This window comes from Equus przewalskii, chromosome 7, assembly GCF_037783145.1.
Source record: "Equus przewalskii isolate Varuska chromosome 7, EquPr2, whole genome shotgun sequence".
NCBI lineage: Eukaryota > Metazoa > Chordata > Mammalia > Perissodactyla > Equidae > Equus > Equus przewalskii.
In genome coordinates, this window is record NC_091837.1 from 54,765,588 (window position 1) to 55,030,938 (window position 265,351).

Sequence of the window (265,351 nt, forward strand, 5' to 3'; positions counted from 1 at the left end):
ACCCATAGACCAATGGAACACAATCAAGAGACCAGAAATAAACTTTTGCATGTACAGTCAACTAACTAATGTTTAACAAGGGAGCCAAGAACACTCAATGGGGAAAAGGATAGTCTCCTCAATAAACAGTGTTAGTAAAACTGGATAATCACATGCAAAAGAATGAAACTGGACTCTATCTTATACCACTCACAAAAAACAACTAGAAATGGATCAAAGACTTAAACATAAGACCTGAAATCATAAAACTCCTAGAAGAAATATAGGGAAAAGGCTCCTTGACACTGGTCTTGGCAATAACTTTTTTGTGTATGACACCAAAAGTACAACCAACAAAAGAAAAAAATAAACAAGTGGGATTACATCAAACTAAAAAGCTTCACAGCAAAAGAGACAATCACCAAAATGAAAAGGCAACCTATGAAATGGAAGAAAATATTTGCAAACCATCTATCTGCTAAGGGGTTGATATCCAAAATATATAAGGAACTCATACAACATAACAGCAAAAAAAATAAATAAATAAAAATCAGATTAAAAAATGGACAGAAAACCTAAATAGACATTTTCCCAAAGAAGACATACAAATGGCCAACAAGTACATGAAAAGGTGCTCAACATCACTAATCATTAGGGAAATGCAGATCAATACCACAATAACTCACACTTGTTAGAATGGCTATTATCAAAAAGACAACAGATAAAAAGCGTTGGTGAGGATGTGGAGAAAAGGGAACACCTGTACACTGTTGATGGGAATGTAAATTGGTGTAGCCACTATGGAAAACAGTATGGAGGTTCCCTCCAAAATTAAAAATAGAGCTACCGTATGATCCAGCAATCCCACTTCTGGTTATATATCCAAAGGAAATGAAAATAGGAACTCGAAGAGATATCTGCACACCCATGTTCATTGCAGCATTATTCACAATAGCCAAGATATGGAAACAACCTAAGTGCCCATCAATGGATGAACGGATTAAGAAGATGTGGTATAAGTATACAACAGATTATTCAGCATGAGAAGGAAGGAAATTCTGCCATTTGCAACAACATGGATGGATCTTGAGGGCATTATGTGAAGTGAAATATGTCAGACAGAGACAGACAAATATTGTATGATCTCACTTGTATGTAGAATCTAAAAAACTGAACTCATAGAAACGGAGTAGAATGGTGGTTGCCAGGGGTGAGGGGTGGAGGAAATGAGGAGATGCTGGTCGAAAGTTACAGACTTACAGTTATAAGATGAATAAGTTCTGGAGATCCAATGTTCAGCATGATGACTATAGCTAACAATACCATATTATATAGTTGAAAGTTGTTAAGAGAGTAGATCTTAAATGCTCTCACCACATGAAAAAATGGTAATTATGTGAGATGATGAAGGTGTTAACTAACTCTATTGTGATAATGATTTCCCAATATATATGTGTATCAATTCTTTACGTTGTACATTTCAAACTTATTTTATGAGTTACATGTCAATTATATCTCAATAAAACTGTGGAAAAACCGGGAAAAAGTAATAAATAGTATTTTTCCGTCTTTTTCTCCCTCTGCTTCTGTGGGGCCTCCCACCACTTACAGGGCTTTTTCTCACTTAAGCTCAGCTGCATATGGCATCAACTGTCATTTCTTTACTGCTCCCAGAGTTTCTCCTGCTGTTAGGGATTGGATTGTGTCTCCCAAATTTCATATGTTCAAGTCCTAGCCCCCAGTACCTCAGAATGTGACTTTCTTTGGATACAGGTTCCCTGTAGATGTAATTAGTTGAAAGGAGATCATAATGGAGTAGGATGAGCCCCTAATTCCGTTTTATGACATCCTTATAAAAGGGGAAATTTGAACACACGCACACAGGGAGGACGTCATGTCAAGATGAAGGCAGAGATCAGGGCGCTACTTCTACAAGCCAAGAAAACCGAAGATAGCAGTAAACCACCTAGGGGAGAAGCTTGGAACATTCTCTCTCACAGCTCTCAGAAGGAGCCAATCCTGCTGACACCTTGATCTTGGACTTCCAGCCTCCAGAACTGTGAGACGATATATTTCTGTTGTTTAAGCCCCCCAGTTTGAGGTACTTTATACAGCAGCCCTAGGAAACTAACTGCCAAGGACACCTACCAAGTCCTTTCCGGAATGTAAGCACCATGAAGGCAGAGATTGATGGTGTGTTTGTCATTGTGCCACCAGGGCTTATCCCAGAATCTCCCACACTTTGCTCAGTCAGTCTTTATTGAGCAATGGCCTAAATCCCAATAGACTCTGGCAGCGCAGCTGTGTCATGGTGCTTAAGTCATGATGCTGTGCCAAGCTGGGAGGCGGCTGTCGTGAAGGTGTCTTTTAATGGAGGGTCGCTAGAGCTGAGCTGTCAGGGCAAGGGTCTGCTTCCTCCCACACGCATCAGCTTGCTGCTGCTCATAAGGCTGGAGCTGTGCTGTGCTCTCTGAAACACTGCTAGATTGTGTGGCCGTGTTACCAGTGTTGCATAACGATCTTATATAAGGATATTTCTTTTGTTGTTTCCTTTGCATTTCACTGTTTCCCTAAGACTTTGATGTGAGTCCCTGAGCTTCCTAGAGGAAAAATACCGGACTCGTTAACGATGTGCAGAACTCAAAATTCCACTTCACCTCCAAGAAACCTAGTACTGTTTTTTAAACCAATTTTGGGGGCTGATCCCTTACCGCTTAGGGTGCTCTCTCAGTAGGAGCCTCAGTGGCTGTCAATGACAGTCTCTTCGTTGGCCGATCCCACTTGCCCTCTGGACTTGCTCCATCATGTCTGATTCCACAAGTGCAGACTGCCTAAGTGAAGCTGCAGTCCCAACTCACATTTCAGCTCCCAAGCTGTCCTTGTAGGACAGTACTGCAGTGTAACCGATGTTTACAATTCCACCAAGAAATTGTTTCAGTGTCTATTACTGAATGCAATCCCATAATCCGTTTCATCCATCCATTCATTCATTTGTACATGCATTCAACAAATAGTTTCAAACTGAAAAGTTTTGGTTCTTAAAATGGCAAGGTTTCTCACCTAAATGATTCATTTCCAAATGGCAGTAAAGGAGTAGTTCTTTTGTATCTCAACGTACTACCAATAGGCTATGTTAAGTGATTGACTAATTTCATTGGCCTGTATCTAGGTTTACAGTCTTATAAAATGCCTATGTATGTAACTCAACATATGAAGTGACACAATGCTTCCTGAGATTTATGGAAAACATCCAATATTCTTATCCATGGAATTCTGATCTGTATCATTTTACCAGCAGCCCCTATCCCTTCTTTTTTTGACAACAAACTGAAAGAGAAGGACTTAGCAATCTTTCAGAAAGAAAAGGAATACATCTGTAGAAATACGGGTTATTGCTATTTTTTAAAAAACTCAACCCAAAAATTCCATTTTTCTCCCTTTGTTCAAATCCAATTGTCCATCTGCTCTGCATTCCTTGATTCCCTGGGGCTTCCTTTGCACCTTTCCCCAGATTTATTAACACTTGTCATTCAGTCTTCTGTCCTCTCAAATCAGCCGCAGCCACAGTCTAATTTAACGGCTAAATAACTGGCTGTTCCTCTGGCTCTAATGGACGCTAATTTGAACAATCTGCAGTCCTCTGTTTGTTTGATTTTAATTTTCAGCCTTCTGTGGATGTTATCTCCGAGAGCAGCAGAGGACGTGGTTGTTTTGGAGCTCAGTGCAACAGATGCTCTGCTAATTTTCCCACAGAGGAGGTAACCAGGAAAACCAGACCCGCGACAGTCCTGGGGACTGGGTGAGCCGGCACTGATAGGCTGTGCTCTGTGACAGCAGGGCAGCTTTCGCTGACCTCATTTCCATGTTGAACACTGAAAACACAAAGTGCAGAGAGGCACACTCTTTTAAAATATGGGATGTTTTGTGAAGATAAACACATGCATAAGGAGAACAGATTAGTGGTTACCAGAGGGGACGAGGGTGGGGGGATGGGCAAAAGGGGTAAAGGGGCACACATGTATGGTGATGGATAAAAACTAGACTATTGGTGGTGAGCACAATGCAGACTATACAGAAACTGATATGTAATAATTTATACCTGAAATTTCACAATGTTATAAACCAATAGGACCTCAATAAAATAATTTTAAAAATAAAATAAAATATGGGGTGTTTGCATAAAATGACCTGGAACACATGGCTAGATACTAGGTTTCAGGATTCTTGAGGTTCCTATTCATCTTTACAGCATTCTTAGCCCTCTGCCTCCCCCAAATGCTTGGGAGTACCCAGTAAATATTTGTTGAGTTGAATTGAATAGATCAGCATAATCAAAGGCATGGTAAAAAACTACACATTTCAAAGAAATATGATTTAGAAAGAAGCTTTAAAGCAGAGACAGTATCTTGTTTGAATCATTATTATTAGCTAGTTAGGCCTAAATATATTCAGGGTACATTTTTCACTTGCCTATCAAATATAATTGCGCCATTTTTCCTCTTCTCAGAATGACAGTCCTTCTGTTTGACATAAAATGTGAGGAAATGAGCAAAATACATCACCCCAAATTCTAAATCCTCATGAAATTTGAACTAAAAGACCATAAGTTTATAGCAAAAAGACTTCCCTAGAATCCAGAATTCATTTTCTTACATAGTTTATATTATGTATCTTTAAAAAATTACTATAATTTGATATTTGTACAGACTTGACTCGAGTTTCACGACTGTCATAGGTCTTGGTTCCATGACCTTGTCTAAGGCATCAGGGCATGTTGAGATGGTGCTAGTGCAGGTGTAAAGAGCATTTTGTAAAACTCACTTCCCTGTGGAAGAACGCTGGATATCAATCCAGGGTTAATATGGGTGGAGGAAAAGTGGGTGCGACACGAAGATTCGAGAAAGGGAAAGTGGTCTGGCCAGAAGGCTGATTTGAGACAATCCTGTGAATTTACTATTTTTCATTCAAAACTATTATCGAGCACCTTCTACTCTACATGCACATCCTAGGCACTGCGACTTGAGCAGGCAACAAAACAAGGTCCTGGCTTTCTTTGAACTTATAGGCAATAAATAAAACCATAAGAAAAATAGTAGATTTTGACAAATGTTAGGCAAAGGATTACCAATAAGTTTACGTAAAAGAGAATGACTAGGTGGCTACTCTATTTTGGGAAGACTGGTTAAGTCTCTTGAAGGTAACAATTAAGTGGAAGTCCAAATAAGTTACAGCATTGAATGAGGGAGATACTGAGAAATACCTTGGAAGCAGGTATTGTGTAGGAAAATTTTCTAGTGAGTTCTTGAAATGACCATTCAAGGGAAGTGTTGAAAGCTAAAATCCTACTCTTGGAAACTTCTCCACCATTCTCACTTGTGTGAGATCTTCCTTCTTTGAATCTCCTTTCTGGTACTTTCTGTAGGTGCCCTCTCAACATTCTGCTTGTACTTCCATCATTGAGCCTATGGCACTTTGTTGCACTAATTTCTTTACATGTTTCTCCTCTAATTTTCTCCTGTAAGCCCCTTGAGGACAAGCTTTGTGTCTTCCAGTTTTTGTTTTATCTGTGGCTGGCAATTCTTAGCATGGAGTAAGTATTTAATTAATGCATATTCAATGATTATATTTGTCTCACCTGCACAACTCGCCAGGAAGGCAGATATTGTACCACATGCATTATCGGATCCCCCTGAGAGCCTGGTGCCGAGAGGGTTGCTGTAAGCGGCGGGTGAAGATTTGCCAATTGCCGAGTTCTCAGCTAGACGAAAGCCCCCGAAGTCTTTGCTCAAACTCCGCTTGGCCGTTCAGCCTTTCCTCAAAGGGTCAAATGGAAAGATGGGCCATAGCCTAGGTTAGAGGGAGCTTTAGACAGTAGTCGGGTTTTTCAGGATGTTTGTTGTATTTTTGAGTAGATCAAAGTTAGAACTCAGGGCTACATTTTAGGGGAGGAGTAAGGAGATGAGTGGGGAATTTTGGGTAAGGGGCTGATGTATTGGACACAGGATATTTGTGAAAAAGGTCAAATGATGTTCTCAAGGATAAAAAATGTTTCCAATAAAAGGCAAGCACATTTTTATACAAGAAAATGATGACACAGTAATTGTGCTAGTTTGGCTTTTTGTTTTCTTGCTAATATTACATGACTGAGTCACACAAGCGTGGTGAGGAGGGGACAATAAAAATAAGTTATCAATGCACTATTAACTCGGCGTGTTCTTACCTATTAATAAGACATTGATGTCTCCTCTTATGCGTGTCCCATCGAGAAGCACTTTCTCATTACCTCCAAGCAGCATACACAAAATGGCTTTTTTAATATACTCACGCCTGTGGATGCTTGGTGCTAAAGACTTGTTTAAATGGTCAAAGATATCCTATTTAAGAAACAGGAAACACTTACATTGCACATTATCAACATTAGAATAGGATCTCATTATCCATTAGCTGGTATTTGTGCGATTTATAACTCACTTTAGATTGAGTTTTGCAGAATTTCATGATCTTTGCCTCATCATCAGCTGAAAACATAGGTGCTGTCTTTGCTCATCAGTTTGGTATTATTAGCCGGGATTATGGCCTTGTGTTTTCTAGGCTGCAGAAATCTTTTAAGAGATGCTGCTAATTAACTATTAAATAAATGCTTGGATGAAGTTATCTTCATAACAGATAAGCTACTTGGAAATTGCTTTCAATAAAATGGAATGAGTTAAATTTCTCTTTCTATTTTTGTTAACCTTTGCCTGTCTTCTCTACATCTCAGACAGAACACTATACTGTGTATTTTTTAGACTCGTGCTCTCTTAAAACTTTTGAAAGAAGGAACTGGTAAAGAGAGCCTCTCTGAAACGGCCTGTGGGAAATAGAGATGCTTCAAATGACTACTGATGTTCTCCCTGCTTTGAGACAAATCGGGCACAATGCATCTGGTTGTTCGCATAGGGAGGGAAAGAAACCTAATAGAGGCAAATGTTTCAAAGCATAAAAAGTAAATCACATTATAATTCAGAGAGACTTATATATTCATTAAGTCACAGACTTTATTTTTTACCATTTCAATGAGAAAAGAAAAACTAAAACACTAAGAAAATTGGGTGCCTTGTACATTCTTAAAGCTATGACAGATTATTTCCTTGGACTGAAAACTAAATGTAGGCTTCAATTTTAAGTACAAAAAGATTTCTTTAATAGTTAGGTAAATATAGGTATTTCAAGACATTTAATACTTTTGGCAAATATTTATCTTCCTTTTTATAAAAATTACTTAAAGAAGAGTTTGTTTTCAAGCAGAATTTAAACAGTTAATTTATTTACTTTCACCAATTCAACAACGTAAAGATTTATTGAACCTGACCAGGGAGAGAGAGGCTGAGGGGCAGGTGGGACAGTCTTGGGGGACCAGGACTGAGATAAACAAGACATGAGAGCTTATAATTCAGTGACAAAATGAGAAGCTCAGACCCAAATTCAGCTTCTGGAGGAGCATGACCCCTCTGGTGTTCATATGCAGACATGCATGCTGGGTCAAAAGACACTGAGGCCAGGGCTGGGGTAAGGCATCATGGCGCAGAGACCAAGAGAAGGAGAAAAAGGCAGCTATAACCTTGGGGAAGAAAAGAGAGGAATTTGCTGAATTTAAATCCACCAACCATCCCATGAACTCACCTACCACTCACCCATCAAATAACCAAGAGATAATCACAAACACCCACTACTGACATATCGACAAATTGCTGTGATGGTTGCTGTGGGGTAGACATAAAGACGAATAAGACCCAATTCCTGGTTCAGAAAAGAAATCTAAATGCCGACTCTTTCCTGCCAGGGAAAAGGTCAATCCCTGTTGGTTCATTATCTTGTCCTTTTATATGACAAATAATGACAAAGAATCTCCTCCCCTCTTTCTGCTAATATCTAAGCCTTGTTGCTTTTTTTGTTTTTCCTGTGGGCTTAACTTTCCTCTTTCAAAGAAATGAAAGCCTGGCTGTTGCTTCCTAAAGGCAATTTTATTCCTTCAATACTGCTCCCAAGACTCTGTTTAAACTTTTCAAAGTCAAAGAAAGTTAGGCATGGATTATCCCAGATGGAGAGATATACTGACTCATAAATACCCTTCGTGGAAGACACCACTTTTTTTCCTGCAATGCCTGTTGCATTCCATTCATGGGAGTTGTAGCAATAGGGATTGTAGGTATAAATACATTTTGGGCTGGAAGTGGTTGAATAGGGAAAAAATAAATGAAAAACCCTGCATATTTGCCTGGAGCTAAGCATAAAGAAATCAGCTTCTTTATTATCATTTTTTTCTTGGTTAGACTTGTGGGTAAGTCTGTTTACACCATCCCATCATTTTTGCCCACTTCCGTAGATTTCAAAATAAATTCCTAATTGAGGGGAACGCCAACGTAGCTTCAATTATGCAAGTTTTGTTCCCATTATTAGATATTTCCTTCAACGTGGAGGACTAGTGAGATTTGTCATTGCTGCTGTTAAGTGCTGGGGGAAGTATGTCCTTTGTGGTCACGAGACTGGCTCCAGCTCTGGCATAAGTTTAAGTTCCAGAAGCGCAAATAAACTTGACAAAGGATTGATTCGCAGCAGAAAAGCAGATCCTGGGCTCCCCCAGAGTCTGAAGTGGGCGCCTGGGTCTTGGCTCTGACTGAGTAGGGAGTGTCTCTAATCTCTGGATGGACCTTGTCAAATTCATTCACTCATCAAGCAACATTTCAATCAATCAGCCAAGTGGGCACTTACCATAGGCCATGTACTGTGCTTTCCTTTGAACATACATAAAGAAAACACGATTCCCTTCCCCAAGGCATTCAAAGACCAGTGCCTTTGTTCGACTGTTAAAAAAACAAAAGTGGTTGGTTTTAATTCTTCTTTATATCCATTTACGATAACAAAGTGAGGCTAATTTCTTTTTGCACTACATTTGATACAAACTTGACATAACACCCTCGCTCTCCCCTCCCCCCAAAAAAAGAGGTTGGGAAGGGTGTGAACAGGAATGAGAGAACATTTCTATGTTTTAGCATTTTCATATGTTTATGTATGTTAGCAAGAAGGGCAAATTTATTTACACTAGCAGGCAACTGCTTCTTCTGAAATAGGAAAAAGCTAAAACTATGAATCATATATATCTGATCTTTATCCTGTTTGCCTGATACTGTCTACATACTTTGCTGGGCTCAGTGCAAAAGGAAAATGTGGAGCCCCTTGTTCGAAATTAATTTCAAGACGGCAACAACAGTGTTAAGTGTGGGGTATTTTTTTTTTTTTTTGACATTCCCACTCACATTTTGCTATGTAGGGAGGACTGGTTACAACACGGGCAGAGGTGGTGAGGAAGGCCTAGCCCCCAATCTCACGTTTACTGGCACACAATAATGAATAAATAAATAGGTGGGGGTAGTGGCAGAGGTGGCACAACAAACGCTGATAGCACGGGGAGGGACACAAAAGCCCCCCTCCCAAGCTGCGGCCACCATCAACACTGGACTGGGACCATGATCAAGGAAGAGCGGGGCTCTTGCCTACAGAGGCCCCCAGAGCCACGGAGTGGCTGACTGGATTGCAGTCTTTGTGGAGGAAGGGTGTCTTCCATACTTGGATGCCTATTTATTGACAGAAATCTGGACCCCTGGCAAGTCCAGTCAGATCCACGTTATCAAGAGGCAGCTGTCTCTCAGACTTCTGGATTGTTCTATTAAGAATTTAACTGACCCATGGGTTATTATTACCTGGTTCCCTGATTGGTCTACCCAGGACATAGCACATGAAAGGGTTATTGCCACTTAGCTTTCTGACTGGTCTATTCAGAGCTCAGAACAATAATGGTTTGTGGTAACCCAGACCTCTGATTGGTCAACAGGAACACAAGGTCAGGACCCAAGGGGCACCAGAGCCCTAGAGGCCCTAGGGAGTGGGTAAGGGATTAAGTGCTTAGGGTTGTGTAACTGCAGATGTTGCCTACTCAGAAAACTGGCCTTGTGCTTAATATTATATGGAGTGCAGCCCCCTTATTTCTTACACCCTGCCAACAGCTTAACTCTTAGTGAACCACATGGCCATAAAGAACTAAACTAGATGATCCCAAGGTACTGGCCTAGACCAGTATGTCCAAAGCAAGTGCTGGGGAATGTTGGAGAAATATTAGGTTAAAGAGGGTCAAATAGATTTTCATTGAAAATTTCTCAGAGCCTTTACTATATGAATAAGCATTATGCATTTCCAGGTGGTAAAATATAATACACAGCCATTTCTCCAAAAATTTGCATGGGTTTGAGGCAACTGAAAATACAGGCAAAAATAAGGATGTGATCCCAGAGAGTTAATGACCTAACTTGTTCTAGAGCTGAGTTCTGTCCTCAACTTCTGACTCATGTATCAAAAATATCTCCAGCAGGAGAGTTCTCGTCAAGAGGGCGCTGTGAGCAGACATTGAACTCACCTCCTCCCACAAAAACAAGCAGGTTACAACAATTTTAGGAAGAATCACCCTGGATTGAAAACTGAAAACTGGATAAAAAGAACCCCCAGAACAAGGGATAATCCTGACGAAAGCAGAAGAGGCAGTAACTCCGGCCGGAGAGGAAAAAAGCCACCTTTGGGGCAGTGGAGCTTCTCAGCTGGCCAGGCGGGAGCCAACCTAAGGCCTATCACAACTGTATGCCCCTGAGCCTAGCAACCAGCTACACTGGGTACCAACCCAATTAAGACGACAATTGCAATAAGAGTGTGCTAATAGGCGGGACCAAGATGGCGGAGTGAGTGGTCTTCTTTGTCTCTCCCCCGTTGAATCTACAACTAATTGGACATTCACCGATTAACAAAGGATATCCAGATAGCATCTCAAGACGCCTAAGAGTCTTGTACTACTATACATCAGAAGGCGGACGGACTTCCCCTCGGGAGGAGGTGGAAATAGGTGAAAACTCTCCGACCCCTGACCCCCGGAAAGCCTAGTTCCTACAGGAGGTTCTCTTCCAGCGGACTCCCCCATAGCATCGCCATACACCAAGGGCGGGAGTGTGCACTCACCAGCGGAACGACAGTGGAAACAGGTGACAACAGCCCTACTCAAGCCCCCCGCGATTACACCTAAGCCCAGGGGGAATCCCTAGGGTCCCGCACCCACCAGCAGGGAAGGTCTCCACTCGCCATTAGCAGGGAGGCCCCGCCCAGAATCCAGAACAAAGGGAAGCTCCCGGTGGGCGGATTCCCTGGCATGGCACCACACCGCAAGCTGCTGCTGGGCCCACGGTCTCCGGCGCACGGGTCGGTGCATAGGGCACCCGGACTTCCCGTAGATGTGCTTGGGGACACGGTTGGAGCTCCAACACTGCAAGCTGCTGCTGGGCCCACGGTCTCCGGCGCACGGGTCGGTGCATAGGGCACCCAGACTTCCCATAGACGTGCTTGGGGACACAGTTGGAGCTCCAGCGCCCGGCTCTGCAACATGGATAGACCTTGAGGGTATTATGTTGAGTGAAATAAGCCAGACAGAGAAAGACAAACTCTGTATGACTCCACTCATAGGTGGTAGTTAACATATGGACAAAGAGAACTGATGGGTGGTTCCCAGGGGAAAGGGGGGTGGGGGGAGGGCACTAGGGGTGAAGTGGTGTACCTACAACATGACTAATAATGATGTACAACTGTAATTTCACAAGGATGTTAACTTTCATAACCTTAATAAAAAAAAATTAAAAAAAAATATCTCCAGCAAGATGGCCTGCATTCCCACAGTCGATGTGGGGGCAATGAATATATATTGCATAAGTACCCGTATAGACACTGCTGGTTGCTTATCCAACGTCTGATCTCTTCCTCCTAGCCCATAGAGCCCTGATTTGTTCAGGGTTAGAAATACTCGCTTGTGTGACATTTGCAGCTGGGCTGGTCATGTGACCTCATTTTGGCCAAGTAGAGATCTATGGGGTAGAGCCTCTGGGAAATGCGTTTCCTGATTAAAAAGGGACAGAACCAGTTGGCATGTGTCCTTTACTCTTCGCACTTCCAAGCTTTCTTTCTGCTTGGAAGTCAGGAAAAATGCTTGCACGTACAGGATCCAAGTTAAAGGCACAGATGAGGGCAGTGGAGCAGGAGACCTGAAGGAGCCTGGTTTCTGGATGACCTCTTTGAGTGGCTGCACACGTCCTAAATTGCCTTCTTTGGGCTTCTCGTTACTTTAGAAATACAACCCCCCACTAGTCTAGCCACTGTAGTTGGGTTTTACTTCCGGGCAGCCAAACACAACCCCAACTGTTAGACTGGCTGAAATGCAACACACCCAAAGCCGAAGTAGCATCTTCTTCCCACCCCGCTCCTCAGTTTCTTTTCTATCCAGATGCCCAGGTGGACAGTCTCATGCCATTCTCAAGCCCTCCTCTCCTTCACTCCTGTGAGCCATGACACTGTTCCACTGGTGCTGCCGAAGGTGCTCTGGGCACAACCTTCTGCTCCACAGGCCCCGTCCAGCTGAAGTGAAGCCTCTAATGCCCCTGGGGAGCCAGTTGCTGCAGCTGATTTCAGAGAAATCCCAGGCTCACTGTGGTTGCAGAGGCCAACGTGGCTGGTGATGGGCAGGGGGATACCCCCAGTCAGGGATAGATAGCCTCTTGGTAGGTCCCTGCCCAGCTCTGCTGAGGGATGCTTCATGACTGAACTGCTGTTTCATCCTCCGAAGCACCAGAGGGTCTAGTGGAGATTCTGGCTTGAGCACCATCATTTATCATAAAATTCAGAGGCCCCCAGAATACTATCCTACTATTAATCTTTTACTTCCCCTTCCCATATTGTGTTAGGAGGCAGATTGGTGGGAGTTTGAAAGACTCATAGGCATGTGGGGCTATGGGACACTTTAGGCACATGCCTTAAAGATAAACACTAGCTGCCACATTTGATCAATTACCAAGTCCTTTCATTTTCGCTCCTAAACTCTGCTCCAGTTGGTCCATTTCTCTATGTCCCCTTTGGCGCTACTCCATCCAGGCCCCCTCAGCCCTTGCGTGAACAATCTACTAATTGCTCTCCTCACACCCAGGTTTGCTTCCTTTCAATCCATTTTGCACCCTGCATTCCGAGTGATCCTACCTGCTCATGTCACTCCCCTACTTCCAATGACGAAGTTCCTTGCTTTCAGGATGAAGACCAGACTTCCTTGCCTGCCTCGCAGTGACCTTCACAGAAAGGCCTCTTTCAACCACTTCATTTCTCACCGACATTCTTTACTCACTACACTCCAGTTCTACTGAACAGTTTATGGAAGCGATGTTATGCTTTCTCACGTCTCCAGGACTTCAAAAATACTGATTTTTCCCTCGAATATCCTTCACCTTCTCCCTCCTGTCCTTCATCTTTCTAATTCCTACTTATTCTCCAGGTTCCTGTTTAGATGCCACTTCACTCAGGAGTCCGACTCTGACTTTCAAGACACAGTGACGTTCTGTCCTATGAGCTCCCAGAGCACCTTGTATGATCCCTTCATAAGAGCCTAGACAGTGGGTTAGAAAGACTTGGGTTTGAATCCAGGGCTGGCCACTTACTTGCTATGTGATCTTGGATAAGTTGCCCTTTTTAGACTCAGTTTCCTCATCTACAAAAATGGGAATAACAGTAGTAGTTACCTCTTTTTACTTCCGTGTAAATTAAATGAGATAATGCATGTGATTTCCTATGTTCCAATGAATGGCACACAGTAAGTACTCAAGAAATGATTTTATTACTGTGCTGACTGTCTATAAACCATCAGCTTGTAAACAGAGAATGTGTCTTATTCACTAGAGCAGCTTTAGCACCCAGGTCTGTGCTGAAAACTTCATGCGTGCTCAAAAAGCACTTGCTGAATGAATGGGATGGATAGAAGGAATATGTAAGTTATTCCCACCATTACCTTCTCCCTCGTTTCTCAAGGTCTTCAATTCTATTTCAAAGCAGAATTGTCTTACTTTGAACTCAGTGGTGTGTTAAGAGCTTCACATATACCAACTCATTTAATTTTCATAACCACTCTAAGAGGTGGTTGTCATTATTCCCATTTTATGGGTAAGAAAATAAGGCCGTAATCACACCGATAATAAGGAGTGGAGCTCTGATCCAAATTCAGGCCTGGCTGACTCCAAAGGTGTTAAATTATTGTCACTAGAACAGTAAATCCTCCTTCCGGACATATCCTGATGAGGAGGATGGAAGCCCATCTGAGAGTCTAGTCCTGCCTCTACGGGTGGTATTGCAAAGCTTCCTCTGGGCATTGGTGTAGCTGAGGGTGCAGTTATGAAGAGGTCTGTGGTTCATTATTGGGCCTATTTCCTCATGGGTTGGACTGGGAGTCTTTGAGAGAACATTTGTCTGTAGCATATATGTGTGTGTATGTGTTTGTGTATGTGTATGTTTCTTTGGGTCAATGTGTATGTGTATATACCTGCTGGACACCTGGGATTTTAAGAAAGCACATCTGTAATTCTCATTGATGGAACAGCTGTACACAGAACCTATATTGTGGTGCTGAGGAGAGGAAGGGACAGAGGAGGACAGGAAATGCCTACGTGCACATCTCCGGTGGCGCCTGTTTGCAGGAGCACCTGTCTAACCAGACGCCATGCTCAGGAGCTCCAGGTGGAGATGAGTAGCAGGAAGTGACCCTGAGGCCATGGCAGGACTGGGCACAGTGGCCAGGATTGAGAGTCAGAGAATAACTGAGTGTTGCTCAACCAAGGAGCAAATGAGACACATTCTCCCCTAAACATACTGGGAATGTCTTCGGGGCATGCCAGAGAGTTGGGAGCTGGCTAATAAATATTTTATTGACGCTAAAAGTAATTTCAAATCTGTCTTTAGCACTCATGCATCTGGTATTGAAAGGTAAGTTTTTACTGTTTGGGAATGATGGTGGATACTTTCCTCAAATTACTTCAATTAATGAACCCATCCAACCGCACACAGCTGCCCTTCCTTCTTCCATCTGCCTGTGAGATCCATCCAGTCTCTCCAATGTCATTTGCCTGGTGGGAGTAAGAACGTGTTTATGAAAATCAGGTTAGAGAATGTTTTAAAGCATCATAATGAGCTAACCAGAGATAGAATGAGAGAGCAAAAAAGGAATTCAGGGAAATGTGAAATTTGGGCTCAGTCTGGGTAAAGATCTAAGAAGTTCCAGGGCAAGAGGTGTGAGAAGAAACCCAGAATGGAGATAGACAGAGTAGATGGGGTCCTTTATTTCAGTAACAGTAAGACCGCAGGGGTCAGGGAGGAGAGAAACGGAGCTAGGTCTGCAGATAAACTTAAACCAGTCTGGAAGTGGGATAATCCACAGCCTGGAACACGGGTGCTGGAATTGCTGAGGGCATGCTGGGTATCAAACCCCCACCTCTAGTAACCACTGCTGACTTCTCCTTTATAATCCGCCCACACCAAAATCACACCCTGACACTGAGTGACAGTCAGGAGGGGACAAAGCCAACGGATGGAAGATGAATGCTCTAAAAATGGCCAATACTGGCAACATGGAAAGGTGAAAAAATAAACATGTCTCTCAAAGAAGCTGGCAAAGGTTAAATAATAGCATTTTCCCCCTTGCACATTAATTCTGGTGAGATACACTTAATAGTTAGCTGAACGAGAAGAACGTGTACTTCATTTCCCCATTCCACGCTTCAAACTGCTCTTCTGCATAGTCATCTGTGAAAGATAAGTTAGTTATCTCAACCTTCCGATAACAAACTATCAATGATTAACTGATTCCTGGATCCCAGTACGTGATCAGTTGCTGTAACATGCTATCTCCACAGGCTGCCCTTTCCTTCTGCCAGCACAAATAACCTCCGCATCTTTCTATCATCTGGGATGATTAATATAGAGAAATTTGAGTTCTCCAAAATGTGCCAGATAACTGGTGTACACAGTGCTGAGCCCTTGGTGACAACTTAAGAGCTATTCTCATCAGAGGAAAACTAAAAAGAAAATGATCAGTTTCTAGGCCTGAGAAAGAATATGATAGAAAATGACCTGATTCGCAATTTATCCCTATGGAGGAATAGGTGAACTTTTAAACAAATTGTGATATAACTCACACACCACCAAATTAAGTGGACAATTTAATTTGTAAAATGAGGCAGAGAAGGAAGAACCGAGAACTGTTCAATGTAGGAATGGAATCTTCTGCTCTGGAGATCGCTGCATGCAGGAACAGATCCTCACAGTATGCGAAGGCCTTTGAAGTCCTGTCCAGGACTCAGATTTTGAGACCAAGTGGGCTCATGAGTGATCCTGGCTCAAGGAGAGGAGGTCAGTCAGATAACCTATTAAGATGGCATTTGGTTCAATGGTAAATGATAATTTACATTGCGAGACTTTTTCAACTTTAGATGGGGACAAATAGGATGCATATGGAGAGCTGGCATAATTCTACAGTCTTCACATAGACAAGAAGCCAAAAGTGAGGACCTTCGTGTGTAGGACAGAGGTAACATAAAAAGAAGCATGAAACCAGGATCTCAAACTATTTTGAAACGTGAAGAGCAGTGTTTCTGTGACTTGTGGTCCCCTCTCAGAACAGTCTCATTTTTCCATGATCCTTATTCACCAATCACTGAAATGTGATAAAAAACAGGTGAGAAGGGTCTTATGAAAACTTTCATTGGCAATTATACTGTTTCAAGATGGCAACCTAAACTAAAACTGAAACTATTGGCAGTTCACTAGATTTGTCGAATCAAGCATCTCCTTAAAAGTTGAAGTGAAAAAGAGACTTCTTTTACTTTGTTAATAACTGCACTACCAAGAGGAGTAAGAAGCATGGAAAATGAAGCCAAAACATATTTATCCAAAAACTGAAGCTTAACATTCTCTTTGTTAGTTAGGATTTATCTTTATTCTTCCTTCCAGGATCCATTAGGTAGGTTTACGCTTTGAGCGTCAAGGTGAAGGAGGATTGGAGATGTACTGTCTCTACCCTAATTTGAAAGTCAGCTTTAGTGTGAATATACTTGATAGTTTTTGTTTCCGGTTGATAGTTTCGTTGCTCAAAACCAACCAGTGGAATAAAAAAACCTGATATACAACTTTCTTTACTCAAGAGCTTCTGATTTGCATTATTCACTTTCAAAATTCCAGAGACACAGAACCAAGAAGGGGCAAGCCATCTGACAGGTCAATTTTGCGCATTGAAAATCCCTCTACCCTCTTCCCCAGTGGACATCTGGCTTGAAAAACTATACAGTGCCCCACTTTCAAATTCCTTAGCTTTTTTGAGCCACTTCTGTTTATTCCTTTCCATGACTTCAGGAGTCTAATGCCTTTGGCTAACGAAGGAATTGGAAAAGTGACTCATGGGAAGATAGAGACCTCTGATATGGCTGGACTTAAAATTTTACTCTTTACTGACTTGACTCACCATTTTCCTCCATCAGAGCGTTGATTGGACTAATCCTTGGTTGTCATTAGCTGGATGGAAAAGCCCGACACCCTGTGGCCACATTTAGTACCGCAGCTCCTTCTTCACCTAGGTGGCCCAGTTTGTACCCTGCATACAGCGGGATGAAAGACGCGTGTGCTCTATGGATATTTCAGTTTTTCATCTTATACCTGTCTGACTTAGTCTCTCTGCTTAGTGAGTCATCTCTTATAATCAAAAAGTAGGAGACATGCTCAGAGCCTCCATTTTATAAGCGGGAGAGGTTTCTCTTGATTTCCAGCTAGCACTGACTGGGGAGCATCAGTTGAAGATTGTCTCCCAGTTTTTAGCCTTAGAAGAAGGAGAAGTGGGAGAACCAGAGTAGGGATTAAACATGCTGAAAAAATCATGAAATGCTATTTTAAGAAGTCAATTGAGGAAATTGGGAGACAATGTTGTAACAGAGTAAGTATAAAATGGGGAACCAGGAGATTTTATTTCTAGCTCTTGTCCTGGCACAAACTGTAGGTGGCCTGGCGGAAGTCATTTACCCTCCATGGGTTTCATGCCTATAAAGTTAAGAGGTTGGCCCAGATCATTTCCAAGGTTTCCTCTGGCTCTAAACTTCAGCGATGTGCCCACTGACAGAATTTCCTATGCTCTGCGACAAGGTCTCCTGGTAAGTTGTGCTTCTGAGCACCCAGTTTCTTATCTTCACCCATCACTGCTTCTGGTCCTCAGATCACTCCTAGCTTAGGTCATGCAACCATATCTACTACTCTTCAGTTGTCTGTATCTTTTAGAGCCAATATTTGAGTCAACCTATGGGAACGCACTGATGTATTTTTAGTTCATTTTATATCATTAAAAAATTGAAGTCATTGGCTTAATCAAACTGTGAGAAGAAAAAGTTATTCATTGGCAGGTCATATAAACTCAGTCCAGGATCTCTAAACAAGTTCATATTTTGCTCTCTTTTATTCTCAGAAATTTTATGATGAATACAAGTTTCATTTATGTCATTTGTTTGACTTCATTCTGTTGTTATGAGGCGTCTTGATCTTGACGGCACAAAGACTGGTCACCATCAGAGATGTGATGGCATTCATGCTGTCATTCAATAGAAACTCAAGTAGCATCTACTTTTGAAGATATAACAATTAAGACGTAAGTCCTGATATCTTACAAGGGGTCAGAGAGATGCATAGGAAGCTGTCAGCACAGAGGAGTGAAACCTAATCAACTTGGGGGATGATATTTAGTAAATCCTGAAGGGGTTGTACGAGTTAGCTAAGCAAGGAGAGGCAGAAGTAGAGAAGAGGGTGTCTTAAGGGAAAAGTCATTTCAGTGAGATAAGAATTTACCCCTCACCTACTCATTGTTTTCAATGATTTGGTGTTTTCTAATCTCAGACACGTGGGATTCGGAGGATATTTGATTCTAACCCAACTTATTTCTAAACTCAGATTTCCTTTGCAATATACAGTTTGAGGGAGTCAAATGTCCTGGCGTATTTCCGATGTAAGTGCTCCTAGGAACTTGAGGTAGATCCTTGGGCATTTTTGCCAACCCATATCACTCTTCTAGGTTCTTCCAGGGCACATCCCTGAAATCCAGGAAAGTGGCTGCCTATGGGTTTAGTCACGTTTTATCCCCGTGAAATAGGACAGAATGGTTGAAGGCTTATGTATAAGATGGACTGAACGATTTAGGGATGCTCTGTCTAGTAAACTAAGACAGGAAGACTTTTCGGTGACTGTGAACCTGGGGAGATCTTGGCGGGGATGTGGCCGAAGACATCTGATCTCATTGTTCTGCCAGACCTTTGACCCTCCTCCCCCGAATTCCCTCAATAAAATGGTTTGATTCCCTCCTCCTCCCAAAAAGACAGGAAGATTTAGGGCACAAAATGTTGGGAAACTACTTCACGCTATTTGGAGTACTTTAAATAAAAGCTCCCTTAACCAACCTCCACTTGCTATTTGCCAACTTCTCTGTAGACCATACTGGTGGATGTCACAGATGTTGAATGTTCATGACTTCCTCTAGTACCCCCAGCCATTTCTGCTCACTGTTTATGCTGGTTGTAATTATATAAGTTAAACTGTATATAAGCCAAAGAGATATGAATTTGTATCATCTTTCTTTTCCCTGTATGAACATAAACTTTTTTTTTAAAGATCACCACTTCATCTATACTTGTCTTTTGTTCTAACTCCTGACCACACAGCTACTGGATTCTTTTCGAATGCCATGAGGTTGCCGGGTTTCTGGCTTCTTCCATGTGCAATAGCCATAGTCCTCAATCTCTTAACATGGAACGGGCTTGCAGCATTAAGAAGTCCTTCAGACAAGCTCCCTTCTCCTAAATGAGGGTGGGGAAGAGAGGTTCTAGAAAACTATACACTAGATTTGACTCACTGAGGAACAACTGCAAGAGGGTCAATTTTAAAATTTCTTTATTTATAGACATTTCAGAACCATTTAAATCAACAATGAATTTTTTAGACATAACATACCATGTTTATCTTGAGGTACACATTGGGCCCATTAGATAAAATGCTCTGGAAAGTAATACAATTGTTATTAACAATCCAACTTTCCCAAGCAAAGAAACTGCAAAGACGGTTACAAAATTCTTTGAAAAGACTATACCATTTCCACATAAGTCAAGGAAAACTTCCCAAATTTTCAACTGAGTTCAATTTTTAGGCTTAGCTTAAACAATATTTTAAATGGAACTTAACACGAAAATGGGAGAAGAGGTTTATAGCTAAGAAATTATCTGAGCCCCACTACATGAGATTGTAAACAAAGGAAATCCATAATCTGACAAGCTCATTACAAAATTCATAGCCTAAAAATTAGACAGAGCAGCAAAATTACAGAAGATATTTGTATATATTTTTAACTGAAACCATGTTTACCCCCAGTTTCTGGCCTTCACAATGAGACAAATTTTAAAACACCAAGTTTTGAAGACTACACAATGTGATTTGACAAGAAGTGATAAGAATTCCACAGTATTATAACCCCACACTATGAAAGTCCTACTTCCCATCTTTTGTGCTCCGGGCATTTTAAATTTCTTGTCCTAGCAGCCTGGTGCCTTATATTACTAGAAAAATAGTCAGAATTGACATAATGGACAGTTTCTGAAAGTCTCGTGTGTCCAATCTCACATGTAACTTTTCTGGTGGACTGAAGTTGGAATTTTCTTTGAACAGTTCACAAGGTTCTTTGGAGAATTGTTTTGTTTTCCAGTTTGTTATTCAAAATGTTAATCTTATACTCTGTAGTCATGATGAGTGGTGACTTGTTATACAACGTGTTTGGAAAACGAAGGACCCTCTATCCATCCACGCTCGTCCCCTGAACTTCTCGAGCAGCCGTATGGATGATGTGCAGGTGGTTCTGGAATGTGAGCACAGGGTGTTTATGTACGTGACTGAAAATGCTTGGAATGGATGGTCACAACATTTTTCCATGAGATTGCTGTTTTATTTCTACATGAAACAAGAATAAACATTGCAATTTAGTCGAATGGGCAGCTCGCAGCTTGCCGTCTATGTGGGTTGAAAGAGCATAAATGTAAATTTCACAGTTCATAAAGCTGAGCAGCTCAACTTAAAGAAGAGAGAATTTGCAGGCATTTTACAAGATTCTGAGAAGGAATTGATCTGTGAGTGTTTGAGTTCTCCAGCCCAACATGAGTCAGGTCCACATTTTACATTTAGTTGCTTGGTTTGGTTTATTGCTGATTTTCTTTTCTGATGGGAGCCATGATGATTTTAGCCAAGAATTTAAAGACAAAAGAGTCCTGTATGGACAGACACCTTCCCCCAAGCACCGTGGTCACTGCACAGACTGCAGGAAACCTGCCAGATGTACTCAGACTTGATTTGGTTGGTTAGAAAAGGTTCTGCTTGTGGGGATCTCCATACATTACTTTTCACTACAAAACCCAGCTCTCAGAAGGAAAGAGCTGTTTCCTTCCTACCCCTGCTCGGTGTTTCTTGTCAGGATTCTCTCCAGCCATGCGTGCCTTGTCTAGTCAGGGTGCCAAGGTCCTCAACAGACAGGTGCTCAGTTCAGGAATGGCAATTACATTTATCTGTGGCTTTAGAGATGCCAGAAGATACTTATTATAATTAAAAAAAATTCCAAATCAGTAAATGAGACCAGCTAGTGGGAGTTAGAGATACTTTCTGCCTCCAACGTATTCCAAATTTTAACGGTCTTGTGGTGTTTATTTTGTATCTCTTTAATAGAGGCTGCCATTTCTTCAATCTATGGTTTCTTTAAAGACAGGACACGCTTAATTCTCCATGCATCTAACTGCCAGAGGATTTCATGCTCCTCTTACCCACACATGTGCAGTCTCAACAATTGTGACTTTAAATATAAATATTAGGAGTTCCAAGAGGGTAGAAGCCATGTCTTTTTTTCAGCTTTGTCGAGTCATGACAGCGTAGGGCCTGGCTCACACAAGGCGCTCAATGAACGTGAATACACGAAACAAAAGGCCATAATCCCTGCTCTCAAGGAGTCTCCCTAGTGCCATTGCCATCCATACAAACTCAACATAAATATGCCAAGACAAAACCCAGAAGCTACTTTGTGTAGAGTGTTTGCAAAAGGAAAAACAGAATGAAAAGAAAAAAAGATTTATTTGGGGCAACCTTCATAGAAGACCCAGACCCACCCGGTTCCTCCCCGCTGAATTTGAGAATTGTGTCTGACGGCTAAGTGTTTTAAAACAGATGCTGAAAGGGTTTGCCAAAGAAAACTCGCAGCCTTTCAATAGCATCCCGTTTTCATTTTAAAGGAAAGTTCTGAGAGGTTAACTTTACTAAGGGCATTGCCTCTCACACAGAAGGAAGTTTTCTAAACATGAAAGTAATTGAGGGGTCTTGTCACGTGACTGCAGCACTGGAACTGCTACATAGATTTGTCAGTTACTTTAGAAGAGGTACTCCAGCGTGACAAATTGTACAGAGTACTCTCTTTGTGGGGTCCTTTTTACCTAGAGAATAGTATTTACATTTTGGGAGATGTGTTAGGGGGAAAAAATGCTGTGTTTTTTGTTTTTTAAAGGAGATTTAAGATGGGAAATGAGAAGAGGTATCAATTCACCTCAACTCTAAACCGTAAGACAGATTAAAAACATCTTTTTTAATCCCAAGAAAAATCCCACACTGGACAGGTCTTGTCTTTACCTTTATTTATTTATTTTGGTGAGCAGGAAGAGCAGATAATAAAATAGAAGCCAATCCTGCAAGTCACGCGGACCTCTGGCTGGCCAACCTCACTCAGACTGCCTGCACATCCAGAGTCAGACCCTGACGGGATGCAGGGCTATAGATGTGATGGCTTCCTTAGAGAACCAAAACTTGTCTAAGACTGTATTCCTTCAAAAAGCCAATAATGATGATGAGGTCATTATATTTTGGATTATTTAATCACATTTGGCAAAAATTGTCAGAATAATGTCCTGGAATTCTTGGAATGAAAATGTGGTAATAATGTATTTTCTTTGGAAGAGAGGAAAGGAGAAATTATGACCTAACGTACACTTATTGACGCTTTTAAGAATTACTCAACAGCTGTAGCACATACAACAACATAAGAGGGTACGTCTGATTTCTGAGCTCTCCTAAAGCATGAAGCATGTTGAGAACATTCTACACACTCTCAGAAATGCCCTTCACAGCTCTCACTATCACACGCCAAGAGAATAAAACTCTCAAACAGGAGAATTATCATTTGACAGAAATTGTCATTTCCCCAGACATCAGCACAGGAATATTCTATGCAAAACCCAGTCCCACGATGGGCTTAAAATCAAATTTAATTCTTCAATACAGACTCTCTATTGATTTGTTCCAAGTTTTCAGTGACGAAGCCTAATAAAGACTAAACTTTGAGTGACAGGCTTCTGAGAATCTTTGGAATCATTCTGTCCACTATTCCTAAGAGAGCCAGGCCCCAAACCTCAATGGATATCTGAAAGTGAACAGATGTTATCTCAAATATCAGACTCATAATGATGTTTAAAACATATACATTTATATTGCATATACATATATATATACACATATATGTATATATTCTGGGTTTTTTTCCTCTGCTTAATAAAATTAGCAGCAGTTATAGATAAATTATTGTGGTCATGATTTGTATTATTTCTAAAGATGTCTTATATCCTCTATCTACACGACTTTTGGAAAACGTCTTTTGATGAAAAGATCCCCACCAAGCATATAACATTAAAATGTCATTTCATATCACTAACATTTTCAGGCACAAGAGTAAAACAATTAGCATTAAGCAATCCAAACAACAGAGCACAGAATAGAGTTAATTGTCTAAAGTCAATTCCTCCCAAAGGAGGGAACTGTTGTTCAATGTGTGTTTTTTTCTTTCTTTTTTTTTTTAAGATTCTTATGTTTTTCAGCTTTGGCTATTTTGTAATAAATATCATACCTCCTCGCAGACATCTACTTGGGCAAGAAGTACTTCTCTGAGCACGCCTTTTGTCTTTTAGCAGCTGTTGAGTGTTGAGGGATGTACAAGGCACACCTCTAAGTGTTCTGTACAGCATTTTTATTGATGTACAAAATAGCCTGTTCACCATTCAAAAAACGGAATCTGCATAGTAAGAGTTTCTCTTATCCCTACTTACAGAGAAGATTTTTAGTGCAAAAAAAACCCATGAACTTGTGTCCCAGCCCAACCCTTCTAGCACACACATGTATCAGTTTCGTTCAATACTAGCTGGGGTCATTTGGCTATATTTTGGGCCTCCAGCCATTAATGAATTGCATGATTTTCTTCACCTGCAGTTTGCTCAATTTGAAATCCTCTGAGAGGATTTCTTCCGTTAGTTGAACAAGCAAATTCCCATCAATCTTTTCGGTAACAAAGAATGATATGACATCTTCAGACAAACCAATAAACCGTAACGACTTGGACACTTCTTCTATGGAGAGTCCTGACAGGTCGGCGGGGGGCTGCCACGGGGAGCCATCACCGCAGGACCTGGGGGCCAGCTGGAGGTGGAGTGGAGATGAGAAAGGGTAGGAGCCGGAGAAGAGGTCCTGCATGCCCTTTTTAACAAAGTACTGGTCCTCAGACAGGCCCAGTGACCCCGCCTTGGGGTCCTCCTCAGCACCATCGATTTTCAGAGGCAAAGGAGAAGTTTCAGAGGCCACTTTCTCTTCCACTTGTTTTGGGGCCCTGGGGGGTAAGGCAGGGCATGAAACGCTCTGCTTTGTCGTGCCAGCTGCAAGAGTTTTCTCGTCCGTGCTCTCCAGAGAGTAGCTGGCTGACTTAGGACAACCAGAGATGCTGCTACTGAATTCTGCAGTGACGGGGCCGGGGGGGCTGGCCGAGAGCTCACAGCCATCAACATCAAAAGGTGCTGGGCAGTTTCTCTTTGGTGTGCCTGGCGTCTTTTGTCTGGGATAACTGAAACTCCTGCTTGGATCCAGCAGGAAGTCACTCCTGGTCTGGCTCTCCGACGCTCCCGAGTAATGGTTGGGCCACGAGAGCCTGGAGGAGAGAGTTTCAGCAGAGGGACTTCCAAACGGGGACTTCAGGTCCACAGAATCAGTTTTCCCCCGGTTACACGGATAGCAGGAAACAGGAGCACTTTCAGAAGGACTTGGGTCACTTTTAGTAACGCTGCTTAAAACCAAACACAGAAAGAGAGATTAGTAAAAAAAACAAAAGCCAAATCCCAGGTTTTTCCTTACCCCACAGATGTTACTTCTGAGCAGAAACATGTAGGAAAAATTGAGGAAAAAAAAATATATTTCTTATCATGAATTCAATAAAATACCTGCTAACCTCCTTGGGTTTTTAAAAAAAGAATCTTTAAATTACTAAAATACATTGGTAATTATGGATATGAACATGATGATTTAAAATGCTACAGTGGCAATGGCAAATATACAATTTAAAAAAAAATATAAACTATGAGGTAGGAAGAAAGGCTTCAAATAAAATGCTTATGCTTGCCTTGGTTTCTGTACAATCGAGTAACATAAGGATTTAAATGTCCAGAGAACAAAAACAGACCTGCAAAAAAGAGCTCCTTTACACTATAAAGATCACACATGGTGCATTCAGCTCTGGGGCCGTATTTTAAGAGTGACAGTGAAACCAGAGTGTGCTCAGGGCTGGGTGACCAGGCTGATGAGGGATCAGTGATGTCAGGGGAAACAGCTGATGGAACTGAGGCTGTCTCTTTTGGAGAAGAGAAGACTTAGATCATAACTGACTTGACGTTTTTCACAGGCTAACAAAGAGAAGCAGGGGGGACCTAGACTGGTTTTTCTAGACACAAGAAATAGCTGGAAGTTACATGGAGATAGATTTCAACTCAATATAATGAAAGATTTCTAAAAAACGTTATTGGCATTTGCCAACAATGGAATGAGCAAAAGAACGGCTCCAGGCACTGGAAGAATCCAGACAGTGGTGATGACAACCCAACAGTGATGATCAAGAGGGAGTCCTGCCCTGAGCAGAAGTGCAGAGTAGAGAGCCAACAGGACCCTTTCAATTCTAGGGCCTAGGTGAAGGTGCTGTCTGCTTGTGTTGAAGCCAAAGTGGAAAGAACTAGATGCTAGCCTTTATCACTGAATTTCTCACAGACTCTGTGTCTTCTGAGGTCACTGGCTCTTCCATCCTAGCTCAAAACCAACAGGGCCCCATCATGCTCTTCCAGTAGAATTTTTTTTTCTTTTTAATGTTTAAAAAGAACATTTCCTCTCCCACCACCTGCCTAGGTTGTGGCTACCTTGAAACTGTTCTCAAGAACCCGGAACCTGGCTGATGAGAGGAATCGTGTTGAAGTGGGCCCTGGCGTCAAGACTTACATGTCGTGCAGCCCTGAAGAATAGTAGGACAAGGTGGGGCTGGGAGAGCGAGTCTGCTGCCGCGCTGGCTTGACTGTGCGAGGAGGGATGGAGGGACTTGTGGACAAAGGCTTTGCACTTCGGGGTGGAACAGGTGGGGCGTTCAGGAGCCGGCATTCTTCCCTGACCTGGCGCAGAAAAGAACACTCTGGGTTAGCAAAAGACCAACAATGCCACTGGGGGCCAGCTCGATCTTGTAGGGTCAAGTCACTACTCTTAAAATGCTAACAGGAGGGATGTAAGGAAGGGAGAGAGAAGACTGGAGCAGACAAGAGTGATGGGAAACACAGAGGCTGCCAGAGACAAAAACGACGCCTGTCGTGTCCTTGCTGGGACAGACTTATTTTGAAAGAAACTCCTTGGCAAATGCCAGTTGCTGCTGAACGATAGCAAGTAAGGTGAAATGCAGCAAGTTAAAGAGCCAGTGATATGTGAGGATGCATAAAGCAGGAATATTAAGAAAATAAGGGCAATCACATAAGAAGATTAAAGTCTCCTACTGAGTTGTGTTTATTCACTGTTCAAATTGAGTTCAATTTGACCCAAACCTCAAGGAACAGTGGGCCTTCTCCACTGTTAAAGGTCCTTCTGAGTTATCTTCAGGGCTTCTCACATGTAAATGTGCACGTGAATCTCCTGGGGATCTTGTTGAAATGCAGATTCTGATTCAGCCGACCTAGGGGGGCCCTGAGGGTTTGCATTTCTAACAAGCTCTCGGCTTATACTGAAGCTGCTGGACGGAGCAAGAGGGCAGCTGCCCAAATCCAAAGAGTGCTTTTATAAGAGCTGCGTCCACCTCTCTCATCCTCCCTTCATCTTTGTGTTGGAGAGGAGCTGGGGGACCTGTGACACTGCAGCTTCCTCAAATCAGCCTGCCATCACCCCAGTTTGTTTTCCATTCACTGCAGGCCTCAGAATGATTGTTTTTAATGAAGTGGACATTTTTTTATGCACTTCTCTGTGTCAGGCAGCAGGGGGCAGTTTCTACTTGGTTCTGCTACCTAGGTAAAAACGAGCCAATTCTGACTTCATCAAATTTGCCCTCGCCTGATTTTAGGCCGTGTCCCCACCAATTTTTTCACCTTTGCCTTCAATTCTTTTCTGTCCCAGCAGCTCTGGGTGAATAAAGAATGAAACAGTAAGCTCCCATTAGCTTTGGTAATGAGCTTGCTTAACACCAAATGAAATGGGTTCCCGTTACGTAGCGTCTTCCACCACCTACACTGCACACCAGGCCTTTAACTGGCTTCCCAGGCCTGACTCAGTGCCAGAGAAAGCTAGACGGTAGGAAAAGTCATGTGACCATGCGTGACCCTGCAAACCTTAATTCTAAGTGAAATGGAAGCAATTTAAAAAGTCTCACCCCTTGCATTTCTTCCTGGGGCTGGGGATCATCGCTCCCACCTGGAGCATCCACAGCCCTGGTTACTGGGGCCCACTGGATGCAGTGTTTCATCTGGAGCTCTTTAGGCTAAAACAAAATATTCAGAGCAGCAGGTTTTCTTCTCCAACAGCTGCAGGCTTTTCCCTTTTGAGTTCTTTAAAAGGTGGTGGATGACAGCAGAAAGAAAATCTGGGAGGAAATGAGGTTTGGACAAGCAAGACAGAGGATCGTCCAGCTGGCCCAGGGGAACTCTTAGCCACTTTGGGGTCTTTTTTCCTTAAGAAGCTGAGAACTAACTATGGACACTGAAGCTCTGGTAGGGTCACTCATTTCCTGGCTTTTGGGGGTATATTCTGGTTACAAAATAAATAACCAATATACTGTATCATCTTCCTTCTGTCTTGTTAGTGAATTGTATAGTGGCCAATTACGGTTTTTTTTCCCTTCTCAGGGAATATCTAGAATCTAGGGTGGATGGATATAACTTTATTATACATGTGCTTGATTCTATTTATGTTTATAGTAATAGGAATCATGGACAATCTAAGAAGATAAGGAGTCTGTCAGTTAACTTTTTAATTTTCAAAATAAACAGTCACTTCTCAACATCGAGTTAGAAAGGAACAAGAGGAAAACATGGTTGGTGCTGAATTTGATTTAGAATTTTCTAAATTTTGGTATTAGTCACTAAACATGACATTTCATTAGGGACTGCTTACCTAGATGTCAATTATAATACGCATTTTAACTTCAAGTAACCAGCCGACCTGGGTCTCAGAACACAGAAAAGAAGCCACTTGTAGTTGAATTTGACCTATTGGAAGTCTTCTCTTCCTGTTTTTATAACCAAACCCAGGCACTCAACGTCACTCAGAGGTGGTTCTGCCACTTCCTTCCATAATTGGGCTATTCCAAAGAGCTTTCCAATAGGTCTCCCACAGGGGAAGGCAGGCGAGTAGTGAGAAGAAGTATTTGTAGGTCACAGGGCTTGTGAGGTGAGCCATGGCTAACCGGGAGCGTTTAAAATGGAACTCCCCAGCGTTTGAGATATAGAAAACTTTTGGGGTGGCCACATGATTCCTGAAAGAAGTTAAAGAACTAATGTGTGTGTGTGAGAGTGTGTATGCATGTGTGCCAGTGTGTCCATGTGTGTGATCTTACTCTTAGGAGATGGGATGTGGTCAGCAAAGATATAAACACAGGACTGAGCGTGTGAGTTCAGAGGGAAAGAACTAGGCTTATTTGAAACCTGTTTAGGAGAAAAGGTAGTTAGAAAACAAAACAAAAAATGACTTTACAGGGACCCTGTCCATGACAAGAATTGAGCTGTAATTTTTTCAAGGCACAAATGAGTGGCTTGTGCCACACCAGGCAGGTGCACGAGGGTGGCCCTCAGTGGGCGAGAGCAGCTGAGGACCCTAGTACACATCTCCACATGTCATTGTCAACTTGTAGCTACCAGATGTGGTTCCTCAAATGAAATCATATTTCACTGCACTTTATGGGGAACTTAGACGCTTGGGTGGAACGTACACGTTTGGGGATTTGGAAGTTACAAATAGTGAGGGTTTCCTGTACCCTCTTACTTCCTATCTCTTGTAACAGTCATCATTCTACTTTTCTTTGCTTCTTGATTTGATTCAACACGGGACATTTTTATCCAAGAAGAAAGTAGCTGTGCTTGAAATGAACTTTATCTGACGATAAAAGGCACTTTACAAGACTAGATGGCCAATCACCCTTTTTCCAGTTTCCCCTCATATTCAATTTCACTGTTAAGTGCAACATTTTCAGCACATTCCTTCTACAGGTCTCAGCATGTGGCTTTCATCATGTTACTTCCCATCTCCAGTGGCCTCCTCTGATTACTGGATAGAGTCCAGCCTCTCCTGCCTCCCACTGAGGCCCTCTGTAGTCTTTCTAGCTAGAAGAAATTATTCCATCTTATGCTATCTTTCCAGTTATTTCTCCCACTCCTCCTCTATATGAACACACAGGTTCATGCAACATTTTGGATTCAGTGTCGCCTAAACATACCTTGTGCTTTCCTGTCCTTTTCTCTGCTCTGGTTCTCAGTGCCATCCCACCTAAATGCCAGTTCCTAAGGCCCAGCCCCTAATGTTATATGCTGGTCTGGGACCATGGTAAGTAGCCACCAGAACTGGTCACTGCTTCTGAACTGTGCTAACACACTGTTTATATTTATTTACTTCCCATGTACATTCAATTAGCCTGAAAATGAAAATGGTAGGGACTGTCATCATTGTTATTACTGCCCTGTGGATGGCAGAGTGTGGGGATTTGTCACCTCTGGCACAAATATGTCACACAGAATGCCACGTGGAAGTTAACAGACATCACACAAAATACAAGAAAAAGGCACTTTTATTTTTAAGCCTATACCATCAGAATGCCTTTTACATTTTTATGTGGAAATTGTTCTTAATAAGTCTATTTGGGCTGGATGTGAATTTTTTTGTGTCTTCATATCAGTGCCAATCTAGGGAAAAAAGGTATCAGCAGACCTGGCACATATGACTACCGTCAAGTCCACTGTCACCGCACTTGACATTTATCAGAGTGAAAAGGACAATGACAGTATTTCTAAACTGGGAAATGTTGTGGCTTTCATTTTCAGCACCTCCCAGAATAATTACTATTCTAAAATGAGGATAAAATAGAATACACCATGCCTGGTGGACTAGCATCCTTCTCTTTCTTGCCAATGCAGCACTTCAGACTGAACTTCAACTGGCAGCACAAGGAGGGAGAGAGATCTGGAGTATCAGGAATAAACCTCCAACTCTGGTCCTAGGCAAGGGGTGGGTGTGCTGTTTTGAGGCAGGTGTTACGATCCACCACAGTTTATGAGTTACCTGTGCCTACTGGTAGGTAATTTCTGGTTATGAGTAGCTTGGGTGTTCACAGAGAACTCCTGGCACCTACTGTTTACAACAATGAGCGCAACATGGATTCGAGTGGCACCAGGGAGAGCTGACTCCCATCTGTACCCAGAGCCTTGGGACACAGTTCTGGTCTACAGCTTTTCTTTCCAGCAGTTACACTTCCAACACAATTCTCTCATCCTTGCTCCTTCACAAGTCTTTTCCCTTTTCTAAATGCTCAATGGTTCAGTTCTTATCAAATATAAGATACTACTACCCAGGATTAACACAACTGTCCTTGGTATTAATGCAGCAGATTGCTAACCCAGGGCTATACACAGAGTTAATTTATTGAAAGGTGGAAGTGGTGAGTTCTGCTCTTTCTAGAACTGTCACTTTTTTTAGTCTAAGAGGCATATTCTTAGGAAGGCATATTCAAGTGACTGCCATCTAACACACTGAAATAATCTAACAGTGGGGGTTTGACGTAAACTGTAAAAAGGGTCTGTCCTGGGGGCTAACAGCCAGGATCATAGGCACCATTACTTCCATTGTCCTTAAAAGTCTGATGGACATGGCCATCCCTTTCCCTTTTCCTACATGACAATTCCATTTTGCTATTTATTTGTTCAAATAGATGCTGAGTGCCTATCATACACTTGTTGAGTATACAAAAATGACTAACTCATGGAATTAGTTGTGAGGGAGGAAGACAAACACATAACTGAGAATTGACAGTATAATAACAGAAGTATGAGCATGGGTTAGCATGAGCACCACGAATTTGTTCAAGGTGGCAGGAGAAGAACAAAGTCATAGGAAATTTATCTGAGAGAGTCTTGAGGAAGAAGGAATTATGAGTGCACAAAAGGTACAGAGGCATGACAAAACCACCAGAATGAGGCTCTGGTCGGGGGGCTTGGATGACGAGACAAATACTGGTGCCATTTATCAGACAGAAACTTAGAAGGAAGAACAGAGCTTTGGAGAAACCAAAGAGTTCAGTTTTGAAAATACTGAGTTTGAGCTTGATGTTCTACTGATGGATAGTGTGAAGTCACGGTGGCTGCACTGAGATCTCAGATGAGAAGTGAAGAAGGCTGAACTCCCAAGGGATGGGCAGAAGAGCAGACAAAGAAGGAGAGAAACAAGTGGCTGCATTTTACTGCTCCCAGAACAGAACCATGTCCAAACGGTGTCAAAGAAGCCAAGGGTGGTGGGGAGAATAACAGGAGAACGACAGTGGAAAGATGGAAGGATGTCAGGAAGTCAGGAAAGGTCTGGAAGATATGTGATAGTTCGCAGGTTACTGGGGATCTTAGCAAATGAAGCTTGAGTCAAGGGAAGGGAGCAGAAGCCAGATTCTAGTGAGTCAAAGGTACACTCACTCGAGGAGGTGAGGCTGGAGTTAGTGAAGGCAGACCACTCTTTGCAAGAACACCGGCTGGAAAGGAAGGGGGAAGCAGTTATTAGAAAGGGATACTGGATTGAAGGAGGCATGGCTTTTTTTCCCTAAGTTTAAAAGAAACTTGAAAAATGTGCCTGGGTATGTCCATGCACTGAGTCCTCGGACCTGTGCTCTCCTTTCATTTAAGAAGATGGAAAGGAGGACACACAGCTTTCCATTGCTCTCTGCCTTCACCATCCACGGCCATGTAAAGCTAGAAAAAAGTCATCAGTGGTAGCTTATTATCTAACAGCTACAGCAAAGACGGAACATACCCAACAGAATAAATGACTTCATGTTTCTAAGTGAAGGTCGTCAACAAAGTCAAAACCCAACTTCAATCTGTGGTCAAAATCATAGAATGGGGCTATTTTCCTTATTTTCAGAATACTGTCCAAAAAGTTTAACTTGATTTCCTGACTCCTGGAACAGGCGGTTAAGCGGCTTTTCACCTCTCCACTTCCTAGAGCTCTCTCTAACTCTGTTTAGCCAGGAGGGAACAGAGCACAGGATAAAGGACCAATAATTTGTGATAAATGGAAAACAAGGTCTTCTCCCTAAATAGCCACATGTTAAAAACAATGCATGAGAAGCTGTTAAAACTACAAAGCTCATTATTGCATGGCTGGAAAACAAAGTTACATGTAGATGTTTAGAGGACAAATTGAAACATAAAACAATTTTATACACATTACCTATGAACTACTTTCTTTCTCCCATGACATTATCTTTCTCTGACTCTTCCTCCCTAGGGATTAAAATAATACAAGAAACAAAAGCCCCACCAAGTGTTTATGAAACAGCCTAGTGTGGGAATGGGGGCTTTTGGTACGATAATGTTTCCTGGAAAGTCTCTGTTTCTTGGAACTCCCTACTAGTCTTTTATGGAAGAAATGACACCTTCACACCCCTTCACTAACTGGACCAAAGAGACAGCTTAAAAAAAGTAAATGGAACATTTACTATGACATTTCTTTGCTTAACTGTCTTTTTTGGAAGAAACATTCTATTTCATAGCAGTAGTTACTCAGCTTTTATAGACAAGGCAGTGGGTCTGGACTTACCCACTGACAAGGCCACATACTTCCTTGTCTATAGTCTAAAATCTACCGTCACACGCCTGTGGGTGAAAATCTCCTGTCTCAGAGATCATGCTGCTTGGATTTGTGGGCCGTCATTAAAGAGATTTTGGCATACTGAGGTGGGGTAATGACCATTTTGTCAATATGTTGACCACGATTCAGAAAATATATATACTGTAGGTGAGCTTGATCTAAGATTGGACTCACCTTCACTATGAGTTTTCTTCTCCAGAAAGCCGACTTCAGGATAATGTCAGCAATCCAAAGAAAGGAGTTTTGTAAGCAGGCTTCCTTGAACTTTGTAACTTTGCCTTCACTGCACGCCCTCTGCCCTGTATTTTACATTTCTTCCCACACTCCCTCTCCCAGATAACAAAATCATTACAGCCTTAAGAAATCGTATTTATAAAGAGGCTTTTATACAAAGAGTTCACAACCCTGTCACATATCCATCAGGGATATTTTCAGCCAAACAGAAATTAAAGTTTTATAATGACAAAATGGCCATAAATGAACCTCTATTTGATTAATTACACAGGGCAGATGTGATTTACAGTCAAAATCCTGATTCTCAGATGCATACATTTCTTTTTCCAGTGTTATACACTGATGATAAGGACCCAACACAGACCTGGGTCTGACATGGCCTCCAATCTCCAAGCCTCGGGCGAGGGAGGCAAGGCGGAGGGCGCAGGAGGCCGCTCATTCGGAGGCAAGAAGGGCAAGTGGTTCTGAAAAGAATACTTGTTTAAATTCTAGGGTGCTTCCATGGACTCAGAAGAAAGAATATGCCATTGGGGCAGAGAATAAAGACCTTTTCTGAGCAGGGAGTATAATACATGACAGACATTTAAATAGTATATAACCTTCCTATTAACGTGATTTTGTGCAAATGGTACCTAAGAGTGCAGATCTGAAACAAGATCTATCCCATAGATGATAATTACTCTATTACATACATTCTAATCATTGAGACTTTCAACGGACTCAGGAGAAAAAAAGTTCCTGGCCTAGAAGATTTCATTTAAAAACAAATAACCTACATGAAACTGAAGGCAATTAGTTTCAAAATTACCAAAACGCAATAGTAATAATTTAGTCCTTATTTCAATTAACAAATAGGAATGTAGGTATGGCTTGCTTACAGAGTAGTCCTCAAAAGCTGTAATTAAAACTAATTAAATGTCAAATGCCTTAGGAGGCCTCATTAATTAGAGGAATCCTGAGTGAATCTTTTTGTAGAGCAATTATTTTTGAAAAGTAAATAATCACTTCCAGATCAATCTTTTTAGTACCTCAACTTGAATATTAATACATCAGGTTTATTTAAGAAAATCTGTCCTTTAATACCTTTTCTAAATGAACATTTGATAGAAGGAAAAAGCCGAAAGATAAAATAAAAAATCAGCGTAGAATCAATTCTCATGGCCACTTCCCTCGGTTTCTATATGAACATATTTTTACAGCTTTTTATTAACTTCGGTAGAAGCGTGAGGCCCCTAATTCTGTAGGGTGGACTCATTCAGGGTTGTGACATCTAGTGGCACCATGATCTGGCCACACTCGAGGAATCAACCAAGGCAACCTCTCAGCTTTAATATTTCTATGTAGAGTTGGGAATTTCAGGTTCTTGACATGTGTTTGCAGACTTAGAGCCACACGCAACTTTTTCACAGGCATTATAGTTCTTCAAAACCCCTGAGTCCCCCATTAAAGGTTTATATGTTATTGGGATCCACAGGAAGCCGAGCATTTCCGTAGCTATTTTTTTGGTCTATGATGATTACAAATTTGGCTCCACAGCTGGGTGATGATAATATAACACCTAGCTTATCAAGTAGACATTTTCCAAGTCAGATGAAAAGAATGTTTTGTTATTTTTAAACCCAATTACGTTTTTGTAATATCTTAGAGACCTAGCAAAATGAAACTATCACACACGCTTCTGGAATGTGGAGACGACTGGCACCCACCTGGGTGCCAGAGTTCTCTGCTGGTCTGGCGGTGGAGGTAGATGCGCTGTCCCCATCGGCCTCCACGACTCTTTGAAGACGCCTATACTTTAGCTAAGGAAGGATGGAGGAAAAAACCCTCCCCTAAAAGTCACTTTCTATCTGACCCTAACTCAGAATCCCTCCATCTCTATTCAGTTACTGCTATTATTTATTGAATGCTTACTCAGTGCCAGGAAAAAGTCCCAAGTGCTTTGTACAATACAATAATGTGATGAAGAAGTTGTTATCCCCACAGGAACTGACTCAGGGAGGTTAAATATCTTGCCGAAGGTACGAAGCTACTAAGTGGAAGAGCGAGGATTCAAACCCATGTGTGGCTCTTAGAGGCGATGCTATGTGCCTCTAATTATTTATCTCTCAGTGTGGTAGACCATCTCTCTCCCTCCAGTTAAATTCCCCTGAGAGGGGAAATGAAGAGTCCTAGGATGCCTGGGATTTCCTTGCATTTTCTCATCAACTGTTCAGTCTGTCTGAGGCAGACTCAGACACTCCAACTCACTTCTGTAGAACCAAGTCTGTTTTTTCAAGCACCTACTGGACTAGGTCCAGTCAATCTGGCATTAAAGTCACACTTTTGTTATGAGAGAACAGCTATTTTGAGTTGCTGCTTAGGCATTTTACAGTATGACAACCCTGTCACACCCAGAATCTGGACATTTTGATAAGGACCTGAGCTTACGATTCCTGCCACAAGCTCCTGCTTTGCTTTTTCTGGGGTATCCTGATGCTCAGAGGTGAGCCCAAGAAAAGTTAGTGACATTGGCCCCAACCACCTGATAAGTCCTGGGTGCTTGCTACCCTGCTCTCTACCTCCTGCTTGCTCGGGACCTGGGACAGAGGACTGCCCTTCCCCTGGCTCACTGCCCGTCCCCCCTACCTCGTTTCTGGATCTGTAAGTAACAAACCTTGTGATTTTACTTCCTTTGTGTGAGAGTATTGAAAGTGCGCCTTTAACTGAAATGACCCTGGGGTTTTCACTTCCCCAAAGTGAGAGGCTGGATGCTGACGGAGGTACCTGACAACCCCATGTGGGTGGCTTGTGCCTCCTCATTCAGCAGATCATAATCTGCATATTCTTAATTTAACACACTAGCTACAGGTCCACAACACAGCTTTAAATCTTATTTTTCTCAAATACCAACAACACAGTGTGCTCCATTACAGGGACTTTATTTATGATGGACTTCCAGCCTTCTGACAATGAATATATGCTACCCATCCATCTTAGAACTCAGTCCCGACAGCTTGTTTCTCATAGGCTATGAGGCATTCCTGTCTATCACAAAGGGTTAACAAATTCTTCAGCAATGTTGCAGTAGAATTTGGTTTAAACTAGTAGTTCACAACCTAGAGGTTCTTTTATGATTTTCCTTTCATGAATCTCAGAAACTGCTGTAATGTTAACAACCAACCAAGAGTGAGAAGACTTTTTCTGTTACTAAAGAAGATGGAGGATATTAATCCCTGGGTTCTAGGGCCCCCAAGTTGGATACTACTGCATACATGGTTTTAGAAGAGTGGTGATCCTGTAGTTTTGACAGTGATTTGTAATTTACTGCACAGACCAGAGCAGTCTGGGAGTCAAACATCCTATTTATAGATTTTATGCAATATAAAGTCTTCCCATCATTGCTCTCCAAAATGGCATCTTCTAAAGAGGAAAAAAAGAGAGAGAGATAGCTCTTAAAGACTGTCACCTGTAAAATGTATCTGACTCAATATTTTAGATATAGTAGCCGATATCTAGAAAATTAAAATCACGGATAGAGGCCCACAATGTTATGAAAGAGAGGACGTGTTTAGAACAAATATATGAACCAATAAGGATAATCCACTTAAAGGGGGACTGTCAAGTCATTCTAATTTGAGGACACTTTGCACTACTTTAAAAAGTGAAAACGTCGGGGCCAGCCTGCTGGCATAGTACTGAAGTTCCTGTGCTCTGCAGGTTTGGATCCTGAGTGCGGACCTAGGCAGGGCTCATCAAGCCATGCTGCAGCAGGCGTCCCACATAGAAAATTGAGGAAAATGGGCACAGAGCTTAGCTCAGGGCCAATCTTCCTCAGCAAAAAGATGAGGATTGGCAGCGGATGTTAGCTCAGGGCTAATCTTTCTCACCAAAAAAAAAAAAGTGAAAATGTCACCATTCAGTGAGTTGGGCATGCATGTTCCCTTAGCCTGGGCCCATCTGCAACCAGAAATTGTTTGTTTTTCCCTGGAACATTCCCATTAGGAAAGGAATAGACTCTCATCCTTGGGAGACGTTAAGTGGTGAGTTTTGTGTTGAAAAAAAAAACTGTATTAAACAATTTTTACAAAGATATATGAGGACTAGAGCAAATTTTAAATAGCCACATCAAGTACAAAGTACGTTAACAGGGCTAAACCGATTACTCCTCCACTGACAATTTTCTGTTTGGCCCCACAACCTAGTTTTGCACCTTAGTATACGGATAGGAAAACGCTGACAAGCATAAGCCAGATGACGTCAGAACGGCGGCACAACACGGAAAACACAGTCAGCATCAGTGTTGAAGGAGGAAGATTTGCTCTCACTTTTGCAGAAAGAAACAAAGACCATCAAAATCTGCTGGAGAGAGAGCGCAACTATGTGTTACAACTTAGGACACTGAAGCAGGAAGTGAAGAAGAGAAGAACTAGAAGAAAATGAACAGGCTGACATAGACAGCAATGGAGCCTCTATACCTCTAGACCTTAATGGGAGCGGGTCACGGACTGTGGCGAAATTGAGTTCACTCACCAACTACCAGCTTTGCTTCCCTTACCATGAAAGTCATGCTTTCTTTGACTCTGTTCCATTGCTCCAGCACCTTCCATCCCTAAAGATCTAGTGGGAGCTGTCACTCTTGCAGATAATGTCTCACTTGAAAGCTTATGACCATCTTTAATTACTGGGTGGGATAGCTATTAGATATATGGCATGCCTCCCTCCCAGGGCTCAGTCTACAGTAACTATCCAAAAAAGTTTTATTTAATTCTGTGGGAGCACTTAAATTTATGCTCCATTAAAGTTCCCTTTTGAAAATTACAAGCTGAAGCCACATCTAACAACGATGACGTTCTCTGGATCCCACGCACATCCTAAAAATGGAAAATTCATTTCATGGTCACAGAACCAATAAAAAATATGACCTCATTCAAAATGCCTAATTTTTTTTTTTTTAAGTAAATTAAATGATTTCAGGTGTTCATAAAAAAAATCTTTATGATCATAGCATTTTGTAAATATTGGAAATGCTCTAAAAGGATTTTCTTATGTCATAAGAAACTATGGCTTAGACCGGAGGCCAAAATCTTTTCTTTTCCTGTGAGATTTGCTTTTAGTTTCAAATTTAACTCTAGCATTTTTCTTTTAGTACTGAGGTCAAGATAGGGCCTTTTAGTATTTATGTTCTTACTCATCTTTCATTAAGCACAGAAAAAACAAGCAGCGCTAGTTTTCTCTAGACTTGGTTTCGTGAATGACTCTGGGTGTGACCACGTTGGATGAGTCAATCAGCCAGCCAACAAACGTGAGTCCCTACTAGGTTGCCAGGTAGGACCAAAATTCTATAGGAAAAGCTCGTGTGGGCACGTTCCTATTGAAGATCAGGCTTCGACCTTCAAGTATCATGAAACATACAGCTGAGTTGAGACATCCCTAAAATTGCCTAGAGGACTTGCCAGGAGGAGTGTTCTCTTACTTGTTACCTGTTTTTTTGGGAACACCCTCTGACATGAGTAAAAGGACCAAGGACTCTGACTCTACCAAGACTTCCCCCAAATATTCCAAGACCCTTACTGGGTACAGGGATCTCTGGGCTGGTGCCTTAAGGGCCCTGGAAGATCCTGTAAGGAGCAGGGCAAAGTCCACATGTGCAGTTTCTGGGGAGTTCTTATGTCCCAGAACAAACAGCTGGAGGTGGGCCCTCTCAGGAAAGCTTTGCAGCAACGAGGGCTCTGCATGGACAGCAAGGCACGATGACTGGCACTGAGTGCTTCCTGATGTTCAGGGCAGTCCACGACCTGGCTCCAGCCTTTCGGCCACCACTGCTCCTCACACACCCTATTCAACTCTACTCCACTGGCCCAACAAGATTTCTTGTTTCTCCTCACCTGTCCCAGCTTCCATACATTTGCTCACACTATTCTGCCTGGAGTGCCCTTCTTTCTCATCTCTCTGCTCTTCCAATTCATATATATCCTCTCAGTTCATTAAAAATGTCATAAGCTCCTTGGAGGATTCTCTCACTCATCACCCGACTAGAAGCTTCTATCTCCTCTGAATTCCTACACACATGATCTATGTATATCTCTCTTCTATTGCTTGTCACATTTTAACTTGTACGATAGTCCTCTCTTTTCATCTGTTACCTTCCCTATCAAACTGAAAGGTACTAGAGTCCAGAGTCCAGGTCTTACACGTGGTCATATTTCTAGCATCTCACCCAGTAATTCCATGGTTTTAAAACTGGCTTCTGCACAGCCTCAGGGGTCCAGAGAGGCATCTGGAGACCACCTGGTGGGGGCAGAGAGTGGACAGGGGCACGTGGAGACCCCCTGCTCCTCTAATCTGTGCTTCAGTCAGATGGGTTTTGATTTTAATTCTATTTATTGTGATTCATGTAAGTTTTTTTAAGGATTCTACAAGAGATAGAAAAAAAGAAAACCACTGCAAGAGAAATTGTCAAATAAATGAATAGAATTACACTCAATGCCTCTGGTATTTTCTCCTGTCAGATATAATAAAACCAAATGATCAAAAATGGGTAGCAAATGTTCAGAGTGTCTGTCAATCAAAGAGCATGGTCAAAATGGAGGGCCCTTCCTCTTGTCCCGTACTGACCTTTTTGCATTAAAATTTGATAGAAGCCCCCTGAAACTCTGAAAGAGTTGTTTAAGGTGTTAAACAGAACCACCCTGACACCTGGTTCTGCTCTGAGGGGTGTGTGTGTGTGTGTGTGTGTGTGTGTACATGAGCACATCAGTATTCTTTGATCTCAATGCAACTTCAGGGATATAGGAAAGAGTTACAAATGATGCTCATGATGCTTAATCCCCCACTCCCCCCAAACAAATCTACTCCTCCTTTGGTCTTCCCCGTCACAGTAAATGGCATTAATATCCGCTCTGTTGCTCAGGCTAAAAACCTAGGAGTTTTCCTTGATTTCTCTCTTTCCTTCACTACCCACATCCAATTTATCAGTAAATACTGTTGGATCTACCTCTAAAACACACTGCAAAGCAGCCCATTTCTCCCTGTCATCCACCGCTACCAACTGCTGTGGTCCAGGGCATCAACATTTCATACCTCTGCTACTGTAATCGCCTCTTCTCTGGTCTCCTGGCTTCTGCTCTCTCCTCCCTAGTATCCACTCTCCAGACAGCAAAGTCATGTTTAAACCTTTCCTATTGAAAACTCTCAAAGAGTTTCTCCTCAAACATCCAGTAAAACTCTACATCCTAACTGTTAAAAACAACCTGGCAAGCATTTACATTTCACTCCTAATTAAGCAAATTTGTTGATTCTGATAATCTTCTGTTGGAGAGTTTTCCTTTCTTGATGAAAGAAAATAAATTAGTGGATGACTTAGCAGAGAGATGGAAGGACGGGCACATCACTCAAGAATAGAAATGACTTACAGCTTCAGATTTCGGAGGCACTGGAGGTGGAGGTAGGGCAATTTCTGAAGACTTCATTGCTGCTCCCAGAGTTCCGGGGACAGGAAGAGGAGAAGTTGCACATTTGGACCGGACAGAACCTCTATACTGATCACATCTGTTCTTCTCACTCAGGGAACGAGTCAGAGGCTGATGGCTGGGCTTGCCGTCCTCCAGCCACAGCTCTTCATAAGGAAGTTCTGACTTTCCTGGGATGCCTGCCAATTCTTCACTAGCTTCTGGGAAAAGGTAGTCGCTCCCACTATCACCCGAGTCCTGATAGGGCAGGATGTCATGAGGAAAGGGCGCCCACTCTCCCCCAAGGTCCCTGCAGCCATGGAGGTTCACCTCGCTGTTGCCATGGAGATTGTTGCCATACACACAGACCGAGAGCCGGTGGAAGGACTGGGTGAGCTCATCGCGAGCGTAGCTAAGGGAATTGGGCACATGGTTGTGGCCAGAGCACCGGCCCTTCTTGGGGCTCTTGCAGTCCTCATTCCAGTCAGTTTTCACATCGCGGACAGCCCGTGAATACTCATCAATGTCGAACTGTTCTTGGCAGATACCCAGCCAGTGATGGACCAGGGTTTCTGGCCATACTTCCCCCTTCACCAGGTGTTCTGGGAGGCTAAACTTGGGGACTGTCAAGTGCAAAGGGAAGTGCATGGGGAGGATCTTGTTGTTCCGGAGCACACAGCACACCACCACTGTCTTGGTCTGGATGTTCACAAACTTGTAGCGGTGCCCCTCGCGGATGAAGTGGAGGTCGTAGGGGTTCCTCGGTGGAGGGCTGGGCACAGTCACGTTCACAGGAAGCCTGGTTTTCTCCACAATGTTGCGGATGGTGTGTTCGCCCTCCTGCATCTGAAGTTCCAGGGGACTTCGGGTGCTAAATCTGCCCTTGCACTGGAAAGGAAGGCTAATGCTTTCATTGGTCCGGTGATTCATGCAGATGAGGCACGGCATTTTGCCTTTTCCCAGCTTGCTGATGGAATTGAGCTTCCCAATCTTTTTGAAGATTGTGTTGAGTCGTGACTTCTCCTTGAAAGTCTTTGCGTAAAGGATTTCTGCCTGTCCCATTAGAGTGAGTTCATCCCCAGTACACAGGGTGATGTTGTAAACTTCCGTGTCTTCATTGCATTCACCTGAAGCAACCTACAACAGGATAAATCAAACTTCAGGTTAGCTTCCTTTAGTCTATTTGCATAAAGAAGCAGAGGACTTTCTATTATGACACATGTGCACACACAAAGGAAAACGTTATGTTTTAATACTAAATTTAGCTACCCCGTTTATTTTATAATATTTATGTGGCTAAAAATAACAAGATGATATTGGTTTACACTTTTAAAAACACAATTTTTTCTCAAGAAAAAAGTAAGCTACACATTAGTGTAAAAATCTGGGAAATATAGAGGGAAAATACATACAAAAAAATAACACTCATGAGCCTGATTCAGAGATAGCCACGATATTTGATAAATATCCTTCCAGTTTCTTTTCCTATGGAGAGCAGCCTATCATATGGATAATAATTATGGGACATCACCATTATTATCATCATATCTCTTTCAGTTATAAAAAATGCTTTTATGAAGACTATTGAAGAAAATTTCTTGTTTTTTTAACTAATAAAATTTTGCAAAATTGGAAGTGAGATAAAGGATTTAAAAATGTTTTACTTCTCCCTATTCTATTATTATACAAACTATTCATGTTCATTGGGAAAAAATTAGAAAATACAGATATAAAAATGAACAAATTCTACATAATCTTACCGCTAAAGATAATCTACGTTACCAATTTCATATATAAAGAAAAAAGGTACGTCACCTAAAAAAAAAATCTATAAATGCATACACATGCATGCACAATTTTGTTGCTGAGTTTCTCACCATAATTTATCCATTTTCCCAAGTATATACTCTATCAATTGTAACACTGACCTAACACGTTCCATTACATATGCATATGCCTTAATTTATTTGACCAGTTCTTTACTGTTAGATGATGCATTTTCCTAATGTTTAGCAATAATAAATAGAACTTTTTTACGGTTCTATTAGCTCCTTAGGATAAAGGCCCAGAAGCAGAATTGCAAGGATAAAGCTATGCGGGTGTCTGAAAGGTCTACTACATACTGCCCATGTGCTTCATCAACATTATCCTTATTTATACTTCTTCCCCTTTATGAAATGATCTGTCTTTTCATATTCATGAGTAAGTTTAATGTTTACCAATATTAAAAGCAAAGTATGCATCCTGCATTTATTTATTCATGTTTTATTTTGAATATCTTTGATTATTAGTATAGTGAATATTTTTTGGTGTTTATACATCCGGATGTTCAGATCTCTTCCTTTGTGAACTGTCCATTTGTGTCCTTCACTCACTTTTCTATTGAGATGGTCATCTTACTGATTACTTTTTATGTAATGTGAATGTCATTTACGCTATATTTTTTTGACTTTGTTGCTTGAATTTCAACTTTATAGCTTCTTTAAGTAGTAAAGTATTTTTTTCTATGTAGCAAAACATTTTCAAAATTTTCCTTTTGATTTCATTCTTGGTTGTTACACTTCTACTAGTTGAGAAGATAGAGATGAGTGGTTCTGAACTGGAGGTAATTTTACCCCCACCCCTGAACTCCTGGGGACATTTGACAATGTCTGGGGACATTTTCGATTGCCACAACTGGGGGGAGCTACTTATATCTAGTGGGTAGAGGCCAGGGAGGCTGCTAAACATTCTAGGATGCACAGGACAGCCCCCACAGCAAAGAACGATCTGGTCCAAATTTCAACAGTGCTGAGGTTGAGAAATGCTAGTATAATTAACTAATATTTTCTTCTAATCTTTCGCTAGTTTCATTTATTAACTACTTTACTTATTTAACTAAAATTTCTTTGGTGAATTATTTAAGGTATGGATCTAACTTTAGTTTTTAAACAGTTAATGGAGAGCCCAGTGTACTTCCTAAATAACCATCCCTTTCATCAGTAATTTGAAGGGCCACTTTTATCATATACTAAATTTATAAAACACATACACTCATGTGTATACATATATTTGTATCTAAAAAGGTCATTTTATCCTGATGGCCTTTCTGCCTATTTTCCCATCGAAACTATGCTGTTTTAATTTCTGTATCTTTATCGTAGATTTTTAGATCTGGTAACAAAAGCCTTCACTTGTGGTTATTCTGACTCAAAGTTTTCAGATGGCAAGAAACAAAAGCAGCAAAGTCAAAAGTCATGTAACAGACTGAGTGAAAATATTTGCAATGTATATCACAGGTGAAGAGCTAATGTCCCTAATACAGAAGCAGTTTTAAAAATGACCAAAAATCCTTCAGAAAAAAGGGCAAAAGTCATCAAAAACCAATTCACTAAAAAGATGCACCATGGCCTTCAGAAGAGTCTATGAAAACATGTTCACCTTCTCTTATAATAAGAGAAATGTAAATTAATACACTGATTAAAACTCAAAAGCTTGACCTTACACTTGGTGAGGCTATGCGGAAACAGGCGTTGTTGTTCATAGCTGGTGGAAATGCCAAATGATATGAGACCCATGGTGGGAAATTTGCCAATACCTAACCAAACTATGCATGCATTTATGCGTCCACCCAGGATTCTTACATCTGAGAATTTACCTTGAAGACTATCCTCCAATAGTATGAAAATACACATGTATGAGATTATTCATTGTAGCGTTATTTGTATTCTCAAAATACTGGAACCGATTTAAATGCCCAAACATAGGAGATTGATTGACTATCATCAATTTTTTAACGTAAACTATGAGAAATTTGTTGGCTTGAGATGACTTTTCAAATCTTATTAGTACTGTGTCTTTCCAATTCTAGCTTTCTAAAAGCTTCTAAAAAGAAATTTAAAAATTTTTTATTAAATGCTGTTTCTGTATCCAATAAGATAGTCATGTTTATTTTAAATTTTGATATATTGGTTTTATACAATAAAATAGTAGATTCCCAAATATTAAAACAGCCTACGGGCCTGAAATAATCTCTACGGGATCAGAGTGCCGTTAAAACTACGTTGCATGATTCTCTGTGCTAGTGTATGCTCTATGATTTATTTATCTCAGTCACAGGTGAGATTAGTCTACAGTTCTACCATGTTATCTTTATCAGGTTTTGTTATCAGGCTTACATTAAGCCTGAGATTGATTTTTTTTTCTTTTCTGTTAACAAAAAGCGTCTAGGTAAAGTGACTGACAGTGTTCATAGTGCTTATCAAATAGTAATCATCAGTATGTTTTTAGAAAACTAGAGTAACAATCTTTGTAAATAATTTCTTATCCACTATTCTAGGTCATCTCTATAATTTTAACCTTTGGAACAAGCAACATGTCAATCAACATAAATGCTGTAAAACACAAGCAGCTGTGTTGTCTCTACAGCGAAGTAAATTTCTCTGTAGGAGGCATCATCAGTACATAAATGGCAGCACAATACTGTTATAAAGGTAGTTCAGGCTCCTAAGGTGTAAAATCCATTTTAGGTGACTCAGATAAGTATTGCTATTACTTTTTAACGGGACCTCAACTTAACTATGTTTACTGCCAGACTCAGTATTCATTTGGGCTTCTACTTTGGGGTAAGTTTAGGAATTCAAATAAATAATACTAAATAAAATAAATTTTAACTGCTTATTTGGAATAATTTCAGATTTGCAGAAAAGTTGCAAAGATAGTATAGAAAGTTCCTGTATCCCCTTCACCTAGCTTCTCCTGTTAACATTTTACACAACCATGGCACATTATCAAAACTAAGACATTAACATCAGTAACACAATGAACTGAACTACAAGCTTTACTTGGATTTCACTTATTTTTTTTTTCCACTAATGTCCTTTTTCTGTTCCGGGATCAAATCAGGGTACCACATTGCATCCAGTCCTTTGATCTGTGAGTTTCTTGATCTTGCCTTGTTTTTTATGACCTTGATAGTTTTGAAGAATATAGATTAGGGTTTTTTTCTTTTTTAAAGCTAATCTATCATTTATAAATGACAGTACTTGGCACATACGATGGCTGACTTTCTTTTCCTACAGGACCTGTAGCTTCAAGGTTCCAGGTATTCTATTCTTTTGACTTTGGTCATCAAGAGTCCTTATAAAGATTCATTTGCTATTAATTCTAACTTTTGGGTTATCCCTATATATCAGAGGTCAGTCCACTACTGCCCATAGTCTAAATCCGGCCTACTACCTGACTCTGTAAATAAAGTTTTATTAGGACTGCTATGCCCACTCATTTATGCAACGTCTATGACTGTTTTCACTGTGCAACGGCAGTGTTGAGTCACTGCAACAGTGACTAGGTGGCCTGCAAACTCTAAAATATTTACTCTTTGTCCCTTTACAGAAAAAGTTCGCTGACCCCTGGTACAGATGAATGAAAAGAACACTGGTCTTTGGAAATAAACTGGTACAATACTCTTAACGGTACAATAATGTTAACTAAACCACAAGCTGAGTTTCAATCCTGCCTGTATTGTTAGGTGACCTCATACGAAGTGCTTTACTTTTTTGAGCCTCAGTTTCCTCATCTATAAAATGGGAACACCAGCATCTATTTTGCAGGCTAAATCAAAGTACACAAACAACTTCACGCAGTGCCTGGCATACGGCAGGCTCTCAATAAATAGAGACCATTATTATTATTGCTTTTATTAACAATAAAAACATATTAATTCTTTTGTTTCACATTGCCTTTCACATCTGTATTTACACATTCAATTTATTTCTCTCCACTAGTGTGCAAGCCCAAACCACTACTTCTAAGCATTACCCTTCCTTCTGTACTGAAGAATTGCTGAAGTTTTTCTTGAATGTTTTATCCCAGAACAAAACTTAACGTCAGACTAGAGCCTGAAATATCATTACAGTTATATCCCAAAGGAAGTGAACATATTGAAATAATTCAAAATCTATCTTTTTAGGCTAGACTAGTCTCCAAAATGCTCAGCTGCATTGCTAACTTCCTTTTTATTGGAACTTTGTAAAAAACTTGGCAGTTGATCCATTTGGATCAGGATGGAGACAGGGATGTTGAGAGAAAAGGTTCTCATGAGATCTGAGAAACACACACGTTCATCCGTACGACAAAGTACTTCCCATCAACCTACAGGGAGGCAACAGTACTTCTAAAATGTGAAGGAACAACACAGCGTATGTTTCTTTCTAGCCCTTTAAATTGGTGTTTACTATATTCCTTCCTAATTTACCTTTATAAACACACACGTTCCAGAATAAAGAAATTATAGGTCTAGTGAGTACTGCACACCAAACAAAATGAAAGGGAATGTTCATGCAGCTTGTGAGACATGAATCAGACAGTACATGCACAGATTAAACAGATCAAAATTACCCGTACTAAATGTCACTCCCTGGGCACATTCAGCAGTTTTGCCTACATTTTCATGTATGTGTTTACTTCTAAAAAAAGCTACTCCTACTCCCATACATAAAAATGCGTAACATATGTGAGTACAATCTGTAATTCCATGCTCCCAAGTCTGACGTCATCATTAATGCCAGCAATTAGCTCGGCATAAATTATGAGACTAACGTACGGACCAATCTGTGGTCACTGTCAGGGAAAGATGAAGAATCTCATAAATAAATACTCTTCCTTTGGCAGCTGAGCCAAACAGTCTACTCTGGTGTCTACAGATGTGATTTATTTGCATAATTTCTTTCCTTTTTTCTTTTTTTTAATAGCAAAAGAAACAATGCGTTCTGTCTAAGTGCTTCGGTATGCGTGCCTGGTTAACATTTCCAGTTTCAATGTTTCCTGAGAGGAAGTAATTCAAAGTGTGTTATCTAAACAACTGTAATAGGTCTAATCCAGGAAACGATCAGGGTTTTACTGCTCATAATACCATTCAGAATTAATACCCCATGGTGAAGCAATATTTTAAAACACCGATGTAAAATTTTACACACGCACACATGGACTCTCTCACACACACACACTCCGATGGCTCTGGCAACAGGCAATCCATTCTCTGAGAACAATTGTTCCAAAGATCAAATATGCAACAGAGGTTAAAGTGTCAACTCTTGAAAATCATGATTGATCTGATTGATATATACATAGACAATATTTGATTGATATTGGATCATTTCCCCCAAAACTTCAAATTTTACAACACTTTCCTTTGGGAAAATGGCAGAAAATGAGAAAGTAAGGGCATGAAGAGTTAACATAAACGTCAATCCTAAGGGTCCTTTTTTTTTTTTAACCAGGAAACAGGTCAAGGATGACAAGTACCACATCGATGATTTAATTTGTGACAGTGCAGTAGAGGGCTTGCCAGCTAGTAGTTTTTCAGAGGAGGTCTCAGAACCTCAGATGACAAAAACCGTCATCACCACTGCCACCAAAAAAACACTGGCTGTCTTCAAACAACAATAATAACCTTGCGTTCGTATCCAATTCATCATTCTGAATGAATCTTGAAAATAAATGATATCTGACTCATTGTAAGGAAAACATGCAATTTTTTAAAACTGGAAAGTAAAATAAAAATTGGCTACGTCTAAATTCATTCACCCTTCACTTTTAAAATTCATTCTTACACCTAACAAAATTCAGGTTGCATAGTAATTGATGATTTCTGATGTCTCTGGAATATAGGCAAGAACAAGGTAGTGAGCTAAAGGCCTCTGAGCAGCCAAAAAGATGTGATGTTGCTGATGTTGGGCTTCGAGAAAAGCCTTTAAGGACCTTAACTTAGCACACTTACTCCTATCTAATCAAAACTCTTCCAACTTGGTTACCCGTTTCTAGCCCGCAGCAGAATAGAAGTGGAAATTAAAACTAGAAATATGGACTGTTAAGGCAGCTATTCTAACAAATCTAAGAGGCAACAAACAAAAATTTAAACGAGACCATAAAACACCAAATTCTCAGGGTTGTGGGACTCCCCATATAAAGGCAAAAGTCCTCCGCAACTCAGGGGATGAGGATAAGTTTAAGTTTTGTTCAAGCACTTCTCTTTAAGATGGCAGAAAAGTGCAATATATTTTAAGAAAGTGAAAGGAAATTACAGTCATTTTGGGCAGAATTTTTGTTAGAAGGCACACTACTCCAAAAGCTGGCTACCTAGAACTACTCATGTCCTAAAGGCTCCAGAGGAAAATGCCAGAGCACACGATCTCTCTCCATTTTGAAAAAAAATCACAGGAAAAAACTGTCTCTGATATTATTATGGACTTACAACGTGAGGAGGAGATTCCTTTTCTGAATTGTCAAGACAAAAACTAGGAATGGTATTTTAAACTAGGAATGTTGGTTATGACCGAACAACAGTCTTAAAATAAAACAAAACAACAAAAAACCTCCCCAAAGAACACAAATGTTTCAGCACCACTGCTCTGTGTTACTTTACAGGACCAACCACAGGATGGCCGATGCACGGAGAACAAAGTCCACCAGGTAAGCTCTTTCTGTCTTTTAAAAGACACAACCAGAGAGTAAAATAATTATGACAAGAGTAGAATCATGGGCAGCCCCAAACCTCTTCATTAATGGATTTTCAACCCTGTTTGTAGTTTGTTCTGTTAAGATGAGTAAAGAAAGTAACATGACATATGTTTAATATGTTAACTATGTATGGAAATAAGATACAGTGTAACTAGTTGGCAGAATGGGAAGATCTTTATTTCTCCAGCACTTTTTCAGATGGCAACTTTAAAAAGCGTAACTAATATGTTAAGATAAAAGGCACATGGATTGCTTCAAATCTATGACTTCACGAAAAAACCGGCTGATTCTCAGTAACTTGGAAGCCTTGAAAAAAATCCAAAGTTCAGCCTCAAGTTACACAAACCACATTAAACTTTAGAACTCTTGCTTATTTATTCAGTGATGCATTTTAGCCACTTCAGTGTATCTTTAACACTGCTTCAAGTAACAATGCAAGAACTCAACGCTAGTCTTATTTCTCTGTTAATACCTGTTAATACCCTACAGTGGCATTTTTGAAGGGGTTCATTTTGACACATGCTATCTAATTAGACACTGTACTGATGCTGATGGAGAGAAAATACCAACTTAACTTGTAGGATTTTATTTTTAAAATATTGGCATCATAGTCTGGTATGAAAGAAGATCTAAAAATCTGCACGTATAACATTCATAAAAACTGCCAAATCCTTTGTGTCAGACCATAAGCATTTCAGAAATACGAAAGACAGAATGATGGCTAGGTAATAATATTGAACACGTTTATTTAGATTTTTAAAAACGAAAATGAATTAACCGTGCAAGCTATTGTGTCAATGTGAAAGGATATTCTGATCACAATTGTGAGCCTTATCTCAAATCCACAAATAGAACTGGAGGGAGCAGAAGGATGACTGGATTGAATTAGGAGACCTCGCTTTGCTGCTAAGTCATTTTGTGGCTTCATGTGAATCAATGAAGCCAGCTAACATGTTTCTTAGTTTTCCTATTTGTTAAAAGAAGTAGGACTAGGCAACGTGTAAGGGCCTTTTCAGATAAAATTTGATGATTATAAAACCTCAAAGTCTGTAAACTTCCTAGTGTCACTGGATTCTTTATATTTTATTATTTTAATCTTGGTCATGTTTCTCAGTATTGAGAAGCTCAGCTATTGCTTAAGTTCTCTGAATCTTATATGATGTTTTTCCTCTTAAAAAAAGACAACTCTGAAATCCTTTGCCCTACACTACATCAGCTTGGCCACTAGTCACTGATACCCCTGCCAAAAACAGGTGCCAAACCTAGTAATCTGGAGCTGATATGCAGGTGACAGGACTGTCAGCTCAGCTCCTGCGTCGGACCACACGGTAATGGTTCTTAAGAGGTCTGTGCAGGTCTGGCCCCAGGGTGGAGTGGTTAAGTTCAAAAGCTCTGCTTTGGTGGCCCAGGGTTCACCGGTTTGGATGCTGGGCGTGGATCTACACACCACTCATCAAGCCGTGCTGTGGTGGCATCCCACACAGAAGAACTACAATAACCTACAACTAGGATATACAACTATGTACTGGGGCTTTGGAGAGGTAAAAAAAAAAGCAAGAAAAGAGGATGATTGGCAACAGATGTTAGCTCAGGGCCAATCTTCCTCACCAAAAAAAAAAAAAAAAAAAAGAGGTCTGTGCAAGCCAAAGTGGTGAGTATGTTCCCCATCTGAGTGAAATCTCACAATTCCTGAGTAGGGCACTTTCCCCAGCTGAGACAATGCAAACTTGTTATGTCGCCTCTGGGGAAATCTGGGCTGGAACAGCTGACAGCTTGAACCTCACTAGCTGGAATGAAAATAGCAACATTATAGCAACCAGATTAGGGTATTTGGGCTCTCCGATTTGAGAGCAGAAATTTGAACGTAGAGAGCTTTAGGGCAACAGCGCTGCAGTCAGGCTGCCTCTACCCACTTAAAGAGAGCTGCCTGACACCCACTGTCAAATCGGAGGCTGCGCTGCCTTCCCTCTCTCCCCACAAAGGTCACAATCAAGACAGAACTTAAATTAAGACTTAATTTGTTAGTCATTATTTTGATGGCAGAAAACAAATGTGTGGGAAAATTTCTCATCATTACTGGGCTGGGTTTGAAAGGCTGGGAGACATTTGAAATAATTCACTAAGTACTGGTGTGATGAGTTTCCAGAAAAGGATCTGAAATGAAGAGGTATTCTGAAACAACAACAAACAGCTACTACGTACTGAGTTCTTCATATTAAGACATTGGGTATAAAGTACTAAATAAAAAGTAAGTGAAATAAGCTGTGGTGGGAAATTTTTTAAAAATGTGAAACTTAGTATGATTTTATGTTCTGAATCAGGGGTTGGCAAACTTCTTCTTTCAGGGCCAGACAGTAGTAATGGGCTTTGTGGGCCATATGGTCTCTTGCAATCACTCAGCTCTGCTGTTGTATCACGGAAGTAGCCACAGACGCCACTAAATGTATGTGGGTGGCTATGGGCTGATAAAACTTTATTTGCAAAAACAGGTGGCTTGCCCCAAGACTGTAGATGGCCAACCCCTATACTTATGTTCATTCTCATGACAAATCTATGAGGTGGGTAGTATCATTCCCATTTTACTGGTGAAGCCATCTGGGCTCAAGTGGTCATGTGACCTGCCCGTGGTCACAGTCAATGCTTGGAGCTGGGGTCTGAACTCAGCTCTGAATTCAGGGCCTGAACTACACTACACAGTCCAATGTGCTCTTTAGATCATGGTGGCTTATTTAAAAATGTATGTCTGAAAATTGTTGGTGTGGCTATTTTTCTTACTAAAGGTCGTTGGGATGGCCAAATCAGAAATAGCACCTCTTTTGACTTTGGAAGTAAACATGAGAATAGAGAAGGTTGATGAAAAAACTAAAAGAGGTAGTTAAGAAAATGCCTATTACCTGGAGACATGAACAGACATTTCTCCAAAGAAGATATACGGATGGCCAATAGGCACATGAAAAGATGCTCATCATCGCTGATCATCAGGGAAATGCAAATCAAAACTACACTAAGATATCACCTTACACCCGTTAGAATGATAAAAATATCTAAAACTAATAGCAACAAATGTTGGAGAGGTTGTGAAGAAAAAGGAACCCTCGTACACTGCTGGTAGGAATGCAAACTGGTGCAGCCACTATGGAAAACAGTATGGAGATTCCTCAAAAAATTAAAAATAGAACTACCATACGATCCAGCCATCTCACTACTGGGTATTTATCCAAAGAGCTTGAAGTCAGCAATCCCAAAAGTCCTATGCACCCCAATGTTCATTGCAGCATTATTTACAATAGCCAAGACATGGAAGCAACCTAAGTGCCCAGCAACAGACGAATGGATAAAGAAGATGTGGTACATATATACAATGGAATACTACTCAGCTGCAAAACAGAACAAAATCATTCCATTTGCAATGACATGGATGGACCTTGAGGGAATTATGTTAAGTGAAATAAGCCAGCTAGAGAAGGATAATCTGTGTATGACTCCACTCATATGAGGAATTTAAAATTATGGACTAAGAACAGTTTAGTGGATACCAGGGGAAAGGTGGGGTGGGGGGTGGGCACAAAGGGTGAAGTGGTGCACCTACAACACGACTGACAAACATTAATGTACAACTGAAATTTGACAAGATTGTAACCTATCACTGACTCAATAAAAAAAAAAAGAAAAAAGAAAATGCCTATTACAGTTAAAAACAAATATGCAGGAAAGCAGTAAACAAAAGTGAAAATCTCACCATGGAAAACAAAAACTGGACAAAGAAACAAAATGTGAAAGAGGCAGTGATTGCTGTTCTAAAAATATGGAATGCCATTAGCTTTGAAGGGAATGGAGGAAATGTACACAAATGATCAGCGAGAGGCTACCTGCACCATATTCTTTCATTTTCTTCACCTCATCTCCCATCTTCTGTTTCTATCACCTCAGTTGCCCATTCAAATGGACATACTTAGATCCGAAAAAACAGCTACTCCTGTCATTTCCTATATTACTGCCTAAAGTTCAGTTTCAAGCATCTCATACTCTACCACAACTGCTATTGTGCACCCCACTTTCCTAAACATTTGCACTTCAGAAGTTCCCTAACTCCACCAGGATCTCCAGTTTTCAGTGACATTATTCTTCTTGGAGTCACACTTTCTTACCCAGTGAGGAGTCTGTGGTCCATCACTGCCTGTCACTCTAGGGCACACTTTTATCCGAACCTTTGCTGATCTCTGTCACACTCACCTGGTGGAACCCCGACTTGGATTAAACCCAACCCTGTCTATGCTGTACCTGCATCCAGGCAGCTGAAGAAGGCTGAAGAAAAAAGGGTTGGTGCTGAGTAATCCCACTTGAAATTTACCTTGACAAAACTCTGGGAACATCCTTCTGTACTTTCCTGGCTAACTTACTTTCTGGGTCCCTGAGCTGATTATTTCCTTACTGTCAAGGCTACCAAAGGCTTCTGTTTTGCTAAATTGAACGGTTAGTTCCTAGTCTTCATCTAATTCAATCACTAAGTAGCATCGGACACAGCTGCATACTCCTCTTTGAAACACTTTTGTCAGTTGGCTTCTGGGACACCACATGCTCCACTGTCTTTCTATCTCACTGCTACTCCTTTCAATCTCTTCTTGACCCCAGTGCTGGGGGGTTTCAGGGCTCAGCCCTTAGATCTCCTCTCTTCTTTATCTGGTCTCTAGGTTAGAGTTTCCCAACCTCGGCACTACTGACATTATGGGCCAAATCATTCTTTGATGTGGGGGCTGTCCTGTGCTGTAGGATCTCCAGCAGCATCCCTGTCCCCTTCTCATAAGATGCCAGCAGCAGCCGCCTGTACATCAAATTGTGGCAATCAAAATTGTATCCAGACATTGTCAAATGTCCCCTGAGGGAAAAAAAATCGCCTCTACTTGAGAACCACTGATATAGGTAAACTCAACTAGCCCAGGGGCTTCAAATGCCATCTAGGAGCTAATGAACCCCGACATATAGTCCAAGCCCAGACCTTGCCCCAAGCTCCAGACCTGTCTATCAACTGTCTCCTCATTAGCTTTATTTGGAGGTAGTCTTTGTGCTTGTTTATTTATTGTCTGCTTCCCCAATAGACTGTAATCAAGCAGGCAGAGGTTTGCACATTCACTCTTTACCTCCCGTGCCTAGACCAGTGCAGGACACACAGTAGGTGCTCAAAATATATTTGCTGCTTAAAGAATTAAACACTTAACAGATGCTCCTATCATGATGCTTCATTTCAATTTGTACTTGTAAGTATATACGTGAATACATATATACAGACATATATTTCTTTATTTCAAATTATGTCTTTTGACTCTCATAATTCTAGTTAGCTGCCAATTGTCAATGACAAGTCATTCCTTCAAACGTTTATTGTCTTGGTCTCATTTATAGTGTATCTGATGTGGAGATTAGAGGATGAAGTTTTCCAAGAAGGTTTGACTTCTGCTATCTTTTAAAAAATTGCCTCCTGGATAATAGCTATATTATATTTAATATTATATAATATTTAATAACATTTATAATAGCTCTATTTATGAGTAAGTTGTACCGTTTTTCATATTTTTCCTCCCTCTCCAGGGGCAGTAGTAACCAAGCATACCATTTCCTTATACCACTTAGCTCTCACATTAACCACTGCATTTAAGTACATGCACACTATCATCAATTTTTAAAGAACACCATGACTTTCAGCGTTGTTTTTTTGGGCCCAGGTAGTTTCCAGACATCTTTTCTACAGATCTCCTCAGTTTATTTATTTACTTGGGTATTTATTCACTAAGCACATTGACTTTTGTGTACTTCTTCATGCAAATTTTCTGAGGTTCCTTCATCAATTCTTCTTTGATAGAATTGAATGATATCTTAAGGATTAGTGCAAGCTTAAAGTGACAGCATCTTAAAATTTTATTAATAGAGTAGAGCCAGCCCTGGTGGTCTAGTGGCTAAGATTCAGTACCCTCACCGCTGTGGCCCAGGTTTCTTTCAGGTCAGGGAACCACACACTCGTCTGACGGTTATCATACTGTGGCAGCTGCATGCTGCTCTGATGTTGAAAGCTGTGCCACCAGTATATCAAATACCAGCAGGGTCACCCATGGTGGACAGGTTTCAGCAGAGCTTCCAGACTAAGATAGACTAGGGAGAAGAAACTGGCCACTCACTTTCAAAAAAACTGGCCATGAAAACCCTCTGAATAGCAGCAGAGCATTGTCTGACAGAGCACTGGAAGGTGAGAAGATGGCACAAAAAGACCAGGCAGGGTTCTGCTCTGCTCTACACAGGGTCACTAGGAGTCAGAATTGACTGGACAGCACTAACCACAAAACAGACCAGAGAGATTAAATATTTATGTATGCATAGTACAGGAACTCAACCCAAACCTAGTCAGCTCTATGGTTGCTATAAGCCTGTACTCCATAGACTTATCTGTGCCTTTGAACTCTTCTTCGATTTAAAAAACTGTGGTAAACTGCATATAATATAAAATTTGCCATCTTAACCATTACGTTTTTTCTTTTTTTGAGGAAGATCAGGCCTGAGCTAACTACTGCCAATCCTCCTCTTTTTGCTGAGGAAGCCTGGCCCTGAGCTAACATCTGTGCCCATCTTCCTCTACTTTATATGTGGGACGCTTACCACAGCATGGCGTGTCAAGAGGTGCCATGTCTGCACCTGGGATCCGAACTGGCGAACCCCGGGCCACCCAAGCGGAACGTGTGCACTTAACCGCTGCGCCACCAGGCCAGCCCTATCTTAACCATTTTTAAGTGTACAGGTCAGTAGTAGTAAGTATCTTCACATTGTTGTGCTGAACTTTTGAATGATGTCACTAGTATATACATTTTAATCAATACAGTCAATCATGGTATTCTGTTAAAAAAAAACCTATCAAAATGTATTGTTTATCAGTTATCGCTGATTTAACACAAATTCACAAAAATAGCTGCTACAGGCATTTAAAAAAAATCTCTTACAGGAACAATATGCCGTAAAAGACTGAATATAAAATTTTAGTACTTGAGGAAATCTTAAAAATCATAAAAAAAATTTTTATGCTTGATTTCTCATCATTTATCAGTAAACGAAATGTTTTCAGAAAAGAGTTTAACAGCATTAATTTTCCTATCTACACAATATACTCTTTTCATTTAGGTAATTCTAAATATAAGTTTTAAGGAGAGATTTAAATCATATCAATACACTAATGGAATAGGATTTGACTAGCTCCTGGCGAATGAATCTTGGTAAGTTTAAAAATGAACATGTTCTCACAAATCTTCAATGTGAAGGAGTAAAAGTTGTCTTGGTGACTCATAGACTAGACCAGTGAGGAGTTAGAAATTATAAATATTTTTGAATATAAGCATAATTTGGTTAGTAAAGAATCTGACAAAACACAAAATCTCACCCATTTTAATTAAAAAAAACAAAGAAAGAGACAATGGCAGCTGTGAATATTTTAGAACTGGAAGAAAGAATGATTTAGCTTAGCCAATCAAATGGCAGAACCACTTCCCCAATCAGGAGGCTGTCGTGGGCCCTCCCCCCTTTCCTGAGGCGTGTGGGTGGAGTGATTCATCCACAAAGACACTGTTGCATTCTTGGGCTAAGATACCACACAGTCTGTTTTTCACACAGAGTGGATTTCTAAGAAACAGGCATTCTGCCCCCCTAAATCTTGACCTGTCCAGAGAACGTGACTTAGTGGGACTTCCTGCCGACTGGAGGTTAAGCAGAAAATCCTTTCAACGTGAACACTTGCTAAAATGTTTTAGTGTAATTGCAAGTATTGCTGAAGAAAACGCAGTGGATTTGCAGTGTGGGGACCTGGAGTTGGCCACCCCAAGATATGTCTCTTTGGCATCAGGATTATTTGAGGCTGATTGCTTTTGATAAACTGGGACAGGCAAGGAGGCTCTGAGGAATGGAACTTGCCCCTTATTAGGACACATTTACATTTGTAAGGTAATCTCTATCTGTAAAAGGTGCCTCCCTCTCTGTACCAGGAAGAAGAAAGGAGATGACCTTCTCTCTAAAAACTCTTAATCAATACTAAAGGCAAGGACTTAAATCTGCATTTTATTGTGCTAGTCTGGTAACCTCCTCTAACTGACTTCCCTCCCCCTCCCAACTTTGGCATTTCTTTAAGGATTAAGCATCTTTCCTTAGGCTAGGAACTGATTGCTGCGCTCACCTGTGACGCCCAGCTCCAGACAATCGACTTGCCTCCGGCTATGCCGTCTGAGACAACAGACCCACTACCTGCTGTGTCCATCAAGCAATGTGCTGACAGGGCAATCTTGTGACTATTGTGGGAGGGACATTTCAATCACATGTGAAACACCCTGTTTGGGGGTATATAACCACTCTGTGCACCCCACTTCTTCGGTGCCCTTTCTTCCTTCGGGAAGAAAGGCCTCGGGCCATGGTTCCTCATAAAGCTTTGTTTAATTTTCTCTTGCTATTCTGTCTCATGTGAATTTAATTCGTTCTCCGGCCAGACGAACCCCCATTTGGGAAGAGGAAATGTCTTCCTCCCCTACAGCAGGCAATAAGGCTGGGCCAGCTTAAGGCTGGAGCTAGCTAGTGGCACTGATTCTCTGGTTAGTCTCTCTTCAAGAGCAAGTCTAGGCAAAGGAACTCACTTAACATGCAGAAGGGGATGAACTGTCCCTTTAAGAATGCAAAACAAACAGTACAGTAAATGCTACTTAGCATTTCTCTGATAAACAAGGATGGATAAATATCTATTAGGCAACCTTCTATACACCAATTTTCCCTATGTATACGGATAAAGATAGTCCACAAAGAATGGAATGAATACACGCTGATCTCAGGGCATGCTCTGGAAGTCTCTTTCTCTAAATAAGTGTTCAGTATTAGATTCATCATAGCCCTTTTGCTTGCTCCTATAAGAGGAGCATCTAGCCTCACAGAAGATCTGGCCAAACAACTGTTACATATTAGGCAATAAAGTCTGAATTAAAAAAACATCTTTTGGGGCCGGCCTGGTGGCACAGTCGTTATGTTTGCGCACTTTGCTTTGGGGGCCTGGGGTTCGCTGGTTTGCATCCCAGGCGCGGACACACACACCACTCATCAAGCCATGCTATGGCAGCATTCCACATACAAAATAGAGGAAGACGGGCAACAGATGTTCGCTCAGGGCCAACCATCCTCAGCAAAAAAAAAAAAACCCAAAACCCAAAACATCTTTTATCTGTCTTAACAGCTATTCAAGCAAAAGATAATGCTCATTAAGTAAGGTAACCTGTTGGGGAGTCAGGTCAGCTACGGCATAGGCACTTCTTAGAAGAACAGTTTGGGTCACCGACACTAACCATTAGGAGGAGGGAATGCTCCTATGAGGCACAGATGGGCACTTACTGTGTACACAATGACCTGAAAGTTCAACTATTTGAGTAAGGATAAATATTTGGTTCTTCCAGGGCTACCTTCACGTTGAATGTTATTTCCTCCATGACGTACACGCGTTCAGGAAATGCTTTAGCCACCTCCTCCACACTGTTGAAATATTGCACTGGCTCCTTTATATCTCGGTCTTGTTCCAGCAGCTTGAATTGCCCTAAAATACATGATAAAGGGAAGAGATGTGAGATGTTGACGCTGGACTGCTGTCACCGTGGCGACCGCATCCCTTTCCTCTCGCCCACTCTTCTATGTCAAAGGCTTCTGATTATTATCATTTTTAAAACAAGTTACCATGGAAGAGGGTTTCCTTAAACTGGAATACATATTTAAAAATCACTTAGAAATGAAAACAAATGTATATTTTTTCTTTTTTTTTTGCTTACATTAACGTTTATTCACAGAGGACCAAAATCAAACTCAATGGATGCTTACTTATAATTTGATCTCAAAGTGAAAACTTACTCTGTTCTAAGTGGTTGCTCGTTTGTTTTTAAATGGTCAGTCACCTTGTCATTTAGTTGTAATAAGGCCCACACATATTATATTCTAAAACCAAGCCCAAGTGGCCTGGGCAACTAATTTTTTTAAAGTTAGAATTTTAAAAATTTGCAAAGAAAACAGAATAACCTAGTAGATCCTTGGCTTTCACAGATATCCTCGGTTTCAACAATATGTGGGCGAGGCTGAGGGCTCAGGAGCTGCTATCATTTGCATGTTGCTGCAGCACCAGAGTGAAGCGTAAGCAGCGAGTGAGGCTGGGCCGGGGGCGGGGTGTGGGGGTGGTGAGGCTCCTTCCAGTGAATGAGCTGCTTGGTATCTGGGGCAACATGTGGCTTCCTTCCTTCCTTTTTATTGCTGTGTATGAAATTCAGGAGGGTCGAATACACTGTTATGGTATCCACAATTTGGGAGACTGTTGAAGAACTTTGAACATATTCCCAAAAACGTCAAGGATCTATTATGTTGTTTATACATTTTCAATATTTATGATACTACTGCTATATTCTAGAGGAGTTGTTTTCTGTTTAGAATAAAAGATCATATATAATGAAATCAATGACATAGTGTTTCTTAGCAGTCATTTTCTGAATGATGTTTACAATATAACACTTGAGAAACCTGAAAAGGAATTAAAGCTATTATGAGGCACATTTCTCAGCATGTGTTCATGGGGCATCACGCAGAAAGAGGGAATCTTTCATTCATACTCTCATTTTTTTTTTAAGCATCTATTAGGCGGAGACATTACTCTAGATGTTGGAGGTAAATCAATAAATAGACCAGGTAAAAACCTCTGTCCTCCTGAAGTTTACATTATAGTGGGAGACAGATGGTAACACAATAAATGAGCAGAGTATATAATATGTTAGAATGTGAAAAGTACTGTTAAAAATAGGGCACGGTGAGGGGGTGGAGAACACAGGGTGTCCAGAGTAGGTATGGCTAAGGCAGTGACCTTTGATGTAGGGGAGAGAGTGGCGTGCTTGGTACCTGGGAGTTGAGTTGTCAGGAATCTAAACACAGGCAACAGCCTATGCAAAGACCCTCAGATGAATGGGTGGGTGCCTGCCTGGTATGTTGCCAGCGTGGCTCGAATGGGATGAGTAAAAGTTAAGAGGAAGAGAAAGAAAGTCAGAGAAATAACAGGTGGTCAGCTTGTGTACAGCTTTGAAGAATTAGAGCTTTTCATCTGAATGGGATGGGGAGCCACCGGGGCTGTGAGTGGGGAAGAGGTGGTCCAGCCAATGCTATAGAAGGATGACTCTGGCTGCTGTGTTGAGAAGAGACTGTAAAGGTGCGAGCTGAAGAGGCAGAGACACCAGTTAGGAGGGTCCTGCAATAATCCAGGTACGAGAGGGCAGGGATTTGGAAGAGGTGAAAAGGTGGTAGGAATCTGGGCTGAGCAGCTGAAAAAATGGAGTTGCCATTAACTGAGATGGGCAGGTTTGAAGGGATGGGGGTAGGACCAGGCATTCAGTTTGGACAGGCTAAGTCTGAGATGTCTATTTGACATGCAAATGGAGATATCCCAAAATCTCTCAGATGGACATGTAAGGATGGAGGTCAGGAGAAAGGTCTGACTGGAAATAGTAAACCTGGGAGTCATCAGCACATAGATGACATTTAAAGCCATGACACTTTAATGATCCTGACCATGGGCTTAAGTGTAGACAAAGAGGTCTAAGGTTTGAGTCCTGGGAGACTGAGAAGGACTGGCCAGAGGAGTAAGAGAAAAATCCAGAAGGGATGCATTCTAGAAGCCAGGTGATTTGAGTGCTTCAAGGAGGAGTGAGAGTGATGTCAAATGCTGCTGAGGGGACTGTGAAACGAGGACTGAGAGGTGTTGGATTTAGCAGCTTGTATTTATTTGGTTTGATACGAGCAGTGAAATAGTTGGGCCAAAAGCCTGACTGAACTGGATTTAAGAGAGAACGAGAAAGGAGAACTGGGAATAACAAGAATGGGTAACAGATGGGTTTGGGGGAGTTTTGCTATGACGGGAAGAGAGATGGAGTGGTAGCTAAAGAGTGGAAATGGAATGGGATCTAGGGAATGTTTTTGTTGTCCTTAATGTGATGGGAGAAGTAACAGCATGTTTGGATGCTGATGGGAATAACCAACAGATGATGAGAGGAATTACTGGAGCATATCCTTGAGTAGGCGAGGGGACCTCGGAGCAAAGGGGCTGGACTTCAAGAGAAGTTCATCTGTGATGAGTTCAGTGGACGCTCCCTTTATTGTTCCAATTTTTCCAGCAAAAGTTGGAAGAAAGGCATCCAGCTGAGAATAAGGTTCAGAGAGGAGGTGTTGGAGGGTTAAGAAAAGATAAGAAGATTGTAAAAAGCCCAGTGAAAGTGAATAACATTATATGATTGCTAGGCAGCCATAAGTTCCCACTTGAGGTTCATGGTGATGAATTAAAAGGGAAACCAAACAGTATGGTTGTGTGTTTTTCTCTAGCCAATGTCTGATGCACAGGGGCAGGCACAAAGTGGGGAGAGATTTGGATTCAACCAGGGGTGTGAAATTGCCCAGTGGATATGAGATGTGAAAGAGGGGCAGAGGAGTCAGGATGTACGCAAGGGAGTGACTATGACAACTGTCCATGGAACGTGAGCTGGATTCAACATCTTGGGAGGGAGAGAAGAGGATGAAAAGAGTAATGAGATCATTAGATGGAAGATTTGCATGGAATTGATTTCTGTACCCTGGAGGGAGTAAGCTCAAGAGCCAGGCAGACGAGAGTAGTCAGAGTGGCATAAACGCAACTGAGATAATGGAGGGATGCAGTTATGATGATGACACAGTCTAGGGGGTGACCCTGGGAGGTAAAGGTTGAGGTGGCGAGAAGCTAAAGGAACTGAGAAGCCAGGAGTAATAGAAGGATCGTATACGTATGCATTGAAATCCCCAAGAAGGAGGAGCGAGCATTGCTGGAGAGAATGGCAGTGAGCCAGGAGTGAGAATTATGGAGAAATGAGGGAAGAATCCTAGGCTTGGTAGATAATTGCAACAACAATGGGGTAGCAGGTGATACAGTCTGATGACAAGAGATTTAAAGGGGAGAGTTTTTAGGGAGGAGTGGAATAGAAGGGTCAAGTTAGCAAGAAAGAGCATAGAGACAACTTGATCTCAACTTTGGGGCAAAAAATAGAGCGGCCACCCGAGAGGGCTTCAGGTGAGCAGTGTTTTCAGGGCCTCTCCAGGTTTGAGTTTAATAAGATAAAAGTAATTTCAGAGAAGAGTTTAAGGCTAAAGGGATTTTGCTGGTGATGGACCTTGATGGGAGAGTTTTCAGGAGTTAAGGGGTAGGTGACAAGGACAAAATAGAGGATGGACCTCGACATGATGTAACAGCTCGTATACCTTTTAGAAGTGTGCAGTAGTATAAATAACACATCCAAAAATACAGTCAAAGTATGTTAGATTATATCCTTTTCACACAAAAAAAGAATTTTTAAAAAATCAAGATTATGGCAATTTCAATACCACTTAAACAAATTCTGCCACCACAACAAATTAAACTTTTCATTTGTCTTTATTCTACTTTGCCCAGGTACAAATTCTTCATAATTATAGTGAATCTACAGTTTCATACTCTGTTCCTACATTTTCCCACACTACTACACTTGTAATGTTTGCGTAGCATTTCATAATGGATTTAACTATTTTTCTATTCTTACACAATTAGTCTGAGTTAGGCAGATGCCTAACTGAAGTTCAAACTCTGCCACTTGCAAGTTTTATGATACTGGCAAATTACTAATCCGTCTGAGCCTGTCTCCTTGCCTGTGAAGTGGGGACACTTCAAAAGGCTGCTGTGAGGATTAACTGAGATGATGAATTTAAAGAACTGAGCACAAGTAACCATGTAGCAACTCTCAGCTCCCTTTCCTCTTTTCCAGATGCACAGAGATTTTCTTTTCTTTTTTTGGTTTGCATGTTTCGGATACATTTTCTAGAGTGGGCTTATTAAAATCAAAGGAAATCACACAATTCTTTGTGTTTAACATTCATGGCTATATTGCTTTCCAAAATACCTAAACCAATCTCTACTTCTACCAGTAGCGTATGTGCATCCTAGCTGGACCACAATCTTGCCAACACTGAGTATTGTTTTCCAATTATTTAATTGAAACCATAAAGGTTATAACATTGTATAATTTCAGGTGTACATTATTATTTATCAATTTCTGTATAGACTGCATTGTGCTCACCATCAGTAGTCTAATTTTTAACTGTCACCATGCACATGCGCCCCTTTATCCTTTTCACCCACCCCCAACCCCCTTCCCCTCTAGTAACCACTAATCTGTTCTCTTTCACTGAGTATTTTTTAAATTAGGTAGTTAAATGGGTATTACAAAGCATCACTTTCTTGTATTAATCTGCATTTCTTTGAAGATCAGTGAAGTTAAACATTTGAATAACTGCATAAATGTATAATAAATATATTTGATATACTCTAAATTTCTCTTAACTTCTAGAGAAAGATATCTAAAAGTCTATTGGATATTTATACTTGTAAATCCTATTAGCACCAAATTCAACATGTCTAAACTCGGGAACCACAAAGCCTCACACACAATAGGCGCTTAATAAATGTTTACTGAATCAAAGACAGAAAATTACTTTAGTCCTGGGATTGGCAAACAATGAAGTGATGTGTTAGTAACCGCAGGTTTTCAAGGTTATAAATAAAAGGTGAACTACATTATTTTATACAAGGTTTGTCTGTTTCTGAAGATTAGATGAATGTTTTCACCCATCAGAGAAAGAAAGCAATCGTGTATTATCTATCCACTTAAAAATCATTATTTGAATACTGTAAAGAACCTCAAGAAATACCTTTTGGACAAACCCAAAGAATAGATCAGACAAGCAGTTAAAATGATCTTCCAGATGAAATAGACAATCTTTCAGCATCAGGATGTGACATACACGGGGACAAAAGTAGTCACTGCTGAGAGCTCACATTTACAGATCCATTTGGTTGGAATATCCAGAACCATCTGACAGAGACACCAGATATTTGCCAACATTTCCAATTATCTGTAATTATGATATATATTTCCTAATTTGTTAAAAAGAGTAAGAAAAGAAATTGTAGATTTGGAACCTGAATATAATTCAAGCTATTGTTAAACTAGGTATAGTTCGTGAAAACTTACAAAGGATATCATCTTTCTATGATTATGAAATAGTTTAAGTTTGTGATCAATATTTTAGAAAATTTTCCTAAGAGGGGGGATCTGTATAGATGCCAAACACTCATTAAGTGGTCTGCAGATGTTCAGTCTCTGAGCTAAGAGATTAGCTGAAAGCTACATGCCTAAATTCCATTCTGTCCCTTCAGAAATAGGGCCAAGGATGTGTCACTGCCCCCTAACACTTCTGTATCAAATGAGAAATTACACAATAGGGCTGCCTAAGAGAAATACACCATAAGCCACACATGCAATTATATATTTTCTGGTGGCCATAGTAAAAAAGTACAAAGAGGTGAAATTAATTTTAATAATGTTTTAGGTAAATAAATGTTTTTTTTATTTAAAGCATCTAAATTCAATGTAAGAATCATTTATGAGATATTTTACATTCTCTTTTTTCCACATTAAGCCTTTTAATTCCTGTGCACATTTCACACTTGTGGCACACCTCAGTCCACACTAGTCACACCGCCAGCACTCAATAGCTGCACGTGGCTAGTAGCTGCCGAACTAGACAGCGCAGGTCTAGAATCTCTGGGTTCCCTTAAAACTGTGATAGCAGATACTGTTCAAGCCCTTAAATAAAGATCATGTGATGCAGTCCTCTTAGGGGAAAAAAATGTATCTCCTGACAAAATAAGATGTTTCTTCTCAAGTAACAAGAGCTTTAGAACACTCCTACTTTCTTTTTCTTGACCTGGTTGTCACGATGCTGATATTTTGGTTCATATAACAAAGTCTGGGTTTCTTGACAGAACTACCTCTATCTCTTTAACACCTTTCTTCTTCTCTTCCAGCTTCGGGGCTTGTTTTTTAAGCATTCTTTAGTTATTTTCTATTGTATTTATACCCTTATACTATTAGCCTCCAATATATTTTGGCTTATGGACCAAATGAATAAAACCATATTTGGTTTGGCTGTGGTCAGTACTAAGCTGTATAAATTCTAAACTTCTAGCCTCATCTATGTTTGTCACTGGCCAGTAAGACTTCAGTATCACTTACACATAGGAGCACTTACAAGAAGCTGTTCTGAGAACAATTAACATACACAGATGAAAGAATACCCAATAAAGAATAAAAATAAAGTTAACAGCTAAACATGACCAAATGTTACAAATTGTAACATGTGAACATATTGTACATCAGAAAAATAGACTTCTTACATTCATTCTTTTACCTCTTTATTGAATATCCAGTATAGTTAGTTAACTTCTCTCTCCTCTTTTCCATAGTTTCTTCAGACTGGCCATGGAAAATTTTAGTTTATATGTTTCTTTGTGTACATATATTATTATTTTAAACATTTTTCTGTCATGTGTTTAATTATCTAAAACCAAATAATTACTTTACATTTCTTACATCCCACAAATGCCTTTAAAATCTAAATATATCAAGTATCTTAATGCAACGTTTTAAACACTGGGTCACAGTACATATGCAGCTTCCTATTGCAGGGGTTGGCAAAGTTGTTCTGTAAATATTTTAGTCTTCATGGGCTAAATGGTTTCTATTGCAACTACTCAACTCTGGCAATCTATCTTGAAAGCAGCCATAGACAACATGTAAACGAATTGGAGCAGCTGCGTTCCAATCAAATTTTATTTACAAAAACCAGCAGCAGGTCTGATTTGGCCCTCAGGCCACACTGTTTGCTGACCTCGGTCCTGCTGGAAGGAATGGAAAGTAGAGATCGGCGTAGTGGCAAGAAGACAAGACATTAGAAGTAAAATGGTCAGTCCTTATATTCCAACAGTCCTAAATAGTTAGACCGAGGTCTCTTCTAAGGTACTTGAAACAAGATCGTAAGCTGACCCATGTTCATCTTAGAATGGCAGTTTTTTGTTTAAATAGGAGTCTAAAATAGAGATGTGTAAGCTATAGAGGTGGACTGTATTAGAAGAACAATGCACATAACCAGCAAACGTGAATGCCCACATTCTCTCACTGTATTTTATCAGACCAAATTCCTGTGAACTTCTAACTTAGCTTCTATTCTATTCTTTTATAAAACAATATGACACTTTCAGATGCGTCAACTTAAAGTACTCTTCTACAGTGTCTGCCATAGCTTGGAAGTCGGAACTTGTCAGAGTCAGACCTTGCAGACAATCTAAAGAGTTAAGAGCTAGTTCCCTGCCAAAATGTGAAATCAATTTACATAACACATATTCCCACAACCCCCACATGGAGGAACTAATTTTTTAACAGACCATTTCATGAATAACAGAGGCTCTGTGCCACCAAATAAAAACATTTGGAAATTGTCAAAACATCTGTTCTGAGATGTTACTGTCAAACTCCGCTCTTGGAGAGGGAGGAAACTGCATTGTCTTTCAACAGCTTTGACGATTTCATAAAAACGTCTCCATTGCGAGAGCTGTTCCATCTGCAGGACCCTGAAACTCCCAGGAACTAAATCAACACCACCGACATGCTCATCGATTACAGTTTAAATAAATTTAAGGTAATAGATACAAAGCAAAGATTGGGACTATATTGCACCGCTTTCGTGATATGTTTCTGAAACTGTATTACATAATTAGTATGTTGATGAGAAATAACATCATTCAGAAAATATCCATTTTTGTGTATGTGTCTCTCACAATAATCACAGTGATTTACCTCAAAATGGATGACACATTAAGCACAGCTAAGAGGCCCGAAGTCTTCCCCGAGGCATCTAAGTTTCCAGCACCTGTACAATGCTGAAAGGGCTACACTTTCTCCTTTCCTTAGAGGGAAAAAGTCACTTGTCAGAAATGAAAAATGGAAACAAACTTTGCTAATTAAGAAGAGAGAGCAACGATGCAGAAAAGCATAGAAATACCAGGGAGAGTTAGAGGTGGTCAAATTCAGGTCTGTTATGTTTGTTATTGGCTGGGAAGTTACGGTCGATGGTCAGTGGGAAATAAGTTCCGTGCCACTGGTGAACATGGGACTCCCCGTACTTTGTGCTTCCCTGATCCCCGTGATTGCCGGTAATGAGAACGGTCTGTGGTAAATCTTTTACAGCTATGATTTTACTATTTTCCCTCCCTTCAGCACAGTGGTCGACTTCATGTGTGTAAATAAAAAGAAATGGAATGAGAGCTGAGGCCTCTAGTATCCATCTGTGGGCCCATAACTCAAGTGAACAACAACATTCCACGGTGTTTCCCTCATTGCTGGGAGCAGAAAAACGCTGCATAAACCAGGATAGAAGAGAAAGCAACAGCAACAAAAATGGCACCAGAACACCACAGCAACTTAAGAATGGCTAAAATGAGCAAAAATGGTTAAGAAAAAGGAACCCTGGAATGTTGAAAATGCCACGACTATGTCTGTGTCATTCACTGTGGTACCACCAACATTGCACCAAACATGGCATAAAGCAGCTGCTTATTAAATAGTGAATGAATGAATAAAATCTTCTCATACCTCTTTCAGAGACAGGCCACCAACACTAAATTAGGTGGATTCGAGTCAGTTGTGCAAATGAAATATATTTTACATGCTTCAAATAACCAGACCTTAAAACCACAGGGCCATTTCCAAATGTGAAGAAATGAGCAATTCTCAAGTAACGGAAACAACAAACCAGTTGTCATTTTTCAAGAAGGAAATAATCCTGGGCAGGAATCTGCACTACACTCAAGATTTAATCTAAAAACTACTCTTGTATTTCATCTTTTTCATGCATACACGCTGGAGTTTCTACAGGATCGAAATGTAAAAGTAGGATTGCCAAGTAAAAGATAGGCATCTTGTTATTTTGAACTGTACCAACCAATATGTTGCCTTTTAAAAAGTTTACGTAAATATTCACTTCCACCAACAATTTATGAAAACTCATTTACCTAAATTTACCAATACAGTTGGTGAGCCACTCAGCTTCCCTTTTCTTGAGTAATGGGAAGAGTTTTAAAGATTACTTAACATATGTAATTGCCAAAAAACTCAAATAGTTCCAGGGGGTATAGGGTGAAAAGTAAGCCTCTTTCCCAATCTTACCCTCAGCTCTCCTCCCAGAGGCAGCATTATCATTCTCTTCCACATCTGTCCAGAGATGGGATCTGATACAGTCTATCTGCACATATAATGCCACTCTTTTCGAAACAAATGGTAGTATTCTGTACAGTTCTTTCATCATTCCATAAAAATCTCTCATTCTTTTTAAGAGCTGCATGGTATTCCACCCCGTGCAAATTCCCTAACTAATTTAACCAGTCCCCTATTGATGAGCATTCAGATTTATTCCAATCTTTTTCAGCCACAGTGATGCTGAAGTTAATACCCTTGTAGTGAGGGCTTTGCGTATTTAATGCAAGTACATTGGTGGAAAAATGCGTAAATGTGGCATTGCTGGTCCAAAGGGTAAGCACATTTTTATCTTTGATAGATATTGCCAAACTAACCTTCACAGAGTTTATGCCCACTTATACTCCCACCACCAATGTATTTCCTCATACCTTTCCTAACAGTTTATTGCCAAACTTTTTTATTATCTTGCCAATCTGGGTGAAAAATAGTATCTCATTGAGATTTTAATTGCATTTTTCTTACTATAAAGGTGGATTCAATTATTTTTATGATAATTAAGCAATTTCTATTCCATATTGTGTGACTTTTCTTATTACCAATGCAGGGGATAGTGAAAGAGGAATCAGGAGAAAAGAGGTAAAGAAAGAATCTCTGCACAAAGGCTCAAGACATAGAACCACAGAGATTAGAAATTAAAGCCAAAGAACAGAAAGAAATCATCAACCCCAAAATGATGAATTTCATCATAAATATCTGTGGGTATTTCTATTTATTTCTCCATCTGAGATTATGTAAAACAAGTGGTCAGACTATTACTTTTAATTCTGAAACTCCCATCCTTGAACTTAAAGACATGGATTCAAAACTGAATCATTCTGGGACACATGTTTTACCCAGTCAAGCTATTTTACACCATGCAAATGGTTTCCCTATTTTTTGAAAATGGGAACATTACATCTAATTGGTCACTTGCTTCTTCAGAATTATCAGAAATTTTCTGAGGCACAATGATTGTAAACACAATGGAATCTAAAAACGTCTTAGATTTGAACATCGTCACTAACAGGTGATGGTGGGGATCTCAGGTTCACCTTCATCTTTCTTCTCCTATACTTATTTTTCCCTCTCCTTGAAATCTCTTTGTCCTCAGCACTCACTGCTGCTATTCTGGTTTTGATCCGCATTACTTCATAGCGGTTTTGCTGCTTCAGATTTTAAGCCCATCCCCATCTCTGCCCTGTATTATCACTTCATTCATCTTCAAACACAACCTGAGTACATTTCACCTCACTCAAGAACCTAAGCGTTCAATACACACCTATAGAATAAATGAATAAATGAGTGTATAATAGCTACCTAACTTTCAACCCAAGCACAGGCCCCTCTGCCTTAGCTTTCCAGTCCCTCCATGATCTGGTTGCACTCAGCTTCTGCAGATGTTTCCTTGCCACCTGAGCAATCGATACTCATTCTCTGCTCTGTCTTTGCTCATGCTCTTTTTTCAGTCTGTACACAACTCTGGATCCTTTTAGAGCCATTCTAAGTTCTGTGCATGACCATCTTTCTTCTCCCACTTTCTCAGCTCTCCTGGGGGACCTCCTCTATCATTTTGGCTTCAAGGACCACCTGTAAGCTGACAACACACCAGCCTTCCCTCCAGCCAGATCTCCTGAATTCCACATGGTCTATCCAATAAATACCTGGTGCATATCTCTACTGGCTCTCCCAAAAAGATCTCAAAATCAACATATGCAAAACTGAACTCATCTTTTTACTTTTTCAATAAAGCAGCCACCCAAATCAGAAACCTGGGTGGTCATCCTTGACTCCTCCCTTTCCCTAATCTCTCACATCCAGTGGTGTCAGTTCAACTCCATCCCTTTCCCATAACAATCAACTCCTTTCTATCTCCACTACTACTGCATATTCCACCACATCACCTCTCACTTTGGCCAGTTTTCCTAGTTGAATGCTTTGCCCCTTGACTTCCTTTCCAGGAAACCATCCTTTACACTACTGCTTAAAATTAAAATCTAATCATATTTTGAACATGGATAATTTACAAAGGATTTATTTACAACAGGGGACTATTGATAACAATGTGGGTGGGCTGCAAGGGAAGTAGAATGATAACCTGGTGACAGTAAAGAGATGTCACCACCAAAGGCCTGAAGGGAAAATGGGAGGGACTAGTGACTGGAAGGAGAAAGTTATGTAAATAAGGTCACCTTGAGAAGGGGAGATGCAGCTGTTTCCAGGTGGTCTTTCAAGGGAGGAAGCCAGGAGAATAAAGACCTTGACCTCGCTTTCTTTCTGCCTATCTCCTGCTGGGGCTATTTACCCATTGGCTGACCCTAAGTGAAATTCAAAGGGCATGAGAGTCTGCTGACATAGCCCTACAGGTCAGCCTCTGGGGTGGAGCAGGGTAGAGGCAGTAGAGAATGGAATGGGGATGGTGAGCAACATAGGAGACGTGTACCCCCCATCTTCTGATTAAAAGACTTTGGGGGTACAAATACACCTCTAAGATCTGACTCTCACTTTCCTCTCATCATGATAAAACCCATCTAGATCCATCCACAGTGAATTATGCCTCTTCTCACACTGAACTCGATCTGGAATGCCTTTCCTTTGTTCCCAGGTTTGGTCAATCTACTTATCCAAAACCAATTCACTCATCACTGACTCTATATAAAAATCTTCTTATCTCAGGTACATAATTGAACACACTCTTTTGTGATCTTATTATCTATCTCCAGATTTTTACCCAAGCATGTATAATATTTTATTTTCTTCGTTTACACGTCTATCTTTGTAAACTAAATAGTAAACTCCCTAAAGAAAGCAGGGGATGTATCTTTTTATTCCCAGTGCCCAATACTGTACAGGACACACAGTAGGTACTTAGTAAACAACGGCTGAATGAGGGAATGAATTTAAGCATCAGCTCAAGTCCAAAGTCATCCATGAAGCTTTCCCTGACAATCTCAGCCTATGCTGATCTTTATTCATATTTATTACCAGAGTTTAATGTTTAATTATTCCCTACTTACTTCACCTGTTTTTCTATTGTTCTCTCAGACCACAGGCCCCTGACAGCAGGAATTGTGTCTTCTGCTTCTCTGACAGCACAGTTTGAGTCCATACTAGAAACTTAATAAATGCTTATTTTGAAGAGTAAGTATTCAGAGCAGGAGAAATATATATTTTTTTTGGAGTCTCAAAACCAAACACTTACGTGACCAGAAAAGTCTTATAAATTGGTAAAATTGATAAAAAGGTAGAGATGGCAACCTCATAGCTCTAGCATCTGCTGATTTCCAGAGGCAAGAAATCTAGGTTTTTATGTAAACATGTCCAATTTTTAATGGTTGGCTCAAATAAAACATCTCATTTAATCCAGGGACCAGTATGCACTTCTAAGACAGACGAGGACATAGCTGTGGTTTTGATGCGGGGTCGGTGAGCCGAGGAGTCAAAAGAAAGATTTCTTAGACTCTCAAGATCTGGCAGTAGTGCTCTTTTATTTAGAGAATAGTGTGGAATAGCATGGGGACAGGCAGGACCCAAGGGCAGTCAGAGCTTCTGCTGCCGCCGCTTCTGCTGCCCCCGCTGGCATGGGGACAGGACCCATGGGCAGGCAGAGCTGGTGCGTGGGGACAGGACCCACGGGCAGTCAGAGCTCCTGCTGCTGCCCCGAGTTGAGTGTTAGGGCTAAATTTAAGGCATAGGTATATGATTCATCTCTTTACAAGACAAAGGAAAGAACATGAAAAAAAGTTAAAATGGTATCAGTGCAGGTGGGGTCTGGTCATTGGGTGATCCCAAGACTTTTAGACAAGAATCAAATCGGATTAAGTAAAGGTTAGAAAGGTTAGATGCCACCACCCTAAACCAGTTACATGAGATTGCCAGACAGCAACCAACTGAAGTTCTTGCCTTCCCCATTAAGAATTTCTAGGGATAAGGTCATCTCTCTTCTTCTTCCTGGTACAGAGAGGGAGGCACCTTTTACAGATAGAGATTTACCTTACAAATGTAAATGTGTCCCAACAAGGGCAAGTTCCATTCCCCAGAGCCTCCTTCCCTGTCCCAGTTTATTGAAAGCAATCAGCCCAAAACAATCCCGATGCCAAAGAGACATATCCTGGGGTGGCCAATTTCAGGTCCCTACAAGGTCATCCCCCCTTCCTTCACAAGTGCAAATGTCTCTCAAAAGGGCAAGCAAAATTCCAGTCCTCGGAGCCTGCTTCTCATCTGTAGTTTTAAAAGTAACCAGCCTAAAAATCCTCATCATAAACCGTTTTAAAATTAAGCAGCCTAAAAGTCCTCATCAGTTTGACCAAGGGCTTACAACATCACTGATCTAGATGATGCTGTATGTAAGTGGTTGAATATTGGTCAGGAAACGTTCAAGAAATTTGGGTGGGAAGTCTAGGCTCTTGGAGTGCTTCATTCTTTCTTAAACTGAAACAAGGACCTCAAGTAGGAGGCCTCTGTTTACAGATTTGAGCATAAGCCTTATGACCAAGCTCATTGAAGACCTATATTGTTGACAGCTCTCTGTCTAGACATATCTCGAGGTCCTCCTTCTTCTGGCCTGCCAAATATATTCAATCTAAAAAATGGTAATAAAGGATGGTAGGTCCTGCCTGACTCTGAATGTCAGAATATGTTAAATGCCAGCACTAACTGACAAAGAATTAAAACAGAGAATCACGTAATAATCAACTTCTTAAGAAAGAGATTTGATTGGATGCATAAAGACAAAATAGAAAAGAAAGAGGAGTCTGAGCCTCTGGACCAGAGTCATCTCAGGAAGATTCTTTACAGCCAGCCTACTCTCACTCGAAAGGCGTTCAGACACAGGACCTCACTCAACAATCCAAGGCGGTGGGTGGTGATGATTAGAGACTTTACCTATGAGGAAACTGAAGCTAGCAGAGATTAAGGAATGTGCCTTTGGTCACAGTGAGCCAGTAGCAAATCCAGGATTGTAACTCACGTGTTCTGACCCCAAGTATACCTTTATTATGCTGCTTCCCCATACCACAAGAACCTCTTTTCACATGATAAGGTCAACAGGGTGAGGGGCTGGCTATGCCTTGTCTGTTACTGAAGAAATATCCAAAATCTAGTAGGAAGAAGGGTCATTTACTATGTATACATGCAATGAATTCTTCTTTGATAGTTTGAAGGGCTATTCAAATAGACTGTTTCATTTAATCCCCCAAATGACCCTAGCAATTGGTTAAATGATAAAAAATACCTTCATTAAAGTGTAACTTAGGATGACTAAAGCATGGAAGATACATGGTGTCACCGATAATTTACCCATTCTGTGGAATCAGAAACCAGCTATTTTTTTAAATGTCTGGTATTGTAGCTAATCACCAGGACAAAGCAGCTGCTTCTATTAAGGATCAAAACCCTATTTGAGGTAGGATCCTTTTGGAGAAATATAAAATGATCTATTTATCTACATAAAAAATTAAGACCTGCAAAAATAAAACAAAGTTTTATTTGTAGAATTTTAAATCATATATTTTGAAAAGGGAAGAGGAAAGCAAAGGTAAACAGAACATGGGAAGCAGGGAAGAGAAAAATGAGGAGTAAAGGAAATATGGAAACAGATTAAAAAAGAAAATGGGACATAAAAATCTGCAAAGAAAAAAATGTTACGCACAGATAAACACAATTTCAACCCAGACAAAGGAAAGGGAGACTATGCCAACGCAGATGGACAAAATATGGATGTACACCACAGACAGACTTGAAAGCTATGTTGTCATTTTACAACTTCAGGCAAAAATGAAGGCAAACTGTACAGAACTAACGTTGAGGTCTAGGAGTTTTCAATACTATGGTTCTTATGATACATATTTCTCTTCCATGGCTTATGGAAGTATTTAAAAAGGAAAAAGAGAGCCAAACTGCATGTCCAAAGTGTGGGGAGGGTGAGGAAAACACTCAAGGATTTTAACATTCCACCATTACTTCTCTATTGAAACATGACCCCATTCTTGGCTTCTTATTTGCTCCCTTTTCCACAGCCCAACAGTAAACTCCCACACACCAGAGGGACCACAGAGGAGAGACAATAATATAAGCAGCTGCTCAAGCTGTGGTTTTCATTAGGAAAAAAAGTGCCTTGATTATAAGGGATTTAGATTTTAACCTTTCAGCCAAGACTGAAGTGATTAAAACTCCATGTAGAGAAACATGAATGGTTTCTTAAAAGTATGATGCAGAACATACTAAGCATTATCAAAGAGGGATGGGGAGGACAGTCCAAATTTTAATGCCCAGCTTGGCTTAGTGCATGGCCTTGGATATGGGAAAGCCAGCAAAGACCCAAAATAAAAACATACTATAAAAGTCCTAAATTGCATTTCTGTAAAGGTTAGGGATACATTTCACCAAATTCTTTAGTTACAAAAAGCAAGGCAATCAAGTCATAAAAGATATGGAGGAAACCTGAATGCATATTACTAAGTGAAGGAAGTCAATCTGAAAAGGCTATATACTGTGTGATTCCAAATATATGACATCCCGGAAAAGGCAAAATGATAGAGACAGAAAAAAAGATCAGTGGTTTCCAGGGATTAGTGGAGAGGGAGGGATGAATAGAGGAGAGGATTTTTAGGGCAGTGAAAATACTCTGTATAATATTACAATGGTGGATACATGTCATTAGACTTTTGTCCAAATCCATAGAATGTACAACACTCAAAGTGAATCCTAATGTAAACTATGGATTTTGGGTGATGATGATGTGTCAATGTAGGTTCATCGATTGTATTAAATGGACCACTCTGGTGGGGGATGTTGAAAATGGGGAGGCATGTGTGGGGGCAGGGGTTATATGGGGAAATGTCTGTACTCTCCCCCTTAATTTTGCTGTGGATCTAAAACTGTTCTAAAAAAATAAAGCAAAGCAACTCCCTAAGGTTTGCATTTGATACAAGAGCAGAGCCAAGGTATGACATACCCAGAGCCAAGCATGTTCTGTTCTCATGGCTCAGCACAAGGGTTGTGACTTCCGATTCGACATGCACTCTGTGGTTATCATTTTGTCTCCACATCTTCGCACAGCAGTTAAGTGCATGAACTTCTGGAATTGAAATGCTGGCTTTCCCTCCTACTGTGCCACCGTGGTTAAGTCATAACCTCCTACACCTCCACCCGTCTCCTAGTTCTATAATACAAGGGCAATAACACCAACATCAGTTATTGGGATGATTAAACATAATATAAAGGGCTTAACACAATAAGTGGCACATAAGGGCTCCATAAACATATATATCAGAGAGAAGTCAAATGTGACACAGGTGTATACCTGTCATGAATGAAAAGCAGTGTAATCATGCATTTATTCTGATTGTCTTACTGTTTAGGAGAAAGACATTAGCTCCTTCTTATATTAATCCTGGAAAAACTCATCCAGAAGCTGAGACATCAGAAAGTACACCAAATTTGACACTGATAAGGAAGTGGCACAACTAGTAGCTGGGTAGATGGGAAGAAAGAGAGGAGAGAGAAACGCAGAAGATGGGAATGCGGGCAGATGCACTGCCACCTGGTTGGAGACTGGTTCTGGGAAAGATAGGGAACGGAGATAACAAATGTTATCTTTTCTATGACAGGCTGCCTACAGAACCCTCTGCTTAATGAAGAGAAATTCCAACTAAAATGTCTCATGCTTAAAACATAATTACTCTAATATAGTTGTGACCACAATGACTGTGGATGAGAGTCCTATGCTTGTTAGCAACCAGTCAAAATTGCAGTAAAACCCGGAAACTCCAGTAAAATGAAAAGGCCCTACATGACAGAGAACCCCTCGTTCTTGTCAAATCTTTTTTTTTTTTAATTAAAAAATGGAGCAGCAATAGCCTTGCTGTTGTTCTGAGACTTGGGGCTCCATTTTTGTTAAAGTGTTTAATGAATGAGCATGCTTTCAAACAGTAAGTGCGTACCTTTGCCCTACACTCCCGAACCAGGGAATGGTTTTCCCCTCCACCCCCTCACAAAAGAACTACTCTCTCTTCCTTTGTTTTCTTTAGTCTTTGCTGACAAATACTTCCTCCCTTCTTCCAATACTTCATTTTCATCCAAATGCCTCCACTTTGATTCACCACAGATCCAGCTCATTGAGCGTTCTCTCCTGCCTTTCAGGTTTTGTCCCTATTCCATGTTAAACACGCTGCGGTGTAAGTGCAGGACTGTGCTCAGAAAAATATTCCATCCAACAAGGGCGGTTATGTAAACCCAGCTGCTTCTGGCAGGAACCTCTGATGGGATAAACAAGGCTGGAGAGAAAACGTACTCGGAGAGGAGTGACTTTGTCAGGGCACAGAGATACATTTCAAATAAAAATACTCTTGTTTCTAATGTAAAAGCAGGCTTTTAATAAACCTAAGTCACTGGGGAAATTTAAAAGAACAATTAGGACTGAGTCAGCAGCTATGATTTCTGAAACTGCACTAAGGGGACTGTTTCATTTTCTGGTTTTAGAATTTGATTTCTTTAAAAATAAAAACCAAAAACATTTAAAGTGCCAAGGATATTAGAAGGCTTCTTGACGAACTGATAAACATTTAAGAATCTATATGGATGCTGAATGGAAATTATAGCTAATAATCTATCAATTAAATAAAACACGTAATCATGAGAAAATTGGTAGATTGTACTTATGTTGATGTTTAGTGTTGACAAAGAGGATTAACACTGTCTTCAGTAATATTTGGTCCATAGGAAGAGTGATGAGAACGCAGTATTTTACTTGCAAACAAGAGTATATGTAGAAAATTCACTATACAAAGGTGATGATAGCTCCTAACGAAGACAACAGGTATCATTAAATCCAACAGATATTGCAATACCTGAAACTGGACACAGCTAATATGTGTGACAAGGAAAGAATGACTAGAAAGTTAATGCAGGTTTTTTTCCCATTTTACTAGAAGACATATGAACAGTGTATACCTGATTTAGTAAGATGATTACTATTTTTTTGTTATCAAGATTCGATAACAGAATTACCAAAAGCCCAAATTAATTTTTCCTCCCTATTTTAACTATTAGTCAAAATAATATAAAGATTCAAAGAAAATTTACTTATCTACTTACTACTCTGTTCAAGGTAGTGTGCAAAGTACTACGGATATTTCTGGTACACAGACATTACTAGGCAGACAAATACTTTAGAAATCTGTATTTCTTTCTCCTTTATCTACATACAAGTTTGAATTTTTTCAATGCCTACTCAATTTTTAAGACATGAATGACTTAGGGTAGCATGTTTATTTTGCATGTCCTGTAAATAATTCATAAATCCAAAATAATTAGATACTTGATAAATCGAACCACTATAGGATATAATCGGATGGGAACTGAATTTATGCTGGCTGTTGTGGTTGACACCCTGTAGGTAGAATAGACAATGTCAACAAATAATAGTTTCTTTCAGCAATTACACTGAATTTCCACCTAGCATCCAGCTGAAATTTTCCAAGGCTGGGCCAGGAGAAGGGTGTGTTGACATTGTTTTCATGAGTGTTATTCTTACTAGTCATCGAGAGGCAGCTTATTCTTCTCTCTTCTGAGTCATTTCAACTTATACAAATATCTTTATGGAATTAACAGGTTAGAGAGGTTGGGGAAATGAAAAAAAGCTTTATACTACATGATGAAGACAACTGGAAAAGACTATTTAATCTTTGGTGTTGGTAAAACTGGTTCAGCATATTGAGAAAAACTAAAAATGAATCCTTACCTGACACCACCTATGGGCAGCGAAGGGCTTCAGAAGGAGAAATTAAAAGGCAAAACCAGGATTACGTTAAAATTAAGGATTTCTGTTCAATGAAGGATATTACGGAAAAAGTTGACAGACAGGTGACAGAACAGATGATGCTTGCAAAGCCTAAAACTGAAAAGAGATTGATACCTAAATAGTCAATGAAATCCTACAAATCACCTAAAAAGACACCACTACCAATACAAAGATGGGCAAACAGTAGGAACAGACAATTTACTAAGGAGGCTATCCCTAAAGACTAGCAAGCACATGAGGCAAAGCTGACTTTTCAAATGAATGTAAATTAAGAGCTATTACTTCACATCTATTAGACTGCAAAACTGTACATTCCTCATGTGGCTAAGGAATCTCATGGGACTGTGGTGGGCGTGAGGCTGGGGCAGCCATTCTGGAGAGCGACCTGGCACCATTTAGTCAAATAACTTTACATATTTCTCAGACCCAGCAGTTCCACTCCCATGTATATATCCCAAAGAAATGTTCACATAAGACCACCAGGGGAATGCATGAAGATGCTCACTACAGCATGATTTTTGCTGCCCACTTTGGGAGACCATGTGAACACACAGAAACAAGAGTGGATTTTAAAAACATAGTGGATCTCCAAAATATGAGATTTAAAACACAATAAAAATTAGATAAGTTAAAAATATCGGCACACAAACCATTGCACTTTCATAAAAACACATCCAAAGGAAAAAGGAAGCAATCCATTTAAGTGGTTGCATACGGGAGGGTGGGAAGATAATGTACTGTCAGGATGAAACAGAATAAAATAAAGTCTTCCCCCATACTTTTATTTCCAGTGAGAAACTCTATGACTAGCATTTTTAACACTTAGGCCTTTTCACATTCTCTGCAAAACTCCATATAGGCCCCCACCAGAGGTGTCTTCTGACATAACTACACTGGAGCCTTTGAAGTGAATGGGAAATACAGCCCAACCAAATCAAACACTTCAGCTCACAAGAAATCTGTTCCTCCTTTCATCATCTCCACCAAATTGATGTCACACAGAAAATCATCTTTTTTCCCCTCTTTAATTCTATTACTATTCATTTTGGAGGTAGCAAAAATTTAATTATCGCAAGAACATTTCTCCCCAGCATTTAAAAAACCCACAAAGAATGGCTCTGGAGTTATAACCCTTCCTTTGTTATAATGCACCCTGTACCAATAAGGACTTCTCAACAACTTTCAAAAGTTGTGAAGAATTTAACTTTGCCCTACATATACCACGGATTCCTCAGCAGATCAAGATGAAATTAATAGTCATGTGAAAGTAGGTGAAAACTCATTGGAACAGCTTTCAGCAATGTATCCAAATGTATATTAAACTGTTACATACAAATATGTATAAATATAAATGGCAAAAATAATGGGCTTATAACCTCGTTGTGGAAGCAAAATGTTAATATATGAAATAAGAAAATAAGGGAACAAAATTAAATTCTAAAGGAGTCACATAAACTAATGGTTCTCAAACTAGTGTGCATCGAAATCACCTGGCAGGCTTGTTAAACCAGATTGCCGGGCCCCACCCCAGCCTCTGATTCAGTAGGCATGAGGTGGGGACTGAGACTGCATTTCTAACAAGTTTCCACGTGACACTGCTCCTGCCGGTGCCCACTTTGAGAACTCCTTACAAACTCCTAACAGAATGGGCATAAACTATTAGGGGAGGGAGAGATCATAGTGATGCTGTTGGGACAAAGGAGAAACTGGGGCACTAGGGAGACCCGAAAGATGCACTGGGTTTTGGGTAATGAGAGAATATGGAGGTGGAAGAGTGAAAAGAAAAAATGGAGGTGGTAAGAACACCTGAGCACAGGTAGAGCTATGGGTGGGAATGACAAACAGCAGGGACAGCCTGATGGGCTTGGTGACAGATGGGAAGACAGGTGGGTGGACTCAATCTACTGCAATGTTGTGAGTAGAGGACTGACATAAACAAACTGCTGCCCTGGACAGCCGTCCTGTCCACTGGGTATGCACCTTGTCCAGCTGCCACCCTGCACTTACACTCCTTGGATATAATGCTGGGCGATAGCACAGTTAAGAGCCCTCACCAATGAAGGCTTTGGCCTGCTTGCCACACTTTGGTAGCACTTATCATAATTCCAATTAAATAATAATGACAAAATGAAGTGCATAAAATGTATTTCTTTATACATATGTGAGAGCTGGGGCTGTATTTCTAGCATGTTGCCCAGCTCGCCTCTGCACAATAAATATACACTATGTGAACGAGTGCCAGCGGACAGGACTGCTGACCTAAGCTGGTCAGTTGGTCAGAGCACAGTGAACTCCTGGCTCCCTCCATCGCTCTTCCAGAACCTAGTGCCAAAGCCTACACTAAGCATGTATTTCTCACTCCTCCCCTGGGCAGAGCCAAAGGTGTAGCACACAGGGAAGGCACACAGAACCAAGTCTTACCACTCTAAAAAGGAGGAGAAAAAAGGGAGGGAAGGTATTCAAGTCCCCAGCCATGAAGTCCCCAAGGGAACTGCCCTCACATGGCAACCTAGACTGAGAATCTATTCACTCTGATGATTCTAAAGTAGGCAGTTGGTTCTGTGATGTCTGCAGAGGAGGAGGGGAAAGAGCAATGCCTGTCCCCTCTCTGGGTAGAATACAGTCCCTCCTATTCACCATCCCACGGGAAGCTGTGAGGACTAAACGGAGTAAGCCTAGAAAAGTGTTTTGTACAGTGCTTGGCACTTAGAGCTTCATACATGTTTCTAAGCCCTGAATGCTGGTCCCTCCTATGTGTGCCCTGGAACTGTGCTTGAGCCCTTTCTGGGAAGACAGGCACAAAGCAGAAAGAGTATGGAGGACCAACATGGTGGTCTAGGACATAGATTGAAATGACAATGACAGAAATACACACAGGAGGAGGAGGGTCCAGTGTAGAGAGTAAAAAAAATTTTTTTCTCTAGACATATTGAGGCTGAGATGATAATAAAGTAAGGAAGTGGAAGTGTATTCAATAGGCAGCTGAACTTTGGAATGAAAGAAGTCAAAGTCAAAGAGTCAAATCTATAGGAGGTGACAGTGGAAGCTGTGAAGGTTAGGTTTTCTGCGGAGCTAGAGAGAGGGAGACATGAAGAGGGGAGAGAGAGAGAAAAAAAACAGGCACTGAGTCTTAAGGTCAACATAGGAGGGATGAACCAAGGAAGACAAAGAAGGAATTGAGAAGATGGAGGAAGTCAGGAGAGTGCACCATCACAGAGAGAGGGAAGAAGAGTTTCAAGGACAGTTCCCAGTAATGTCTGGTGTTACAGAGTCAAGGAGCAGAAAGCAACAACCATGGCTCTGACTATGAGAAGTCATTATGACTTCAAGCCAAGTTTCAAGGGAGGAGTGACCGCTGAGAAGACCAAGGCCTCTACAGGAATTGCTGGGATCCAGTTCTCCAAGTGAGAACTTCAAGAGTTCTTGAGAAACTTACTTCTTCAGAGCTAGGTATACAAACTCCAGTACAGTGAAAACCTAGCCTACTCTTGTTCATTCAAAAGAGACCCAAATACTGCAAATCTGTGTGATTTCCTGTGAAGAGGCAGCTGGCTCATGGCAACAGAGCTCATCCTCTGCACATTAGCTGTTCCAGATACTCTTCCTGAGCTGACAGTGATGCTTAACCCGGTGCTGATTTTTTTTTGGAACTTTCCTCTAGGTGCTCATCATTGGTGTAAATAATAGGGGTGGGGGAGCAGCTCTGAAAAGTTTGGAGAAAAGACTCAGGTCTCTATGCAGGCTGGTGTGCGATCTGCAGAGAGAAGAGCAAAGTCTATTTCTGTTCCTCCTAAGCATGAAAGCCATAACCACACAGGCCAACCCCTGCCATGTTGGGGAGGATGATTCAGGGCAAGATTTATCAGGGATGCTAAGGACTATATTGTGCACTGAGCAGTTAAGAACACTGTGTAATTACAGTCAGAAAGAAGCAGGTGTCTGGAGAGGAAGAAAAAGCAAAACCCCACACAAACTGTAACCAAGACAAATACTTCAATTCCCAACTTAACTTAGCCACTTCCCCACTAGAAAAATCTATAAGATAAGACGGAGTTTTATAGGAGGCTCAATCAGACCCTGAGGGGTGCAAATTTCTGATGAGTGATGAGAAAGCCCAGTGGTATATTTAGACTCCGCTGGGAACAGCTTTGAGACGGATGACACCCTGAGATGTCAGAATTGTTATTTTCGTGGAAATAAAACCTGCTGCCAAGTTTGTATTTACCAAAACTTCTCACCGTAAAAGAAAAATAAATAGAAAAGCAAAAATACTCTAAAACAGTTACATACTGGGAGGAGGACAGAAAAGGAGGAGGACGGTCTCAATACTCTTCAAGCCCAATTAACATATACCAAAGAAAGCACCAACTTTCTGTGGCAGAAGACAGTTTCCTGAGTGGGGTTCCACTTCGGAGAAGGGAGACCAAGGAGGTAGGAGATGGTAAAAGATGGAGTCATTTTCAAGGGCACACGTTGTTCTGACACGGTATAACTTAGTACTCATATTTTTGCTGGTTTCTTGGTCTCTTTTCAATGTAACTTTGACAAAGACTAAGGATATCCCAATCTTGTCTTCCTCCCCTATAACATCTCTCTTGAGATAAACAGGGAAAGACGACCCCCATTAGATTATCAATTCTCTGCCCTTTCTCAGTGAAAATCTATAATTTTATTTCCCTCTTCTTGGTAGAAGTGGGAAACAGTTTTTGGGGAGGACGATCAGGACAGCTGACAAATATCAGAGACACCTGCAACAGAAGGGAGTGTCTGATATCACCCTGTCTTTGCTGGCTAATGCCCACTCAGACTGGGGAGCTTTTAGGAATGCTCTTTCCGCCCACACCTTCCTTCCTCCTCAAATATAGCCACCTTCCCCCACTGCCAATTTTCAAATCGGCACAATGATTAATGACCCACGCAAGAACTTAATTTCCTGTCCAGTAGTACAAGGCTGATTTCCAATAAAAGAACTCACTCAAGACAACTATTTCCTCTCCACAGCTTCTAATCTTTTATTCAATTGTGGGCATTCTTCCCTCTCAGTGTGAAAGCAGAATCAATTTTTGAACTTCCATTTGTTGAATATTCCAAAGAATCACAGAATGCTAAAGCTGGAAGGGACCTTAAAGGGAATGTAATTCGACCTCCTCTTTTCTCGAAATTCAAGCAGGACTTAAGATGAAGGCTTTGACTCACAACTCTGTGCCCATGGTCAAGCGGCAAGCGAAGAGGGAATTACTGTCATTAAAGCACACAGCTTGGGTCTTTACTGGTCTCATTATGGAGTTACCTTTAATGAAACAGTCTATTTTAAATTAGGAACTAATCACCATGAGAGAATATTTCTGCAATTATGGGCTCACGCAAAACAAGTGTCAGTGAAATCCCTCAGATACAGCAACACAATTACCATGTTCAATTACCTCAGGACTCCTTAAATACCCATTGCAGATGTAATGAGTTGTCCTGGTTTGAACTACATGTATCCATCTCTTGTCTTCATTTCTCAGAAATGCTTGATAGATAACTCCACTGCTTTCTGTGAAATTAATTCTGAAAAGCAGAGGTTCCTAAACAAGATGCTAATGACTGCATAATATAGTACCTTCTTTAGATGCATGATTTCGCATAGACAATTCTAGTTACAATTCAGGAAATGCTTTCTGGGTTGATGCCTAAATTATCAGAAATTCACAAGTGAGGGTATGCAAATGGCACGGAATGGGTTGGGCTGATGGTGGGTTGAGGGACAGCAGAGAGACCACAGTAGCAACAGAGCGTGTGAGCAGTGAACGTGGACCTTGGAGAAAGGGTAATGGACATGAAGCTAAAAGACGCCACTGCATATCCAGCTCTACTTATTAGCTGTGTGCCCTTCCTCACATATTTTATTCTTTCTGAGGCTCAGTTTCCTTATCTGTAAGCAAACAATAATTAAGGCCTGCTGGAATGTTGTAAAAATCGTGTTAAAGAGTATGTATGAAAGCACCCACCACAGCACCTAGCAAATACGGTGCTCTATAAATACTGGGTGAATTTGAATATTGTAATTCCCTCGTGTTATGCTTTCTTCTTAGTTGAAACATCTTGATTGGCATAAAAAATGCAAATATAGGGCTTTATAGCATTTCATTATTAAAGTTAGCAAGTGGCAAAGATAGGATCCAACAAGTCTATTTGCATTGGCTCTGACCTATTTCTCACTCAAATGCTGATGAAGTAAAACTCAAATAGAGGTCATAAATGGCCACAGAACTTAATGATATCAATCTGAACACTGTAATGAAGGAAAACTTGAAGAAAAAGCATGGTCTTCAGACCAGATGAGCGCCACTGACCAGCAGCAAGACCTTGGACTGAGTATTTAACTTTCCTCCTCATCTATAAAGTGAGAACCCTACCAGTGACTTCACAGGCTGTTATGAGGATTAAATATTAGCAGATGTATGTAACACAGCTAGCTAGAATCCGTTCCATGATTCAAAGTGGGTGACTGAAAATGGTAATTGCTAAAAATATGAAGTCCAGGGGTCTTTAGGTGAATGCTATTCCTCTGTTTCCACTTATTTTATAAAACAGTAATGACACCAGCTGTTCTACCTACTGCACAGATTTCTTATGAAAATCCAGTGATATAATCTAGGATAATTGTCTGTATATTTAAGGCAAAAGTATATTATATTTTGGTACTGTTTTTGGGAAATTAGACCCTGGAAAACATATGTTTTATTTTTAATGGTCTGCTTTTAAAGCCAAAAAGGTCAAAAAGGTGCTAGAATTGGGACTAACAAAACCATATGTAATTTTGTTGTGCAAGATCAAATGGAGCTTTGGTTATAAACTTAAACTTCATCCACACAAACCAAGGCAGATGATGTACGCATGAAATTTTTTTGCATAGTTACAATATGTATGTAAGCCAGGCCAATTAATACCCACTGTGCTCTACAACTCAGCGTCTGGTACACGAGCTTGAAAGTGGCAGCTCAGGAGAATCCTGCAGCCCTGTGTGCCAACACTCAGTTTATCCACTTACAAGTGAGACTGCTGCCTGGGGCTCACCGCTTCCTATCTACATTAGTCATAGGAAAGAGGGGCAACTTTTCCCTTTCATGACCTTTGAGAGCTGGATGGTCTAAGGTAGAAAGTCACATTTTCAAAACTAAAGACTTGACCACACTTAACAGGATAATGAGGGGGATCTGAACCTTCAAAATGGCAAAGAGCTAGAGAGCCAGGAGATACTTCCAAGGGCTATAGAATGTCTTCGTGGGATGTTATGTTCTACTGAAAACTCAATGTGCGCTCCAAGCTTTCCCAGCCTAAAATTAGTGGGTGGTTTGCTCCATCATCACCCAGAGAACTCAGCCCGTCTGCCACTCGTAAGTTGGACAGCACTTCTACCCTAGCTGGCTCTCTCAGAGAGAGTATTTGGAACTTCCTTGGTTGAAGGCAAAACACATTAGCTAACTAACCAAACAAACTAGAAGGAGGCATATAATGCAAGTCCCAAACCTGGTGGACTCGATGACTGTGAAAACACTCCTAAATGCTATGGGCAGTGGGGAGGGTGACCCAGAGAGCGAAGGAGGAGGTTTCTTTAAGGTTTCAATCCTTATTTGTCGACAAATATAGTCACCAAAACTGCAGAACTAGAAAGGAATGGACTTCAAACCCAAATTCCTCTAATACCCACAACTCCAGAGGGATCAAGTAAGGCATATAATCTGGAAAAATTTTTTATTTCTTCTATCTTGAATTCAGGTGGGAGTTCTGTAAATATTCATTCTCATATTCTCTCCCTCTTCCCTTCCTCCTCCTTGAGAATTAAGGTGTTTCAGGGGGGCGGGTAGAAGGAGAGAGGGGAAAAGCTCAGTTTAAGGTGAGGAGACCTAGGTTCAATCCAGTCACTTAATGGCCAACAATTTGGCATGAAACCTAATGTTGCCAGTCTCACTTTCCTTATCTGTAAAATGGAAAAGAACCTCGAAATGCTGATTTCTATGTGTGAGTGTGTGTATGTTGCTTTTCAAAGGCAATGTAAACTGCAAAACAAAACAAGGAAATAACGATGCTTAAACGCCTCTAAAGCAAGAGCAAAGCTCCTGAACTAGCATAAGTAAGTAACAAAGGCCTCTGGCTCGTTAAGGCTCTCAAAACTTTGGATGTTTTGGGAACCTTACATTTAAGGTCTAGATGATCAGACTAAAATCTGAACCTCACACACAGCCCATCTTTTAGAGACCCGCAGCATTCCAGAGCTTTCCTGGAGCAGGCCATGGTATAGGCAAGGGCAGCTAGGGTGTGATGGTTCATTTTCTGTCAACTTGACTCAGCCACGGTTCCCAGATATTTGGTCAAACACTATTCTAGATATTTCTGTGAAGTATTTTTTTTTTTGGAATGGAATTAACATCTAAATCAGCAGACTTTGAGTAAAGCAGATTGCCCTCCATAATGTGGGTGGCAATCAGTTGAAGGACTTAAGAAAAAGACTGAGGTTCCCTGAGGAAGGGAGGAGTCTGCCAACAGATGGCCTTTGGACTCGAACTGCAGCTCTTCCCTGTATCTTCAGTCTGCTGGTCTATCCTGCAGCCTTTGAACTTGCCAGCCTCCGCAAATGCATGAGCCAATTCCTTAAAATCAATCAACCAACCAACCAATCTCTCTCTCTCTACGTATGTATGTTTGTCTACACACAGACATACATACACACACACATTCTATTGCTGGTTCTCTTCAGAAGCCCAACACACTGGGTTTCACATTTCTTAATTTTCTTTAAGAGTAAACCATGAAAATTTATTTCATATTGTTTGATTCTACTCCAACTGCAGATGTGAATGCTAGTCCTGTGGCCCATGATGAATGGCTGAAGAAGACACCTACTATGATTCCTGCAGACCTACTACGTGAAAACATTGTTCTAGTGCTGCAGGGAGATCTCTGAGGGCAGAAACAACATTTCTGCATATAATAGCTTCTCTGCAGACCTCTAAGAAAAGCTTCTGAAATAAAAAAGTGCTTGAGGAGCTATCTTTTGGGGCAAATAAAACTTACAGAATATCCATAGCCCAAGTTAGTATTTTCTAAGCTACAGAACTGTGCAGCCTAGGCAAAACAGGCAGAAGAACTGGAATCCCTGTGGATTGAAATTTTCTTTACAGAAGACAGTGGGCTTGGGCTGGGTCTATGGGAGGCGTTGCTGCCTGGACCACCCACCCACACCGTCAGCACCCACCTGGTGCAGACCGCATCTCCTAAATCTCTCTCTTGAGCCTAGTTTGCCTTAAGCCTCCACTGGACAACTCCTCCAGGATGCCACACAGGCATTTGTCATATACAAATCTCACCTCATAGTATTTCTCTCTAAATATGATTTTTACCCTCTGTTTCTTAACTTCCTAAATCAAAGTCACAATCCATAAAGCAAAATAAACCAGAAACCCGGAAGTCATCTTCATCATCACCGCATGGCTCCACATCCACTCCATCACGTACTATTATTAGTTGTTCCATCTGGATATTTCTCGAAGCTACTCCCTCTGCTCCATCCCTGCTATCTGAGTCCTGGCCCTCGACAATTTCCAGCTCTGCAGTGAACTATACACTGTGGCTCCGAACTCCACCCATCCATCCACCACACTGATGTTGGGGTGACTGCTCTAAGATGCAACCTAACCCTACAATCATGGCCCTGGCTGAAATCCTTCACCAGCTTCTCAAAGTTATTTGGATACAACTCAAAGTCCTTGGCAGAAATGACAATATCCTTCAAAGTGCAGCAGCTCCTCTGCTCTCCAGTGTCACTTCCGCCAGGTCCTCACAGAGCCTGTGGTCTCTCTTCCACACCAACCTGCACTCTCGGTTCAGTGGAACACCCCTTTGCTTCTCAGTGTGGCAAACTGCTGTGCTAGGCACTGGGGAGAGAATGGTGAGTGATACAGACAGTCTTGGCCTTTTAGAGGTTCTAGTCAAGTGATGAGGGGGGAAGGGATGTCAGTTATTAAACAGTCAGTCAAAGAAATATGTAATTACCACTGGGATAAATGCTGTAAAGAAGAAGAGCTCCGAGTCAGGGGGATGTGATCTTGTCTCAGAGACCCAGGAAAGGCTTTCCTGAGGAAGTCACTCTGACCTGAGACCTGAAAACTGAGCAGAGGTCAGGCTGCAGGAAATGAGAAGACTCGGGTGATTGGAGTTCAGAAGAGCAAAGAGAAGAAAAGCATCACAAGGACGAAGTTACGAATAGGCAGGAGCTTGTCAAAGGAGGCCTTGTAGGCAGTAATAAGAATTTCCCCCAGGTATCCTTGAGCCTCTTTGTTCTCCATTTTAAAAAAAATTTTTGAATGTTATAAAAGTAAAGTATATTTATTGTAACAACTCAACAATAGAGAGGGAAATAAATAACAGCAGTAAACACATAGTACTTACTAAGTGCCAGGCACTAAGTGGTTTCACGCTATTAATATCCCTATAAAGGAACAAACAGGTTAAGTTTAACTTGCCCAAGGCTATATGGTTAGCAAATCAGCGCTGGATGTGGACCCAAGCAGTCTAATCTTAGAGCTGGGCTCTTAGCCACCATGCTAAGGCCATCAATTGGCCCTTCCTCCAATCTCACCCCCTTAGGACTGATAAAAAGTGTTTCACATATCTTTGTATAGGTTTCTCTGGGCTCAATTACATGAAATCAACCAGACAAAAGAGAAGTGGCATATAATGGGCTTTTTTTCCTACAAAAGGGAAATTTTGATATTTATCTTAAGAGCAATGGGAAGCCACTTGAATTTATTTTGTTAACATGGCAGTAAAGCAATCAGATTTCTGTTTTAAAAAGATCCTCACACTCTGGTTCCTAAATGGGGAATGGGGTGGGGCTGAGAGAGGTGGAGGCGAGAATCAATGTTTTTGGAGCCTATTGCAATCCCTTGGGCATATTGTTCACACTGCAGAGTTTCCTTCTTTTTAAAGGTTGAATAATATTTCGTTTGTATACATGTATCTCACATTTTCTTTATCCATTCATCTGTCGATGGACCTTTAGGTTGTTTCCACATGGTGCCTACTGTGAATAATATTCAATGAACACTGTAGTGCTAGTATCTCTTCGAGATCCTGATTTCAATTCTTTTGGATAAATACCCAGAAGTGAGATTGCTGGATCAAATGGTAATCCTATTTTCAATTTTTTGAGGAACTTCTATACTGTTTTCCACAGTGGCTGCACCATTTTGCATTCCTATCAACAATATACAAGGGTTCCAATTTCTCCACATCCTCACTAACACCTGTTGCCCATTGTTTTTTTGATAACACCACCCTAACAGGTGTGAGGTGATTTCTCACTGTGTTTTCGGTTTTGCATTTCTCTGATGATAAATGACACTAAGTATCTGTTCAGATACCTGTAGGACATTTGTATGTTTTCTTTGGAGAAATGCCTATTCAAGTCTCTTGCCCACTTTTTCATCGGGTTTTTTGCTATTGAGCTATAGGAGTTCCTTATATATTCCTTATATATTTTGGAAATTAACCCCTTATCTGATATACGGTTTGCAAATACTTTCTCCCGTTCTGTAGGTTGCCTTCTCATTCTATTGATGGTTTCCTTTGCTGTGCAAAAGCTTTTTAATTTGATGTAGTCCCAAATGTCTCTTTTTGCGTTGTGTCTGGCTTTTGGTGTCATATCCAGGAAACCATTGCCAAGACCAACATCCAGAATCTTTTCCTCTATGTTTTTTTCTAGAAGTTTTATAGTTTCAGGTCTTATATGTTAAGTCTTTAATCCATTTCGAGTTGAGTTTTGTGTATGGTGTAATCTAACGGTCCAATTCCATTCTTTTGCATGTGGATATCTAGCTTTCCCAGCATGGTTTATTGAAGAGCCTGTCCTTTCCCCATTGTGTATTCTTGGCACTCTTGTCAAAGATCAATTGATTGTATATTTGTGTGGCTTTATCTCGGGGCTCTCTATTCTGTTCCATTGGTCTGTATGTCTGTCTTTATGCCAGTATCTTACTGTTTTAATTACTATAGCTTTGCAATATATTTTGAAATCAGGATGTATGATGTCTCCAGCTTTGCTATTCCTTCTCAAGACTGATTTGGCTTTTCATGGTCCTTTGTGGTTCCATGTGAATTTTAGAGTTTTTCACAACAGCACTTTAAACCAAGCTAGTTAAAACCAAACAAAACCAAATTTGTACTTCAAATAACTAGCCTCATGCGTTGCAGATTATAAATATTTTAGTATAACATATAACTATTTGCCTGTAATGCATTTACATCATCTTCATAGGAAACGGTGGCTGCCATCTTTACAGCTCTCTAGATTCATCTCAGCAGTTAGAATGCACATCCAAGTGTCAGCAAGTCACCCACTCCCCAGCAGGATGCCTAGGGCAGCAGCCCAGGATATCCACATGCACCTCCCACTCCCAGCTCTTCGGCCCAATGCCTCAATACAGAGGGCTGCTGCCTGGTTCTCTTCCATCCCAAGCACTGGAGCAGGGGGCGTTTCTCCACTCCCTTCCTGGGCACACTGGCAGTCTCTGGATCATTTCCTGCTCTGTTTCTGCCAAGGCTCAGATCTCCAGGGGCCTGTGCGCATCCTGCTCTGGTCTTCTCACATCCTACCCTGGAGGAAGTTTTGAAACACACAGCTTGGTAACTGGTATTAATATCACCTCTGCATTGTATTCACACAACTGTGCTGCCTCCCCCATCCCACCTCCAGACCCCATCTGTCAGACTGTTTCTGTTGGATTTGATCTCTTTTTGGATCCAGATATCCAAGTGGACTTAGATGTAATAGGCTACATTCTTTTTGAAACCTAGTCCTGCACTGCTGACTTCTTCAGAGAAATTATTAATAATTATGTCCAATCCTGTTAAATGGGAAAAAAGGTAACTACTCACTATGCTGAGTAAACAGCAATTTACTATATCCAGAAATGCCTAATTACTTGGACAATTTTTTTGGAAATTAAATGGGTAAAAGATTATGCTTAAGGATTTCTGATGCAAAAACCATTTTCAAAGTAAAACACTACCAAATGATAAAACACATGCATATACCTATAAATTTATAACAACGAAGCGACAGGTCAGAGAGCTGGTGAGTAGTCTATAGTCTATAAGCTAACCACACAAGTAAAATTTGCATGAGCAAATCAAATATTTGCATAGAGTACAGTTAACTTTTGATTATCCAGGGACAGATTAATTACAAAGTCACGGCATTTGTGAAAAGGTTAAAATGCCTACACATTAGTGAAATGTCTATGTACTACAAGACCATTGTTAGGAATCCAGTATTACTACCCAGCACAAAAAGTCCCAGTAGTCACAGTTCACTTAATCAAATTGTTGAAATCTAAATCAACACTAAGATTTGGCAAAAATTTTTAGTTGATAATTAGAAATATCATTAAATGGTAAACTAGTAGAACAAAAAAATTATATGAAAAAAGATAAAGGGCAAGTTTATTCCATTTTAGTCTATACTGACTTCTTCAAGTAGACTAAAAAATAGGAAAACGTTGAGGAAGTCTTCTCACTACAACCTTGATAAGGCAATGCTAATTCGGTTAAATTGTCGATGAGCACAGGAAATGGTAGCTTCTGGTTAAATTTGCTCAAATAAGCAAACACTTATTTGACTCTCAGGATGAAAAGGAACTGATGATTCACACTGCCAACTTGAAAATGACACCGTGGGCAACTTGACCTGGGTCTCAGAATCAGGCGATGATGACACCACTGACACAGGTAGTCAGAGGGAAGGGTCCAGCCAACCAAAGCAGATCATGTATGATGGAGCGGTTAATCATCTCAATGGCCTAAACACTGGATGTGGTTTCCACTAAGATTATACTAAGCCTACTTTATACTATACTTTGGGCTAGTTTTATTTTAACTTTGACTTGCGTTAAAGTCTGGGAGTCCCCACATAAAATGCCATGTGTATCAAATGTTGACAAGAATATCAACATCAACATATTGCTTCACTTTACCTAAGTGAAAAAGAAGCAAAGTCAAGCAAGTATAGAATTTTAAATGTAACAATTAGATACAAACATTTAAGGGTACCATCACACAAAACAAAATTATTGACCTTAATTGGCTTCCTGCTACCAATACAAACTCCAAATATAATTGGATCAACCTTTTATGAGAATTCCTTCAAGTATTCTGCAACTGTTTCATCAATATAAAGCAAATCCTCTTAGAAAGTGACAGATATTGTGAGAGGTAACTTGCTATGTGAAAAACGCGTCCAAGCCCTGGTTGATGGTTCTTTTGTTTCAGACCATATATAAAAATAAAATTCTAATACAACCAAAGGATTTGGGCACTCCTTTGGTGACTGGAGAACAAACAGTTTATTGTTCTGCTTATTTTTTTAGTGCATTAATGTTATGAGAATCATAAAATTGATCAACTTATTACTCCTGGTTGTGTTTCAGACACTGAAAAGTGAAAGGAAGTAGAATCATTGGATTTTGGAGAACTTAACATCATCTGATTCAAGAGCTTTTAAGAAGGTTCCCAAAACACAACATCAGAAGAATGTTTATAAAGCAGAGTTGAACTGCAGGGGACAAAAAGCCTTGCAGAAGGCAGCAGATCTGAAAAGAACTTCCCACCAAAGAGAAGGAGGTCATCACGAGGGTTAAAGAGAAGGGAGGAGACACGGTGTTGGCACCATCTCAGTTCAATTCAATCTTCAGTCTTGGCTTTGTTCACACTCCATTTCTGCTTGGAAACAGAATTTGGAGAAGTCTGAATACAAACCCACCCTAAGCCAGGTTTGAGGCCTTTCATTTACGGGAATGTGCATACGTTGTGTCTCCAACTACCAGCCATGTGCACACGACAACAAAAAGAAGAACTTATTTTAAGACAGGGATAAAATGAAATACTTGAGAGAATAAAAGATTAAAGTTTAGTAACAAGATAAAAACAAACACAGTTACAACTCTGGTCTATAGAAAGCACGGCTCTGCAGCCAAGGGCATTAGCTTCCTGTGCTTGATGAGCAAGGATCCTCGCAGTCTTCTAGTTGGCTGCTTGTAAACCAAAAAACAAAAGGGAGCTCGAGCTGGGAACAGGGAGACAAGAGAAACATCAAACAGAACCAAATTTGGAAAAACAACCTTTTCAAAGGTGAGCTGAGGGAACTGTACTAATGAGATAATAGAGAATGACTTTACTCAATTTGGGAAGACTTCTTGAGGAAGAAAGGGAATCTTCTTTAGGAAATGCCATAGGATGCACAAAACAAAAACGACAACTACTTTAACTCAAAATCACAGAAAGCCCAAACCACTGTTAATTAAAAAATATTTACGTATTTTGTACAACGTATAAAAGTAGAAAAAAGGGAGTATAATGGTGTATAAGGCAGTTTCTGTCCATAGAGAGACAATAGTAAGACCTAAAACAATAGAACAAAATGTGTAGCTTAACAGACACTTACCTTGGCTCTCCTTTCACGCCAGGTAACTGTCTCGTTTGTTTGAAGACCGCTATAGTATTCCATTGTATAAATATACCTTAAGCAATTCACTAATTTTGATCTGTCACTGTCATGAATTGATTTCAGGGAAGGTAGGATCTGGAAGCAGGACATGGTTGGACTTCCAGTCCCTTTCTAGCCCTGCAAATTCACTCTTGAAATTTCAGAGAACGTGGTGAGGAGTTCTAAGACAGGAATGAAACCTTGGTCCAGGCCTCCTTGCTAATTTGAAAACTACTTTTGGAATCTGCAATTATTTCTTAAAATAGAGATTTAAAAATCTCTGTATTCAAACTAGATTTTAATTTGCCTAGCTTAAACTTGTTTTGAAACTTTTGTAAAAAGCCACAAGGGAACACTCTAGAAATTATCAAGAGGATACATTATGCCGCTCAATGAGAACAAAGGGCAGAAGGCCAGAGTTTTGCCTATGATTAACAATACATGCTTTGGCCAGTGTAGCTGTAACAAGTCTCGTTATTCCGAATGAATCAAAACTTGGTAATTAAAAGAAAACTATTTTTACCTCCCATTATCATAAGAGAAATGCAAAGTAGGCAATATCCAACATCAGCCTAGAAAGTCAAGCAGAGCTCAATTTACACATTAATATCAAAGAAAATCCCCCTTTCCCAGAGTGTAAATACATAATTTACCAGCTCAAGTGAGAGGACATAAAAAAAATCAAATATATCTACAATATAAATATTAACTGGTATTTTATTTTTTTAGGTTAATTAGGTCATTAATGTACAACAACTGAGAGAAATCCATGAAAAACACACTCATCTGTTTGGTATTTACAAAGAATTTATAGATCACAGAATTTAGCCTATTTAGTCTAATTTTCCTAACATGTAGTGAAGCTGTCCAGAATCATTCGGTAATCAAAGCTTTACCTGTAAAATTTTAGTCAGACTATTGGTTCTTCAAAGATCATTGCAGAACTAAAATTGTATACATTGCTTTGGATCACATAGGATAACTAGATAAAATGTAGCAGATATAAAACAGAACGGGTTTATTTTAAAACTCTGTTCCCTCAAAGTCCATAAAATTGAACTTATACACATTTGAAACATTGGAAGGACTGAATTCTTCATGGTCCTCATAATTTCTCCATAAACAATTGAAGTCCATTAAGTTTAACAGGACAGGTAAATACAAAATTAAACATTAGGTCATTAATGTACAATAACTAGCCATTTTTCTAAACAATCTTCGAAAACTTTTGGGTTTTTCTAATGTTTATGGTTTACAGGTCAAAATCAGTTATTAAATAGTTAGAAATAATTATCTACAGCACAGTAGTTTCCAATTAGCTAGCCAAGAACTAAGTATTGCAAGACACCTGAGAATTCTGTTCATCAAGTAACATCTCCTACATACAAGTATTTCTTTCCAAAAATATAGATGCCAACGTTATTTGTAAAAATTTTTAATCAATAAAATATTATAAATAAATATACAAAATAAATATTCACCAGATGAGGGAATACTAAATTAATAAAATTTCAATTTATTACACTAGGAAATCTTACTTCTCTCACCACCTGATAAATTTTTGGTCATTCTGCATTTCCTTTATCAACAGATATAGAATGTATCATGTGGGCTTGTAAACTGTCATACTGTTAAAAATGGATCCTTGATTTTGAAAAGGTAGCATAAAATACTGAAAACAAGGCTTGCTTTTTTAATCCAGCCCTAAAACTTCAATGAGCTCTGAAAGGCTATGTGCCCGAGTCCAGGGAATGTGGAACACAGCATGAGAAATGTGAACATTCTTGGTAAACTGACATCATCATGACAAGTTTTGGCTGCGCTCCAAGCGTCTGAAGCAGAACCGAGTCTTGTTTGTGAAGTGGGGGAAAGAAACTTGGGCTTTCTGATTTACACCTTGGCAACAACGAGAGATAGTTAAAAGGAAGGGAACACTTTTCATGTACAGTCACCGGCAAGTTTCAGTGAAGAAATGAGAAGAGGAGAAAAGAAAGTTATTTGAAAAGTTAAATACTGGCCCCCCACCCCTTTCAGAATGAGTCATTCAGAGTCTCTCTCCTCTCTAAATATATATACCCATGGAGACATAAAAAGGTCCATTTATGAAGTAATATAACCACTTTACAGTTTGGAAAGTAAGAAATAAAATAACCCTTAACAGCTTAACCTCAATAGAACTACCCTGATTAGGATTTTTGGCTAATATTAGTACATTCTGGCCCCAACTCCTTTAAACATAGAGCCAGGCCTTTAAAGATATTAAATACAGACCCAAAGACATTTAAATTAGATATAAAGAAGGATTAAACATTTCTACTCAAACTTCTGGATGTCACTATTTCTGACTCTACGTGTGGTCCAGCTGATACTGCCTCAAACTAAGACAAGACCCCTTCTTGCTAGGAAATTTGAAAACAGCTTTTAAATGTAGTTTAAAAATAGCTTTACATGTCTTATCAACTCGTGTAGGTTGTGAATTGCTTTTTAAAGTTCTTATTTGGATGTTTGTCCTTCTTTATTTAGCAACTATAAATTCAAGACTTTTCACTTCTACCTTATAGAATAAAAGGATAATGTGAGTTATAAAAACACCAAAGTTCACACTGTAGAAACAAACCAAGTTACATCCTTCTGGTTTCAAAATACACATGAAGCGGGGCTGGGCTGGTGGCGTAGTGGTTAAGTTTGTGTGCTCTGCTTCAGCATCTTGGGGTTTGTCGATTCGGATCCTGGGCGCCAACCTAAGCATTGCTCATTAAGCCATGCTGTAGTGGCATCCCACAAAGACGACCTAGAAGGACTTACAACTAGGATATACAACTATGTACTGGGACTTTGGGGAGAGAAAAAAAATAGAAAGATTGGCAACAGTTGTTAGCTCAGGGCCACTCTTCCTCACCAAAAATGAAAAAAAAAAAACCACACACATGAAACCCAACTGGTCAAAGTTTTACATTTCTGTTTCATATTAAGTTTTATGGCCTATCAGGAATGTAAAGTATGGTGTTTTAATAAAACTGCAATTTATTAGACAAGTTCCTACTTTTTAATAAATGTACTATTTTTTGAGTGGTATGTCTATTTTTAACTGGAAGGAGAGCAAACATTAGCAAAATAGTTTGTGAGAAAGTTGACAAAACATTTATCTAGGAACCTGTATTTTAAATTAATTTCTTAGTCCTTTGGTTAAACTTCTGATGCTTCTGTCTTCTCAACCGTTAATTTTTAATGGTGCAATGTTGTATTTCCTCACAGCATTAAAAAAGTTTAAAGTAATCAATGATGCTATATTAACATAACTAGGAAGTAATTTTCATTCCATTGCGTTAATAGGAAGGAGCACCGATGCACCACTTGAATGCATTGAGTGCCTTAGTCACATATGCTTCTTAATCACAATTACACATTCACTTTCTCGGCTCTCCAACGGTTTTAAAAGGTTATCTTTAGATTGCTTGCTCATTAATCTGATTCAAATTTATTAGTAGAGAAGACTTAGGTAAAACTATTGATGCAAGCAGGAGATGTAACTGTTAACAACAATTACAGTCCTTGGCCTCAATTTAACTCAGATATAAATAACATATTAATAAAGGTTCAGACACTTTCCATGAGAAGCTTTACAGTGTGGATTAAAGGGCCTGCGTGACACAAGTTTCACACAATTCAACAAAGTTCATGAATACATACTCCACTTACCCGAGTTTAACCAAGAAAAGTGTGGAGACAGTTCAAGGACAATCTTAAACATTCAATGTCCTGGAAACCTGGTTAATACACATTCCAAATCATATCTTGAAAGAGGAAAATGTAAGTATTTCTAAAGCACTACCTTGTCTTTTTTTCATGCTTCTCACTTGAACAGAAAGTATTAATAACACAAAAAAACCCAAATTTTGCTCAGCAGGACTGGATACCACAGTTTAAATCTGACCAGCTACCCTACATTAAAATTCTCAGCACATTCCTTGAAAAGATGGATTAAAATATTAGTTTCCATGCCATAAAGAAACGTCTGTGAAAAGGAATCTTTTCTTCAGTGTAGGTACACAGCTGTTGATATGTAGATTTATGGAATTATATGTATCAGAAATACATGTTTTTCTGTGCAAATGCATTATGTCTAAGATGCTCAAATTGAAATGCAAAAATAATATAAAGTGATTAAAAAGTGCTTTCAGAGCTAAAAATCCTCAATGTTAAAACAAAATGAACAACCCCCATTCCCTCTCAACCCCAACCCCCAACAAAGCCCTTTTGAGCAGCTGCAGGATCCACTCTTATCAGAAAACAGGCAGCCACCAATTTACAAATGTATGGTATTCCAGAAGTTCAGTTATTAGTCAGTTCTTCAAAACTTTAACATTTTCCCAGGGAAACAAGATTACAATTGGGGATTAAGTTGCTAGATCAGCACACCAAACCTGATTTAAAACATACTAATACTAAGACAGGGCCAAGAGCTCTGCAGAGCACTGGGAAAATGCATCCCAGGCGACCCCACATGGGGTGGCAGGGACCCATCTTCTTGCGCTGCCAGGCTGTCCTGAGACTCTGTGGGGAATCTGGTCCTCCTCACTGCTAACCCAGAACCCTTTCACTGCCAGTCACTGCAGGAGGATCTGGGGCTGTGTGCTCCATAAGGCATGGCTGGGGAGTGGCCACTAAGAGGTCCACCGTTTCGGGAGATGAGGAGCAGAACCAGGAGTTTTGAGAGGACAAGTTGAACAGGAATGTGGCAGGAGGCAGAGAGGGGTAAGGAGGTGAGATGGAGTGGAAAGTGGAACAGAAAGAAGAGAGGAGGCAGGCTCTAGGGGTTGGCCAGTAAGAATTGATGAGAGCCAAAGTTGACCTCCTCCTGCTTTCTGTGGATCACCTGTCTTTCCCCAGGATCAGATTAAAAAAACCCGACCTGTGAACATCTGTGACTATGAGGGAAAGCAAGACTCTCCTGGAAGAAGGGTTTGGAAGGACGGAGGAGGAGGAGAGAGAATTCCAGGCAGATCTGGGGTCTTGTAGAAGAACCTCCCCAGCTGTGCCCACGGGATAGAGGAGCTCCCACTAGCTCCCTTCTGGAGCCGCTCCTAATATGTAAGTGCTATAAATTGAGAATACAAAGGGAATTAGAATACAAACAACATAGGAGTTCAATTAATTTTTTATCAGTAGAGGCCAACTCACACTAAATCTTTCAACTATAATTTTCCATATGCCAACTAGATCATGGGTTGCTTTCGATAGAGTACTGAGTTTTTAGAACAGTCAGATGTTAATATGAAAATAAAAGTTACACTGATTTTCTATTTAGAATGAGGGCCTATATGTATATCTTTTTTAACTGACTTTTATTTCATTTATGTTAAACTAATATTTTTAAATGTCCTCACATACAGATATGTACAAAGTTCTAATCGGATGCTAATGAAGTCAGAAGCACTTATTTTATTTCAACAAATACCTTTGTTTTTTTGAGGAAGATTAGCTCTGAGCTAACATCTGTTGCCAATCCTCCTCTTTTTGCTGAGGAAGACTGGCCCTGACCTAACATCTGTGCCCATCTTCCTCTACTTTATATGTGGGATGCCACCACAGCATGGCTTGACAAGCGGTGTCACCCCCAGGATCCAAACCAGCAAACCCGGGGCCACCAAAGCACAATATGCAAACTCAACTGCTGCACCACCAGATCTGCCCTGTCAACAAACACCTTTTGAGGGCCTCTTGTGTGACAGATATTTTCTCAGTGTAGAGGATACACCAGTATTGAGTCAGAGAAGTGCTAAATGCTACTTTTATTTCTTAGTAACAATACTGCCACATAAAGGAGGTATTGCCTCAACTTTTAGCTGGCCTTTGAGCACTACCATTTATTTATATAATAGCTATTTCATTAGTGTACGGCCAACATCTTTTGACCTTGGCCCAACTATAAGGGTTAAGAGAATCTGTCACACTTTGATAAGTGCTCAAGTAACTGGCATAATTTATTGAATTTCTTGCTTTGATTGTATCAAGATCTTCTTAAACTATAGGCTAACTGGCATAATTTATTGAATTTCTTGCTTTGATTGTATCAAGATCTTCTTAAACTATAGGCTTTAACCTATGAGGTACATTTGGTAAAAGTACCTTAGAAATAACATAAAGTTTACCAATAAATTAAGAACAAGAAGACAAAGATGAGTCGTGGAAGGAGGAAATGCCTATTTAATCAATTTGACTACAATGAAATCACACCACCTTTGGCAAGTGGCTTCTAAGGTGCCTTCTGATTGTGACACGATTCTCTGCTGTCCTGAGCGTGTAAACATATGGGCCAATGGAACCTGAACCTTTATGATTTAGAACTGTTAGACGGCTGGGGAGAAGTTACCATGGAAGAAGGGGAAGCAGTGGAACTCATGAATGGAAGGAGACGGGAAGGGAGAGGAAGGAGGGAGGACTAACTCTTGAAAGTCAAGAAAACTAAGTTTTGTACTTAGAAAGATTATAAAATCTTTTATTAATAAATTGATTAGGTAGAAATGAATGATTACAAATAAAAGATGTCCTATATGGGTCTATGTTATGAAATTGATGAATATTAGTGAAGCCAAAGGAACTACAGATAACATATATGTGAGGTGTAAATCATGTTGATAATCTAAACCAACAAATTCATTAGCAGTATAAAGTTGCAGTAAAAATGAAAAAGTAATTTAGTACCAGAGGTTGTGCCTTTCCTGCTCCATGTTTATGTTTTGTGTCCTCTACATTGAAATTCCTATTAGTGGTGAAAATATTACTTAAGAATATAAGCAAAACAACATTAGCAAAGGATTATGTGAAAGAGTTTCACATATTTTGTGTGCACTTCCAAATATTAATAGCTTAGTCTTAAAGTATGAAAAAAGTCATTAAAATACATAGATTTGCCAAATTTAAGACATCTGTATTATATAATACATTGTATTTCAGTGCCTAAAAGAGTGCCTGGTACCCGGCACATTAGGTCAATAACTATTTGTTATATGACTGAACGAATGTTACGACAAAGGAGAGAGAGCTCTGGCTGGAAGAATTGCAGTTTCAACCTGAGAGTCCAAAATTAACTCTAACTGCCACCAGCACTCCCTCTCCATGAAATCTGGTTTCTTTTCTACGTACAATGCAAATTTAAAACTTTAATAACACATTGTAGCTAAGAGAGAAACAAACTATAATACTCTCTAAACCTCCACAAAAGCAGGATTGACATTTTGATCATTCCAGAATGGGCTAGAAGAGACCTCAGAGATAGCAAAGTCCATTCCCTCAAATCACTGGTTAAACTTGGCCCAGAGAGGTTAAATGATTTGCTTGAGGTCACACAGCAATGTAGCAATTAGAATTCTAGTCCTATGACTTCCCTCCAATGTTTTACTCTTCATTGTGTCTAAATAAATGTTTTGTGAGAAACCAGAAGTCATGGGCAAGATATGCGAAGAGGGAGTGACAGTTTAAGAGAAGAGTCTCAGGATCACTATGCATATTGATGAGCTCACTTGTAATTATGGTATTGTTTTTTCCCGAAACTCTCTAGTTGTACAGTTTTACATATTTACATGTAATTCCTTTTTAAAAAAACCTCACAAAACAAGAAGCCTATGATGAAGAAAAAAATAATGCCACCTAGAATTGTATTTTTTCATAAATAAACAAAAATGTTTATTTTGCATCTTCGGAATAGACAAATTTTAGAGACGGCTGTTTTATCTGGATTTCTGTTTACGATAATTATTCATAAATTTTACTTGAAGAAATCAAGAATAGAGAGGAAAGTGGTCAAAATTGCTAGCTGTACATTCAAGTTTCAGTAACTAACAACAGGGGGAAAAATTCAACAAACACACAAACATATTAGAAATTTCTTACTTCATTTTTATCTTTTTAAATAATCACAACTAAAAATTACTGGTTTCATACTGGTATTTATGAATATGGGGGAACTAAGGAGTTCTTTCATAGTATCCTGACACCCTGAAATTTGATTTAAATTCACAGAGAGAACAAAGAAAAGTGTTTTAACAGGTTAAAAAAAAAAAAAATTATGAAGGAAATGGAGGATTTTTAAGGAAATAGACGCAACCAATAGGTTATAAACCTCCCAAACTGAATATGATTAAGGTCTACACAATTCTTGAAAAAAAGAACAAACACCTAGTAGAGTGAACAGGAAAATTCCACACACACTTACTATTAGAGAAGGCTTATTTTAGAATATGAATATATCTATAAGGGCTCTTGGTTGCTATGAGCAACATTCTTACAACCACATTCTATTGCCTGAATCAGGTCATGATTACCCCAGACAGACCTCATCATTTGAGAGAAGCACTTTTTCTTTCATTCAGGATTTCTAAGGGAACGGCTTTCATCTTAGGCAACCAAACATCTGGCTCCTGGGTTTGTTTTAAGGAGCAAAATGGGAAAAGAATGAATCACCATGAAGCAGGTCAGGTTAGCAATTTTTTCCTATTTCAAAAAAAAAGTTATAGTCTCCAAACCTTTTTCTTGAGAAAATGAGTAATTCAAAATGTACTGATAATTATATATCAGGGATTTTCATCCTGTGTCAAATGACCATTCACACTTATCTTCTGTGTTTGCTTTCTCAACTCTTACATACAAGCCATTTAACTACACAATTCCAGAAAGCAAAAACATCCAAGAGGAAAAGGAGTGAAATTACACAAGTTTTACTGCTAGGTTTTTTCAGTTTTCCCATCACAAAGACAATTAAATAAATGTAATTTTTGGGCTCCTCTCTTTGATTCTTGGAACAAGCTCTTCTATTTACCCCTTTCCTATTTAATGACCAGATAGTTTAATTATTTATTACTCTGCTCCTCTGCCCACTTCTACTTGTTTAAATTTTCCAAATACATAATAATAATAACAACAAAGATGACCACTACTATGCTCACCACCACCAGATATTAAGAACTTTCGAGATGTCAGATACTGTACCAGTGCCTTATTTATGTCCTTCAATCTCCTCTACATACATGGTATTATCATGACAATTTTACAAATAAGAAAGAGACTCACAGCGTTAAGCCATTTGCCCTGGCCTAGCAAGGAGCAAAACCAGGATCTGAACCCAGGTTTATCTGACTAACCCAAAAATCTCCAAGAAGGTGTGAAAACTACCTCCTCAGAGAACCATTATGATGCTATTGAAAGGTCCAAGACTTTTAGTTTTGCTGTTTAAATTGTGTCGTGCTCACCCTGCCCCCCAACCAATGGCTTCCCATTGTACGTTATCATTTTAAAATGAATACCTTAACGGAGTTCTCAGTCCTGGCTGTGTGGCCCCTGCCTGCCTCCGCAGTTCAATCCTGTGCCACTCCACTCCTCCCTTTCTGAGCTCTGGAGACAGGGACGCTCTTCGGCTCCCTTTCACAGAAAGAGTTTATTCTTGCTTCAAGTCCTTTGCACACTCTGTTCCCTGTGCTGGCAGTACTCTTTCTACTAACTCATCATTCACGTTTCAGTTTACAAGTCATTTCCTGAAAAAGGTTTTTCCTGAACCCAATCTAAATTAGCTCTTCCTTTTCAACTCTCAAGATACCCTGAGCTTCTTATTTACAGCTTCCATCTCAATGTGTAACTGACGAGTGTCTCTCCCTCCCTGGACTGTGAGCTCCCCAGTGACGGAGACTGACTTGATCTTGTTCCACCTTCCATCTCCAGCGTCCAGCACAGTGTCAGGCATGTGACCTGAATGGATATCAAGAGTCACTACAGGCTGGGAAAAAGGCAGGCCTCCACTTGTTTCATCAGCTTCACCTAGCACTCAGCATTAAGTCATGCCAGAATTAATGTTACCTGTGTGGGAACTCTCACCCTTTACCAAACTGTTTATCCAAAATGTAAAGAAAAAAAATTTCATCTAAGCCGCGAATCACATATATTTCCTTATACTAAACACAGCTATCTCTAGAACCTTGTAATTTTAGGTCATGAGTAAGATATAACTATAAATAGCTTCTTTGATGAAATACAGCAGAACATGAATATCCAAATTAGTTGCGTCTTTCAAATGTATCATTCTGGGAGCTATGCAATGATTACTGTGACACTGTTATTGCTCTAGACATTTTTAATGCTCCTTTTTGGTAACTGCTTTTAAAATCAATTGACTAACCAAACAAGAAAACCTGTCTCCTCACTTTATGGTGACAAGCCATTACCCCTTGGCACCATGTGTCCCTTCCCTCTGTAGACATGTGACACACTCAGCCCAGCCCCCACACAGAGCTTGAATGACACCCTAGTCCCACCCATGGGCCTCTGGCTGGCTGGCAGCACAAAGACTTGCAGCAGGAAGGCCACAGGTTCACTCAGCCCATGGAGGAAGGGGACAGAGGAGACCCTCTCAGAGAGCACACCAGACTTGTGTGCTTCCCAGGAACACAGGTGTGTGCCCAGCCAGGAAATGAGGACTGTCTGCAGAGGGCGTTGCTCACTACAAGAAGTCAAGCGAGGCCTTCCAGTTGGCCATAAAGGGCCTGATTTTTGTCCTCTTTGCGTCCTCCTTGCTTGGGGGTAGGGGGGAGGGGACGACTTTCACACCTCATGGTCACCATAAACTTCCTCCTCTCAAAATGGGGCTGCAAGCTGAGTGTACCACTTCTCTGTTGTGGAGCACTGATATTCTTTCCTACAAAAACTAACTCAGCATGTAGTTCAGAATTAAAAATAACCAGGGGCTGGGGGCAGAGAGGGAGGAATAGGCAGAGCACAGAGGATTCTTAGGGCAGTGAAACTACTCTTGATGACGTTATAATGATGGATACATGCCATTACAAAGTTGTCCAAACCCAAAGTATGTACAACACTGCTAGAGACTGAATGTTCGTGTCCCGTCCCAAATTTATATGTTGGAACTTAATCTCCAGTGTGATGGTATTTGGAAGTGGGGCCTCTGGGAGGTGACTAGTTGATAAGGGTGGAACCCTCAGGAAGGGGATTGGTGGCCATATAAAAGAAACCCTAGCGAGCTCCCTCACCCCTTCAGACATGTGAGGGCACAAGCCAGCGCCTTGATCTTGGACTTCCCAGCTTCCAGAACTATGAGAAATAAATTTCTGTTGTACCATAGACCACCCAGTCTATGTTATTTGGTGATAGCAGCCAGAATGGACTAAGATAAACACCAAGAGTATACCCTAATGTAAACTATTGGCTCTGGGTGATAATGATGTGGCTGTGTAGGTTCAGCAATTGTAACAAATGTACCGCTCTGGCGGAGGAGGTTGATAATGGCGGAGGCTATGCATACGTGTTGGGGAATCGAGTATACAGGAAATCTCCCTATCTTCCCCTCAATTTTGCCGTGAACCTAAAACTGCTCTAAAAAATAAAGTCAATTAAAAAAAAATTACGTCTTTTTGTGTCAAATGTCTTCTTTAAAAGGACAAAGAATCTATTAACTAATAAAAGATGCTAGAACGGTTTTCTGGGACATCATATAATACAAGACTTCTAAAGTCTCTTGTGAAGAACATCAGTTTACTCCAACCCTTGTGGCTATAGCATGGTAAGAACAGGCCACTAGAAGGTCAGGGTCAAAGGAAGTAGTATCAACCTCAGTCAGGCCAGGATCCAAACAATGTATCTATTAGAAGCAGGTCTGGTTACATAATTTGCAGGGCCCAGTGCAAAAGGACAGTGTGGGGCCTCTTGTTCCCAAATAATTAAGAATTTCAAAAGAGCAATGGCAGAGCATTAAACCAAGCGTGGGGCCTGTGTGACTGCACAGGATGCAAGCCCATCAAGCCACATCTGAGGAAAGGAACCACATAGCCAACTCCAAACTGCCCAGCTGTGCGTTCAGCTCACATCCCTCTCACTGTGACATTCATATGTTGTTTCAAAACTGTATGTGGCAGGCTTTGTAAAAAAACCTTGCCTCCTGCTTTAACTTTTTAACCAAAGTAACACATGCCCGTAGTTTTAATAGTCAGAAAGTACTGTGTCTTATAATGAAAAAAAAAAAAAACAGCGGCCCCTGCCTCACACCTCCCAACCTGATGCCTGCTCCCCGGAGGTGTACATTTCTGGCTCTTGGAGCAGTTTCTTCTGATATTTGTCTCCACGTTTCTAAATATATATGATTTGTATGGATCCTCCATGGATTTCCTATTATGCAGAAGGCTTCTTGCCCCACCTACATTCACTCAACACACTCCCGCCTCAATCTCCCCAATTTGGTTCCATGACAATTTAATTTTGGGATTAAAATCAATATTCAATGTTTATATTATACAGTTCACAGTGGAACCAAAGGGATTACATATCCTTTCCTGTGCAACATTCAATCTTTTTCCCCTGGGGTAAATAACTGCCTTACAGTAGCTTTTTTTTTTAAGTAACCAGGACTAACTCTTGTTAATCTAAAACATAAAAACCCTCTCAATTGGGTCAAACACATCAGGTAATCTACTGGCTCTTTCCTTGGAAAAAAAAATGGTGTTGATGATCACCTCCATCCGTTCCTTTCCTGCAATATCTGTTATTCAAATATTGAGCCTCGTGCAGACATTCTCTAACTTGTTTCTTTTCTTTCCTATCTTATCTCCTCTCCTGTAGAAAACTTTACTTTCTGAGAAAGTTCCTCATCTTTAGCAATCTAATCATTCCAATGAATTTCTTTACTTCTGCAATATTTTTAATTTCCAACAGAAGAGCTTGCTTATTTTGACTGCTTCTGTAAAAAAAAAAAAAAAATGCTGTTTTTGTTTAATAAATATCCTCTGATCCCTTTCAGGCAATTAAGGAACTTTTCTTCTGATTCCTGGATGGCATTTCTGCCAAGGCCCTTTTTTCTGGTGTGTGGTTTGCTCTTGACAGTGACGTTGCAGACATTCCCCGTAGTCTGACGCTCCTTTTGCCAGTTCTTATTTAAGAGGGAGGCACTGAAACTCAGATGGGAAGTTTTGTGTGTATGAATAGGGCTGGCTGACTGGTTAATTTCACTGAAGGGTGATCAGCTGGGGAGCCTACTATTTCCTTAGGGGACCCGTACATGTTAACATCTTTAGACCTTTTAGGGGGGGTCACTTTTCCCAAAAAGAATCCTCCCGCATGGAGGAGTCACAGCTGGCCAGAAAACACCCCAAAGCCCAGTAGGGCAGGGTTCTGGGGGTTAATATTGGGTGTTTTGACTTCCACAGAACTCCTGTTCTTAGTACTGGTATCTCATCGTGACCATGGCTCCATTCTTCTGAAAATTTGATAGATGCTGGGTGAAATTTCCATAATTTATTCTAGAGATTTGTTAATATCTTTCACTCTGTCATCTCCTCTCTCATGTTTGTTCTTAAGGATCTACCCCTATTTGTTCCCTTACTTCACATTCCTGGGTTTTGGGACAGAGCAAATCCTAAACACCTGTGCTGAATCTGCACATTTCACCAAAGTTCTCCCTTTGCTTTAGACTTTAAATAGAAGTATTGTTATAATGGCAGCATTCCCATTAGGTGGAAATATATTTCTACTTAATATTCTATTTAAAATACTAAGATTCTCACAGATAGACAGACTTCTGATTTTTTATCTAACTGTTAGGTCCTGCTATGTCCCCCTAAGAGAACAAAGTACAGTCCTGTCAGGGCTTCTTAGGCAGACATCATTACTACCACCTTCATTACCCCACACAGGAACACCTCCACACTTCGATGATCTACTTCACAGATCACCTACAGATAATTCTGAAATCTCAGCCTGGCTCCTTACCTCCCGCACCGCCATACCCACAGACACCTGAGCTAGTTCCTCATCCACATTTTGTTGGCATGAGCCTAAGGATTCTGGCTATTTTTAATGTTTGAACCAGTCAAGCATGGTGAGAAAGGCAAATCTGCTGTGAAAATGAATCAAAAATAAAATAATATCTCCAAATTAAATTACAATATTTTTGGATATTTGTTTCCCCTAAATGAATTTAAGAAGGAAGAATCAACTAAAATATTACTTCTGAACAACTAGGTCTTCTTAACTTTAATAGTATGATTAACCATAAATTCTTTTTGGTGCACAGGCCAACTCTCTTTAAGTTTTGATTTTAGAAAGAAAATTATTTTCAAACAAAAGTGTTTGAAAACTTGATGTCCCACCCCCCATAAAACTAACAGGAAACGGAATTAAGATGTGCTATGAAAGATTTTACATCAGTATTTCATAATTTTCCAATATCCTGTTTAAGCCAATTATTTTAGGAAAATTTGTAAACTGGTTGTATTTCCTAGTAGAGTTTACAAAACGTACTATGATTCTCTCACATAAAATCAACATCAAGAATCAATAGATAGAAACTGGTATGGAATCCATTCATTCAATCATCTTTTGAAGACATGTGCCAGGTTAATAATGAAAATGTTGAATACAGTGCATATCTTTACATCAGTGTACATCTCCATTTTAAGCATAATCATCTATATGTGTTGCTTAACAATGATTACTTTCAAGCAATGATATAAAAATAAAAGTTTATAAACCATTTCTGCCAACTTCAATAGCTACTAGGAACTACCACAGTTGGCCTGGCAAAGAGAGTGGGAATTCAGAAGACAGAGATACAATAATTAGACATGCAAATCCTTAATATTTGGACTAAGTAGCTATGATCTTCATTATTTCCCATAGCAGATGTTCTAGCTCCAAGAACTCATATTCCAAGAATACAGTCTCTTGTTCACTCATCTTTGCATCAGTCTTCATTATCCACACTTCCTTTCCATTCTGGTACATTTACCCTTAGGGTACCCAAAGGATCTCTCTGGAACATGTCATTTTCTAGGATAAGACCTTTGCATGTCCTTGGTCAAAACCGTTTTAAGAATTTTAGTAGGTTAATCATCTAACTCCTGCTGTATTCCTAAATTAAATGGACTTTAAATGGCAAATAATATTTAAAATTATAATAGTCCTTCAGTTGCTAAATATGTATAACTAATCAGTAATGGACAAATGGAATGTGCGATTTTCTCAGTTTTTCACATACCAGTTGTAAAGGCAAACTACAGAAAAGAGAGAGAATTTGCTGGGAAGCATGAAAACCTCAACCATAAAATGACTGAAAGAGACAAATTTATATGGTTTAACCAAATGATGACTAAGCTAGTATTTACTGGGATAAAACTTCTAATGCCATGCACAGCATCAAAGAGAACCCTACCCGTCTATTTACACTGCAATCCAGCCTGCCAGTTTCAGTTTCCAAAGAGCAAAATCCAAGATATTTTAACTATCAAAACAAGAGTATATACTAATGAGGAAGGAAGAGATGTTTATCGGCAGAGTTTGCATTTTTAAAACTGTAATATCCCACTAATTATATACTTACCATTTTTACCATTATATACTTACTATTGTACCTGTTCACAAAACCATAAATTTACATCTATATTGAATCATTTTATATTGACTAGCTAAGATTGCTCTTCCAAGAAATCCTATGGCAAATACGTCAAGCATTAATAATTTATATACCTTTCTACCTGGATTCATATATCAAATTTGCTTAAATTGGGGTAAATTGGAATTGTAGCTTATACACATTCAGCTTTGTCAATAAAATACATGAGAGGTTTGGTTTTGAGTCCAAATTGATAGGCTTGGCTTAAAAACAGAAATATTCCTGAAAAACTGGATATACCACAATTTTCCTCATGATCATTATAAAAGTATATACATGTTTCTTAAGGGAAAAAATATTTTCCTGTCTCAAGGCCAAAAAAAAAAATCTTACTTAAGAACACAGTAAATCTTTAAAAGACCAATGATTTTAAAGAAATTAAAAACAACTGCCTAGCCATTAACTTTAGTCCATGGCTCCATTCCTTTGCAAAGGTAAATGTTACTTTTTGGACATTATCTTGCCATTGTTTCTTTATAAAATGAACATGGTGTCATAATTGTCTGGTTAACCATTCTGGTTAGAAGTATGAGTGATCACTTATATATTATTTGTAGTAGGTAAAACTGAAATAAATAAAACTTCTTTAGAATTTTCCTGATTCAATAAGATTCCCAACTCTTGGTGGGAGATCCTTTTTAATCCAGGTACTGAAAACCTGGGTCTCAGTCTTCAGTCATAACAAATCAGGATTCAACTGAGGATCTGAAAATTTTGCAAATTCTCAAATGCAAATGTCAGAAAAGATTTAATGGGTTAATTCAATCCCTCGTACCCCACTCTAGTGTCTAGGAACACTTGGAGCATTTCGAATTTTCAAAAGAGACAAAACCTTACAGTTCGTGGATTTTCAGTCATCAACACGTAGAAGGGAGGCTTGCTGACCTTTGAAGAGGCTCAGGTGATCTTCCTGGAACTTTCTGAAATACCACAGGAGAAGCCCTTGCCAAATCCACTTTAAGGCTTACCCTTATCAAGGTTATCCTTCTGGTACCATGAAAAGAATAATTTCAATATCTCACTTTTATAAGTATTCATCCCTGCCCTCCCCTCCCCCACACAGAGCAGGCAACACAGAAACCGTAAGTGTGGTAGAAAAGCAGGATCCAAGCGCAAGAACTATATTTACTGATTCTATACAAGTCTGGTGTGGTAGTGTTAACAAAACACTTTATATCTCATGAATACATTTATGTTAGTAAAGTATATTTATAAAATTCTCTAATGTAGCTCATAAGACTGATGTATAGAAAATTACTTTATAAACATAAGGCAAACGTTAACAGCCGTAGAAAAATGTGGAAAAAATACAAGATGAGATAATCAGATCAAAGTTTTTAAGTATAAGAATATACCATGTGCCAGGCACATATAAGAGCACAAGAAAACATCAAACCCTTTAGATAGATTAATTTCTGAAGACTTCTCGATATATTGTTTTTGAAATAAACTGAGGAGGAAACTGATCTCCAGAATGTAAACGTAATGAAATCACAGAGTAGTGAGTGGCAAAGCAAACACTCAAACCCAAGACTGCTTAAAATCTGTGCCCTTCGCCATCTGTAGGAATTTTAAAAAATAGACCAAGGGCAGTGAGATGGAATTGTTTTCGCTGCCAGTCTTCAGGAAGAATGGTGGTTCAGAACAATTAATTTTAAATATAATCAGAACCTTTATACATAGAATTAATTTTTATTTTTATTGGGAAACAGTAAACATCATTCCAATTGTTTTTAACTCTGATGTTTTACTATTCTGGCAATGACAGATATTTTAGCTTATTCAACAGGAAAAAAAATCTAGCCATTCACATCCTCAGGAAATACTGTCATTGCACACCCACAGCTTACACTAAGGCAACAGAAAACAATCTTGATTTCAAATATTCTGTTCACTATACAAACATATGGAAATTTCCTGTAAATCCAATATTTAAGGGTCCAAATATTTCACAGGAAGTGGTACAAAAATCTTTTATGGGATCATGGTTTCAATTTTTGGTTAAAAAAATAGGGACGATACAGGTGAATGTTACAGAGGTAAATGTCCTTTATATATTACGATAGGGGAATGGGAAGTGGAAATGAGGAGGTAGGTTGACCAAAACTCTAAGGATGGTGACAACGTACTTCCCAATTTGTTCCCACTCCCACTGGCCTGCCTCACCCCACCCAAGTCTCACTTCAGGATCTCCCCTGCTTCACATTCCAGTTACTTTTTGGTTATCTACCACCTCGGTCACTGGTACCTCATCAAAAGGCCTTCCTCTGAGCACCAATCCTCACTCCCTCAGGCTCATCTTCGAAGGAAAGCAACATCATTAAAACAATGCAAAATAAGTGTGATTGTTTTCAGCATGAGTTAAACCTCTGAAGGTATTTGATAAGTAAATGCTAAATGAGGACTTCCAGAACCCCTTTAAATAATATTCCTTAGATGTTGCCTAAAGTGCTTAGAAATCACATATGGTCTTCCAGATCTGGCTCCTGTTTACCAATTCAGCTCAACTCTCCATTTTCCCTTCTTCAAGTTGTTGGTTCCAGTAGTTTCAAATGTATAATTTTTTCACTGAAATAGACTGCTCTCTCTCCCTGCCTGTAACACTTCTCTCCTCGCCCCACCCCACCTTACTCACCCCATGACCCAGCAGAAGCACCTCGTGTAGTTCTACCAGCTGTCCTCTAGTCTAGTTAGGAGCCTCTCCTAGACGGTCCTGCAGCACCTGTGTTTCCCTCTACAGCACTGCTTATTCCCCTACATTGTAACAGTAACTAAGCCCTTTTCAGGCAGCCTTACGATTCCCTTGTGCTTCGGTGACTAGTACAGTGCTTGGCATAAGAGAGTCCTCAACAAATATTTGCTGCACGAATTTATAACTAAAGTCACCCCAGGCAAGGTGAGAAAGAAAAGTCTTTACAGCGTACTAAATTTATATATATTTATAGGAAGAGATCTGTATATAATACAGAAACATTCTTGTTCAGAGATCTATCCATTCAAAAGCCTAAAAGATTAGTAGACTAGAAAGCTGTGACAATGCAGTTTTTAATCATCTTCCTCATCCATTTTTACAAGACAAGCTAACCACCACATTGTAATATGAGATAAACTTCGGTTAAAACCATTAACTAAAACTAAGTACCACACTCAATGGGCAGTTATGCAACAAAGAAGAATGATTTAAATTATATTTTGCTTCCGGCTAGCTGGGAGGTCTACATACCAAAATTGGGTTGGCAGCTCTTAGCTACTGAGAAAGTCCTACAAATATTCTGGAAAAACCAGTGGGTGGAATTTAGGTCCTCAGTCATAAGCTTCTACCGTCACAGGTGAAATGCAAGGTTGAGAAACCAAGAATGTATCATCATATCACAGTCATGTACTCCACACTGAACACCCCACATACCAAAAAAACACTCTGAATGCTAATAGCTCTTTTTACTTAAAATTTTTTTTAAAAGAGAGAGGAGTTATTGATGCTAGGCTACACGGACATGGGCAAATTGGGGAATCTATTTAAACAACATCTTAATCTCCTGTAAGCCCTTTCCTGCTCCTGGAGCCATCCAGCAGTGCTAATGTTCTTAACTTATAAACTTGAGTTTCAGATTTTCCTATTGATTCATGTCAAACAAAACCAACAACAATAACAACAACAAAAAAAGCCCACAGAAAATAAAAACAGTAAACACTTAAAATTTATCTATGTAAATATCTTTATTTTCTACAAAATCCAACAAAGCAGTTTCTATTTAAATAAAACTGATCAACTACTATTTTCAAACAGTATTTTAAAAAAACAAAACATTTAACTAATAGCAGTAATGCTTAGGGTTTACACCAGATACTGATTTTTGACTGGTGGTCCAAGACTTTACACTCTGAGTCTGAAAGTCAGACTAAGCCTTTTTCTTCTCCTAAGATATTTAGTTTTATAACATGTAGGGATAATCCAAATTCCACTGATTTACAGAAAACATATTCCTTTGAGAAATTTCTTAACACTTCATCTAGTTTTGAGATTACCTCCCTGATAAAACAAACCCAAGAAAAACAATCTCTCGATAAGTTATTCATTGCCAAAGTCCAAATTTTATTTTATTTTGTTTTATTTTATTTACTGAGCATTTCCACACTGGGTACTCTCCCAGGGTTTAGGGATACAAGGATGGCTAAGAGGGTCCAGTCCCAATTCTGAGCAAGCCAAGAAGACAGACATGAAACGTAAGAACCATATGAAGCGAAAGGCTACATGGAAGTAAGAAGAGCGAGCTCCTTTACGTGTGGGATGACTAACTGCCTGAGGGAGCCAGGTGAGGTTTTCCATGGGAGGTGACATTAATCTGGGGCTTGAGGGATGGACAGGGAGAAAGGTATTCCTGGCAGACAAGGCAGAGCCATAAGGACTATGACATGTTGGATATGTTCACTCTGAAGCTAATCTTCTATTCCAGGCAAATCCATCTATTTACTTTTTGTAAAGACTTAATTTTTTTAGAGTAGTTTTAGTTTCACAGCAAAACTGAGAAGAGGGTACAGAGATTTCCCATAAACATCCTGCCCCCACCCAAGACTAGCCTCCCCAATTATCAACCTTCCCTTCCAGAGTTACATCTGTTACAGTTGACTGACAACACTGACACATCATTATCACCCAAAGCCCACAGTTTACATGAGGGTTCACTCTAGGTATTGTACATTCTATGGGTTTGGGCAAACGTACAGTGACCTGTATCCACCATTCCAGTGTCATACACAGTAGTTTCACTGCCTGCCACCCTCTTCCTTGTATCTCTAGTGCTTGGCCCTCCACAGGGAAAAACACTTAACAAATGTCTGCTGCCAATGAGACCAGTGATTAAAAATCAGCTATTTATGGGGCTGGCCCGGTGGCGCAGCAGTTAAGTGTGCATGTTCCACTTCAGTGGCCCGGGGTTCGATGGTTCAGATCCCAGGTGTGGACATGGCACCGCTTGGCACGCTATGCTGTGGTAGGCGTCCCACATATAAAGTGGAGGAAGATGGGCACCGATGTTAGCTCAGGGCCAATCTTCCTCAGTAAAAAGAGGAGGATTGGCAGCAGTTAGCTCAGGGCTAATTTTCCTCAAAAAAAAAAAAAAAAAAAAGAGCTATCTATTATTCCAAAACTTGACCAAACTTCTACAAACCTGTGGATCTTCACATCTCTTAGGAATGTGTCACAATTGGTGACAGTCAAGAAATTTTCATGGAATATTAGGCAAAAATGTTGCCTAGTAGAAAGAGAGGTCTCAATATTTCTTCAGTTGGTAAAAACACCATTCTCCTTTTCTACTTTGAGTCACTGTTCCCACTGATTTATTGATAACCTCTAGATTGTAGGAACTCTACCTTTTACATACTAAGGTCATGAAGTCTCCACAGAGCCTGGTGCTAACTACCAAGTGGTTAAATTACTAATTTTAATGAATGGAAGTGATTTGTAAAGACCCTTCACAAGTTAGCCCTAGTTACTTCTCTAGTTCATTCCTGGCCACTCTTTCTCCTTCTTTCACATACTTCTCTTCTCTTCCCCTTCTGCTTCTTTCTCCCCACCTCCCGCTCACGCGCACACACAATATGAATGTGGCTTTTCAAAAGTAGGCTCTGCATTTTGATCAGAAATGTGAGAAGCCCAGCTCCCTGGCAATAACAAATAACAGTGAAATTAAACAAACAAAAGGCAGTGCCCAGTACTTTTGTTTAAATCTAGCTAACAAGAAAAATCCGCTTTGGGAATTTAACATAAAATGTAATAACTGTCCTTTTAGAAGATGGACAATTAGTCTGTATTTGACCTGAATGGTACATCTACACCCTCAATCCTAGTGAAGACAGATCAGGACAGTTTGGCATCCCAATGTTACTTTGAGAGTACTGCCTTTCCCGCAATAAGCTCTAAGGATGACTATATTCTGGCACAACTGAACGTTATCAGACATTCCGAGAATGAGCGAGTGAAAGGCAAAGCTAATTCCGAACGTATATTCACATTTCAGGGCCCATATGCTTCTTTAAAAGATGTAGAAATGACTTTCACATCATGAATTTGGACAATGATCCAAATTACTTAAAGTCTGCATATGTTAAATTTTTTTGTATGCTTTAGAAAAGATATAGTTAGAAATTAGACTTGTAGAGAGTTTCTTTTAAAGTCTACCGGTTTATCAATCTGAAACTCTTTCTACTTTTAGCACTAACAGAGACACTTTGTTGATAATGTTATTTGTTGCAGGTAAAATATACACACACACACACACACACATATCTCAAGCCCCCCAGAGTCCTTTTAAATGAGAGAATGATAATTTTATGATTGCTAATAAACAATTAGTTGAAAACATCAAGCATTTTTTTTTTGGTAGGGGTTGGGTCACATTATCATTCAAAGTAAAGACTTTCATTTAATTTCTTCTTGATCAACTAAACCACATCACCAGGCAATGTGTACATAAAGAAGAAACCAAATAAAACATCAGTGAATTCTTCCAACATAATTCTGACACAATCATTGTTTTGGGGTCTTTCTCTCTGAGTATGGATCTGTCCATATCACATAGAAAATGCTGAGCAGAAGTCTCCGTAGACAGTGGCCTGGCTGCTCGTCCTGGGTCTACCACTAACTGCATATGTGTCTTTTATTTCCTTCAACTGTGAAATCTGGGCGATGAACTTCTCTTTGAGCTGTGGGTTGCTATAAGCATCACTAGAAAGTACTCAAGATAAAATTTTATTTATATAGGTTCTAGATGAAGAAAATTATAAGTTTCCATTGCCTGAGAATTTACACACTACTTCAGGACAATTTTAAAGTGAATGTGACCACACAGTTTATACTGACATGCTTATAAAAGTATAAAATTAATTTTTACCATAGGCATAACTCCCAACATTTAGAATCATGTTTCAAGAATTTTTTTAGGTCAATGTTCCTCAATTTATAAGCCAAAATCTTTTGATTCTTAAATTTCTATTTCCTTTACATTTAAAATTTCAAGGTAGGGCTGGCCCAGTGGCATAGTGGTTAAGTTTGTGCGCTCTGCTTCAGCGGTCTGGGGTTCGCTGGTTTGGATCCCGGGCGCAGAGCTACACACTGCTCATCAAGCCATGCTGTGGTGGTGTCCCACATACAAAACAGATGAAGAGTGGCATAGAGGTTAGCTGAGGGACAATCAAGAAGTCAAGGTAAGTCAAGGTAACACTAGGATCATGCTCAAACCACCTACTGTTTACAATCTTTATATATTCTAGTTCTTATCAGCAATTCAAACTACATAAACATCATTAATCCAAAGATTTCTTGTCTTATTAATGCCAGATCCTCTGTTAGGTACTACAGATACAAAGGAAAATCTGTACTTGCCCTCAAAGAACTAAGGATCTACTGGGGAAAAACACAATCACAAACGTGGACATGCAACATCAGAGACAGAGAGAGTAGGAATAGCAAGGAAGCTTCAGAAGAGCCCTCCTAGATGATAGATGACCATTCTAGGTGGAGAGGAGAGCATGGCCAAAGGAAGGGCACAGCTTTGTAGGGAACTACACCAAATGTGGCAGAAATGTACAGGCAAGACCTAGATTAGAGTGTCTTGCTCTGTCATACTGACTTTCTCTTGTTGGCCTGGGGATCCATGAAAGGATTTAAGGCAAAGGTATAAGGTGGGTAACTTACAAACACCATGTGCTTTGAATACCGAGTACCTTTCTGGCTACCATGTGGGTAGCATACTTTAGGGGAACAAAACTGGAGGCGGTTCAAAGGCCAGTGTAAGTGAAAAATGAAGAGGGTTTGAATTAGGGCAGCAGAAATATGTATTTTTTTTTTTAAAGACACATTTGATATGCAGAGAAGATAGAATCTGCGGGACTTTTAATCACAGGATGTGGCGGATGAAGTCGTGGGAAGACTCCCAGATTTCTGACTTGGGTGGTGATGCCACCAAACAGGACACAGGAAGAAAAGCAGGTTTAAGGTGGGTGGGAAGTTTAGGGTAACTGAATTGAGTAGGACACTCCTAATGACATATCTCAGGGAGGGAGAGGAGTGGGCCAAGGATGGCACTCTGGATGACACCCAGTACCAAGGGGTAGGTGACACTGAGAATGAGAGCTCCGAGAGGAACCAGGAGAATGTGGTGATGTCCTGGCAGCCTAGAGGTCCAGAATGTCAAGGAGAAAAACATAAACAGTTGTTTCAAATGTGGTAGAAAGGTCCAGCAAGAAAAGGACTGGAAAATTTCCATTATGTAGAAAGTAGGATGCACTAATGACCTTAGTAAAAGCTATTTCAGTAAAGTTATGCGAACAAAAGTTACGAAGTAAATGAGAGATAAGGAGCGAAGATGTTTGGCTGAAGAGCTGTTAGATGTAGAAATAGGGTTAAAGACAGGGTTTGGGTGGTTTGTCTTTTAAGTCAGTTGAAATCTCACCATCTAGAGATGGCCAACATTAATACTTTGGTGCCCATCCTTTCACACATCCTTCTGTGCATATATATATACACATATAATAATGCACAGGCACAAAGAGCAAAATTTATGGTCAACAAGATTATTATGTACTAATAAAGTGAATTCTATCTTTACACCTAAATCACCCTTTAAGTTATCAGAATCACAATCACACATAAAAGGAAGTATAGTCCCTCTTCTAAATCAAAACCCAAGACCACCATGTGATATACACTACCCTCTGACAAAACAAACCTGTTTCTTCTGAGAAACATAACATAGAACAGTCAGCCTAGGAAATGGACACACCCAATCCTATTGATTTTCAGAAGGTAGAGAGCAATTACCCACTTGGAATGTTTCCACAGGTTTAAACACACAATCTTATGAGTAGGGCCCTAGGAGCTATATACCTCTGAGGGCAAACAACCTCCCAGCAAGGGGGTACTGACAATATACACCCAAAGAGTGGCACCCAGTGAATCATCAGAGAGTAGCAAGTTCCACCCTGTGAAGATTCCACACCTGCCTTCTGTCTCACCACTGCGAAGAAGAACAGCACACAAAGCTCTCCAGCGTGCTGTTGCAATGTCAACAAAGCTGGGAATACTGGTTAAACTGGCCTAGTCAGCTGAATGGCCACTGATTTGGCTTGGGTTCACTCTATCAGGAAATGGGGCAAAAGGTCAGAATTTTAACATAGAAATGGCAGCCCCCAAGGACTTCCGGAGAAGAGAGCATTTCACAATCATGACCGTAGTAAATTGGGTGTTGCGTCATTTTTAGGGGGAGAGGGACACAGTTTCCAAGCAGCTTCATTTTGGTTACAGCTCTCTCTCCACTCACTCGGAATGTTCTTATGCCAATTTTCCTTCCACAGAAGTTCTCCTAGCAGTTATCAGAAGAAAGCTGTTTCATAAAACTTTTCTGTATTAATCACTCTCCCTAGACTGTATACAGTAGCAAGTTTTAAAGCACTAATGCTATATCTATATATACGCTAGATAAATATCTGAAAATTTATTTATTTTTTGTGTGTGCATGTGTGCGGAAGATTGGCCCTGCTAATATGTTGCCAACCTTCCTCTTTTTGCTTGAGGAGGATTGTTGCTGCACTAACATCTGTGCCATCTTCTTCTATTTTATGTAAGATGCCACCACAGTGTGGCTTGACGAGCAGTGCTAGGTCTGCACTCAGGATCTGAACCTGCGACCCGTGAACCCCAGGCCACTGAAGCAGAGCACATGAACTTAACCATTACATCACCAGGTCGGCCCCGTTAAAATTTATTTTTAACTAGAGAATGAAAAACTAAACAATCAAACAGCCAAGCTGGAGGGGACACACAAAATTGCTATATCAACTTGGAAGATAATCCTGTTTCTTGTTTATAACATCAAAACCCTAATCTTTCTGGACATGTTTTAATAAAAGGAAATAGTATCTACTTGGTAAAAACTAGGTTCCATTTAGGGGGAGGGGATGTCTTTCTATCACCACGGGACAAACACAGTTATAAAGTCAATGGGACCCTAGGATACAGTAAACAAGACTGTGTGGAACTCAAAGTCCAAAGCAACACGTTCTTCAGGGCGACGAATCAAAGGGGACGATAAGGGGCACTTCCTGCTGCACACATTGCTTCCTATTCTCCTTGGCTGAGTTCTCCAGGGAAGGACAAAACACACATAGAAACAAGCAGAAAATGGTGTAGAGCATAAAAAGGGCTTTCTCTTTTTGGCTGACGACCTACTTAATATCATCTTCTGGTTTGGTCAAATTATAAAAAAAGAAAAGAAAAAGACCTATATTTTTTCTTCCTTCACATTTTCCCAAGAAGACTCTGACATGAAACAGTGAAAACAAATGAATTTTTCAGGTCTTCAAGGGTGTAACTTTATAAGCAAAGGCACCTGAAAATAAGGCCTCTGGAAGATGATGCCAAAATGGGACAGCTGTCACACAATATGCTCTCGCTGCCCACAAGGATTTCTCCAGAGGAAGAGCACTAGGTTGGTCACTATGTGTTGTCCTGATTGTTTTTTCAACCTTCAGAGAACCTGGTAATTTTCCATCATCTGCTTTAAAATGGACCAGATTTACTGTCAGTGGAGTCCATTTACAGGAATCTTTTATAATTATTTTTGTAAATTAGTCTTCAAAGCCTTATAAAGCTACAGATAAGAATTTCTAGCAAAATGAACACATTGCTATCCACCCTAAATGAATTATGCAAACATAGAGTTCATTATTGATGTAGAATATGCTTAGAGATTTCATTTGCTAATACACTGACTTGAAGTTTTGATGCTTAAAACCTAGTATGCGATTTCAGCAGCTTTCATAAACAAGAGTGATAAGACTGGGTTGAGTTCTCAGATGTGAAATGCTTCAGCTTCCACTGAAGAATATGAACCCAGTGTTCACACCACACTCTTCCTATCAGATGTTTCATGCATGGTCTTCAAAGACGTGAGGAACATTCAAGTAGATGTTAGAAAGGTGACACTATGCTGAAGGGAAAATGAGATCACATAGTCATAAATTTCTTTTCTGGGCAGTTAGCCAATTTTGTACATTGTATTCAGTCATTGCATACCACCCCACTTCTTGCTCTGCACAATAATTAAAGTGCTTCCTTCAATTTCAAGGTTGGTTTTCTAGATGTTAGTTTCTGTATTCTTGGATCAATGACTTAATTCCCTACCTGCCTGCAAGTGACATTCTCCTTGTTGGCATGCGCCCATATGATAATGTTCTACCTCTAACTTAAACCAAACTGATACTAATAATCACTTACTCACCTTATGCTAGACCCTTTCTTACATTCAAGCAAAACAATATAGCTCCAACGAAAGTAAACTCTGCATTAGCTTTAAGCAGTAGCTCTGGGGAAATATATATATATACATAAATTGTCTATCAAGATGTTAAGGGAAGATAGAAAAGTAGAGAATGTAAGGCGAAAGGAAAATGTCTGGATGATTCTAAAATTAAAAACTGTTGTGTATAATGTGTGCCTTTGAGAATACCTCTAAATGGTAAATAAGATGTATAGTAATCTAGTGTTTGTTCATGTATTCATTTGTTCAACCATATCAGCATCTACTATGTACCTGGCACACTGCAAGGTATTGTTGCAAAGATAAACGAATTACTATATTCAAGAGCTTACAATAAAGTAGCAGATACAGGTAAAGGGCACTTTATACACTGAAGTGCCAGACATGGTTTTCATAAAGTGCTATGAGACTTACAAGAAGAAAAGTCCTTCCAACAGCTGGATTTAAGGTGAGGGCATTTAGAATGGCTTGAAGATCAGGTACCATTTATTCTAAGCACAAAAGACACCTACTTGTTCCTAAAGAAGGTGCTAAGTATATGAAGGACCAGGAAAACCTAGATCTACTACAAGTAATGCTTTGCAAAAGGAGAGTTCCTTAAGGTCAAGCTATGTGGGTTTTTTCACAGGTTTGAGTTTGAGGGACCTCTGTATTTTACTCATTCAGAACAACTAAACTGAGTCAAGAATCATTTGAGAAACCCAATCCACTCAAAAGCTGCCAACTGGAGCGATCTTTTCCCTGAATTGGGTCTCATGTAGATACAGCATTGTCATGCTAGATATCCCGCTCACCCTTCAGGCAGTCAAACTGGAAATCATTTCTTTAAAGGCAATAGTTGGAAGCTAGATCCAGTGATTTGGAACTGATTCCAATATTGAATAGATTTACAAAAGACAATGATATATGCCTGGTTCTTCAATCCAATTTACATCTACTTTGTTTGGAAAGTGATCAAACAGATTTTGTTGAGATTCAGTACTGATTTCATAGCCATCCTAGAGCAAGAACTGCCACACTCACTGCTGTGCAGCCACAGATGGATTGCCAGGTACCCTAATTTCTAACAGGGGGTCTGCATGTACTTAGCTGAATCTTTAAAAAAGCTGGACAGTGACCTTCAGAAAACTGTCTCAACATACCTCCCATCATGTTCTGACAAATGACTGAATTAAAGGTATGGTACAAACTAATCAGGATCTTTCAAAATAGATTTTTGGAGGATATGTGTAAATAAGGTCCTCCATGAAAAGATGGGAGGAACATTTTAAATATTAAAACAAATCTATACACAACATTTAACATGTTTTCACATGCCAACAAAGAATCACTTGTCTTAGTGAATAATGGATGTGTTGACACTTCAAGGCTTAACTGTCTTTATTTAGATCAAGTGAAGATCTGTGCAAGGGAAGCAAGAATATGTTCTGGATGCTACTCTGTACTACTTTGTAAAAATTACTTTTTCCATCTGGTTATTTCTCGTATATTAGAAACATTATTGATTTTTATAACCTAGTTTTACGTCTGACCACTAAATTCTGATACTAATTATAGTCTTTGGTTCAGTTGATTTACTCAGATTTTCTAGTGAGACAATTATATATTTGTCTCTTCCTTTCTAATGTTTGAAATCTCATTTCCTTTTTTGTCTTACTACATCAATTACAAAATAACAGCGACAGCAGCAGAGAGCACTTACATAGTACGCAGTATTTACCAGATGGTCTTCTAAGCATATTAATTATAAGCTCATTTCCGCCTCATGACAAGTATATGAGGTAGGCATTATTATTCCCATTTTATCAATAGTGAAATTGAGGCACAGAAAGGTTAGGCAACAGGTATAAAAGATTACATAGTCTCTAAGGGGTTGAGCCAGGTCAATGAACCTCCTCTCTACATTGTCACTTTGGTATAGTATATATTCTATTTGGGAAGAAAAATTCCAGTTGCTAGGCCACTGCAATGGACTGAATATGTCTGTCCCCTCACCCCTCCCCCGCAAAACTCAAATGTTGAAACCCTAAAGCCCAATGTAATACTATTAGGAGGTAGGGCCTTTGGGAGGTGGAAAAAGTAATTTTTACAAAGTAGTACAGAGCAGCATCCAGAACACATTCTTGTTCCCTTGCAAAGCCCTTCACTTGATCTAAATGAATACAGTTAAGCCTTGAGATGTCAACACATCCATTATGCTCTGTGGTCATGAGAGTGGAGCCCTCATGAATGGGATTAGTGCTCTTATAAGTGAGACCCCACGGAGCTCCCTAGCCCCTTCCACCATGTGAGGGCACAGCAAGAAATCAGCCATTTACAAACAGGAAGAGAGCCTTCACCAGAATGCAACTGTGCTGGCACCTTAACCTCGGACTTCCAGCTTCCAGAACTGTGAGAAACAAATTTCTGTTGTTAATAAGCCACCCAGGTGGGGTATTCTGTTATAGTGGCCCAAGTGGAATAAGACAGCCATAGAAGAATAGAGGTGAAAGTAGAAACCCTCATCTTGTTTCTGACTCTACACTGTTGTTGCTGGTTTTTGCCATAAGGAAGGAGGCAAGGAACTTGAGTCTGCCGGGAATCACAGAGCTCACCCAAGGTGGTTCCTGACACCTAAACATCTTGGAGCCCGTGTCATTCAAGGTCTAGTATTACTACTGGGCCAGTGTGGCACTGCCCGGCTGGTCAAGCGTGAAGACAGTGGTTCAGGAATGACTGCACACCAGCAACACTAGTGGACATCATCCCTCTACAAAGCAACATGCTCAATGGCTGCCACAAGGAAACTCACCAGAACCACAATATCACAGAGAAGATAATTTCTTAATGGCGCCTGCAACAGGTAAAATGTGTCATCTGATGTTTCTTCTACCACCTCACAAGAAGGACTACTGATTCGCTATATATACCATGTGTGTGTATGCATGCGTGAGTGTGTGAGCTCAGGAGGAGAGCAGGGCTGAGGTACGGTGAAGTTATAAATGCCAGGAATTCTGTAGCTCAGTTTAAACGTCTTTATTCTATAAGTTTCCAGTTTTCTGCCCTGCTAATCCAGACCTGGGTTTTTTGCACAAATAAAAGGACTGTGCTTTCCCCAGCCCATTTAAACCTTGGAAACACATAGAAGACCTTTCTGCATGGTGCTCCAATGGGAGAGAGGAGGAACACAAAGCCCTCAAATTTGTGAGCTTTTCCTCCTAGATGAGCAGGAGGATGAGAGCTGGATGAGTAGAAGGACATTATGTATGTCTATTGGTTGGCAAGAAGGTTAAAGGTAAAGGAAAGATGGACAAACAGAAAGAACAATTACAGCCTCAGTCACAATGCTTTCTCATACCTGAGATTATATCCTTCTCTTCATGATTCACCAGCCCGTCCCTGAGAGTCTCGGAAGCAGTCTCAAGGAACAATGGAATGTACTCTTTGCTACTTCACCTTACGCAACTTGCTAGTCACAAAGGGCTATCCCCACCTGTTGCCAAAGGTTTATCTCTAAAACACAAATACAATATCATGGGAGTGAGCTCACTGCTGACAGGCTACAGCGCAAACCCAGGAGATCTGTAAGACCTTTGTGATCTGGCCACCGTGGCAGGCTGCAGGCCCAGTGCTCAGGCTTCAGAGTTGGACGGCTCTGGGTTTGAATGTCGACTTCACCACCTATTGACTGTAGGACCTTGGCTGAGGTCCCAAAGCCTTGGTTTCCTCATCTAGAATAGGATAGTTTCTATGATTAAATGAGATCACAGCTCTGTGCCATTCTTGCTATTGTGAGCCGTATGTGCTACCACTTCCTCCTCTTCAGTTGTCCCCCCACCTCTGCGTCACTGCCCAGCGTCTAATAGGCATTCAGTTATTCAAGCAATATCTGAATATATCCACAGACCTGCAGCAGCCCTGCTTCAGTGTATTCTCTCCTTCTAGGCTTTAGATTCTCTATGCAGTTGCCCAAAGTAAAGAAAAAAACCAAAAAGGTGTTGTTAAAATGTTGGGAAGGAAGAATTAGCAACAGAAGAGATACGTGATACATTTTTATTCTAGGGGGAGAGGCTGAACAGGGGAGATCCCAGATCTTGACCCCACACAGAAAAACATGTTAAATTTTTAATTTCAATAGCATTTTAAGAACCACGTTATGTAGATGTATACTGGAATCTGAAGTAGGTAAACCAGGTTTTACAATGTCGTTTTAATTCTTTTAAAATCTGTTTATGCTAGGCATTTTCAGATACATTCTTTTTTTAATATAAAGGGAGAAGGAAAGAGCCAGGATAGTTCTGGAAGATAAACAAAGCTTTGCAACTAAAGGGATTGCTCCTCTGCTGCCCTCTGAATTTTTCTGCCATGACACACATAGTTGCTGTGAGTCTCATGCAGTGTGTGCAGAAAGTAATATCTATTCATAAACTGTTTAACCTTTTTTTTTTTTTTTCCAGTCTGGGCAACTGCTTATTATGTTTTAGAAATCAACTCCGACATGGGTTTTCTAGACAATGTCTGGCAGCCTCTGCCCAAAAAGTGAGAATTTTTGATAATGCAGCCTAAGATAAAACTCAATACCAACAATAAAGGTAACAACAAAAATAATAATAAACATCTGGGTTTCTTCCTCTCGGCACCACTGACATATTGGGGTGGATAACTCTTTGCTGTGGTGGCCGTCCTGCGTTTTGTAGGATGTTCAGCAGCATCCTTGGTTTCTAGCCATCACATTACAGCGGCTCCTTCCTCTTGTGACAACCAAAAATGTCTCTAGACATTGTCAAATTGGGACGTGGGAAGATGGGTGCAAACTCTCAACTTGGTTGAGCAACTTGCTTGCTCAAACTTGGTTGAGAACCACTAGTCTATGCTAAAGAAAGAAAATAATCATTCTTTTTCTTAAATAAGGAAGTAACAGAATTATAAAGTATTGTGACAAATTCTGTAAAAGATGTTTTGATCATAGCAAGTCAACTTACAATACACATATTCTCCTTCACAGAGGGATTTCTTTATCACAGTATTGAAAATATATGACCAGACTATTTCATTCAATTCACCAAACTTTCCTAGACTTTGACACATAGAAAGAGAATTCCTATTGGATTTAAGAAATAAGTAATTGCCAAATACAGGCAAACTTATTAAATCTTTATGGTATTAAATTTTAGAGCTTGAGACTTTTGTACCTTTTTTTTCATTATTTGATCCCTTACTCCAAACACACTTTTCTGTGGCACTCCTATCTCTGACATACCCGGCAGGCCCAAGAACTGAAAGGATAAAAGCATTCTTGCTAATCTAAAAGTCTGGTACCTGAGATAATGAGAAACTTCTAGGAGGACCTGAGTGTCCCAAAAGATCACAGAGGGCTTTTAAAAGAAATCTGAATGTTTACTTTCTCACTCATTTTTTTAGGAAGAACCTGAAAGATTTTATTTTGTTGACAAAATTTATTTTAAGGTTAAAGAGGTTTAGCAAAAAAGAAAATGGCAGAAATAAATTAAAGTCATTAGGAAAAGTGTGCACAAGCAAATGCCTATGCCTGGGAGGGTAAAAAAAAAAAATCTGTTTCTATACAAACTGGAAAAAAAAATCTCAGAATTATGTTTCTCTCCTTTTTCCCCATTCCTTGCATCTGGATATCAACTTTTACCTCATCAGCATTTCTCCCAGCCTAGTTCAGGTCTTCATTACCTTTCATCAGGTCTATTTCAACAGCTTCCTATCTAGCTTCTCTCACCCTCTTCTCATCCTCCATTCCAGACCAGTGGGGGAGGTGATGGGCTGGGGGTGGGGTGGTGGCCTCATGTAATCTTTTTAAAACACAGGTGAGGCAAGGGACCGCCCTCCCCCACCACCACCACCACAAGGCCCAGAGATTCCAGTTCCCATTATTCATCCTAGAATTCAAATCCCTTCATCTTTTGGTCCAGGCTAGGTTTCTAACCTTATTTCCTAAATACTCCTTCCCCCTCTACCCCACAAACCATTTAACTTATCGTGACTACCACCCACAATCCAAATCTTTATGTCAGCTGGTACCATGTTCACTTGAGGACCCTCACCTCCCACTCCCAGACAGAATGGCTCCCTCCTTATTCAGCAGTTCCTCAGCATTTGTTTGCGCCTTTATCAGAGCACTCATGTATTAGCTTCTCCTACTATCCACGAAGGGGTTTAGAGCAGTATCTGCCTGCTCCGAGGGAATAGGAGACCAGACTTGTTCTCCAGGCAGTTCTCAGGCATCCTTGTAAACCTACTAAAAAAGTTTGTCTTTTAACAGTGAATCAAATTTCAGTTAAGTCAAAAATATTTAGCGAGCCCTTAAAGCATCAAGCCTGTGCTGTGAGAGCTAGGACTGGCCTCAATAAGCCTTCAGGAGAGAGAAGAGTAAGAGCAAGACATAAACACTCTTGGGCACAAATTGTTATAGAGATTCCAAAGCGGAAGGATGGGGAAGGATCTTGTCTATATACACGGTATGTCTATAGGAAGGTGATATTTCAGGTAGGATTTCACAACTGGGTGGTGACTCTGATGTGCGAGCCCTAAGAGTACTAGAAACAGCAAGGAGTAGGGCAGGGTGTGTGGGGCCTGAGGAGCAACAAACAGCCCAGTGGAGCTGGCCCCCAGTGGGGTGTCTACTGGACGCCAGGCCTCAGAAAGGCCCTAAGTTAGACAAGAATCCGCACTCACATGGCAGGCGTCTCTGAAAAGTCCTGGCCAGTAGTCAAACAGCAGAGCTGCAGTTGAGAAAAAAGAACCTGATAACAGCATAGAAGACTGAGTGGAGGAGGAAAGGAGACCCTGGTCTTTGGAGCAGGTGAGACCCAGTGAGGGTAGCTGGAGACAGGGGGCAGCTTTGATAAAAATTGTGGAGGCAGCATCAACAAGACTTGGTACACAATTACTTTAGGGGCAAAGAGGAAAGGAGACAAGGTAGACAGAGCACTAAAAACTTCCACCCAAGGTGACTGGATTCATTACTGGAAGGAAGAAAGCCGAGATGATGAAATGGTGTGAATGGTGTCAGTGAAAACACAACTGCCACTGAATATGAAACTCATGGAATGCAAAGACACGAGCAGAGAAATGGAATATTTCAAGTGTCTATCTGCCCACTGCATTTCATTTACCTACAGTGATTTTTAACGTCTAGAAAATAAAAGCTCTGTGTTTATTTTGCTTGTCTCACCCTCTCTCATTAGGGACAAACCTCATAATGTTCTGTAAACCAGTTCTAACAAGCTGGAGGCTCTGGGAATGTATACCTTACTAAAAATGCACATGGAAGTTTCTGAATTCTCTCTCCTCCTGCTCTAAATGTCAGAGAAGTTCACACGATACACATGGTTCCTTGTTTTCCTGTGTACAGAGACACCTGACAACTACCCAGATGAGTAAGCGGTTTAACAGACGGCCAGCACTGGAGAGTGAGTCATAAAGGTAAGGGATTCCAATTCTAAGACATGGAATGGACTGGCTTCAGGGAGTTTCACCAGCATTGCAATCAGTTTTGGAACACATTAAGTCTGTTTTCCGGAAAGAAAAAAAATAATTCCTAGAGGCTGAAAGGGAGCCTTTTAATACGTCACACTACTTCTTAGAGGTACAAATCCAACACGGAAATCAAATTATGAAGTGACACAAGCCCATCCCCACCCAGGCTATAAACATCCCATTAACAGTGTGGTTACAGGCAGCTTGTTCAAACTTTCCAGCTGATGTTCATCATATTATCTCATAGGTTACATTATACTCAAACTGGTCCCTTTCAAGTTGCAACTTTCCATTCAGTACCACAGACAAGGAGAAAAGAAACAGAAAAAAGCACCTTAGGAGTTTTGAACCTCAAATGCCACCTCTGTTTTGTGCCAGAGTTTTTGCTTTACTTTTTTGATCCTAGATTTTCTGTTTGTAGATTCAGTATATGATTTGCAAGCATTCTGAGGGTAAACAGGCTGAAATGTGAAAACAGCAACAGAGGGAGTCTCAAATTTTTATTAAAGTTATTTTACTAGTGTTTATAGATCAAGAAAAGCCACACAGTGTGACACCAAATAACTTATTTTAACAAGAAACTAATAAAAAAATTTCCTCTCTTCCCAACTCTTATATACACACACACACACACACCTCTTTCTCCCTTTTTACTTAAGTCGCTACCACCAACTGGGTCAGCCCCTGGAAATCAGCCAAAGCTGAGAGCAATCAAGTCTCTAGAGGAAGCCACTAACTGGGATGGTTCCACCATGCTGTGAATTGTGAAAAGAGAATCATTTCTTCCTGAGTTCACCTTTCATTGGGCTGTTTCCATACACACTTGACACCAGAACAAAACAACCCAGTGAAAGGTGAACTTTCACCCCTACAGAAATTACTTCAGACTATAAACAGGACTCAAGGATGGAGGCAGAGTGGTTTTGGTAAGAATACCACTTAAGAGTTCTACAATACAATTAACTTTGCCGCTGGCTGCTATGTCAGAGTCAATTTTTTCCTTTTTATGACAAAAATTTAAAAACATATAGAAATTAGGGTAATGAAAACTCGTCCATCCTCCATCTAGATTTAACAGCTTGTTGTGTATTCATCAATTTTTATCTGATCATTTTTACAGAAGTATTTAAAAAATTAGAATCACATTTCTCCCTTAAATAATTCAGTATGTGTCTCTAAAAAAAAGGGATATTTTCCTTCATAACTGTAATACTAGTATCATACCTAACAAAATCAAAATAATTCCCTAACGTCACCTCATCAACATCACTGAAACGCAAATTTCATTGGGTAATTTTTCTCCCTTTCCTTTCCTTTAGTAATTGTAATTTCCTCACTTTTATTCATTGAGATTGCCCTTTTGAAGATCACCAGTTTCCTTAGTCACACTTAAAAGGCCCTTTCCCCAGGCCCCCCTGCACCCACATGCTACCCTCATCATCGCCCCAGAAGGCTCTCCTGGAAGCTCTCCTGTCTTTGCTTCTTCCTGGGAAATTATTCAGGGTTGGGAATGTCACCTATATGCGGATGCCTTGTGAATCTGGAAAAGGTCAAGAGAAATATATATTTTACTTTCCTCTAAACTCAGAATATAAGTGCGTGTGTGAAAGGAGAGAAAAGTGCAAGATTTACTCAACTTACTGGCTAATGCTAATGGATCTCTCTTCTCTAAGGTGGTTAGAAGGCCTTCCATGTGGAAAACGCCTTCTAGCACTTTCCAGGGGATAGTGATGAGAGAAGCAGACTCTGGAACCACATATCCTTGGTTCAAATCACACTTATTAGCTGAGTAACATTACAAGATACTTAACATCTCTAAATCTCAGTTTGTACTTGTGAAAAATGCAGAAAATAATAGAACTCACCTTGTGAGTTTGTTGTGAAAATTACATGAAGAAATGAAAGTAAAATGTTGAGTAAACAAAGTGTCTAGAAAATAGTAAGCACTAAATAAATTTTAGTTATTGTTAACTGTGACCTAATATTAGATATCTAATATTTATTACTGGCAGAACTGGCTGGGATAAAGTTCCTTGGCATGCTATAATTGTTTCTAGGACTTTGTAAAAGAAAGTTTGGTTACTTTCCATTTTATCACATAAGCTTCATCCCATGTAATACAGACAGTCCACAAAGCGTCGTTCAACACTAGTAGTTACTTCTGTAAATGGATGATTCATGCTGATTAAAGTTGCAACCCAGGAGAATAAAATTAGCTTGTTTCCACATTTCCTTTCGTTCAGTAATTACAATTCAAGGTTATGTTAGATGCCACGCTACTATAATTTGGCCCAAGAGACAGACACTGCACATCCCACATTTTCAAAAACAGGCACTGCTGATATAAATCTAGGTGCTTGCTGAATAAAGGTCTTGAAGACTTCACAAGCAATTCTTACCAACCTTGTGCTTACGTGTCACTCATTTCTGTGCATATTGTAGCCAGGAGGGAAGTACTGAGATCATGTTAGCTTGTCATAGATTCACCGGATTTGCAGGAGGATGCGAATTTAAAAATAGAAGCCAAATGTGGCTGGAGTTTATCTCAGATGCTTATGTTCAAGCAGCAATCTGTTCACCCATGATGACAGCAAGCATTCCATCGGATGTATTTCAATTTTCATAAACTCAGTTAGAATCCTACTACCTCTCAAATTGGTGGACCACAGATATAGAGACACCTCACATTTTGATTCATTTGGTTTCTCAAAGCTCGGTGTGGGAGAGAGATTTTTTTGGCTGGTTTTCATGAGAGGTGACAACGAGGAGGTAACATTTATTTTGTACTCATCGTGTGCCAGGCACAGTGGTGAGCCATTTACACAAGTTAGATCTCAGAGAATCTCCACATTTTTCTAAGGTTAATCTCTATTTTATAGCTTGGAAACTTGGAGCTTAGAAGGGCAAATAAAATTCCAGAGGCAATGGCATATCCAGATTTTTGTGGAGCCTGAACTTTATATTAGTTTTCAAGGAAAGAATGTCAAATTGTGAATGCTAAATTAGGTTCAAGGCCCTAGAAGGAGTAAGAATAAATAAGGGGCCCTGAGACACGAGCTTCAGTGGTAACCAACTTGTGTCTGCTTGACTGACCACTCAGAGCTACAGAGACAAAGGAATTTGATGAATAGAAACCTGAACTGTAAAGTGAAAATCTTTCATTTTTAGAAACTCTGGGCTATAATTAAGTTGCACTAGGGTTTTTCCCCCCTAGGAAAAAAAAAATCTGTTGCCATTCTTCCTCTTTTTGCTTGAGGAAGATTCACCCTGAGCTAACATCTATGCCAATCTTCCTCTATTTTGCATGCTGGTCGCTGCCACAGCATGGTGGCATAGGTCTGCGCTCAGGGAATTGAACCCAGGCCGCCAAAGCAGAGTGTGCTTAACTTAACCACTAGGCAATGGGGCCAGCCCCCTCTAGATTTTTTTAAATTTTATTTTTTAAATTTACTTATTTTCCTTAAGATTGGCCCTGAGCTAACATCTATTGCCAGTCTTTTTTCTTTTCTTCTCCTCCTTCTTCTCCCCAAAGCCCCCCAGTACATAGTTGTATATTCTAGTTGTAGGTCCTTCTAGTTCTGCTATGTAGGATGCCACCTCAGTGTGGTCTGATGAGCAGTGCTAGGACTGTGCCCAGGATCGGAACCAGGGAAACCCTGGCCCACCGACACGGAGCATGCAAACCTAACCACTCGGCCATGGGGCCGGCCTCTTTAATTATTAAAAATAGATTTTGTTGCTGTTGTTTAATATGTCAGGATAAATGGGGAGGAGGGGTGCAGGGTGAGTCATCAGTCTCTGATGAAGTGCCAGGCAGTAATTTAGATGGTCTAAGTGCACAGAAGGCAGAAAAATTCTGACTTCTTTATTGTACATACCTTAGGAATTCTTTGCCCTTTTGTGAGCAATGAGTAGTTAGAAAGTTTAGATAAAATTTATCTTTGATGCCTTTTGAATAAAACTTGTATAATTGCTTTTCTAAACACTATGCCAATTTTTCTTGAGTGGTTTCTCCGCTGTTAGCAAAATACACGATGCTGACTGAACACATTCTTTCTCTTGGAATCAATTGTTTGTTATACCAAGAAAACCCCTTCTATCCAAAATGAAAAACTTATTTTGCCAGAATGAGGGAAGCCTTTATTTTTTTCTGAAGTCTAATAATTTCAGAATTCATAATAAGGTGCTTCTTATTACCACCATATCAGAGTGCACTTCTAGTAAGAACTTCAAATCATATTTATCTTTGCTCAAAGTTTTATGAAATTATTTCTTCTCATACAAGGAATTTCATGAAAATCTCTGATAAAGAATATGGGAAAGGCACTCCGAATTGTGATTTCCTAAAAATGCTGAGTTTTACTAGTTCCCAGAATATATGTGAATAAAGCTACATGGGGTTAACCAGGCTGTGCACTGCACAACCCCAAGGGACACCATTTACAGAGACTACAGAGTGAGAAGCATTGCCCAGAACAGGACAGTGCAGTAGACCTGACTGAAACGAACGGTTGCTACTTATGCCTGAAAATAAGGACAGGCTTGAAAAAATGAAGGGGGCACGTCATAGAGGAACATCACCCAGCTTGAGCCCAAAGGGCTAAATCTGGGACAATTTGACAATCAAAATAAATACGGACAGGAGTATATTACAACCCAGTGAATGAAGTAAAAATCCATATTTCATACTGATAATAGGTAAGTAAATAACTAAATGAGAAACAAAAGCTCTTCTTTACAGCAGAATGACAACTAACAAATGTAAGAAGGGCTGATGGAGTTAAGTTAGACATGCACCATTTTTCTTCTTTCACAGGAAAAACTGAATCAGACAGAAATCATCAATAGCTGCTCAATAAGGGAGGGAAAGAGTTAGGGAAGGAAGAAGATACTTACAGAATCTCAAAGCATCTCCTTGCAGATTTCCCAGTAATCACAAAGTAAATGGTAATTATACAGCAGAGAAATCAGACAACACCCTAACCAAGTGATCAAAATTAACGCCACCAATAAGGGGGAAGGGAACATCTCATGCCTCCAGATTGATTCCCTGAGAAGGACACATCAGTACATAGCAATCCAGCCAAAAATGTACAATCTGATCTATCACAGGGAGACCGGGAAACCAGGATTGAGGGCTATTCTAGAAACAACTCGCTTATAGTCCTCATAAATGTCATGAAACACAAGGAAGGCTGAGGAACTGTTTCAAATTCAAGGAGACTAAAGAGACATGACAGTGAAAGACATGACAATAAGAGGTCCTAGACTGGATGCTGTCCTGGAGGGAAAAAATGCAACAAAGTGCATCATTGGGACAACTGACACAACTGGAACATGGACGGTAGATTAGATAAAAGAATCAAACGGCCTGAATTTGCTAATAGTACTGCGGTTACATGAGAGGATATCCTTGTTCTTAGGAAACATATAATGAGGTATTAGGGGGTATATGTTGTCTACTCTCAAACGATTCAGAACAAATAAATAATAAAATTGTGTATATCTGTGTGTGTGTAGAGGGAAGGAGAGAAACAATGATAAAACAAATATGGCAGATGATGTTAGAAATGCGTAAAATGGGGTAAATGGCAGAAAGGAATAGATTATACTATTGCAGTCTCAAATAAAATGTCAGAAACAAAAACAAAAAACAGCAGCCAAAACAATTTTGAGGAGTAGCAGAGTTCAGACTGCTTTAACGAGCAGAAAAGTAATTCAACGTGTAATCAACCATGCAAAATAAGAGGTAAACCTTTAGGAATCACTCATGTCATCATTATCACATTTACCACCATTCCCATTTACGGAGCACTTACTAAGTGGTAAGCACTCTGAAGGATGTTTCACTTGCACTACCTCTTAATCTTTACAACCACCCTAAGAGAAGGCACTGTAGTCATCCCCATTTGATAGAGGACGAAACTAAGGTCTGGGGAGGTTCAGTACTTGCCCAAAGTAATACAGATGAGAAACAGCAGAACCAGGTATCCAATGAGGTTGATTACAAAGCTGCTTTTATTACTAGGTTAAATTTAATTAATTATTAATTATTTATTAATTTTCCTCAAAGAACAAGAGCTGAATCTCAACCTACATTAAATTCTGACAAGTCAGTAAAATATGCATGAATAAGGACTACGTCTACTAATTAAAATTAGAGCACTAATAAACCAGAGAGACATAAATGATATTTTTGGTCTCTGCAATTTACTTTAAGCTCTCTTTCTTCCAAGGGCTGACCATGGTAATAAATAAATTCTTTGAAATAAAATATACCCCAGTATGTCCTTTGAAACGATCTTATCAAATATCTCATAAACCGTTTGGTCCTAGCTATGGACTAAATGTTTGTGTCCTTCTAAAATCAGATGTTGAAGCCGAAATCCCCGAGGTGGATGGTATTTGAAGGGGGGCCCTTTGGGAGGTGATCAGGTCGTGAGGGTGGGGTCCTCATGAATGGGATTTGTGTGCTTATAAGAAGAGACACAAGAGAGATGATTGCTCTCTCCACCATGTGAGGACTTAGTGAAAAAAACGACCACCTGCAAACCATGAAGTGAGCCCTCACCAGGTACCAGATCAGCTGATGCCTTCATCCTGGACTTCCCAGCCTCCAGAAATGTGGGAAATAAATTTCTGTTGTTTATAATCCAAAAAGTCTATGGTATTTTGTTAGAGCAGCCTGAACTGACTCAGGCAGTTATATTTCAAGTTTTTCTTCCTTTAATATATTTTCTCTCCTTTCAAGTAAAGTGGTGTGATCTTAGCGCTCACATTTCCTTTTAGTCCTGCCACCTCAATTTTACTTTTAAAAAAAAGTATCATCTGCAATGTGCTGCCTGGTTTCCCAATTAAGTGTACTATCATCTTCCTTGCAGACAAAGAGTAAGCTGCTAAATATGCCGTATCTTTCTTCCTAGTGGAAGGTAAATGGCTATTAATAAAAATAAATATGCTCAAAAATGATAAAACATTTGCAAATACTTGCTGATGTTTGGGGAAATCTTATCATCTGACACTGTGAACACCCACTCCAGAACAAAGGATTTCCAACCTTGGCTGCATAATTTAACCACAAGAAGAGCTTTCAAAACCCTAATGCCCAGCCCACACTCAAGACCAATTAAACCAGAAACTCTGGAGATGGGGCCTGGGCATCAGACATTTTTAAAGCTTCCCAAGTGATTCTAATCTGTAGCCAACTTTGAGATTCCTAGATCAAGCATCTACCACTATATGGAATTTTACGTTTCGTGTACAGATCCAGAGGACTCACAAAAGTGTTTAGAATTGTTAAAGAGTGTATAATCCAACTGGAAGTGAAGATATGTGTGTTCACAGGAAAAGGTAACTGAACAAAGACTGAGGACGTGAGCTAAATGAATGTGATACACAATAAGTACACGGGAGACCACATTGGGACAGTAATGGATGCCTGCACCCTTCTGATGCAGTGACAGGCTCTGATAAAAGCATGGCTGAGGAAGGCAGCTCCAGCCAGGGAAGGGTGTGAAAGGAAAAGTATTCAATATGTCCAGGAAACAGTGAGGTGACCATCCTAGATAGAGGGGAAGGTTCACTCTTCAGAGTAGAAAAGTCAAGTCTGGAGAAGTAGACTAGAACCATCCCTGGAGGGCTTTGAGCAACAAGTCAAAGAGTCTGGTGGCAGTATGGCGTCTCTTAAGAGATTTGAGGAGACGATCAAATGAAAGCATTCCTTTGGAAGACTGATTTGACAGAGCTATTTACAACAGCTTTGGGGGGAAGACTAAAACTCAATCTACTAACAGATGAACACAGAAGATTTGGTAAAATTGTAAACGTGATGAAGCACAATCTTATACCTTCCTTGTCAATTTTCCACAAAAAACAGGAACCAGAACTTTGGGCCTGCTAAAAATAGTGTGGCTCTCACCTGTTCTGGGAGAGACTGGACAGGCTGGGGGGCCTGTGTCATTCTCTGCCCCTTTAGCCTGGCTCCCAATCTCACAGTGATGATACATTTTGTAGCTACACCTTCCTCCTTTTTCTATGAAGACCCTCCTACAGCTAGGAAATACATTCCAAAGACAAAGTTTCAAGCTGGAGAAATGCTTTCTTTCTTTTAATTTTTTTGGAATAAGAAGGATTTTTGAGAAGCTGAATGATCCTTAGGTCATATTAGCAATTGAAGACTCCTAGGAATAAAAAGGGGACCAAACCATTCATTCATCCAATAAATATTTACTGAACACATACCATTTGCTGCTGTTCTGCACAGTGGGAATACAGCAAGCTCCCTTTTCCAAATAGACAACTCTCTGGGCAGTGTAGAGGTTTCACTCAAGACCATAATAGCATTCTAGGGTTACACAATTTACAGCTAATTGATTAAAGCTACAGACTTCTGAAAAATTAACAGTAGTAGAGAAAAAGTCAAGATCCTTCCTATAATGAACTATAAGCACCAGAAGAAAGTAAAGAAAGTATAATTTTTTGTAAAGAACTGTGTTTACAAGCCACCACTACTGAAAATTTTTCAAGCCACTAGATAAATCCTAAACTCCTAGAACAGAACTGGCACACAGGATACATTCTAAGAAATAATGCATCATTATGTTGTTGTGTGAACATCACAGAGTGTACTTACACAAACCTAGACGGTATAGCCTACTACACACCTAGACTATATGGTACAAATCTTATGGGACCACCATTGTATATGCAGTCAGTTGTTGACCGAAATGTCGCTATGTGGCTCACGATTGTACTTTTGAAACCAGACCACAATGCTCATTTGTGAAATGGCATCTTGTGAAATCATGACATCAAAGTCATTCACAAAAGCAACATTCAAGCTGTGCCCAGGGTTATTCACAGACATTGGAGCTCAGAGGTTGGCTACACATATTGACTGTCATCCCAAGACTACAGAGACATTCTTTGTATTTGCAAAATTTTCATTTTATAAATATCTAATAAGAATCTGCGTCCAACTACATGCATTAATCAGAAATAACTATGACAAAACGAATCTGAGCTTTCACTGATAGATAAAATTACCACACAAAAGTGTCTGATTCGTCTTTTTCTAAGTCATTATATTCTCTAGCTTATACACAATTCCTATTTTCTCACTGTGGAGGAAAAAATATCTTCAAGTCCCCTTCCACTGCCTTTTCTTGCCCCTTGAGAGGAGTCTTACCTGCATAATGTACCGGAATCTCTATCTTTGGCCCAATGACGTAGTGCCCCTCCTCCAAGCTATGGGCAGTGATGGTGGTCCACTGACGGCAAGAATGGATCAGAAGGTAGTCATTCTCCCGCAGCCCTTCTATGCATTCTCCTAGAAAACACAATTTTACACAAAAAACTTAGAATACCACCTGCTCACTCTATACTCTGTAATCAAATTTCATTAGTGAAGACTTCACTAATGCAGAAGTGATAGTTCACCCCAAGATGAGATAAAATCTACTTTTGAATTAACAATAAAAAAGGCATTCCAAACCAAGTTGACAATTGTACACAGGATTCTATAAAAATGTCTCCTACTTATTTGCAAATAGATTTTCAAATAGGTCATTTTAGCTAAATGATATTTCAATGAGAATATTTATGAAGGGCCAAGAATACATCAGGCACTACTTACACGCTTCCCATATATTATTTCATGCAATAGAGTAACATTACGAGGTAGGTAATGTTCCTTCTTCACAGGAGAGAAATATGAAGGTTCAGAATGTTAAGTAACACATCTAAGCTCACAGATTAACGAGTAGAAAAGTGGGGATTCAGGCCTAGGCCAGACTGATTCCAAAGCTGACACTCTTAACCACGACAATGTAATTACCAAAAATAATAATAAACTTCTCCCGCTGTTGAAACAGTACTTGAAATTAAATGCTTCTATCTCCTTTTAAATTTTATATGTTCTGCCAGTTCTCTCTGGCCTCCTATCAAATTTCACAATCAATTAAAAATAGTGAAGCTTTATAACATACAAATGAAATTATTTCTTATTTTGTTATTTACTTTATTATTAGTAAATAAATTAGTAAATTAGTAAACATTAGTAAATAACATTACGTTAGTTAATGTTATTACTCACGTTAACGTTATTTCTCTGAAGTAGCTTTTCAGCATCTAAACTGATGACAAACTATTTCAAAAGAGAAATCCATTCCCTGAAACTTAAAAGATGTCTTTTTAGATGTTGAAATGTTCTATCCCATTAATCCTAGTTTAGTAATTTTAAATGCTCAAAGGAAATACCTGAAAAGGCTAATTCCTTTAGAAAACAATTAGCCTTCCTTATTTTTGACATTTATTATATCGCAATAATTAAAAGAGTTATTGGTGATTTAACTGTTTTGAAATGTCATTTATAAATCCCTTAAAAATTCTTAAAAGTGCCCATACTTTTTAAATAAATAAAGTAGAGGAGGCCATAATGATCAACTTAATTGTATAACCATAAATCATTTAATTTGTTTCCAAAGCAATATGGCAACGGTCTTTAAAACAGTCTTTATGCAAGAATACTTTATCTTTGTTGAAGGAAATACAAAGAGTTAAGAGACTTATTTTGTGGGGAGGGAGTGGGATGGGAGAAAAAGAAACAGGCCTGGAAGTGGAGGCACCCTAGTAGGAGGGAGGGTCCAATTCCCCAGGAGGAATTTTTCAAACCAGACTCCCCTGCCCCTCAGGCTTTCGGAGGCCCAGGTTCATAAAGACACCCTCCCTAGGAGGCCACTGGTATCCACCAGCCCTTTGCATCCCTCAAGCATATTAGTGCAGGAAGCAAAGATCTAGAACCGCCGCCCCAAAGGAGAACTCACAGGACCTTTGGCCCCCTTGGAGCTCCCACCCAGGAGGCAGGAGGGTGGGAAGGGCACATACACAGCGGGGAGGATTACAAGCACCTCAAGTCCAGCAGACCTGGTCTAGTCAAAGCTCTGCACCCGCCCACTGTGTATGGTCCTGGGCAGGAACCTTCTCTTCACTTGTGAGATGGGGCACCAACAGTCCCTGCTTCACAGAGTGGTTGTGAAGATACACGGTGACAGCGATGGAAACTGTGTAGCACCAAGTCTGTCATGTTATGTTGGGAGTGATCGGCTATTAACTCTATTTATAGTATGCTTTTTCTCCCTAAAGTTTAACCTTTAAATAAACATTATAATTTAGGTCACATTATCCGTTTACAGGTGAGGAAATCACCTTCAGAGCAGTCACGAAACTTGCCCAAAGCTATACAGCTAGTAAGTGGCAGAAACTGACTTCAGAGATTCTCTCGGTCTCTCTTCTGCTCTTCCAACACCACACTGCCCATCGCCTTGAAAACCAACAATCCAAGAAACAGGGAGAAGCTGACCTCTGGCTTCAAGTCTCACTCATTTACTCAACCAATATGACGAGCACTGTTCCCAGAACTTGGGATACATCACTGAACAAAAAAAGATCCCTGCCCTAGGGTGCTTACTACAACAGGAAGGAGACAGAGGGTACTGTTAACAAGAATGAATAATTAAGTCATGAATTCACTAGAAAGTGAAGGGCCGGCCCTGTGGCCTAGTGGTTAAGTTTGGCACACTCCACTTCAGCCACCCGGGTTCATGGGTTCGATCCCAGGCACAGACCCATGCCACTGGTCAGCCATGCTGTGGCGGTGACCCACATATAAAGCAGAACAAGACTGGCACAGATGTTAGCTCATGGCTAATCTTCCTCAGCAAATAAATAAATAAAAGCTTCATTGAGATATAATTGATATACAAAGACATGCACATATTTAATGTGCACAATCAGAAGACCAACAAACACTTATTGAGTATCTTTTCTGCACAAAGCAATGGGGGAGTGGGCAAAACTATAAAGACAACTTGATCCCTGCATTCAAGATGTGGACATTCTCCTGGATGAGATGAGTTCGTATGTAATTTTATGTCAGGTAGGACATGATGAGTACTATGCAAGAGGCAGAAGAAACCCAGAGTAGAGATCGAGACTTAGCAGAGCACATTAAGAAAATGTGAACAGGAATATATAGCATTTGGGCTGGTGCTGCTTTGATGGAAGAATTGAGCTTAGCTAAGATGGAGGCAATGGGGAGCCACTGAAGAGTTCTGGGGAAGAGAATGCCCAAAATTCTGCTTTAGGAAAATTAATCTGGCGGTACTATAAAAGATGGATGGGATAAAGGAGAAACTACAGCCACGGGGCGTTTGCAGGAAACTCAGAGGGAAAAAACTGTGCCATTCAGGGAAAAAAGAAAAATGTCATTTTCTGCAACTAAATTGTTATAACATAAAAACTGTTTTAATTTTATTCCACAGTGGGCTCTAAAAAGGCAGCCAAGAAACAATTGCAGTCAAGTTAATCAAAATAAAAATTTAATGTTAAATCCTACTGCTAGCTAATGGAGTAAATTCTCTATCAAGAGGATTCAGATAATTTTCAAAGCCATAAAGTAGTAAGAAACCAATGCCTATTTTTGAGCTTATGTCTTTTTTATTTTTTTAAACAAGTGAAACATGTGCCTGCTTTAGGCAAAATAAGTTTCACAAAAATTGTCTAGAAATAAAACTTAATATAATCACTTAAAATATCCTAGGGTAGGCCACTAAATAGAGACACTACATTAAATGACTTCGTAAAGTAAACAATTTTTTTGTGATATAATTATCCTGTTGTTTAACTACCATGTATAACATACTAAAACTTACATATTTAGCTCAATGATGTAGTAACAAGAAGTCTAAAATAACTGTGTGTTAAATTCCAAAATATGGTAATGCCATCCAGAAATTTCCTCACATCTGGCATGCTTCTGGGATATACTTTACTTGCCTGGTTTCGCCTTGACCCCTCCTCAACATTAAGTCTTACATACCTGTTGAAATTGTTTTTAATGCTAGGAGAACTAGACACCCTCAATCCTTCAAAGTAAGTCTGCTTAAAAAAAGTATCAGTCTGAAACCTTAAAATGAATATTTATAACCTGTACATATACAAATTCTGCTCCTTTGGCTGGTGGGCCAATCTAATTTTCTGATTCACCTTTCTGATCTCTCCTTGTTACTGTCTCAAGTTGTTCCCCTTTTACATTGGCTGTAACTGTAGGAGTTAACCAAGGTTCCCCCTTTAGCCTGTTCATCTTTTCTCTCTCCTTTACAATCTTATATACCTCTCAAGGATTCAGTTAGTTATGGACAGCTCTCAAATCCATGCTACCAGTTACTAACTTCTATTCTGAGTTCATAGTCCAGACTTTATCTTCTGCACATTTCTACCTGCATGACCCCTCGACATTTAACCATGCATCATACATTCATTTGACAAACACTTACTGAGAACCACCTATGTTCTAGACCTGGTAATATAGTAGTGAACCAAGTACCTGCTCTCATGGATCTGTCCTCTTGGTTGGGTATTCAATCTCCTGTTCTTTACTCTTTCAATTTATTTAAATATGGCTTCAATTTATTTAAATATTGCTACAGATAAAGTTTTTAAGAATATAGCACTTCTCATCTTATTCTTCTGCTCACAGCTGTCTTCAGTGGTTCTCACTCATATGGAATGGGGCCTAAATTCCTTGGCCCAATATTCAAGAGTCCCATGATCTAGTTCCAAAGGCTCTATGACCTTGTGTCCCCCACACCACTCTGTAGAGCCCAAAGAACATGTTCTCTGTTCCACACACATCTGGGCTGTCCTCTCTCTTTCTCTCATTTGCCCGAGACTTATTTCCCAATCCCTAATAACCCTCTACTCATCCTACTCACCCTTGAAGGATCAGCTCAAAGGCCGCCTTCATGAATGCCTTCCTGATACGAATCCTCCTATTTTTCATTTAAACTGCATTTATCTTGCAGGTTTGCTTATATTCTATGCTGAATTTATAAATTTCTCTTAGAGCTATCAGCACAAGGACATCAGACTGACTTTTTAATGTTTATATATATTTAAAAATGTTATAATAAAAATAACTTAATACTGTGAGAATCACAAGCATTTTTTTTCCCTTTTAAAACCAGTCTGTTGGGGCCGGCCCCGTGGCCGAGTGATTAAGTTCGCACGCCCCGCTTTGGTGGCCCAGAGTTTCGCTGGTTCAGATCCTGGGTGCAGACATGGCACCGCTCATCAGGCCATGCTGAGGTGGCGTCCCACATAGCACAACTAGAGGCACTCACAACTAGAATATACAACTAGGTACTGGGGGGCTTTGGGGAGAAGAAGAAGGAAAAAAGAAAATGATTGGCAACAGATGTTAGCCTAGGTGCCAATCTTTACAATAAAAAACCCCAAAAAACTGGTCTATATATTCGTCAAGTTCGAGAAACATGCTTATAGAGGTTAAGGAACAAAGATATCCAGGACCACAAATGCTGCAAGATGAGATCTTCTCTAAGCCATCACATCTTACCAGCAACCACAGAAGTGCAAAGGAACACCCAGACTCATTGTCTCATGGTTTTGCTTTTTCAATATTCTAACAATAGGTTTAGAATATTTTCCCTGGATAAATCTTATGTTCTTTATGCTGTTTGTAACTATTTTAGCTTTGTCTGAACTGTAATTAAATTCAATTGACTGTATCTGAGTTAGTGCATAACTGTAGTGCCTTTATGTATGAATTACTTAGGATGTGTCTGAATTAGTTCACGTAGTTATAAAAGTCTGCCATAGTAGGGGCCGGCCTGGTTAAGTTCTCAGATTCCGCTTCGTTGGCCCGGGGTTCGCCAGTTCAGATCCCAGGTTAGGACATGGCACTGCTTGGCAAGCCATGCTGTGGTAGGCGTCCCACATATAAAGTAGGGGAAGATGGGCACAGACGTTGGTTCAGGGCCAGTCTTCCTCAAAAAAGAGGAGGATTGGCGGCAGTTAGCTCAGGGCTAATCTTCCTCAAAAAAAAAAAAAAAGTCTGCCATAGTAGAATCCAAATCTCTATTTGTTTGTTTTTTTAAATTTTTAATCATGAAGACAAAGTATGAGTGCACTCAGATGACAATTCACAATGTTTTGATGGTAAGCCTGTTAACTCTCTGCTGATGAGCTTTCCACTAAAGTTGGGCTGAATCCAAAGAACCAAACAGACACAGACCCATGCTGGGGTTTTGTTTGCCATTCTCATGTCACATAGAACAAATGCATGATTTTACACATTTCTCAAAGTTGGGATGTGATTTTGGCAGCTAGTAAATTAAAATGTTTTTGATTTTCCACATTTGTGTCTCTTTGTTCCTGGTGTTATATTTCACACCCAAGTAACAGGCTCAGTCAACAATTTGGGGCGATGTCTCTACAGAAGGCATGCCCTTTTAGTCTTTTCAACTCCTAGAATACCTGACTTTCTACTTTGCATAGCAAATATATAATCTTACCATGTTCATTTATTTTTCTTTTTAAAGTATGCTTTTATCTACAGTTAGCTTGGTTTCTTCTCAGCACATTGGTAGAACCCTGTCTATGGTGGATACTTATTATTTGTTGACTGACTATTAAGGCCCCATTGAAATCCTCCAATTTGTTAATACATGAGTAATGAGAATCAGACTTACTGAACTTGGTATTATTTTTATCTGTTATAGACATAAACTGTTCCTTATGTCATAGCTAGATCTATCAACAATGGGTAAATTAATAGGTTCTATGATATCTGTGTTGCTACTTACTACAAATCTAATTTAACAGTTGTGCACTGTTTTATTTTACTAATGTTAAAAGGAAAGCTGGTCAAGTGATAACATTGTACTTGTACTTCCTCATTGTTAATAAATACTGTTGCTTAATTTTAATTATGTCTTTACTTGACCTCACAATCCTTTTCATGGAGACAGGAATCTTCCTGAGTAGGTTAAATACTCAAACCAATGCATTTCTCTCACAACTTGAACATTTTTTACAATACATTCAAAGGCAGGGGCTGATTACCGGACAGGAGTCCTCTTCTTTCTGACTCCTTGCAGTTAAGCGGTGCCATGCCACTGAGTTCTAGCCAAAGGTGTGTGAGCAGAAATGACATTTCCTACTTCCTGTCCTGGCCGTACATATGGAAACTGCCCACAAGCCATCCTCTATGCTCTTTCCTCAGCCAAGGGCTGAATATTGATTCCCAGGAAGACCTTGGAACAAGCTGAAGATAGCACAGCTGACAGCAGTCTGGGTTCCTTAATTAATACACAGTGGAACAAACCACCAGCCGGTGCCCTGACCACACATTGAGCAGTGATGTGAGAAACACACTTCAACTGTAATATTATACTAGTGATGTGTTGCAGTTCTCCTTTCTTGTTTCAGTAGTTAGACTACCTTAACTAAAACATCTATATGCACAACCTTCACCACCAGCCATCTCCTTATTATAATAATTACAAAGACTTTGTTACAGAGGCTATTCTTTCTAGGTACTCTTTATAAATACAAACTTACCTTGAATCTGCAAAGGGTTAGTCTAAGTTTAGCTTAGACTAAAAATTCCTTCCTCATTCTTTTAGTTACATTTCATCCCATACACTGAAGGATATAATTAAATGTTATTTAATTAGCATCCTCAAACATTTTCAACGTATGAGGTCCTAGTTGTTTTAATGCCTCCCAAACAAACAAGAAATATTTACTGGGAGAATAGAACACGGCACTATGATAATATTTCTTTGTCCCCAAAGACTACAATCCAAATGACATGGTGACTAAAGAAAGGGTATGTGGAGGGGAGGAGATGAAGGAGCTAAAGAGATGATGTCATAGCAAATTGCTCTAAGACAGTGAAAGAGCATCCTGAAATTAAAACGTTGTCTGCAATGAAAAAGCAGTAAGGTGTTTCAAAAAAGTAGTATTAGAAGGGGAGGAAAATCCTGAAAGAAATAACTAATTAGCTACTAATTAATTAAGAGAGAGAAATTATAAAGGGATCAGGGAGGATATGGTTACAGGAAGTCATTAAAGTACAGGTAATAATTTTGAAATCAGTGGAAACTGAAAAACCAAAATTTCTTCAGTGGAAAATAAAAGTCTAGGAATAAGAGAAGAAACTGCTTTTAGCCTAATGGTTGAGGTATTATAAGAAAGTGTAGGACTGAAGAGGAAGGATCAGAAACAAGTACCAACCAAATGAAGGTATCTGAAGCCACTTGGTGACAACAGCATCTCAAAAAGTATAATAAGGGGTAAAAAAAGATAAAGCTTCTGGCACAGATACCACGAATGCAAAGGGAAATGAGTGTCCTAAATCTGGGCAGATACAATGAATAATTTTGGAATCCAGAAGTCACCTATAACATTCCCCTATTCCAAATGTCAAACAATAGAATGACCCTCCAATGATGTGCATGCCCCTGCATTTCTACATTCATCTACTTCAAGAGGACAGTCCATTTCTAGGCACTGTTGTTTTGTGAACACTAAGACATGTCTTACGGTAGAGAGAAAGGGCTCTGGGGAGAAAAAAACAACTACCAACAACAGTAGCACTAAGGTAGCTGCTGTCCAGTTCTAAAAATGAAAACCTGCTGTCTAAAGTCCTGCCCTTCCTTCAAGGGCTGACAATCCCTCATGTGTGAGGGGAGGAACCTTCAGCCCTAAAGAAAACGGTGGTTCTGACCCCAGGCTGCACAGTCACTGTCATCATCTGGGGACTTGTAAAAACTCCAATTGGGGTTGGAGGGAGTAAGGTAAGGTCCCACGCCAGATCAATGAAACGCCAGATCAATGAAATCAGAACCTTCAGGGGTGGAGCCCAGGAATCTGCATGCTGGGAAATCTCCTCAGACGTCCCAATGTGCAGTCAGCATTCAGAGAACAACTGAGGCAGTGAGCACAGGCCCCCGAGAGACTTCACCCCCCCCAGGTGACTCAGTTCTTGCATCTGTTGTGAGAAGGGAGCAAGGTAATACTCAAGCAGGCACTTAGAAAGTATTAGCCACATATTAAGCCTTCCAAAAGTATTATTACTAGTACTGTCCTCAAATACTCACGTCACAGATTCTCTCAGGCTCTTAAACTTGCATAGCACTTTTTGTCTTTTTTTTTTCATTTTGTAGTAATTATAAATTATCCTGTGTTATTTAAGATTTTATGCATATACATTATATTTCTCTAATTGGACTGTAACATTCTTGGGAGCCAGGGACCCTTCTTGTCCTTTTTCCAGACCAGAGTCAATCACCCAGCTATTATCAATGAACCATCAATGATAATTGAACACGGGCATTTTTTACTACTTAGCTCCCATAAATTGACACATTTAACTATCAGATGAAATTAAAGATATTTTCCTCCTTTTTGTTCTTCTATTTTGCCATAGAAAATAAGAGCAATTCTATTTTCTCAGACTCTCTTCATATTTAAACCTTTTGTTTTTTTAAAAACAGGTTATTATTTCAGGCTAATAGGAAGATTTTCATCAAGAACAACTGTTGACTTAACCACAATAACTTGTACCAGTTTTTTTGTTATGAGTCACTTTTAACTAGAAAGTGGCAGAGATTACTAGATGTCACCAATATTCTCACTCTCTCCTTGTCCTCAGTAATAGTCCCCTTACATTAGCTGGGCACATGGCTGCCCAGAATACAGAGTACTGTTCCCAGCCCCACAGCAATCAGGTATAACAACGTAACTAAGTTACAGCCAATGAGATGTCATGGAAATAGTATGTGCAACTTTCAAGATGTTTTTAAAATATATATCTTTATTATACTAGAAAATTCAGTGTTTGAAGTTCAGAATTCAATGGTTTTAGCATATTCACGAAACTGCACAATCATCACTATAATCTAATTCTAGAACATTTCTATCACCCCAAAAGAAACTCATACCCATTAACAATAATTCCCTACTTCCCACCCCAGCCTTAAGCAACCACTAATCTACTTTCTCTATCTATAAATTTGCCTATTATGGACATTTCATATAAATGGACTTATAAAATATGTGATTTTTTGTGCCTGGCTTCTTTTACTTAGCATAATCTTTTCAAGGTTCATCTATGTTGTAGCATGTATCATTACTTCATCCCTTTTTATGGCCAAATAACATTCAACTGTATGAATATACCACTTTTATCTATCCATTCATCAGACAATGGACAGTTGAACTGTTTACAGCTTGGGCAGTTACTGAATACTGGTGATGTGAACATGTGTGTACAAGGTTTTGCGTGGACATGTTTTCCATTCTCTTGGATATATACCTAGGAGTGGAACTGCTGGGTCATTTGGTAATGCTATATTTAACTTTTTGAGAATTCCCAGACTGTCTTCCAAACTGGCTGCACCATTTTATATTCCCACCAGCAATGAATGAGGGTTCCAATTTCTCCACATACTCTCCAATACTTGTTGTTATCCATCCTTTTTAATTATAGCCATCTTAGTAGGTGTGAAGTGTCTCATCGTGGTTTTGATTTGTATTTGCCTAAAGATTAGTGATGTTGAGCATCTTTTCATGTGCTTACTAGCCATTCATATATCTTTTTCAAAGAAATGTTTATTCAAATCTTTTGCCCAATTTTAAATTTGGTTATTTGTCTTCATTGTTGATTTGTAAGGGGTTTTTATATATTCTGGATACAAGCTCCTCATCAGATATATGATTTGCAAATATTTTCTCTCATTATGTGAAATCTTCTCTCCCTTTCTTGAGAGATTCCTTTGAACCACCATTTTTTTTTTTTTAAAAGAGCTAACATCTGTTGCCAATCTTGTTTTTTTTTCCCTTCTTCTCCCCAAAGCCCCCCAGGACATAAGTTGTGTATTCTACTTGCAGGTCCTTCTAGTTCTGCTATGTGAGACACCACCTCAGCATGGCTTGATGAACAGTGCTAGGTCCATGCCCAGGATCCAAACTGGCGAAACCCTGGGCCACCGAAGCACAGCATGTGAACTTAACCACTCAGCCACGGGGCCAGCCCCTGAACCACAAAAACTTTTAATTTTGATGAAGTCAAATTTATTTTTTCTTTTGTTGTTTGTGCTTTTAGTGTCATGTAAAAAACTGTTTCCTAACCCAAGATCATGAAGATTTGTGCCTATATCTTACAGTTTTTAGCTCTTACATTTAGGTTGTGACCCATTTTAGGTTAAGTTTTGTGCATGTTGTTAGTAGGGTTCCAACTTCATTCTTTTGCACGTGAATATCCAATTGTCTAAGTACCAGTTGAAAAGACTACTCTTTCTTCATTGAATTGTCTTGCCTCCCTATAGAAAATAACTGACCATAAACGTAAGAGTTTATTCCTGGTCTCTCACTACTATTCCATTGTTCTCTATATCTATCCTTATGCCAGTATCACACTGTCTTAATTACTGTAGCTTTATAATAAGTTTTGAAATTGGGAAATGCGAGTCTTCCAACTTTGTTCTTTAAGATTGTTGTGTTTATTCTGGGTCCCTTGTATTTCCATATGAATTTTAGGATCAGCTTGTCAATTTCTGCCCCCAAAAAAGCAAGCTGCGATTTTGATAGTGATTGTGTTCAGTATACAGATCAATTTGCGCAGGAGTGTCATTTTAACAATATTAACTCTCCTGATCCATGAACATGGGATGTTTTTCCATTTATTTAGATCTTTATTTCAACAACATTTTGTAGATTTCAGTGTGCAAGTCTTGTACTTTTTTTGTTAAATTTATTCCTAAGTATTTTATTCTTTTTGATGGAATTGCAAATAAATTGTTTTTTAAATTTCATTTTTGGAGTGTTCACTGCTAGTGTAGGGAAGCACAACTGATTTTTGTATATTGATCTTTTTGTGTGTGTGTGTGTGTGAGGAAGATTGGCCCTGAGGTAAGAGCTGTTGCCAATTTTCCTCTTTTTGCTTGAGGAAGATTGTTGCTGTGCCAGTCTTCCTCTGTTTTATGTGGGATATCGCCACAGCATGGCTTGACAAGCAGTGCTCAGTCTGCACCTGGGATGCGAACCTACGAGCACCAGGCCACCAAAGCAGAGTGTACAAACTTAACCCCTACGCAACTGGGCCAGTCCCCTGTATACTGATCTTATGATCTTATATCCTGAAATCTTGCTGAACTTATTTCTTAGTTCTAACAGTTTTGGGGTTTTTTTGTAGATTCCTTAGGGTTTTCTATATACAAGTTCATGTCATCTGCAAAGAGAAATAGTTTTACTTCTTCCTTTCTAATCTGGACACTTTATTTTTTTCTTTTTCTTACCTAATACCCTGGCTAGAATCTCCACTACAACACTGAACATAAGTAGCAACCAAGATCTATCTTTGAGGAGGATGTGCCCTTCTTTTCTCTCTTTATTCTTCCTGATAAACAGAACCACACGTGATTATTGGAACCGAAATGGCAGTGACCATCTCAGACCTGAGTGGAACTTTGGACTGGAATTGAGTCCATAACGCAGCACCAACTGAGAAGAAGTCTGGGTCACTGTCACCTTGGGCAACATACTAACCTGGACTTTTTGTCTTTGAGTCTCTGTGACTTGCACCCAAACTCTAGCCTAAATTGATACAGGAGTATTGGAATATGATAAGAATTGTGGTGCCTGTATTACTCAATTGAAGTATATGAATTAGTTTCAAAACAGAGAAGAATTTTTATTTTTTATTCTTTGAAAAACCAATTTTATGAAAGGTGCTCATCTAAGGAAGCACTGTCTAAGCCTAGCTGCTGACTGTAAAATCTGAGCAGTGTCTGATATCTAATGTTTTTTACTTCAAAATGATTCCACAGGGTTTACAGGAAACAGCATTCATCAATATTACGCTTCTGATAATTTCTTTCAAGCTTCCTAACTAGGTTGTGATTATAAGAGGCTGTATTACTTTTACTAACTCAAGTTTACTTCAAAGGACCAGAATATTACTCAAAAATTTCTAAAAACATTCTGTCATACATTTAATAAGACGCTTTACTTCCACCTAATTACAGATAAATTATATGCTAACTCACATTTGGATGGTTAAATTCACATATATTCTGATCTTTGGCTCTAAGTTATTTACAAAATCCAGTTAGGGGCATGGCTCTAAATGGGGTGATATCAAGTATCCCTAATACAGAGAGAAAAATAAGTGTTTTTATATTAATGGCAAAAAAAAATCATGAGGAATGTAGATGAAACAACTTTCCTACAATTTACTGTCAACAGCAGAATTTAACGTCAGCGTTAAGTACCTCAGTGATATTACACGGTGAGTACCATAGAAAGGAAAAGTCACTTTACAGCCCATGGGTTATGCACCCATTTGAATGTTGCTAAGAATAAAGACCCAGTGACTAACTCTCAACTCCTCCACTTGTATCTCACTTTTGCCATGAACCTGGAGCACAGAAATTCTCGTGTAACCCATGATTAGGAGCTCCTTGTTTTCTGAAAATGTGTAAGATCGTAAAAGAAAGCAACTTAATTCTTTAGAGCAGAATCTATAATAATATGCAGACCTAATTGGGAAGGTTTTTCCTTTGTAGCCTCCAGGATACTTATATTCTCGGAAAATCTTCAGTTAAGTCAGACAGGTATCTGCTGCCATAGCATGCTGACTAATCTAAAAGTGATTTCCAGTTCCTTTACTGACTAAAAGTATCAAAAGTTTGAAATGTAAAACAAATGCTAATGAAGTATTTAAATCCCCAGAGTGCCTATCTTTACTTTGAGTACATACACATGAAACAACTAGGAACCCTCCTCTCCCCAGCTAGACCATCAGCTCTTTCGGCTCAAGTTTATGGCTCTTCTCTGCGTACATTCCACAAGACTGTTGGGCACAGCACAGGTGTGTAATAAATGCTTTCTGAATGAACAATCTTGGGTAGAAATTGGTGAGCAATTACATCAAATAAGTCTTAAGTACAAATTAAGCACTCAGGTCTTATTTAACATTTAAGCCCCTCAAGGAAAGCACAATATTTAGAAAAGGCTGTTTTTTCCAAGTATCTTCTATTGATCTCTACCTAACCTAAACAAACACCCACACATCTACACTGTCGAAGATCCCTTCTTTGGATGAATACTCTATTCAAAGGTCCAAAGACTTTAATCTTAGGTTCTAAGCAAGTAAAAGAGTTGCTGTGTTTTTACGTTTTATAGTTTACTGTGAAACCCCAGCAAGAAAAGAAGGAAATAGAGATTAATTTAGACAAAGCACTAAGTGGTAATAAAGTCAAAGAACTTCATGGTGAAATCTAAGCAAAAAGGAATGCATGAAACAAAAGAGAAAGATGTGTAAAAGAGAGAGAGAGATTAGGGATATATTATTACCTCTTTTCAAATGAACCCTTGGACAAAGGAGTCCTTTTTCAACAGTAGATTTACCAGGAATAATAGATTCCTGCACTATGAAACAGAAGTATGACTACTTAAGTCAAATCTGAAATTTTATGCTCTGAAATACTGAACTGTACCTAACGTTTAAAAGATAAGAATTCTGTGCCAAGTGATTTTTAGAAAAGCAGGTGAGCAACTGTAGTATCAGTGTTTCTACAAACATTCAAAATACACTAAACCTCCTAGCACAGTGCCTGGCACATACCGTGGAATCACATTTCTGGCAGGTGGGGGTGAGGGGGGCAGATTTATACAGGAAAATTTCTCTTTGGCAGCCATCACAACACAGTATATGGACATTCCTCTCTCAACTGTCTGATACATCCTGTGTGTCCTCCATTGTTGGACACTGAACGCAAGATGATGCATTTGCTTGGTGTGATGTGAGCATTTATCACACTGTGTGAAATGTTCACACGATTAAAGGCATGCAGAGACCGAGAGCAACTGAGAAGACCACAGAAACAGGCAGCCATCCTCTCTGGCTCCTCCAGACATCAAGCTCTGAGAAAAGACAGCAGGCAAAGGCCAGGTCACCAGGGACATTTCTAGGATCTTCCCCTCCCTGCCCCCAGCTCTCCGCTTCCTCTAAGTTAAAGGACTATATGATGACTCCACATGTTAGGTGGGAGGCAGTGTAGGATCTCAGAAATAGATTAGGATTTGGAGTCAGATTTAGGTTTGAACTGAGAGTCTAGTATTTATTAACTATATGACCACAGGCAAACTACTTAACTTCTCTGAGCCTCAGTGTTCTCACATTTAAAATGATAGTAATAATATTTTAAGGGAGTTGCGATCATTGATGAGAATAAATAAGGAGGAGTCAGGAGAGTACTGTGGAGATAGAAGGCTCGTGAAAATGATTTCAGTTTTATTTTCTTTCTCAATTATTTCCCTCTCCCTTATTAGCCTGGCTCAGGTACACAATACAGCTCCTTTGTCTGAGGAGAAAATGCTCTTCTAACACGCAACGATTTGCACTTCATGCTTCACTTCAACTAATAAAATAAAGAGGTGATTTTCCCAGGTATGAATGCCACATTAAATCTAACAATTTTTTTTTCAAGAGGATAAACTGAGCAACAAGTCAAACTTAAGGGATTTTCACTGTCATTTTTAGTTGCAAATGTGATTTAGATTCTCTCGAACTTTTTTGTGACAAATAAAGCAAACATAAAATATTAAAGAACCAAACTAAAAAATATGATTGCCACAGAAGCTACACCAGAAGATATACTTTTAAGAAAAATATCTGAATTACACATTTGACGGTTTTTAGAATTTTCTCACCCTAAGCGGATTCCCAAAAATCCTGTCTAACCTTAAAAAATGAAACCAAACAAAATTTTGATAAAGGAAGACTCACACATATGCCAATGTTGAAGATCTAACGATGTTTCTAGTAGCAACACACAAAAATCACTGATTTTTAATATTCTCTGTACAAATAAAAGGGGGTTAATAAGAAAAGTGCAGATGCCAAATAATACCTGAAGTTTTTATTTTTCCAGGTGCGTTGCCCTGAAGAGAGAAGTCAGACAATGCTTTACCTCTATGACTTCAAAATAGATTCAATAAAAAAGCTCAACATGAAAGAACACTATATTAAAATATTGAAAATAGTCAAAAACTTTTAAAAAATTAGATCATCAAATTTTACAGATAGGTCTATAAAGATATGGTAGGCCTAAAAGAAAGAAGTATGTCTCTGATAAGTACAGTGTAACTTAAGATTGGAAAACAAAATAAAAACCGTCTCTTCTTTCTAAAAATCTAAAAACAAAACCCAAAAAACCAGGAGTTTACAGATATTGACTGAAAGACATAATCACTTAAATTGATACGGTGGTTAGTTACATCCCCTAACCAACTCTATTGCTTACAGATAAATTAGTACAATTTTCCAAGGCAAAATTTAACAAGAAAAAAAAATCACTCTGACATTTAATCCTCTGTACACAAGGCTACTTCCTAAACGCGGAATCTGAGACATGGAACATTTAACTGGTTTGAGGAAAGAGATAAGATATAGTTGCAAGAGTCCTCAAGTATATTATGTGTACATATAAGTTTTTAAATAAAAAGATCTATTTTAATGAATCAAAATTATGTTGTCAATTATAGATAAAAGGTTACTATTTGCAAAGTTTAAATTATGTTAAATTTAAATAACATTTTACAGGTTTTCCCAGACATTGACAAATAAGGGATAGCACAGCCTGACTCAATATTTGGGGGCTCCCCCTGCCAAGATGCATCAGTGAGTCACTATGTGAACATGATCAAATGACTCAGGGTGTTCTAAGCTTGCCCAGAAAGATAGACAGACAGATAGCTGGAACCTAGTTAAGCATATATATTCAATTTTTTTCAGACAAGGGAAAACCTAATTAAACAAGTTTTCCTGAATAATATGGATACATTCATAATGAATATGGAAAACTTTCCAACCCATTCCATCTCCCTTCCAGGTCTAAGAAATACAGAAATCATTTTACAAACTATCCAGTGGACCAGAGTCCAGAATGTTACCCATTAACCTAATAAAAGGAGAGAAAGAATATTTTCTCCCATTTCAGTATTTTTTTCTAGATGCAAGAAAAACTTTAAATAGAGGGTCCAAATAAAACCAAGAAGACTAAGCTAGAACAATCACAGACATATAACAGAACTAACAACCTGCATTCTTTTCCCCCAACTGAGACTTGGCAGGCTTACAGATTTTACTGGTGGGACTCTGATATCCATGTCAGGTCAACTGCTGCCTGTTGCTGTGTACTATAAACACCTGCCAGCCCAGCCCACACATCTCGTCTGTTCTAGGTCCCAATCCCATCTCTGCTATGGGATAGCCATACACTGCTCTTTTGCTTGTTTTTTTGCATGAGAAATGGGAATAACAGACCACTCCAGTGGATAACATGAGAAACATCTTCTTTCATATGATATAACATTACCAAGAATTAAGTCAGGAAAGTGAAAAGGAAAGAAACCTACATTTTCAAATCACTTTAAGCATGATGATACTTTAACAATATAAACATGGAGAGGTTAAGGCCATCCCTACCTGCCCCGAGAGGTTGGAACCTATACCAACCATCACAAGAAGACAGAACCAATAAGAATGGGCTCAGGGTTTGAAAAGAGAAAAGGGGAAAAGAAGAGTCTCCTTAACTCAATGCGATAGTGGCAATTAAGGCAACAGATAGAAACACACTGTAAGCTTGGGAGATGCCAACACTGGAACTCTGAAGACCAATAATCAGCATTAGTAGGGAGAATGGAGTGAGGGACAGTGTACTAGTTTTCTATCGCTGCATAACAAATTACCACAAATTTAACAGTTTATACGTAGGTCAGAAATCTGGCATAGCATGGCTGGGTTCTCTGCTCAGGCTGAAGTCAAGCTGTCGGCCAGCTGGGTTCTCATCTGAAACTCAGAGTCTTCTTCTAAACTCATTCTCGTTGCTAGCAAAATTCAGCTGCAGTTGTAAAACCGAAGTCCTTGTTTTCTTGCTGGCTACTGATCAGACTGCTCTTGACCCCTAAAGGCTGCTCTCAGGTCCTTGCCCTATGGCCTCTGGCTTATCTCAGCAACAGAGAACCTCTCATGAAGAATCTCTCTTACATTTTGAATAACTGACTTCCTCTTCCATGACCAGCCATGGAAACTCTCAATTTCGAAGGGCTTCCCTGACTAGGTTGGGCCCACCCAGGATAATCTCCCTATCTTCAAGTCAATTGATCAGAGAGATCTTAGTTATATCTGCAAAATCCCCTTTGCCATATAAGGTAACATAATCTAGTATAACACCTGGGGATGGGGGTCAAGGGGGTCATCTTAGAGTTCTGCCTATTACAGACGGTAATACAGGAAGGAAGCCAGTTATTCCAGTAGAGAGCAGATACAGAATTTAAGTCCAGAGTACTATGGGCAAACTTTGTGTTTATACAGAAACTTTCATAGGTAAAAGCGATCAAAATCAATTTATACTTTGAGACATTAGGATATGAAAAACAGTTGTTACCTTGCCCAAGGCGAGTGGTACAGCCAAACAAGAGTGCAACTCTGCTTTATTTTTAACATCTCAAGTCAGCCAAAAGAACAGAGCTCACTGAGACTCTGGAGAAAAATAGAATCTTACGATCAGATCAATTTAATTGGGAAATGAATGTAGCCAAAAATTATTAGTCTATATTTAAGGATAAAGTTTTAAGTAATTTCCAACAATTTCACTTGGCTTTCTAAAGTTACTTGAATATAATTATCATACTTTAAATGGTTTCAAAATTATTACTCTATACATGATACTTAGGTCTCAAAACTTCTTTGCTATGCTCCTTTGACTGTACTTTTTAACCCTAGATTAGAGGGAGAAAAAAGAGAGAGGAGTCCCTTTTTCTAAAAAAGAAAGTGGTAGCCACTGATATGGGGGGAAAGGTGCATGTATCTCTACCTCCTAGATGCATCCTACTAGTGCTAGGCAGTGGCTCCCACTGACTCCTCTGCTCTTGGGATTCCATGTTCCTGAACTGCCACCCAGGCTGGGATTAAACCCACCAACTCGCTCATCCATTCAAAGGACCACTAGGAAACCATATACCTTTTGGGAGGTTTATAAACAACATTTCCATTTAAACTGTAAAGAATGGAATCCAAATTTGGATGCAAGAGAGCTACACAGTACTCAACACATTGGTTTCATAAACACGAACGTTACATGCTGCGGAGCTGTCTTCATTAAAAAGAATCCATTAATCTTGGGGTTCCTCAGACTATTCCCACTTATGCTGACATTGGCGTTCTCTCCCCAGTATTTATGCTTCACGTACCTATGTAGAGAAAGGTTTATAAATACTTCTGGAGACATACAGAAAGGGCATAAAGCAAACTCCACCCAGCGTCCTTTGGATACAGGGCAATTATGAAAGAGTGACTAAAACTATACTCAGCTTTGCCAATTCATTAGTGTCCTGATATCAGTTGTACTTAGCGTTATACCTAAGTGTCAAGTACAGGCCCATCTGAGCTCCAGGTCTATATATCCAATGTCTCTTGATTTCACCAGCTGAATGTCCTACAAGAAACTGAAAAATTGATATATACCTGAATTACTATCTTTCGTCCAAAAGCCCCTGTTCCTCCTATCTCAGTGAGTGGTAGCTCCACCCTCCCAGTCAACCAAGCAGTCATCATCAATGGCTCCCCTATCCCCATCACCTATATCCAACTCCTCACCAAGTCTCACAGATGCCTATTGATTCAATAGAATGCAGTAAAGGCATTCAACAGAATGTTACAAAATTAAGAGTGTGGACTTTAGAAACAGATTTCCTCAGTTCACATCCCCAAACTGCCACTTACTGGCTGTGTAACTCAGTAAGTTATTTAATGTCTCTGTGCCTCAGTTCTCTCATCTATAAAATGTAGATAATAAGAATGATAGTGTTTACTTCATAGGGTTGTTGTGAGAATTAAATGAGTAAATATAAAGCACTTACAGCAGGCACTCAATAAATCTTAGCTAGTATTACTGTTGTCATTATTCTAACTCACTAACTCTTGGCTCCATTCGCTTCTCTACACCCCCTCTGCTCTTGGTTTAATACAGGCCCCAACAGCTTAGTGGGAATATGTGAGGGTGTCCTTGTCCAGCCTCTGGCCTCCCTCTAACCCAGCTCCCATGTTGCTGCAATTAGAGTCTTCTAAATGCAATCTGCTCTCATTATTACCCTGCTGGGAAACCTTCAATGGCTCTTCACTGCTAAGAAAATAAAGTCCAAACTCTATGGAGAGCAGTAGGAAACCCTTCCTGACCTGACCACAGCAATTACACTGGGAAAGTCTGAGGGATGGGAGGGCCAAAGAACAGCCTACAGATGGAGACAGCACCGCCCCTCGTGCTGCCTATTTCGGGTCTCCATGATTTTTTTCAAGCTTATTCGGTTGCCTAGAATGCCCTTGTCCCTGTAGTTGTTCAAGCTAGAAGTTTCAGAGTCTAACACTGCCTCTTCTGTCATCTTTGCACGAGTTCTGTTCCTACTTACTTTCTTTAAGTCTCCTCAATGCCTAGGATAGTCTCAAGTCCATACAAGACTTTCCCAACCTAGATGCAGGTTAACTTTCCAACATGTCATCCTTCATGATGTGACACAAACAGAACTACCTGAGGTTCTGTGAAGCAGTCTCCTTAAGGTCTCTGCTGCTCTGTACATGATTCTTTCTGCCTAGAATCCTTTCTCCATCTGATAAAACCCCATTTTTGGTGAAGCGTTTTGCTCGTACATCTCTTCTATTTTCCATCCCACAGATGGAACTGTTTCCTCTCTTATTGTCTCAGCACTCTGTACACATCTCCCAGGATCCTTTTAATCATAGATACATTTCATATTTGTGTGTCTGCCTTCCACACTGGGCTGGGAGCTCAAGGTCTTGGCAGCCCAAGTATTAATACTGATGCTCAATTTACATTTGCTGAATGAACTCCTGTGTAATTGGCATGCTGCTGTCATTTTCCACTCTTCAAATTCAGGATGAGAGTCTCACCATGTGACACTATTTCTTACATAACAGAATTTAGTATAAGAAAAGTTTTCTCAGAATCACCACAAAGGGATTTTGTTACTACACTACCCCAAACTCAAAGCTTATCAATTCCTGGCATAGACTGTTAGGGGAAACAATGTAAAACTTAGGCTACTCATATGAGGCAAACAATGTTTTTATAGCAACAACTCCGAATGGAACAGTAATTAAATTTGGAATCACAGAATTTTAGAATGAGAAGGAAGCTCTGAGAGCCAACTGATTTCACTTTATAACTGAGTAAATTTATACAAGGTCCCCAATCAGTTCGTGACAACAGAAAACTAGAATCCACTTTCTTGCTTCTTAGTCTTAAACCACTCTATCCCATTATGCTGGATGGAAACGAAAACTAAATTACCTATTCTGTAAATGAGATACCCAGATTTCACACAAACACCTACGCAGTTCACCTAAATTGTATATCTCAATGTAGTTTCAAAGCAAACCCAGTCTAGGTGAATACTATGAAGAACAGAAAGACAGCTGGTTTGAACCCTGAGTGCAGAGTTTGAATCCAGGCTTGACACTAGCTCTGGAATCCTCGTTAAGTCACAAGAATCTTGGACACAGTTTTTATACTGAAATATGAAGAATGGTACGTCTTTCATAAATTGTTGTGAGGATTAAATGAGAACATTGATGAGTATATTCTGTGAATCATAAATGCTACACAATTGCCAGATATTAATAAAATAAAAGGTAAGCTATTAGTTTACATTGTAATTTTTTTAGCATTGAAAACTAGTCCCTAGTTAATTGTTCTGTTTATCTTTCTCTCTCTTTTTATTTTCACTCTGGTATTTGTTCTGCTCTTCAGAATTGCACTAGCTCCTAAGATAGGAAAAGAAAGGAAAGGTAGGTATTATTTACCCAAATAGGCAAAAATTTAGGTTTTCCTTAGACTCCATCGCCAGTGACAAAATATAAATATCTCTCTAAGATAAGGTCACGAGTATACTATCAGCCCACAACTATATAACACATATTGCTACTTACCCATATATTCAGACAGACTACAGGTCTTACACAAGCTCAACATCAGTGAAACACAGAATCTTCAAGTTGCAAGAGGCATTAGGATTAAAATCCGATCATATTTAAGTGAAGAGCCTAGCCAGAAAAAAATGCGTCAAACTATACTATTTTATACTTCAACATACAAGTTAATTATCTCATAAGCTGTATCTGACCATAGATTATAGATGTCTATTAATAAATAGAACTACGTTTGAATGTCCCATGGAAGTACTTTCAGATGTTAAAATCTATGATAAATGAAACCTGAGATAAATACTTAGCTTGTGATATTGAAGTATAAATAGAAGTATTATAAAAATTTTTGACAGTTATTCCTCCCTTTGGACATTTAATCTCACTGACCTTTATTATACTACTATATACTTAGATCCATAAACATATGAAAACACAGTATAATTTCCCCTTGGAATTCCATTTTTAGGAAGGAACCATAGTTACTTATGATTATAAACTAAGATAAGATACTAGGATAAGATCAAAGTTGAGAAAAAGGGAACAATCACGGATGTGTCGCATGTTACAAATCAATATTGCATGAATTTTGGTTAACATAAATCAATTTACCAGGGCATAATACATTTCAAACCACCAAAGCAAAAAACTGGACCCTGAAATAGTATTAACCATATAAAGATTTGGTATATATTTGGAACCAGATAAAATCATTTTCTCTCAGCATACATATTCATATGTATTGAATAAAATTTAAAAAATAAAGCTTTTAGCATGGCTTTATACTGCTATCAACTGACATATAAACAGAACTTGTAAACATCAGACGTTTTACCCCCTTTCCTTTGTGAAACATCCTTATAACATTCTCTCAATTCAGCATGTTGTCAAATAGTACTTATTAAGCACTATTCTCAGTAAATGAAACAGAACAGTCCCTTGTTTTGTGTTGTGATTTGGCACAGACAACGTCCACACAGGCCAGGCTTCTGAAGGGTATATCAGAACTGTTCTAAAGAAAGATCGCAACAGTAAGGCCCAAGAAAAAGGCACTTAAAATTCTGTCCCAGTCCCAATTTAGTGTTTGTGATTGAGTAAAGTGTCAACCAAATGATCACTCGGCTCCTCCCTGCCACTATTTTCACCCCAACGGGTTGGCATACATTAACTAGTTACCACTCACTTACATGTTCCACCATAAATGTGCTTATGATTTTCTATATATTTTGCTTTTAAACTCTATTAACTCAGCAGCTCCCACTTAAAAAAAAAAAAAGGAACCCTCTCCATATTTAGTGATAGGGAATACAGTTACTTAACCAATTTACTAAACTATCATTATGGCACAAAATTTTATTTTGGAAACTTTTCCCATTAACAACTGTGAAAATTTCCTTAGAAAAAGAGTTTCTATTTTTTTTTTTTTTTTAAGATTTTATTATTTCCTTTTTCTCCCCAAAGCCCCCCGGTACATAGTTGTATATTCTTCGTTGTGGGTTCTTCTAGTTGTGGTATGTGGGACGCTGCCTCAGCGTGGTCTGATGAGCAGTGCCATGTCCGCGCCCAGGATTCGAACCAACGAAACACTGGGCCGCCTGTAGTGGAGCGCGCGAACTTAACCACTCGGCCACGGGGCCAGCCCCAAAAGAGTTTCTGTTTTTAAATGTCATTTACTACTATTTGAGGTCAACAGTGATTCCAAGCACACTGATAAACATCATGGGGGTAAGTCTGCCCCAGTAGTCTGCTAACTGATCAAGCACAAGAACATCTCCTAGTGGCCGCAAGAATTCATTTTGTGCTCTGTACTAACTTATAATTTGGAGCCGAGAAAGAAGGGAGTTAGAGAAGGAAAAGAGAGAAACTAATATGCATGAAAGAACCAAGGAATACAAGATAATACAAGATAAAGTGCTACTTAAGGGGCAGAAATTTTAACTCAATAGATGTCCGGTGAAGGCATGCAGCCAAACTCCTAAGAACACAGCTAAACGGTTAAGGACCCAGGGCTGTCCAGTCCAGTCAAAAGATATGTGGAACAGCAAGTCTGACTACACACTCCATGCCTTGCTCTCTTTTGCAAGAAGTCCTTCTTTTTATCTAACCTAAATCTCTCTTGAACCATTTCCCTTTCTTCAGTTCTTAGTAAAAAAGGAAACAATTGCTCAGCATCTTTCTTGTGACAATCTTTCACATATGCAAAAACAGTTATTAAGTGGCCTCTTGAACTTCTCTTCAAATGAAAGAATCACAACTCCTTTACCCCTTCCACATGGGCCTTATTTTTAATAATCCTTTCAGTTCCTTCTATTGCTCTTCTCTGGATCCTTCCCAGCTTTCTTTAATTCTAGGGCCCAGAAGAGAAAATAAAATGTTCTACTAATGGCCTGGCCAACAATGGGCAAAGCAGGATTATTGTACTGTTCTTAAAAACTGTATTCTTTTGTTGATATTAAAATGTGAAGCCCAGGATCTAAGGAAAAATACCCACATGACAGCAATTCTTGCTTCAACCGTACTTCACTTTATTGTATACAGGTTTGTTCGTTCAGTTTCCATCTTCTACTTCGTGTATGTGAGTTTGAGTCTTCAAAAGCATTACTACTATTTTCTTCATTCTATTGAAATTCCTCTTTTAATTCTACCTAGAGCTTTCACAATTTAATTAGCTCAATCAATTTAACATTACCTGAATAGCTAATGACCTTGCCACTTATTTCATCAGTTCACTCCTAAGTCTGTACTACCCTCATTGCCCCAACATCCCATGACAGCTTCTGGGAGCTCCAAGTTTTGGAGGGCCATATACAGTTGCAGTTGCAAAGCAACAAAATAGATGTCAGAATAACCAGCCAGAATAGGCGCTTTTCATTGGTGACGTTACATTTTACAAGAAACACATCATTTACTGAAAATTAATAGTTGCTATCATTTAGTGAACAGCAATTTCTTTCCAGGAACATGTTAAATATTGTTTTTAACCGTTAATAGCACAACAAAGCTCTTGCCCTCAAATGTATAGATGAGAAAAACTGAATCTCAAGGAGGTGAAATAATTCGCTCCAAGTCACGCAGTTAGTAAATAAAAGAGCTGGAGAGAAGACCAGGAGTGTCTACCTCCCTTAGGTGGATGTGGAAATCGAGAGCTCTGTTTTCAAGTGGTGATACGTAAGGCAGGGATGGTCTGAATATAACAGCAGTGCCATCAGAGGCATGAACAGAAAAATGGATAGAAACAACATGCTTACCACCCACAATGGCCCGTGAAAATTTCCACTCCAAAGGACTGTATTACTATATTCTGTCATGTCACAAAAATTAAAATCAGGCATATGGAGATAACTGATACTCTGCGTTTAAATTAAGCATCTAACCTTGGAGAGAAAAACTGACATTAAACTCACTCAGACAACTAAAATGACTCACAAATATTTCCCATTTTCCTTCCAACCATAAAAAATGTGACCTTTCAAAAATGCCACATCATTTACTGATATAGTAAAGCTATATTTTCTAAATTTGAAGGTTAAATTTCTTAGGTCTCAAAAAAGTTCCAACACACAACAGCATGAGGAAAGGGAAGGAAAAGGGTCCAGTGCAATCTAAAGTAAAACTGCGCGCAAGAGGATGACTATATATGGAGGAAAAGTGTATTATAGAGAGTTCTAAAAATGATGATGGATTATGTAAGAGGAAAGGGAAGTCACTTCTTTCAAAAAATATAATACTATTAGAAATGCAGTGATCTTTGCGATATAGAGCAGCCACCTAGAGGAAAACTGTTAGAATGGTATAACAGCTTGTGCATGAAAATGGTTGAAAAACTTATTATATTTGCAAGTTTGATTAATTTTGTAACTTTCCTAAAGGCCACACACCATTAGATGCTTTAATTATAATAAGCTGGCAAATTTAAACATGGTATTGTAATAGATAACTTTTGGAGGTTCTGTCTAATTTAACCCTTCACCATTAAATGTCACTCTCTCCCCAAAAAGAGGAACCCCAGATACAACCTTAAAACCACATGCCCAACTTCCTGGACATAGCTGATTGGCTCAAGGGTGGATACACGACCCAAGATGAGCCAAAAAGACCACCCTCCACCTTTCCAGTTCCTTGTTTTAGTTCTTCACTGCATTCTTGCCCTTGGATTCCATGACACTCCTGTATTCTCTTTTTCTGATCAAGCAGCTGAAGTTTGTTTTCATTTGCAAAACCCTAGCAAAAGGTTACATTTTCAAAAGCATTTATAGGATGAATTTTATGTTTCTTTGTGTACTGCCCCTTCCCCTGAAAAAAATAACTCTCTAAAACTGAAGACTGCAATGATGATTTCCTTTGATTAGTTAGAGAAAAAAAGGACAAGGTCAATTTTGGACATCTCTGATCTACTGTCCATATTACCATTTACTATCTCCATCAAAGGACAAAGGGAAATGCCCCATTTCAAATTTGTATTCACTGTTTGGCTTTTCGTACACCACTAACAATCAAGTTAATTAAAACTATATATCATTCTACACTAGCAATTAGAAATGTGTTCCTCTTAGATGTCCCCAGTGATATTCTAAATCATTTATAGTGACTTTGGCGCCAATGAGCCACCACTTGGGATTATTTCTATCATGAGAATCAAATATAAATAGTTCATAAAACAACTTTAGCTTTCTGGATAATAATATCCACCTCCCAGAATCACTGTCGTCAGCACTCAGTAACCATGCCTAAACCGTTTCCCCTAACAAAACAAATCCTTTCTTCGAAGGTAACCATAGTCACCTCAGAAGGAGAGGCTGCATGCCATTCTGAATTCTGGTGCTGCCATGACATTTTTGAACCTCACAGCACAGTACTGTCAAATTCTAAAAGCAAATTCAAGCTGTGAAGATATGAGTTGAGAGAAGCCAGAGAGTGCTTCAGTTTGCCGGCTATGCTTCGGGTCTGGTTTCTTGAAAACATTTTAATCTATGCTGATAAAGGACACTTTACTTCTTTAATGAAAAGCACTGATCCAACCACAGGTGAACTTTAATTCTAAACAAACAGCCCTTCCAGCTCACTCCTTCCTCGTGCAGGGGAGGAATGACATTCTTTCATTTTTATTGCCATTGGCCTAGAGTACGCGTGTAAAAAAGCAAAAGACAGACAAATACTTGGTCACTTTCGGCACTACAAAGATCAGTTAACACATTCTAAGAAGACTAGAAATCATGGTTTGTCATGGACAATCCAGTAACATGAAACGGAAGGACGTGATAACAAATTGGTTTCAAACACCACGTCACAGTATTACATCTTCATTTGAATTCTGAAAACACAACGGACGTCACATGAATTTTTTAAAAGCCTTGTCCTTTTCTGTTAGCAAACACATTATCGGTCAAATGTCATGGCAAAATCACCAATCACGTCCTAGACTACTGTTTACATACCAGTACTACAGCTCCAGGATGAGAATAGACAATAGCTGTTGCTGAGTGAGATCAAAGGGAGGGTGGTAAGTGGAAGAAACAATTAACATTGAATCACAAGCTTTCAGACCCAGGAAAGAGACCAAAGACAGTCATGTTAAAGCAGGCTGGTGTTTCAGGGTATCTTAAAAACGTGAAATCCAACCTTTAAAATGCTGTCTTACCAAATGAATCTAACTATATTACAAATGAATGGACTACATAAATACACTGAAAAGGATGGAAGGAGTTGACCCTGGTAGCTTTGGAAACTGTTTTTGACTTGATACTGTAATGTTAAAGAAAAAAAGGCCTGTTCACAAATACTGTACTCCAGTTACTAAATTTGTTTCTCACAGGGGTGTGGGTTCAGGATCAGAATCAAACTCTCTCTCTCTCTATTTCTGCACACACACAGATACACACACAAAAAGGTTAAACAAATAAGCAAATATACCGAAAGCAAGGGAGCCTCAGCCTGGGTAGGACTCTCAGGAGAGCCCTAGCCTTTCTAGATTCTTTGGAGATTCCAGCTAAGATAGAGTAAGAAATGCCACTTTTGTCTCTCCACTGAATGCAATGACAAACCCTGGACAGAATGCCTGGAGAACTGTGAGGACTTTGAAAAGTCAGTGGGAGCAGGCAGATTGAGGAAATGAATAAAAGTCTGGCATAGCAAAAAACACCAGAGTCTTCAAGTAGTGCGGTGGCGGTGGCAGTGGCAGCAGGAGCTGGGTAGGTCCCTACTGAGAGGGGAATCATCTCTGAACAGAGAAGTGGTGGTTCCAGAGAGGATGGACAAACCGTTGTTGCTTTTTTGTCTCTCTGTCCTCTTGCAACGAGGTCCTGGACACAGATGCAATTGAGGGGAGGAGAGAGCAGAGAAAAAAAGCTAAAGTTTTGGCTTTTTGGCCAGAGGACTGGGAAGGGGGCCCCAAGGAGCCAGAAAATGCCAGGCAGTTTACAGAGAGGAGACACCTCAAGAGAGCAATTCCATAAAGTTGTGAATGAACTCCTGGGCTCACTTCTGAGCTGCACATGTGTAGATCTGACCTTCAACATCTACCAAATGCCTTGAGAACTGAACTACAGTGTAGACCGCTGCCCGGACCCAGACTGGACTCCTGGGTGGGGCACATAGAGGTCAGATCCAATTAGCACTGGGAAGGCTGTGAAAACTAAATTGACATTGGAACCACACCCCGATAAAGCAGGTTGAAACTTGTAACCTGAAGCTAACCTGTTGAATGCCTGCTAACACAAAAGAAAGCAAAACAGAAATCAATTTTCTGCTTAAAATTTAAACAAGACTCCGAGTTTCATACTAAAACATTCCAAGAGTCCAGATTAAAAGCCAAAATTACTCGACATAAAAAAAAAAACCAGCAGGGGGCCGGCCCCGTGACCGAGTGGTTAAGTTTGTGTGCTCCACTTCAGCAGCCCAGGGTTTTGCTGGTTTGGATCCTGGGAGTGGACATGGCACTGCTTGTCAGGTCACATTGAGGTGGCGTCCCATACGCCACAACTAAAATATACAACAATGTACTGGGGGGGATTTGGGGAGAAAATGCAGGGAAAAAAACAAAAGGAAGATTGGTAACAGTTGTCAGCTCAGGTGTCAATCTCAAAAAAAAAAAAAATCAAAACAAGAAAATCTCAACTTGAAAGGGAAAAGACAGTCAACAGACATCAACCCCAATGGTGGAGTTATGAGAACGAGTTTAAAGCAGCTGTTAAAACCATGGTTTAAGAAGTAACAGTGAAAACTGATGAAATAAACAGATAGAAAGTCTCCGCAAAGAAACAGAAAGTATAGAGGAGGAGCAAATAGCAGCTTTAAAACTAAAAAATGCAATAACTGAAATAAAATATGAACTGATGGATTCTATAGCGGAATGGAAACAATAAAGGGAAAAGTCAATAAATTTGAAGATAAATGAGTAGAAATTATCCAACAGAAAGAAAGAAAAGATCGTGGTGGGGGGGGGGGATGAACTGGTCCTAAGGTTCCTGTGGGACAACACCAAAAGGTCTAATATTTGTGTCATTTAAGTCCCAGAAGGAGAGATGTGTGATGCTAAAGAAATGTTTGAAGAAATAATGGCTGAAACTTTTGAAATCTGGTCGATATAAACTTACAGATTCAAAAATGTCAGCAAATGTCACAAAGAATAAGCTCAAAGAAATCTATGCCCTGACACACACAAATAAACTGCTAGACATTGAAGACAAAGACAAAAATCCTGAAAGTAGCTCCATGAGCATGACATACCGCCTAGGACAGTAATGGTTCAAAGGACTGCTGACTTGCCATCAGAAATCATGGAGGCCAGAGAGAAGCTTCACATCTTTCAAGTCCTGAAAGAAAAGAACTGTCATCCAGTGAATTCTACATCCAACGAAAATATCATTGACAAAGGAAGGTGAAAGAAAGACATTCTCAGATGAAGAAAAACTGAGAAAATTCCTTACCAGCAGAGCTACTCTAAAAAAATGCTAAGAAAGTTCTTCAAAAAGAAGGGAGATTGTACCAGAAGGAAACCTAGAACAGCAGGAAGGAAGGACAACAGAAATGGTGAACACGTGAGCAAACAGAATACACTGTTTTTCTCTTAAATTCTGTAAAATACGTATGATGGTTAAAAACAAAAATTATAACTCTGTCTTTTTGGATTTTCAATGTATGTAGGATGCTACTAAAGCAGTGATTAGAAGGATATTTATGACATTAAACTGCTTGTATTATAAAAGTAGAAAGGTCTCAAATCAATCTAAGCTTCCACCTTAACAAACTAGGAAAAGCACACCAAGATAAACCCAAAGTTATCATAAGGAAGGAAATGAGAGCAGAAATCAATGAAATAAAAAACAGAGAACAATAGAAAAAATCAGTCAAACCTAAAGCTGGTTCTTTGAAAAGATCAGTAAAATTGATAAACCTCTAGCCTGACTGACAAAGAACAAAAGAGAGAAGGCAAAAATTATCAATATCAGAAAAGTGGGGATATCAATACAGATCCAGCAGGCATGAAGGTAAGAAAGTAATGCTTAAGAACAATTCTACACATGTAAATTCAACAACTGAGAGCAAATGGACCAATTCTTGAAAAATCATAAACTACCAAAAGTCACTGAAGAAAAAACAGATAACCTAATTAGCCTTCTAATAAAGAAATTAAATTTGTAGTTAGAAAACCTTCCCAAAAAAGCAATGCCAAAGTCCTGATAATTTCATTGGCAAAGTCCATCAAAGATTTAAAGAAGAAATAACACCAACTCTACAACCCTTTTTAGAAAGTAGAAGAGAATACTTCCTAACTCATTCTATGGGGCCAAAATAACTGTGATACCAGAACCAGACAAAACTAGTACAGGAAAAGAAACTTACATCAATATCCTTCATAAACCTGGAGGTAAAAATCTTCAACAAAATATTAACAGTAACATATCACTTCCTCCTGGAGTTTACCCTGGGAATTCACGGCTAGATTAATATTTGAAGCCAATTAATGTAAGTTACCACAGTAACAAACTAAGACAAAAGCCCCCCAAAACCCACACATGATCATTTCAATTGATAAATAAAGTATTTCACAAAATTCAATACTCATTCGTGACAAAACTTTCAGCAAACTAGGAAGAGAAGAGAATCTTTCCAACCTGATAAAAGATATCTAAAAAAAGACCTCCATAGCTAACATCATACTTCATGGTGAAAGAATGAATGTTTGCTCCCCTAAGATCAAGAACAAGGTAAGGATATCCATCCCCACGACTTTTATTCAACATAATACTGGAAGTCAAGTCAATTAAGTCAAGAAAAGAAATAAAAAAGCATACAGATTGGAAACACAGAAATAAAATTGTGCTTATTGGCAGAGAACACGAATACCTACATAGAAAGTCCTAAACAATCTACAAAAGTTCTTAGAGCTAATAAGTAAGGTTAAAGAATATCAAGTTAACTCACAAAAGTCAATCACCTCTCTGCATTATAGCAATGAACAACTGGTAACAGAATTTTAAAATATAATACTACATACAATAGTTCCCACGAAAGAAATACTTAAGTATAAACCTAAAAAACATGTACAGGATCTGTATGCTAAAAACTACAAAGCCTTTGAAGGACATCAAAAGAAGACAGAAATAAACGGAGAGAGACAGCATATTCATGGATTGGAAGACTCATTATAGTTAAGAATGTCAATTCTCTCCAAAATGATTTATAGATTTAATACAATTGCAGTTAAAATCCTGGCAGGAGTTTTTTCTTTTTTTTGGTAAATATTGACAAGCAGATTCTAATATTTATAGGGAAAGGCAAAGGAACCAGAGTAGTCAAAACTATTTTGAGTAAGAAGAATAAAATCGGAAGACTCACGCTACCCAATTTTGAGACTTACTATAATCAAGACTGTGTGGTGTTAGTGAACAAATAGACGGAAAGATCAATGAAACAGAGCCGAGAATCCAAAAATAGATCCACACAAATATGGTCAATTGGTGTTTTTTTTTTTTTTTTTTTTTTTTTTAAAGATTTTTTATTTTTTTCCTTTTTCTCCCCAAAGCCCCCCAGTACATAGTTGTATATTCTTCGTTGTGGGTCCTTCTAGTTGTGGCATATGGGACGCTGCCTCAGCGTGGTTTGATGAGCAGTGCCATGTCCGCGCCCAGGATTCGAACCAACGAAACACTGGGCCGCCTGCAGCGGAGCGCGCGAACTTAACCACTCGGCCACGGGGCCAGCCCCTGGTCAATTGGTTTTTGATAATGAAAGCCGGGTTCTCACTGTTGGAAAAAGAAGTTACAAATAAGCAAAAGAGAAATGTTAAAATGAGTCTTGTACTAGGTATGAATCAGAGGTTATAGAGTATGAACCCCTGAGTTCACATACAGATAGATGGATATAGAAATACATATAGCTATGTGTGTGTATACATTTGTTAGTTTACATACAAATATATTCTAACCCTGCCTGCTGGGAGGCCTAGAAGCAGTGACACTTCAGTAGCAATAAATATACCTTCATTAAAAGGAATCAGGGCTCCTTGAAGAAGTGGTTGCTTCTTAGGCTGAGGCAGGGAAAACAGGAAATGAGGCTGGAGCATCTTGTGGTATTGGAAAGTAAGAAAGCACTTAAAAAAAAAAAAAAAAAGATGGAGGCATACCAAGGGACACAGAAGCCAACATGAGAACTCCCTATGGCCAAAGCTGGACCAACTTGAGCAACAAAGTAAATAGTGATAATACTGGATTATAACCCCAAGAATGAAATAAATATCCATGAGTCCATGCCGACATAAATTAATGACAGTAAAAAATGTGAGAGAAGACAAATGTTCCTTATAGAAGAATTCCAATCCATAAATGTAGAAAGGATGAGGGAAATAGAAAATCACCATTAGAATAGCGTAACATTGCTGGGGGCAGGATCCACAGATGAATGCTAAAATGAGTGGGTAAAAGTTTAAGGAGAAACAGGAGAAATGCCCAGTCTCAAAGTGTCTTCCCCCCAAATATTTATTAATTACAAAGGAAACAACAGTAACTTTACAGTGAATGGAGAAACCTGGCTTCGACCACCTTACCCAAGAGATCAAGGTTAGCACCACCTGTAATAAGCTATACTGACATCACACATTGAGAAGAGAACGTGGTATCACCTCTGTGGTATCCTTCCCAGTAACGCACAACCTCAATCTAATCAAGAGGAAACACCAGACAAACCAAAATTGAGGCGCATTCTACAAAATAAATGACCCATATTCTTAAAAAAAGTGTCAAGATCATGAAAGACAAGGAGACCAAGGAACTGTCACAAATTGGAGAAGCCAAGGGAGATGGACAACTGAATGCAATGTGGGGTTCTGGATTAAACCCTGGAACAGGAAAAGGACAGTAGTGAAAAAACTGGTGACATCCGAATAAAGTCTATGGTTTAATTAACACGACTGAACCAATGTTAATTTTGTAGTACTGATAATTGTACTATGGTTACTAGGGGAAGACGTGTTAAGGTGTATTGGAACTCACCGTACTATTTTTGTAATTCTTGTAAGTCAAATTATTTCAAAATACAAAGTTAAAAAACAAAGCAAAAGTTTTCTTTCTTACATTTACTATTAAATCGGTTGTCTGAATACTGGATCATGTCTGTCTGCAGAAACATTCTACATGATGGTAAGTTTCCAGGATATCTCACAAAAGTCTATTTAACCAATAATGGGATTTTTTTTTCTATTATAGGAGAAATAAATGCAATTATAATGGTAGTAATTAAACAAAAATAATTATGACATAGGAGAAAAATTAGGTCTAAAAATCTTGTTATATAACTAAAAGCAGTACATTAGGAGAAAGATGCTGCTGTATATATAAAATTTCACAATGTTGCGGAAGAGCTCCTATGCCTAATTTCACAATGGATCCTGGAAGGAGTGAATCAGTGGTGTAGTAGTACTCATGTTTCAATTTCTAGAATGTGCCGGGCACAGGTTTAGGTGTTTTTCATGTATGATCTTAGCTAATCTTTCTTATTACCTTGTGAGGGAGATATTACTAGCCTTGTTTTACAAGGAAAAAAAAATTGTCACTGATGTCTCATGGCTAGATAAGCGGTAGAACTGAGTTTCAATCTCAGAGCTGCCTAATTTCAGTATCTCTTCCTCTGTATTTACTGCATCTAAGGAAAACTGAGCATAGTTCTCCTTAAAGGCCACAACTTCAGAGGCTGAGAGGAAGAGTGAAGCCACCAAAGGGGCTGAGTACAATAGAGAATAAAGAAGGTAGAACTAATTAAGTTAACAAAGGATAAAGGAAGGATGCTGGTGGACGAGGTTTTCGATTAGCGTTTTCCACATAAGAACTTCAGGGTTGGGAGGGATGGGAAGGTATGTAAAAGATGCAGCAGCTCAGAACCAGCCTATAAGAGCTGTTTTCTAGAGAACCTCTGAAGGTTAAGTAGGCTAAGGAGAACACCATAGAACATGAAGCCATTATAGCTCTACACTCTTGTCATTACTGTAGCTCTACACTCTTGTAATTACTGTAGCTCTGCTTTACTGCTCGTTTAGATGCGTGTGTGTAAAACTTCCAATGTTTTAAATCTAGTGATTTGTAAGAAAAATAATTATTACAATAAGAACAGGACATATATTTATCTACATCTTTCTAACCTAAAAAAAAATACTTCAAATTAATAGCTGGAACATAAATTTTGAGTAAAAGGTTTACAAAATTAAAAGTAAGGCCATTTTCTTTCCTTTTTTTTTTTTTTTTTGAGGAAGACTAGCCTTAAGCTAAGATCCACTGCCAATCCTCCTCTTTTTTCGCTGAGGAAGATTGGCCCTGAGCTAAGATCTGGGCCCACCTTCCTCTATTTTAGATATAGGATGCCTGCTACTGCATGGCTTGATAAGCAGTGCACAGGTCTGCACCCTAGATCCAAACTGGTGAACTCCAAGCTGCCGAAGCAGACCGTGTGAACTTAACTGCCATGCCACTGGGCAGACCCCAAAAACATGGCCACTTTTTATAGCCAAATATCAATGTCCTTTCTTATCCAACTAATTAACCTGATGAAGCAGCTCAAGTTAGATGTCATTTCTGTAACTTCAAACAGCTTCACTATTAGGATTATTCAAATGCATCACCCCATTCATTCCAACAGTTCCCCTTGAATTTTGTTTGTAAGTTAAAGCATGATAATAGTTTAAGAAAAATACTGTATTCTGATTTAAAATTGATAAAATCTCAAGTGTGACAGGTTTATTTATTCTGAACATGTAACTGTGAGGTGGCGAGAGGGCAGAGCTTTAGAAAACAGACAGTTTCAATCCTAGCTCCCTCAGTTACTAGCTGTGGGCCCTTAAACAAGCCATCTTTTGAGCCAATGGATTTGAAAACCTACTTTAAAGGTGACGATGGAATTAACGGAGAAATGCCACGTGCATCTCCCAAGCCTGCACACACACGCTGAACCTTTAATACATGGGTTGAGAGAAAGTCACGCTATCACATGGTTCTTCATTTCACACACAGACTTTAAACCATTATCATGAATATAATCATTAAAATGACAAAAGTGACAGCTGGGCAACAAACAAGTTTAAGCAACAAAGCAATGTCTTACAGTTAAAATAGCTCCAGACAAAGGCGGAGACATGGGCTTCAGCTATATTTCGACTGTTACTCAGCCGTGACCTCGAGCAGGGTACATAAGCTCTTGCACTTACTTCCTCTTCCATCACATGAAGGGGACAAGGTAGGATTATCTTGGTGCGTCCTTCTAGCTCCAACGTTCTGACAGCCCAGAATGCTATACTGTACGGGGGGGCTTGAGAAACAGCTGAATGAGAAAAACTGTGAAGCGGTAAAAACTGACTGACAATAAGTTCTATATAGAAAGGAAGAAGAAGGCAACTTGCCAGGCTGCAAGCATCTGACAGGTTATCCCAAGGGCTTTGGTGCCTAAAACTCCACAACCAGAGACGCTGCTGGAAACTGACTTTCTAGAGCGATTAGAGGTAGGGAAGAAAGTGAGCACTAGGGACGATGAACGTCAAGGATGACGATACCTTCAAACAGGGTGCCAAGATGAATGCCCCTGAAAAGTCAAGGCCATCCCACCTTCCGAGGTGGGAACAGATTCACCTACAGACACACAGCAAACTGGGGGGCTTTCAAACACAAGAAAATAGGAGAAAGAATGATACTTTAGTCACTGTATCTACTTCCTTCTTCAACATCCAATACGAATAATTTAAACAGACGTTTTAAAGAATGTTTGTTTTAAAATATTTGGAAATGTGCTTTTATTCAGTTCCTGTGCTCTTCACATTCTTAAACTAGGCAAACTGAGCTTACCTTTATGCAGTGTTTATTTCCTTCACAATATTTCATCTAAAAACAAGTGGAATGGTCTCTCTAAGAGAGTAAACTAATGTCTATTAGATCAAAATACCCAAAATCCAGCACTATTAAAGCAGAGGATAAAAACAATTTATCAAACAAACTACTGCTCCCACCCAAAGTATGAGGAACTAAACATGTACAGCCCCCCCCCCCCAATTTCTATATTCTTTCTTTCTTACTTGGAAAGGAATGAACTTCAGCTGCCATTTCAGCTCTCAGCAAAAAATAAGGAACTGAGAAGGCCTATAATATACAAGAAAATAAGAGACAAAAATAAACACGCTTTATCTGGCAGAGAAAGTCTGTTTGCTCTGGTCTAAACGCAGGTTCACATGCAAGCTAGCAGTCTTGGGATGGCCACCAGCCCTTGAATTTATGGCTTCAATCCACGAACTTCCTTCCACAAGGTCTTGCTAAGCCCTCACACTTTCCTCACCTTGGCCGACTGCCTGGCTCCCATGATGACATCTAGCGCTCCTCCATGTGGGCCCTCTGCCCTGGAGGCAGCTCTACCCCTTATCAGGCTGACTCTTCCCCTCAGGGAGCTGTGAATCATACAAACTGTACTGAGAAAGGGGGGTCAGAAACAATGACAGCCCTCCATCCGCTCCTGACCCCGAAACAAAAGTGTGTCAAGAACAAAAGCATGTCAAACCCTCTCCCTGATAAATTACACTGAAACTCCAAAACAAGGAACTGACTTTGGCTGATTTATAAGTTTCTGATGGAACTTATCTTTTACTTTTATCTTTGGACAATTACCTAAATGCTGAATCTCAGTTTTCTTATCTGTAAAACTGAAAACTATAACAATACTACCCTCCAAATTTGCCTTCAAGATATATGTGGCTGCCGATAAAGGTTTTAAAGTAATTATCACTGAAATAAGTGTTAAGCTTCTCAAGGTGACTAATTTGGAGGCATGGTGCCCCTCTAGCAAGAGCATCAGGGTCGGAGGATGGAAAGAAGCAGTATGGCTTTGACGTCTTCCTCCCCTCCACCACCCACTCCCGTAAATAGGCCCAAGAATCACAGTGGTTCATTTCAGTAAGGACTCTTGCTTGGGGTGGGGGTGGGGAGTATATATTGTTTGGAAAAGGCCCGCCAGCTGATCCCTAGTCCCACCCTGCCCCGTGCTTTAGACAAAAGTGGGATGTCTAACTGTGACCAAGTTTTACTGACTTTTGAGCTGGCACTATTATTTGCAAGACTTAAGAGCTTAAGGTAGAAGATTGCAGAGGATTCTCATAATAGCTCTCTGGAGGAAACACCAGCGTCCCTGTTTGAAAGACAACAAAACTGAGGCCTGAAGGCTTGCCAGGCACCAGAAGGCAGGTCTACAGAATTCTGACGCCCATCTTCTTCACCCTATAGTTACAACTTCTGTTATTTAACATGAGGAGTTGTAGAAAACTGAAAGTTGAGTTCTTTCCCCAAAAGAACCAGGAGGAAGAAGGTTGAATTAAGTGAGAAGAGAGCCTTGGTTCGGCCCTAGGGTGATCCTCAGATAAGCATGGAATTGGTTCACAGATCCAGAACCCAAAGCAGAAAAACTGTAAAAGGAGAAACTGCCGTGATTACTTAGGCAAACAGACCTCTGATAGGGTGATGCTTCAGCAGCTTTCCCCAGTCCTATAAAACCTCTCCCACTGAAGAGGGCTCAGTAGATTTACAACTCTGTGGGTTGGGCTTCATCCCAGGTCATTTCTGGACCAAAAGATATTGAGGAAGCAGTTTAAATGCTTTGGCTGCAAAGTCACAGAATGACCAAGCTATCCTTAATTTGGAAAAAAGAAAAAAAATGGAAAAGATAGGGTTATTTTTGGTAAGAAGACTCCAGGTCAGTGGTGGAGACAGTTGACACAGCGGGGAGAACTTTAGCACCCATTGTTTCCAGTCGCCCCCTATTGTCTTCATCAACCACCAACCTCCCCTCTGACACACACGTAAAGACCTTTATATACACTCAGGGAAAGTACTGTGTCAATTCAGGTGTAAGCCCTGCCTCCCACTGCCAGCCCCACCCTGGGATTCTGATTGTTAGGCTCCTCCAGAAGGGAAGGAGGCCCTCAAGGCCAGCACGGGCTGTCTCCTGCAGCTTCTGCACATCTGCCCCATTCTCCTCTCTGTTGGCTGGCCTCTGCTTACACCTCCTTCCCTTCTTTCTGAACACAAACAGCACTTACCAGTATACATGGCAATGTTTTAAAGGCGCTACAGAAATTAACTCATTAAATCAAAAAACTCTGAGGTGGAAACTATCATCCTTATTTTTTTTTTTTTAGATGAAGAAAATGACGCACAGAGAAGTTACGTAATTCACTTCAGATCACACAGCTTCCACATGGCAAGAAGGGGCTCTGGCACCTTTCTACATCATATTTTAGGACTGTTGATATTTCCTAGCTCAAATTCTCAAGAGTGATTTAATACTGTAAATAGCACATTGCCTGTATTCTTGTTATCATTACTAATTAGCACAAACACATTCAAGAGATAAAATATTTTTAAGGTTGATAAAACTTGCAGTTTGGAAGAAAATCCTGGAGACAATAGCAGAGTGTTCCTAAGAAATACTGTCTCGACAACGCTCTTGATGGCACAGAGGACCATATTGTGTGGAAAAAAATGTACATCTACAGTTGCGTTGAAAAATAATGCAGAGGAGTTCAACTCAATGTTAAGAAGCCTTAGAAACACCTTAATTTATTTCACCTATGTTTTCTTCTTTATACGGCCCAAGAGTGAAAAGCTATGGTTAAGTCAGTCTCAAACAGCTTATTTAACAACTATAAAACAAAATTTTAGGGGATAAAAAGCACTGTTAGAGATTATTTGGCAAGTTTTCTTTGTCTTAGCTATATAAAAAATGACAGCGCCTCTTACAACTGATGCTTTTCTAAGATTTAATAAAATACAGAAGTATAATCACAAGTAGCAGAAGCTGTGTCAGACTTAAGGGACATCAGGACCCCAGTTCCTGTATTTTCTTTAAAAGGGAAAAAGATCCTCTGAGGAAGCCTAGAGGTGCAGAGGCAAGTTCTCAGATAATATGCATTTAAATATATAGAAAGCAATATCTATTGTAACGAACATGACTTAAATTTTTCCCCCAAGTTCACGGAAAGAATTTGGCCTGCGGCAGCCCAACTCCAGGGCCAGCCTTCATTTGCCATTCTCCCTGTAAGATGGAGTGAAGCGCTGCGGCTGTGAGGAGTAAATAACCCCTCGAAAGAAGGCATGCCACCTGGGACACAGAGCAAACACTCCATAAATGCTCACTGCTGCTAGGAGGTCCCAGCCCAGAAAATACAGCTTTTCAAAAAAAAAAAATGGAAGAAGCAGACAGGGAAAGCCTCTACCTGTTGTATTCAAGCACATGACTTCGACTTCTTCTGTGATCATGCTCTCTAGTTAATGACTGCTCAGCCAGACACAAGCAATTTCTAAACAGACAGAAGCCTTCCCTCATATCCAGAAACAAAAGCAGCCCCCACTGCCGTTTTATTTCTCCAATTCTGTAATCAGATCCGAATGTGAAAGGGTTCCTTCTTCGGACACAAGCCAACCCACACGGCAAATCTCTCCATACACAGCCCACCCCCTCAACCCCAAAGAGAAAGAAAAGTGCTCTTCAAGTCATCTGGAGAGACAATGTGCCAATATTTTTGCTTGCATTCCAAAATACAGCAAACTTCCTGTCCCTGGTGCAGCCTACAAGTTCCTTGCAAAGGTCACTGTCACAGCCCTCGAAGCAATTCACAACGAGCCCCAGAATGCAACCCCATGCGGCTGAAGGCTGCTTCGATCCATATTCAAGGCAGGTGCAAACTCTAATTTCTTTTTGCAGGAGAAAGCCCTCTGAAGTGGCTAGAAGCAGCTTTGTCAAATACTAAATTACTGAACCAGACATAAAAATCATTATTGATCTATCATTTAAAGATAAAAATCACAATTGAAAATCTGTTGTTATATTTAATACTGCTGAGTGAACTATTTTATGGCTTTGTATAATGCCCATTATCCTTTATATCACAACTATGACAGAACTTATCAGATAATTCTCAATTTTTGTATTCATAACCCTAAAGTGTGAAACTAAGCTATTTATAACAAGTATACCAAAATAATAACTAAAGAATAGAAAGTAATTTATACGAATTCAGTGCAAAACGTCCATTTCAGCTTTTTATTCAATGTGCATATTTCAGGGTAGCCGAAGCTCTTCGAAATATAAAGCACAATTTGAGAGTTATTGCTACCGTTAAATTTAAAACATGCTATTTACAAAAGGAGTAATATCACTGAATGCTGAACGAAGTATATTAAAGAACTAAAAAATATCCTTGTTTTAATGAAAAATAAAAATAATCGATGACTTTACAAGAAAACTTTGTAGTGTATCATTTGAGGAGTAGAACAGACTGTGAAGTTTCCTGAACTCAACTTTGGTGTGGATGTGAATTTTCAGCACTTAGAGCATATGGGACGTGGTAGTTTCCAAGTCACCTGCATGTCTCAAGCTTTTGCCCTCTACTCAGTAGCTTTTGTTCATTGTGCAGATAAGAGGCTGATGGGAAGAGAGATGCTTTCATTGAAAGATCCCAAACAAATGTTCTCAGAAAATGAAGATATTGTCCTAGAACAGAGACCAACTGTTCAGGTTAACAGAGCAAGAGTCTTCAGTACTACACTGACTTGTATTGGCTACTGTAAAAGAGAACATGTGTATTCTTCACTCACAATAGCATTAGGTTAAAAAAAATGGAAATTAATCACTGTATGTCAGTAAGTAGATTCCCCCAAACGGCCAAACATAAGATACAGAAGAGTGAAAAATGGGAGTTTTTCTTAAAACTTTTCATGTAATTTTAGGTGGATTCAAACACCAGAAATACTTTAAAGATAAAACAGCTGGAAAACACAGATGAGCCATCATCAAAAAGTAATCTATACAAAAATTGACTCAAAATGTATCAAAGACCTGAATGCAAAAGATAAAACTCTTAGGGGCCGGCCCCGTGGCCAAGTGGTTAAGTTGGCGCGCTCCACTTTGGTAGCCCAGGGTTTCACTGGTTTGGATCCTGGGCACGGACATGGCATCACTCGTCAAGCCATGCTGAGGCGGCATCCCACATGCCACAACTAGAAGAACCTACAACTAGAAATACACAACTATGTACCGGGGGGCTTTTGGGAGAAAAACAAAAAATAAAATCTTTAAAAAAAAAGATAAAACTCTTAGAATACACAGGAGTAAATCTTTGTGACCTTGGATTAAGCAAGTTTCTTATCTATGACACCAAAAGCACAAGTGACAAAATAAAAGACAAACTTTCGGAAATCACGAAAATTTAAAACTTTTGTGCTTCAAAGGACATCATCAAGAAAGTGAAAAGACATGGGGCAGGCCCAGTGGTGCAGTGGTTAAGTTTGCACGTTCTGCTTTGGCGGCCTGGGGTTCACTGGTTTGGATCCCAGGTGCGGACATGGCACCACTTGGCACACCATGCTGTGGTAGGCATCCCCCATATAAAGTAGAGGAAGATGGGCATGGATGTTAGCTCAGGGCCAGTCTTCCTCAGCAAAAAAGAGGAGGATTCGTGGCAGATGTTAGCTCAGGGCTAATCTTCCTCAAAAATACAAAACCAGAAAGAAAGTGAAAAGACAACCTTCAAAATGGAGAAAATATTTGCAAAACATATATCTGATAAAGGGCACGTATCCAGAATAGACAAGGAACTCGTATAATTCAACAATAAAAAGACAAATAACACAACTGAAAAATGGGCAAAGAATATGAATAAACATTTCTCCAAAGATACACAAATGGCCAACAAGGATATCAAAAGATGCTCAACATCATTACAGTCATTAGTGAAATACAAATCAAAACCACAATGAGATACCACTTCACACTCTCTAGGATGACTACAATCAAAAACACAGACAATAATTGGGGTTGGCCCCGTGGCCGAGTGGTTAAGTTCGCGCGCTCCGCTGCAGGCGGCCCAGTGTTTCGTTGGTTCGAATCCTGGGCGCGGACATGGCACTGCTCATCAAACCACGCTGAGGCAGCGTCCCACATGCCACAACTAGAAGGACCCACAACAAAGAAGATACAACTATGTACCGGGGGGCTTTGGAGAGAAAAAGGAAAAAATAAAATCTTTAAAAAAAAAAAAAAAGACAGACAATAAGGATGTGCAGAAATTAGACCCTTCATACATTGTTGGTGGGAATATAAAATGGTGCAGACACTTTGGAGAGTCTGGCAGTTCCTCAAATGATTAAACAGAGTTACCATATGACCCAGCAATTTCACTCCTAGGCATATATCCAAGAGAAAGGAAAACATATGTCCACACAAAAAGTTGTACATGAATGTTCACATCAGCAATATTCATACGAGCCAAAAGTAGAAAAACTTTTCAGTCCATCAACTGATGAATGGATAAACAAAATGTGATAGATCCATACAGTGGACTACTACTCAGCCATAAAAAGGAATGAAGTACAGATACATGCTGCAACATGGATGATCTTTGAAAACATGCTGCTATGTGAAAGAAGCCAGTCACAAAGGCCACATATTGTATGATTCCATTCATACAAAATGTCTAGGATAGCCAAATCCATACAGACAGAAAGCAGATTGGTAGTTCCTAGGGGCCAGGGAGAGGGAGGAGCAGCAGGTGACTGCCAATGGGCACGGGGTTTCCTTGGGTAGTGATAAAAGTGTTCCAGAATTAGATAGGGGCAATGGTTGTACAACTCCGTGAACATACTAAAAACCACTGAATCGTACATTTTAAAAGAGTGAATTTTATAGTTTGCAAATGATTCCTCAATAAAGCTATTAGTAAATTTTTTAAAAAGTCATCTACTCTGTGCAAATAGCATGGGGTCAGAGGTAGGGGTCTCATTCTGTTCTGCTCATGTCCCCAGGCTTCGTAAATGCTAGCGGCTCTCTGAGTCTTAACTTTCTACGAGTGTCAACTGCTTGGCCTGGGCTCTAGGATAGAAGGCCCTCTCTGGCTTCAACGAGGTGATTCTACGATCATGGCAGATCTCAAAACATAGCGACAACCCCATTGCATATTTGGGAGGCACTTCACATTCTTTCCTCGTTAGGGTATAGTCATCACGTGAGGGACAATAATTCCAAAAACAAAAAGGATCACAGTAAAACCAGCTGAACCAAGTTGTGCCTGAAAACCCCAACCACCCAACGGTGCACAGTTCTTTCCAACCTGCCCTGATGAATTAACCTAGCACTGGAAGGGAAAAACTCTATATATCCCTTTTCCTCGATAGACTGGTTCAGAAAATTCTATATTGAATGCATATGTTCTTATGGCACAAACACTTAAAAGGGTATAACTTTCAAATATTAATAGGTTAACTAACATCCAGGTGTGAGGTGTTTGAGAGTGAAAGGAAAACAGAGCAGTCCTCTTCAGCTGGCTAATTCCTACCTGTCCTTCAGGACTCAGCATAGACAACAATTCCTCCTGGAAGCTTATCCTCCCTCCCTTCCCAACCATCAGTCTGGACCCATTGGCCTGTATGAGATCCCAGAACCCCCGTGCTCACAGAGCAAGCAACTGCCTGGGGGACGTTTGCACCGGGACATCCCGCCAACAACTCAAGCTCAGCACATCAACCCCTGACCTCATCACTTGGTCTCTCCACTACCCACCCCACACCTGCTCTTTTATTCCTCATTTTAGAGAAGGGCATCACCATCTATACAGACTAATAGATACAGGGGGGGAAAATCTACACACATTAGTAAAAAGAGTGAATTATAGAATTTTTAAAAAACATATATAGTTTTCATTCAGGATCATACACACAAAAAGCCCAAGGAACTAGTATATATAGAGCTTTCTGAGCATCTTTCAGAAACAGAAAATAATTTACTCAAAACTAGCATACTGATGATCTATGCAGTTTATCAGAAGTGCTGCTGCTGTCTGCTCCTCAAATGGAGGTACATATTCCTCCAGACACCATTCACATTGCTATTTGAAAAAAAGAAAGAAAAGGAAAATAAGTGATATAAAAAGTCTTGTCAGAATTATTGCTTACAGTAATATTTAGAATTCATGAATTAATAACTTCTTGCCTTTGAATATAAACCAGAAATCTTCTGATGAAAGATGACTAAGTCAAGCTGGAGCTAAAGACTCCTAGTTTAAATAGCCGAAGTTCTTTGTATAAATACGATTTAGTTCATTTTGTAGGATTCTAAAGCATAATTAATCATCTTACTGTAGCATAACAAATGATTTCCCCCTCCTAAAAATCGTTTAAAATCCCTACAGTAAATCTCAAATATTTAATTAGCATATATAATAATCCCAGAATCAAATCATATGGTATTAAACTAGATTTATTTTTCCAGCAAAAAATATAAGTTAAGATCACAGTAGCATGCTAGAAATTACTGTCACAAATTATTATTTCGGTAGCAAAATCATGTTATCCCAGGAAATGTAATGTTGAGGTAAAACGCATGTTGCTCATCAAAGGAATTGCTCTAAATTTTAAACGATGCTCTGCCACAAGGGTACCACAGCCTTCAAATTAATTCAAATAACAGATGGGAACACTGAAACGATGATACACAGGGTTGTGCAGTAGAAATCTCTAATGACATAAATATAGGAGTAATTATTCCTTTCAAAATACAGGGAGGGTTGATTACCAATACATAGTAAGCAAATGGTTAGCAAAATATTCTCTCCCTTTCTCAGACAGCAACTTCCTCAGAGTATGTACATATGTATGTATCACACGTGTGTGTGTGTATATATATATACGCGCACAAACATATACAATTGTTCACCATTAATTTAGAATTCAAGGTCATCTACAGTAACAAAATTTTTATTTTTATAAACCAAAAGAATCACACTGCTCATTTTCACATTATTTCCTTTAATCATCACACATCACAACAAGACTAGGAGGGAGGCATTATCTCCACCTCACCTACAAATAGGATGTCCATATAATGTATTGTCCAAACCAGTGCACTCCAGAGAGTGAAGGAGGGTACTATGAATAATTATGCTAGGACAAGTGCAAATTGGGACTATCCTGGGCAAACCGGGATCCTCCAGGTAAGAAAACAAATTCAGAAAAGTTCCTTAATTTCCCAAATTCACAGACAGGGTCAAGAGGGAACTGGGGTTGAAATCCGTCTACTGGGGCCCAAAATAACAACGGAAAAAAAAATCAGGAGGAAGTCAATGAATATAGTATCAGTGCTTCTCTAGTTCATATTTTGCTATAATTGTGAGCTCATCCCTACGACTTGATTATTGCTTCCACCAACACCTTCTCAAATCCCCTTGTAGTTCCTATAATTATGCTAGATAAGCACATGTGGGAATTAGATTTTTTAAGACACTGAGAGGATAAAACTCTATGAAATGCAGAATGGAAACAGAAAATTCTAGCCCTAGTGCGTGTTACCAAGCACAATCTCCCAACAGTAACTGGGCAGCAGCATCTTATTAAGGGATGTTTACTGTGTACATCATCCCAGCAGGCTCAAATGCCACAAGCCATCAATGGCCCTGATTGTACTGTATACACAGCACTAAGTCCATGCAACTTTGCTGCTTTTAAAACTATATATGCTGTCCCTATTTACAAGTGTGCATAAACAGCAGGCACAACTGTTTCACACAGATTAACAGCATCCATCACCATCTAATTTACATTCGGTAGGAAGCTGTGAGTGGGTTTCTGATAATTCATTTACATTTACTATACAAATCATTCCTCCATGTTTTAAGCCAAAGAATCTCTGATATGTATTACCAAATTTGACAAGTTTTTTTCTCTGGTTGGAATTTAATATGTATAGCTCCCATAAGAAATCAGTTAACTTAGCTGGATATCCAAAGAGTAACTAAATTTTCTATTTTCAAATGTTGTGGGTTTTTTTGAGGAAGATTAGCCCTGAGCTAACTACTGCCAATCCTCCTCTTTTTGCTGAGGAAGACTGGCCCTGAGCTAACATCCCTGCCCATCTTCCTCGACGTTATATGTGGGACACCTACCAAAGCATGGGTTTTGCCAAGCGGTGCCATGTCCACACCCAGGATCTGAACCAGCAAACCCCCGGCCGCCAAGAAGCAGAACATGCGAACTTAACTGCTGCGCCACGGGGCCAGCTCCTATTTTCAAATTTTAATTTTGCATATTTAAAAGCTTATTAAACAAAACTATCCATCAAATAAGTTTCTAAGTCATAGTCCTACTGGCATTATGATATATACTCCTTCTCTCCATATTATAAAAATTTTCCTTGGCTTTACAGGAAAGTAAACTTTTTAAAAGAGGAAACATAGACACATTAATGCAACTTCTTACCATCTCAAGGGAGTGGTAAAGTCTAGAAAACTCTATTTGTTTTATAGGAAAGTAATAAATGATTAATAATTACCTCTCAGGATTGGTATAGGTTCAGTTCTCTTAAGTCTTTCAAATCTACTGGAATAGTTGTAAAAAATGATACAACAGTAGTACTAACAAAGTCCTAAATTTTAACTTTCTTGATGTCAAGGGCTTTATAATTGTTCTTCCCATTTGCTTTACATATCACAGGCATGTTCCCAAAACCACAAATTTTATTTCTATAGACAGTTCTTAGTGACACTAATGAAAGGAGGTACTATGGCTAATCCAGAGACCACATAATCTAGAAGTTACATTGCTGAAATTATTACGTGTGATTACTGAGGTGGCTTTGCTTTCCTCATTCTATGCTATGTAGTGTTACACTCAATTATTTAGTTTGTACTAAGTATACTCTGAGAGGGCACTGAAGAACCCGGCCTAGGATGAAAATTAAGCCATTTTACAAAGAGACAAGGATACGAATAATAAAAAATCACTATATTGTATTTCTAAAGGGGTTGATTTGGGGATCTCTCTTGGTCCATTTTCAAAGAACTCTCTGCCGTTTATTAAGTCACTGTTAAATGAGCGTGCGGGACACTGGCCTATGTGCACATGGTTAGTTTCCCAGAATCTAGAGCCCTCTCACTTTTGTTTGTGTAAATAAACAACACTGATCTCAAAGAAAACTGGGTAAGAACAGATGACTTAGGAAAAGGGTTGGCGAACGTCTTCTGTCAAGTGCCAGAGAGGAAAACTTTTAGGCTTTGTGGGCTATATAACCTGTGCTGCAACTACTCCACTCTGCTGTTGGCGTGCAGAAGCAGCCGGAGACAGTATGCGAATACGTGGGTGTGACTGTCTTCTAATAAAACCGCATTTACTTCAACAGGCGGTGGGCCAGTTTTGGCCCCTGGGCCACACTTTGGCAATCCCTGATGAAGTAAACTCATCAGATTTGTGTGAAGAGCACATATTTTCATTTTTGAGAAACTTTGTCTACCACTTCCCACGCCAGGGCACTGCCACTTCCCCCACTCTCATACTGATAAAATCCCAACCTGCTGAAAGCTACCTAGTAAACTGAAGATTTTAAGATAAAATAATAAAAAACTATGACGGGGTGTGCCTTTCCGTTCCTAATGACATCAGTGATTGTACTCTGCATGTGCATGGCTATTGCCCCACAGTGAGGTGGTGTCAGTGACAGAGTGCACCAGCTGGGGGTTCTGAATCCTTGGCTTCATGGGATGGGTGGGGTGGGCAATGAACACTGAAATTACGTGAAAACTTTGTGTTTATGCACATGCCTATTTGCAGCTTTCAAGGATGTCCAAAAAGCTAAGCAAGAATTATTGCTAAAGTTGATGTAATCAATACACAATGTAAAAATATTGCCCAGTACAGACGTGCATTGGGGAGGAGGGGATTATCTGTTAGTGTCAGAGCCTAAGTGTTACCACATGACATGATTGTGTCTCTTGTGTTCTTTCTTCTCAATTTTGATGGCACCAGCCTATCCTGGTTTCCACAGCATTTGCTATTTCACTTCATCATCATGAAATACACTACTCCTCAGTTAAGGGAAAGGATTTGAGTCCAAGTGTGGGCTTTGTGACTGATGTAAATCAGAAGCAGAGCCTCTCCGGAAAGAAGGCTACAGTGTCACCAAGTCTCCCCCCAAGGTAAGTGAAGGATATTACTATACATTTGGGTTTATGTACAGAAATATCATATATAGGTATGTACGTACCATTAAAGGCAATTAGGGAACAAGCGTTTTAAATGCCAAGAAGGAAAATTGAAGATAGTTCTTATTTTGCTTTTACATGTCTTCTTCCACCCTAAGACTTTCTTGTTGGGGAGGATGGGCTAGGAAGAAGACAAACATTTAAAACAGAAAACCTGCCTCAGTTGGAAATTCCCAGTGTCCAGTTTAATTCCTATCCTCTATTAATAGTTCCGCGAGGCCCTTGTGGTTTTCTTTACTTCAGTTACCACAACCAGGCCTATCCTTGGTACCCTGCCTATTAATGGTTCAATTTTTCATAAAGATGATTGACAAAAAGATTCTCTCATTCTGTAATTTGCAGTATGAATGGGAAAAACCTCCTTAGTGGTCTGAGAATTGGGAGAGGCATGCTAGAGGAGCAGTTTAAGGCAGGGCTCCAGAAAGGGGTTGGCTGCTGGCTTCTCCACCTTCCAGCTATGTGACCTTGAGCAAATTATTCCCTTTCTCTCAGCCTCTGCTCCTTGCAGATAGCCTTATGTCAAAGAGTTATTGTGAGAATTAAATGAGATAATGTATATAAAGTGGTGTACAATAGCCAGCACCACAATTAGTCCTCAATAAATGTTAATTATAATTATCACCCAGGAGGAAACACCAATGGCTTTGCTTGTTTGGGGAATACAGAACAGTTACTTTTAATAGCTTTATGTGCCAAAAGTTATAGCTTCCTTTTTATTTTTTAATCATTCACAGTATAGTGCTATCAAAAAATAGAAGTTCAATGAATCCTGGTTCACTGTGACTATGAAGATCAGAATTATCATTTTCACCATCACTACTGTTGTAATTCTGCAAAATTTCCTTCAAAGGAATAATGGTGACATGCATTAAACCACGTTTGTTTTTTCATTTTCTTGATAAGGGCATAATCTTGAGGGAAGGAGAGTTTATTTTGGGTAATCACATATGTCCACATGAGAGGTTTAAAAAACAGTGAAAACAGTCATGCGTAGCTTAACAACGGGGATATGTTCTGAGAAATGCGTCACTAGGGGATTTCACCATTGTGAGAACATCACAGAGTGTACTTACACAAACCTAGATGGTACAGCCTACTAGACACTTAGGCTATATGGTATGATCTTATCGGACCACTGTCATATATGCGGTCCACTATTGACCAAAATGTCATTATGCAGCACACGACTGCAATTTAGGTGTAGACCCCTATGGAGGTCGGGCAGGCAGAAGCACAAGAACCTTTTAAGAGAATGGAGAATAGGAAAAACATGTCTCCTTATGTATGTACACTGGTCAATGGGGAAAAGTGCTATTAACTGTCTCCCTTTGCCAGTAATTGGAACTATAAAAAGGATATTGTTACAGCAAGGTTAAGCTCATATCTTTCTATCCGAGGCACAACCAGTCAAAATTTTATAAGGTATTCTAATTTTCTGAGTACTCATCAATCTTCGTATCAATCAACTTATAACTGATCTTCAGTTCAAACTACAGTGGCTATCCTTTGCAACACTTTTTCTTCCCTGTTGGGTCAGAAAATTGGATGAAATCCTACTGCAAAATCTAAAGGCACCTTTTAAATTACTAAATGCAAGTCTGCCATTTCGGAGTCTGAAAAAGCTAAATTCCGTTTAAGTGATTAATTCAACCCCTATGCCAACAGTTAAAATTATTTAAAAGTTATAACAAGCTGCTAAAAAAATATGGCTTAAGGGCTGCAATATTATAACCACAAACTTACTAACCTTGATCTTTTACCATTATTAGCACAGGTTCTATTCCATCCTGATCAATGTTATTTACTCCTGTGGCTTGTTTTATGACCATAACACTGAAATCTTCCAATACTATTTCTCTAGTCCTGATGCAAGCCCAGATTTCCAATTCTCTTCTGAACTGAATTTTCTTTAAATACCTCCACATACCCACAAATTAGAATGCTGCCTTCCCACACCTCTCACCATAGCAGTCACTGGAGTCAAATTCCTGGCATCTGGACAGACTGCACATCTCCACCCTCCTGAAAGGGAGGTGTGGCTGTGAGATGTGCCACCAACAATGAAATGTACAAGAGACATGAGGGGCATCACTTCCAGGCAAAAGCTTTAAGGCGCTAGTGTGTGATCTGCCAGATTCTCTCTCCTGTCTCAACAAGGCCAGAGTCCTGCAGCGAGGATGATGACACAGAGCAGAGCTTCCAGCCAACTTGTGATAAACACATGGCACAAGGGACAAACCAACCTCTGCTGTTTTAAACTACTGGCATTTTGGAGTTGCTATTACCACAGCCTAACTTAGCCTGCCCTGACTAATGCACCCACCTGCTTCTCCATCTGTGTTCTTATCTCTGAGAAGGGCATTAGCACCCAGGCCAGTAACCTCAGGACCACTGCATGTTCTCTTCCTCATATCCCATGTCTAATCACTGAATGTATTGAATATAATTCAATTCATTTTATAATTCAAATTTTTCCTGCTCTAGATGATCTAAAATGAAACCAGAAGCATGTTTCTAAAAACTAAATCTGATGGGACCTTTCCCATACTTAAAGCCTTTCAACACTTTCCTACTGCCCATATTAACAAACATCCTAGGAGCACTTTTGTAAACAGGCACTGTGCTGGGTGCCACAGGAACAGCACTCTGCTAGGTGCCACAGGAACAAAGATGAGTCATTTGTCTACACACTGATCTTCAGCTGTGATTTGGTGACATGGCTGGTTGTAGAATGTGTTGCTCAATACCAGTATTTAGCAAAATATAAAGTTTATGAGATAATTTATTCTTAAAATAAAAACTGAAGTAGACTCAAAGTTCTCTATAAAAACTTGACTCACACTCAAATTCTAACATGTTTTCTTAAGAAAGAAAGAAAAGGATGGAGTTTTATCATTGGCAGGACAAGGAAGTGCACATGGCCGAAGATTTTACATTGAGCCTCTCGGAAGACTGCTGATAGTAGTAGCTCACATGTTATTAGAACACCTACCAGTGTAGTCACTTTTTTTTTGGTGAGGAAGATTGGCTCTGAGCATGTAACATCTGTTGCCAATCTTCCTCTTTTTGCTTGAGGAAGATTGTTGCCGAGCTAACATCTGTGCCAAGCTTCCTCTATTTTATGTGGGATGCCGCCACAGCATGGCTTAATGAGCAGTGTGTAGGTCCACACCTGGGATCTGAACCTGTGAACCTCAGACTGCAGAAATGGAGTGTGTAAACTTAACCACTACGCCACCAGGCCACCCCCTTTACTAATTTTTACATTGGAGTTCATCAAAATTTGAGACCTGAGTGGATTCTGTTGCAGTCCATTCTCTCATAACACCATCTGTTATTTGTGCCCAGTTTAGCCACAGGATAAAGGTCAAAATTCAACATGTTACCGATCTTTGAAATCTGCCTCCAACTTGCCTTTTGGGCCTCATCTCCTATCACCCGCCTCAGATGCCTCTGTTCAGGACATTCCTAACCTTGGTCAGGAATAGCCTTCTCCCACTTCTAAACCCACCAAAACTCTACTTACTCCTCAAGGACTAGCTCAGTAGTCATTAGTATTTTCTGGGAAGTCTGCCTCAAGAGCTCTTGGCAATACTAGCTGACCTTTGGAATGAAGCATTTCCATGCTCACTACAGGATAATAGGTGTCTACGAATCTACCTAGTCAGGGGGCCTCTGAACTCCCGGAGCACCAGGAATCCAGTCATTCACGTTTGTGTTCTGAGCACTGGCTACTGTGCTTGAAGATGGCAGGCATGGGATCCATGGTTGTTACGTGAACAGCACCATGAACATCACATTCCATAATCCCACTTATCCATCAGTCTATTGAAGGATGCTAGGATTAACTCTATTACTTTGAAAATCTAGAAAAGGAGGTTATATAATCATAACTTCTAATTTTTAAAAAATTGGCATTTTATTTAACTATAGGCAAGTAAAACATGTGTGTGTTTACATTTGTGTGTTTCTGTGCATGTGTGTCTATGTATGTGTACTAGTTTCCCAGGGCTGCCACAATAAATTTCCACACACTGAGTGGCTTAAAACAACAGAAATTTATTCTCAGTTCTGGAGGCCAGAAGTCCAAAATCAAGCAGTCGGCAGGGCTACACGTCCTTGGAATGCCCTAGGGGAAACTCGTCTGTTTCCTGCCTCTTCCAGCTGCTGGTGGGTTCAGGTAGACCTGTGGCTTCCGGCTGTTAGCACTCCAGTCTCTGCCTCCTCCTCTGCTGTCTGTCTCAGATCTCCCTCTGCCTTTCTCCTCTTAGAACAGCACTTGTCATTGGATTTAAAGCCCCCTCAGGTAATCCAGGATGATCTTATCCAAACTGTTAACTTAATTACATCTGCAAAGACCCATTTCCAAATAAGGTAACAAACAGGTTCTAGTGATTTGGACACAGACTTAGCTTTTGAGGAGCCACCATTCAACCCACTACAATGTAGATGTGGATGTGTGGATGTGGTTGTATGTTGTATCATACGCCAAAGCAGAGTCCTTAAGGCTCTACTGAACACGTACGTGTTGTCAAGGTGACAAGGTTTGGAAACTGTGTTGGGTGCTGGGGGTGATGTTCGTGAAAGACACAGTCCCTGCCCCCATGGAAGTCAGAGTCTACTGGGGGATAGAGACATCAAATTATTCTTTCAAGGTGGAAAATGTGGTATGAGGGAAAATTATACCATAGTTGTATATAACAGGGAAACTCACCTTGTCTGTTGTTAAATGTTAAATGTAGCCCCGATGTTTTCTCAATTAGAGATGGATAGTTCAGATTACCTCCCACCCTGTATTGGGACATTCACCAAAAGTCCTTGTTTCACACGTGTGCTTTGCACTTTAAATTATCTGACTCAAAGATACTCCATGGAACCACCAGAGTTCATGCAATTTAGGATGCCATGACTTGTAATACAATCACTGCTTTACAACAGCCAAGAAAGAATAAACACGGCCAATTAAACTATGACATGCCATTAACTATAAGATGCATCCCAATTTCAGAGATGTTAAAATGTGCACCTTAGAATGAGTGAGATATGTTCATTTCCCTTTTGAAATATATTCTCACAACACATCAGGACAAATTAAACAGCTTCTGATTAAACAGTACAGCCAAATCTCAGTACTCTACCAGCAAAATTTTAATGCTGTTGGCTTCACCTAGCCTCAGAATATTTTTCGCCTTATTTCTATGAGGTTAATATATGTAGATATAATTCAGTAAGTCCTAAAGTAAGACATATACTCATATATTGGGTCTCTTCTAGGTTTGAGATATTTTGAGAAGTCAGAGATTGGGAAAGAACTCTAAAAGCCTTGAGGTGAAGCAGCAAGGAGTGGCTTATCACCTCTTTCTTTGCCCAGAATTTGCTAAAAGGTCAGAAGGTGAAGAACAGAGTACGTGCACCTGTGTGTGTATGGGGGCAGAGCTTGCAAATACTTTAGGGATAAGCTGGATTGTCCCGAGAACCCTGTGGCAGGGTCATTCAGACAAGATTTCTGATCCATCTGGTGGACACCTGGTGGTCCTACTAGACCCTGCGAAATGTACAACAAAAAGAAGACAGGATGCCTGCTCCTGGATGGCTTAGAAAGACATGTCTAAAAAGAGAAGTGATAAAACCTTTACATAGACTCAACTCCAACCTAATAAAGTCCCGCAGGGAACGCAGGATTGAAATTTTGTTGTAGTTTTATACAAAGGTCATGTAGTAGAAAAAGTCTCAGAGAATAATCTATGTTGTATGGCCTCTTCTCATACTTATTTCTCCTTTATTTATGCAGACAGTCTGGGTCTTGACATTGAGATATAAGGTCCACAGTGCCCTACATTTTTCCTAAAAAGATTTAATTTTGGTCCTTGCATGTGAAATTAAGAGGAATCAGGAAGACAATGCCACCAAATATTTTTGGGGAGGTAAGGAAAATCTAAGAGAAATTTACTTTAAGTCTTTAACAATGAACAGATGTGGGTCATTATGGAATTTTTAAGCAATAGACACATTAGGAATAATGTGTGAAAGCGTGTTCCTCATCCAAAAAATAATAGGGGAAATATACTTTCAATTAATTAAGTAGTCTAAAGTAGAGTGCAACTTGCAAATGTTTCTTAAATCCTGAATGGCATATACTCCCTCTTACATACACACATGCGCGCGCGCACACACACACACACACACACACACATATGAACAGCAGCTTAGTAAAGTATCATTTTAAAACAAAATCTTCCCTGGAGAAAACTTATTGCCAAAGCATCTGGACTATGCTTCCAGAAAGCATTTAACAAGTTACTATCATTTCCCAGACTCACCAGGGTAGCAACTGGTTTTAAAATGAATTAAAATTTTCTTTAGAAAAACAAATCTCAGGCCTCCCACAGCCATTGGAAAAGAAGAATAAATGAAGATTAGGGACAGCTCTAGTCACAACTCCTCTTCTTTGGGGAATAAAGGATTGTTTTTAGATTTCATTAACCGTATGTGTTCTCAGATCACAGCCCAAGGCATTCCCTGACAGACAGGTGTGGCTGAAGTGTGTTTTTTCTGCTGTTAAGCAGCACAATAAATTTGACAAAGATAGTTCAATTCAGTAAGCACACTTTTGAATAAATGGGCCGGCACAACAACAATCTAGGAGAAAATAAAAATCTTAGGTCATCTGCAAAAATTAATTCCAGATGGACTAACAACTTAAATAAAAAATTTTTTTCAATCTTCCTAGAAAATCTAAGAGACTACATGTAGAGGGGTCAGAGAGTTCTTTCTTCGCCAAGAGTGAAAACAGCAGAAAAAGAGACTTGCCTGCCCATGTAAAAATTAAAAACTCTTAGGGGCCGACCCCAAGGCAGAGGGGTTAAGTTCGTGCGCTCCACTTTGGTGGCCCAGGGTTTCTTCACTAGTTGGGATCCTGGCCATGGACACAGCACCGCTCATCAAGCCATGCTGAGGCGGTGTCCCACATAGCACAACTAGAAGGACCTACAACTAGAATATACACCCATGTACTGGGGGGCCTGGGGGAGAAGGAAAAAGAAAATTTTAACTCAAATGGATAAATACAATATAAACAAAGTCAACAGATAAGATAAATGTGAATAAGGAAAAACATCTCTATCATACACAAATAGCATCTAGAAATTGGCAAGAATAAGCCAACAATAGAAAAAACAGCAAAAAGTATGATTTCAATTTGCAGAAGAACAAGTCTAAGTGATAAAAAGGGTACAAAATCACTAATAGTCAGGGAAATGCAAATTAACATAACAATCAGATCTCATTTTGCATCCATCAGGCTGGCAAATATTTTTTTTAAACTGTATAATACCTAATGTCACAGATGTGGAGAAATGGCATTCTCATACTTCAATGACAGAAAGGAGAATTGTTATGAACTTTTTGGATAGCATTTTGGCAACATTTATTAAATCAATTCCACTTCTGTGAACAGGGTTTTGATAGTGGGGCAGAAGACTCACTTTCCCAACATTTTTTTTTTAAAAGATTTAATTTTGGTCTTTGCATGTGAGATTAAGAGAATCAGGAAGACAATGGTATCAAAGATATTTGGGGGGAGAAGTAAAAGATATGAGATAGAAACCAAAGACTTCTACAGAAACAACGAACAAATTAATGACATTAAATACATGAAGGTTAGTGAAGAATAATTCACAGACGCCAATAACCAGACACAAACTGAACACTAATCAACAGAAGAATGAGTATTTCCACACCATAGAATATTATGCAGCTCTTCAAAAAGAATGAATTTGTTTTATACCAAATGATTCAAAAAGATTCCCATGAGTGATATAAGAGACCAAAAAGTATGTATAAGTATGTATAATATAATCCCATTATTATAAAGCAACAAGAGAAATCTGTTTCAGTATATGTCTTTGTATATACATATCTAATGTTGATATAGGATTAGATGAGTATGGAGAAAATATGAAGGATACTCATGGGATCATTAAAGTGGATTGTGTGGGTGGGCAGGGTTGGAGAAATGGGGGTTGATGTGAAGGGAGAGAGTAAAAAAGAAAAAGCAGTAGCTACAATGCCTTGTTCATATAAAATTGTTAGAAAGTGTGTGTGTGTCTGTGTGAGCGTGTATGTGTGTGTGTCTGTGTGTTAGGGTGAACAGAGGATGCCTGCAAAGACAGTCAGTGTTGAGGGTGGTTACCTCAGGGTTGTAGGACTTCAGATTATCTTTAGTTTTTAAATATTTTTATGTATTCAAATTCTTCATAATGAATACCTTATGTTTATAATCAGGGGAAATGAAGTTTTATCTTATTGTAACAAAAAAACTAGATCGACTATAAATGGTATTAATACTTAGTTCATATATTTTCCTTCTTCCCTCCTCCTCTAGCTCCATTTATCAGCATAAAACTCCTCTGCTATCCATGGTACAGTATTCAATCACATATAACCTACCCAGATTGACATCTTCCCAAGTGAGCCAAGAAAAAGAAAAGACTGAGGGAGGAGTGAGAACAATTCATAAACTACCCGATCTACCTTACAGAGTCCTCAGGTGTCAAGTGTGGCAGCAGGATATGGATTTTATTCCCCATCCATCACTGCCTGTACAGAGAGAGAGAATTCCACTGGGCTTTCCCTCTCCTATCTCCGATTCCTTTCTTTAGCCATTACAATGAAGTCAACATTTACACAGGTATCCAACAGAAGAATAAAATGACATTCAAACTATCATATTTGCTTCTCTCCCTGTATCAAAGTTATCTGTGAATCTCTATTATTCATTCTCTCGCATTGGCACTCACATTCTAAGCTTCAACGGGCTCTCAAGTTGCCAGAGTCGAGCTTTTACAAGGGGGGGGACTAGGAACTGGCATAGAAAACTCTAACTGCCCAAAATGTAGCACTTCGGTTTCGCTCTGGAGTATATGCAAAAGAATGAAATATTTCTATAAACTTGTCAATTTATTCTTAGTCTTTAAAACCAAACAGTGGCAAACGTAGTCTGTCATCTCAGTTTCATGCAATGCAGAGGAATTTATCAACAACGAACTATCTGTGGGGAACTCTCTCTGACTTGAACTCAAACATAATTACAGTTGTGAATACACAACATGGTTTTACCAAGATTTTCACAAGATTATCTTATTTTATACAATGGAAAGAGATTCTTTTTTTCAGAGGAGTGGCCACAATGCAACATAACATAACATTTAAAGCCAATATCCAGCTTGATAAAGAAAAGTAAATTAATCACAATTATTCTATTTCAGAAACAGAGGTAATACCTACTTATTAACTGAAGAAAAATAGAAAGGAAGTTTAAAAAGTGATTAGACTCGGGGCTGGCCCTGTGGCTGAGTGGTTAAGTTGGCGCGCTCCGCTGCAGGCGGCCCAGTGTTTCGTTGGTTCGAATCCTGGGCGCGGACATGGCACTGCTCATCAAACCACACTGAGGCAGCGTCCCACATGCCACAACTAGAAGGACCCACAACAAAGAATATACAACTATGTACTGGGGGGCTTTGGGGAGAAAAAGGAAAAAATAAAAAATCTTTAAAAAAAAAAAGTGATTAGACTCACATAAAACCTGGGAATTATTTGTAAACATCTTGCAGAAACCAAGAATAAAGGACACTCTAATTAAAGCTCTTGTAATAAAACAAGAGCTTTAAAAAAAAAAAAAACTCTACCAAGAAATTGAACAACGAACTCAGAAAATTCACACAAAAAAGATAAAATTATTGAAGTTATTCTACTAGGAGTCAAAGCAATAGAAATTAGAAAAAGGGCCAATTTTTAAATCATTTAGTCAAGACTAAAATACACCTAAGATATTCAATGATGTATAATGATATTATTCATTCACTGCTAAGGGTACAAACTTTCCTGGATACAATTTAGCAATATATACCAACAATCTAAAAATGATAAATTTTGAATAATTATCTCATTTCCAGGAACCCAAAATAATGATATATAAAACTGACAAATTTAAGTACAAAGACAGCCTCAAAACAACTAAATATCTAACAACTGGAAAATGGTCGAATAAATAATGGTTTATTGATAATAACAGAGCATCAGTCATGACAATTTTATTTTTAAAGAATATTAATAATGAAGTAAAATGTTCATGATCTAATGTAAAATTTAAAAAGCAGGGGTTTTTTTGGTCCCACTTTTAGATATAGTCTCCATTCATATGCCAGGCCTGCACAATAGGAAAATGTTAATAACGGTTATATAACAAGTTATATAACCTCTGGAATTAAAACATATTCATTTTTATCATTTTTTGGTCTACTATTTTCCAAATTCTCTATACAAATGATATCTGGGGGAAAACAGTAAATATTTTTTTAAAACACAGCCACCAAGCCTCTCCGGCAAAAGAAGGAGAGCAGGAAAAAAAATACATTTAAAAAAGTGGACAACTATTCACATTGTGTGCATCAGATCACAGACATAATCGGAAAAGGACACAAGCCAAAAAGGAATGTGAGAGAGCCTTATAACAATTTCTTACAAGTACACAGCTTTCCACGGCTCACTTATAAAGTACTTTCACCTGTAATAAAGGGCCTCTTATTCACAACCGTTTTAGGGTTTTAGCTCATGCTCAAGGATGAAGAGAGAACAGGAAGTTGGGGGAAGAAGTTCACACTATCTTAGCTGAGTAAGAACCTGAATAAGGAGATGTCAAGGAATCAGCGCCCAATGCGTGCTATTTTAGTAAGTTTTGAGTAGGAGAAAAAAGTGAAGAAAAGGCAGCAAAGCAAAAATCTGAGCGGTAGAGGCTGCTAGGCGGCTCCCAATATCCAGTGCTCCCCTCTCCTGCACTAAGAACGCCTGGGCACTGTGTCCAGTTAAAAGACTTCAGTTCCTTGCCTTCCTGCCCATATAGGAGTGTGTAAGTCCTAACCAATGAGATGTAAGTGAAGTGCAGTGTAGGACGGGCGGTAAGACATACCCTTCTGCCTTTCCTGCTGTCTGGGATGCAGACATGATGGCTAGAGCTCCAGCAGCCACTAAGGACCATGAAGTGAAAACTACCTGCTGAGGATGACAGAGCAAAAAGACATGAGGCACCTGGGTCCTTAACTCTGTGGATCTGCCATAGCAGTCCTGGACTATGTACCTTCAGATTTCTTTTATACGAAAAGGAAAGAAATCTCCATGTTGTTTAAGCCGCTATCTTTTTTTGTTCTGTTATATACAACTGAAATTAACCTTAACTGATGTACCTGGCCATGATGAGCTTGTGAAAATTTCTTCTGATCTTGTCTACTCTCAGTGGATCCCTTTCTCTTAACTGATCAAAAGATGGGACCAAAATAAACAGGAAAAAAATAACAGCAGAATAACTGTATAAAGCTTTATGTTACTTATTTTTAAGTAGGTAATCTGAAACTTCTAGAGCCCTCTCTCTAGACATAACTAATTAAATTGTTTTTAACATGGGTCTGATGTTTGATTGTTTTTGTGTGTCAGTGGTACAAGGTAAAAACGGATCTGGTGTTATTTTAAATGTTAACCTTTAGTCTGTTTCAACAGACTAAAATTGAAGATCTCAGAGAATAAGCTACTGAGAACCAGGAATGATAATGGAATAGACGTCAGTTCTTTGATTCCGACCACTCCTTGATGGCCCATTTCTCCTAAAGGAAGATAGAAGCAATTCAAAGTGCTATCACCAATACAGTGTATACACAAATCGATGTCTTGGAGCTATTCAAGTGGGCTTCCTCAGGCATTTCATTAGCCTTTTTTTGAACAGATGACAGAATCTGTTCTAACCAGTGCTCCTAATCACTTTCAATGTAACAGATAAATTTAAAAATAGAAAAGTAAACATTTACCCTTTTCTGGTTACTTTTAGATACTTCAACCTAGTTCCCTGCTAGGAGAAAAATATTGTCAATGTGAACTAATTACAAAGAGAAAATTTTCATTTCTAACATCTAAAAGATTGGTCCTGAGAAAACTGTCATCTTTAAAAAAAAATGCCCGGTGGAGAAAATTTTTCTCTACTGAGTGGAGAAAAACAACAGAACGTAACTTATTTTAAATCTTCACAGGGGTATATACACAAGCACTGCTCAGTTACATTCCCTTCTAAGCCATAACCAGCCCTAATCATACTAACTTACTGTAGATGTCAAATATTAACCTGAATAACAAATACCTTCATAACTATAAGACTTCATATTGCATCTAAAATTCACTAACTTGGTATTTATTAAACAACCATTAAGCTATCAAATCTCAAGTGGTATTTGAATACTTCAAACTAGGTTTAAGAACTGGCAGAATCAAATAAAATGACTTGCTGTATAATTGTAAAGTAGTTCATCCACAAAACTGGAAAGGGGCTCAGAACATTGTTTTTTCCTTCTTTTACCACTCTGTAATACTCCTGCAACGGCATAAAAGGAAACTCATTGCCTGGGATCAAGACACTATGGTTTCCAGTCAATCTTGGGGCTATTCTAGGAAGATGACAACTGTACCAAATTAGCAGTTGTAGTTTTGTAACACTATTTAAACCAAGTGGCTTGCTTTGCTTAGAAGTAAAATCCCTGGTGCCCTGAGAAGATGAGACAATGGATAGTTCAATGGTTAGCCGACTATCCAATCAGGCTTTTTCTTCATTGTATTAAGAGTTGACTAGTTCCGAAGCTTTATGGCATCCTAGTCTATATAAGATTAAAGATTCAATGACATAGCTACATATAATATGTAAAGAAGGCATCTTAATTTCAGAACGAAAGTAGCAAGAAAGCAAAACATCTAAAAATGAGTTGTAATTTCCAGAAATAATTTAAAATATTGATAACTAATGACCCTAAGAATCATTATTTCATCGTGATGAACCACTGGTTTGTATATTTCCTACTGTAATTTTAGGACCTACCATCTTAGTTCCAATTTGTATATTTAAGAATACAATGTCTACCTCAAGTGAAACAAAAGTGAACTTCTATTTCCGACTTGCAGAGGTCACCGAGAGGTTTAGTAATATGGATATTTTGGACCTGAAAATTTTTAATACTGAGATTTGCTCATTCATTTATTAAATGCTTTTCCAGTTCTTCCTACTTGCATTGTGCTGGGAGCTTGGAAATAGTAAAAATAATTTTAGATATCTTTAACCTGAAATTCAAGTAAACATTCTCGTGAAACTGGGAGCCAAGTGGGAGCTGCAATGTTGGGGGGGGCATCTTCAGTGGAAATGTCTTCTAAAAGAAGAATCACCCCCATGAGATTTAAAATATTTTAACAGGTTTTACATTTTGTCAAGTATGACAAAATAATACATAAACCAGCAATAAAGTTATTTTTCAGGTTGCATATAATAGCTGGTGCTCTTAAGATTGATAATCCTGCTGAAGACCAGAGGGAGTTTGCTTCTTCCTAGAACTGCCAGTCAGTAAGTGAAAAGACAGATACTTCAGGAATCTCAAACAAAAATAAATGAGTTTACAAGCTGGTCTAGTAGAACTTGCTATTTCAATAAGGCAGCCAAAAGAGCAAAGAGACTAAAATACTCTCTCTTTAAACTATGATGCAGTCAATCACAATGGTCAAACCAGCTTTCCTTTTACAGAGGAACTGAGCATCTTAAGATTTTTTACTGGTCATGTAGATACTCATTTAAGACTTTCAAAATAATCACCTTACTTGAAAAGCTAGAGCACTGAAGGAGCTATGTCCAAATCTTGTCTTGTGGGTCTAAATGTTTATCACCATCTACTGTCCTCTACAAGGTCCTCTCCTATTCTTTTTTCATAATTTTTAGCCATGGCCAATTAAAACAGGTGATAACCAGAGGAAAGTAAAAGTATATGGTATATAAAAGAACACTCAAGAGACTTCCTTCATCGCCCACTTTTTGTATAATGTTATATACTAGGCTCTTCTTTCCTGCTAACAATTATATAACTACAGGTGCTCAGAAAGTCACCATCAACCCAGTTAAAGGTAGCAATGAATACGTGCTAAAAAAAAAAAAAAAAAAAGACTGAAGTGTCTTGGTAGCAGTTGGTCAGATTCACATGTGCATCTGGATTAAGTTAAAAGTTCCTTTCCTGGAGACCCTCATACACTGCTGGTGGGAATGCAAACTGGTGCAGCCACTATGGAAAACAGTATGGAGAGTTCCCGAAAAGTTAAAAATAGAAATACCATATGACTCAGCTGTCTCACTACTGGGTATTTATCCAAAGAACTTGAAATCAACAATTCAAAGAGACCCATGCACCCCTATGTTCACTGCAGCATTATTCACAATACCCAAGACGTGGAAGCTACCCAAGCGCCCAATGACTGATGATTGGATAAAGAAGATGTGAGATATATATACAATGGAATACTACTCAGCCACAAAAAAAGGACAAAATCGTCCTATTTGGAACAACATGGATGGACCTTCATGGTATTACGTTAAGTGAAATAAGCAGACAGAGAGACAAACACCATATAATTTCACTCACATGTAGAAGATGAACACATTGACAAAGAGAACAGTTTAGCGGTTACCAGTGGGGAAGGACTTGGGGGGTGGACAAAAGGGGTAAAGGGGCACATATATATGGTGACTGACAAACAATAATGTACAACTGAAATTTCACAATGTTATAAACTATTATGACATCAATAAACTAAAAAAAAGTTCCTTTCCTAACTAACTTACTGCTCTGGTCTATCCCAAGCTCAATCTTGGATTAGTCAGTTTATAACACTTTCTCTCTGAGAAAGACCTTACATCACCTTTCTATAAGCTGTGGATTTCTAAATCAATAACCTGGATTAGGCAGAAGGAAACAGACTAAAGTGTCGCCCAGCACACTGCCTTCAGTTTCTTTATCTGGACAAGGATAATAAAATCTATTTATTACTCAGTGGACTTCTGTTGCCTAAATGATATAATCTGAAGCCTCCCCCTCAACTGGTCTGCACCTCCACTATACAAATCTCATATATGTATACTGTTTTGAAATACATATGCATTTCACATAAACTATTACAACTAATTATCATAGTAAGCAGATACACAAGAATGGAGGCTGCATGAGGACAGAGCTTTCAGTCTGATTTGTTCAGTGCTGTTGTCCCAATACCTATAACACGGCTTGACACATAGCAGGGGCTTAAATAAATATTAGCTGATTGAATAAACAAATTAATGGGTAACTATGAGACAGATGGGCAAGTGTAACGTACATTTTTCTGCATGAGAAAACTACAAAACAAAGTGTTAAGAGACCTGATCAAGATTGCATGGCTATGAAATGGCAATACCTGTATCAATGGAGGTTTCTAGGCTCCAGATCCAGATCCTTTAAACTACTGTCTCTCTCACCCGGGGCATATGTACCCTTTTAAGATACAGAATGCCAGGGGAAATGAAGCCACAGAAAAGCACAGCATATCTTCCTGGAACAAGACTTACAGTAAATTACTTTAGAAAAAAACTGTTAATATATATATTAAAGTAACATCAATCATGGAGATTTTGAGAATTTACATTAATTTCAAGGATAAGACACAGATCTGGAAACATCTTTGACATTTGCAAACAGCCACCTGGAGCCTCTCTTTGATCTGAGGGTCACTGTTTCTGCTCCTTCAGCCCTCCAGGCACTTAAACAGTAAAATTACCGAAGCCCACAACACAAAGCAAGAACCAAAGTTCCACAGTCCCAACACACCTGGGGCTTAGAATCAGATCCGCTTCCTCCACACAGCTAGGAAGGAGATCTGCTGATCTATCTACGCGGCTGCCTCCAACTCCTACCATCTTTTTTTCTCTCAGTCCATGCAACCTTGGTCTTCCTCTTCCCTTCAACAACCAGGGCCATAAACTCATCTTTCACTGCTCTAGAGTGTAGGGGAGGAAGACATTTCCTCTTCCCAAATGTGGGTTCATCTGGCCGGAGAATGAATTAAATTCACATGAGACAGAATAGCAAGAGAAAATTGCTAGTCTTCCCGAAGGAAGAAAGGGCACCGAAGAAGTGGGGTGCACATAGTGGTTATATACCCCCAAACAGGGTGTTTCACATGTGATTGAAATGTCCCTCCCACAATAGTCACGAGGCTGCTCTGTCAGCATAGCGCTTGATGGAAACGGCAGATAGGTCCGCTGTCTCAGTGAACGCCGCGGGGTGGCAGGTGTGTTACCTTGGGCTGGGGGGTCACAGATGAGCGCTGCAATCGGTTCCCAGCCTAAAGAAAGATTCTTTAATCTTTAAGGAGATGCCAACGTTGGGAGGGGGAGGGAAGTCAGTTACAGGAGGTTACCAGAGAAGCACAATAAAATGTAGATTTTAAGTCCTTGCCTTTGGTATTGATTAAGAGTTTCTAGAGAGAAGGTCATCTCCTTTCTTCTTCCTGGTACAGAGAGGGAGGTATCTTTACAGATAGAGATTTACCTTACAAACATAAATGTGTCCTAACAAGGGGCAAGTTCCATTCCTCAGAGCCTCCTTCCCTGTCCCAGTTTATCAAAAGCAATCAGCCTCAAATAATCCTGATGCCAAAGAGACATATCTTGGGGTGGCCAATTTCAGGTCCCTACAAGAGCAACATTCTTCGAACCTTCAATACATGTTTGAAGCAAAGCCAGCATTTCCCAAAGAGTTCACCATTACATCTGTAAGGAAGTCAATTTCCAGATCCCCAACTTCCAAATATTCTCTTGCCTAAAAATTGACCTGCCTGGGACCATGACCATGATGGAGGAACATCCATCCCTGGTGAATGGAAGCTGTCCTTCACTCCCTTTACAAAAGTAATGCATTTGCAGTACCTTCCTCAGATCTTTCTAAAGGGCATTACCCCAGGATGTAACCACCTCAGGGCAACTCACAAAAAAACAAACAAAAATGCTAACGCAGGTTGAGGAGTGAAAGGCTCCAGCATTTGGGTAACACCTCCTTTTCTAAATCAGGTAATTTCCAATTCTTTGTTTAAACAACCTGAAATATTTAAATACAAAGAGCCCTGTGGTCAAAAGAAATAGAAAATACTGGGTTTCAATTTATATACTTTTTTGTTGCAGAAAGTATGACAAAGTAATCAATAAGACATTTTCAAGCACAAAAATATATTATATTGTAATGGAATTCTGTAAGGGAGAGGAAATGGAAATCTGAATTTAAGGAGAAAAAGAAAGGTGAAAAAATTTTAACTGTTTAAGAACTTACTTATGCATGTTTAAAAATGAATGATACTGAGAACATACATTGGAGAAAAGAAAGTCTCTTCAATAAATGGTGTTGGGAAAACTGGACAGCCACATGCAAAAGAACGAAAATAGACCATTCTTTTACACCATTCGCAAAAATAAACTCAAAATGGATCAAAGACTTAAAGGTAAGACCTGAAACCATAAGACTTCTGGAAGAAAATATAGGCAAGTATACTCTTTGACATCAGTATCAAAAGGATCTTTTTGGACACCATGTCTTCTCAGACAAGGGAAACAATAGAAAGAATAAACAAATGGGACTTCATCAGACTAAAGAGCTTCTTCAAAGTAAGGGAAAACAGGATTGAAACAAAAAACACAATCCACCAACTGGGAAAAAATATTTGTAAATTTTTGAACCCCTTGACAAAGGGTTCATCTCCATAATATATATAGAACTCACACAACTCAACAACAAAACGTCAAACAATCTGATCAAAAAATGGGCAGGGGATATGAACAGACATTTCTCTAAAGAAGATATACGGATGTCCAATAGGCACATGAAAAGATGCTCATCATCACTGATCATCAGGGAAACGCAAATCAAAACTACACTAAGATATCACCTTACACCCATTAAAATGACAAAAATATCTAAAACTGATAGTAACAAATGTTGGAGAGGTTGTGGAGAAAAAGGAATCCTCATACACTGCTGGTGGGAATGCAAACTGGTGCAGCCACTATGGAAAACAGTATGGAGATTTCTCAAAAACTTAAAAGCAGAAATACCATATGACCCAGCCATCCCACTACTGGGTATTTATCCAAAGAACTTGAAATTAGCAATTCAAAGAGACCCATGCACCCCTGTGTTCACTGCAGCATTATTCACAATAGCCAAGACGTGGAAGCAACCTAAGTGCCCACTGACTGATGATTGGATAAAGAAGATGTGGTATATATACACAATGGAATACTACTCAGCCATAAAAAAGGAAAATCATCCCATTTACAACATGGATGGACCTTGAGGGTATTATGTTAACTGAAATCAGACAGACAGAGAAAGACAATCTTTGTATGACTCCACACATATGTGGAAGATAAATAAACACATGGACAAAGAGAACAGATTAGCGGTCACCAGGAGAAAGGGGGGAAGAGGGGTGGACACAAAGGGTGAAGTGGTGCACCTATAATATGAGTGACAAATAATAATGTACAACTGAAATTTCACAAGGTTGTAAACTATCATAGCCTTAATAAAAAATAAAATAGAAAAAAAATGAATGATACTGGGAACCAAACATGGACCCTACTAGAGGTTTTTAAACAATGTAACAATTTAAAAGACCAATATTTACAATATGCTGAAAAATGAAATCTTTTGCAACTACTTAAATTTAGGTTGAAAAACTTAACAGTTAGCTTAATTTTTTACTTTTTTAAAGATTGGCACCTAGGCTAACAACTGTTGCCAATCTTCCTTTTTTTTTTTTTAAGGATTGGCACCTGGGCTAACAACTGTTGCCAATCTTTTTTTTTCTGCTTTATTTCCCAAACCCCCCTGGTACACAGTTGTATATCTTAGTTGCAGGGCCTTCTAGTTGTGGGATGTGGGACGCCACCTCAACGTGGCCTGACGAGCGGTGCCATGTCCGCGCCCAGGATCCGAACCCTGGGCTGCCGCAGCGGAGCGTGCAAACTTAACCACTCAGACAAGGAGCCGGCCCCAACAGTTAGCTTAAAGATGTGCATAGAGTACAGAGATTTACAGAAACTCTTAGGAGTTACAGGAGCAAAAAAGTTGGAAGAACACTGGTGTAGACCAACCTGTCGAAGCCTTTCCAAGAAAAATACTGAATAGACAGAGAATGAACAATGTCTCACCCATCTAGTTTTGAGTGAGAATGGCTGGAGATGGGGTGGGTATTAGCATTGTCCTCTAAGTCATAAACACATTTGTTGAACCTGGTTCTACAGCCAACCATTTCTAAGATTGATGATCAGGTTAAATATCCAATCTTAATTGCACTGCTGACTTAAACCTCGGCTGACCGAGATGCATCTTACTGAGGGGAATGGCTAGAGTACTCTTCTTTGAATTCTCCAGAAAGATTCATGAGACATCTGACATAAAGACTCACTAATTTTGTATTTCTCTTATCATACAATGACAAATTTCACCATTAGAGATGTAATACTGAATGTGTCTATCTGACTGGCATTTCATGAGTGACATGCATAATGCAAAGAACTGGAGAGTTCTTTACTTACTGTGTAGTTAATATTTTAAGCACAGCAAGTGTACTGAGGAGTAATCTCAGACACATCTACATACTCTAAGCCCTCAGACTCCACTTTTTCCCTTCCTTGATTCCATCCTCTCTTCTTCCCCATTGCTTCTTACCTCTTTTCAGCTACTCCTCTGGGAAGTAGAAAGACGCCTAAATATGATGGATGAGACCAGCACTTAATTCAGTGTCTACACTGTTTTAAAAATATTGACTTTCTGGTCCTCAAGCTCTCAGAGACAGTGAGGCTATTTAGAGCAGACATCAGACCTACTCTAAATCTACTCCCATTTAGTATAAGGAGGTAGTACAGTTTAAGAGAAAACGTCTGTCTTTAGAGTCAGAAAGTCAGCTGAAGATTCCACTCCACCATTTGCTACACATGTCACTCAATTTTCTGAATCTCAGGTTCCCAAAGTCCTTAAAACAGGATGCTGGGGATTTGAGACAATACACATCAATCACTGAGAAATGTACCAACACATAGTAGGCATTCAATAATCAAGAGTTATGAAATTAGATGTTAACGTTCCTTAATGATTGCTTAAAATTAGCCAGTAGTTTTCTCCTGGCATAATGTCAACCAGTGGCATGTTTTTCAATTTCTTTCTAGTCTCTTTTAAAACAAGTGATTTGGAAAATGACTGCCTTTCATGTCTAAGTATAGGGTGTCTGTGTGTAAAATGTACCTTCACTACTAAAACCGGCAAAAGGATATACACAGGATGAGGACCACACAAAACTGGAGGTTTCACACAGCATTTATAAATATGGTGGCATGGCCTTAACATGTTCTAAGCATTGCTGTGAAACATGTTTAAAAATAAGCATGGAATCTATGATCGACTCATTCAAAGTCTATCCAAATTTAATTGGTAAGCTAACACTTTCTCCTCATCAAATCAGCAAAGTTTGTTGGTTGTTTCTTTCTTTTTGAAGATAATATTGTAAGGCTGTGGGGAGAGTGGTACTCCCACAATTCTTCTGTTTGTGTAAATGAGTACCACCTTTAGTTTCTAAAGCAATTTTACAATATATATCCAGGACTTAAAAAGGATTAACATGCTTATTCAGCAAGGCAGGAATATAGCCTAACTCAAACAAACAGATTTATGTACAAGAGTGTTCATTATATCACAACTTATAGTAGTAAAAAATAAAGCAGCCTGATGTCCCCCGTAGAGGACTAGATCACATAGCCATCCCATGGAATATTATGCAGCTATTAAAATCAAAAGTATTTAAATAAGATGGGATTAGTAAGTGAAAGAAGCAAGGTATAAAGCAGTATTTGGCTATGATTCCAAATTTGTGTGCGCCATTGTGATTCTCAAGTGGTAAGAAGAGAAAATTTACAATAAAGAATTGGAATTACACAGGGATCAAAATCCATTCCACAGCTTGAAAGGACACAGTGTTAAGACTTGCTACCCACATGCTAATTTTAAAAAGAAGTGTGGGATGACTACACTGCTGATTCAGATCCTTTTTATGAATGGCAGGGATATGCAAAGTGGATAATAAAGCTAAAAGTTACATCTGCAACTGATACTTAGCCTCTTTAAACTTTCAGTTTAATGAAGCTTTTGGGTGAATTTTACACCATGCACCAATGTTCTCTGCTTAGCTAGGAAGTTTTGGCAGAGCGTGCAGAGATGAGAGAAGGTCAGAAAAGGTGAGGACTCATAACCTTCCAATATACACAATTTTGCACAGTGGAAGAGGAAACGAAACATTGTAAATACTTGCGTGATCCCACTCTCTCTCTGATTCAGATCTGCAGATACATTTAAAGCACAAAACCCTTTCTGCCCCACTCTAAGCACAAATGCCTCAACACACCACTTGTCTCTCCTTCGATTCATTTGCACTTCATTACTAGTGCCCACCACGACCACCACCAAGCAAACAAGGCAAGCAAGCATGCCAAGACTGTTTTCCAGCTTTCATGAACTTTCCTCCATTTATTTTTTGAATCAGTACTTCAAACGTCTAATCTAACCCCACAGACAAGAAACAGAATAAAATGCCTTTGGACATTTATACAGCTCACGTTACACACTCTTGTACTCCAGAAAAGGAGTAACCCAATCCCTTCTGACTTGAAAGGACATCTTTCTCTTCAGGGCTCTTCTGACTTGGCCTGTGTGACCCCAGCTCTATCTGCTTGCCTGCCAGCCTGGGCCCAGGTGATTCCAGCAGCCCCACAGCAGAGCAAGCTCGTTTCTGCAAACAGTCTGAAATCACGTAAAGCCAAAAATCAGCTGAAGTTATTGTGAAAACACAAGAGAAGACAAAACACACCTAAATTGTCACCTTACATGTCACAACTCTCAAACTGAAGGTGTCTACTTGCTAGCCAGTACGCCCATCTATCTACTTGTTTGCAGATGTCACACTGCAGAACCAACGGCTGGGGGATGTTTGCTTGGTTTCTGGTGGTCAGTTTCAGGAAATCCAAGCATTTCTTAGTTCTGAGCTCAGGTTCCGAGTCAATATAGGTTTTGGTGACTTAAATTTTTTCCAGGCTGGAAATGCGCGAAGCTAATAATTAACCTTAAGCATACCATCACTTCTGCTAAAAACGTTTTCTACACACAGCCCTAAATTACTTTCAGTTCGGTTAAACAAAACAGACAAGCTGTAATAAAAGGTCTCTGAGAAATGTGATCCCTTTCATTGGTCACCCAGGAGCTTTTCCTCTTAAATCTGCAGCTTCTTGTGGGGGAAGGGGGAGGAGAGCATCCAAAACAAAGATGCCACCCAAAGCACAATTATTTTGTAAGAAAGTTGCCTAAAGATAACTCTTCGGGGTTTCCTAGGTTGAGTAATTCTTGCAGGCGGGTGGGAAGAGACCGCTCGCCTTCAAGATTACTATCTGCAGAGGTTTCCCCTATGGTGATTTTTTTTTTAGGCGTCCTTTTAAATTACACTGCAAGGGCTCTGATTTTCACATCTCTAGCTGCTGCTGGGGGGAGTTGAGAGCAACGCGCCAGGGCTGCGGCAGTCGTTCCGGCCAACTCCAGGGGTGGAGTGGGGTGGGGTGGGGCGGGGGGAGCCCACTCCTCACCGGGTCCCACCCTGCCGAGCCCCGCGCGCACCGCCGCGCTGAGCCTGCGGTCCGCGCCCTTCTGCCCTGCGCCGGCGGCCCGGCCGGGACTCACCGCTGTCCAGCCGCGCGATCTGGGGCAGCCGGTAAGTGCTGACCAGCAGGTCGAGCGGAACGGCCACCGAGCTCCACTTCACATCCTTGAGGCTGCAGCCCAGCGAGGGCGCCGGGTCCATCTTCCCCGCCTCCTGCAGCCCCGAGCTCCCGCCGCCGGCACCACCCGCGCCTCGGCGGCCGCCGCTGCTCCCGCTCGCGGTCTGGGGCGCGCGGGAGGCACCGGGCACTCCGGCCGCCGGCAGCTCGGGGGCGCGGCGGCTGAGGGCCGGGACGGAGGGAGGGAGGGGGCCCGCGCCCGGCTCAGCTGCCGCGGCGGGGCATGGCCGGGGCGCCCCGCGCGCCCTCAAGCCCCGAGAGCACTCGCAGCAGCCGTGTGGCTGCGGGCGGCGGCGGCCCGGGTGGCTGCGGCGGCTCCCGCTCCGCCGCCTCCTCTTGCCCCGGCTCTGCAGCTGCGGCGGCCGCCCGCTCGCCTCCTCCTCCTCTTTCCCCTCCTTCCCTCCGCCTCGAGCGTGTGAGGAGGAGCCCCGAGTCTGAGAAGCGCCATAGCAGCGCTCCCAGCACTGACTAATCAACAAGGTGCGAGCAACGCCTGCGCGGCGCGGGGAGACACCGCCCCCGCCCCCGCCCCCGCCCCCCGGCGCCGCTGCCCCGCCTCCCGCGCGGCCTCCGCCTCCCAGGCCCGGCGGGCTCGGCGCGGCCGCGGGTTCCCAGCCGCGGCGCCGGCGGCTCGGCGCGCTCCGCAAGCTTTACCTCTCGCTCCCCCGTCCGACCGCTCGGGCGCCCTGCAGCCGCCTTCCCAGCCCGAGGCCCTGCCCGGAGCCCCGGAGGAGCAGAGCGGGCGCAGGAGGCCTTCCCGTGGTCGCAGATTCGGGCCACCTCCCCTCCTCCTCCCTGCTTTGGCTCCGGAGTTGCTAATAAGGGGCACGGAAGAGACCTATTTGGTGCTCATCTCTTGCGAGTGCCACAGACATTTCTCCCCAACCCTACAACTCTACAAAGCGAGCTGGAAGTGAATCCTACCAGTCTAGACTTCGGTGGCTAGGCAGAATGAAAAAGGCCGAAGCACCGAGAAGGAGAAAGGGGATGAGTGATCGGTACCCACATAAGGGAAGGTGTCCGTTGGGTTTGGTACCTTCGTTGTGTGAACCAGCTGCGGGAGTCCGCGGGGCATGAGGCCGCCAACCGCCCTAGACACGCCAAGGGAAAGGGCAAGCTAGGTTACTGGGAGCCTACTGAGGCCAGCTGTTTTCACGTACTTTTCTCAGTTCTCTCGATTTTAAAGGTTGGGATAATTCCCGTTTTCTAGATTAGGTAATTTGGCAAGGTTACACAACTTGTAGATGGTCCTGCTAGGATTCAAACCCACAGTTCGGTTTCCCTGATAAATCGTTCTGTTTCCCCCAGTGTTGAGCATGGCCTGCTCACTGCGGACAGAGCTCAGAATGTAAGGGGGCTGTGAGATGCCTGTTTCTTTAGGCATATCCTGACTTTTGTGTGCTAATCTTTTTTTAGCATTATTTTATACTAGCAGAGGTGAGTGGTTGCCAGGTGAAAGCGTTGCATATCAACTCTTTCTATTTTTCAACACGTATTCATAGTTCAGTGCATGATAAGGCAGAACCAGCACCTGCTTCACCCGCCCAAGGGGACTTAAAAACATCCTGCTTGCCTTTCAGTGGGCTGACTTAGGTCTGTGCCAACGAATAAACACCTCCATGGAAGGAAAACAGATTCTTCCACGCTCGCCTTCTTTGTCCACTCACTTTGAAGCACTGGCGATAATTTTCACAAAATTCTTTTGCTGAAAGTTTTGACCTTTGTGTCATTCATGTTAATTTTTCAAAAAAGTAAAAAAAAAAAAAGTGGGAAACATTTTCGTATATATTTTACTCAGAATCACACGTCTATAAAGTTCTAAGATTTGCTCACATGAAGAATTTTTAAAAGTCGTAAGGGGCTAAGTGCCAACTATTTTTTTCTATTTAAATAATTAATCATTTCTGAAACTAAAGCTCAGACTCCAAAAGCGATATAGGAACCATTTAAGAATGGGCAGGGTCAGGGGTCTTTCAACCAGTAAGTAGATCCTAAAGCCTTATATGGTAGATTGATTTTTAAAAAATAACTTTCTACTGCTATTATAGCCTCTTTAAAAGCTTCAGGGAATAGAAGTAGTTCCCTCTCACGGAAGAGTTGGTGACTTATGACCTAAAGACAAGATACAAAGTAAAAAGATTAATGCAATCAACTTTTTTTAATCAATAAAGGACTTACATTAGATTTGCTCTTATTGCTGACCTTGCAGAAAAGGTTTCTTTTTAATTTTGAGTATTAAAGGGTAGACATTTCAATGAACTACAAATTCTTATGTAAGTCTCCTGTCCTGATGGAACTCCTACAGAGATTTTATCTATGAGACACAGAATTTTGGGTAAACTGTAAGAAACATCAGCTAAGAAGGGTAATCTTTCAGTCTGGCTGAACTGCACTCCCAAACATGCTACGAGGAGATGTATTTCTGACGGTGGTTGGACCAATGCAAACCATGTATATAAAAGAATAACACATGGTTAAGTTCATGTGCTCCACTTCACCGGCCCAGGGTTTTGCAGGTTCGGATCCTGGGCGCGGCCGTGGCACCGCTCATCAGGCCACGCTGAGGCAGCGTCCCACATAGCACAACCAGAGGCATTCACAACTAGAATGTACAACTATATACTGGGGGGCTTTGGGGAGAAGAAGAAAAAAAAAAGAAGATTGGGAACAGATGTTAGCTCAGATGCCAATCTTTAAAAAAAAAAAGCATAACTGGATGTGGGGGCAAACTTATAGGATTTTGTAGTTTATTATAAAGGGAATATCCAAGAAAAGTTTTCTGTAAAGGAAAATTTCATGTACCGGTCTCTTGTTCCTCCTGAGTACCTTTTAAAATTGAGATTTGTGGGAGGCAGCACATCATGGTGATTAAAAATACCCACTCCAGAGCCAGATGGCTTGGGTTTGATTAGTGCCTCTGCTGCTATTTAGAATCTTGGGCAACTTGCTATTTCCTCTGAAAAATGAGGATAATTGCTGTAGACTGAATGTTTGTGTCCCCCGAAAATTCTGATGTTGAAACTATCAACCTTAAAAATAAAATATCCCGTTATTTTACCACCAAAACAAGTTTATTTAGGAATAGCCAAAGAATTGCAATTCAGAACGTACATGCTATAGCAGACCATAGGCAAATCCAACAAACAAGGGAGAGGAACATTATTTTATAGAGAAAAAGGAGGAAATTGAGAGGGGTTGTTTTGAATGAAAGTCCACTGGAGAAAAGCAAGAGTTCAGGGTGGTGATGGTTTTTCATTGGGTGCGTTGCTGGGATAGTGTTTGGGATGCAAGTACATTTCTTCCTGTAATCAATGATTCTTGTTAGGGACTTCTGTTAGGGTCTATAATTGACCTTTCCTGTAATTGACCTGGAGTGATACTGAGTGGGAGCTCCCCCTTCTGGCCTCCTGCCGCCATTTTAAATGAGGCTTCCCTTTATTAATTTCCACAAAACCTGATCCCCAAAGTAATGGTATTTGGAGGTAGAGCCTTTGGGAGGTGATTAGTTCTGTGAACCAGGAAGTTGCTCTCACTAGACACAGAATCTGCCAGCGCCTTGATCTTGGACTTACCAGCCTCCAGAACAGTGAGAAATAAATTTCTGATGCTAATAAGCCACTCAGCCTATTGTATTCTGTTATAGCAGTACAAATAGATAAGGATGAAAATAATAGTTCTCACTTCATAGGGTTGCTATGAGAATTTAGTCATTTAATATACATTGAGCATTTAGAATAGCACCTGACACATAGGAAGTGCTGTGGAATTATTTGCCATTATTATTAAAAGGTGTCTTTGGTTTGAAGGGACAAAATTTAGAGAAAACATGAAGAGAGAAATGGAGCTGTGAGGAAATGATTAGATTTTAGATGAATAATTATATCAGGCAAGGAGTAGAGGAATATTCCTCAAATGGGAAACCCAGGTACCTACTCCCAGCTGTGAGACCTCATTCCCCAAATCTAGAGTCTGTGGGGTTAACTTATTCCACAGTGAGCCAGCCCTGCTACCCAGCAGATCTGGGCAGTGAACCTGGTGACTATTCATATGCTGATCTAATGATGTTGATAAGTCCAAGGTGAATCAGGGATACGATACTATAGGACTCCTATGAGGGCCACTTCATGGCTTCCTAACTGTGGAACTCCTGTTTATACATACATAACTTGTTAATTCTCTGCATTATCAGTTTTGCAAGATAAAAATATTACATGTTGGTTTACTTCATATCAGAGTGTCCTGGGTCACATAATATGCTAGCAGTCAAGTGCGATAGCAAAGTTCACAGCCCCAGTGGTTTTCTGAGTCTCTGAGCTCTTTTCCCTTTGAATTAATTTCCATGCTGTCACCAGAGTTAACTTAAAACCTTGGCTAAAACATTGTCCAAAATGTGTATCCTCATTGTCTGCTGAATAAAGTGTAAAACCCTCTGTATAATATAAAAAGTTCTTCCCTTGTGTGGCAGGATCTGCCTCCCCAGCCTCATTTCAGTTGACTACCCTCTGACACCCTAGAATTTAGTAGTAGTACCTTCTCGTAGTTGTTCCAATGTGCCATGCTGATAATGCATGCCCTTGAGGTGGTTCTCTCACCTCGGAATGCCTTGCTGCCTTTCTCTTCCTGGAAAACTCCCATTCCAGCTCTAGTACTTGTATTCTGCCAAATGCTGTGTCTTCTCTAAGGAAGTGAGCACTCCTCTTCCTGTGTCCCCATTGTACTTGGCATACCCCCTTCTAATTGTGCTTATTGCTCTATGACATTATCTATTTTCACATTAGCTTTCCCTACTAGACAGCAATTAACTGTGGCCACCGAAAGTGTATTTTATTCCCCTTTGTTTCTCTGGCTCCTTTTCCCATGCCTCCCACATGGGAAGTGCTCAATTAATGTTTGTTGAAGTAAGTAATCAATGGGCTGAGTCACCCTCTCACTCTATATTATTTCATAGGTCACGGCATCTCTTGATGATAAACAATTAATATTCATCAAGTCTAGACATTTTCAAGAGTTTTGAGGTTTCAATCCCATACAACAAGGCTTGCTATTAGATTGGCTCCCAATTCTTTTCATTCATCTGAAAATTTGAATTTCGTTGAAATCAAGTTCTGTGCTTCTGTCACTCAACTGGAGATATACCTCTAGACCATGAGCTACAACACTTCTTAAAACTGTCAGCATATTGTTAATTTGTGTTTGTTAGCTTATTTGTGGTCTCCCTGACTAGAACTTTACCCTCAGAGGGGCTCGTTTTATTATCTTTGCATCCCCAGCACCTGGCACCTAGAAGGCTCTCTCTATCTCTATCTATATTTATCTACCTCTGCACAGATAGAGAAAGAGAGAGACAAAAGATGAATGAAGTACCATAAAGAAGCATATACCATAGGGGTACTTTCAGGAAGGATTTGAAAACATATCCAGCAATTTACTTCTTGTCTTTTCCTTTCTGGCTTTTGATATAGATATGCCTTTCTTAAGCACATCATCACATAATACAAAAATCACAGTGCAAATATAGCAATATTAAGGAAAAATATTCCAAGTTGAAAATTAGATTTCATGGAGCATGTTTGCTTTTCAAAACAATATACAGCATATCCCCATTGAAAAATAAGTATCACATTACACCCCGGTACACACATAAAAGTATAACTGAAACAAAAGTTGTAAAAATAGTACTAATTTGTGTACTTCCAATGTATACTGCATTCTGATCTTTTAATCTATTCTTTTATGTTTAATTTTTTTAGCGTTAGTTGTGACCCACTAGTTTTATTTCACAGTCTATAATACAACCTACAGTATTAAAACCACTATTCTAAATAATAGTTCCTGGTGTTTACAGTTCAGCAAAACAGAGAATATTATGGCTGAAGTTGTAGGAGTTCCTAAAATATAAGAATAATCAGAAATAAAAAAGCAAATGATAACTATTGATTTACCAAAATCATCATATGTGTATGTATAACTTTATGGGTTATAGATTTGGGTTTATGAAGAAGCTAGCTCTTTGTAGATGGTGTTTTTCAAGCCAACCAAACACAAGGTCTCAGTTTGAGAAGCTACTAGTAATAAGTAGTAGTCCTGGGTCTGGTGTGGTTTTGTAAATTATGGGCAAGGCTTTCCAAGGGAGTGGGTAAATGAGTCATAGGTTAGCTATACAATTCCTCAGTTTCAAGAAATAATTTACTAAAATAAAACACAATTAGTATCTAATCACTAATTATTCATTTTTCATAAATTAATAGTTTTAATAATACATTTACAATGTTGGTTAAAGAAAGAGATGGCTTAATTGGCTATATCATGTATAATAAGTAGATAAGCTAAGGTTCTTCCGTCTAAAAGAGTCTATGGTTCATGCCATGATTTAGATTTTTCTTAATAAATTTATCTATTTAATGTGATAAAGCACAGGTAGAAAACCTTTCATTTTGTTTTTAGTAATGCCAAAATAATAATTAATATTATTATTTATTAGTGCCAAAAATCTTCACAGGATTTATTCAAGTTTGTTGTTGTAGTTCTGATGATTTGAAGCTTCAGAGGCAGTATAGATAGCCTTCATTTTTAAGCCTCTACCTAGAAACGTAATGAGATTTTTAGCTCCCTGCCGACAAATCCTCTAAAGAAAGGCCATCAGATGTGTTTGCACCTCTTTTTTGTAGTAAGCAGTGAAAAGAGAAAGGCGGAGATCCTGGTTACGCTGGGCATCTCTCCTGGACACATGACTATCCTGGTCCAAATTGGATGTGTTTTTCCTCCCTGCCCATTCTCGTTCCTCAGGTTTCTGGTCTATGAAGGTTAGAGTGCTTCATGTTAGTTTGCTTAGAATTGCTTAAGATTATACTTAACTTCTCTAGTAGATTTTCTATTCACTCCCAAACCTACTTCTTAAAGAGTTTATGCCTTCCCCCACCTCAGAAACAAATTTAAAAATTCCCCCAAATGGCGTTTAAAAATGTCTATTGTATAAAATTTTTTAAATATAGAAAAATCCAATAAAGAAAAAATGTGATCTGTAATTCCATCAACCTGAGTTACCTATTTGTCACTCTTCACATTTGGTGTATATTCCACTTATAGTGGATATGTATGTGTGTGTCTATTTAATTTGGACCAACCTATAATATGATTTTTGTTGTCTACCTTTCTCACTTAACAATATATTGTGAACATTTTCTTATGTCGATATGTGTTCCAAAACGTGATTTTTAAATGACTGTATGGTATTCCGTCAGAAAGATATAACATAATTTATCCAGCTCTTTCTGATTTGATGTTTTTATTGTTTATATTTTTTCTGTTACTGATAATGCCTTCATGACTATCCTTGTAGGTAATCTTTGAGTATATCCATGATTATCCCCCTTAATATAAATTCCCATATGGGGAATTGCTGAATTAGAAGTTATGAACCTTTTTTTAAGGCTTTTGATGCATACTGCCAGTTTACTTTTAAGAAATGTATGAATTTTCACTTTCATTGCTTGAAAACTAAAGATTCTACATTATCTTTCATTTTTACATAGTTAGGCAAAGGTTTTAAAAATATTTGAACAAGTATTAAGAAGTAACAAAAATTGAATTTAGTTAGCAATTGGTCCATGTGATTCTATGAATAGGCAAGAATATTTAATAATAGATGCATGAACCTGGATAAAACAGTCTTCCTAAATTTAGCAAGGACATCTATAAGTAGAAGAAAAATATTTGAAGATATCTGAGGAGACTGAATTAACAAGAAAATTATCAGACAAAATACTGAAGTGCAGTAAGAGACTATTGAATGTCAAGATAAGAAACAGCAGAATATTTATATGTATAATTATTCATTAAAATTTTAAATGTACTTTGATTAAAATGCAATGTAAAGGCTATGCTTCTGTTCCAGATCTACATTTCTATTTCCTCTACAAAATCATCTTGAGCTTGTAATTTTTTCCAATTCTTGACTTTATTGTTACAGATAAATAAATGCCTTTAATTTTTTTCATCCACACCATTAAATCTATAGTGAAATAAACATATCTAGCTTAAGTTGTTCTACCCTCAAAATCGCACTACACTTAAATAGACACTAGGGAGTCATAGAGGGGAAAGACCTTTGAGTTCCACTTTGTTCTAAACTATTCAAGCAAATGCAGTGGAAGATGGTACCATTAGAATGATTATGCAAACTCTCTATAGGTCCCATCAGAGGTTCTCACTCTGGACTTATGAGATACATCTCTGCTCTTCTTCCCAAACTTCCATCGAAATTCTATTTTGAAATACATTTATCTTGCATTATTTTTATTTCTCAGATAATTAAAATATCTTTATTTCTTTCACTACTTCATTTGTAACATTTTAAAGTCCTACCAGCTGTTTTCCAAATATTTTATCATTATATATCATCTATTCTCTGCACTTTCTTTTTCCTTCCCTGCCAAGGGCTTCAGAGCACACTAAACTGGATACCATCGGTCTTTTCCAAGGACTCAGTTATTTTTCATGTTTTTAAAAATGGATATACTTAGGAATGAACTCACGAAGAAGAAGAGAAAGAGGAGGAGGAAGACAGAGAGGAAGAAGAAAAAAGTAAGCAAAGATAAGTAATATTAATATAAACTTTGCTCTTTATATACCCTAGTTTTATAAATGCTTTGCATTTGTCATTTAAAAAGAGGCTGAAATACCAATTTGAAAAAATTGACTATGTTCCAGTTTATCTATTACATGTCTAACTTATCAGGAATTTAGCAGAAGGAAAAGAAAATATTTATAATAATTATGGGACCAACAGCCAAATTTATCCTATTGTTGATATGTTTATTAACTAATGCCCTTTCAGAAGAGAACCATAGTATAGTATATCCATTTATACATTCATTAAAATTTCAGATGTACTTTGATTAAATTGCTATGTAAATGTTCATAACTTATCTCCCACTCTTCATTCATTCATTTATTCATACACATATCCACTCACTCAATAAATATTTATTAAATACTTATGTGCCGGGCACATTCAAGTGAATAGGGATGGAAAGATGAGTTCTTGCTCTCAAGTGTTTTAATCTAGTAGGACAGCAAGAAACTCAGTTAAAAAATGTAATTACAATCCAGTGTGGTAAGAGTTAGAGATATGTCATGGTATTTTGAGACTACGAAGAGAACCTCTTAGTTGGCAAGGAATTGGATGAGAACATCACAGACTTTGAGGAGATGACCAACTAGAGAAGCATGAAATAGAACTAATTTGCCAAGTCAAGAATAGGACATGGGGAGAGGACTAGGAAGTGAACACTAGGGAAAAGCAACAGTGTGAGAAATAGCATGGTGGCAAGAAGCAACATATTGTATGGGAGGAAGTGTAATCAGTTTGGTTTTGCTATATCTTGAGATTTGAGGTAGAATGTGTCTGAGATGAGACTGAAGAGTTAGACAGGATTCCAATCATGGAGAGATTTGTCTGTCCAATGAAGGAGGCCGAACTTTATCTTAAAGGACTTATAATAAGTGACATGTAGTGTTAATGATGGGAACTACGGCGGGTCTTAAGCAGGGAATTTGTTGGTCAGATTTGAATTTTGAAAAGAGTGTTTTGGAAAGAGTATATAAGATAGATTAAAGAGGTTCAGACTGAAGAGACCGAGGACAAGTAGAAAAAGTAAAAGAATAGTAGAAGTACGTGCCACAACTAGAAGGACACGCAACTAAAATATACAACTATGTACTGGGGGGATTTGGGGAGAAAAAAGCAGGAAAAGAAAAAGATTGGCAACAGTTGTTAGCTCAGGTGCCAATCTTTAAAAAAAAAAAAGTAGAAGAAGGTAACAATAGGTGATCAAGAGTTGAATCAGGACAGTGTATTCCCAGAGGTGGAAATTAGGGGACAGATAGAAGATATTTATCAAGGAGGTAAAAATCCTCAGAACTTGTGTATTAATTCACTTAATGGGGTGAATCAACTCTCCAAAAATGGTGATAAATCCACTGGACACCAAGCAGAGGTAACTGAGTAGAATCCACTTTGGGTGGACATATAGTTAGCACACAGGGACAATTATAAGGAGCCAACAAGAACTTTGAAATAAGAATATAGTATTGAACTATCAAGTCAACTGATACTAGATCTGAGTCGAGATAAAACAAAGTCACTTTGAAAGGACAGGACAGCTCCCAGGTGAAAGTGAGTCGTTATTGACAGTATCAACACTTAAGAGACTCTAGCCACATAGTTTATATCAGGCTGATATATTAAATGGGCTTTCTTTACTCTGATAGCATTCCTGCTTACTGATGAGAATTCCTTATGGATTTCTTTCTTGAAGCCCAGGGAACGATTATTCTTTTAAAGAGTTGGGGGAGGAAGAGACTAGAGAGTATGTCAGGAAGAGAGAGAATGGGCTCAATTTTGCCCATGTTAAATTTGAATCACCTGTTACATATCCAGATGTGAAGTAAACAATTGGAAAAAGAGTTCTGGAGCTTGGAAAGAAATTAGGGACAGAGATGAATATTTGGAAGCTGAAGTCATATGAATGGATAAAATTTCCTAAGAAAGGACATAGGTTGCAAACACAAGTGGGACAATAGAATCTTGGGGAATTCCAACGATAGAGGAGGACCCAGCAGAAGATACTGAGAAAGAGTGGTCAGAGAAATAGAAATAGGATTATAATTTTTTATGCTTTCATTTTCCCATATTTCCTCACCTTAACTTCATATATGAAACTGTCTCTTGGTCAGAATCAATTTTATCCTTCTTTATAATATTTTGGGTAACTATTACCACAATTATAACATGTTATCATTATCAGTGTGCTTTTCTTAAACTCCTTATCAGATAGTAAATTTCTTGATGGCACTGTCAAGAACTGTGAAGGTCTAAGATTTTACCTACTTGCAAGCTTACAAGTTAGCCTGCCACAGTTTCATGGACGCTGGCAGAAGCCTGGAGACTTCTGGATCAGAGATGAAGGATTTATTACTCTTAGCACATCAGGTAGCATAAACTTCGTGTTCACATCAGTTCTCTTTGTCCCCCAAGTCTCATGGGGGTGACTCAGAGTGGCCCAGGTGGATGCTGCACACACGGTATGTTTGTGTTATAGCTAAGAAACCCTGAGATCAGGGAACTAAATCTTTAACAAGCAAACTTGACCCAACTTTTCCCCAGAGGGAGACATTTTTATTATACTGGACCTTACTGAAACTGCCCTCTTATCCAAAGGGAGACGTTATCGCTACTTGTTAAGGTTCACTGTATAAACATCCTTGAAAAGATGATCCAGAACAAAAGCTACAAAGCTATCAATCCTCTGCTCACAAGATGTGCAGAAACACTAGGGACCCCTGGAGATTTGTCTCTCTATAGGCACATTTAATGTCTTATATACTTTTATGAACCCCTTGCATCTCCCAGGTTAGTGCCTTGCATATGACAGGTACTAATAAATGTTTGTTGAAATAATGATTTAAAAATAACATCAACAAGAAAGAGAGTTTAGAAGACTTTTCCCCAGATTTATAATAGGCTAGTATATAGATTGCTTTTAACCTCTGCTATATGCAGTTTAGATAAATAGTTCAGTTATAACTATAACCTCCTTGAGAACAGCAATGTGTATTAATCAATTTTTGCTTCCTAGAGTCTAAAACAGAGCCAAGAACATAATAATAGATAAACAAAGATTTGTTAAATAAAGTGAAACATGTGGAGGATCACACAGATCCAAATGATGCAGAATTATGAAGTAGGATTTTTGCCCTTCTCCCGCTCTTCTGCTACTCCTTGGTAACAACACTAACGGTTTTATACTCTCCAAACCATCTGAAGAAAGGAAGATGAAAACACCAATTCCTGCTAAATGCTAATGCCTTGGTAGATTATTCCTATACAAAGTGTTTTTCACAAAAGTAGTCTCGATGTCAAGGATATGATGAAATAGGATTTCTCATATCTTGGTGGAAATGTAAATTGGTATGATCTTTATTTATGCATTTGACCTTTTTTTTTTTTTTTTTTTTTTGCTGAGGAAGATTCACCCAGAGCTAACATCTGTTATCAGTCTTCCTCTTTTCACTTGAGGAAGATTCGCCCTGAGCTAACATCTATGCCAGTCTTCCTCTATTTTGTATATGGATCACTGCCACAGCATGGCCATCGATGACTGGTGTAGGTCCATGCCCAGGAACGAAACCTGTGCCACTGAAGCAGAGCACATATGCATTTGGCTATTTTTCGTGAGGCTTTAAATACCTACCCAGCAATTGAATTTGGAGAAACTGCCCTAAATAAATTAAATTAACTCAGAAAAGAAGTTTTATGCACAAATATATTAAACTCAGAAATGTATTTGTAATAGTATAAAATTTGAAGATTCCTATTGAGTTTAAGAAGAAATTTTACCATGAAGTGGTGAATCTCTGTATAGACCACGGAAAGACATTGCCAAGTTTTCCTTTTTGGAGATCTTTAAGAACAAATTATCACCATCCCTAGACAATTTAAATATTAGTGTACTGTGTCTTTCTCAACGTCTTTTCTATTTCACTTAGTCTAGGTTATATGACTCTCTTTAAGGAAACATAATAATGCTTTCAATTGCTTCTCATATTTATTTGGGGGATGATATTTTCGTACAATGATACTCCGGAAGGAAGGAATCAAACTTTCAATATTAAAATATTTTACATTTCTAATAGTGAGGCCAAGGTATTGACTTCAAAATTGTTTCAGAGTCTAGAAAGTGCTTTTAAATTTTTTTTTAATATACATTCATCCAATATTATTTGTATTTACTCAAAGACATCGAGGACAAATGGGATCTTATCAATTTATCTCCCATTATGCTTTCAAAAAAAGTATCACCAAGTCAGATAAAATCAGGAAGTGGGAGGCAGAGGACAGGAACACTTACTTAAGTCTTATTTCATGTCACAATATAAAATCCTGATGGAATCTTCTTCGCGCTTTCAGGATTTTGTGAAACTAAGTGTTGCCACTGGGCTTGCGTAATGTCTGAAAGCAAATCTCACATCTGGAATGAAGATGGCCGTAACTTGATAAAGCATTTGACCTTTATGTATTAGTCCTAATTCCATCCAGAAAAAGAGTTAATAGAGTTCTTTTTGTTAGTAAATCTCATTGATGCCGAGATAGACATTGGCCTGTTTAATTTGCTTTTATTTGAAGTATGCATTCTTGGGTCTCATTGATACACATGTGGGATTTGTTTCCCTTGATTTTCAGGGAAACTTCTTAGTGAGCAGTTTACACCGTCTTTCTCAGGATTAAAGAAACAGAAAAGTGCAGTTGGCCAATGTGGATTTTTCTGCTTTCTTTACATTTATATGGTCAACATATAAAATGAAAACTGACAAAGGAAATAGGATTACTATCTTCTGGGGTGCATCCATCTCAAGCTCCCCAGGAAGTAAAGGTGAGAATATCCTCTCTATTACCTTTCTGACTAGAGTGAGAGAGAAGGTAAAAGATGGGGTAAGAGAGAAAACCTGAAAATGGGAAAGTGGAAAGAGAAGTTAGAGGTAGAACAAATGAGACAGAGCTGTGGTTGCCTGAGGAAGAAGCCTACTGGAAATGACTGAGCTGTGGAAGTGGGAAAGAACTGTGTTACGGGGGTGGTGGGGATAGTAAAGGATAAGCAGAAAACCTCAAGGGAAAACAATGAGGGAGTGGGGTTATGAGGGAATGTGGAGAAAAGGAAGAGAGAAAGGAAAATCGTAAGATAAAGTCAAATTTGTGCTAATAAGTTTTATTTTTTCCTGGCATGGAAGTGGATACAGGAATGCAAAATTTCCCTTACTCCTGAGAAATGCATTATTGGTTTGAGAACCCCCATCAAATTTACTTCAATCATCTGTAATAAACGCCAGTGGGGATATTGCTTCAAACATATATAGAAGCTAATTTAAGCCAACAAATACTGCATTTTAATTACTCAAGTACAAGCATTTCACATTTTTCCTTTGGTATCAAATGGAAACGTTTACTGGTCCAACAACATGGGCCACATTATGCACCACCAGACAATACTGAGAAAGATTGGGTTAGCATTTCACTGTAAAACAATGTTAAGAGTTTCCTAGATTGCTGTAAAAGTCATCTTAAAAACAGTCATTCTTCCAGCCTTTTTTTTTTAACATGGTAAAATTCCAGAAATACAATTTATTTAGGGTTTGATAAAGTAGCATGTCAAACAGACACCATTTCAATAATATTTAGCTTAAGTAATCCTTTTGTATCCAGGTAATATTCTTACTCATCAATTTACATGTGCCTTTGTCTATCCTTTGGTGCCCTAAAGAGATGCCACTCTACTGCCTTAAAATAGTTATTAAAAGCAAGCTTTTTCTAGTAGCTTAAGGATAGTGGCCTCACTCTTGTTTTATTGCTTTGTTTTATGTTTTACCGTAGATTCAAGAAAGGAATGAAAAGTAGCCTGCAATGGATATACTGAAGTTATTGTCATTAAGTGTATTATTATAGCTAAGTACCTTACTCTATAAAGGCAGTGTAAAGTAACTTTAATTCTCAACACAAACAATTGATGACCATTTAAAGAAGTATGAGAGTTTGATTTGAACTACTTGCAAAGAATTGTTTGGTAGTAGATTTTGTTATATTTTAGATGACCCACATCCAGTGGTATTGAAATTCCACATTCGTCTCAGAAGAAAAACCTGTTTTACATGGGCTATGGGGAGAGAGCATCCTCTACCTTTCTCACTCGTCTCCAAGTCTGAGTTGGATGCAGATTGGACTGGGGACTTGTAGGCTGTGGGTCAGAGAGCAGATTGGGTGGAAGCACAATCAATGGCAATGATCCCAAGGGAACTTGCCTGTGTTATGCCTTGAGTAGCGTGGGGTAAGATTAAAAACAGGAGTTTAACCATTAGACGATGTCTCAGTAGTTGAAGTAGAAGATACCCACAATTGTCATTTACTCATCACAATCTGAAATCTCTTCCCTCCTAAGGTGACTTTTGGGCCTTCTTCTCTACCTCTTGGTTACCTGTAGAGCTGCGTGTTCTGGCTAAGCCTCTCTCAAAAGGCTGGTGGCAGTGACTGGAAGAAGGAGGCAAAATATCCATGGAAGCTCCTGAGAAACGGGAAGAAGATTTGAGTTTTTTCAGATATATGGGTAGGAGTGAAATATGTTAATATTTGTGTAAAACATAACATTAATATTTACATATTAATATTTATGAAATATGTTAATATTTGTGTATATTAATAACTTCAAGGGTACCTTCACTGGTAAACCTGGGACCTTTGTGTTATAACGTGCAGTAGGGAGGAGAAAGATAGGAGAGGGGATTTGAAAGGAACAAAATATTAAATAATTGAACCAATGTTTTACTTAAAAAAATTTATTATGAAATGTTTCAAATACATAGAAAAGTGTGGAGAATAATATAATGACTACTTGTGTACCCACATCCCAGTTTAAACAAATATTAGTTTTTTGCTTTATTTGCTTAAGACGTATTTAAAGAAAAGAATATTAAAGATACAGACAAAGCCTCCCTCCCAGTCATGATTCCCAATCCTGTTTCTCTTATTCCCTCTTTCTCTTGTGCTAATTTACCCTGATTTTGGTTTTTGTTACCCCGTGAATGTTCCCGTATTTTTATTACCTGTGTATGTGCCCATAAGTAATATATGGTCCTTCTTTGCTTGTTTTTACCATTTATATAAACGAGACATTTATAAATATTCTGCAACTGGCTTTTTTGGCCAAACATATATTTAAGATTTACCCATGCTGATCATTAATCTCTAATTTTCTTTCTAACAATTATATATTTCATTGCATGAACAGTCCGAAATTCTCCATTGATAGACCTTTCAGCTTGCTTCCAATTCTGTGGTGACCAATATTATTTCTGTCTCCTTAAGTTAAATGTATATTCTATCTAGAGTTTTGTCCTCGTTTTAATTGCTAACATAGGTCAGTTGTCTTTTTCTCTTTAGTTCTTAATAAATCTTGCTGGAGAGTTATGAATTCGCTAGCTGCAGTTGTTTCGAGAGAACCAGCCTTTTGTTTTGGCTCATCTACTTATTTTCTATTTTACTAATTTCTGATGTTTGCTTTATGTTTCACTCTCTTCAGGTTTACTCTGTTCTTTTTCTAATCTCTTAAGTTGATTTCTTGACTCATTTATCTTAAATCCTTTTTTTTTTTATTGACTATATCTATAGGCTCTAAATTCCCCTCGAAGATGCACTTTGGCTCTATTTGGTTCTAAATATTTTGTAAATTCTATTGTGAATCTCTCTTTAACCGATGACTTATTAGGAATGTATTTAAAACTTTCTAGGGCTGGCCCTGTGGCGCAGCAGTTAACTGCTCAAGTTTTGCTTCAGCGGCCCAGGGTTCACCGGTTCGGATCCCGGGTGCAGACATGGCACTGCTTGGTACGCCATGCTGTGGCAGGCATCCCACATATAAAGTAGAGGAAGATGGGCATGGATGTTAGCTCAGGGCCAGTCTTCCTCAGCGAAAAGAGGAGGATTGGTGGCAGATGTTAGCTCAGGGCTAATCTTCCTCAAGAAAAAAAAAAGAAAGAAACAAAACAAACAAAGAAAAAAACCTTTCTAAACATCTGGAGTTTTTTTCAATTATTGATTTGTTACTTTGTTGCTTTGTAGTGAGAAAATGTGTTCAGTAGATAGTTCTTTAAAATTTATTGGACTCTGACTTATTTGTAATCAATTTATGTAAATGTTTCATGTATACTTGAAAATGTATATTTTCTATTTGTGCAATGCAGGGTGTCATATTCATTCATTTGTGCAAGCTTATTAATTTTATTGTGGAAATATTTTCTATCCTACTCTCTTTTGTTTGGTATGTCTTTCTGATAGATTTGTTAAAATTGCCTACTATGATTGCGGATCTGTCAATTTCTACCTGCAACTGCATTGGTTTTTTTGTTTTATCTTGTTAGCCTCATAAAAGTTTACGGTTGTCATATCTTTTTGGTGGTTTGTTCCTTTTACTGTTATGTTGCCTATCTTTATCTCTATATGTCTTTCTCTCTATTTTCCCTGATATTTATATCCTACACGAGCTTTCTTTTGGGTAATATTTGGCTAATATATAATTTTCCATTATTTTTGTTCATATATTTCTTTGCCGTTATGTTTTAGGGCTGTCTCTTAAAAACAATGGATAGCTGGATTTTCAAAAAATACAATCTGGCCTGAGAAACAGGAGAGCTGTCTTATTGTGGAAGAGCGCCAGGTTTACTTAAGCCATTCCAATTTGTTTATTGCCTAAATCTCCTTTGTCTCTTTGGTATAAAATTTCTTAGTAAGAAATACAAGATGCCTGTGTCCAACAGTTCCAAGGAAACAGTGACTTAAGTTTACAAAGTAACATGTCAAGATGCACAAAGCAGGCAATAAATCCACCACTTAATTTGATTTTCTTGTGTGCCTGCGGAAATTAGGATAGAAATGATTCTTCAGGCTTGCTAAAAGAACGATTTAGTAAATTTTTCTTTTCTTTCTATTATTTTCCCCTTAACTTTTCGTAGAAAATAAATCTTGGGAAGAAATTTTACCCTAATCTGTGCAGATAGATGATTTCATACTCTTACTAAATTGTGAACTCTTCAAAGGCAGACAGCTTGTGCATGTTTGTATATCTAGAACATACAGTTGAAGCTCCAATGTTGACCTAGGGGGCCCGGCCCTGTGGCCAGTCATTAAGTTCACGCACTCTGCTTCGGCAGCCCTGGGTTTCGCTGGTTTGGATCCTGGGCACGGACATGGCACCACTCGTCAAGCCATGCTGAGGCGGCGTCCCACATGCTACAACTAGAAGGACCCGCAACTAAAACTACACAACCATGTACCAGGGGCCTTTGGGAGAAAAAGGAAAAATAAAATCTTTAAAAATAAAAAAAGAAGGGGCTGGCCCCGTGCCTGAGTGGTTAAGTCTGTGTGCTCCGCTGCAGGCAGCCCAGTGTTTCATCTGTTCGAATCCTGGGCGCGGACATGGCACAGCTGTTGGAGCCACACTGAGGCAGCATCCCACATGCCACAACTAGAAGGACCCACAACTAAGAATATACAACTATGTACCGGGGGGCTTTGGGGAGAAAAAGGAAAAAAATAAAATCTTAAAAAAAAAAAAAAAAAAAGTTGGGGCTGGCCCCGTGGCCGAGTGGTTAAGTTCGCGCGCTCCGCTGCAAGCGGCCCAGTGTTTCGTTGGTTCGAATCCTGGGCGCGGACATGGCACTGCTCATCAAACCACGCTGAGGCATCATCCCACATGCCACAACTAGAAGGACCCACAACGGAAAATATACAACTATGTACTGGGGGGCTTTGGGGAGAAAAAGGAAAAAATAAAATCTTTAAAAAAAAAAAAAAAAAAAAAGTTGACCTGGACTGAAATCTTAATTTTGTGGAAGGAGGAAGGGGAAAAAAAAACCCCCAACAATAGAAATTTACAAGGTATATTTTTTCTTTGTGATGTAAATTATTGTGAAAAAATGGCAACAGTTCTAGAATTTCTATTGTACTTTATTACTGATCTGAGTTATGGCCTCAATGACCAATTTTACAAATATGCCCAAGTACTATAAAGTATTACTAATACTTTTCAAAACAGTAAGTGATAGATAATTTCAGAATAAAAGTACAAAGTATCCCCTCTATCAATCACTAAACTGTAAGCTCCTTGAAGGAAACACCATGTCTTCTCATTTTTGTGACCTCTGGATGTTGTAACATTGCCTGACACATAGTAGCCTTTCAATGAATGTTGAATGAATAGATGGATGGATGTCATACAGACCAATCTTACATAACCTTACCTGCACTGAAAACTTTGCAAATTCATATCATTTCTTTCCTTACCTTCAAATAGAGGTTGATATTCTACCGTTTCTGCAAAAGATTTCTGACATCCCAAAGAAAGAATTAGCCGTTCCTTTCTTTGTGTTCCCACTTTGTCCATTCTGCTAAGACAGCACTTCTTAAATCACATTGCAGGTGGCTGTTTACACATCTGTCCCTGATCCAGCTTATAGAGGATTGTTTCTTAATCACTTTTAAAATCTGTTCTGCAGTTGCTGCATGATATATAATAGAAGGCTCAGCAAATTTTTCTTGAGTTGGATTTTAAAAGAGTAAAAATGGAGTGCCAAGACTTGTTGAACATCTAGTATGTTTTAGGCTATGTGTAAGGAAACTTAAAGAAGTTTTCCCTTTGTTTCTCATAATAATCCTATTAAATGTATATTATTAATCCCTTTTAATGTATGAGAAGACTAAGGGCAGAGAGGTTAAGCCAGTTGTCCGAGGCCAAGCATTTGGGAAATGAAGAAGGTGGGACTAACCCACATGCTTCTTTCACCTAACCACTCTACCTAAGTTTACTCCCAGAACCAAACTGAACTCATAGTGAAATCCCTGCATGTTTCACTTCATCCCCAACAGCCTCTGAAAGCACATCATATCGAAAATAGGATATTACTTCTTTGTTACTGGAGTCTTTTTAGAATCCTGCTGTTTACCTCAGAATGTACCCCACTGTTTTAACTTGAGACATGTTCACCTCCAGGATTGAGTATTCCTCCTAGGATCCAAACACCTAGAAAGCAGGGATTATGCCTCATTATAGTAAATGACCCCTCCATCAGTGTCCAGAGCATTCCTTGATGTGATCCTTGGGCTACAAATCTGCCCTCTAGATGCTTATAATCTGTGAGAGAATTGAAGGCACATTCAAGGCTGATAGTGAACATTGATGTACATGATGATGATAAAAAATATTCTTCACATATTTTGGCTTTGTGGCCAGACATACCTGCACTTCAATCTTTGTTCTAATTCTTTACTAGCTGAGTGAGCTGGGGCAGTTTACTTAATCTCCCCAGGCCACAGTTTCCTCAACTGTAAAACAAGGATAAAGATACTTGCCTTGGCGGTTAAATAAGATAATGCCCTCATAAATGAGCATTTTATAAATTGTAGCCACTGTTGTTATTATTACCCCCAGAAAAGCATGTTATCCAAAAACAATGAGTAAGTTAGATTTGTCTATATGTCTATATAAATATCTCTAGCTAATACCTATTTATTTAATACCACGTATTGGTCTCGGGACTACTCCCAAACCAATACAGAGACAAATGGATAGAAGAGTTCTCCAGGCAGAGGTTAATGCCCCAGACAGAGATTAAAGAGAACACAAATGTCATTTCCTTCTGTTCCTGTGCAGCAGTTTATAGGAGCATTAGAGTTGGATGTGACATAAATTTTATACAGATATCGTACATTAAATATACATACTATTACACTCCATCTAGAATTATAGCAACATCAATTATGAGCTTTACCTGTCAGTCACTATTACTGATGTTCTCTCTATAAACTAGCTCAAAAGTCCTGTGGTGATCTATTAGAGGTTTTCTGTATCCTTCCTCTGCCTCCTTCTGATCCTTTTAGGCTCTTATGAGCAAACTGTTGATCATGACTAAAAGCAGCTAAGTGCTTTCTTTCTTGGTTCTTAGCAGTTTCTCTGGAAGTCAGCAGACAATAATGCAGCTCTTAATACAGACTTAGACCAAATTTAGTGAGTGGGAGAAAGAGCATGATATAAAGTTAAGTAAACATGGCCTTTCAAGAAGACAAATGAAGACAAATATTTTCAAGGTAACCTTTAAGTCACGTGGCTGGGAATGTTTTCCTGTACAAATTTCCTTTATAAATTACTTCTGAACCTTTAGTCCTGTATGAAAAAAGTACTGAAAGAAATGGAATGAGCTAGTTGATTAAATGACAGAAATAGAAATTTGTAAGTTACACATACCAGATATCAGCTTGTAAGGTGATAGGAAAATTCCCTAAATTCTAGGATAAAAATAAGAGTAAATTCTGAATTAGCCCCCTCACTGTTCATTGTAGAAGAAAGATCCCTTCAGTAGAGAAGAACCCTGTCTTTTGGGGGTTTCTTGTCAAATGGACTGCTTGGGCTGTGTTCTTGCCTTTTCTCCTGATGCTTATCCACTGTGACATCACAGTAACCATTGTAGTTTGGGTAAGTGCTAAAGAGACACATTAGTTCTCTCCCTGGATCAGAATGAACTGTTTTTCCCCCTGCCACCTAGTAAAATGTTATTGCTCAGTCTACCAATAATTTAACTTTGAGTGTAGAATTACACACTTAGGAACACAAAGGATATATCATAGCAGTGTTAATATTTTTGAAGTAAACATTAAATGGCTGATTTGTTTTATCAATAATATATATTAGGAAAAGAAAAATTACACTAAGTGCTCAATTGATAAATTTGTTTTACTGTTAAAAAAATATTTTAAATTTGCTTATTTAGCACTTGCATTTTCCCATAGAAACAAGATGCGGTTAAGGCGCTTGGCCCATAATATGTCTAATGGTCTAATGGATATATAACTTGCCCATCCTGGGGCTCACCACATTTGGATACAAATTACGGCAACTCCTATACCATGTTCTTGTCTTCAATTGCTCAGACAGGATATCACCTCCCTGAAGACACTTCCCCCAAAATTATTTCTGAAAGTCCTCAAGGTATCTTTTAAATGTGCCCACAAGATGTTGATATTGCTATTCTTATTATGTTCATGCATTTTATGAGAAAAATCAAATAAGTATGCCGGCTTATTTTAATTACTTATGTTTTTGGCACAGGAGAAAGGAAATTCAGAAGTAAGATCAAAGAGGTTAAATAAAACTCTGTAGTCCTGATTTTGATAGGAAGTATCCATATGAACTTAAAAAATACATATTTTCTAACTCTGTCCTCTAGAAAGGCTGAGAAACAATGACAGTCACAGTAGCAGTCAACCTCCTTAGCACTCAGACTGTGGTCTCAAAACACCATTTCCCACAAGAAGGAACCAGATCTCCTTGAAGAAAAATGAGTGATTACAGGTCTAGGACAGGAATTTTACAATATGAGCCTGGAACATCTTACCACGTCAGAAAGCAAGGAAGCAATCCAAGACTAATAGGGATGTGTCAGAAGGACTCAGGAGCCAACCTGGTAGGCTCTTACTGGCCAGTTCCAGCATCGGTATGTGAATTGGATCGAAATACATCAAATAAATTCATGAACAAACTCATTGGTCAGCGTTAGAAGATACCAGAGGGCTTATTTAATATTTTTTAAATTGGTAAATAAAGAGAAAAAAATCAAACATTATGCTGCCTATTTTTTAATATAAAGTGTATCTTAGAGTAACCAAATAGTTGATGAAGTACAGTATCCCTTAATAGAAATATTCCAGTTAGCCAATGAACCCAATGAACAAGGACTTAAAATTTACTACTCCTCTTCAGGCAGCTCTCTGACTCATTCTGGGCCCCGGGAACAACTCCTCCCTCTCTTCTTTTGGGCCAGAGTTTGTATTAGTTCTGCGGCATAGTTCTAGTATCCTTTGTAGTTTTCCTCCAACTTACCCACACCTTTGTGAATATTTCCTTATTAAACTCTCCTAGAATTATCCTAATTTGTGTGCGCCATCTGTTTCCTGCTTGGACTTTGACTGACACTGTAATTCATTTCATAATTGACCCAAGAAATCAGACCCTCAAAATATGATTCTGAGATTGGTTTCTCATATAGTTAAGGAATGCAGGAATAGACACTTTTCTGGGGAGAAATAGGGTATAGGTAATCAATAGCATGTGATGCTTTGATGATTGTCAAATTATTACAGGTGGTAGCAGTGGATGGAGAGTAGTGGAAGACGGGAGTTGTAGGAGAGCAAATGGCTGTGGTGTGTTGTTACTATAGCAACAATAGTGATTATAAAGACTGTGGAGTCACTTGACTTTTTCCAGCTCGAGAGAGCACACAAGTAGGGAAAAAGAGAAGTTAGAAGCTTTTAAAATTCAGTGAAGAATATATATGGAGAATCAGAAACTTGTATGGCATCTTTAGAGCAGTCTCTTTCTTATTGTTGTATGGCAGATATTGCTAAGGACCAAGCCTAGGGTAAAGTTGTAATAAAGGCGCTGTTGGGTAAGAAACGAGACTTTGAAACAAAGAATATGGACATTTTAGCATCTTGGCTAGGTCTGAGAATTTGGTCCTCAAAATTTTCCTGAAACTCCCAAATTGATGACAGTTCTTCTCAGCATTCTTTCATTGCTTCTAAGCCCATGATGAGAGTTTGATTCCAACACAACATGGAGGGAGAGGTAAAATGCTTGTTCAGAGAGGATACACTGAGAGAGTCACAAGAATTTTCTAATCAACAGAAGCTTGGGGAACATATACAGAAATGCTAGACCAGAGAGATGGATTCATTTTCCCAGGATTTGGGACTTAATATGTCTTGAGCATCTGGAAGTGGTATAATCATTGTCTAGGGTAGTTAATTAAAGTCTGGATTTAACCATACCTTATAGATAATGAGGGCAAAATGTCAGAACTTCCCTGGCATACTATTGAGGAATGAGTAGTCCAAAGGCTCATGGAACTGGGAATGTTGGCATAGAGCTCGTCAACCACTCCCTAACCATATCCCTTAAGTGAACCCAGAAAACATTGCCTTCATCACGGCATTATGAAATGTATTGTTCAGGAGAGTCATCATCTTTGAAGAGCTCTGTGGAGGCGGTTCTTAGTCCAGAAAAGATAGTGGGGGGTTACACAAATTTTCTGATATCACTGGGAATAATGGGATTCTGGGTTAGTAGAGGCCAGATGGTCAGGCTGAACTGTCAGAGGTGAGGTAGGCACAATTATCACCATACAATAAAGGGACAGAATAATATTTAGACTGTTTTGAACTTCAGGAATTTGTTACAATGGCTAATTGATCACGGAGTGTCCTTAGAAATGAAATGAATAGGCAGATGCTGCTTGACAGATTTAGGCAGAAAATTCTAAGACCACTAGTCAGAGATCCACCTTGAGTCATTGTTGTAGGTCATTACAGACACCTACCAATTTCCTATACTTAAGATAGTTCATACACCCAGAACTAAGGTCTGAGAGGAGCTCAATTTCTTTTAAGAGAAGAACCCTGCTATGTGGCCACAGGTATATATCATGAATCTTCTCCCAATACTTACCCAGAGGGACTTGTTGCCGTGATGATAGAATTTGCACTCAAATTTTGTGGTAGGGAAGAAATTAAACCTTCAGACAAGAAATGGGAATATTTGGGCAGACATAGATGAGCCTGAGAAATTTGAACTTGATCACTAGTCCCTGGAGACCCCAAATGCAAACATGATCCACCGATGAGATGGAAACTAATGAAATTTAAACGATAGATGGAGTTTTGGCTCAAATTTGTTTAATAAAGTGTCCAGTGGGACTGCAGACCCATCCTGTGGTTTCCCCCCACAATCTTAGAATATATAGCAGCAACAGATATACTAAATAAGTGACAGAAGCCCCACATTGATTCCCTGACCCGTGAAATGAGGGCTTTTATGTTAGCAATAGAGGAAGCCCCTGGAACAGACCTCTCAAGTTAGAAAACCCAAAGCAATATTATATCCTGAGAAAATTCCAGATATTCATGCCATCATAAAACACAAAAGATGCAGAGGCTGTGATTTTTACTGTATATCATATATGTCACTTGTTACCTGGGGCAAAAGCATGGTAGGCCAGGGAGAATGGCAGCAAATTATTATAAATTCAGTCACATAGTGGTACCTAGCATGGCCGTGGTCCCAGGTATGGTGTCTTTTTTTTTTTTTAAAAGATTTTATTTTTTCCTTTTTCTCCCCAAAGACCCCCGGTGCATAGTTGTATATTCTTCGTTGTGAGTCCCTTTAGTTGTGGCATGTGGGATGCTGCCTCAGCGTGGTTTGATGAGCAGCGCCATGTCCGCGCCCAGGATTCGAACCAACGAAACACTGGGCTGCCTGCAGCGGAGCGCGCTAACCTAATCAATCGGCCATGAGGCCAGCCCCCCAGGTATGGTGTCTTTACTGAAGCAAATCAACAGATCCTCTGGCACCTCGCATGAAAATACCTTCCTTTCCATTTTCTTCAGTAGGTAAAATCAGAAACAGCTTTCATTTACAAAGTGGGGACAACAGTATGCCAGTACAATCTTGCTCCAGGAGGGTCACAAGTTGAGTGACACTGAGAGGTTGTTTGGTGTTCAGAATGTTTATTTGGGATCAACATCTATGGATGGGATAAGACATATGCTTGCCAAAGGGTGAGAGGGAAGCTCTGTGAAAGTTCAAAGGCCTATAATATCAGTGAAGTTGATAGCAGATCAGTGGTCTGAAGCATATTGAGATGTTCCTTCCGAAGTGAGAGAGAACTTGTTGTACCTTTTATCACTCAAGCTTTGCGGTCCTCTTTGGGTTTTTTAGGCAACATATACTACAATTAGGCATGCTGTACCAACCCATTTACTGAGTAACTCTTTTAGCTGATAGTTTTTAGTGGGACCTGAAATAGGAAAGAGCTTTGAAACAGTTCAGGCAGACTTGCCATGTGGACCCTGTGACCAGCAAAACCAATGGTCTGCTCTATCTGTCAGCGACAGATAGAGATGCTATATAGCATCTGGCAAGCCCCAATAGGAGAATCATAACAGATACCCTAGAGTTTTGGAATAAAGCTATGTCCTATTCTGCCAACAACTATTCATTAGAAAAGAAGGTTCTGACTGGCTGCTGGTCTTGGAACAGATTGAATTCTTGACCATAGGATATCCAAATTGCCAAACTTGTGCTTTCTGATTCACTGAACCATAAAATTGAATGTGCACAGTGCATCCCCTTATAAAATGGAAGTGGTATATATCAGGGGTCAGCAAATTTTATCTATAAAGGGCCAGATAGTAAATACTTTAGGCTTTGCAGGCCATATTGTTTCTGTTGCAACTTTTGAACTTTGCTACTTTGGCTCAAAAGTGGCCATAAGCGATATGTAAATGTATAGCTGTGGCTGCATTCCATTAAAACTTTATTTATTGACACTGAAATTTGAATTTTGTATCATTTTATGTGTCATGATATATTGTTCTTATTTTGACCTTTCCCAACCATTTAAAATGTAAACACCATTCTTAGCTTGCAAAGCATGCAAGCTACGACACAGATGGCAGGCTGGATTGGCCCATGGGCTGTGGTTTGCCGACCCCTGGTATGTGTGAAATCAGACCCAAGGAGGTCCAGAAGGCACAACAAACTGCCCGAGCAGAGCCAGTGGGTCAGGCTCCCATGGTGCGCACTCCTCCTGCTTTTCCTTCTCTCTTTCAGTCCTTTCTGTGATGCATTAACAAAAGAGAAAAAGATGTGGGCTTGGTTTGTGGATGGGTCTGCATGGTATGCTGACAACAGAAAGACGTGAAGGCTGCTGCATCACAATCCCACTGCCAGTGAGCTCAACTTTGAGCAGTACGTACGGTTGCCCACTCTGTGTGGGTAGAGAAATGGCCTGAGAAGTAGTTCTACATTCACTCAAGAGTAGCTGATAGTAGATTTTTACACTTGGGAACTTGGAAATAACCCTGTTGGAATATTGACTACCATGTGAAAGTGGGGAGAGGTATGTGATGGACTTCTTGGAATAGACAGAGTATGAAGATATTTGTGTCTCATGTAAATGTCCATCAGCGGCCATTCATAGTGAAAGAGGCTGTCAATAATCAGGTGGAAAAAATGGCTCATTCTGTCAATGTCAGTTAGTCTTTCTCCAGACACCCCAGTGCATGCTTACTAGGCTGTATTGGCAGGGATAGTGGCTGTGCATAGGCTCATCAACTTTGTCTAACGCTTGCCAGAGTTGATCTAGTACCATTTGCACAGTGGTGCAGTTTATCAGATTGTGGTTACTATACTTGTCCATTAATAGTTAAAAATAGACAAGGGGATAGCAAGGGATGCCAGAGTGGATCACTTGAGTGACAAACATATTTTTCTATGCCAAAATTATGTAGTAGCAACCCTATATCCTTATAATAATTATAGTCAATTATCTCTCCTAGTATGTTAACTCTTTTTGTGCCTACTGACCTACTGGTACAAAGATCCCAAAGTGACCAGGTGCGAGTGGTAGCTTTAAAGTTAATGGGACTCTTGACATGTACCCTATTGAAAGCACACCCCCTTTGAGAACGGGAACCTCGACACACAGAGCCTGTCTTAGTCTGATCATGCCGCTATAACAAAATGCCACAGACTGAGTGGCTTGTAAACAACAGAAATTTCTCCTATAGTTCTGGAGACTGGAAGTCCAAGATCACAGTGCCAGCATGCTTGAGTGAGGGATCTCTTCCAGATTGCAGACTTCTTGTTCTATCCTCACATGGCAGAAAATAGGCAAGGGACGTCTCTGGAGTCTCTTTTATAAGGGCATTTTTCTCATTCATGAGGCTTCTTCATGACCTCATCACCTCCCAAAGGCCCCACCTTCACATTCAGCATTAGGATGTGAACATCTGAATTTGGGGCGGGGGACACAAACATTCAGACCATAGCAGAGCCTAACGTTGCAGAGATGAGAAGCACAATTCTTCAAGTGAGTCATTAGGAGTAATGGTGGACAGGGCCACTCTTGTTTTTACTCCCTGGTTCTCTGACCCGTATATCCTATTGGGGAGATAGCATAATATAGTGACATTGGTTTAAGGTACATAGTACAAACTGAAGAACGTCACATCCTCCTGAAAAAATGTCGTCTCTAAGCTGATGCCTTAGCCTCACCTTTAAGAGGCCACACTCATGTTTTATCAGGCTGGCAGGCTTTGGATAATGAGGTTATGTGCTAAGAGCAATGGAGTCCATGGTCATGTGTTCACTGACCTACCTCCTTTGCCGAAAAGTATCCCTTGATACGAAGTGATGTAAAACAGGACAGGACTGGAGAAATGGACGTCTCAGCTCAGGCAAAGAGAGCAAATCTGCCCTTCCTCTGCTTTTTTGTTGTTTTTGCCCTCAATAGATTATATGATGCCAAATCAACACTGGGGAGAGTCATCTGCTTTACTTAGTTCAGCAGTTTAGGTGCTAATCGCTTGTGGAAACAAACTCACAGACACACCCAGAAATACTGTTTTACGAACTACCTGGGCATCCTTTAGTCTAGTCAAGTTGACACATTAAGTTATCACACCAGGCCATCCAGAGTACTTAGAATTTCTTGCTCATCAGGTCTGGTTTACATGATATCAACAATACAGTGGACCAATGGGATGTTCTCTGGAATGTTCAGATGATAAAGGGCAGGAGGGCTGTGGGATAAGACCATGAATATAATCTGTTGTTCATCCCAGTTAAATAGGAACCGCTTCTGCTTTCTAATGGATATTGAAAGGAACACACTTACTGATTTTATTCAATAAGAGAATCTGAGACGGAATTCTCCCCTGGGTAAGTGTGTGGTAGGCCACTGTTATCTGTCATGATCTACTGCTTTTCTCCACGGGCCAAACTGGTAAAGTAAATGGGAGTATAACCATTCGACTAATCTCTCCCATTCTCCCGGGGTTGTGTCCTGATTTTTAGGTTACTCTCTTGGCAGAGGCTAGAGGATAAGTTGGAAGCAGAGACTGTCCCCTGATCTTTTTATCCTCCTCATTTCACTGAATTGATAGGGGAGGAGGTTGTTATTGTCAGTGAGAGGAGGCCGCCAGGTGTCAAGTTGTTCAATTAAGACAATGAGCCAAACTGAAAGTAACAGTTAAGCCTATATTCACTTACTGTGATACTATAAGCAAGAGGCTCAACAGGAAAGGGTGACAGCTCCCCAGTGTTCCATGTTTTCCATGGAATGGCACAGGGCAAGGGTCAGAAGTATCAGTGCAGACAGGGGGACTGTGTCATTGCTGAGGGAGCTGGAACAAAAGGCTCCTGTAACAAAAGTCTTCTAGGGCCCTGGTGAAAAAGGGGACGGGGCTGAGAGTGGAAAAGTACTGCATACCAGGTCAGAGTGGAGAAAGGTGTTCAGTGCCCCCTAATAAGGAGGTCTCGGCAGAGGCACCTGAACAGTGTCTTAACCAAGACCTGTCCCAATAAAGAGGCTTCGGAATGGAGGCTCCTAGGCTAAGAGTACAGATATGCCTAAGAGCATGGCCAGCCCACCGGGGTCTGAGTCCTTCACTGTGACTCCCTCCAGAGACTGTAACACCCTGCTGTGCACCACGTCCTGTGTGGGGAGAGTAGTTCTTCCACCCACAGGCCTGCTACATAAAGTCTTTGCAGTTGCCTATAGTTGGCCTGAAAGATCAATATAGGATTTTGACCTGGAGCCAGACTCCTCTGTGATTGTACTGCCTGGATAATTGATTGCCAGGGAAAATTGGGTTGCTACTATTCCATGCCTCAGGAGGACTATGTCTGGAACCCAGAGGATTTACTTTTGGGTGGCGGGCACTCCTTTTTGCTTCATATTCTTTTTTCCAATAGTCTTCTCAATGGAAAAGTGACACAGCTTAATAAAGACAAGACCACTGAAGGCTTATGTCCTACAGAAAAGAAGGTTTGGGTCACCCTACCAGGTTAAGAAGCCCATCTGACTGAGGTGCTGGCAGAGAGTAGGGGGAACGTGAAATGGCTAGTAGAAGAAGACAGTTGCTATTACCAGCTTAGACCATCTAAACACTCACACACACACACACACACACACACACACAAAATAGCCGCAGTTACACTTATGCTATGTAACTGTTTTTCTCCCATTTCTCCCTGAAAAACACTGGTAGAGGCTAACATTTTAAGTTCAGATGGCAGTATGAAAGAATGGACTGCATCCCACTATAATTTAGTAGCTGATGAAACTCCATGTGTACTGTGGCTTGAGGACATAAATTTTTCGAAAGGATGAAGAAGAGACGCTGAGTGGCAAAAAAGGTATATTTTCTGAATATCTTCTATTTGTTCTCTCCAGATCCACTTTCCATGCCTTTCCGCTCTACTCTTTGCTCCTGGAGGCAGTTCTGTATGGACTACATGAAAACCCTCCTGCCTTCTGGTTTCAGCTAATGAGACCAGGCAGGAGGCTGAGGGTGGGGGAGGGAGGAGAATGTGTTTTTCCAGCTTTTTTCCTGCAGATTTGCCTTAGGTTGGCTGTGACCCTTGACCCAAAGTCACTGCCCCTCTCAAGGTCACAGCTCCTCTCTTTTCCACAATACTCCCCTCTGGGTTTCCAGGAACTGCTCTCTCCTCTCATTCAGGCCCACGGATGGTAACAACGACACTGTTACCAGTCTCTGGGGACTTGCTACCAGTTATATTTTCCTATATCCTGCCCTAGCTTTGTAAATAGTTCTTTTGCTAAACCTGCTTTGAATTATCCTAATTAGTGTGTGCCTTCTGTTTCATGTCGCAACTCTAATTTATAAAGCCCCTCCTTTTTAAAAATTATTCTGGGCCTGGTGTTCTCAAGTCTACAAACTTTGGAGTTATTCCTGAATAGTGACAAGTTCATAGTGAATATTCCAAGTTGATATCATTTATGACTATCGTGTTTCCTTTACTGAAATGCTTCCTGGCTCACTCCCTTTATTCAAGCTGTCATATTACTCCAGGGGATGTTTCTGAGGGGCAAATTGTAGCAAGTCCCTTCTTCCCCTAAAATCTCTAATGACCCACTGTCACTTACAGAATGACGTTTACATGTCTTGCCATGCTCTGTAAGGACAACTCTCCAGCCTATGCTGGCGCTGCTTTCCCCTACCTGATCTGCCTTGCAGCCACCCTGAACTTAGAGCTCCCCCATCTGAGATTTTCGGCACAAAGAGCTGACTCTTCTCTCTTCTTTGCAAACTCTTTCTCCTCTTTCAAGACTCAGCTCCAGTGTCATCTCTGCTCTGCCACCTTCCTTCCAGCACTGCCAGCACACTCCTCCTTGTTCCCACACTATTAGTTAAATTTTATTTTAAAATTTAACACGTAGTTTTAAAACTGTTTGACTCTTCTCAATAGATTTAATAGTCTTTACGGGATAGACTATCCCTTTTGTCTAAAACATAATAAGTGTTTTGTAACTGTTGGTTTAAATACTTTAATATTTAAAAATGAACTATGAGTTCATTATCTGTGGTCTTCTTCCTTGGGCTTCAGAGCGTCTGGTCTTTTTCTAAATTATCCTTCTTTTGAAGTACAAGCTTCCTTTCTCCCCTCTGAGGCGGTTCATTTCCTCTGAGTTTCAGTTCTCACTTCTTTTCCCTACAGAAAATCTCCCTTATGAGAGGGAGCAAATCTTCCTCTGAATTTCCAAATTGTCATTATCCGCTAGAGACCTATAGTAACTTAATTATTCCTCTCATTCCAGCCAAACCCTCAAGAAATCTCTGAGTAAATAAATTGCCAGGTTGGTGTTTTAAGCCACACGCTTATTTTAATATGCAACAAATTAATTAAAAATTAATTTTATCCAAATTCTAGAATATAAATAAGCTAAACAAGTAGAACTTTACATACCATTGCATATTTCCTATGATTTAAGCTGATCAGCTGCTTTTAAAACCTTAAAACTGAATAGGAAATAATAACTGACTTAGGCCAAAATAAAGTTAGGTAGTCAGTTTAATCTGGTAATCTCTTACGTTATAGCACATAATGTCCTTGCACAAACATCCACAAATCGGTTTAATTTTTAGCTCAGGTTTTAGTAGCCAAAGGAGCTACTAAATTTAAGGATTAAATGCTGCTCTGTGGCTCCAGACCGTGCCCTGACTCTAAACAGAAATTGCAAAAATTATGAGATGTGTGTTTGGATGCAAAGAGAATGAGTGTATTTTCTGTCTCTCTTTTTCACACTAAGACATAAACAGGATCAAAAAAATCAATAGGTATCATGTATAAGGGCTCTTTTGAAAAATTACTTTTCACTATTCTCTTTGAACAAGTTTCTGAGTAAGTTCCTTGTATTTCCATGGACAAGATTAGGAAAGAAGCCAAACAGATGATTCATTATATGTGATTTAGAGTTTGTAGGCTTCTCCATAAGATTAATTTGGCTTTTAGTCTAAATACCTAATGCAAGGCAAAGCTAAATAAGGAAATGTACTTACATTAGCATCTTTTCTCTTGTTTCCATGTGATTTGGAAAAAGTGAAGGAGACAATTACTTGCTGGAATTCAGGGGGAAAAATGTCAATTAAACTCAGTGCAATCATTCAACATGAATTCTGTATTGAGAGAACAACGTATCCTTCTCTACCATTCTATTCCAAGTAATATTTAATTGCTTTCTGAACCTCTTCCAACTTCAATTAGTGTTAATTCAGTGTGTAACTAAATGCATTACCCTAAAATAATTAGGAATGGTACAGGGTCCTCCATAACATATGTGATTTGTATTAGCAGCCTTGGTTCTCAAGGGTCTTAAACAGGGAAATAGACACAGGACCTATTTTCTCAATATGATCTGTTCTCAACCACACACACACACACACACACACACACACACGAGAACTTAATTAGCAATAGTTCCCTTTTGTCAATTGTGGGACACAGGCTTATTGGTTATGGTTGTGTAGAATATGGTCCAAATGCTTTGGCATGACATATTAGGCCTTCCATGATCTGACTTCTACTTTGTCTCCAGTCTTGTGTCCCACACTCCAATTCCACTAATATGACGTTTGGGTTTTTTTTTACCTCTCTGTTTTTGTTTTTGTCATGCTCGCTGCTAAAGTGCCCTCCTAACTGAGCCACACCTACTCAACATTTTTAGGCTCCTATCAAGTGTTAGTGTGCTGGATATTCATCATTTACTCCTCTAGTTCTACTCCTCACTCTTTCCCTCCCAACTCTGTGCCCCATGGGCTGATGTTGAAGGTTTCCTTCATCACCATGGTCCCTGAGCTCTGGCTTGCAATTGACCTTGGTCAGTGGGAGGCACCAAGAGAAGATTGGAGGGCACGAGGAGGAGGAGGTCTGGGTATTTGTTCTTTCCACTTCTGCATGCTTTCATCCCTGCTGGACTGTGGTTTGGCAGTGGCTTTACTCCACCAGCCAACGCTGTAGCTCCCACAGCTTACAGCTCTCGCTTGATACTGGAAACAAATCTTCCCATCCCTTCCGGCCTGTGGGTGTTAACTTCTTCCCACAGTGTTCATCCTTGGACCTTCATCATCCCTGTTGTTTCCTTTAATGCTGCCCACACCTCTGTAAATAGTCCTTCCAGTAAACCTTTGACTCTCTCTCTTGCTGGGACACTGACTAATACAGTTAGCCTCTTTTTGTCATCTCCTCCTGAAATAGGATTCAAGTTTTGTGCTCTCACTGAACCCCTTGAGGACTTATATCATACAACCTGGCATACTTGACTGCATCATTTTCTTAAAAGTTTATCTCCTTCTAGGGGTTGGCCCCATGGCCTAGTGGTTAAATTCAGTGTGCTCCACTTTAGGGGCTGGTGTTCAGTTCCTGGGCGTGGACCTCTACCACTTGTTGGTGGCCATGCTGTGGTGGTGACCTGCAAACAAAATAGAGGAAGATTGGCACAGATGTTTGCTTAGGGCACATCTCCCTCAGCAAAAAAAAAAAAAAAAAAAAAAAGTTTATTTCCTTTTAAAGTCAGAGAGATCCCTCTCTGTATCACTGGGGTGGAGCAGAGTGCCTGGCACGTATTTGGTCCTCAGTAAATATTTTTTGAATAAATTGATGAATATCATGAATGGTTGTGATTGTTATTAACAATGACATGTTTTTGGAACTTTTTTAATCAGTAGTTTTCTTACACACATTATTTTGTGTAACATTCACAATAATTCTACAAGGTGATATTAGCATGTTCCTTTTAAAGATGAGTAGACTGAAACCTAGAGAGCATAAATAATTGATCTAAGTCACAGTAAATGAAAGAGTAAACCTAGATCTTTTTTTTTATTCCAAAGCCTGTGCCTTTAACCGTTATGCTATAAAGCCTGAATAACGATGGGTTTCCACAGAAACCCACAGCGTTTAGCCAAAGCATTAGAGACATTTTTGAGTAGTTTCCTGATATTTTCTGGGATGCCCCAATCCCTATCCTGACCCTTGCTCAGGGACAAACATCAGAGTGTTAACTACATTAACATGATTGTTCAGACAACTGAAATCTAAATTTTGTGGTATTATATGTGAATTTTGAAAGACTCAATAGAAGAAGCTCCATACAAATTATACATTTGACTTCAGATTTGTCAAACTAATTTTTAAATTTTTACTTGGAAATGCATGATTCCTTTGCCATGGTGAGTGGGGCAAAGTGGTGTCCATCAAGGCCTTGGAGGGATCAGGGGAACAGTCATAATCCAGTTGGAACAGATTTCAATCATGGAATCACAGTATAAAAGCACACATCTTAGGTCCATGCCAGGATCTACCAAGACATCCATGCACTTAAAAGGGCTGCTCCTTCACCACTTGATTGTTGACATGTGGTTTGTAGAGTTTAGATGATATACTAATCTGTTACTATTTAAATAAAAATTCTTGAGACTTATTGTGGGCCAGCTTTGCACCTGGTTTGTGTCCCATAATGTTTGTACTCCCCACCAAATGAATCATCCTAATGTTTAAAGTGACAAGGACAGAAAAGTGTCATGGATACCTAATTAAGGGATCCTTTCCAGAGCAGATTTTTTATCTTTATTTTATTTTTTTGAGGAAGATTAGCCCTGAGCTAACATCTGTTGCCAATCCTCCTCTTTTTGCTGAGGAAGACTGGCCCTGAGCTAACATCCATACCCATCTTCCTCTACTTTATATGTGGGATGCCTGCCACAGCATGGTGTGCCAAGTGGTGCATAGGTTGGCACCCAGAATCCAAACTGATTAACCCCGGGCTGCTGAAGTAGAACATGGGTAATGCTGCACCACTGGGCCGGCCTCCAGTGCAGATTTTTAAAGAAAGAAGACAAAGAAAAATTAAACACATTTCCTACATTTCAGGACTTTTTTTGAATGTCCTGTTTATGACAAAGAAGGCCTTCATTTAGGACTGAATGGAATTATCATGATATAATCATTCTAAATACAGCTGTTTGCTCTTCAAAATGTGAGGCAATTGGACGTTTTCATTCATTTGTCCAATAAATATTTATTGAGCATCTACTACAGGCTAGCTGTTCCTAATGCTTGGGAATCATCAATGCACAAATCAAAGATCCCTACCCTTGTGGATCTTGTGCATTTTCATGAAAATGTGTTCTGTATATTTCTGGACAACTGAAGGGGGAAGTTTTCAGAATCACAGCTTACTCTAACTTTTAGTCTCTATTTCTAAAGAACTTAAAAGAGCATGGAAGAAATTCATTCAAAATAGCTTACTATTTCTAGCTAACACATAATGTATACAAGTTGTTAGGCATACTTTACATATATCAACTAACCTAATCTTCATAAAAACTCTATGGCACTGCTTTCCTTCCCTCTTTATAGATGAGGAAACTGAGGCAGGGGAGAGGGTAAAAAAGCTTGCCCAACATCATACAATTTTGCCTTTAGCAGAATTGGGACTCGAACTCAGGTCTTTCATCCTCATGGTCTCTGTTCTAACCCCCACGTGATTCTGTTTTGCTGTAATTGATCGTCAGCCAAAGGCTCAAAGAAGTTTTGATATGAATACAGATTTATAAACTCATCCAGTAAAATATCTTGCTATTTTCAGGAATATCCTCTGAGGTATCAGAGTTTGCCACCCCAAAACGTGTCTCTGTGGCATGATTACTTTTGGGAACAGAGGACCTGGGAAGAAACTTTGACCTTCCTCCTAACTGCCTAAAAGAATTTAAGATAAAAGGCCTGTCCCAGGAAGGAGCTATCCCCATAGATAACTCTAGGTGTGGTAGACAGGAAGGCACCAGCAAGGCCATTTTTAACAAAGTTCTCTCTCCGGTCTCATCGTCTACAGATGGCCCAGCAAACCTTTATCAAACATTTGCTTTTCCACCTCCTTGTAAATTCCTCCCCTTAGAAGTCCCAAACCACTACCCATAATACCTTCCTTTGTCCTTAGCTGAAGATGGTATTTAAGATGGTGGCTTTGGCCATTTTGGGGAGTTACTCAGTTTTCCTGGGTTTCTCCCATGTATACACGTTATTAAACTTTGTTTGATTTTCTTCTGTTATTCTGTCTCGTGTCAATTTAATTCTGAGACCAGTCAGAAGAGCTTAGAGGGTGGAGGAATAGTTCTTCCTTCTCTACAACCCTGAGTAAAGTACTTCCAGGAGGAAGTAACTCACTGCTCCTAAAACAGCCTGAGTAGGAATACGTTTCTGTGTAACTTATTCTCTCAGGTCCTGGTTCTGTCTTGAAAACTCTATAGAAAATTGTCATTCCTCCTTCATGTGACAAACCCCTTTAACTATTGGTGGAGAGCCGTCATTGTCCTCCCCCCGCCCCCTACCCCAACTCTTATAATGATTTCCTCTTTTTTTAGGTTAAACATCTTCTTATTCCACAATTATCTAGAAGTAAAAAAATAAAATAAACTGAATGGTGAAAACTTTAGGTCATTCCTTTCAAAGTCATTTCGAGTGCCGCATTAAAGAAAGAAAAAAAGCAATCCACAACCACAACAATAAATGAGGTATGCGATTTAATTCTGGATATTACAGGGCAGCTTAATGAAGCAGAGACGAGGATTTCTGGAGAAGAAGAGATTAAAGTCTGGAAAAGAAGTATACCTCTCTGGGGATTCAGAAACAAACTACTTTAAAAGGTCAAGGAACCTGGAAACAAAGTTCATAAAGGTAACGTTTGGACTCCTGAAGTAACTTAAGGTGAGCAAATTGAGCTGAGAATGGAAGTATTAAAATGAAATGTTGCCGTAAGAAATCACTTGCACTGAAAAAATAATTTTCATACTGAGAAGCCAAGGACTCATTATTAGGGAAGTTGTAACAGAATTGGATCTGGTTTGTGTTTCCGACCCTCCAGAGAGTAGTTTGATAAAGTAAGAGGTGTGAAAACACATTAAAAAGTTAAAAATAACTATACAACAATTTTGTTTTTGTTTCATGTAAAATTTTAATGTAGGTGGAGTAAAAATTATCTTTTGCAGCGCATAACAAGACTAATGAAATATTAAAGTCTTTTATTTCAAACGCACTTTAATTAGGGTTTGAAAGTTACTTGGTTAAACCAGAAATTATTGATTAAAATGAGACCTATCTGTGCATGTAAATATTTTTCAAATATTAAAAAAGAAACCCTCGGGGCCTGGCTCCGTGGCCGAGTGGTTAAGTTCCTGGAGTCTGCTTTGGCAGCCCAGGGTTTCCCCAGTTCGGATCCTGGGCACAGACATGGCATCTCTTGTTAGGCCGTGTTGAGGTGGCGTCCCACATACCACAACTAGAGGGACCCACAACTAAAATATACAACTATGTACTGGGGGGATTTGGGGAGAAAAAGCAGGAAAAAAAAGAAAAGAAAGCCTCAATAGCGCAAGATACCCCCAGGAGGGGCCGGCAGTGGCGCAGTGGTTAAGTTTGCACGTTCTAATTCGGCAGCCCTGGGTTCGCTGGTTTGGATCCTGGGTGCGGACACGGCATCGCTCGGCAAGCCATGCTGTGGCAGGCGTCCCACATATAAAGTAGGGGAAGATGGGCATGGATGTTAGCTCAGGGCCAGTCTTCCTCAGCAAAAAGAGGAGGATTGGGAGCAGATGTTAGCTCAGGGCTAATCTTCCTCAAAAAAAAACCCCAAGAAACCCCCAGGAGAAGATGAGATGATCTAATGGCCATTTTGTTCTTCCAGACCTAATCTCAAAAAGTATGTTGTCGCTGAAATAGAGCAGGGCTCCATATAATAAGGTTTTAATCTTTGGTTAGCTATTTTAAAAATGATTAAAATTTAATAAATAATTACTATACCGGATCACTCATTCATTAGTCTAGAGATAAGTAGAGGAATGAAGATAATCTCTTCAGGTCCAATTTGTTTTCCTACAATGTGTATTTCTGAAATGAGAACTAGCAAAATGAGCTTATAGGGGATGAGTAAATAGGTGAATGGTGTCAGTAAAATGCAGAGGTCTCCACGGTTTCGGGATTCTCTGAGCACATTAACGCTTTGTACTCTCAATCAACAGCAGCTGAACATAAAGAGGCTTGAAAGTAGCAAACCATAGGGGAACCTAATTTTTCAATTTGACATCAAGTTTTCCTCTTGCTTATTTGACTATGCGCTCTGTCTTGGAAATACTTTTTGAGAATGATTCTCTCTGATCATTGTGCAATTTGCCCTTGTCTCTACAACTTATAGAAGGCTCAACCTTTCCTTATGCCCATGTCCATAAAACTACTATCCCTTTTTCTTAAGATAATGTCTTATATATTCTGTAGCATTATTTTGCTTATTAAAAATTTAGCATGTCTTTTCAACTGTGTAATGTTTTTAAACGATTGTTATTGATCCCATTAGTTCTCTGACTACCAAGTTTTGAGTTTTTGCTCCTAATTCCATTTTTCCAATACACCTTGGCATATTTAGTGCAGTTTTAGAGGATGTGAGGTTTTTCAAGAAATGCCCGTTCCTTCTAACATTGTATGTCCATGAATCTACAACCCTCTTCAGATTATGTTTGCTATGTATACAGTAAATCTTCTTGAGAAGTCTCAAGTACACAGTAAAAAAGACAAATTTGGCCATAAAAATAGAATTTCAGAGCAAATGCAAACCAAATTATCAGCGTGTAAACATGTGAGTGCTTTGATATGGAGAGAATCATTATTTTGATATCCATATCCATAGTATAAATAGTATTTGGTTGACAAATGTATTGAAGATATAATTAACTATTTAAGGTTTGTATAACTTCATAACCTAAATTGGAAAGAGTGTGTTCATTTATTTCAAATTAATCATGGTATGTACCAGCAGGAAATCAAAAAAAAATTTTTAATTAAGTTTGTAATGGAGGTTGTGGTAGTTTACAACCTTGTGAAATTTCAGTTGTACATTATTATTTGTCAGTCATATTATAGGTGCACCACTTCACCCTTTGTGCCCACCTCCCACCCCCCTTCTCTCTGGTAACCACTAACCTATTCTCTTTGTCCATGTGTTTGTTTATCTTCCACATATGAATGGAATCATACAGAGTTTGTCTTTCTCTATCTGGCTGATTTTGCTTAAAACAATACCCTCAAAGTCCATCCATGTTATTGTGAATAGGATGATTTTATCCTTTTTTATGGCTGAGTAGTACTCCATTATATGTATATATACCATATCTTCTTTATCCAGTCATCAGTTGTTGGGCACTTGGGTTGCCTCTATGTCTTGGCTATTGTGAATAATGCTGCAATGAACATAGGGTTGCATGAGTCTCTTTGAATTGCTGATTTCAAGTTCTTTGGATAAATACCCAGTAGTGGGATGGCTGGGTCATATGGTATTTCTATTTTTAACTTTTTGAGACATCTCCATACTGTTTTCCATGGTGGCTGCAACAGTTTGTATTCCTGCCAGCAGTGTATGAGGGTTCCTTTTTCTCCACAACCTTTCCAAAGTTTGTTATTTTTTATCTTGGCTATTTTAGCCATTCTAGTGAGTATAAGGTGATATCTTAGAGTGGTTTTGATTTGCATTTCCCTGATGATCAGTGATGTTGAGCATCTTTTCATGTGCCTGTTGACCATCCATACATCCTTTTTGGAGAAATGTCTGTTCATATCCCCTGCCCATTTTTTGATTGGTTTGTTTGATTTTTTGCTGTTGAGTTGTGTGAGTTCTTTATATATTATGGAGATTAACCCTTTGTTGGATATACAATTTTTAAATATTTTTTCCCAATTTGTGGGTTGTATTTTTGTTTCATTCCTGCTTTCCCTTGCTTTGTAGAAGCTCTTTAGTCTGATAAAGTCCCATTCGTTTATTTTTTCTATTGTTTCTCATGTCTGAGAAGACATGGTGTCCAAAAATATTCTTTTAAGAGTGATGCCTATATTTTCTTCCAGAAGTCTTATGGTTTCAAGTCTTACCCTTAAGTCTTTGATCCATTTTGAGTACATTTTTGTGAATGGCATAAAAGAATGGTCTATTTTTCATTCTTTTACTTGTGGCTGGCCAGTTTTCCCAACACTATTTGTTGGGAAAGACTTTCTGTTCTCCATTATATGCCCTCAGCTCCTTTGTTGAAGATTAGCTGTCCGTAGATGTGTGGTTTTATTTCTGGGCTTTCAGTTCTGTTCCACTGATCTGTGTACCTGTTTTCATACCAGTACTGTGCTGTTTTGATTATGATAGCTTTGTAGTATATTTTGAAGTCAGGGATTGTGAAGCCTCCAGCTTTGTTCTTTTTTCTCAGGATTGCTTTAGCAACTCCAGATCTTTTGTTGCCCCATATGAATTTTAGGATTCTTTGTTCTATTTCCATGAAGACTGTCATTGGGGGGCTGGCCCCGTGGCCGAGTGGTTAAACGTGCTCTGCTGCAGGCAGCCCAGTGTTTCGTTGGTTCGAATCCTAGGCACGGACATGGCACTGTTCATCAAACCATGCTGAGGCAGCATCCCACATGCCACAACTAGAAGGACCCACAACAAAGAATTTACAACTACGTACCTGGGGGCTTTGGGGAGAAAAAGGAAAAAAAAATAAAAATCTTTAAAGAATGTCATTGGGATTCTGATTGGGATTGCATTAAATCTGTAGGTAGTATGGACATTTTAACTATGTTTATTCTTCCAATCCATGTGCATGGAATATCTTTCCATCTCTTTATGTTGTCATCAATTTCTTTCAGGAAAGTCTTGTAGTTTTCATTGTATAGGTCTTTCACTTCCTTGGTTAAATTTATTCTGAGATATTTTATTCTTTTTGTTGCAATTGTGGATGGGATTGTGTTCTTGAGTTCTCTTTCTGTTAGTTCGTTATTAGAGTATAGAAATGCTACTGATTTAAGGAAATTTTTTTTTTAAGATAACATATACACTTACTAAAGAATTAAATGATGGTAATGTATTTAATAGGACAACTGGATTTATAGTTCTTGGCTATCTTTTACTTTTTAATGGAAAAATACTAATTTTTTTCAAGTAAGAGTGGGCAAGATCAACAACAATTTTGAGAAAACATATGTATTTAGTAATAGGTAATTTAAGACATTTTGAGTTCTTAGAAAAGAACATAAAGGTTATAGTTAAAATAAATTTGTAGGCTTTATGATACCATGAATGAATGCATTAATAAAATGTAATTAATTATTTCACAATTAACTTCCTTAAGCCTGTTTCCTCATGTGTAAAATGAGGATAATGGTAACAGCCACCTAAAGCATTGTTGGGAGGATTAAGTGAGATACTACTGCGCATGCAAAGCACTTAACACAGGGGCAGGTCCATAGTAAATCTTCATTAAATGTTGGCAATTATTCTAACTGGCAATTAAAAATCCCATTGTTTAGAACAGAGATGCATGAACCAGCTCCAGCATTTTAATATTTGACTCATATAATATACATTTTTTGTTACTGCAGGGGTCACTCTTTTGAGTTTTCTCCCTGAAAATGATGGCTATTATAAAAGGTAAAATCAACAACAATGTGCCAAGTACTCTCTCTAGGTAAGACAATGGGTGAAGTGTTAAGGTGGATACAACGTAAGACAATAGCTGTATAAGCAAAAGTTTACAATCCAATCTGTCAAAGAAGACACAGGAAAGTGATGGTTTAGGTTTCCTGCAATGTAAGAAGAGTTACCTCTATGATACTTCTATGATACTTTTCCCCACAGAAAAATTAACCCTCTTTTAAGAAAAGACTCTTTAACAAGTTTAGTTTAAGTATATTGTATATAAATAATTTACATACTACAGAGGCCTCTAAATCTTAATGATTTGTCAAGGCTTAGATGAGAAGATAGAAGAAAGTTTAGAAGATATGGTCTGTCATTACAATCTATTAAATGACAAAAGGCATAAAAATGGGCTCAGGCAAACAAAATTTGATAGATGTTCTGATTATCTTTCACCTGCATTATTGCAAAATTCTATGAGTTAGTCTTAATAATTTTAATCTCTTCTGACTCCAATTCATCTTATATACAGCTTCTTAGAATAGGTGGTTTTCTTCTTTACAAGAACATTAAGCAACTTTCTGATTATAATCGTATCATGTTTTAGGTCTTTAGGTTTATAATCACGGCACTTGATTAAATGGTGAGCTATCCCTACATCTCACCTATCTTTCTCTGTATTTGACACTGCCTTCTTTGTGGTTGGTTGGAAGGATAAAGTGGGTTGATGAAAAATGGAGAATGTGACAAACTCTTCCCCATGGAGGGCTGGGAGGGTGAAATGGTTGATGGAAAATGTAGTTATGACAATGCCACCAACATGGAGGTTTGGTGGACAGTGGAGATTATGACACTCTTCCCTTGGGTGGGTGGGAGGGTGAGGGGATTCGAAGGAAACTGGAGATTATGACCATGCCTCTCCCCACCTAGCCAGGGAGTGGCAGTAGTGGAGAGATTGTGGTGACTTGAACCCACAAGGCCCTGAGAGGGGTCTATAGCGGATCGTATTGAAATGCTTGGAATGTATACTATTGGGAGAGCAAGGAGGAGGGCTGTGTGCACTGAGTCTTGAAAGATCAGCAAGAGTTTTTACTGGGTCAGACATGGAAATACCAAGGAGAACCCCATCTACGCCCTGGCATGATTGGCCCTTGAAGCTGCCCATCTGCTGCCTTTTGGCCAGTCCCATCTGAACCCCAGGGCCCTCGCCTCAACTGCTCCAGTGCTGCCCAGTGACCCCAATTTCTTTCTAGGGTACACCCACACCAGCAGCATCTAGAGACCACCTACCAATCCTTGATGTCTCCCCACCTACTGCCTAGCTGTGGTCGAGGCAACTGGGGCAGAGTTCAGACCCCTCGTGGTTCTCTTGGGTCCGCATCTCCTCAGACTGTGCCCACAGGCTGTCCCACTCGGAAACTTCTTCCTTGCTATGCCATCTTCCCTATCAGCCCTCAGTCATCTCTGCCCATCTCAAGCTTTCAGCATCTACCCTAATTGCCCCACACGCAGCCTCCCCTAATTACCTATGAGGTAAGCAAGGCGTAAGGACACCGGAGGATACAAAGGGAATGGGATATGACTGACCCACCATGGCCTATATCTCATCAGGATAAATACAAATTTTGGTAGTTAGAAAGTGGAATTGGCATGAGAAATATTTAGATTATTCTGGGGATGAAATGGATCAGCTTGGGTGCCTTCAGCTTCATGTCACAGAATTTCTGGCCCAAAGTGGCTTCAGCACAGGTGGCTTTGATCTCACCAAGAAGGAGTCCAGAGTCGGGAGGCTCCAGGCTTGGTGAATGCTCCTGTCAGCAGGGGCAGCCTTTCATCAGCTCCTCTGGGATTCTCTTTACCTCTTTGCTCATGGGCTCATTTTGGCTGCTACAGCTGCTAATATCACATACACACCCCACCAGGTCAAAGGCAGAGAGTGATGACTGATTCATGCCATCTGCCTTTCTCTAGTTAGAGAGAGAAAACTTTCCCAAACACCACCTGCCTCCTACAGAGGCATCTGCTCAGGCCCTGTTGGCCTGAACTGGGTCAAACACCCTCTTCACCCCAAATCACTCCTAGCAAAGAAGAAGGAGAAGAGGATGATTGATTTCCTCCAGTCATAATTCATCCCTTGGGAATGGGCCTCCTTTCTCTGAGCCCACTGCATCAGGAGACCAGAACAAGCTACATTTATTAGTATTACCGTTACTCAATGTAGAAGAAACAAATGACTGCTGGGGAAAATACCAACAATGTTTCAGAAATAAGAACATGAAGGGCAGTTCTGTCCACACCCTCACCTTCTCATCAAAGGAGAGATTTTCCCACCAACTGGGAAGGACACAGCTTCAGGGAAAAGCCAGTCCCTTCAGAGAAACGGAAACGGTTGACAGAATGGGAACCAGACAACAGGGTTCAAGCCAGGCCTCTTTGAGAGTGAAGGGAGGTGCCTCACCGTCACAGGACGCCGGCACAACAGGCATCACCAGTGGTTGGGCACAGAGGATGTGCGGTCGCCCTGGCCGGAAAGGGCACTGTGACCTCCTCGACTGGCCGCATGTGCTCTGCGGAGCCTACTGTCCTGGAAGCCACACGAAGAAGATGCTCAGGGAAGCAGGGGTGGTCAGGTGTCAGCGCCCCTGAGAGGCCAGGACGGCTGGCGCAGGGTGAGGTGGTCCTGCCGGTCCCTTTGCGTCCCTGTTGCTGGCCCTGTGTGTCGCCCCTAGGTTCTGCATGGCGGGCCCCTGCAGAGGACCGCCCTCTGTGACCGGCCTTCAGGCCGCAGGTGCAGGGAGCAGAAGCACGTGGTGGTTATGTTCTCCTGGGGCACCCCGAGCCCAGCCTTGGCGGGCTGGCGCTGGAGGAGGCAGGGGCCACTTGTGCCCAGAGCCCCTAGGATCTGCTGGCGCCCGCACCTCGGGCGTGCTGGGCAGGCGGCCTGGGGGCCGCAGACCCGGCCGAGGCTGGAGGGGATGCTGTCCCTTCGGATGCCCCCGCGGGCGGGCCTGGACTGCGCGGCTCCCTCCCAGGTTCGGTAATGAAAGCGCGGGACGAAGACGGGTGGAATGGTGGGTTGATTTCTCACCTTTGATGGTGGACAGCTAGCTATTTTAACTAGTGTCCTTTATTTAAATACACTAAATTTCCCCCGCGTGTCATCAACTCTGCTCCTAAGTGTCGTCAACCAGGTGATCATTTAGGGAACCTCTTGGGTGACGTGACCATTCAAGCCCTCGGCTGGCCTCTGGTGGGGTCCGTGTGCCGGCTGCGGCTGCGGGAGGAGGGCAGCTTCTCGCCGTGGCGGGGATGCCGCTGCTTCCTCGGAGCCCCTGTGTGCCCAGCTGATCTCTGGGCAGCGCTGACAGCCAGTGAGAGTCTCACATTACGAGCCAGGTCAGCCCGGGACACTTATCACCCCTCCACTTCCCATCCCCAATCAGAGCCAGCCGGGACCCTGCGGGGAGCTCCAGAACCATCAGCATCCGTATGGCCGGGGATGCAGGAGGCCCAGGACCCGGACATCCCGCCCTCACAGCAGTAGGGGTGGGGCTGGAGGAAATCACAGGACATAGAATTCAGAGATGGAGTGTGGTGACAGCTGCTGACCTGTCCACCAAGCAAGCCACCAGGCAAGACCCTCCAGCAGCAAAACGATTACGACTCATTGAAGGCTCGGATGATGGTTAGCATTTTTTAGCAAAAAAGTATTTTTAAATTAAGGTATGCACATTTTTTTTAAGACATAGGCTGTTGAACACTTAATAGTTTACAGTATAGTGTAAACATAACCTTTTATGTACTGGGAAGCCAAAAAATTTGTATGACTCGCTTTACTGTGATATTTGCTTTATTGTGGCCATCTGGAAGCAAACCCACAATAACTCTGAGGTGTGTCTGTACTTGAATAAATCTAAGCTCAGTGCCACTTCACACTAAATTAAAAAAAAAAAAAGCTATACAAAAGAAAGGAAAGAAAGAATGGAAGGGAGGAAGGAAGGAGAGAAGGAAAGAAAAAGAATCTCAGCAGCCACACAGCGAAGCCCCATGAAGAAGGGACATGACACTCCTTGCTGTTAGGAAATGACAATAGGTCCAGAGGCCAAGAGCAGCTCTTAAGATCCAGCAGCAAGTCCAACAGTTTGCTGTGTGTGTGACTTGCTCGTCCACCCCTGCTGCTTCTTCATTCTCTGGTACGAGATGATATCTTTTGTCTCTGCCCCCTATCTGATGGTTTCCGCTTTCTTTCTCTGTCTTTGTTTCGTATGCATCTTCACTACCGAACTATTCAAATTTGTGAATCTCTCTGTAGTTTCACATTCAAACACCCAAGAAAGAGGATGAGGCAAAATCAGTAAATCACCGTTGAGTAGAGATAGACCTCAACTGAAGCTCGTTAAAAAGTAAGGGACAGAGGCTGACCTGGTGGCGTAGTGGTTAAGTTCACGTGCTCCACTTTGGTGTCCCAGGATTCACAGGTTCAGATCCCAGGTGTGTACCTACACACTGCTCATCAAGTCATGCTGTGGCAGCATCCCACATACAAAATAGAGGAAGATTGGCACAGCTGATAGCTCAGTGACAATCTTCCTCAAGCAAAAGAGGAAGATTGGCAACAGATGTTAGCTAAGGGCCAATCTTCCTCACCTCCCCTCCCCCCAAAAACATAAAGGGCAGACAAGCATAAAATCAAGGAGGTGATGCCAACTAGTATAAATCAGAGAGACCTATGTGTAAGGAACTTCATTTTTAAAAAATAAACTTTTAATTTTAGACCACTTTTAAATTTACAGAAAAATTGCAAAGATGGTACAGAGAGTTCCCATGTACCCCTCACCCAGTTTCCTATTAGCATCTTAGATTAGTATGGTATATTTGCTGCAATTAATGAACCACTACTGGTATATTATTATTAACTAAAGTCCATACCTTATTCAGAGTTCCTTAATTTTTGCCTAATGTTCTTTTCTTGTTCCAACATCCCATTCCAGGATACCACATACATTTAGTTGTCGTGTCTCCTTAAACTCTGAGGCTGTGACAATTTGTCAGACTTTTCTTGCATTTAATGGCCTCAACAATTTTGTGGAGTACTGGACAGGTATTTTGTAGACTGTCCTCAATTAGGGATTGTATCATGTTTTTCTGGTGATTGGGTTGGTATACGTGTTTTTTTTTGAGGAAGATTAGCCCTGAGCTAACTGCTGCCAATCCTCCTCTTTTTGCTGAGGAAGACTGGCCCTGAGCTAACATCTGTGCCCATCTTCCTCTACTTTATACATGGGACGCCTACCGCAGCATGGCGTGCTGAGCGGTGCCATGTCCGCATCTGGGATCCGAACCGGCGAACCCTGGGCTGCTGAGAAGCGGAACGTGTGAACGTAACCGCTGCGCCACCGGGCCGGCCCAGGGGTATGTGTTTTTGAGAGGAAGACCACAAACATAAAGTGTCATTTTCACCACATCATATCAAGTCTACAAACTACCAACGTGAATTATTGCTCTTGATGCTGACCTTGAGCATCTGGCTGAGGTAGTGTTTGTCAGGTTTCTCCACTGTGAAGTTACTTTGTTTTTTATCCCTTTCTGTACTGTACTCTTTGGAAGGAAGTCACTATGCGTTGCCAACACTTAAGGAGTGGGGAATTACACTCCATGTCTTTGAGGCTGGAGAATCTATTTGGGATTCTTCTGCACAGGAGATTTGTATCTTCTCTCCCATTTCCACCAGACAGGGTTACCCAGAGAAATAGAATCACTACGATATATATATTACAGAAATTGGCTCATGCACCAGAAAGAAACCATTTTTTCATAGAAATAGTAGAATAAAGATTTTTGCTGTGGTTTTCAGGGGTAGAACAACAGCAAATTTATGGGAGGTAGAACCTCTCTTTCCTTCTCAAGTTATTTTTTTAATATAAAGATGAAAGCCATGATTCTTATCAGAAGCAGTTTCACAGTTTTGTACTGATTTAATTTTTGGATTCCAAAATGAAGCTTGAAGCCCCTCCGCATCCTCTGGTTCTGCCCTACCCAAAGGAAGGTGTTCGTCCTGGAACACTCACTTGTTGCCTACTCTGGCTGAAAAGTAGGCTCCAGCCCTCGCATCTTCCAGAACAACCTAATTTGTAAATAACAAAATGGCAGAAGCATCCTGAAAAAGAGCATTTGGACAAACCTATTGCAGGTATCGAGATCATGTTTAGACAAACCAAAGATATGTATACTGGTGAAACATTTGTGGTCTTGGTCTGTTTGAAGGCTACAATTTAACAGAGGAGTCTGTTTCCATTATTTAAAAGGATATTTATATGTGGTTTTTAAAATGCTGCATTTCCAACCTTGTAACTAGGGGCCCAAGTGGAAAAACTAGTTTGACAATCTTCACTTGACCTCTGTAATATAGAATGTCTCCTCTTTATTGTACGACTTAGTTCTTTTTATTTCTTTGCAATCCATGTATGGCCCATCTCCTTTCTCCTGCTACAGTTCTTGCTTTTTAATTAGGCCACTGCATGCTAATGCACAGCTGATTGTAGGGGAATATTTTAAGTTTTATTTTAACTGCAGTAAAATAGTCTTGTGCTAAATATTTGCAAAGGTCAAAATTTTTACATGTAAAAGGCACTTCTATGGAGAATGAAAGGATATATTGAGCAACTTTTCATGTACCTGGCACTTGGCAGGGACTTGATAAATGTGTGTCAAGTGATTGAAACAGTGAATATATGTTGAAGTTGTCTTAAAATAATGTTGCCAGCTAATTTGGTTAAACATTTATTGTGTGCATTCTTTGTGCCAGGGACAGTGTAAGGGATAAAAGATGAATAGGATGCATTTGTCCTTAAACACCTGAGAGTCTCGAAGAGGAGACCTGCTTGTTCTAAGCAGATATTCATATAATATAACAGTAAGAATGATAGTGGCATACATAAATACTCTGAGAACAAAAGTTGGGGGTTATCTAACCCACATTTGGGACGTCAGGGATAGCTTAAAAAATGAATTAATCCTAATGTGAGAAACAACGGAATTCATGTCAATTCATGAAGAGCATGGGGAGGGTGAGGGCAGTGTAGACACAGAGAAAGCAAGAGGAAAGGCACAGAGGGGTAAGCAGAAGAAGCATCCATGAGAAGGGAGGACTGGGAAAGGAGAACCTGGAGATAGGAGGGCCAGTGAGGATGCTTGAGGGACTAAAATCCATTTCATTGGTCCAGGGTGGAAATGTAGGGGTAATGGCAGGAAAGGGACAGACAGGACTTACTTTCTTCTCTGCTATTCTTCTCCCTCGAGAGGGACCTCAACACCTGCAGTTGACCTTATGGCTGGCTGGTAGGTCTATTGGGATTGTGGAAGAAGGGGCAATATTCAAAGGAAGTGTTAGTGATACACTGGAACCCCTGGGAGCAGGGGCCATTTTTCTCATCTATGTATTACACCCCCATGTAGAAGTTATAGTTACATCAAGATCAAAGATCCCACTGGAATGCTCCTCTTCTGTGGGGAGAGCTCCCTCACTGGATGGCTTTCCTTTTGGATTGTCTTCCTCTGGTGATTTCTCTTTGCCATTGCCTGCCATCAGTCTGGTAATTCTCTCATCATTCTGGTACAGCAAGGAGCACTTGGGCAGAAACATCTCTCCTAAATGTAGCAATCTGGGTGGAGTCTAGGGAAAAAGGGGTGGAATAATCTGTTTAAACTTGCTTTTAATCTGGGCCTAAATATAGGTGGACAGACTGATTTTCCAATATAGTTTGGCCAAGATCACCAAGGAAGAGAGTCAATGGGTATTTGGGACCTAGCTAGTAATGACATACGTATAACAAAACCTTATTTTCTCCCACTATGTTCCAGATACTCTCAAAAGAACCAAAGCAAAATTTCTTTCCTTTCCTTGTAGAGGGATTATCCAGGTCTTTGTTCATTAGGGGAGCCAGAAAGAGGGTAGGAGAGCTCATGCAGTTTGCATGGTGACAAGCCCTTAGGAATGGCCATGTGATTATGTGACTGAAGTGAAGGGGGAGTAAAGTTGTCGGAGCTGAGGAGGTCAAGAAGCTATATCAAATTAGGATGTTGGATGGGTTCCCATGAAGAGGAACTAGGGTAGAGATGAAATCTGAATTCCAATCACCAGAGTTCCCAATAAGTTTGTTAGAATAATCTGGGGAGAGTGCTGAGAAAGGTTAAAGTGTAGTGAAACCAAAGTCTGAACTTTAAAAGAAGTTTTCCTTGTTGTTGAGTGAATGTGGGAGAATCATATTTGGAAGTAGCTGGTATACATTTGTTTGCTTACTGACTATGTCTAATGAGAATATACTGCATCCTACATGTCTCAGTTTGCTAGGGCTATTGTAATGCAGTACCACAAACTGAGTGGCTTAAACAAAGAAACATTGTCTCACGGTTATGGAGGCTTGATGTCCAAGATCAGGGTGTCAGGAGGGTTGATTCCTTCTGAGGGCTGTGAGGAAGAGCCTGTACCATGCCTCTCCCTTAGCTTCTAGGAGTTTGCTGGCAATCGTGGGCATTCCTGGCTTGTAGAAGCATCACTCTGATCTCTGCCTTGAACTTTGCACAGTGTTCTCTGTGTGTGTGTGTGTGTCCAAATTTCCTCCTTTTATAGGGACACCAGTCATATTGCATTAGTGCTCACCCTAATGACTTCATCTTTACTTAACTAATTGCATCTGCAGTGGCTCTATTTTCTGATAAGGTCACATTCTGATGTACTGGGGATTAGGACTCCGATATATCATTTTGGGGTGACACAGTTCAATCATAAAAGCATATTGATTTTGAAAATCTTGATTTTATTTTACATATTTAAACACAACTATGACAGCAAAAATATTGTTATTGGCAGTTGTTAGAACTAATGATATATTTTTTTTCAGAGACATGACCAGTAAATTCACATTATTTAAAAACCTACTTGCAGGCTTGACTAGCATCATTCATCCAAATTCCATCCACCCACCCACCCAGCTATGCCTGCATCACATGTATTTTGCCCATCTACTATGTAAGCTTGGGATAAATAAGATATGGGTCATGTTCCTAAGAAATTCACAATCGCAAAGAAGAAACAGATAAGTAAAGAGTCACAGAATACCTTGTGATAAGTGCTGTTATAGGCTTTGTTTCTTCATTGATACTTTAAGAAACTAGTAAAATCTGCAGTGTGAAACTTACAGATGGAAGTTGTGGCACGATTAGAACAGGGGCTATGGAGGCATTTATATAAGCTGATTCAAATTCTGTATAAGTACATTTTCCTCTGTGTTATTTTAAAACTGGAGAGTCTGTTAAAAGAGAATATTCATTGTGCCTGAATGTGTGGCTATTTTGTTGAGCCAAGATAATTTGGATTTAGATATAAAGATTATAAGCTCTCATGAATGTATGTATACCCAGGATTTCTCAACCTTGGCACTATTGACACTTTGAACTGGAAACTTTTTTTTGCTTCTAGGGTGCTGTCCTGCGCATTTGTAGGATATTTTAGCAGCATCCCTTCTGCTAGATGCCAGTGGTATCCGCCTCAACCCCCATTTGTGACAACTGGACAACATTGCTGCAGTTGAGAACCACTAACGTATGCTTGAATGTCATGGCCCATTACATCTTTTCTGATTAAATGTGTGCAATCTTGATCTGGTTTCCTGGTCAATCTCATCTTTCACTTAAATTGAAGCTGGTAAATCTACTTTAGTTGTTTGTTAGTTTTTTGGAGAGGGGGATGTGGGAAGTTAACATTTGTACTCTCAGAGCTTAAGAAATTATACCAGTACCTAGCAACTTGGGCTAGTAACTTTATCTAAGCTCTCTAAATATCTGTGTGATGGACTCACATTTTAATACAGGGAATGGAAGCAATGAAGGAAATCAAGAAAGGAAGAAGACAAATTAGACCAGAATGGTTTCACTGCTCATCATCTTAACTTTAGGGACAAATGTTGCAGCTTGTAGGGGATGAATGAATTGGGGAAGAAGAGCTCAGTCCTTTGGCCAGTGCCTCCCCAGGGACCATTTTCCTTCTCCCTGCACCACTGCCAATGTTCTATCAGCTTCATCTTGAGGTCTCAGAGAGATGCTCTGGTATTCCCCAGGCCTCAGATCACTCCTGCTTCTCCCCATGTTTTACTATGGTCAGAGATATGAACATTAGGTTATAGACCCACCCCAATCCCACTTGTGCATTCCCATAAAGATGCTAGCCATCTCTAACTTTCAGAATTGAGATCTAGCTTGACTATCAGAACTTGACTGATTTGCTGACAACAGCCCTGGCGCAAACAGATTTCAACAGCAGTTATTTTACTGAGCTGAACTTTCTTAACATATCAGATCATTACTCTTAAGTACAAATACACAGTCTTAGTGAAGTAACGGGGCATAGACTGTATTGGATTTTGATAGTTCTGGCATTTGGTTCAGCAGTAGCTTGACCCTGAGTTAATTAGTCTCACAATTCCTGCTGGCTGTTTAATCAAAATACTGCAACTTTCAACTTCATCAGTAATTTAGTTCATTTGTCTTTATTATGATTCCATGATTATTTCTGGTTGGAAGACTAGTATTTTTGATAATTGTAATATTAGTGATGAATGGCAATAATAATGTCTGTGTAAAGGATATGCATTAGTATATCTACAATAACATCATAGGCTTTAAAAATAAATTTCTTTGAAGGAAAGAAGATGGCAAATGTCCCCCTAACACTTAAACTATCATTCCTGTGTCTTGATAATTTAGATTACCATCAATGGTAAGAAAATATTCAATCCGAGAGAAGAAAACACAATATCTTCCCCAAAATAATTTTAATATTTTTGAAAATTGTACAAATAACTTTACAAGAAGTATAGAATTTTTGCAAAGACACTCCTCCAATATGCTTCCTTAACAAATCAGTCATGCTTTTGTCCCCGTCTTGTTTGCATGCATAACCAATTTTATATAGTTGCAATTACAGTGTAGATTCAATTTTGTATTCTGCTTTTTTCACTTAGCATTATTCTTCCATAATAATTTAAAGAGAGTTTTATTTACGGTTATTTCAAATGTAGAGAATATAATTTTCTAAACTGTACTTAAGTGTTCAATTTAAATATTTTAATGGCCAACCCAAATCATCAAATGTATTCTAGATAAGAGTGCATTATATTTAATGCTTGACATTGTAGGAAGCAACTTGCATATACATTAGATTAAAGTCAAATGCTATATGCAAGTGGAAATGAGAATGTTAAAGGCTGGTTGTCTTTATGTATTTGGAAATTTCTCTACAGTCAGATGTACTTCCAGAATTGGTTAGTCTGACTGCTAAATTTTCATGCCCTGAACTAATTCACCCAGTTGTAAAATTGTACCTTTCTGCAGATGACTTAACATGTGCACCTCATTTATACTTGAACTTGCTATGATTCAGATAGCATTATCCTAAATGATGTTAAGAAATTGTTCATTTTCTGTGTCAGCGAAAAATGAGGAAAGGCCAACTACATTTCGCCTGAAGAGAGTCATGTCAGAACTGACATCTTGGCAGATACAAAAATGCAAGTAAGATATTTTAACAGGGCATACTAAAACTAATGAACTGAGGACCAATATATGCTTCTACATTGTATTAAAGTGGCATCTACTGAATTTACAAATGTTAAAAGACATGCTTTATTAGTTGCTGTAGGAGTCCTGTTTCATTTTAGTTTATCAGTTAAAAAATAAATTTTCTTTCCTTTTGGGCAATTTTTAACTCTCGTTTTACAATGTGGCTTGAGAAGATGGACTTTAAAAATTAATTGTTCTAATATAAAATATTAAAAAGATAAATGACTATTTACCTGTCTCTATATATTTATTAAATAAATTTAAAATTCTTTTAAACAATGTTTAGCTTGACAAAGTAAATAACCTAGTGAGGTCTTTCATAGGCAATGTTGTGCTTTAATTTAAAAAGCTAATATGATATTTGGATATTATTAAATTATGGGGTTATTTGCAGGAGCTGGGAGGACGATTTCTGTTTGATTCCTTGTCTATTAGGCCTGTATTAACATATGATGTCCAATTTTAATTTCTATATTTTCAGAGTGATTTTTTTTCTTACCCAGAGAATTTAGGGAAGAGCAATAGAATTGATGAAAGGGATACCAATTGGAAAATTAAATCTGATTTGGTTATTTTTCCTGGAGAAGAAACTAAGATGTTTATGTATTATGTTACATATTACATACTATGTCTTACTCTTTTCAGGTGTATTGGTTATTATAATGGTCAACAGAGCAATTTCAATTAGTCACCTCAATTTTAATTAGAACAGAAGTTTTCAAAATGTGGTCCCCAGACCAGCAGCATCACCAGCACCTGGGTATCTGGGAGAAAAGCAAATTCTCAGGGCCCACCCCCAACCTATCATATCAGAAGTTACAGATGGAGCCCAGCAATTGGTTTTAACCAACCTTCCAAGTGATTCTGATACACACTGAAGTTTGAGAGCTAATGTTCTAGGAGTAGTTTAGGAGAAAGAACGGATATTAAAAATAGGAATAAATTAAAAATAAAAGAAAGAGTTAATGAGCTTGCTTTGACCTCAGAAGAACCTTTCTAAGTATGGTGGTTGCATTGTACCAGTATATTAAAGAAAGTTTTAGTATTTCTAATTGTGTAGATAGTTGGAAGAGAAACCAAGAATTGCTTTATTGAGCCAGACTCATTGTGTAGTAAAACAAGACGGCTCTGTGCTCTGTATTTAGTCATGTGTGCAGACAGACAGATTCATTCTTGAGGCTGTCTCAAGCGGAAGGGGCCCATCTCCCAAACAGCTTAATTAGCTTCATCATTACTTTATTGAAACATTAAAAAATTTGCATATCACTTTGTATGTTCTTCTTTACTCCCTCCCTTAAGATGCCCCCAAGGATCTGTATAATTTCCATCCACTTGTTTTGGACGAATAAATAGTATTCAGTCTAGAATTGTACAGTGAATCAGTTCTTTAAATTCCTCTCCTCTTTTTGATCCTGTAAAATAACATTTAGAAGAGCTTTGAAAATGAAAGACACTTAACTGTAAACTGAAAATGTGAGAAACGTTGTTAACCTCTTTTTCTCTCAATTTCCTTAAAGCTTGGGAAGGTCCTGCCAAAGAGGAGAAGGGAGATGACTATTCCTCCCCCAGCTTCCCCGGGGCACCTGGGTTCACTCTTGGAGAAGGTTTTAAGTGTTAACTGCAGCTCCATCTAGGTTCTTGGTAATTGGACGATGGGCAGAGCAGGGCAAGCGTTAGGCATTTCCATCCTATATGTGGGGCTACTGGTTGTAAACTCCTGGAGGACGAGAGCCACATGTTTCCTCTCTCTATTTGCAATATCTTGGTGTCCACCCTGAAGCACTGCAGCCAGGAACTCAGCGATGTAGTCCCTGCGAAAGAGTTCAGTAGGGCTTGAGGGGAGTCAGGAAAGGTCTACTCTGTCCATGCTACTCAAATTTACAGCCTGCTCCCCAGCCCTGATTCTCCTCCCTGCTTTATTTTTTCCCCACAGGAGTGATCACTTTCTAGCATTCCTTATCATTAATTTATTTATATTTCCCTTTGTCTACGATAGGGAGAGAGAGATTTTTGTTCCATCAGTTCACTGCCGTGTCTTCCCCAAAGACCACATAAAACAGTGTGGACAGAGGAACAAAGGAGACAGTCAATAAATAGTAATTGAATGAATGAGTGAATAATTGCTCTCACAACATTCATTCCAGAACTACTCATTGTGTTGTACACCTAAAAGGAATATAATGTTATTATGTCAATTATCTCTCAATAATAATCATAAAAAGAACTGTTCGCTGAGCACTATTTTCTGTGCCTAGTGCTAAGGTAGATATTGAACAATAGCCTTCACCCTCGTTTTCAGAGTTCTCAGAGTTAGTAGTAGTGTCAACCCTACCCATTCTAGGTCCTATTGCATTTTACTCACCTGTAGGGTCAATGTGTCTATTACAGTTGTAGTTCTCTTATGTAACAAAGCAGTCCCCAGCAAAGATGAGAACAGTGCTTCTCAAAAGTGTGGTCCCCAGACCATCAGCATGAGCATCACCTGGAAAGTTGTTAGAACTACACCTCAGGTCCCGTCCTAGAACAGCAAAATCAGAAGATATGGGGGTGGGACCCAACAATCTGTAGTTTAACAAGCCTTCCAGGTGATTCCAATACGTTCTCGAGTTTGAGAACAACTGTGATAGAGGACCGAATTCTAAAGCTATCAGGTGAGTACTTTTGACAAAGAAATTGCAAGCTACTGATATCCTGGTAATTCAACTGTTCAATTCATTTTATGTGGCAAATAGCATTTCTTATAATGAGGTATCAAGAACAGGAAAAGAATAAAATGTATTTGAATTAGTTTCCTATGCTGTTGTATCAAATTACCACAAATTTAGTGGCTTAAAACAACACAAATTTATTATCTTACAGTTCAGGAGGTCAAGGCTCTGAAACATGCTTCACTGGGCTAAAATCAAGATGTTGGCAGAGTTGGTTCCTTCAGGAGGCTTGAGGGAGCCCTGACCTTTCCAGGTTAAAGAGGATGTCTGCATTCTTTGGATTGAACCTTTCCTCCGTTTTTAAAGCCAGTAGTTCTCTGACTCTGATCCTCTTGCCTTCCTATTTCACTTAAGAAGACCCTCGTAACTACATTCGGCCCACCCAGTTAATCTAGGATAATCTCCCCATTGCAATATCCTTAATGTAATCACATCTGCAAAGTCTCTTGCTATATATGGTACCATATTCACAAGTTCCGGGATTAGGACATGGACATCTTGGGGGACCATTATTCTGCCTATCACAGTGTTTATTTTAGAATAAAATACCAAGCAGCCCATGTCTTAAGAATGGATGACTTCAGAACGTCAAAGCAATGGCTTGAAGAGTAACAAAAAGCAGCAATTACTGAGCGGTAGACAGAAGGAAGGTCTTTAAGATCTATTAAAAATCCATTTAGAAATGAAGCATTTTATGTGGTCAGTATTAAAAAAGGTGGATACTCTTATCTATTTCATTTATGGTGACTGAAGCTACGGAGTAAGGGTCAGTTCTATGGGTGGGACGGGCAGTTCGCCTCTGGGTGACCATAGCTGGAATTGTTTGAGGGGTGCTGGGAAGACCCCTTTAGTCTAAAATACCTCTATTGACAACATTAGTAAGCTCTTTGTCTGAACGTGTTTATCTTTGAAGTGGAGAAACATTTAGAGAAGGCCATTTCTAATCAAGGCCTGAGCCAACTCTTTGCTTCAACATAATTTATATGTGAAATTTGGTTAAAATGGACTTGATTGATTGTCTGGAGGAAGTATAGCCACAACCAGGAAAGTCTGAGGCACGATTTACTAACAGCATGAGGCTTAGTTTTGTTTTCTGTAAAATTCAGTTAATTATTCTTACATCATAGAGTTCTGTGAATTAAAAGATATAATGCATCTAAAACACTTATCACAAAGCTTGGCACACAGTTAATTGTTCAATAAGTGCTAGCTGCACTGATTAGTGTGTTTTCTTCATTATTAGTATTTTTTAGAAGTCTAATACTCTTGGAGGAAGATAAACGGGAATGCTATTGCCTTCCTTTGCTTTGTTGTTGGTGATGGATTTCAGAGGCTGGACATATGCAAAT

At 39.7% G+C, this 265,351-nt stretch overlaps 1 protein-coding gene and 1 long non-coding RNA gene across 5 annotated transcripts; one reads left to right on the top strand and one right to left on the bottom strand.

Moving 5' to 3' along the window:
- Positions 1–19,813: 19,813 nt before the first annotated feature.
- On the bottom strand, positions 19,814–229,223 carry GAREM1 (GRB2 associated regulator of MAPK1 subtype 1). Of its 4 annotated transcripts, none has more exons than XM_070627542.1 (7): positions 229,068–229,223; positions 223,251–223,337; positions 137,255–137,395; positions 58,751–58,881; positions 40,752–41,924; positions 26,257–26,423; positions 19,814–25,057 (listed from the first exon to the last, which is right to left on the bottom strand). In XM_070627542.1, exons 2-7 carry the CDS (start codon positions 223,327–223,329, stop codon positions 24,163–24,165), a joined length of 2,586 nt encoding a protein of 861 aa, XP_070483643.1. In that variant the 5' UTR covers positions 223,330–223,337; positions 229,068–229,223; the 3' UTR covers positions 19,814–24,162. The 4 variants fall into 4 exon arrangements, with proteins under 4 accessions (XP_070483643.1, XP_070483642.1, XP_070483644.1 ...); XM_070627541.1 differs by having other exon boundaries at positions 19,814–25,060; XM_070627543.1 differs by lacking the exons at positions 223,251–223,337; positions 229,068–229,223 and adding an exon at positions 208,127–208,699 and having other exon boundaries at positions 19,814–25,060.
- Positions 80,851–93,273, top strand: LOC139084531 (uncharacterized). The gene is made up of 2 exons (XR_011541977.1): positions 80,851–80,968; positions 92,771–93,273. It is a non-coding gene; the product is annotated as an uncharacterized lncRNA (long non-coding RNA).
- Positions 229,224–265,351: the final 36,128 nt, after the last annotated feature.

Excerpts from the sequence above, each read along its gene's own strand:
- GAREM1 (XM_070627543.1), bottom strand. The coding sequence starts at position 208,247 with ATGGACCCGGCGCCCTCGCTGGGCTGCAGCCTCAAGGATGTGAAGTGG. Across the intron at positions 58,882-137,254 it reads GATTCCGGTACATTATGCAG|GGCAATTCAAGCTGCTGGAA; the intron begins GTAAGACTCCTC and ends CATGTATTTTAG. Across the intron at positions 25,061-26,256 it reads TCTTCAGGGCTGCACGACAT|CAGCGTTACTAAAAGTGACC; the intron begins GTAAGTCTTGAC and ends TTTGGTTTTAAG.